The sequence below is a fragment of the Squalius cephalus genome, assembly GCF_949319135.1.
Source record: "Squalius cephalus genome assembly, chromosome: 12".
NCBI lineage: Eukaryota > Metazoa > Chordata > Actinopteri > Cypriniformes > Leuciscidae > Squalius > Squalius cephalus.
The window spans coordinates 31,061,513-31,349,870 of record NC_137133.1 but is presented as its reverse complement, the minus strand read 5'-3'; the positions used below and the strand labels follow the sequence as shown (position 1 = coordinate 31,349,870).

The 288,358-nt window shown below is 37.7% G+C and overlaps 7 protein-coding genes and 1 long non-coding RNA gene across 13 annotated transcripts in view; 5 read left to right on the top strand and 3 right to left on the bottom strand.

Moving 5' to 3' along the window:
* The first annotated feature begins 75,616 nt into the window (after window positions 1–75,616).
* Window positions 75,617–83,815, top strand: nus1 (NUS1 dehydrodolichyl diphosphate synthase subunit). The gene is made up of 5 exons (XM_079888669.1): window positions 75,617–76,143; window positions 78,360–78,491; window positions 79,823–79,975; window positions 81,357–81,456; window positions 83,215–83,815. The coding sequence occupies exons 1-5, from the start codon at window positions 75,795–75,797 to the stop codon at window positions 83,303–83,305; spliced, it is 825 nt and encodes a 274-aa protein (XP_079744795.1). The 5' UTR covers window positions 75,617–75,794; the 3' UTR covers window positions 83,306–83,815.
* Window positions 83,816–90,304: 6,489 nt separating this feature from the next.
* slc35f1 (solute carrier family 35 member F1) lies at window positions 90,305–182,602 on the top strand. The gene is made up of 8 exons (XM_079888527.1): window positions 90,305–90,699; window positions 128,295–128,470; window positions 144,943–145,070; window positions 155,105–155,264; window positions 156,097–156,253; window positions 164,404–164,456; window positions 170,961–171,115; window positions 181,414–182,602. The coding sequence occupies exons 1-8, from the start codon at window positions 90,590–90,592 to the stop codon at window positions 181,636–181,638; spliced, it is 1,164 nt and encodes a 387-aa protein (XP_079744653.1). The 5' UTR covers window positions 90,305–90,589; the 3' UTR covers window positions 181,639–182,602.
* A 1,087-nt stretch (window positions 182,603–183,689) lies between these two features.
* Window positions 183,690–194,792, top strand: LOC307167909 (uncharacterized protein). The gene is made up of 8 exons (XM_079887225.1): window positions 183,690–184,033; window positions 184,895–185,180; window positions 185,262–185,384; window positions 186,864–187,121; window positions 188,378–188,469; window positions 189,123–189,304; window positions 191,200–191,369; window positions 194,278–194,792. The coding sequence occupies exons 1-8, from the start codon at window positions 183,764–183,766 to the stop codon at window positions 194,430–194,432; spliced, it is 1,536 nt and encodes a 511-aa protein (XP_079743351.1). The 5' UTR covers window positions 183,690–183,763; the 3' UTR covers window positions 194,433–194,792.
* A 971-nt stretch (window positions 194,793–195,763) lies between these two features.
* cep85l (centrosomal protein 85L) lies at window positions 195,764–266,653 on the bottom strand. 2 transcript variants are annotated; one of them, XM_079887223.1, is made up of 13 exons: window positions 266,576–266,653; window positions 257,168–257,326; window positions 231,825–232,534; window positions 209,697–209,782; window positions 207,477–207,594; window positions 207,193–207,390; window positions 204,743–204,895; window positions 202,626–202,780; window positions 202,203–202,320; window positions 201,151–201,201; window positions 200,852–200,959; window positions 198,624–198,792; window positions 195,764–197,628 (listed from the first exon to the last, which is right to left on the bottom strand). In XM_079887223.1, the coding sequence occupies exons 1-13, from the start codon at window positions 266,589–266,591 to the stop codon at window positions 197,465–197,467; spliced, it is 2,205 nt and encodes a 734-aa protein (XP_079743349.1). In that variant the 5' UTR covers window positions 266,592–266,653; the 3' UTR covers window positions 195,764–197,464. The 2 variants fall into 2 exon arrangements, with proteins under 2 accessions (XP_079743349.1, XP_079743348.1); XM_079887222.1 differs by lacking the exon at window positions 266,576–266,653 and adding an exon at window positions 261,013–261,371.
* Window positions 227,950–230,763, top strand: pln1 (phospholamban 1). 2 transcript variants are annotated; one of them, XR_013822876.1, is made up of 2 exons: window positions 227,950–228,495; window positions 229,553–230,763. XR_013822876.1 is itself a non-coding variant. In XM_079887228.1 (2 exons), exons 1-2 carry the CDS (start codon window positions 228,073–228,075, stop codon window positions 229,569–229,571), a joined length of 174 nt encoding a protein of 57 aa, XP_079743354.1. In that variant the 5' UTR covers window positions 227,950–228,072; the 3' UTR covers window positions 229,572–230,763. The 2 variants fall into 2 exon arrangements, 1 of the variants encoding a protein (XP_079743354.1); XM_079887228.1 differs by having other exon boundaries at window positions 227,950–228,227.
* Window positions 266,654–270,572: 3,919 nt separating the features above from the next.
* mcm9 (minichromosome maintenance 9 homologous recombination repair factor) lies at window positions 270,573–285,291 on the bottom strand. Its single transcript, XM_079889046.1, has 13 exons — window positions 285,117–285,291; window positions 283,760–284,098; window positions 278,843–279,159; window positions 278,333–278,414; window positions 277,751–277,951; window positions 276,578–276,703; window positions 276,318–276,437; window positions 275,159–275,333; window positions 274,817–275,019; window positions 273,601–273,804; window positions 273,398–273,480; window positions 273,142–273,287; window positions 270,573–272,040 (listed from the first exon to the last, which is right to left on the bottom strand). The coding sequence occupies exons 2-13, from the start codon at window positions 284,070–284,072 to the stop codon at window positions 270,708–270,710; spliced, it is 3,303 nt and encodes a 1,100-aa protein (XP_079745172.1). The 5' UTR covers window positions 284,073–284,098; window positions 285,117–285,291; the 3' UTR covers window positions 270,573–270,707.
* Window positions 278,837–282,693, top strand: LOC307168803. The gene is made up of 3 exons (XR_013822987.1): window positions 278,837–278,912; window positions 279,574–279,675; window positions 282,179–282,693. It is a non-coding gene; the product is annotated as an uncharacterized lncRNA (long non-coding RNA).
* A 635-nt stretch (window positions 285,292–285,926) lies between the features above and the next one.
* Window positions 285,927–288,358, bottom strand: part of fam184ab (family with sequence similarity 184 member Ab) — a 117,849-nt gene continuing 115,417 nt past the window's right edge. For 3 of the 4 annotated variants that reach the window (XM_079887775.1, XM_079887774.1, XM_079887776.1), the window contains one exon: window positions 285,927–286,578. In XM_079887775.1, coding sequence (XP_079743901.1) covers window positions 286,570–286,578 — 9 coding nt within the window. In that variant the 3' untranslated portion in view covers window positions 285,927–286,569. The remainder of the gene's footprint in view (window positions 286,579–288,358) is intronic. The other variant, XM_079887773.1, reaches the window with a different exon arrangement.

Sequence of the window (288,358 nt, the reverse complement as noted above, 5' to 3'; positions counted from 1 at the left end):
TACCTGGATGGAAATACAATCAAGTCAATACATGGCATATTCTAAAAGCTCCTCAATTTTCATCAACTTTCTTCTCATCACTGCAGCTTTTAAAAACATTAGATGACGCGACATGTCCCCAGCAGCTGCACACCTCATGACACCTAACAGACTAATATCAGTTTCGCCTCCCAAATCTGTCTGTGTGCGAGTTTGCTGGAAACCAGCTACGAATACTACCAGGTAGGTTGGCCTCTTATCTTAGACTGCAGGCAGAACAATATCCACAAAGTCACTTTTCAACAGCTAACAAGAAGAAGAAAAAAAAAAAAAAAACTTAAACATCTCTTTTGTGGTATGGCACGGCAGGGGAGGGGAGGGGAGGGGAGGGGAGAGGGGAGAGGGGGGAAACTGTCATCGCCAGTGGCCCATGCATATCGACTGTCACAAAAAAAGCAGTGATAAAACGTGAGGAAATGCCAGATTTTTTTTATAGCTGCAAAGTTAAAGTTTAAACTTTATTTTTGTCCTTTCATAAGCAATTGCGCTACATATATTAGCCTACAGTAATCGTAATTTTATTTAAAACATATTAATGTACGTACATGTATAATTATAATGTAATTATAAAATATATAGTTGTTTATATACACACTAAAGCATATATTTGAAAAAATAAAAATGTTACGTAGCCTACTTAGCATAGATCTACGTGCCCCTTGAACCCCAATAATAAAGATGGAGAGTGACCTAGTAATTTGCAGTGGGAGCAGTACGCAGGGCTCTGTGGAGGCAGAGGACTTCTCTCCTCCTGAATCCCCAGGGCTAAATGGAGACATATTAGATGGCTGTGCAGGTCCTCTGCCCTATCTATTTGAACCATTAGCCCCTGCCGTGACTGTGGAGGAAAACATGGACGAACCGGAGGCCGCGCGGATGGGAGAAGTGTCAGAATGGTAGTTAGCTAACTAATCAGAGAAGACCAAAAACTCTTCTGCAGGCACAAGTCCGACATTCATAATGTATAATTTTGCAACAGGTGTACTTGTGGTCACTGTACCAGGCTGTCTCCAAGAGAAAACTTGTGCTGTAGAGAGGTGGCACAGGTGAACGCAGCTTGACACTCATTCACTGTATTGCAATTCAGTATCTAATCAATCAAAATTTATGCTGTTTAAGCGCCGTCCACACACAGAATAGAATAAGCTTATTTTAAGCCGATACATCAACATCTCTCATCATTGGTGTAATGGAGACATGCTTTGTGTGCCACATGGAATAAAGACGCCAGTACCATCTATTCTTTTTATCTTTATTTGTTGTCTCTGGAACAATACTTGGTACCAGGAGTGGGGACCGAAAAGCCAAATTATGCCATTAAACCACCGGGATCGTTGAAGTTGTGTGGAAATGTTGATGCACATTGGAGGACTTTCAAACAGCAGTTTGAGTTGTATGTTGTTGCTATTGGACAAAAAGCGGCTGTGGATGAAAGAAAAATCGCCCTGTTACTTACCATTGCTGGAGCTGACGCCGTGGAGGTCTACAACAACCTTTAATTTTGATGAAGAGGCAGACAAGAAGAAACTGGATAAGGTACTGGAAAAATTTTATGCTCATTGTTTGTCAAGGAAGAACGAGACATATGAACGATATGTATTCAGAACACGTGTACAGCATGAAGGAGAAGCTTTTGATTACTTTCTGACTGATCTCAAGATAAAGGCAAAGACTTGTAACTTTAATGAATTGAGAGATTCAATGATTCGTGATCAGCTTGTTTTTGGTATCTATGAGAAGAAACTGAGAGAAAGATTGTTACGAGAATCAGAACTCACCTTGGATTATGCTGTCAAATTGTGCCAATCCAGTGAAGTAGCGAGACAGCAAGTGAAGCAGTTTGATGGGACTAATATAGCCGCTATGTCATTTCAGAGTGTAGAAGTTGATGCCATTTCATTCAGAGACAAGAGAAGAGGTAACACACAAGGTTTCAGAGACAATGATACAAGAGGTTTCAGAGATAATGACAATGAAACATTCTCATGCAAGCGCTGTGGGACCAAACATAAGTTCAGACAGTGCCCAGCTTTCGGAAAAAGATGTTCTAAGTGTAATGGCCCCAACCACTTTGCAAAAATGTGTTTTTCAAAAGACATGAAGAGGGAAAATAAAGTGCATTTAGTGGAGGAGGCAGATGACAGTGATTTGAGCGACTCATTTTATGTGAACATGGTTTCTGAAGAGAAAGTAAATCCGGATGCTGAAACGTGTGTATCAAGTGATGATTCAGTCAAGTCTTCGATGTGGATTGTTCCTCTTGTGGCTAATGGGACCGTAGGTACCCTTTAAATTAGATACGGGTGCAAAAGTTCATTTAATTAACATCAGAGATGTGAAAGCACTGAAAGAAAAACCTCTAATTAAAAAACGTACAATTCCCCTCAAAGCCTATAATGGACAACCAATTGAAACGTGAGGAATATGCAGACTAAACATACAAGTAAAAGGAAAGATGAAGAGTTTGATGTTTGTTGTAGTTCCCAATGGTCATGAATCTCTTTTAGGAGATAAAGCGTGTGAAGACCTTCATATAGTTAAAAGAGTGTATCAAGTCAATAAGGAAACCGTAGTCTTACAGCCTGTCTGTGACAATATAACTGACATTGTCAAACAATTTCCAGATGTTTTTGAAGGTCAAGGCACACTGCCATTTACGTATAAAATGCAACTGAAAGATGATGCTTCTCCAGTCATACATGCTCCTCGGCGGGTCCCTGCACCTCTGCGTGAGGCCTTGAAAAAGGAATTGGATCGCATGACCCAATCAGGAGTAATACAACGGATTGAACAACCTACAGACTGGGTAAATTCTATAACTTGTGTGAAGAAGCCTAATGGTGACTTAAGAGTGTGCTTAGATCCTAAAGACCTAAATGATAGCATCAAACGAGAACATTACCAGATACCCACCCGTGAAGAGATCATTAGTGACATGTCAGGAGCTAAGTTTTTTAGCAAATTAGATGCATCTCAAGGATTCTGGCAGATCCGATTGGATTCTGAGAGTAGCCAGTATTGTACATTTAATACTCCCTTTGGGCGATATTGTTTTCTTCGACTTCCTTTTGGAATCAAATCAGCTCCTGAGATTTTTCATCGAGCCATGGAAACCCTTATTGAAGGTCTAGAGGGTGTTCGAGTATATATTGATGATATTGTGGTGTGGGGGTCCACCATTCAACAACATAATCAGCGATTAGTAAAAGTGATGGAAAGAGTTTGAGCACATGATTTAAAGCTCAATAAGAAAAAGTGTCAATTTGGAGTCACAGAGATCGCGTTCTTAGGGGACAAGTTGTCTGCAAAAGGTGTGGAGCCACATCCAGCAAAAGTGCAAGCCCTCCTTGATATGCCTCCACCTACAGATAAGAAGGGAATTCTGCGTGCTTTGGGAATGGTGAACTTCCTGGGAAAATTTCTGCCAAATTTGTCAGCTAAAACTACCCATATGAGAAAGTTGTTACAAAATGATCAGGAGTTTGTCTGGACTTCAGTACATGATCAAGAATGGAAGCAGTTAAAGGAGACTCTTACTACTGAACCTGTCCTTGTTTTTTTTTATCACACACGACCAACTAAGATCTCTACAGACGCCTCTCAGGATGGTTTGGGGGCGGTGCTTCTTCAGGCCTTTGAGGATGGAGACCTGTGGCCTATGCTTCTCGATCTATGACAGAGGCTGAAAGACGATATTCACAAATAGAGAAGGAGACTTTGGGTTTAGTATTTGGCTGTGAAAAATTTCATGGATATGTCTATGGATTACCTACTTTTACAGTAGAGACAGATCATAAACCATTAATCTCCATCATTCAAAAGAACTTAAATGATATGTCACCTCGAATTCAACGCATGATGATGAAATTACAGCGATATGATCTGAATCTAGTCTATACACCCGGAAAGTATATCATTGTGGCTGATGCACTGTCTCAAGCACCAGTAGCTTCGGAGATCAGCAAAATGGATGAAGTTGAGAGACATGTGAGTATGGTGTATTCAGCGTTACCAGTTTCAGATGAGATGTTAAAGCTGATCGCAGAGGAAACTGCAAAGGACGCTGAATTGCAGAGGGTTATTGCACACCTTCAACATGGATGGATCAAAGGCAAGTGTCCACAGTACTTTCCTTTAAGGGCAGAACTGAGTGTGGTTGAGGGCATGCTGTTGAGAATTAACAGAATTGTCATTCCAGTATCAATGCGCCACGACATGCTTCGTAGAATTCATGAGGGACATCTTGGTATCGAAAAATGCAAGAGAAGAGCTAGACAAGCTGTTTTCTGGCCTGGAATTAATGTGCACATTGAGAAATACATCAATCAGTGTGACGTCTGTCTAAGTCATCATTATAAACTGGCAAAAGAACCTATGATGATAGCTGCTCATCCTACTGAACCATGGCAAAAAGTAGGAACTGATCTTTTCCAGTTGAATGGTAAGGATTATCTGGTGGTTATCGATTATTATTCCAATTATCCTGAAGTTGAACAGCTCCATCATACAACATCGAATGACCTGATTCAACGCATGAAAAGCATCTTTGCAAGGCATGGAATTCCTCATATTGTGCAAAGTGACAATGGTCCTCAGTACACTAGTTGTGAATTCAAACTGTTTGCGGAACAGTATGGTTTTAAACATACTACTTCAAGCCCACTTTATCCAAAAGCAAATGGTAAAGCAGAAAAAGGGGTACAAATTGTAAAAAGACTTATGAAAAAAGCCGTAGCAAGCAGGTCTGATATAAATCTGTCTCTTCTGAGTTACCGTTCTTCTCCACTCAGTTGTGGATTATCTCCTGGTGAGTTATTGATGAACCGAAAACTGCGTGATACACTGCCAAAAGTATCCCTGAAAACAGAAAGCAACAGTCTATCATTGAAAGAGATGCAACATCTTAAAGAGAAGCAGAAAGAATACTATGACAAGGGAGCTCGACATCTGAAACCTCTTTTTGAACGAGATACAATTAGAATTGCGGAGCCTACTGGATGGAAAAAGAAAGCTACAGTCCTAAAAGAGGTAAACCCAATTTCTGGTTCAAGCAGAAGATGGACAGACATTGCGGAGAAATCGACAGAGCTTGCTTAAGACTGCAGAGAAATGTCCTCTTGTTGATGAGACAACCCTGTCTGCAGAACTGCAGTCTGGTGAAATGCCCCCTGTTGATCTGCAATGTCATGAAATGCTATCTCCAGGTATGTTTAATTCTGCAGAACATATTCCTGAACTCGAATTATCTGTACCAAAGACTGACATGCCTCTCTTGCGGAAAACTAATCGAGTTCGAAAAGCTCCTGTTCGAATGGACTTGTGAAAAAAAAAAAAAAAAAAAAAAAGGAAATTAACTGGTTGTTGACATTTTTTACAGTTGGACTGATGTGAATTATTAGTAATTGTGAATCTAATGTGTTAAAAAATGTGTTAAGATTGTGTAAAAAAAAAAAAAGAAAAAAGAAAAAAAAGGAAGAGATGTAATGAGTATCTATTGTGATGAGTACTGATTTAAGCCTGCAGGTGGCAGTAATGTGGTGTATAAGATGAAGTGCATTCCCTAGAGCAGGGTTCACCAATCTCGGTCCTGGAGGGCCGCTGTCCTGCAGAGTTTAGCTCCAACCAGCTCCAACACACCTGTTTGAAAGTTTCTAGTATGCCTAATGAGACCTTGATTAGCTGGTTCAGGTGTGTTTAATTGGGGTTGGAGCTAAACTCTGCAGGACAGCGGCCCTCCAGGACCGAGATTGGTGAACCCTGCCCTAGAGGAAGGGGTTGTAATGGAGACATGCTTTGTGTGCCACATGGAATAAAGACGCCAGTACCATCTATTCTTTTTATCTTTATTTGTTGTCTCTGGAACAATACAATTGGGGTGGGGGAACGGATTTCGACAGCTGAACTATTTGCCGTCTGATTCGGTTCCCCCTATGTTTCTTACACAATGAGGTTCTAATATTTATCACATTGCAGCTGATTGCTAGACCCAATAGCCTGGTGGTCTAGCCTGGGAAAACCCAGACTACTTCCGGCGAATTTCAATTCTCTCTTCAGGATAGTCTGGAGAAGAGCCAGTGTTGCCAGATTGCAAATGTCCAAGTATCGTACCAAAAGCTCAAAATTATCGGATTTGGAAGAAAATTATTGTACACGAGTCAACGACATGAAAATGACATCCCAACCTGCACAAAGTCATTTCTGGGAGTCAAGAAATCTCCGACGGGGGGGGGGGGGGGGGGGGGGGGGGGGGGGGGGTTGTTCGGTTCTGATTCGGGAGTATAGATAAAAGCCCGCCTGCACTTACAGTTGATTGGTTGGGTCCTTACATGCGCTTCATGAGGCACACTAGCACACACACGCAAGGTCTCTCACTCCCTCTCTCTACACGTTCTTCCCCCGGTTGGAATCCACTGCTAGATCAATAAGAAGTCCTATTACAACGATCATCATTTGAAGTGTCACACAGTTCTGAAATTATCGTACATTATAGGATTTTTTCCATTATTGATCGTACATCGTACAGAAGTCGAAATTATCGTACAAATACGATAATTATCGTACATCTGGCAAGTGTTTCTCACAGGTTCGCGTTTAAAGTCTGTATAGAGAGAATGGTGTCGTCTTAGCGGCCCCTAATTTATTAACAAATGATTGTTGCAACGGAAGCGAATCAATCAAAACCAACTTTAGCTGGAATTTAACTTTATTAAAGAACCGCTATAAAGCCCAAACAATCTGTTACCTTAAATTATATGTTTATCTCTGTGAAGCTGCTTTGAAACAATCTACATTGTTAAAAGCGCTATATAAATGAAAATGACTTGACTTTGTAGAATAGCAATAACATTATGGTAAGGTAAATGAACTCTAACCTTGATGTATGAGCTTGTCATGCTTTATTTTCATTCAGAATACCACATGAAAATTTTCTCTTTTTGCCACACTAGATACTTTTTTTTTTTTTTTTTTTTTCTTACGAGGAGTTTCCATGGGTGTCTGAATTGTGCTGGAGGCTAGTCGCTTCTTTCCATTTGAAAACGCTACCGATTGCCACTGCTTACTAATAATGGCTGCTGTGCTGTACGGATGTAAGCCCAAGTAGACGAGAACGCACATGACGTCACATTTTGTGGATTTTCGCGCCGATTCGGGCCCGACTCCTCCACACCCAATTGAGCCTACAGGCTGATAGAGGCAACCGTGGTGGACAATAAAGGTGTCATTCTTTTTAATACATCAAGGTTGGCTCATACAAGTACAAATGAAAACTCTATCTTAAAGATTTTTTTAAGTAAAAACCTACACATAGCCCCTTTAAGATACAATTAATACAAAATGAAATTCACTTAAAAGAAAGGCTTTCTACAGAAACAAACTTAATAAAGTGGTCAAAATCATGTTTGCCCACTCCATTTGTCTCCCGATATTCGGGATCATCTTATCTTATTCATGCTTTTCACTTTTCATATAATCAACATGACATTTTAAAACAATATTATTTTATTTAAACATGAATATGAAACTAAATTGTTTTTTAATGACTGGGCTACAACACATAGGCCTATTAGCCTACAGTAGGTTACAGAGAAATTTAATGTCGGAGCGTTGCCATGTGGGGGGAGAGATATGATTTTCGATCAATCATCGAATATTATTTTGCTTGATATGCCAATTCTTAATATTTTTTTTTTAAATACCTGTTTTAGATCTCTGTGAAATTTTTCGTGGCCCTTAATGTCGCAATTTCGGTTTCGTTTCGCATATAGCCTACAGCCCTTATAATCATAGATGACGCCATGGGTTTTTATTTAAAAGAAAGAGTTATAGCCTATGTTTGTATGTAGGCCTATATATATATATATATATATATATATATATATATATATATATATATATATATATATATATATATATATATTCAATAGGGTGACCACCATCAAACAAACCAAATGTGGGATGATTATAAGTTTGTGTGGGACAATGTGGGACATTTTACCAACACTAAAACATAAACCACCCCTGTGTTTCTGCACCCTTAAGACTGATTATCTTTAAAGATTATCTTTTTTTTTCTTATAAAAATAAACTTTTTTAAATAAACTTTTCTAACTTAATAAAAACATTTGAATTCTGCTTTTCAGCTGATAAAAATTCTTTGTTCTTTAGTCCCTTCCAGAAAACACCATTACCCTACATCACAATGTAACATAACATGTCTTTATTTGACATGTCATTTAAATTCAACATCACTGAGCCCAAAGGCAGCGGGCATCATGCAGATAACCATTTTATAAACAGTTCTGACCAAGTCCAATTAAAATCCAACAAAATAAACAATGAACAATAAAATATGAAACAACATGAAATTAGATCATTGACAGTCTTATATATTAAGAATATATTAAACCAAAAACTTTCATATTTTTAGAAAGGATGTGAATTAAAACAACCACAGCAGGCAAAAAGTTGAAAAATTCTGTTAAATTATATAGTTTAATTTAATTAATTATTAATTATTTAGTTATTTAACAATTAAGTTTATTTTAATTGACCGAATTGACCTTTCGCCTGCCCCTCCCCCAAAACGGCCATTGTCCAATCACACATCATAGCAACCGTTACTATGTGAGCAGGTCCGACAAGCATTGACTCCAAGCAAGATGGTGAAGCGGTGCGCCCACGTTGTTTGTAAATCGGACACTAGAGATTGTCTGGAGGAGTTGTGTTCTTTCCATTCCCAAAGCCGAAAACACAACGTGAACGGTGCCTACAATGGATAAGACAGTGTGGACGGCCCCACTCCCAGTTAAATGTGTCGAACATTACGAAGCATAAATACGTCTGCTGGCTGTGGTATCGATGGCTACTTAAAGTTTTTTGTTTTTTGTTTTTTTTGTTTTCTGATCTGAAAAACTATCCTATCTGTAACTCAAAAAACATAATATTGTCTGAACCGCGAGTTTTATGATCCGTTGCCCCACTAATAAATATTATGGTCTGAACCGCGATTTTTGTGACCCGTTAACTTACCCCCCTAATAAATATTATGGTTTAGTGCATTATGAAAGACAATCAATGAAAGTTATTTAGATGCAAATTAAGGCTATGTCTGGTTAAACAGTTATTGTGTGATTTTCGTTTATTGTGCTTTGTCAACTTGAAGCATGAATTTGAGAAAGAAAATCATTTTTGGAAGAAAATGCACCACATACTTTAGCTAAAAGATTGTAAAAGCTTTCAGTTCACCCTGCCTGATTGTAGTTGAAAAGTCAAATTAAGCTTGATTAATGATATACTGTGACTGATAAAATAAACTACAGCATCGAGAATATAACGTTAACTCATGTGTTTTGCAGCGGTAACGTTAGTCATAGTGTTATGCGAAAAAACACACATAAGAAATTATTGCTGACAGCACTTTTATTTTCAGAGACAGTTTTTTCTTTCACACAAAAACACAACAGTGAGTGTCTTTCAATGCTTTTTAAACACTTGTTTCCTTGTTCTTTGTCATATCACAAATGATGTGTATGAACACCGGTAAGCATTAGCCTCGAGTCGATAGAGACGTAGATAGTTGTCGTGTCTCCTTCATTGCGTATTTTTATATTATAATATATCCCTCCACTGCATACTGTAACCCCTTTTGCCTCGATCTGGAGGATATCGCGGAAGTATTGCTCCAAAAAAGGTCACTGACACGCACGAGTATACCTCTTCCCGTCATTTCAATCTGTCGCGCTGGTCGTGTTTGACCATTTGTTTGTCGGACGTAGCAACAGTAACTAAGGGGGGCGGGGCTCGGCGAAAGGCTAATAGCGTACCGCACGATATACGTCACCTTTTCTCATTAATATTCATTAAGCTAGCGACGGTTGCTAGGGGGGTCAAACTCGCGCGTGTCACTCATGCTAGACGCATGTAAACAGTTTACGGACGAGATGTCTACTGAGCTAAACCTGCTAACTCTGTCCGAGAATGATGTCCCCGGTGCCAAATTCACTGGTATAGAAGTAGAAGAACATACAAATATTCAATTGAAGAGATGGCTTGAGTGTAGAGGGCTGAAAAAGACGGGAAAAAGAGCCGACCTGATCCAGAGGTAGATTGTTATCGACAGAATTTCTCCCCCAAAAAACATCGCCTTACGCCACTGACAGTGACATTTTGCAGTTTCAACAAGCTATCTTTTACCACCCTATGTCCTGTCTGTCATATATACTATGTCCTCTGGTTGTCTTACGTCTGACAGTTGTTGGGGGTAATTTATATTATTATTATTAATGTATTTATTTTTTGTTTAGCGATCGCTATGCTACTTGGTCACAACCAACAACACTTAATTTTTAATTAATATCAAATCTAAATTCTCTCAATTATTTTACCCTCCCCCCTAAGGCTGTTTCCTTACTACAGAAAAAGTAAATCTGTCAGATCTAGGGCCTACCTGTAGCATGACCAGGCTTGCTAGAAAAAGGCAGAGGCTGAACATGTCTTACATATTTAAATAAGAGTATTTTAAGAAAGTAGGCCTACATATGACTTTTATGATAAATACATGTCATTCAAGGCAGTAGTAGCACCTACAAGTAACTATATATATATATATATATATATATATATATATATATATATATATATTAGGGGTGTAACGGTACGTGTATTCGTACCGAACCGTTTCGGTACAGGGCTTTCGGTTCGGTGCACGTGTGTACCGAATGACTGAATGCAATATTTTGTGTGCGGAACATAGGTACATTTTCGTGTTTCCACACGAACATATTAAGTGGCGGAAGTCTCCGCGTTCAGCGCAAATCCCGCCCTGCAGCTGATTCTAATGTTTTTTCCTATTAGACATTCTCTGGTTTTACCCGTGTTTTACCCGTCGTCACTGTAACAATGAAATAGACTGCAGGGCGAAAAAAAGCTTTTCCGCTTCGTGTGCGCCGCCGCACTCTCCGTTCCGTGGCGTGCGCGCGCGTGTGTGTGTGTGTGTGTCGACCAGGTGTCGACGACCCGCTGCGCTCTCTGCTCAATGTTCGAGTCCGTGTTTGCGATGCGCGTTCTGCTCTGTCGTTAACGGCCCAAACACTCCAATCATGTACCGATCACGCACTGGAAAAGCAAAGTCCGCTCAAATAAGGTGAAATTTCTCAGTAGTAACTTAGATTTCTGTTTGCTGAGCTGGTATAGTTATGCTGGCAACAATGGTAAAATGACCTGCTCTGATCACATGCTCTGGTAATAATAGCTTTGTACTATAGCTTTGGACTATATTTTATTTTGATAATTATTAAAAAAGTGGAAAAAAAATCGTAAATTGATTGTTGATTGATTATTGAAAAATAATAATACATTAATATATTTGTTTAATATTATTTTAATATAGGGCTATTTTCTGTTCCTGCACTGTAATCATAGTTATTTATTTATATTTTTCATTATATTTTATTATGTGATATTGGTTTGAGACTGAGAGTATTTTATTTAGTGGAGAACTTTGCAGCAGTATTTTATTTCTTATTCTTTTTTTATTTTATATCTATTTTATTATATTTTATTAAAAAGTGTTTAAAAAAGTGTAAACAACTTGTTAAAAAAAGTTTATAGTAATAAACAACCTGCAGTTTAATGTTTGCATTTCTTTCCCTTACTGTACCGAAAATAAACCGAACCGTGACTTTAAAACCGAGGTACGTACCGAACCGTGATTTTTGTGTACCGTTACACCCCTAATACATACATATATATATACATACATACATACATATATATATATATATAGAGAGAGAGAGAGAGAGAGAGAGAGAGAGAGAGAGAGAGAGAGAGAGAGTTATTCATTCATTCAAAATAATGTCTAGGGCGTAGACCCATCGTTCACATTTATCCCTCTAGGTTTTTGGCTTCGGGAAACGAATAAAGAATACATCCTTCATATGTGGACGGTCATAGTGTCTGGAGTCGTTTCTGCAAGTTCCATAGCAGCAGTGTTTACTCGGCATGTTCTTATTTGAGGGATAACCGGCAGAAAACAAGCAATACTAGCATGAATCATAAGCGAGCGCGCTTCTATGTTGACCCCCTTCCGGTTTACGTTGCTGACGTCACGCGGCCTTGCGGTCTAAAAATAGCACTCGTGCGGCACGCTATTATCCATTTGTTTTCTGACAGGAAACATATGGAACGAATCACCAGTCCACATTTTGATTGACAGCTGTCACAACCATCTAGTGACCGTGTTTACTCCTTTCTTTTCAACCATTGGAAAGGATTTAAAAAAAGGCTGTTGTGTTTGTACTTCTGACTAAGCGTTGTTAAATAGCCTATAGGTGAAAGAGGGGCGGTCGGTCGGGTTATGGCAAACAAGAATATTTTAAGCATAGCCTGACTAAAACACGTATTTGCGTATAATAGTAATTTAGACACAAATATTGCACATATTTTCCATCCGCTACCCACCCGCAAGGAGTTCACTATCCGCCCGCATCCCCACCCGTGAATTTTAGGAATGTCATAATTGTAACGAATGAGACCAAATCAGACACCATTGTTGGTACATGTACCATAATTACTTTTAAACTTCTCTGGGATCGGCGTCCCATCCCCCAAACAGGCAAAGAAGATCTCAGTTACCCTGGCAACGATCAGATAAGGAGTTTTATGACTTTTAGCAATGTGGACAGAGCCTCTGCTGCAATTCTAGAGCAAACTCTTAAAAGTAGCCTATTATTGTAACGTTGCAGTGGGAGTTTACCTGAGTTTCCAGCATGTTGTGTGATGCTTTCTCCGGTGTGTTGTGTCTCAGTCTGAAGGTACACACAGTGCTCGCTCATAAATTCGAGCACGCGCAAGAGCACGCGCTTGTAAACTTATTGGTTGCAATCTGAAACATCACCGCTAGAGGTCGCTAAAAACTACATACAGCACCTTTAATTTAGTCCTAATTTGTAAGTCGCTTGGACAAAAGCGTCTGCTAAATGACGAAATGTAAATGTCTTCTTTCGACCTTGATGTGTGAGGTGTCCCTGCTAGCTTAGTCTATAGACTATAGACTTTGGGCCTTGGGCCTTGAAACAAAGGGATAGTGATTTGAACATGAGTAACAAGAGTCAAAGCTCCTCGAGGCTTTGAATCAAAGGAGTCAATTGCATCACAAATGATTCTTTGTTTTGAAGCGCCCTCGCTGGTGACCCCTGCTGGTCAGAACAGTGTAAGTGTAGAGAAAACTCAATGAAAAACTTTTCACAAACCAATCGCAACAATGCACAAACTATTTAATACCTTTTAATATGAGGTGTCTTTCAAGGCACAATAACTTAGTAAACTGTAGGGCTCGTTTTATGAAAGCTTGGTCAATCAGACCAATAAGAGACTATTAAATTCGCCTCTTTCTTTTATCAAATGTGTCATTAAATGTGTACGAATCTATAAAAGTGATACAAGATCACATAGAAATCAAATACACACTGGTTCACAAACTATTTAAATTTAGAATAATCTCGAAACAGCTATGACGCGCACCGAAGCCCGTTTACTGAAATCCTGTGACTTTAGCAGTTTGATACATGATCAGAATCACTGATTTGAGACAAATGATTCACACTGGTTTCAGAGCTTCACGAAGCATGTCTCATAGGCGGTTTAAACTACTCAGTCCTCTCTCTTTCTCTCTCTCTCGCTCTCTCTCTCGACCCCTTCCTATTAGTTCTCTTACGAGAGTTTCTCTCGTACTTGCGTAATATCTTACGCTAGGGGAAAACGTCTCGGTTACGTATGTAACCCTCGGGGGTACGGAGGGGAACGGAGACGTTATGTCGGATGACGACGAATGGGGTTTCGCTTAGAAAGCCTATCATCTTCGAGTATATAAAACGAGCCAATGGCAAAGAAATGCCATGGGTCTGCGGAATTTGCATAGCGTAACTCCGCCCCACCCTGTGAGTATATAAGGAAGTACGCTGCAACATGCAGATATGTCTTCGCTGAGGAGCCGAGACTGAACTCAGGTGTTCCAGCGGTACAGCGGAAGTGACAGGGAGACGTAACGTCTCCGTTCCCTACTCAGGGAACGAGGGTTACATACGTAACCGAGACGTTCCCTTTCGTTGTCACTCCGAGTTACGTCGGATGACGACGAATGGGGTTCCCAGTGTAATCACGCCACCTCTCGACTGTCTTCCAGTGCCCTGCGTAAGTCTGAGCTCCCTGTCGTGAGACTGGCACGGACGAAGGAGTCCTACTTAACACAGGAATACCAAGGTACACTGGGAAGCATATCTCAGTGGAAACATGCAATCATGCCCAACCCGAAGGGGGGGGACTTGGAATACACATATGACCCCGAAGGCTGCATACGGAGTAACACTGGGGTGTCCAGCCGCAGGTGGAATATTTCAACCCCAGGGGTGGCAAGGTGGCTTGCCAAGGGAAATATATATGCTCAAAGAGGCTTACAGTGGAAATACACATGTGGGGGTCGCCCGGAGGGGAACCATGCACATGGAGGCACCTAGCCAAGCGCGAAAGCTGCCGGTGGCATAACTCTGGCGTTGACGTCGTCAGTGCTGGAGGAGACTCAGGGCTTATTAGGCTCATCTGAGGAAATATCGCACCTATCCCGTCCGTGGAGAGGAATGGCGAGCAAGCGAAGACACCTGAGCAGAATCTAGTACCGGCTAGTTGAAGCGAGTACATGAGAAGAAACTGGCTCTACTCTGAGATTGTAGAACCTCGCAAAAGTGTTAGGTGTCGCCCAGCCTGCAGCTCTGCAGATGTCTGTTAGCGAGGCGCCATGCGCTAGAGCCCAAGAGGATGCCACTCTCCGAGTGGAGTGGGCCGTCACACCAAGGGGGCACGGTCGACCTTGCTGCTGGTAAGCCAAAGCAATGGCGTCCACTATCCAGTGAGACAACCTTTGCTTGGAGAGAGCCTTTCCCTTCAGCTTCCCACCATAACAGACAAAGAGCTGGTCTGAGGTCCTGAAACACTGCATTCTGTCTACGTAAGCACGAAGGGCGCGTACTGGACAGAGCAGTGCCAAGGCTGGGTCTGCCTCCTCCAAGGGCAGCGCTTGCAGGTTCACCACCTGATCTCGAAAGGGTGTGGTGGGAACCTTGGGCACATATCCAGGCCAGGGTCTCAGGATCACGTGAGAGTTAGCCGGTCCGAATTCCAGGCACGCTTCGTCAACCGAAAATGCCTGCAGGTCCCCTACCCTCTTGATGGAGGCCAATGCAACCAGGAGCGCTGTCTTCATTGACAGGAACTTAAGCTCCACTGATTGCAGAGGCTCAAAGGGAGCACTCTGCAGGGCAGTTAAAACCACTGAGAGGTCCCAAGAGGGTACGAGGGGAGGACGAGGAGGATTCAATCTCCTGGCTCCCCTCAGGAACCTGACGATCAGGTCGTGCTTTCCTAAGGACTTACCATCAACTGCGTCATGATGTGCGGCAATGGCGGCAACATACACTTTCAGGGTGGAGGGAGACAGCCTTCGCTCCAACCCTTCTTGCAGGAAGGAAAGCACGACACTGATGGGGCATTTCGTGGGTTCAAGATTTTTAGAAGAACACCAGTTGACGAAGAGGTTCCACTTCAACGCATAGGCATGTCTCGTGGACGATGCTCTAGCGGAAGTGATGGTAGCCACCACCGCAGGTGGTAGGGTACTCAAACCTACCTCATAAGGTGCCCCGTCCCTGAGAAAGCAGGTCCTACCTCAGGGGAATAGGCCAGGGAGGTGCTGTCGTGAGGAGTACTAGTTCTGGGAACCAGGTGCGGTTGTGCCAATACGGGGCAACCAAAATTACCTGCTCCTCGTCCTCCCTGATCTTGCGCAAGGTCTGCGCAAGGCGGCTCACTGGGGGAAACGCATACTTGCAGAGAACCCGCGGCCAGCTGTGCGCCAGTGCATCCGTGCCGAGCGTGCCCTCGGTCAGGGAATAAAACAGGTCGCAGTGGGATGAGTCGTGGGAGGCAAACAGATCTACCTGTGCGTCCCCGAACTGATCCCAAATCAGCTGGACCTTCTGGGGATGCAGGTCCAGGATAGGTTGTAACCCACCGGATTTCTTTGGTACAATGAAGTAAGGGCTGTAGAAGCCGGACCTCATTTCGGCTGGAGGGACAGTCTCGATCGCACCCTTCGCCAGTAGGGTGGCGACCTCCGCTCTCATGACAGGGGCATTGCCACCGACCATTGTGAAGCGGACTCCCCTGAAGCGGGGAGGAGACTGCGCGAACTGAATCGCGTAGCCGAGCCTGATGGTCCTCGCGACCCAGCGGGACAGACCGGGAAGCTCTAACCAGGCTCCCAGAAACTGAACCAGTGGGGTCATACGGACCACAGACGTACCGTCGGTGGTGCAGCGAGGCGGAATGACCGGCCCAGGCGTGGGTGGCATAGCGGCCCTGTGCGGGGGCACGGTCATTACCCGCGTCCTGCCAGAGGAGGCCAGGGTAGGACCAGCGTCCCACGGGGGCGTGCTCTGGCAGGGGTCTGGCGACAGAGGGGGATGAGAGTGGCGGGGCCCGTGAGCGGCGCACACTGTCATCCGAGAACTCTGTGTGCTCAGAGATGGGAGAGCGAGTTCTTTCTTTAACCATTTTAGGGTGCTGCCCGTCGTGGGACGAGCAGCGGGAATGGGACAACCAAGGATTCTCGGGGGAAGGAGCGGCCCTGCAACCTTCTCCTGAAAAGAACTCAAAACCATCTCTGAGCAGCCCGTCTCAGGAGCGCCACTTGGCCTGGCGTTTAGCAGGGCGCGGGGCGGGAGAAGGCTGTGGCGCCTTCCTCCACGACGCGGGCCGGAGGCAGATGACTGCTGAGGCCGGTCGGGAGGGGCGGGAGCCGCAGGAGGGCGCCCTCGGCGGCGAGCGGGCTGAGGCACCTGTGCCGACGACTGCGCTGCCGAAGCAGCGGGCCGCCGGGGCAGGACATGTTTTAGAGCTTCAGTCTGCTTATGGGCAGTCGAGAACTGCTGGGCAAAGTCCTCGACTGCGCCGCCGAAGAGGCCAGCCTGGGATATGGGGGTTAGAGTGCGGATCGGGCCGAATTTTTCTGTCCGAGCCCTAGGGGTGTGCCATATCATACCGTCCACGATAATACCGGTATAAATTTTTACATGATAAAAAAGTGTCATATCGCGATATCACTGACGTATGGCGCATTACGTTCCTTAGCACGCACAATAACAACACCTGTCTGAGCGCGAGAGCAGCAAGTCAGCCTCCAATGACGATTTAGTACCTAAAAAGGAGCTACTTCAATAGTATTTTAATCATTCCCGCAGGTCTACCACTTATAATGCGGGAAATTCCCCCGCAAATATTGATTTTACCAACCGCGTGAGTTTTCAGCGGTGCCGCGTCTTCTCTCTCTCTCGCTTTCAAAATGGGTTGCACAAGTCAAGCGTCGATACCACACTCTTGTGTTTAGCAGTCAGGACATGACGGAATTGTCTTTTGTCACTTGCATCGTAACTAAAGTTATCATTTTCACTTCTTTTTAAGTCTTATCAGTTTAAACATTTGCGATTTTAAACTATTCAGTACTCTCGCGCGCTCTCTGAGAGATGTTTACTCTGCGTGCATACAGTAAAGCCGCCTCACAAACAGCTCGCGAGTAACAAAAGTTCTATTTCGCGGATTATATTGCTTTAACGGGGGAAAAAACACGCAAAATTGTGTAAAAATTCCGGTCATGGTTAGTATATTCGTAAACAGTCGGTTATGTCTGAAATAACCATAAAACGTGCGTGACAGTGTGACAGACAGTATAACAGTAATGGATCCGGGCACTAGCTCTAAAAGTGACAGCAGCCATATGTGTCTGTCATTAATGTTGTCGTCAAAACAACAAAAGATAGCTTTCATTGTAAGGAATCAGAATTAATAGCCTTTAATTTAATTTAGTCAGGACTAGTGTTATTTTACATTTGATTACCTTATTCAGTTTCTGTAGTATTTCTGAATAGTGTTAGACCTACCCAAAAACGTTTCTCTTTATTTGTATCTTTATTATTTTGTATATATGTTTTGCTACTTTTTTACAATTGTAAAAACACAATGAGTGAGCAAACATTTAGGTGAGATAAATGTAATAAAAAAAATTGTCTACATTTTTTTTTATATCGTCATAAATATCATTATCGCAGATATTCTTGAAATATCGTGATATAATTTTGAGGCTATATCGCCCACCCCTACCGAGCCCGGCCCGCGTCCGACAGAGCAGTAACCGAACCCGACCCGAGCCCGACAGGCATAAAGATATTTATGTCCGAGCCTGACCCGAGACCGACAGTTAAAATCCCATTTTTTTCTCATACTAATGACACATGTACGTTTGTTTGTGTGGAAAGCCCGCTTTTATTAAGCAACTGTAGGAAGGAAATGTCAACAGGATGAGTGCATCAGCGCGCACGGAGAAACAAGCGCACTTAAACGGGGGGTACAATGGTGTTTCATGTATTCAGAGTTGTTTACAGTGTTAAAGAGATGGATTCTCATGCTAAACATGGGCAAAGTTTTAAAAAAATATTTTGGACGAATAACGGAGAATTTCTATGCTGAAAATCTTACTTCCGGGTTGGTACAAGTTTCGGCTGGTTTTTTTTAGATCGTGGATCTAATGACGTAGATAAGAGTGGAACTCCTTATATGAGCGTTTCTCTCGGAAAAGCTCGCCCGCGAGCACGTCGACTAGAGGAGAGCGAGACCGCGCACATCAACGCGCTTCAACAGGAAATCATCGGCAGCGCTGCATAGGATTTGTTCAAGAATGTCTCCAAAAAAGTGTGTATTTGGATGTGAGGGAAAGCTTACCGTGTTCAGTTTTCCAAAGAACCCAGTGTTACAGGAACAGTGGATGCAGTTTGTTTTTCCGGGGCAGCAACGGAGTGTAGGAAGTGCGGTTGTGTGTTCTGGTCGTTTCAGTGACGAATGTTTTATTAACAAGGCTCAGGTCGACGCTGGATTTGCAAATCGTTTGCTATTAAAACGTGGAGCGGTCCCAGTGATAAAAGACCCCATTCATGTAAGTACAACTGGATCAGATTTCTGTCTTTTGCTGGAAATCAAGAACTACCGCTTGACTCTATAGCTCCGCCTCCAGGACCTCGGCTTTTCCCGGAGAGAATCGGAAAGCTGTATTTTTCTTTTCTAAATATAATAAAACTAAACACTTTTTTGAGATATTAAGGATGCACTACTACTCTATAGGTACTCAAGATTAACATGAGATTAGGTGAAACTGTGCATGTTATGTACCCTTTAACATAGGCGCGCATGCACGTGTTTGGTTGTCACGGCTATATAAACAAATTTGAAATTTGCGCACACAGGAAGACAGATGTTATGGTAAAATTTTACATGCATTTTAATCACAAAAACGAACGTTTCCATCAAGTGAAAGCATCAGGCACATTGGCTAACGTTACCTACATAATAAGCTGTTTTAAATTTAAAATGTTCAATGCCTTATCGCGCTGATGTGACCGAGCCCGGTTAAGCCACAGGTGTCGTTCCTGGACCACACATGTGGACATCACCTGACCCAGCGAGCGTGCAGATAAGCAGGGAATGTGCACTTGCTGGAACTCGATGTCACACCAACACTTGGAGAGAGGCTCGTCTTGAAGAGAATGAGAGATGAACTCAGAATTGGCTGTGGAGTGAAGAATCAACTAGGCTCCGAAGCGAAAACATATCTGCATGTTGCAGCGGTACTTCCTTATATACTCCCAGGGTGGGGCGGAGTTACACTATGCAAATTCCGCAGACCCATGGCATTTCTTTGCCATTGGCTCGTTTTATATACTCGAAGATGATAGGCTTTCTAAGCGAAACCCCATTCGTCGTCATCCGACGTAACTCGGAGTGACAACGAAAGGGAACCTCTTTTCCTCGAGATACTGAAGCCAAAAAATTATCCTTAAAGTGTAAGTTGCAGGTTAAATTTTTCACGAAGATAATGCAATGTGTTTATTAAACAAAGATAAGAACCGCCCACCATTGTTTTTTATACCAAAATGCTGATATAATATGAAAAGTTGGCACTTTTAACAGTGGTTTTAACCGCTCCCGCTCCCTTCCACTAGATGGGGCGTGACGTCATAAGAGGAACTCACTAGTAGAGTTACCGTACGCTTGCAGCTATATTCGCCTTACATAACTTCAGAAAAGTTGGTTGTATGTTTTATTTGATAAAAAAATTATGGATAAAATAACTCAATTGTAAACATACTCGTGTTTGCTGACTTCAAGGGGACCATGATCCTGCCTGAAATGAGAATAAGCTATTCGCAAAACAAACGGGTTTCAGGCACCGGGTTCAGGCATGTCTTATGTAGCGACAATGGCATCTGCTTTTCAAATTAAGGAATCATGTGACGCCAAAACACATCGTCTTTGTCCTTACGGGTTAATAATTACCCCACAAGGACCAATTTGCCAGCGTCAATTTGGCTGGGTTTCCCCCAACCTCACAGCAGGAGACATCCCAGAACACACACACACACACCGAGAGACCAACTTGTGTGTGTAACGCAGGATAAGCAATATTTATTTTAAATATATGTACAATTCCATTATGCATGTGTGTTATAATAGAGGGGTGGTTTGCTAGAGTATAGGTTTGAATCCTAAATGTTCATTGAAGGGAATTCCTCAGTCGTGTCTTGTTGTAACCCTGCCTCAGACCATAAAACTTTACGACCCAGGAAAACAGACATTCCAGCGAGTCACGTCCCAAACGCACCACACACACACACAGATTTCCCATTGACTTACCCACATAGGACATTACCAAAATGGTGATATATTTCTGAGGTGCCTTTTGTTATGACCATGTCATATTGGGGTGTCTACGATTTTGTCATGTGGTAATCAAAACTTTACATGTGTATAATTCTGCATATCTCCTGTAACTTTGCATTTCTACAACCTTCATGTGATGTGTCTGATGTCTATGGAATTCTCTCAATATAACAGAGCCAAATTCCAATAGCAGAATGCAGTAATATACATTGTTTACACATTTCATATTTCTGGAACTAAAAGGCTTAAGTCAATCGTCACTGTAACTCGAGCCAGGAGATCGTTCCAAACGAACAAAGGATCTTCTCGCTAGAAAAAATCTCGACAGCTGATTCGTCCTCCACGAAGAAGGGGGCGGTACCTGGGACACTGATAAAAGTCCAAACCTTCAGTTTCCTCTCTCTCTCCTCTCATCGATCGCTCTGACCTCCTCCTCTTCTCCACGCGCAGCGCTCCTCCTCCCAACGGAACCCGCTGGACAGGCCTTGCCTTGGCCTCTGGGACACATGGCCCGCGTCATGTAAAAGCCTGCCGTCGCTGCAACAAAGACTTTAAACCTCTCCCATCCCGGGAGATGAATCTTATTTTCCGGTAACGTAAATTCAAGTGAGCCTTTACATCGTCTTGCGAAACGACCCAGAAGACGAAGCCAGACGCAAACCAGCTGGACACGCGCGCCCCTTTTAAAGCATCGCACTGAAAGAGTACAACAGCTCGCAAGTATCTCTCAAATTTAAACGCTGATTTCCTGGTGTCTATCTCTTAGGTCTGTGAATTAAGTTACCCTTTTTTTTTTGTTTCTTTTTTTTTTCTTCTATTTCTTTTTTCTTTCATTTCATTTCATTCTGATCACTTATGTTATTGTTTGGTTATGTTTGTTTGTTTATGGTTGCATTTTTACATACGTTTATATTCGTAGCTCATATAATCTCTAGTTTTGCATTTATTAACATTCATAAATACTTTTCACTGTCTCTGTGTTTGAAAACCCACCTTATAAGTCAATGAAACTTAAAAGATCCAATTATAAGCTACAAAGCTCGATATATAGACTACTTGAGTAGTTTTAATTAATAAACTCAGAAAGTTTGATGTCCGTGGCCAGAACATAAAACTTTCTTGGAGTTTGTGAATACCCCTTCTTAACTGTAATGATCTTATTCATTCACGGGACGAATTAAATGTTGGTCAGACCAGTTACAGAACAAGGTAATCTCGATAATTGATAAAATAAATGTACATGCGACTTATGAATTATGACCATGAGTCATAAATATTAATATTCCCAAAATTCCCCATATTCTTGAGCTAATTCACATTTACCCAGAGTCGTATTCGCTACACAGATCAGCCGGTCGCAGGTCGAGCTGTTCCACTAAACTCCAAAACGCGTTCACCTCACGGCAGCACATACTCTCCACTGCTGATTCAATTGGCTGGCATAGCCCACACAAACACAGTGATGGGGACATCGATCTCTCTTTTTCTTTTCTGACAATAAACATCGCTAATTAAATCGTGAGAAATTGATAACGCGGATTGAGGAAGGGTATTAGCTGCTACATGATGTTTGAGGCGTCGATGAGACTAGAGATTGATGCCTGTGCAGTGTGTGCATCTCTAACGTTACAGCTCTGATTTGGACTGACTTACTGTAAGTAAATAATGTATTCAGTTCAGTCGTTGTCCCTCCTTGCTATTCTACATGACGGCAATATTTTGAAAAGACTTGCTTGTTCCCTTATATTATCCGGGTTAAGTTTGCACCAGGCTTGACTAGCTCTAACGTAGCTAACGTTACTTACCAGGACTGGCCAACCCTCTACTAATTCTCCTCACACCAAGCATTAATAACTCTTTGAGTGCCATGGCTCCCCTCTCTCACGCCTGACCGGTTAAAAATTGTAGGGCTGTGGTCCATAAAGAATTTGATGGTTTCACACATCCTCAGTCGTTCTCCAAATAGCCATAATACAGTAAGAATCTAGCAGAGTATGGGTTGCGAGTTCCTCTTGTGACGTCATCACCCAGTAACTGAAAAAACACACTACCTTTGAAGAAACCCCAATAAATGTTATTTTAACGCATTTTAAGACAGAAATAATTAAATATATACATATAGAGCACTTTAATTTACACATTAATTGGCTGTGGTGGTTAACCTTCAACTTACACTTTAATTTTGCAATAATGTAAAACGCATTGCAGCAGCATGCAGACATGGGCGAGACAGCTCGCGCGCCCATTGGCTGCTCTGTGGCAACTGCACCAGCCTATCGAGAGAGGCCCCTCATGACGTCAGAACCAATGAGGGCGCTTCACGCCCAATACGTCATGTCCCGCCAAAAGAGGGTGGGGCTCGGCTATAAATATAGCCTCGAGGGGCTGGTTTGACCAGTTTTTCATCTCTTCAGTGAAGCTCACGCATCGCTGGATCCTGAGAGGAAGCCGCGCCGTCTGGAATAAGCACTCAGCGGGATTAGCGCCACATCTGAAGCTGCTGGACGACAACTCGCCGCCTTCAGTCGCCGTTCCTGCTCACGCTTTCCGGCGTATATATCCTTTACTGCTGTGTGTGTTCGACACAGCGACACACATTTCTCTAAAAGAGCACGAGCGTCTTTTTCAAGATGCCTCGTTCATCCTGTGGCTCATGCCGAGCCCCACTCAGCGACGGCAAAGAGTATAGAAGCCCAAGAGGCGAAACTCTGTTGTGTTATGGGTAACAGTCTGTAGATGGCGCTGCGGAGGCGCGTCCGCCATTATGGACTGAAAGCTGCTGAAATCGTTAGCGCCAGTCAATGGCAAAATCCATTTTAGTAGGTGTTTATAGTTCATGTGTGAACTTGCTAGATTGCATCTCTTTTTTGTACCTTTCCGCCTGTAATAGGACATTCATAGATAGTTTTTTTTCTTGCCATTGAAACGTTCACTGTGTGCACTTTCACTGAAGATGTTGAAAAAACAAGTTGTTAATATTTTTGTGATATTCTATGTGAAAGAAAAGTCTTTAGAAATGTTCATTTATAATGTTATTTATTTATTTATTTTTCCAAATCATATATATGGTGATGTTCACTAATTTCAAAATCAACATTTGAATAAATATCTTATTACTGTGTGTCTGCCTATATATTATTTCATGAATTTCTGTTATTCATATAACAAGGAAAATGCATAATAGAACATAAATATTGATAGATTAAAGGTTTGCAGTAATTGTATCTTTGCAAACCATAAGTGGTAGGCTAATGAAGCCGATTCGGTGGGGGACATACCCTTACTAAAAAGTACTATAGGAATCTTATAGTATTTTGGGACAAAATATTATAGTAATCTTATAGGAATTCTATTAGTAATTTGGGACATACTACAGAAGTACGATAAGACTATTAGGCTATATTTATACTATAGCAGCTTAAAAATATTATAGCGGTATTACAGAACATCACAGAAGTATGTTATGTTCTGTAATACCTCTATAATATCCTAGAGCCGCTATAGTATTTCTACAGTAGTCTTATAGTACTTCTATAGAAATATTTTGTCCCAAAATACTATTTTCCTAAGGGTAATTAGGCCATGCATAACCAACACATAGACGTATATTTTCTGTCATTTAACGTCATTTAACGTCGGTCATCCTCATTAATGTATTTTAAATTGTTTTCATATTTAGATATGACAGCCAGAAAAAATTAAGTTATGTTAAGTTTCTGTTATGTTAAGTTTTTCAGTGCCATTGACTCCCATTATTTTTCGCCGTTTTCCTTCAGGTTTCAGTCCATAATGGCGGCCGCGCCGTCACGTCATGGGGGCAACTGTTGCTATGGAGCGTTCTATTGAGTTTCGCCTCTTGGGCTTCTATACTCTTTGGCGACGGGGACCACCATGTCATCTGTGTTTCCTGCCTGGGTGAGGATCATTTTCCAGAACTGCAACCTACCTGGAGTCTCCAGAAGAGCAAGGTGTCAGGGGCTCAGAGACTTGGGTTAGGTAAAGAATCCTAAAAAATGACCCCCTCTTAATAAGAATCACAAGCTGAAATGTTGTGAAATACATGAAGACTGTTTTTTTATAGGCTTTATAGACAGACAGATTGAGAGTGACTCTTGAAGGACCAGCACCATAGCCTCTTCTACCACTATTTGAAGAATTCATCTTCTAGAATACGTTTTAATAAGTTTTGGGAGTTTATTTTTAGTCCATCGCCTACCCTGAAGTCCGTTTTGCAGAGATGGACTAAAAATGAACTCCCAAAACTTATTAAAACGTATTCTAGAAGATGAATTCTTCAAATAGTGGTAGAAGAGGCTATGGTGCTGGTCCTTCAAGAGTCACTCTCAATCTGTCTGTCTATAAAGCCTATAAAAAAAAGTCTTCATGTATTTCACAACATTTCAGCTTGTGATTCTTATTAAGAGGGGGTCATTTTTTAGGATTCTTTACCTAACCCAAGTCTCTGAGCCCCTGACACCTTGCTCTTCTGGAGACTCCAGGTAGGTTGCAGTTCTGGAAAATGGTGGTGCTGAAGACTAAAGGGTTCCTGATGGTTTCACACTTAATTCTTCACCATAATTCTTCATTATTTTGCAGTTAATATGTGTCTTTTCTTCTCTACCTGTTTTTGTCTGACCCTGCTGACCCAATGAGCATTTCACTGTCCAATGGTCATGCCTTAACTGCAATCTTTAGTATTACATTAGTATTGTATCCTTCTCATGGGCATTTAATAATTTTTGACTTTTCAGTCTTTGTTTAATCTCTTTTTTGGCTTATTTTATCTGTAATAGAAAACTTGCCTAATAATTCTGCACACCTGAAAATGAGACATTTTTAATTTCCAGCCTTCATGAACAATTATATGTCACTTATAAATGATTAAATACAAAATTAATAGTAGTTATTAAGATTAATATGGTTTGGAATTGGCAAAATGTTCCTGGAAATAAAATATGATCAAAAAAAATCAACGTGCCTAATAATTCTGCACGCACTGTATGAGGAAGCTGTATGTGCGGAGGACGACAGTTGCTCTCTCCTAGCGTCGGGCAGTGAGGACTGGTCGAGCTCTGCGTACCTCGCACTGTCTTCTCACCGGCCCCCTGGGAAAAGAGCCAGCATTGAAGCGGAGCTTATGCGTCTGCTCGAGCAGGCCGTCGAGAGCCTCGGCCTTGAGTGGTCGGCGCCCCAGCAGCCTGCACACAACCGCCTGGAGGGCTGTTTTCTGCAAAGGGACCGTACTTCACAGCCTTCAAGACCAGCGCCCTTTCTTCCTGAGCTTCACGAAGAGGTCGCTAAATCTTGGAGCGCTCCCTTTTCAGCCAGAGTGCGTGCTCCCGTGTCTGCAGCATTCTCCGTAGTCGACGGTGCAAAAGACAAAGGGTACCACTCTCTCCCCCCCGTCGAGGAAGCGTTAGCCGCCCATCTTTGCCCGCCCTCCGCTGGACGGCGCGCTAAGACGGCGCTGCCATCTAAAGCCTGCCGCACTACGTCAGCTTTGCACGGTCGCACTTACACCGCCGCCGGGCAGGCTGTCTCAGCGCTTCATTCTATGGCCATATTACAGATCTTCCAGGCCAACCTTCTCCGCAAAATAGACGAGGAAGGACCAGAAGCTGTGAGCCTGCCGGATTTGAGGAGTGCGACGGATCTCGCCCTTCGCGCCACTAAATCCGCTGCACAGGCCATAGGGCGGAACATGGCCTCTATTACCGTGGCTGAGAGGCATCTGTGGCTAACGCTCTCGGAGATGTCGGAGCGCTCTGCGTTTCTCGACGCCCCCGTTTCCTCCGCTGGCCTCTTCGGATCATCTGTCAGGGATTTCGCAGACAGATTTGCGGAGGTTCAGAAGACATTGCAGGCCATGAAACATTTCCTGCCCAAGCGCTCAAGCTCCGCAGCAGGTCGCTCTAAACAGCCGTCTGCTCGCAGCTCCCAGCCGCAACCCTCAGCTGCCGCCGCTCCACAGCGCCGTCAGGCCCGGGATCAGAGACCGCGCTCTCGCTCCGCCGGCTGCCGCCCCCCGCTGTGCGGGCCCCGGCCGAAGATTAAGGTAAAGCCTGTGGTCTCTAAGACTTCCTAGCCAGCTTAAGGAAGCGACGGTGTTCAAGTCCCGCTGCGGCCGGACTTCCACCGAAAATTTCCGCTCGTTCAGTTCCAGTAATTGCGACTGTTCCAGTGTATTTTGCAGTAAACAAGTCGGCAGCACAGCCCGCTTGCCTGCACACAAACGCCGTTTTTACGGCGGCCCAGATAAATCCTATAAAGAGTGTATTTTCTGGTATTCCGGCCACGGCCGAAGGTGTTATGAGTGTAGTAAAAATGCCCACTGCCCAGTGCCCATTCCTACACACAAACACGGCCCGCCACACACAAATAAAATCGACTCATGTCGATTGTGCACCAAATGTAGTGATTGTGCCCACGTCCCAGTGCCCGCAAACACTACACACTACATGTCTCACGGTTTCTGTAAAAACGAAACCAACGCACATACAGTCTGCACAAACAGACGGTGTTCTCAGCGTTTTGCATGGGCCCGATGTCCCGCGCCCTCATTCGCTCACAGACATAATAAACCCTACGGGGTTCGCCCGGCTCGCTCTCTCTCAGCACACCGCTGTAGGAGAACTGAGCGCGGGCAGGCTGCCCGCTGTGATCAGCGCGCCCCCAGTCTCACACGCTGCAAGCGCGGCGCTCATGTTACAGCACACCGGTGCTCTCCGCCCGCCACTAGGCCGCGACCGGAGCCCAGATATCATTCTACTCCTAGCCACTAGCGTGAAAGCGTGGGCAGAGCTTCCCAGGGTATCAGAGTGGGTGCTGAACATTATAGAAAGAGGCTATTCGCCCCAGTTCGGTCGATGCCCACAACACCAAGTGGCGCGAATCGAAACTACGGTGAAAGAGGAAGTAGCACACCTACTTCGAGCCGAAATAGCGAAGTTACTGAGCAAAGGGGCTATAGAACCCTTATCACAGGCTCAGAGCGAAGGGGGCATGTACAGCAGATATTTTCTGGTACCCAAAAAAGACGGGGGTCTCAGACCCATTCTAGATCTAAGACGGCTAAACAAAGCACTTCTGAAACGACGGTTCAGAATGCTCACGACCAGGACAATCCTCTCACAAATTTGCCGAGGGGAGTGGTTCATTTTGATAGATCTGAAAGACGCTTATTTTCAAATACAAATAGCGTCACGTCACAGGCGATTTTTGAGATTCGCCTTCGAGGGCCAGGCATATCAGTACACAGTCCTGCCGTTTGGCCTATCCCTGGCACCTCGTGCATTCACGATCTGCATGGATGCAGCGCTCGTACCCCTCAAACTCCGAGGCATACGAGTGCTGAATTATTTGGACGATAAGCTGGTTCTAGCTCGATCACAGTCAGAGCTCATAGAACACAGGACCATATTACTCGACCACCTCGAGAATTTGGGTCTCAAAGTCAATTGGGCGAAGAGTTCGCTGTCTCCCAGTCAGAAAATATCCTTTCTGGGTACAGAGCTGGACTCGCTGTCTATGACAGCACAACTGTCACCGCAGCGCAGGCTGAGTATTCAGCGCATGACAAACTTTTCACCACGGCACTTTAGTCCCGCTCAAAAAGTTTCAGAAAATGCTGGGTCTCATGGCTTCAGCATCTTCAGTGCTTCAGCTGGGTCTGCTTCGCATGCGCCCGCTGCAGTACTGGTTAAAACCGCGCATTCCGCGCAGAGCGTGGACATCCGGTCTCTTGCGCCTCAAGGTCGATCAGAAATGCATCGCAGCTCTGAAACCTTGGACAGTGACCGATTGGTACCGGTCAGGTGTAAGCCTGGGGACTTCCTTGAGTGTGAAGGTGGTGTCTACGGACGCCTCAACCTCGGGATGGGCAGCGCTGCTAGAAGGCAGACCGTTCTTCGGCCTGTGGTCAGAACGGGAGAAGCTTCTACACATAAACTGCCTGGAAATGATGGCATTCGACAACGCGCTGAGGCGCTTTTGTCCCTATATAAAAGGACACCACGTCCTGGTCCGTTTGGACAACATGTCAGTGGTGGCTTATATAAATCACCAAGGAGGTATCAGATCCAGAACCCTTCACAGGCTGACGGAACGCCTCCTGGTCTGGGCTCAGCACAATCTGCGCTCGCTCAGAGCACACCTGAATGTGGGACCAGACAGACTGTCCAGGAACAATCTTCCGGCAGGAGAATGGTCTTTACACCCGCAGACAGTCAAACTGCTGTGGAGGACATTTGGCAGAGCGAAAATAGACCTATTTGCGTCTCAAGAGAACGCTCACTGTCAGGAATTTTTCTCCAAGAGCAGGGATGCGCTGGCCCGCGTCTGGCCCCGCTGCCCGCTCTATGCGTTTCCCCCTGTCACGCTTCTGCCCCAGGTGTTAGAGCGAATCAGGGAAAGCGGATGCTCGGTGCTACTCGTCGCCCCATTATGGACGAACCAAGCCTGGTTTCCAGTCCTGATGCAGCTGACGAGTACCGCCCCGTGGCCGATACCGGTGAGGAGGGATCTCCTCTCGCAGCCGAACGGCTCGATCTGGCATCCTTGCCCGGAGCTTTGGTCCCTACACGTGTGGGCCATCAACGGGTACCTGTTAACCTCCCAGCGGGAGTGTTAAACATGATCACGCAGGCTAGAGCTCCATCTACGAGACGGCTCTATTCCTCAAAATGGTCTGTGTTCACTTGCTGGTGTACAGCACGTGGCACTTCACCCTCACACTGTGGGGTGTCGGAGGTTCTTTCCTTTTTACAAGAGCTTCTGGATAAGGGCAGAGCCCCATCCACGCTCAAAGTTTATGTGGCGGCCATAGCAGCGTTCTCTGAACCAGCGCTTGGCCAGTCATTAGGAAGGAACGATCTGGTCATTCGCTTCCTTAGAGGAGCTAAGAGGCTGAATCCTCCCAGACCTCCCTCGGTTCCCGTTTGGGACCTTTCCACGGTTCTGGATGCCATGAAAGGTGCCTCATTCGAGCCAATACAATCAATAGACCTAAAACACTTGTCTCTCAAAACAGTGTTTCTTCTGGCTCTCGCTTCAGTGAAGCGCATAGGGGACTTGCAAGTGCTCTCAGTGAGCGCGACGTGTATGGAGTTTGGACCTAATGACTCGAGAGTCATACTCAAACCAAAGCACGGATGTTCCTAAATCCCTCAATACACTGTTTAGGGCACAGGTGATCTCCCTGTCGGCCCTGCCGGTGTCCGAAGAGGAAGGGGACGCAGGCTTCCTTTGCCCGGTCAGGGCGTTAAGAGCCTATGTGTCTCGCTCATCCGTTTTCAGACAGACAGAGCAGCTCTTTGTTTTGTTCAGCTGACGTTCTAAGGGACTAGCCGCGTCAAAACAGAGTTTATCCAGATGGATAGTTGATGCTATAGCGCTAGCTTATACATCTAAGGGCCTCCAATGCCCGTTAGGTGTCAAAGCGCACTCCACGAGAGGCATGGCCTCGTCGTGGGCTTGGTCTAGTGGGATTGCCTTGCAAGATATCTGTATGGCGGCAGGCTGGGCCTCCCCGTCTACATTTTTAAGGTTTTATAACCTCGAGGTTCCCGCTTTACAAGCTAAGTTGCTCTCGGTCTAAATTTTCAGTATGGCCTGCCCGATGCTATCGGCCTAGGATGCTGAAACTACTAGAGCGTCGATCACTGATCGTCTGTATACTTCTGTGGGCAGTGCGTAAGTCCCCCATATTTATCAGTCCAGGCCGAGTTCGCCCTGGCTGTGTGGAACACTTGATATAATCTGCTCTTATTAGAGCTCTATATTACAGGAATGATGCTATTCTAGCCCCTCTTCCCGGATTCTCTGTGAGTCCAGTGTGATTAGGCACTGTATGAGCCCAGGGCACCTGCCCTTGGGACTTTAGTGTTGTATCTCAAGCACACACGGCGTTTTACACTGTGTTCCCCTAGCGTAAGATATTACGCAAGTACGAGAGAAACTCTCGTAAGAGAACGTACTCGGTTACTAACGTAACCTCGGTTCTCTCTAGAGAGGGAACGAGTACTTGCGTATCTTGCCGTGCATGCATCACGCTCCGGTTCGCTTCGGCGATGAAAAACTGGTCAAACCAGCCCCTCGAGGCTATATTTATAGCCGAGCCCCACCCTCTTTTGGCGGGACATGACGTATTGGGCGCGAAGCGCCCTCATTGATTCTGACGTCATGAGGGGCCTCTCTCGATAGGCTGGTGCAGTTGCCGCAGAGCAGCCAATGGGCGCGCGAGCTGTCTCGCCCATGTCTGCATGCTGCTGCAATGCGTTTTACATTATTGCAAAATTAAGGATAATTTTTTGGCTTCAGTATCTCGAGGAAAAGAGGTTTTCCCCTAGCGTAAGATATTACGCAAGTACTCGTTCCCTCTCTAGAGAGAACCGAGGTTACGTTAGTAATCGAGTACGTTTCACTTTTTAGTTGAAACCCAGGCTGATATGAGCCAAACCCTCAGCTTAACATTCACCCACCAGTGTCCTGAGAGCTTCTGCAGCCGCAGAGGAAAAGGTTTAATTCAGACAAACCTTGAAACGGCACATGAAGTGATCTCAAGCGAATGGTCAGAAACATCCCTGCCTTTACACCAGAGCTTGCAGGAGACCACAACGTCCCTTCCAATCTATGAAACATTGATTTTAACCTGCAGTCTTCGACCGGTGTGACACACCAAGACAGACTCCATCTGCTCTGGATCACATCCAGCCCAAAGTGGCACCGCGTTCTAGCTTTGGCTGTGGCACTACCAGCAGCTGGAACAAGCCATCATAACAGGATTCTCAGACTTAAGAGTCTGAATGCAGGCGGCACTGCCCAGACACCAAACAGACCTAAAAGTGCCTGTGCTACTACCACAGACTCTGAACGAGCTTCCCTTGAAACTTGCAATGAACCTGTGACAGAGGAAGACACCAGCTCCAAGAAAATTTTCCTCCAAAACCAGTTAGTCACCATTTCTGGCCGCTCCACGCAATGCCCACTCAACGATGCGTGACCTGACGCAGAAGGCCTTTAACACACAAGGACTCCTCAGAAAGGCTTCCTAAACCCCATTGACTCTGAACTGCAAAGATCAGATGGCACACAGCACGACCATAATGCAAGCCGGTGCTACAAAGTTCATAGTCAGCATAGAACATAACTTTGAAGTAGATGAAAATGTGTGCTCAAAAATAAGCAGGAAGCTGCATTAGTAAAATTAGAATTTTACTGATTTAAAGAAATCTTGAATGCATGTGTAAGCCTCACGTGCCAACAGACTATGCACTGCTTTTTAGAATATACAGACATTTGCCAACTGCTGGTTGAAATTGGCACTGGTGCATATTTGTTTCCATGACAATGACTTGTCACATGACATACTAACTTTAAATAGGGCATGCGTCACCCTAATGCCAGATAGTAAGCAAACCACCTGAGCTGCGTAAACTAACAAGACCTAGCGGCCCTTCGTTTAAACTACTGTTATCCTAAAAGTGCGCATTTGATCATTCCAATCCAAATAGGACACAACATGCGATACGCATTTTGATCACTGGTTACTGGCTAGTTTAAATACAGATAAAACGATAGCTGGAATTGACATCTCTACTAAAAGTGAAAAAGTCTTAGATTTTTAACTAGTATTGGTAATTTCAGCATTAAAGCGTAAGTCTGTTTGACAAAGGAAGCTCAACTCAGCGGCATGCTGTACCGGTATTTAATATTCTGCTTGATTGGAGAAATCCAAAGTGCAGCATTGTTTAATCTGTTTCTGCTGAAGAAATCTCAGTACAGTGTTATATACACATAGACTTGGGTGATGCCCCCCTTTCTACAATGTAAAGGCCTTACAAATTATTGTTAGATTGATGTAATTCATCTAAATTTTGGCTGCATCTACAAGCAGAGCTACCTAGTGATCAAAATTGTTTTACTCGCTGAAAAGTCAATATTTATGCATGAGATGGACGTAACCTTGTATGCTTAGACGAGCTTCGACTTACAGCAAAACTATTTCCTTACCTTTTAAACAATAAGCTGTTTAAAGTAAAGAAAAGAGTTACCTGAGTAAAATTGGCAAATGCCAAACCACATTTGCATTTTACTGAAGAATGTAACATCAAGTTTTTGGAAGACTCAAAGTATAGGCACCACATTTTAACTCGTTTAAACACGTATAACTCATTTAAAATGTGCAGACATTCTTCATAGACTGTTGAATTGCTCTGACATGCACTGGTTCCCATGACGACTTGTCACAGGAAGTGCAAACTTGTGACGTCATATTGTAAACAAACCAGCCTAGATAGCTAAGCTAACCCAGGGGCGGTTCTAGAGGCGGGGCCACAGGGGCCCTGGCCCCTGCTGAAATCTGATTGGCCCCTGATTGGCCCCCGTTCCTAGGGGTGGGGGAAAAATCGATTCTTAGATGCATCGCGATGCGGACGTGGACGATGATTCTGAATCGATTCACAAATGTCAAAAATCAATTTTCAAAAAAAAAAAAAAAACTTTTTTTTTTTCCTAATAACGTAATATTGATGGAACGCAAAAGGCGGAACTCTAAGCGGACGTGCAGTGCGCGTGCAGTCTGTGGCGCGCACATAACAGAGTCGCGTACATAACAGACGCATGATGGCTGAGCGCCAAATCCGAACGGCACCCTCTTCATTAAAAGCTAACGTATGGAAAATTGGCAATTTCATTGTTACCTATTTAGTATTTTTTGTATGAGAGCTGATATTTTGTATCAATATGCTGTAAACCGATCTGTTATACGTACGTTATACTGCCCTGCAATATGTGCAATGCCAGTCACAAAAAGTTCAATTTTGACTGTGCTCTCTGCAGACGTTCATTCACTTTTTTTGTATTAAGCTGTTTTTGATTGTGGTATACAGCAAACATTTCAAGTCATAACTCTTTATTATTTAGTTGTGATTAAGAGCGGCTTTGTATGTTACTAATTATTCAGAATATGCATAAGTCCACAAGCATTATATGATAGCTGCTGGTACATAATTCTATATTTTTGAACGAAAACTGTTTGTGAATTTGTTACAGCAAAATGTTGTTGTTTTTTTGTCTGAAGGATTATATTGCTCATTGGAAATAACTGGAGGATGTTGGTTAGAAGTCTATTATTAAATGCTAGAGATTCGGAATATGCTGAAGTTTGTATTAATTTACTTCAATATGCTGCTAGTACAGGCACACATTTATTTTCCTGTTGGTTCTTTGCAATGTTGGGACAAATGCTGGCAAATGTAACCTTACAGCTGACTTGCAAATCACTTCCATTTCTTTTATTAATAAAAAAATAATATAGGAAGTATTGGAAGTTCGTTATGGGTCATCATAAATACTTTGCTTTAAAAGTACCAAGTAGTAAAAAAAATAAAAATAAATTGTTAATAATCGATAATCCTTACCCTCTGAATCGTAATCGAATCGAATCATGAGGTGCCTAGAGATTCCCACCCATCAATCGTCGACGAGAAGAGCAACCGGAGAATTCTTCACAACGATCACAGATGCAATTCCACCCCCAAACAATTAACAATAATTTACTGTTTATAAGCGACGACTTGATTATGAAACTTAAAAGTTGGAATTCAGAAAGAAGTGCATTGTGTCCTTTATGCACAGTATAAATAAATGAAAAAAATCATTAAGAACTTTACTGGCTCATAATTTTTTATTAGAGCGTTTGAAAAAGTAATGACTGCCGAAATGTATTTGCACCGTACTGAATAAATTATTTTGTGTGCTTGAATGTACCCTGTATTTGGCCCCTGATTGTAACATGTGGCCCCTTAATGGCCCCTGTTACAGAAAAATCCTAGAACCGCCACTGAGCTAACCTAACCTAGCATCCATTCAGTTTAGGCTAAGCAAAATAATAACTTCTATAGTTAGCGGTTAGCATCATTTACTTGAAGCCTTTAACTACAGCTTGTGCTGTGCACAGTGCAAAGTGATCTAAAATACTTTTCTTTTAACCCCAGTTAGGGTTCTGATTTTTCACTTTCTCTTTCCTTATTTTCAATTCCTTTTTCCTACTATCCTTCACTTCGTCAATGTGAACCACCAGTTAAGTCCATAGAAATAATTTAGCCATAAGAACCAACTTAATTGATTTATTTCCTCTCGGCTTATGCCCTTTCCAGAAAATATTCTCGGAACCACACAAGTCTTAGCCTCCTAACATCCACAGCTAAGATAAGGATACAAGACACACTTGACAAGCTAGCTACACATGAAACTCCTAGCTTTATGCTACAAACCTAGCTAACCTATCAAACCTTAGCTCTGAACTCTTTAGGGTCATGAATTAGTCTCTCACCACTAGTATGCCAAAAATGTCGCAGATCCTCTGCTTAACCTGACCATAACCAGACAGGAGACCGAAAGGACTGACAAGCCATCACGAGGAACACTGTTCCACCCATGACTGCAGACATCCTATGGCACCAGAGCCAAACGTAACTGCACCATGAGAGAAGAGGACCAACGACCCATGACCCAAGCCAGAGTTACAGCCACACCGAGCTGAGCAAGATTATCATCTCCTTACCCCACCTTATGGGTATGAAACAGAAGATGTCAAACATGACAATCTGGGACTCAGGTCAGGAAGCAGGCAGACTGGCTTAACCAACCGTCTGCTAGCTGTCTCACGTCACCAAGGTCAGATAAATCCCATCACACAGAGCCTCTTTCACCTAGATATCATCATATAGAGAGACTGTGTCTGTTCCCCGAATTAGGACATATAAAAAACTCCTAAACCCATTGAAGGGTAAAAATTTTATTGATGTTCAACAAATAAAAAACAGATATAATACGGATGAACAAATGATAAAGCTCGGATTGCTGAATATTCCATCCCTTACTTTAAAAGCATTTATTGTTAATGATATGATTACAGACTAAAACCTAGATGTGCTGTGTTTGACAGAAACCTGGCTAAAACCAGACAATTATATTACTTTAAATGAGTCCACCCCACAAGATTGCTGTTATAAACATGAACCTTGTCTGAAAGGCAAAGGGGGAGGTGTTGCTGTAATGTATCGTAACATCTTTAAATATAATTCTTTTGAAGTGTTGTTGCTAAATGTAACACTAGTGTAAATGATAAATCACGTTTAACATTTGTGCTGGCTACTGTATACAGGCCACCAGGGAACCATATAGACTTTATCAAAGAATTTGCTGATTTTCTATCAGAGTTGGTACTGGCTGCAGATAAAGTCCTAATTGTTGGTGATTTTAATATACATGTGGATAACAAAAAAAGATGCATTAGGATTGGCATTTAAAGACATTCTGAACTCAATTGGAGTTAGACAACATGTGTCAGGACCAACTCATTCTCGTAATCATACTCTAGATCTAATATTATCACATGGAAAAAAATGTTGATGCCTTTGAAATTATGCAGCAGAGCGATGACATCTCAGATCATTATCTAGTCTCATGTAAATTACATTTAGCCAAGGCTGCAAAGCTGACTCTGTGTTACAAATATGTTAGACCCATCACTTCTGCCACGAAAGACTGCTTTATCAATAATCTTCCTGATCAGTTTCATCACCTCAGCATCACGGATAGCTTAGAAGAACTAGATATTGCGACAAACTCTTAACTCTCTATTTTCCAGCACTTTAGACACAGTTGCTCCTTTGCACTTAAAGAAGGTTAAAGAAAATAGTCCAACGCCGTGGTACAACGAGCACACTCAGGCCCTTAAGAAAGCAGCCAGAAAAATGAAAAAAAAAATAAAAAAAATAATAGAAATATATCTATTATCTACAGAAATCTCTACTTTTAAACAGAACTATTCAAAACAAAATAAAACTATGCAATCCGTGTGTAATGTGCATTTATCTCCGGCGCGTTCACTACTGCGAAGATCGCGAGAGAGAGAGAGAGAGAGAGAGAGAGAGAGAGAGAGAGAGAGAGAGAGAGAGAGAGAGAGAGAGAGAGAGAATTTTATTTATTTTGAGGAATTATAGCCTAATGAACAAACAAATATCTGTTAAGAGCGCCCTCATGTTAGATTGCGTAGAATGTTCACCAAATTCTGACAGAAATATGTTCTAATCTTGGAATAAAGTAGGAACACGCGCGCGCGATTTTAGTTTGTCCACAAGAGATATCATGGCTTTTGAGCGAGCGAAGCATAATAATTTCTCAATAATTGGATGTACAAATGAACACCGAAGGGTCAATACAGAGCTGGGCTTGCTGAACGTCTGAAACTAAAGTCTGGATCAGTACCAACTCTCTTTGTCTCAGCTACACACCTCGGACAAGTAACGTTAAGTCAACTAATGATATATAAGTGTGTTGCTTTATTGTTTATGGTTACCTAGCTTGTTACACGTAGAATGTGGCTGTAACATTAGCTATGCAGTTAACGTTACTTGCACTAATGTAAAGGTAGACAGCATCAAGTATGTGTGTGAATACACCTATTTTTTACAGTCTATGGAATACACACACTGTAACGCGAGTGTTGTACAGTTCTTTGTTATTTGGATATCCGTTTTCCTGTTGGTTATATGGCGCGCGCGATATCCGCATTTCAAAATCACAGAGCTAGCAAAATGGATTGATGGCTCGCAATATCACAATATATATCGTTGGGAAAAAAATATCGCAATGCAATTTTTTTCCAATACCGTGCAGCCCTACTTCAATCCTTCAGACTTCTCGTGACTGAGAGGTTAACAACTAACTTCTGACCTCCTGCCACCAGCTCTAGGTCGGCCTGAAAACCTCTCTATGCTACATAGAGCCCTAACAACACCCGGCAACCACAAGCAAACACCTGCCCCAAAACTGATGGAACGACCACCGCTCCAGGAAACATGCAACCAGAGGCCACTATGGCCTTCCAGCCTTATATGACAGAGGTGTGTCTGATCTTTCTGCACTTTCAACGTCGTGCGTGGTTGTTCTTGAGGGACAACAACGATCGAAAGGGGGGAATCTGTAACGACTGATACCAAATCAGACACAATTATTTGGTATATGTACCATAAAAATCTTCAAACTTCTCTCTGGGATCTGTGGTCCCATCCCCCCAAACAGGGCAAGAAGGTCTTCTCGTTACCATGGCCACGATCAGATAAGTTAGTTTTATGACCCGTAGCAATGTGAATAGGGTCCTGCTACAAAACCTACAGATATTAGAACAGACTCTCCTGCATTCATTTATCGATGAACTGATTCATATGAAATTAACATGCATTCCAGAACATCTTGTGAATTAATTACTGTCTTGTGTTGTGTCTTTTAATACTATTATCTGTTAATACTATTTTGATACTGTTACGTTCCTTTTTTGTTGTTTAGATAGGGGTAAGGGAATATAACATTTAAATAAAGATGTGCGTATAACTTATGAAGGACCAGGCAATAAAAGGAAAAAGATCGACTCAAAAAAACTCCGCTCAAAAGTATTTATTTTACAGAACCCAAAAAGTGAACGAAATGAAGAGAAAATAATATTTACAATATTTACAAACAATGAGAAAAAAACGACAATTAACAATACTAAACAAAAACAAACAAAAAGGTGGGAAGGCGAGCTCGAGAGATGCCAAATGAAATAAATAAATAAAACAGAACAAGCTACCTAGAAGATCAATGCAACTAAACTAACTACCAAACGAAAAATGTAGAAAAGAAAAATCTTCGGCGTCAAGACGCCCTAACAAAGCTACACTGTCTACCATATAACAAAACTTACAGGGTGTGGCACTCTCCTAAAACTAGTGTGTCTAATACAATTCAAACTTGTCCTACGTGGTGCGCAATGTATGTCGCGCCTCTTACTAACCTGCTCCCTCCTTCCCAGCCTCACATGCAACGTGATGACTGAACAAGGATGAACAGTAAAACAAAAACACTTCACAACCACTATGACAATTTGATTAATGCAAAACGATAAACACACAGAAAACAACAGCGAGCCAAACAAATGCAAAATCAAAGTGAGCCAAAAAGCTGGGGACGTGGAAGAGATACGGGTATTTGAAGAAGGTGGAAGAATGTGATTGGATGGGTGAACCGAGACGTCATCATCCTGCAGGAAAACTGACAGGCTGTAGATTGATCCAATAGTATCTGAAACACACACACACCCACACACACCACCGCAACAACAACAACAACAACAACAAACTACCCACATATCCCTATTTCAACACTCTTGATACGTACATGTACGTAACACTTCCCCCCTTAAAGATTTAAACTTAAATCATAAACATAATACATTAATTTGTGGACCCTAAAATTTAATATATAAATATATATATTATACTCTAGACAATGCGTCAGCAACGACATTTTCAGAACCCTTCTTATGCTTTATGCTGATGTTATAATTCTGCATAAATAATGACCAACGCATCAGTCGTTGGTTATGATTATACATTCTTGACAAAAACACCAATGGGTTATGGTCAGTATATACAATCACAGGTAAAGCAGATGAACCGACGTAAACTTCAAAAAACTGTAGCGCTAAAAGAAGTCCAAGGGCTTCCTTCTCTATGGTGGAGTAATTGATCTGATGTTTGTTAAATTTTCGCGAAAAATAACAAATTGGATGGTCTAGACCAATGTCATCCTCCTGAAGAAGTACGGCGCCAGTACCTAACGCACTCGCGTCCACTTCTAACTTAAACGGACGGGAGAAATTCGGAGCGGCTAGAACAGGTGCACTACTTAACAGGGTCTTTATGCTATTAAAAGCATGTTGGCATGATTCAGACCATACGAACTCAGTTGTAGGACTTAACAGACTGGTAAGGGAATGTACAACAGTTGAGAAATTTCGGCAAAAATTCCTATAATACCCAGCCATGCCTAGGAAACGGCGTAATTCTCGTCGTGTGGTGGGCGCAGGAAAATCAACAATAGCGGAAACTTTTGCACCAACTGGCCGAACTTGACCTTGGCCGACTACCTTACCCAGGTATGTAATTGTGGCTTTCCCAAACTCACATTTTGCCAGATTAATAGTTAAGGATGCACTTGCTAAGTGTTTGAATACCGTTCTCAGGAGGGACAAATGCTCATGCCAGTCAGAGGAATATATCACCAGGTCATCAAGGTAAGCATTACAATTTGGTACTCCTGATAATACAATATTGACCAGTCGCTGAAATGTTGCCGGAGCGTTTCGCAATCCGAACGTCATTACCTTATATTGTAGAAAATTATCAGGAGTTACGAAAGCGGATATTTCTGCAGCGCGTGGTGTAAGAGGGACCTGCCAGTAACCTTTAAGTAGATCTAGTTTGGTTACGAATTTTGCGGAACCCAAGTTGTCTATGCAGTCCTCCATTCTAGGTAGAGGATAACTGTCTGGAACAGTAACAGAGTTTACTTTTCTGTAGTCTGTACAGAATCAAAATGTACCATCTGGTTTTGAGACAAGAAGACACGGGGAACTCCATGGGCTGAAACTGGGTTCAGCTAGATCGTTTTTTAGTAAGTACTCAACTTCTGTTTTCATCACTGATCTTTTCGTACTATTTACTCGATAAGCATGTTGTTTGATTGGGAAATCACATGTGATCTGAATGTCATGTTGTAACACAGTCGTTTGAGATGGAATATCACCAAACAGCATAGGAAAATCATGAATTACCTTTATAACATCCTGCCTCTGGGCTTTGGATAAATCAGATAGAAACGATGGCAATGACTGTAGTATTTCAGAATTAGACAATCTGGCACACCCCTGAGCGTTACGAAGGGAAACGCCATCGTCAACAAGCAACTCACCAGCAGATGGCGATATCACCTCGCAATCCTCGGCAGTGGGTGCTGAAACAACCGCAACAGACGTAGCAACAGAGCCAGAATTCGGAATATCCATTTCCTCCGCAGTTCTTTCAGGTGATTTTCTGGAACAATACAACTTTAACATGTTTACATGACATGTCCGAAATTTCCGTTTACGATCCGGAGTATGCACGACATAATCTGTCTCACTCAACTTTTTAGATACAACGTATGGACCAACAAATCGAGCGGACAGAGCAGAACCAGGAATTGGCAAAAGTACCAATACTTCATCTCCAGGCTTAATCTCACGAGCAACAGACTTTATGTCGAAATGTTTTTTCATGCTTTTCTGAGCTACAGCCAAAGACTCTTTTGCAAACGTACAGCAGTGTTTCCCCTATAAATTTTTCCAGCAGCGGTGCTGTTACGTGCCGGAGGTTACCAAGCCGCTCGCGGGGGGTCCGGGGGTGCATGCCCAAGAATTTTTTTTTTTTAATTACCCCTTAAACCACGATTTCTGGCCAGTTTTGTGGATAGAAATGGACATTTTGAGACATACAAATTTGACATACCATCAACAGAAGGCATGATTATTGCAGCACGTACCTTGAACTGGTCACAAACAGGATTAGGACAGGATTATTGTTATTTGTTTTTCTTTTGTGTTAATTTTCAGCTGTAAGGTAGAAATTGATAGTGGAAAAATGTTCTTTTTTCTGTAACACACTTTAGCACTTAGATACATCATCATGTAACCAGTACTTTAATTTATTTTATCCTGTAGACATTTTGAACATTAAAATCCAAATTAAACTTTTCATTAGTTTAAAAGATGACTAGCTTGCATAGCCTATTTTACTTCACTAACCTCCAGTGATTAATCGCAATTGATCGCATTTCCCCCAAACTTGTAATCATCCATATTTAAATGTAGAATCACTAATTAAATAAAAACAACACACAAAAAAGGGGGGAAAAAGAAAAATGTCCACACAAATTGGACAGAAAATAGCCCTATATTAAAATATAAAACATCAATATATTATTCTTCATTCAGTTCTATGCAACTTTAACAGATTTATTTGTTGACTAGTTATCAAAATAAAGTAGTCATACAAAGCTATTATTACCAGAGCATGTGATCAGAGCAGGTCATTACCATTGTTGCCCAGCATGGCTATACCAGCTCAGTAAACAGAAGTCTACTACTGAGAAATTTCACGTTATTTGAGCGGACTTTGCTTTTCCAGTGCGTGATCGGTAGCCTACATGATCGGAGCGTTTGGGCCGTTAAGGAGCAGAACGCGCAGCGCAAACACAGAGCGGAACATTGAGCAGAGAGCGCAGTACGCGGACACACGCACGGAACGGAGAGCGCGGCGCAAACATGGAGCGGAAAAGACCCGCACGTTAAGTTACTAAACAAGCTGCGCGAGAATGAAACCTGATCGCCGAACACGGAGGGGCGGGACGGCATATTTTCCATAGACAGTAAAAAAAAATGGACACAGCGACCCCATTGACTTCAACGGAGAAAAGTTCGTACCGCATTCTCCTTTCCTCAAGTGCTTGCTCGCTCTCTCCCGTGGCGTCTGTCATTGCTATGCAACCATGAAGAGAGGCGCGCCTGAGAAAACGAGCGCGCCGCGTCGCTTCTATATGAGCGCGCTTGCCGCGCGCCCACATTTGAAATATTTGCATGTGAACGTGAATGTGAAGTGAACGGCCCCTTATGGCAACGTGACATTAGCCTAATCAAAAATATTTCCATTTGCTCTTTCCTCCTTTGTCAACAAGTGGATTCAGAGCCATAACATTAACAGCGCCGCCGGTCGCCATGTTTCAGTGTTTTTAGGTGTGTAGTGAATGTCGTGATATTACTGATCATGTTAAGATTTTGCAGCGGCGCTGAAAATCCAGCGGCAGCGCTGCGCCGCTGCTTAGTACATTGTAGGGGAAACACTGTACAGGCATTATGTAAGCGCTCCCTGAATCGGCTAACATAATCCAGTATATTTTCCTTAGGTTCGGCATCCTCACGCAACATTCCCTCTTTTAAAATCTTAAGTGGACCACGCACGGTGTGTCCGAACACCAGATCTGCAGGACTAAAACAAAGTGACTCTTGAACCGTTTCACGAACACCGAATAAGACTAAGGGGACTCCTTCATCCCACTCTTTACCGGAGCTTAAACAATATTTGCGCAGCATTGATTTTAACGTTTGGTGGAAACGTTCAAGTACCCCTTGGCTTTCTGGATGATACGGACTAGAAACTCTGTGTGATATTTCCAAGGTTTTTAACACCTGCCTGAACAATTTGGAAAGGAAATTCGTTCCTTGGTCCGTCTGTACAATTTTTGGCAGTCCAAATGTGGAGAAAAATTTGATAAGTGCCTTTACAATTGTAGCAGAAGTAATTTTTCTCAATGGAATTGCTTCTGGATATCGTGTTGCAGAGCACATAATTGTTAGTAAAAACTGATTTCCAGATTTGGTCTTTGGTAAAGGGCCGACACAATCTAAAATGACATGCTCGAAAGGCTCTCCAATTACAGGAATCGGAATCAGTGGAGCAGGCGGGATCTTTTGATTTGGCTTTCCCATTACCTGACACACATGACAGGTATTACAATACTGACAGACATCTTTCTTCAAACCAGGCCAAAAGAAATGCTTTAATATACGATTGTATGTTTTCGTAATTCCTAGATGACCTGATAGCAGATGATCATGAGCCAAACTTAAGACTTGCTGTCTGTAAGCAGTGGGTAACACAATTTGACAGGTAACCTCCCACTCATTATCCATACCAGCGACAGGTCTCCACTTACGTAACAGTAATTCATTGTCTATCACATACTCAGCTTTTCTGTCTTTTACAGTTTTTGGATGCTCAGCAGCAGAGAAAAACTTAGTCAAAGAAGGATCATCTCGCTGTGATGCTACCATCCGTTCACGTGTGATAGGTACAGTCAACACTTCTAAATCAGTCACAACTTCAACCATTTGATCAGGTTTCACAACATTAGAACACTGCAACTCGGACGAAGAGCTCTCTTCAGCAAAGAGTGGCAACATGAATGAATCATTCAACGTAATGTCGTTCCCTACTCTTCTCTTTTGCGCGCGCGTCACAACATTTGCGGGAAACACATCCGGAAATTTATCAGCAATATCATTAGCGTTAACAAAACAATCCGGTTTGTCAACCACTTCTACAACGGGTGTCACTTTTCCTCCCGCCAAATCATTGCCAAGAATAAACGTAACCCCCTTCACAGGAAGGGAGGAACGTACCGCAACCTTAACAAATCCTGAAATCAACTCACATTGTAAATGAACGCGGTGTAGCGGCACCTTTAGAATGTCCATTCCAATACCTTGAATTAGTACACTTGAACCACAAGATGTCCGTTCTGACAATGGAAGAACCTCAGACACAATAAATGACTGAATTGCCCCAGTGTCTCGTAAAATCTGGATCTCTTTTTGTTCCTCAGGTCTGCCATCTATTGACAGTAAACCTTTCATCACAAATGGTTTAAATCTCTCATCAAACTCATCCGTTTTCTGCACACTATCAGAGCGTACGGGCACTGTTCTCACAAAACCAACTGGTTTTGATGGTCCAGGTTGTTGTTTTCGTTTTAAAGTTAAACAGTCGGCAATTACATGTCCTGTTTTATGACAATAAAAACATTCTCTTGTTTCTTTGGACTGTGGTGTGTTAACCTTAACACGGGAACTCAAATTTTGTGGCGCAGGCAAAGACAGCGTTTTGTCGAATCGAGTCGAAAATACACTCTTGTGGGTTAATACAAATTCATCGGCCAAAACCGCAGCTTGAGACAAATCCGTAACCTTTTGTTCGTTTAAATAAGTGACCACACGTTCAGGTAAGCAATTCTTGAACTCCTCCAAAAGCATCAAATCCCTTAAAGAATTAAAATCCTTCGCTTTACTCGCAATCAACCACTTATCGAAAAGCATTCCTTTTTCACGGCCAAATTCTACGAACGTTTGCTGTGCAGTTTTTTTCTGGTTTCGAAACCGCTGTCGGTATGCTTCGGGCACCAGCTCATAAGCGCGGAGAATAGCGTTCTTCACCGTCTCATATTGCAAGCTATCCTCTACCGGCAGTGCTGAAATAACCGCCTGAGCTTTTCCGACCAACCTACATTGTAATAAAAGAGACCATACCTCTTTCGGCCATTTAAGTGCGGATGCTAGACGTTCAAACGCTGAAAAATAGGTATCCACCTCGGTTTCTCTGAAGTGAGGCACTAAAGCTATGTGCTTACCAACATCAAAGGCAGTTGAAACATCACTTGCAACATGTGAGGTAACGACAGGACTAGACACAACCGAGCCAGAGACAACATCCCTTGACTCCAACTCAAGTTGTCTCAATTTTACCTGTTTTTCAGCCTCAATCTCTAAACTGCGGATCTTGAGACGCATCTCCATATCGGCCTTACGTGTCTCTGCCCGCTCCTGCGCTTCCATCTGCATACGGGCGAGTCGGACCTTAAGCCGCACATCGCCACTAGAACCTCTGGAAGGCGGAGAAAATGGATAAAAGGGCGGCAAGGCAGCCTTGGTCTCGGCCTCAACCTCCACCTCGGAAGCCTCGCTCAGCGCCTTCTCCGACGTAACAGGGCTTTTAGGAAACGTCTCCACTGCAGACCGGCCGGCCTCCTCACCATCCGCATCTGTCAACACAAGCACATGAAGTTCAACCAGCCTTTGATGAATAACAGCTTTAATTGTTTTCTTTAGTGCTTGTCTCACCACAGCGATCCCATAGTGGTCAGCAATTTTTAACAAATCATCCTTTCTGCACTTGTCAAATGTGTCCAAAGTTGGTTTACCAATAAATGACTGTAAATCAAATGTACTCATGATTTCTACACTAACGCCACTGTCACTATCACCGTTGGTAATGTACACAAGCGTTTCCTTTTTGTTACCGAAAAATCCAGCATAAAGATATACACACACAATAAATATAAATAACCGGGAAGAATCCAATTGTTTATCCGGACGAGCCCCCATATGTTACGTTCCTTTTTTGTTGTTTAGATAGGGGTAAGGGAATATAACATTTAAATAAAGATGTGCGTATAACTTATGAAGGACCAGGCAATAAAAGGAAAAAGATCGACTCAAAAAAACTCCGCTCAAAAGTATTTATTTTACAGAACCCAAAAAGTGAACGAAATGAAGAGAAAATAATATTTACAATATTTACAAACAATGAGAAAAAAACGACAATTAACAATACTAAACAAAAACAAACAAAAAGGTGGGAAGGCGAGCTCGAGAGATGCCAAATGAAATAAATAAATAAAACAGAACAAGCTACCTAGAAGATCAATGCAACTAAACTAACTACCAAACGAAAAATGTAGAAAAGAAAAATCTTCGGCGTCAAGACGCCCTAACAAAGCTACACTGTCTACCATATAACAAAACTTACAGGGTGTGGCACTCTCCTAAAACTAGTGTGTCTAATACAATTCAAACTTGTCCTACGTGGTGCGCAATGTATGTCGCGTGACTTACTAACCTGCTCCCTCCTTCCCAGCCTCACATGCAACGTGATGACTGAACAAGGATGAACAGTAAAACAAAAACACTTCACAACCACTATGACAATTTGATTAATGCAAAACGATAAACACACAGAAAACAACAGCGAGCCAAACAAATGCAAAATCAAAGTGAGCCAAAAAGCTGGGGACGTGGAAGAGATACGGGTATTTGAAGAAGGTGGAAGAATGTGATTGGATGGGTGAACCGAGACGTCATCATCCTGCAGGAAAACTGACAGGCTGTAGATTGATCCAATAGTATCTGAAACACACACACACCCACCCACACACACCACCGCAACAACAACAACAACAACAACAAACTACCCACATATCCCTATTTCAACACTCTTGATACGTACATGTACGTAACAGATACTATATATCTTATTATAGAAACCACAGTCAACGTAACCCCACGCATACCATGTTTGGTCTCTATAAATTGGTACTTTGAAGATCAAAATGATTTTGTACATGATATGCCGATAGTTGTGCAACATATTAGTATTACAAGAATCTTTCTTAGTTTCATCTTCAGAAACCAATCCAGCGTGCCACTGACTCATAAATCTTTCCCACAGAGGAAACTCCCGACAGAAATTCCACCCTTCTAATTGGTTGTGCCAGCCCTGCAAGGTGTTACCTTTACCAGGCTTTAAAAGGCCTCTTTGCTAACCCTTCCACTCTCTTAGCTTCTTCGGTGCTGGCCTCACTGTTACACCTCTTGTTGATAGGAGTAACACCCCCCCATGCACCCATGCAAGACTCACTCCCAAGACTTACCTGTTCTACTTACCTGCGATACTCATCTTCAGTCTGTGTTCCGATTTACCATCTGCCATCACCGTTGACCTTCTTCATCGTCTATTCTCCAGTCTTTTCTAATTCCATCTGCAAAAGACATTCTGTTATTTCTCCAGCTAAGTTCTTCATTCAATTCCACATTGCCAATATCAACTCAATTATACATCTGATGGTTCCTTGCTTCTGTTCCTAATAAACTACTGTTTATTCTACTCACCTGTCCGACTCATCTCTAAACCTGACAGCTATATAAATTAAGCTGATTTGACTAACAAGAACATTACAATTAACACAAATTTGAAAATCTCACTACAAATAATCCAGAATTCAAGACAAAAGATAATAATCATACTCTGCCTGTTACCTTTCCACACGCCTGAAACTGATTTGAGTCTCCTCACCATCGCCATCAAGCTGTTTGCTAGAAACCATGTATGTCGTAACATCTGCTCTAAGCTGAAGCGTTCAGTTGGATCCCGGACTAGACACTGTCTAATCAGACTCTTGGTGACTGTACAGATTTTAATAAGGAGAGAGCTGGTTAGTCATGACCATATGACCTGGCATTTTTGAAAACAGCGATGCTCTCGCTGTATGTTGAGCTATATTAGGGCTGAACGATATATCGTTATCGTATCTATATCGAGATATGAACTTTCAAGATATTACTATCGAAAAAAGCAACGATATAGACGATATAGATTTTCCCTCTCCGCGCTCGCCCTGCATACAACTCTGGCAGTCACAACAAACATCAGTTTTACGAGTGCGCTTGAATGCACCGCTAAAGCCAGCGCGCGCACACTACCAGGGACGTGGGAACTATATTGTGAGAGGGGGGGCGGCGTTTCCATGGTGACGCGTCATTGCTTGTCACGTGACACACCGCAGCAGCAACAGCGCTGAATGAATGATGATCTTCCTTTATGTCATTTTTCCTTTTTTATTCAGAATATTCACAAATGTGTTAGCTATGGCATGAAATATCTGATATTCCGATTGTCAAATACATGCAAGTGGAAGTATATTGTTGTTTAAACACCTTTATAACGATCGCGTTAGTTGAGCTGTATGCGCGATGGCGGGCGCCGCCGTGTTAGTTTGTGCCGCAGACGTCAGAGAATCGGATCTGTTGGATTTACAACCTCTATGTTTACAACACGTGAATTCATCCACTTCTCCCGAAATACTTAAAAGTAAGTGGCTGGTGAGCTGGGAATAGAATAGAGTAAACATTGAAGTTACTTACACAATGTGTATCTGATATGAATAAAACGTGTCGAATTATAATGGAAAGGATTATTATTACCTCTTCCATAGACATCATCGTGTATTTTACAAACTCTAAATGTATTGTTTTTTTAGTACTTACGTAGTCATATCGTATTGTATCGATATCGAGATATCTGGCATGAAAATCGAGATATGAAATTTTGTCCATATCGTTCAGCCCTAAGCTATATATGAAAATTCTGACACACTTCAACCTTTAAAGGAACCGTATTTAAGAAATGTATTTCAATTAATCATAAAATGGCCCTGATATGTCACTAGACATTAAGAAATCATGTTCATTTCAAATACTTATATCACTGACAACAGTAGTCCGGCCAGGATATTGTCATTATAAAAGTGAAGTTGCAGCCCTCAACTGATGTTGATGTTGTCATGTTGTGTTTTGGTCTGATGCGCCGCCCTCAATCTACCAATCACAAAGTCAGTAGTGTTTCGGCCAGCTCCGGGTTGCCAGCTCTGCTCTAGTTACCACAACTGCAGCTACAAACGTGTCGGATAAAAAATGTCTAACGTTACGAAACCTAAAAGACCTCGTTATGAATCCGAAATATGTTGTGAAAGTCCGAAATAAATCAAGGATTTGTATAAGAGATGCCTTTGAAAGATGGAGATGGCTGAAAACGGAGAAGAATTTGAAGACAGATGCCAACGTTGCTAATTTTCTCCTGGACATGTAAGATTCATCTATGTTTGGCTAACTTGTATATAATGTAAATGGACATTTCAAATATTCATGACAGTCGAACTAAGTTATGCATGTTCGTGCAAAGTAACGTTACGTTAGCGCATATGGAGGAGGTGTGTCATCGAATTGAAAAGGTAAGGAATTGTTTGGGAAATAAAAACGGTGAGTCATCATTGCTACTATTAGCAATGCATTATCAGAGCCCGTTTCTCTGTCATTATGCTGAGACGCTGAACTTACTGTGTAGGATTCGTCACTTGCCATTTTACATCATAAACACCGATCGCTTATAAACACACTGTAGCAGCCTACGTTCCTGCTGGATCCTGCATCATAACTGGCAACCTCGAGTCAGGGGGGGAGGTGGAGGGGATACACCACTCTACAGTAATTTGAAAGTGATTGCAGTACCAGTTTTGGCCACAATCTTACATACGGTTCCTTTAACTTTCTGTACAAATCGTTTGCTTTATGTGTGTGTTTATCAATGTTATCAATATTCACTCACCACTGGTTAATTTGGGGTTTAGAAATGAAACTTTGGCTTCTGTGATTTCCTTTACATCAACAAAAGGAACACGTTCGTTTGACAACTCGTACAGCAACACTCCAAGAGACCAGACATTTGCTGGGACGGCGTGGAATCGAGGTTCTGTAAAGACTTCAGGTGGGGTGTATTCCATAACTCCTGTAAGAAAGACATTTGCACATTGTTGAGCTTTTTTTTTAAAGCATCATTAAATAATTAGTAAGGCACTACCTTCAGGTTTACACACTCCCAAAATGCTCACCCCTGTATGTGGCGCTCTCGTAGCCTTCACTACTAAATAGCTGACCGCAGTCCAAATCTATCAGCTTGAGATCTAGCGTGTTCTTATTAATCAGGATATTCTTCGGATGAATGTCATTATGGAAAACACCACGACTGATGCAGTGTTGCACTGCCTGCACAGCCTGTCTCATGACGACCCATGAGAAAGTGTCATTCCAAGGTCGACGAGTCATTGTGTCATGCAAGGTCTCGCAGGGCTCCGGATACTCCATAACCAGAGTGAATTCTCTAGGATGTTCAAACCACTCGCACAGTTGTAAGACGAAGGGGCTTATGGGTTCTCGCTTCATCAGCAGCAGCAGCGCCACTTCTGTAACGAGAGGTTCGGGATTCCCAGGCTAGAGAGAAGCAGCAGACAGAAGGTTAGCTGGGTAAAAAGCTGAAGAAAACATCATTTTGAAATGTACTATTCTTTGATCTTTTTAGATGCGTTCAAAGGAGCCTTTTCAGCTCAAAGTTATTTGGTGCCTCTAGGCTTATCACATTTATAACTAATGCCTCCTACAGGTGTATTAACTACAGTAATCTGCACTTAAACAACTCGATACACATTCAGGTTTTGGCCAACTTACAATATTAAGATAACGATTGTTGTCAGTCTTGCTTATCCACTTGATGGCAACCTGCACAAAAAAAAAACAGTTTCAATAACAGTAACAGTATTCAAGCACCTGGCCTTGTACTAAGTATTAAAGGGTAAGTTCGGTATTTTACACTTAAAGCCCTGTTTACAGATCGTTTCTGATGAAATAGAATGGTTAAGATTAAAATTTGGACACATGCTGCTGTCCCGAGAATTTTAGGTTTATTTCGCTTTCCCCAAAACCTCTAGAATGGGTGTATAGGTGCACTCGAACAATCCTTCATAAAACGCATTAAACTTTCGTTTATAAAGACGTGAAACTCACCGAGTGGTCAGGGGTGTTCACTGATGTGCTCACACAAAAATCGCTGCAAAAGATGCTTTCCAACAGGTGTTTTACCATTCGTTTTAAAACTGTGGATCTATTTTTCCAAACGTCTCACACCCGTAGATTCTTCCGTTGAGAGCTTGAATAATAGACACTCCAGTCCAGTTGGTGACGATAATGCACCTTTGCCAATTGCAAGCAAACCGCTGGCATTTCATTGAATACACAGAATAAGCAGAAGAAGAAATGGCAGAGTAATACCGTACCTCACACAGCTCTTTCAATACAAGTCAATGGAGTTGGACAAAAACTACGATAAAACCTGTTGGAAAGCATCTTTTGCAGCGATTTTTGTGTGATCATATCAGTGAACACCCCTGACCACTCGGTGAGTTTCACATCTTTGTAAACGAAAGTTTAATGCGTTTTAGGAAGGATTGTCCCAGTGCACCTATACACCCATTCTAGAGGTTTTGGGGAAAGCGAAAGAAACCTAAAATTCTCGGGACAGCAGCATGTGTCCAAAATTGTATCTTAACCGTTCTATTTCATCAGAAACGATCTGTAAACAGGGCTTTAAGTGTAAAATACCGAACTTGTCCTTTAAACCATCTGTATTTTTTTTTTTTTTTTAATTGTTTTAAATTTGTTTTGATGCATGCAAGAGCAAAATGTTTGTACATTTGTTTACCTTTTTGCCATCAAATTTGCGTAATCCCAGGAACACGCTGCCAAATCCTCCGGATCCAATTATCTTTTCCACGTCATATAGAGACTCAAAGGACTCTGAAAAACAAACAGAAAAATATGAGACAATTATTAGCTTGCTAGATCCATTGTTTTATTTACAAAATATCAGTGCTGGTTGAGCAACAGTAAATGTGATCGGATAAGTTAAAAACTTGACTCAGTTATGCATGAAATAGCAAAATCTCTATCTGTAGACTTTACACTGCCCAGCCTTATTTCAGTCTCACCTGTTGAGCTCTTGTTCACTGGAGAAGCCTCCACGGCACCCTGAGCAGTTCGGCCAGTTGATGTCTCTGTTGGCTCGACAGGAACTTGACCCAGCGGCGGAGGAAACAGAAAATCTGCAAGGCTGTCGGACCCGAACAAACCCTGTTGGTATAGGCTCGCCGATCCATCGGCACTCAACTTCCCCTCGTCACTGCACGAGCCTCGGCTGCACAGACTCGACGACTCTCTAGATCTCCTCTCGACATGAGCCTCAGAGAGGGAACAAGCTGAGGATGACGTGATGCCCGGAGAAGAATCTGTGGAAACAATTCTCCAAGATCTGAAGCTGTCTGAGGATGGAACATTTCAAAACGATACGTACGCAATAATTAATGCGATATGGCTCAGCTTGTCAGTTAACTACGGCTCTGTGTAGTAAATGCCGCTAAATCTGAAAACAGGTGATGGCGATATACTATTAATTAAGGAACTGGCTTTACTGACGAGATGCGCCTAACAATGTCATGTGATATATCGCCCAGCCCTACTTTTTAGACAATTATTAAATGAGACAATTATTAGCTTGCTAGAACCACTGTTGTATTTAAAAAATATCAGTGCTGGTCGAGCAACAGTAAATGTGATCGCACATTAGGGGTGGGCGATATAGCCTCAAAATGATATCACAATATTTCAAGAATATTTGCGATAATGATATTTATGACGATATAGACTTTTTTTTGTTGTTGTTGTTGTTGAAAATTTTCTTATTATGTTTATCTCACCTAAATGTTTGCTCACTTATTGCGTTTTTACAATGTGGTAATTTTGTTGTTAAGAGTTTACACAACACAAGGAAGCTTGATTTCAATCGTTGAATTAAATGTTAAATGTGTGTAGGTCTAACACCAGTATTCAGAAATACTACAGAAACAGAATAAAGCAATCAAATGTAAAATAACACAGTCTTTTAGTTCTGATTCCTGACTAAATTAAATACATATGCTAATAATTCTCATTCATTACAATTAAAGTTAGCAATTAGCAATTAAATTGCTTTTGTTGTTTTGACGACAACATTAATGACAGACACATAGCCTATGGCTGCTGTCACTTTTACATCTAGTGCACTGATCCATGCTGTTTTCATTATACTGTCTGTCACACTGTCACATGCGTTTTATACATAACCGACTGTGTTTACGGTTATGTAAACACATAACGGTAACCCCCCGGTAAGCGTTCGTAATCTTGCACGTAGAGAGCTAAGATACATCGTAATTGGGAAACTCAGCCCAGGACGATCCTGGCTCTGTGTCTGGGTCAGGTCTGGCAGCGGCAGAGGTGGACAGTAGCAAAGTACATTTATTTGAGTACTGTAACTGTACTTAACTAAGCCATTACTTCTTTATTACGTAAAAGCTTATTCTGACCTCTGTGAGAGTGTTTAGATGAAGTGGACGGACGTCCATCATCTCGGTTCTGCTTCGCCCCCGTCCTGTTGGCCAGATCTGTGGACACAGAAACAGAAAACACAGAAGACAGATGTTAAATATCCAGGGCTGCGTTTCCCAAAAGCATCGTAAGCCTAAGTTGATCGTAAAAACGATCGTACGACTGATCTTAATATTACGGTCTGTTTCCCAAAAGCATCGTAGCTAAAGTAGCACTTGAAAATCTTCGTAGATCTACGAGTGCTCTGGAGTAATCGTACATCCCCAAGTGCATCGTAAGAAGACAGATTTATGAGGACACCTGCAGGACAACCGGCAGATTACACCTTTAGCTTTATTCAAATGCAATGTGATTATAATATAAGGTTTTGATTGCACTTTATTGTACACTTTATTACTCTTTTTTGTTGTTGGTTAAATTAATGTATAAATTAAATAATTAAAAAGGTCATAAAAAAAAAAAATTTGAAATAATTTAATTTAATAATTTTAATCAAAATTAAATGAATGAACAAAAAATAAATAAAACAAATCCTTTAAATCTGTTAAAAATTACATCTTTTTTTTAAAGGTTTTTTTTTTTTCAGCCATTTTGTCTGTGCCTCCACCTGTAGGTGCTTTATATAGACTTGTCTTGATTGCTAATCCACAACAGATGACAATTATTAGGTTAAACGTTCAGAATACGATTCCATATAAGGTTATGTTTCAGAACTTCACGAATGGACTGCGACTCTTAAGTAGCACGTAGAGCGCGTTCTCGCACGTTCATGTTAAGTTCATTTTTGGGAAACGCTTGTGGAATTGCTGCGAGCGTTCGTAATCTTGCACGTAGAAAGCGCTCTTAAGAGCTAAGATACATCGTTATCGGGAAACCCGGCCCTGGGCTGCGTTTCCCAAAAGCATCGTAAGCCTAAGTAGATCGTAAAAACGATCGTACAACTGATCTTAATATTACAGTCTGTTTCCCAAAAACATCGTAACTTAAGTAGCACTTGAAAATCATCATAGATCTACGAGTGCTCTGGAGTAATCGTAAATCCCTAAGTGCGTTGTAAGAGAGTTATGAGGTCACCTGCAGGACAACCCACAGATTACACCTTTAACTTTATTCAAATACAGTGTGATTCTAATATAAGGTTTTGATTTTACTTTATTGTACATTTTATTACTTTATTATTATTATTTTTGGGTAAATTAATGTATAAATAAAATAATTAAAAAGGTCAGAAAACAAAACAAAAAAATAGAAATAATTTTAATCAAAATTAAATGAATGAACAAAAAATAAATAAAAGAAATCCTTTAAATCTGTTAAAAATTACATATTTGTTTCGCTCTATCTCCTCTAAAAGGAAATTAATTTCATCTTTTTGAAAGGTATCTTTTCTTGTTTTGTTTTTTTGTTCAGCCATTTTGTCTGTGCCTCCGCCTGTAGGAAGGTGCTTTATAGACTTGTCTTGATTGCTAATCCACAACAGATGACAATTATTAGGTTAAACGTTCAGAATACGATTCCATATAAGGTTATATTTCAGCACTTCACAAATGGACAGCGACTCTTAAGTAGCACGTAGAACGCATTCTCTCACGTTCATGTTAAGTGCATTTTTGGGAAACGCACGTGGAATTGCGGTGAGCATTCGTAATCTTGCACGTAGAAAGCGCTCTTAAGAGCTAAGATACATCGTTATCGGGAAACTCAGCCCAGGACGATCCTGGCTCTCTGTCTGGGTCGGGTCTGGCAGCGGCAGAGGTGGACAGTAGCAAAGTACATTTATTTGAGTACTGTACTTAAGTACACTTTTTGAGTATCTGTACTTTACTTGAGCATTATTTTTTCTGGAATCATTGAACACAAATTTGAAAATCTCACTACAAATAATCCAGAATTTAAGACAAAAGATAATAATCATACTCTGCCTGTTACCTTTCCTCAAGTCTGATATAAGTCTCTCGATCATCGAACATATGTTGTTTATTTCAAACCATGGATGTTGTGACACCAGGTCTAAGCTGAGGCGTTTAGTTGGATCCCGGACTAGACACCGTCTAATCAGATTCTTGCAGTCTGTACACATTTTAATAAGGAGAGAGCTGGTTAGTCATGACCATATGACCTGGCATTTTTGATGCTCTCGCTGTACGTTGAGCTATGAAAATTCTGACACACAACAACCTTTAACTTTCTGTACAAATCGTTTGCTTTATGTGTGTGTTTATCAATGTTATCAATATTCACTCACCATTGGTTAATTCGGGGTTCTGAAATGAAACTTTGGCTTGTATGATTTCCTTTACATCAACAAAAGGAACACGTTCGTTTGACAACTCGTACAGCAACACTCCAAGAGACCAGACATTTGCTGGGACGGCGTGGAATCGAGGTTCTGTAAAGACTTCAGGTGGGGTGTATCCCATAACTCCTGTAAGAAAGACATTTGCATATTGTTGAGCTTTTTTTTTTAAAGCATCATCAAATAATTGGTAAGTCACTACCTTCAGGTTTCCACACTCCCAAATGCTCACCCCTGTATATGTTGCTCTCGTAGCCTTCACTACTAAATAGCTGACCGCAGCCAAAATCTATCAGCTTGAGATCTAGCGTGTTCTTATTAATCAGGATATTCTTCGGATGAATGTCATTATGGAAAACACCACGACTGATGCAGTGTTGCACTGCCCGCACAGCCTGTCTCATGACGACCCATGAGAAAGTGTCATTCCAAGGTCGACGAGTCATTGTGTCATGCAAGGTCTCGCAGGGCTCCGGATACTCCATAACCAGAGTGAATTCTCTAGGATGTTCAAACCACTCGCACAGTTGTATGGCGAAGGGGCTTATGGGTTCTCGCTTCATCAGCAGCAGCAGCGCCACTTCTGTAACGAGAGGTTCGGGATTCCCAGGCTAGAGAGAAGAAGCAGACAGAATGTTAGCTGGGTAAAAATCTGAAGAAAACATCATTTTGAAATGTACTATTCTTTGATCTTTTTAGATGCGTTCAAACGAGCCTTTTCAGCTCAAAGTTATTTGGTGCCTCTAGGCTTATCACATTTATAACTAATGCTTCCTACGGGTTCACCTTCCTACGGAACTACAGTGAACTACAGTAATCTGCACTTAAACAACTCGATACACATTCAGGTTTTGGCCAACTTACAATATTAAGATAACGATTGTTGTAAATCTTGCGTATCTGCTTGATGGCAACCTGCACAAAAAAAAAAAAAAATAGTTTCAATAACAGTATTCAAGCACCTGGCCTTGTACTAAGTATTAAACCATCTGTAAATTGTTTTAAATGTGTTTTGATGCATGAAAGATCAAAATGTTTGTACAATTCAGTAAGATTTACCTTTTTGCCATCAAATTTGCGTGTTCCCAGGAACACGCTGCCAAATCCTCCGGATCCAATTAGCTTTTCCACATTATAGAGAGACTTAAAGGACTCTTAAAAAAACAAAAAGAAAAATATGAGACAATTATTAGCTTGCTAGATCCATTGTTTTATTTACAAATATCAGTGCTGGTTGAGCAACAGTAAACCGGATATGTTAAAAACGTGACTCAGTTATGCATGAAATAGCAAAATCTCTGTCTGTAGACTTTACACTGCCCAGCCTTATTTCAGTCTCACCTGTTGAGCTCTTGTTCACTGGAGAAGCCTCCACGGCACCCTGAGCAGTTCGGCCAGTAGATGTCTCTGTTGGCTCGACAGGACCTTGACCCAGCAGAAGAGGAAACAGAAACCGTTCGAGGCTGTCGGACCTGGACCAACCCTGTTGGTATAGGCTCTCCGATCCATCGGCACTCAACTTCCCCTCGTCGCTGTACGAGCCTCGGCTGCACAGACTCGACAACTCTCTAGATCTCCTCTCGACATGAGCATCAGAGAGGGAGCAAGCTGAGGATGACGTGATGCCCGGAGAAGAATCTGTGGAAACAATTATCCAGCTTTACTGACAAGATGCGCCTAACAATGTCATGTGATATATCGCCCAGCCCTACTTTTTAGACAATTATTAAATGAGACAATTATTAGCTTGCTAGATCCACTGTTGTATTTAAAAAATATCAGTGCTGGTCGAGCAACAGTAAATGTGATCGCACATTAGGGGTGGGCGATATAGCCTCAAAATTATATCACGATATTTCAAGAATATTTGCGATAATGATATTTCTGACGATATAGACTTTTTTTTGCTGTTGTTGTTGAAAATTTTCTTATTATGTTTATCTCACCTAAATGTTTGCTCACTCATTGCGTTTTTACAATGTGGTAATTTTGTTGTTAAGAGTTTACACAACACAAGGAAGCTTGATTTCAATCTTTGAATTAAATGTTAAATGTGTGTAGGACTAACACCAGTATTCAGAAATACTACAGAAACAGAATAAAGAAATCAAATGTAAAATAACACAGTCTTTTAGTTCTGATTCCTGACTAAATTAATTACATAGGCTAATAATTCTCAAACATTACAATTAAAGCTATCTTTGTTATCTTTGTTAAAGCTATGTTGTTACTCGCGAGCTGTACTCTATGTATGCACGCAGTGCAACTATTTCTCAGAGAGCGTGCGAGTAACGTTAGCCTACTGGATAGTTTAAAATCGCTTGAATGTTTAAACTGATAAGACTTAAGAAGACGTGAAAATCTGACTGTTTTATGTTAAATTCAGTGTCTTCACGGTTACTTTTCCTGTGTAGCCTACATGCATCTTTCTCTACCATGAACGAGATTATAATGTTATTCCCCGATGTGGATATACAGATCCAATGTTAAATTTTTGAGGTTGACCTATATTTCTCTTGGTTGTTTAGTTGCCTTAACTTTATATTGCAGCAATGTGCTGCATGCAGGCTATTAGGGTTTCCCTCAATACTTCAGGATTCCCCTGCTGGACATTTAAAACGCTTAACGTAGCTTAATGGACTAATTACAGTGATTTGATATATATATATGGCGTAAATAAATATATATATATTAGCGTCTGTGAAAAATGTCGTTGATGCAAATAATGACGAAAATTATTCGTCAACGAAATTAACACTGTAATATAATGCAGTGGAGGAGATAGCCTTTTTTTTTACTGTTTTTTTTTTTTTGAGTATGTGTCACCCACGTTCCAATGTGTGTTCGCTCACATGAGCGAGAAGCGCTCTTCATTCGTCTCATTCCTCAATAGAATAGTACAAATAATCAGCTTCATTGCACATAATTTACTTTTGTTTGTTATTTTTGGTATTAAATTTGTTTTGTGTTTTTTTTGTGTGTGTGTTTTTTTAATCGCACTGCTCCCCGGGGAATAGGCTTGTCGCCCACCGACGTCTAGGCCTACAATATGAAATACAGGTTATATTGTTATCGTCTCTATTTTTAACTTGTTATTCTATTTTTCTGGCCTTATAAAATGTTCTATTCTGTTTACCATAGTTGTAGTATTTCATCCTTACTGTTAATTGACATTAACCCCACTTACAGCAATTGAAAAAAAATGCAGCAATTGCTGCTGTTTTGCACAATATCCCTTTGCGCCACCTGGCGGTCATTTCACGAATGACTTTGAAATGCGGCTGGTTTATTTTGCCGCGGCGGTAATAGGCATTCTGGTTGGTTACCATCTGTATTAGACCCATCTCTGACGTCAAATTAAGCAATGATATAATTACATAACGTACATTTTACAATTAAAATCTTAATAGTGTAACAGAGTCTCTGTTGGAGGAGCAGCACAATAAAGAGTGTGCAGATATTAAGCAGACATTCAGTCGTCTATAAGTAACATTGCACCTACATGTCGACTAACTCACATTACAGTATTAGTAGAGTATTAGTAGACTGGTAGGTTTCGAATAAGTTGTCTGTTGCTAGATCCATCGTTTTATTTAAAAAATGTCAGCGCTGGTCGAGAAAATATTATAATGGGGGAAATCATTTTAATATTCTGTAAAAACAAGTCTTATTTTGAGTGGAAAACAAGATAACACTGTTTAAAATGATGGAGAAATAATGATTTACCATTATTTGACTTGATGCCGGAGTGATCTGGAGCAGGTGGTGATGATGGTTCAGGAACAGGATCTGCTGGAGGAGTAAAAGGCTCCACAACATTCACAGCACTACTGAAAGAGCAGCTGAAAACAGCCTTCCAGAGCTTACGGAAACGACCAGGTTTCTTCATACGTCCTGGATCTTTTTCTGAAATGAAGAAAAAACAAATGAAAACAACTACAGATGGTACTCAACCGGAATAATACTTTTACCGCCACCATTCCCACGGTGGTAAATTGCGGGTGTGTATTTGCAGCCTCTTACCGCTAAGAGGCGCTACAATCACAGACTTTGCAAAGTGTCAGTTTATTCTCTCGATTGCGTAATCTGCCGCCGCGCCGCGGCTCATTGAGAGCGATTGAAAGCTGGTAGCAAATCAATTCAAATGAAACATTGAACGAATTCATAATCACAATACTGAAATTAAACTGAATAAATTGAATAATGAAAAAAATATTCAACATAAAACATTGCAATAGAAAAATATTAGGCCATTTCAATGAGGCTTTGTAAGAGCATAAGACATGCGTTTAACAGTATTCAGACGATAGCTCTGTGGTCAACGCATCAACATGAGCTTCTCATCGCTTCAAGCGATTTGAGATCGAATCTCAGTGTAGCCAACAGTGTTTATGTTTTTCCGTTCTTGATGCTTAAATATGTATCTGTTTATTAAAGTCAAGCATCTCGTTTAATTATCAATTGTACATTACAACATAAATTTGCTACATTCCGGTTGAGCCGCTGCAAAGACGACACATCTGATGAAGGAAGACTGTCAGCCGATCGCACCAGAAAATGAAGATGATGAAGCTCGTCTTTAATCTGCTAAATTATTTTTTGTGAATCATTCACGTAATTGGGATGACTGACAGTGATACCCAGCCAAAGCAACGGAAGATATTTTTCAAAACAGATCGAACAAATCGGAAAAATACTTTCAATACAGTATTGCTTTCAATTAAAAACAAACAATGAAAATGTAAAAGAAAAAGAAAATTAATTAAGTTTGAAAACCCATCGCACATTTCAGGGTATAAATACAGTGTCGGGACAGTTATTCATTTAAAACAGGGTTGCATCGATAGAGTTTATTCCCTTTGCGATGAAAAGTAAGAAACACAGAATCTTATTCTTGCAACATTTTAAATTTCTATTGTCAAAGAAATTGCAGCTAAGTTTAAAAATTAAAACGGTACAAAACGAAAATAGTTCAAAGCAACATAAATTAATAACAGGCGTTTTTCTTTGCCTCTCTCTCGCGCTGGATCTTTTTTTAGTAAGTTTCTTTTGTCTCCCTCACTGCGCGCGCTCGAAATTAAACATTTCAGGGTAAAAACACACCATACAGCTGATAATACTGTATATGTCGCTGCGTGTCATCCACACAAATCACGAAAGAAAAAACTGTAACAAATAGCCTTTGTTGCTTCAAAGATAGGTACAGCATGCCTTGCTGAATTCACCTTACAATAAAACGAGGCTGATCGCGAATTAAAGAGCTCTGTATCTGCTAAATTGAAATTGTGTGTGGAAAACCTTTAAATACAACCAATAAAACTACAATATTTATAATTTAATAAGACTAGTGCAAAAAATGCCCGTGCAAAATCAGTTTTTGTGTGTGTTTTTAGTAATTGTTGGTTTGGTGTGATTGAATGCTCATTGTTACAATTACACAGCAAAAGTTCAGTGACATTTTTATTTGTGCATGGTAGAAAGCACAACGTGAACTCTGAGAAAACGCTATGCTTGAGGAAACAGTTTGTGAATAGGCAACTATAATGATGCCCGTGAAAGAGACTGTGAACGCATTGAATAGGATATGTTTAGTTGGTGAATAGCATAGGCTACTATTAAGCAGTAGCGATAACGTTTAGCGCACCAGAATTAAATATAATATTCAGAAGTAAACAGCATAGCTGACTTACAGATTCAGTTTACATCCACAAATGAATAAGCGCCTCAATTCAGGGAGCAGTGCAAAGTGCCCGTGCAAAATCAGTTTTTGTGAGCTGATCGCCGTCAAAAAAGTTCAGGAGATATTTCTTGCGATGGCAATATGATCAAAAATAACTTTATATTGATTCAATGGATTAATTGCATTTTGAAAAAAAAAGTCATGAATTTATTGCATTTTTGGGAAAAAATAATCCGTTTTTATAATAAATCTTTGAAAATCAAAATCTGGATTTGAATTTTTTATGTTATTATAACCTAAAGATGCTATGTGAAAGTTTGAAACAGAAAATAGTGGTTTTCACACATTTAGTGGTTATCTCACATTCGAGAGATATGCGAATAACACACAGACAGACAGACGGACATAGATGGATTTATCACGTTCTGGAACCAAACTATAATATTCAGAAGTAAACAGTGTAGCTGACTGAAGCCGGCCGCACACCGGACGCGCAGCTCAGCGCCGCGCCGCGCCACGTCTAGGACAACTGCCACCTGAAAATCCGTTAGCATCAGCAATTTTCTGATTTCTGTAAATAAATATAAAACTAAATGTATATTGCAGCACGGGGTTAAGTCCGTATATACATTAACTACGATTTGAGACACATAAATATAAATTTAATATAAAACTATGTAAATGGCGCTGTGTGGCGCGGCAGGGTTTTGAACACGGTCCTGACGCCGGTTTCACACTGCATGCATTAGCAGAGCGTAAGCAGCGCAGGAGCAGTGCATATGGTGAGCAGGAGCAGGACACGAGCGTTTTGCTTTCACACTGGCAGCGTTTGTCACGCGCGGCTGAACCGCAGCGTGTGTATAGACAGAGTACTCTATAATCAGGGTAAGTTGGCATTGCTTTATTTCGTTTACAAATACATTTAAGAGAAAAGACTTGTCAAGAAGCTTATTTTATTACTCATTTCATTTATATAACTTTTGATTCGTCTTTGTTTTTATTGTTCGGGCAACAAGTTTGTTTTTGGACATTTGTTTTCTTTTTAAATTGCTGTTGGTCATTTGAGTGACTGTTTAAAACACAATAGATATCATCAATGCGCTTTTGGGGTAAAACTGCGGTGAATTTTGGCCTTGATCAATGCGTGTCACTTTAATTCAGCGTAAGCGGCGCGTTAAAAATAGACTGGGCGCCGAAACTATCGCCGCACTGCTGTTCCTGCTCTGCTCCTGCTACGCGCTGCCGCGCCGCTTCTGCGTGCGGTGTGAATGCACTCATTGATTAACATGGACGCCGAAAAAAATACGCGCTGCTCACGCGCCGCTGACGCTTGCGGTGTGAAACCGGCGTGAGCCGTTGCTGGGCGCCGCGGACAGACGCCGCCGGTGTGTGTACTCTCATAGAGAATAATGTGTTCGAATTTAAAAGACGTGGCGCTGCGCGGCGCTGAGCTGCGCGTCCGGTGTGCGGCCGGCTTAAGTGTTTATGTCAGAATGTTTATTTTTAAACCACAACCTTCTTGGGGCTTCTTTGACCGATACAACCCTCTAATGTCAGAATGTTTATTTTTAAACCACAACCTTATAAAAATGATATATTTAACGATATCTTTAGCATTTCTCATCCAAACAACGTCAAACTTGGCACTGCACTTACTCGTGACCGTAGCGAGACACCTGTCAAGTTTGAAATCCATCGGACTAACGGTTCGAGAGATATGTGGTTAACAGACACACAGACAGACAGACACACAGACAGACAGACGTTCCTGTAATTTATAGAGAGACTAGTGCAAAAAATGCCCGTGCAAAATCAGTTTTTGTGTGTGTTTTTAGTAATTGTTGGTTTGGTGTGTTTGAGTGCTCATTGTTACAATTACACAGCAAAAGTTCAGTGACATTTTTTTTTTGTGCATGGTAGAAAGCACACAGTGAACTCTGAGAAAACGCTGCGCTTGAGTAAACAGTTTGTGTATAGGCCACTACAAATGATGCCCGTGAAAGAGACTGTAAACGCATTGAATAGGATATGTTTAGTTGGTGAATAGCATAGGCTACTATTACACAGTAGCGATAACGTTAAGCGCACCAGAATGAAATATAATATTCAGAAGTAAACAGCATAGCTGACTTACAGATTCAGTTAACATCCACAAATGAATAAGCGTGTCGATTCAGGGAGCAGTGCAAAATGCCCGTGCAAAATCAGTTTTTGTGTGTGTTTTTAGTAATTGTTGGTTTCTTGGTAAAGAAAACACATTTTTACTCAAATTAATCAAAATGGATTTATCACGTTTTGGATCCAAACTATAATATTCAGAAGTAAACAGTGTAGCTGACAGATTGTCAGAATGTTTATTTTTAAACCACAACCTTCTTGGGGCTTCTTTGACCGATACAACTCTCTAGTGTCAGAATGTTTATTTTTAAACCACAACCTTATAAAAATGATATATTTAACGATATCTTTATCATTTCTCATCCAAACAACGTCAAACTTGGCACTGCACTTACTCGTGACCGTAGCGAGACACCTGTCAAGTTTGAAATCAACAAATGATGCCCGTGAAAGAGACTGTGAACGCATTGAATAGGATATGTTTAGTTGGTGAATAGCATAGGCTACTATTACACAGTAGCAATAACATTAAGCGCACCAGAATGAAATATAATATTCAGAAACAGCATAGCTGACATATAGATTCAGTTAACATCCAACATCCACAAATGAATAAGCGTGTTGATTCAGGGAGCAGTGCAAAGTGCCCGTGCAAAATCAGTTTTTGTGTGTGTTTTTAGTAATTGTTGGTTTCTTGGTAAAGAAAACACATTTTTACTCCAATTAATCAAAATGGATTTATCACGTTTTGGAACCAAACTATAATATTCAGAAGTAAACAGTGTAGCTGACAGATTGTCAGAATGTTTATTTTTAAACCACAACCTTCTTGGGGCTTCTTTGACCGATACAACTCTCTAATGTCAGAATGTTTATTTTTAAACCACAACCTTATAAAAATGATATATTTAACGATATCTTTAGCATTTCTCATCCAAACAACGTCAAACTTGGCACTGCACTTACTCGTGACCGTAGCGAGACACCTGTCAAGTTTGAAATCCATCGGACTAACGGTTCGAGAGATATGTGGTTAACAGACACACAGACAGACAGACAGACACACACACACACACACACACAGACAGACAGACGTTTCTGTAATTTATAGAGAGATATAGGGCCTACATATGAACTTTTGGAGATTTTGAGATTTATCCTTAAAAGAATTTTGCCTTTGCCTGCTCATCAGGCTGGCTATCCGACACTCCATATGAAAGACGGAACATTAACACCTATTCGGGTTGGTCCTGCACCCCCACGATAAAGCAACTATGCCTTCTCCAAACCCCCCACAGGATATGAGTTTGAGACTGACTTAAAACAAAGAGTTTCCAAGCTAAAATAACTTGATAGGCTACTCTGTAGTTTTTCGGTCATACAGATAAGAGTAGAGTAGCCTACATCGTTCAAAATTGTAAACTTTTATTCACATTAGGCTAACGACAAAAGTTTGTCTGTTGTCTCTGTCTCCGGGAACTGCGCGTCACATGACTTTACTCGTTACGAAATGCCCAAACTTTTCAATGTGTGTTCGCTAACACGAGCGAGAAGAGCTCTTCATTTGTCTTATTCCTCAATAGAATAGTACAAATAATCAGCTTCATTGCACATAATTTACTTTTGTTTGTTATTTTTGGTATTAAATTTGTTTTTGTGTTTTTTTTGTGTGTGTGTTTTTTTTAATCACACTGCTCCCCGGGGAATAGGCTTGTCGCCCACCGACGTCTAGGCCTATAATATGAAATACAGGTTATATTGTTATCGTCTCTATTTTTAACTTGTTATTCTATTTTTCTGGCCTTATAAAATGTTCTATTCTGTTTACCATAGTTGTAGTATTTCATCCTTACTGTTAATTGACATTAACCCCACTTACGGCAATTGAAAAAAATGCAGCAATTGCTGCTGTTTTGCACAATATCCCTTTGCGCCACCTGGCGGTCATTTCACGAATGACTTTGAAATGCGACTGGTTTATTTTTGGCTAGTGTTACATGTGTTAACACTTTGGCTAGTGTTACATGTATTCATGTAACACTAGCTCTTATTCATGCAAATGCTTTTAAACCATTCATGCGCGACAAGACAAAAAAGAGCTCGCTGCCTGTGAATGTCGTGACTGTGACACAGAAAAACTTGCGATGATATCGTGCGTGCGCACAAGACAGCCCAGAATAGAGTTATCTTTCGCGCTTGAACCAACAATAACACACACAATTATGCAAAATGTCTTTTTGTTGAGTATTTTCATAACATAAGAGCAGTCTTATGATGAACGTGAAGAGTTGTGACTCATGAGAGAGTTGACGCGTCTCTGTCAACAGCTGCTGGTCTTAAAGGGACAGTACACAGTAGCCACTAATTATCTCTGTCCTTAAAGTTAATCAAAGAACAAAGGGAATGCAGCGCAGACTGTTTGATAAATTTCGATAATAATTCAATTTCTGTACATGGCCTAGCTTTTAGACAGAAAGGGCACAGATAAAAAAATAGATATAAAATGTTTTTATATGGGTTTATGTGAGGATTGTTAACCTGTTTGATCAAGACATGCGACTGTTCTGACTTGTCCAATTTTCAGCATCAATTTTTCATCTTGCATCAAAATCCTGTCTATTCATTGTATGCATTTGAAATATAGAGTTGGGTTCTGTTTTAATTGTACCCAATTGTACCTAAAATAAAAAGAGTTTAATATACAGGTTTGTAGCTCTTAAAGCTGTAGTCTACGATGTTGAAAATCGGTCGAGAAAGCCTGAGATGGTTGGGAAGTTTTAAAAAACTCATCCCGCCCCTCCACACACACCCCCCTCCCCTCTGTGCTACCTGATCCTTCCCACAAGCTGTGATCACCGGTAGTAAACATCAGCGCATCTTGTTCAAATTCCGATCGGCTCGAACAGAAACCCGCTAGGCCTACTGAAATATATTCAAGCACTTCAAGAAATATAATTACTTTGACCCATGATAGGCGATGCTAAACGGCTAACATTCCAATGCCGACCGGCAGCATAAGCATGTTGTCAGACTGTTAAAAAACTATTTATGTAACACCTCACGCCATAAAAGTATAAATAAATGCTTACCTGCTCAACAAAAAGTCAGCCGTGTCAGCGTCGTTTTTTTCGGTTTGTTTTTTCTCCATTGCTGAGCTGATGCTACTTTGCTAGCTACCATTGACTGTCAGCTGCTTGCAAGCGAAATTTCATGTCGCAGGAGGGGGGCGGGGTGCGGTGCGGTGGGGTGGAGACGCGAGCGTCAAGTGGAGCGGGGGATTGGATGAGAGCAGTTGACCAATGTAAGCTGTCCGGCCGGACAGCTTACATTGGTCAACTTCTCTGCAGCTGTACACCCAATAGAGTGAATGGATTTTTTTCATTCTTTTTTCTCTTCATATTGTTAGGATTGTACTGTAGAACCATAACCAGCATCTAAACGAGGTTATTAATAATGCACAATCTTTGAAATCGTAGACCATAGCTTTAATTTATTTTTTATTAATTAAACACTTGAAAACTTATGTTAACTTTTCTTTTCTTTTTCTTTTTTTAATAAATATAGGATTAGTATTAAATATTCATTGAGTCGAATCGAAATCTAATTTAGAATCGAAATCGAAAAATAGAATCAAGAATCGAAATCGAATCGAATTGTAACATCTGAATCGATACCCAGCCCTACATTTTACAATTAAAATCTTAATAGTGTAACAGAGTCTCTGCTTAATATCTGCATACTCTTTATTGTGCTGCTCCTCCAACAGACATTCAGTCGTCTATAAGTAACATTGCACCTACATGTCGACTAACTCTCATTACAGAATTAGTAGAGTATAAGTAGACTGGTAGGGTTAGAATAAGTTGACATGTAGTTGAAAAGTTACTTATTGTCAGTAGAGTGTCCGTTGCTAGATCCATCGTTTTATTTAAAAAATGTCAGCGCTGGTCGAGAAAATATTATAATGGGGGAAATAATTTTAATATTCTGTAAAAACAAGCCTTATTTTGAGTGTAAATCAAAATAATACTGTTTAAAATGATGGAGAAATAATGATTTACCATTATTTGGCTTGACGCCGGAGTGATCTGGAGCAGGTGGTGATGATGGTTCAGGAACAGGATCTGCTGGAGGAATAAAAGGCTCCACAACATTCACAGCACTACTGGAAGAGAACTTCGCAGCCACCCAGGTCTTGAGAGAAAAACCAGGTTTCTTCATACGTCCTGGATCTTTTTCTGAAATGAAGAAAAAACAAATGAAAACAACTACAGATGGTACTCAACCAGAATAATACTTTTACCGCCGCCGTTCCCGCAGTGGTAAATTGCGGGTGTGTATTTGCAGCCTCTTACCGCTAAGAGGCGCTACAATCACAGACTTTGCAAAGTGTCAGTTTATTCTCTCGATTGCGTAATCTGCCGCCGCGCCGCGGCTCATTGAGAGCGATTGAAAGCTGGTAGCAAATCAATTCAAATGAAACATTGAACGAATTCATAATCACAATACTGAAATTAAACTGAATAAATTGAATAATGAAAAAAATATTCAACATAAAACATTGCAATAGAAAAATATTAGGCCACATCAATGAGGCTTTGTAAGAGCATAAGACATGCGTTTAACAGTATTCAGACGATAGCTCTGTGGTCAACGCATCAACATGAGCTTCTCATCGCTTCAAGCGATTTGAGATCGAATCTCAGTGTAGCCAACAGTGTTTGTTTTTCCGTTCTTGATGCTTAAATATGTATCTGTTTATTAAAGTCAAGCATCTCGTTTAATTATCAATTGTACATTACAACATAAATTTGCTACATTCCAGTTGAGCCGCTGCAAAGACGACACATCTGATGAAGGAAGACTGTCAGCCGATCGCACCAGAAAATGAAGATGATGAAGCTCGTCTTTAATCTGCTAAATTATTTTTTTGTGAATCATTCACGAAATTGAGATGACTGACAGTGATACCCGGCCAAAGCAACGGAAGACATTTTTCAAAACAGATCGAACAAATCGGAAAAATACTTTCAATACCGTATTGCTTTCAATTAAAAACATAAACAATGAAAATGTAAAAGAAAAAGAAAATTAATTAAGTTTGAAAACCCATCGCACATTTCAAGGTATAAATACAGTGTCGGGACACTTATTCATTTAAAACAGGGTTGCATCGATAGAGTTTATTCCCTTTGCGATGCAAAGTAAGAAACACAGAATCTTATTCTTGCAACATTTAAAATTTCTATTGTCAAAGAAATTGCAGCTAAGTTTAAAAATTAAAACGGTACAAAACGAAAATAGTTCAAAGCAACATAAATTAATAACAGGCGTTTTTCTTTGCCTCTCTCTCGCGCTGGATCTTTTTTTAGTAAGTTTCTTTTGTCTCCCTCACTGCGCGCGCTCGAAATTAAACATTTCAGGGTAAAAACACACCATACAGCTGATAATACTGTATATGTCGCTGCGTGTCATCCACACAAATCACGAAAGAAAAAACTGTAACAAATAGCCTTTGTTGCTTCAAAGATAGGTACAGCATGCCTTGCTGAATTCACCTTACAATAAAGCGAGGTTGATCGCGAATTAAAGAGCTCTGTATCTGCTAAATTGAAATTGTGCAAGAAATATCATCGCAAGAAATATCTCCTGAACTTTCTTGACGGCGATCAGCTCACAAAAACTGATTTTGCATGGGCACTTTGCACTGCTCCCTGAATTGAGGCGCTTATTCATTTTCAAAGATTTATTAGTATAAAAACTGATTCTTTTTTCCCAAAAATGCAATAAATTCATGACTTTTTTTTTCAAAATGCAATTATGAAAAATGCATTTAATTCATTAAAGGAGCTGTATGTAAGAAATGTATTTCAATTAATCATAAAATGGCCCTGATATGTCACTAGACATTAAGAAATCATGTTCATTTCAAATACTTATATCACTGACAACAGTAGTACGGCCAGGATATTGTCATTTAAAAAGTGAAGTTGCAGCCCTCAACTGATGTTGATGTTGTCATGTTGTGTTTTGGCCTGTAATCCCACCCTCCACCTATCTACCAATCACGAAGTCAGTAGTGTTTCGGCATCTGGGTTGCCAGCTCTGCTCTGGTTACCACAGCTGCAGCTCCTTGTAGCAGCCTATGTTCCTGCCGGATCCTGCAGCATATCTGGCAACCTCGAGTCAGGGGGGAGGGGGCGGGGATACAGTGATTGCAGTACCAGTTTTGGCCACAATCTTACATACAGCTCCTTTAATTCGAGGCGCTTATTCATTTGTGGATGTAAACTGAATCTATAAGTCAGCCATGCTGTTTACTTCTGAATATTATATTTCATTCTGGTGCGCTTAGCGCTATCGCTACTGTGTAATAGTAGCCTATGCTATTCACCAACTAAACATATCCTATTCAATGCGTTCACAGTCTCTTTCACGGGCATCATTATAGTTGCCTATTCACAAACTATTTGCTCAAGCGTAGCGTTTTCTCGGAGTTCACTGTGTGCTTTCTACCATGCACAAATAAAAATGTCACTGAACTTTTGCTGTGTAATTGTAACAATGAGCACTCAAACACACCAAACCAACAATTACTAAAAACACACACAAAAACTGTTTTTGCACGGGCATTTTTTGCACTAGTTCATACTAAATGCCAAAAAACTTTAAATAGGTCACTATTTGAGGGAACAGCTCGAAACTATTGTGAACGTTATTGAGAGCAGTTATTCAATCTCACATTCAATCCCACTACAGGAACTGTGTTCTAGAAATAAATTTCATATTGATTTGAGGGTGGGTAGGTAGGAAGGTATAGATTCAGAGGCATAAGCTACTGTAAGTATTCCAAACAACAATAATAAAACAATGCATTGACATTTACTTTTTACTTTTGATACTTAAGTACTTTTAAAAACAAGTATTTCTGTACTTTTACTTAAGTAAAATCAGTCTTTTCAACTTTTACTTGTAACTGAGTAATATTTGACCAGTAGTATTCTGTAACTTACTTTCACTCAAGTAAGGAAATTGTGTAACTTACTTTGTCCTGATCACGGTCATCAGAACCGGGTCTACAAACCTCCTGACCAGCCGTCTGAGAAAAAGAAGCTCTCCTGGATCTGGAGTGATCTTAGGATGGAATATTTTGCATATCACATACACATAGTTAGTAATATTTTAATAAAAATAGTCAATAATCAATGTCTGTGGTCAATTACAAATTTTTAGACAATTATTAAATGAGACAATTATTAGCTTGCTAGATCCATTGTTTTATTTAAAAAATATCAGTGCTGGTCGAGCAACAGTAAATGTGATCGGATAAGTTAAAAACTTGACTCAGTTATGCATGAAATAGCAAAATCTCTATCTGTAGACTTTTCACTGCCCAGCCTTATTTCAGTCTCACCTGTTGAGCTCTTGTTCACTGGAGAAGCCTCCACGGCACCCTGAGCAGTTCGGCCAGTTGATGTCTCTGTTGGCTCGACAGGAACTTGACCCGGCAGCGGAGGACACAGAAACCGTTCGTGGCTGTCGGACCTGAACAAACCCTGTTGGCCTGAGGATGGAACAGTTCATACATCAAAAACTGTTCTTGTTTTATTTATTTATTTTTTAATATTAATTATCAATGTTAGCGGTCACATCACATTGTTACTTTGTTTCACTTTATTTTGGTCCCTTTAAGACGTTCTAAGTAACATTCCACCAACAGGTCTACTAACTCTCATTAAAGTATTAGTAGAGTATTAGTAGACTGGTAGGTTTAGAATAAGTTGTCTGTTGCTAGATCCATTGTTTTATTTAAAAAATGTCAGCGCTGGTCAAGAATATAAAATAATGGGGGAAATTATTTTAATATTCTGTAAAAACAAGTCTTATTTTGAGTGGAAAACAAGATAATACTGTTTAAAATGATGGAGAAATAATGATTTACCATTATTTGGCTTGACGCCGGAGTGATCTGGAGCAGGTGGTGATGATGGTTCAGGAACAGGATCTGCTGGAGGAATAAAAGGCTCCACAACATTCACAGCACTACTGGAAGAGAACTTCGCAGCCACCCAGGTCTTGAGAGAAAAACCAGGTTTCTTCATACGTCCTGGATCTTTTTCTGAAATGAAGAAAAAACAAATGAAAACAACTACAGATGGTACTCAACCAGAATAATACTTTTACCGCCGCCGTTCCCGCAGTGGTAAATTGCGGGTGTGTATTTGCAGCCTCTTACCGCTAAGAGGCGCTACAATCACAGACTTTGCAAAGTGTCAGTTTATTCTCTCGATTGCGTAATCTGCCGCCGCGCCGCGGCTCATTGAGAGCGATTGAAAGCTGGTAGCAAATCAATTCAAATGAAACATTGAACGAATTCATAATCACAATACTGAAATTAAACTGAATAAATTGAATAATGCATTGCAATAGAAAAATATTAGGCCACATCAATTTGTAAGAGCAACACAACAGGCTTTGTAAGAGCATAAGACATGCGTTTACAGTATTCAGACGATAGCTCTGTGGTCAACGCATCATCATGAGCTTCTCATCGCTTCAAGCGATTTGAGATCGAATCTCAGTGTAGCCGACAGTGTTTATGTTTTTCCGTTCTTGATGCTTAAATATGTATCTGTTTATTAAAGTCAAGCATCTCGTTTAATTATCAATTGTACATTACAACATAAATTTGCTACATTCCGGTTGAGCCGCTGCAAAAACGACACATCTGATGAAGGAAGACTGTCAGCCGATCGCACCAGAAAATGAAGATGATGAAGCTCGTCTTTAATCTGCAAAAAATTTTTTTTGTGAATCATTCACGTAATTGGGATGACTGACAGTGATACCCAGCCAAAGCAACGGAAGACATTTTTCAAAGCAGATCAAACAAATCGGAAAAATACTTTCAATACAGTATTGCTTTCAATTAAAAACATAATGAAAATGTAAAAGAAAAAGAAAATTAATTAAGTTTGAAAACCCATCGCACATTTCAAGATATAAATAAAGTGTCGGGACAGTTTATTCATTTAAAACAGGGTTGCATCGATAGAGTTTATTCCCTTTGCGATGCAAAGTAAGAAACACAGAATCTTATTCTTGCAACATTTTAAATTTCTATTGTCAAAGAAATTGCAGCGAAGTTTAAAAATTAAAACGGTACAAAACGAAAATAGTTCAAAGCAACATAAATTAATAACAGGCGTTTTTCTTTGCCTCTCTCTCGCGCTGGATCTTTTTTTAGTAAGTTTCTTTTGTCTCCCTCACTGCGCGCGCTCGAAATTAAACATTTCAGGGTAAAAACACACCATACAGCTGATAATACTGTATATGTCGCTGCGTGTCATCCACACAAATCACGAAAGAAAAAACTGTAACAAATAGCCTTTGTTGCTTCAAAGATAGGTACAGCATGCCTTGCTGAATTCACCTTACAATAAAGCGAGGTTGATCGCGAATTAAAGAGCTCTGTATCTGCTAAATTGAAATTGTGTGTGGAAAACCTTTAAATACAACCAATAAAACTACAATATTTATAATTTAATAAGATATAGGGCCTACATATGGACTTTTGGAGATTTTGAGATTTATCCTTAAAAGAATTTTGCCTTTGCCTGCTCATCAGGCTGGCTATCCGACACTCTCCATATGAAAGACGGAACATTAACACCTATTCGGGTTGGTCCTGCACCCCCACGATAAAGCAACTATGCCTTCTCCAAACCCCCCACAGGATATGAGTTTGAGACTGACTTAAAACAGAGTTTGCAAGCTAAAATAACTTGATAGGCTACTCTGTAGTTTTTCGGTCATACAGATAAGAGTAGAGTAGCCTACTTTGTTCAAAATCGTAAACTTTTATTCACATTAGGCTAACGACAAAAGTTTGTCTGTTGTCTCTGTCTCCGGGAACTGCGCGTCACATGACTTTACTCGTTACGAAATGCCCAAACGTTCCAATGTGTGTTCGCTCACACGAGCGAGAAGCGCTCTTCATTCGTCTCATTCCTCAATAGAATAGTACAAATAATCAGCTTCATTGTACATAATTTACTTTTGTTTGTTATTTTTGGTATTAAATTTGTTTTTGTGTTTTTTTTTTGTGTGTGTGTTTTTTTTAATCACACTGCTCCCCGGGGAATAGGCTTGTCGCCCACCGACGTCTAGGCCTACAATATGAAATACAGGTTATGTTTTTATCGTCTCTATTTTTAACTTGTTATTCTATTTTTCTGGCCTTATAAAATGTTCTATTCTGTAACATTGCACCTATCACATGTCGACTAACTCTCATTAGAGTATTAGTAGAGTATTAGTAGACTGGTAGGGTTAGAATTGTAAAGTTGACATGTAACGTTAGAAAAGTTACTTATTGCCAGTAGAGTGTCTGTTGGTGGAGCATCACAATAAAGAGTTTGCAGATATTAAGGAGAGAGTCTTCTTATACTATAATGAGAGTTAGTCGACATGTAGTTGCAAAGTTACTTATATAGTCGACAGAATGTTCAAAAGGGACCATCAAAATAAAGTGTTACCGTTACTTTAGTTGGTTTAGTTGACAAATCAGCCATTGAAAATGGAAATAGAAACTAAGCCATTACTTCTCTTTATTAAAAGCCTATTCTGACCTCTGCGAGAGTGTTTAGATGAAGTGGACGGACGTCCATCATCTGGGTTCTGCTTAGCCCTCCTTCCGTGAGCCTGAACTGTGGACACAGAAACAGAAAACTCAGAAGACAGAGATGCTAAATATCCAGGACGATCCTGGCTCTGTGTCTGGGTCGGGTCTGGCAGCGGCAGAGTTGGACAGTAACAGTTAACAAAGTACATTTATTTGAGTAACTTACTGTACTTAAATACACTTACACCAACAGAGTATCTGTACTTTACTGAAAAATTAAAGCACTCACTTCCTCTTTCACCCATCATGTGGCTGTGAGCCATGATCGGCAGCAACCTCCTCCAAACTGCAATAAAATCAGTACAAAATACAACACAATACAATACAATACAATATAAATCTCCTCAAAAATACTCCCCTGAAAAAAATATCAAACAAACTCTTTCTAAAATAAGAAAAGAACGATCAAATAAAAGTATTCTCAGAAATTATATGACGCCTCGTCTCTCAATTAACAGATAGCGGTCGATCGTGGATTAGATGCATACAGATTGTAGAATTCATAACACAAGTCGCTATAGCAACTAAAATTCGAATCACAGCATGCAGGCCGTCGCTAACGTCACAGAATCTAAGATTTTAAAACACTATGCACGTAACAGACAGCGATCGGTTCGAGTGTAAATAGATATGCAGTCAGAATTCATAACCTTCATAGCAACTAAAATTCGAATCACACATGCACGCGCACATCGACTCTGATTTATTAAATAATTACAAACTTAATGTCGGCGTTTTCTTTAATATGATATTCATTCTTTCAGACCAGTTTTCTTATTAAAACCCGTGGAAATGTGCGCAAAAAGGCTCAAGGGAGAATAAATCGGACATCATATAAATTAATTAAATTGGCCCTTTACCGCATATATAACCATCAAGGCCAATCAGCTTTCAGTATTACTAATGCGTCATCCAACCGGTTAGTAGTAGTGGTGAAGAAATCCAAATTATTGTTGAATTCTCTATTAAAATTGTTCAATTGCTACCCAGTTTACTATAAACGTGCTAAATTTGCTCTGCAAGTGAACGTCGTCTTGTGGTGCCATCTTATTTTTTTTATATAATATTCATTATCAATGTCAGTGGTCTGGTCACATCAAATTGTTACTTTGGTTTCACTTTATTTTGGTCTCTTTAAAAAATATTATATTTGTTTATTTTTCTGATTCATCGCATTACAATAAAATCAACTGTATTTAGATGGGAAAATATGATTCTCGTCTGTTTCATTTCATTAGCCTCCAGATTTGCTTGAAAAAAACAACCATTAAAGCTATTTTTGTGACAGTAACGCCATATAATATATAATATTATAATATTGAAAGTATTGATTTTAGAAATATATCTTATTACGTATACACAACATATTGTGCTTTTTTATATTCACAAATCTAATGACTAAGCAATCTTAAATCCTATTAAAATAATAGGATTTACACATATTCATTCCATTTGCTAGTCCAGCAACCAATCGCATTGCATCTCGCGTAAGGCTAAATCAGTGTTGATCTGAAACCAGCCGTTAAGAGTTATTTTCTTTCCTTAACACTTGCCAGGCTAACGTCATAACTGATCCCAGACCAGTGGTTAGAATGACGTCAGTCGTCCAATCAGAGAGCTCCATGTCACACAGCAGCAGGTTCAGAGTTGAAAGGTTGGCAGGAAGAAGAAATGGCAGCCGGCGCGCTGCGGTGTTGGCAGTGACCAAAATGGCAAATTTCTCGATAGACCATCGCTCACACGTACCCATTTTACTTTAATATGAGGAGTATATTTTAAAATCTGATAGATTTTCAACTAGGAACGCGTTTAAAGACGCATGGCTTTACTATATGAGATGGTGTGGCGGTTTTTGCACGCGCTGCTCTATATTCAGCGCGCGCTGCTAGCCTGGTTCCGAGTCCACATCTGGAGATGGAAACGGGCTGTAGTGGGGTTATTACTGCCCCTTGCCCTCGGCTTTCATAATCAGAGAAAGGCTGGAGCAATTGGCAAACGGTCTAGCCGCCGGGTTCGCTGGGGAGCCGAAGGCAGGACGTTAGAAAAGCTGCCCATTCACGTGGGGTTATTGATCACTGAGGAGGAGATCCACTATACTGACATTGCCAATCTAGTGGTCTGGTGCATGGCAGTGGGCATCTCATATGTCAGTGTGTATGATAATCAAGGTAAGACTCATCGAGGTTTGCATTGAATAAAGGGAAGTGAATTGCTGTCACATGCATCCAGTCACCTGCTGTTTCTTCAACACTCATGATGATGACTTGAGCAAAGACTTCAATTGACATATTAGACATATAATTGACGTATTAGTGATGAACTTTGTGTTCAGATATTATTGCATTAATGCAAAAGTTTCACTTTTTATGCCTTATGTTGAAGTCAAATAGTATGCTTATTGTTGAATGGTTTCGTTTTTATGACATGCTTAAACTAAAAATTAGACTTTATAATACCATTATTTGCGTTAATAAGTTTCTTTGAATCCTTTTAGGAGGTTTTGAATTAATGCATATTACTCAACTTTTATTCTCATCTTTACAAAGTTTCAATGTGTCTGGTCTATTTCAAAACATTCTCTTTCAGCTCAGTATTTCTCAATGAAGCTAGGGGAGTATGTGATATGATTTATTTCTTATGACCTGAGACATATATTTTATGACTGATAAAAGTGTGGCAAGGGTGAACCGAGATCTGAATCACATTGTTAATAATGCATCCATCCATCCATCCATCCATCCATCTTCTACCGCTTATCCGGGACCGGGTCGCGGGGGCAGCAGTCTAAGCAGGGATGCCCAGTCTTCCCTCTCCCTAGACACTTCCTCCAGCTCTTCCGGGGGGACACCGAGGCGTTCCCAGGCCAGCCGGGAGACATAGTCTCTCCAGCGTGTCCTAGGTCTTCCCCGGAGTCTCCTCCTGGTGGGACATGCCCGGAACACCTTCCCGGGAAGGCGTCCAGGAGGCATCCGGAAAAGATGCCCGAGTCACCTCAACTGACCCCTCTCGATGTGGAGGAGCAGCGGCTCTACTCTGAGCTCCTCCCGAGTGACCGAGCTTCTCACCCTATCTCTAAGGGATCGCCCAGCCACCCTACGGAGAAAGCTCATTTCGGCCGCTTGTATCCGGGATCTTGTCCTTTCGGTCATGACCCACAGCTCATGACCATAGGTGAGAGTAGGAGCGTAGATTGACCGGTAAATCGAGAGCTTCGCCTTGCGGCTCAGCTCCTCCTTCACCACAACAGACCGGTACAGGGACCGCATTACTGCAGAAGCTGCACCGATCCGCCTGTCAATCTCCCGTTCCATCCTTCCCTCACTCGTGAACAAGACCCCAAGATACTTGAACTCCTCCACTTGAGGCAGGAGCTCTCCACCAACCTGAAGCGGGCAAACCACCCTTTTCCGACTGAGGCCAACACGACAACATCATCCGCAAAGGGCAGAGATGAAATCGTGTGGTCCCCAAACCTGACACCCTCCGGCCCCTGGCTGCGCCTAGAAATTCTGTCCATAAAAATTATGAACAGAACCGGCGACAAAGGGCAGCCCTGCCGGAGTCCAACATGCACCGGGAACAAGTCTGACTTACTGCCGGCAATGCGAACCAAGCTCCTGCTCCGGTCGTACAGGGACCGGATAGCCCTTAGCAAAGGGCCCCGAACCCCATACTCCCAGAGCACCCTCCACAAGATGCCGCGAGGGACACAGTCGAATGCCTTCTCCAAATCCACAAAGCACATGTGGATTGGTTGGGCAAACTCCCATGAACCCTCCAGCACCCTGTAGAGGGTATAGAGCTGGTCCAGTGTTCCACGACCGGGACGATGTTAATAATGATTCTCAATTTAAAGGTCATAATTACCTTCTTGTTAATTTATGCCACCGTGGACCAAGAAACCAAATAGTCAGTGTTTCTCAACTAGTTTTGTTTCAAGATCTTTTCTCCCCCTTTTAAAATGTGAAAATCCTATTAATTTTGCTTTATTGATTTGAATGTTCTTTAATGTTTTCTTTAATTTCAGTTTATTTAGCTTGGATTATTCTCTGTCAGAACATACATGCGTCCCACCAGTTGAAAGCCACTGATCTAAACTCCATTGTCAGTAGTGATTCATTTAAAAGACCAGCTAAATTAATTCACTCATGTAATGTTCCTCAATTGTCGAGTCTAAATTCGTCTTCTGAAAGTGTGATGTTGCTGACAATATATTTAGTGTGACTCCAGCATCTGTTATATCAGTGACTTCACAGCATGTTTTTTTATAGTTGTTTCTAACTCTCATGGATGAAGAACATGGAGAGTTTCTCTCTGAAACTGTATTGTTTATGGGACTGGGATATCTTTAGGTCACCATCTCTTTGTCACCCTTGTTTCATAGGTGTCTTCAAGAGGAATAACTCCAGACTCATGGAGGAGATCCTGAAAAAGCAGCAGGAGCTTTTGGGAATGGACAGCTCCAAGTACTCAGTGGAGTTTTTGAAGAACGGTACAGATAAACAAGAGCATCAAGGTGAGGTTCAAAATCTGAGAAAATTACTGTTGCTTTTTTTTTGAGACACCCACTGTGGGTGGACGCCAGTACAAACCGGTTGGATCAGAAGATTTCGTCTAGGGTGACTGCCGGTTTTGTTCCTTTATGTTCCTCTGTGACATCATGTGAATCATAATGATTAGTTGTGTTATCTGTATTCATGCCTTGGGTTAGGAAACACAGCAGGTTAATTCACCACAGGCTTTGTGGAAAAATGCAGACACTTTTATGCAGTTTTTATCCGGAAAGATTTATTGTTGCCAAACTCTGTAGGTCAGGAAATTTGTTTTACTTTTCCCAAATGTGCCTTAAGCAAGTCATCTTTTGAAGACTATGGAACCTAATCCAAAGCGAGACGGGGATACATGGGAAAACCCACTTTGCTTATTGTTTCACACCTAGGCAGTATATTTTTTGTAGAGCTCAACTATAAGGACTTTTTTTCTGCAGATCCAGTAGGACTAGTAGTTCAGATTTTGCCTTGTTTGTTTATACCGTTCAAAAGTTTGGGTCAGTACGATTTAGTAAATTGTATTTTTAGGAAGAAATTAATACTACTAATTCAGCTAGGATGTATTAAATTGATCAAACCTGACCAAATTATTACAGCTACCTTATTTTGTAAAAAAAAAAAAAAGCACTTTATATTCATCAAAAAATCCTGAATATTTAGCAGCACAACTGTGTTAAGCATTGATAATATTAATAAATGTTTATTGAGTACCAAATCAGCATATTAGATTCAGCTTTGCCATCACAGAAAAAAATATATTCTAAAATATAATACTTTTATTTCACAGTATTACTGTTTTTACGGTATTTTTGATCAAATAAATAAATGCAGCCTTGTTGAGCCTGAAGAGACTTCTTTCAAAAACATAAAAAATCTTACTGACCCCAAACTTTTAAATTATATTGTATTTTATATTCTTTCTATTTATTTAACTTTTAGCTTTTCTTTGAACCTCTGTCATCTGCATGATCACCAAGGCTTTATGTACATGTACTAAATACTGCTCTGACTCTAGTTCAAAATCTGTGACTGGTCATTTTATCCCTCACTTTTTCCACCTTCAACGACATATTAAAATATCGTTGTAACTTTGTATGGGTTTGTTCGCAAGATGTGAAATAATTGCTGTTTTTAGCTCAGTCTCATCACACGTCTGTCTTTAACAGGTAGACTGTGACTTTAAGTAATCTTCTCAGTTTCCAAATGAAATAATGACCATGCATCACCTGGGTCCTTTTAAATGTTTTGTCCACACTTTACTTAATAAACAAATTTTTTTTCTGTCTGTCTTTTATAGTTTTATCTTGTCAGTCAGTGGTAAAGGTCTTATCTCCAGACGATGGTCGGCTCAGTATCGTCCAGGCAGCCCAGCAGCTCTGTAGGGCCGTCGAGCAGAAGGAAAGGACATCCAAAGACATTGATGTCAATGTGCTGGACTCATTACTCAGAGGTGAGTAGCAAACTAGCAGTTAAATATAAGCATTTAGTCCTGTAATTTTATTCCAGTCAAAAATTGGCCGATAACTGTTGCCAATTGTTTTCCTTTAAGTAAATTTATTTGTTGTTTATCTGCTCTGTTACAGGCCAAGCTGGCCTTAACAAAAAATAATAATCTGTAGCCATTGCATTTTATCATGATCCAAACAAAGATGCTGATCACGTGCTGATCGCGTGAGGGAAGTGCGTGTACTTCTCTTTGCGCAGCTCAAACAGACAGTCTTTTAAGGACACAAAGCCTTATCTCGCTTTTGATTTTTGTTTGTTTGACAGCAATGGCACAAAATGCGACATTACAGACCTTTTGTGTTATTGTGAGAAGTTGAAATATATTTTCAGGCAGCCGCAGTCTACTTAATGAATGGGAAACTCTGAAATCTAGTTGTGGTGGTCAATTTTGATATTGTGGTGGGCTGCCACAAATAAATCAGTGTATGGGAAACACTGAATATATATCTGGAACATGATAATGTCAGATTCACAATGAAACTCAGGCAATCAGATTACTCTTAATTGTAACGTAGAAACATGCATATTCTGTAAAGCTGCTTTGAAACGATATGTATTGTGAAAAGCACTATACAAATAAATATGAATTGAATGATTGCAAATATTTACATCACATATCACTGCTCTGTTATTGCAACTCGCTGCACTCATCATTAGGGTTGAGAATATTTAGGCACCTCACGATCCAATCCAATTCTGGAAGTCACGATCGGGTTTCAAAACAGCTCTTGATCTACAGTTTTTCTTGTAAATTATTTAGTTTACTGACTTTAAATAAAAATTTTACAAATAAGTTTAAGATTCAATTACTCATGTCATAGGTAGCTACGTTTTAAGATAATTACAAATTAAATCCAAACAATTGTACGTTAAGAATATTCATATAGTTTCAAAACATACAAGCAAATACTAAATACTATAGAGGAACAATGAAACATATTATCAGCAATAAACAGAGTGCCTTCAATAGCTGAACATTTTCCAGTCGAGAGCAATGAGTGATTTTTCTAATAGGCTGCATTCATGCTGATGTACAGCTCTATTTTGACACATCAGATCTTTGTCTAATTCCTTAAGACATAACTGTGTTTACAGTAATTTTGCATCATAAAAGCATTTTGACATGCTTGTGCATTTGACCGGTTACGCGGGGTCGCATGCAGCACAGCCACTTTTCATGAGCAGAACCTTTTGTCTGCTGTTTCTATGGTCTCCAAGATCATCTCAGTTACCAAAAGAGCCTGTATTGTTCTCGGTATTCATCTTCAGGCTCACCCTCAAAGAGCTGTTTTTCGTCCCACTGATGCATGTTTTTTCCCATGCAGAGTCGGAAAACATACCTGACCCAGACCTGGTGCTGAAGTTTGGCCCTGTGGAAAGCACTCTTGGTTTTCTTCCCTGGCACATCAGACTAACAGAGATTATGTGAGTATGCTTATGTATCGATGTATTTGAGCAAGCACAGACTGTGCAGAGTAGACTTTAAAATCTCGAATTTAAAATTGAATTTAAACCTAGAAATAAACAGTCAATTTAGGATTTTGAAAAACGTACAACAAAGAAATATTAAATATTTTTGTGAGAGGGATATTGTGGGATCAGTAGCTTGGACATAGTTCACATGTTCTGCATGAGTGCGTATGGTGGCATTTTGCCTGGAGAGTTCACTTAAATCCTTTTTAGAGTTTATTAGCACAGATTAACAGCTAAACCTGTCTACACTGGCACACTTATCTCTGGAAGCTTTCCAAGTGTGTGTGATGACGTGTACAGCTCTGTGAGATCACTACACACATAGACTTGCACTGCATTGCATCATTAGCACTGTCACTGTACTTTCCCCTGTATCTGACATGCTTCATCTTAAACTAGTTTAAACAGCAGTTTTTGTCTAATTAATATGCATGGAGTTTTTGCCACATCAGATTGTCAATGTAGACTGCGCTTTAACGAATGTTTGCATTTTTTGATTTGTGAGTTAATTTCGGAAAATGTAATTAAGTGTTCCATTTAATTTCAGTAGGTCTGTGTACTCGTTTGTTTTTATTAAATTATAATGCATTATTGCATGTATTATGTCAATGTTAAATTATATATACATTATTTTATATTAAAAAAGATACTTACGGAAAAAGTCTGAATCAAGCTAACGAAAATAATGGTGAATTTGCATTGTTCAAGACTGTTATTTTTTTGTTTCACTAGAGGGCAGTGTTTCACTGTGCTGTGTTTTTTTTTTTTTTTTTTTTACTGCATTATTAGCAAACTTGATCATCTGTTTAGTTTCCCTTCCGTGTGTCATGACTGATTCAGTCTTGGACGGTGTTTGTTTGGTGCCTGATAACACATCTGTAGACTGTTAATCTGTCAGCTGTTGCACAAAAAAAAATTTGTTTTTGATTTTATCAAAAGTTTAATTGATTACACGAAATTGATTCACAATTATGCATCTACATTTCAGGTTTATAATTAGCTAGATTTTGATTATCAGCTCAGTTACCCCGAGGAAACGGATATAGTCCAACCACGTCTGATCATGTTCATTCCACTAAAATTAAATGTGTACATTTGGAAATAACTGAAATTGTGTAATTTACTTACACTACCGTAGAAAGGTTTGGGTTTTAAATGTTTTGTATAACAAGTATAGAAATGTACGTTATAAAATTGTTTTACTTTTTTTTTTTTTCTTTTTTTTTTCATATAAATGCTGTTTGATGTTTTCAACATTGATCATAATAATAAATGTTTAAGCTGCAAATCAGCATATAAGAATAATTTCTGAAGGATCATGTGACACTGAAGACATAGGAGTAATGATACTGAAAATTCAGCTTTGATATCACAGGAACAAAATACATTTTAAAATATATTAAAATAGAAAACATATTTTACTATTTACTATAATTACTATTTTATTGTATTTTTGATCAAATAAATTCGTCCTTGATGAGAATTCTTTCAAAAACATAAAAAAACAACAACAAAAAAACGCACAGAACCCAAACTTATGAATGAGTTGAGTACATAAGATTCATATATAAATATATTTTTCCCAAACACAAAAAATTAAACCTTTTTCTATTGAAATCAAAATTTGATTTGGGGCCATTTATTTATTTTAGTGGTGTGTTGCTGAAGGGTTTATTTCTCTCTCCATTTTTCTCTCCTCTCCACCTGTAGCTCAATGCCGTCCCACATAGACGCCTCTTACGACGACCTACTCGGTGCTCTGCAGTGCTATGCGGTGTGTGAGCAGCGGCTGGGCAAGTGAGGAACAGAACTGGGTCCGCAGAGAAGGAACTGGACGAGCGAGACGGGATGGAGGGGGTCCATCCCTCTCTTCATGTTTACAGTAGAAGTACTGGAGCCTCAGCGCCAGCAACACGCTACTGCTGCTCTTCTCCGTCTGGATCATCTCTGCTCCTCTCCGCCAAGCCCTGCTGGGCGTCTCTCTGTGTGTGTGTGTGTGTGTGTGTGTGTGTGTGTTTGTGGATGTGTGAGTCTCCATGAGTAACTTCGCGCAGAAACGTTCCTTGGCCGTATCTCTGGACACAGTCGAATGATGACAGTCTGCGCCAGTGCACTGAACTCTACAGAAGTCGCATACAGTCATCCGTCTTTCATTGCGTGACTTTTGAGCCCTTGGAGAGGGAAGCAGAATAACGTACTCTTGGTGAACTATACGATTAAATGCACTTCTAGTTGCACAGCTGCTTTCAGACAGTGAAAACGTGCGAGGGTTTTCTATTCGACGAATCTTCTGCATGCTTAATCTGTCATATCGCAACTCCATGAAGGCTTTCCAAGTGCGCCGTAAAGGGTTGTGTGTTTGTAATTGTGTTGTTTGAATGTGCGCGAGCATGCCACAAATGACACTAATTAGCATCAAACCCCGAAGTTTGTAATTTCAAGTGCGTAAATTGATTGCTCTTCATTGTCAACCCCTGAAAGCTCTCGTTGTTTGTGATGGCTTGTGGCGCTAATTGTTTTTATTTGATTTTACTTTCTAATCAGTAAATATTGTTTCATTCAAAATTCTGTTGTTTTCTCAGACAAGATCTCTGTGGATCAGAAATGTTTCATGTTAATATTTTGTGAGATCCGTGATTTTTTTTTTTTTTTTTTTTTTTTTTTCATAAAATGCCACAGACTTTTCATCATGCAAGGCCCCTATGAAGAAGTCTTAAATGTGTAATTCACAGGTTGCCATTGGAAGGGTTTGTTTGCTAGTGTCCAGCGTGAATGTACAATAAACGTTACTGATATCCTTTAACCGTAGTTGTACTGAGAGTGGCATTGATTCTTCTGCAGTGGAGTCGACGTGAAAAGGAATGATTTTCTGTTGCGGTTTCCTGCTTCTGACTGGTGTGCGTATCTTTCTCTTAACTTGAATTTCATCTGACAGTTCTTCATCTGGCTGGCACTTTTATCCACAGTGACTTGCATTCAGGCTATATATTTTATCACTATGCTCCCTGGGAATTGAGCTCATGACATTGGCATTTCGAGCCACATGCTCTACCAGTCACAGGAACTCTAGTGCTGTCTTGGCTACTCTATAGTAATTCAGCTTTTTGTTCATATTGTTCACATACAATCCTGTTCAAATGTTTGGGGTCGATAAATACAGTAAAAACAGTGATATTGCTAATAATGTTACAATTTAAAATAACTATTTTCTGGTTTAATGTTTTAAAATGTAATTTATTCCTTTGATGGAAAAGCTGAATTTTCAGCATCATTACTCCAGTCTTCAGTGTCACATGATCCTTCAGAAATCGTTTGCTGCTCAAGAAACATTTCTTATCAATGATACATGCATATACATGATACACTATTTTTTGAGAAAAGAACAGCATTTATTTCAAGTGGAAATCTTAAACGCCTCCATGTCCAAAAATGCAGCTTCTGAAGTAGTTCACACTTAAGTCTGTGAGGACAGGAGGTGTTATGAACATCTGGGCCACTGATTACATCCCGAGACTTATTCATGGCTTCTGTCAGGTGTCATTTACTCCTTTTTTTTTGAGGTAAAAGACTGTGAAAATGGTTATTTTGAGAAGGAAAATGCCGGGACTGCTCTTCATTTTATGGTTCAATATCTATTATTCGAATCTACAGCCAACTACAGAGTTCTGCTTTTTATGTTCCCATGTTCTCATAGAAGTTTCATTATGGATTGTTGCTGGGATTGAAAATAACTCGTTGCATTTTTAAAAGCATGTTCGCCTCAGGAGGACGGAATAACGCTGTAGATTAACATAAACTTGGCTTCGAGGCTTTAGATTTTCAATGCAGTTTGAAATTCAGTCTACATGTCCCTCATCATCTTTAATGTATTACAAGCTTTTCCATATTTATTTATTGCTATTTTTCATATCACTTAGATTTCTTTTCATATTTTTTTTATATGTGGATTCACAACCAGTCAGTGTGTGTGGTTCACAAACAGCAGTTAGCAAGATGGGTTTATTACCTCAAGCCTCGTTGAATCTGGTTTTGTCTTTTGTGTCTCTAAATCTGTCATTTTAATAATTTCATGTGAGTGGCTGAATGTGAAAAATACATTGTACCAGCTTTTAACTAATGATAGCTGCACTGAGGGAATCTTCTGAGAATATGTGAAGATGTTTGGGAGTATCTGAAGAACAAATTGGCGTGACCTACCTGCGAATGTTGGGAACAAAAGAGTGTAGCTGGTATACAAGTCATTCTGATGGTTGTTTTGAATAAATTTGAGGTGTGGCATGGAATTATGCATTGTCTAATTAATAAATTCATATTACACCTTTGTTTTAAATGATAATGGAAACTGAGTAGACAAGATGTTCACTGTTTTGCTTGCAGATGTCATAAATTTGAAGCCCAGCGAGATGTTTGTGTGATGAAATGCACTGTTTCTTTTGTTGTTGTTGTTGTTTTATCAAATATGTAATCAAATATGTATCAATTTATTTTATGATATATGTAAATCTGAAATTTTAAATGTTATACAATTTGTTTCCTTGGAAATGTATTGTATGTAGAGTTTGTATAAAATTATAAGTTTTATATAGTCATATATTTTGTTTCTGCTTGAAAAATAATTTTAATGATCAGTATCATATTTTGACCTTTTGATATTATGATGAACGATGGATGGATAGTGCTGAAAGGATAGACAGATAGTAAGTGCTGAAATAGATAGATAGATAGATAGATAGATAGATAGATAGTGCTGAAAAGGATGATAGATAGATAGATGTTTTTACAGATATATATTAACTCAAACGCATTTATACCTTGCAAATAGCATTTGTATGAAACAAATAAAGCAATTACATGTGTTTTGAAGTATACCTACCCATTTAACGTCTACTCCAGTCCTAGGAGGACTTTAGTCTTTACGACGCTGCGGGAGGAAAAGGCCAGAAAATTAATTAAACGCTTAATTGGTATATAATAAATTAATATTATTTATATTTATATCGCTTGCTCAGATATAACAAAAACGTATTAACTAAAAAGTAGCTTTATATATTGCAAATAACATCAGCATAAAACATATAAAGCGATTTAAAAAGTAAAAAACAATGTAGTTAACCTACCACAGTCTACTCTTGTGGGCTTTCATCTTCATGATGCCTCTGACGGTCAGTCACAGAGCCGTTGTATGAGGAGGTGTGTGGTTGTTTTTTTGCGGTCAGTACTGTATTTAGATTTACACTTGGCTAATTTTTCCAGAATGCATTTAAAATATACAGTAACATGCTGTAAACAGCTTATACAGTAAGAAAATGTTAAGAGTAATAATGATGTGAAAAATGACAAAATCTACAGTAACATACTATATTCCGATTCTACAGTAGGCAATTGTTGAGAATACAGTAATATTATTGTGAAAACAACAGAAATCATTTACAGTGAGATAGATAGATAGATAGATAGATAGATAGATAGATAGATAGTGCTGAAAAGGATGGATGATAGATAGAAGTAATAAATAAATGTAAGTACATTTACAACATGAAAATATAAATACTGCAATAAGTAAATGTTATTCAGTGTAAAAAAGAAAATACGGTAATAAATAAATGTAAGCATATGTATTAATTGTAAGAATAAAATACTGAATAATAAATACATAGGCTACATGTAATGAATGATAGATTAGTTTAAACAACGACTCTACAGTGTCTAATGAAATGTAAACCATTTGAGGGCTTCATTGAGGAATACAGTATCCATGGATCTTAAGTCTTGTATCCTTGTGGTCCCATGGTCCCACTTTACTGAAATTGAAGGAGAAGAAAAACTAAACAAAGCAAATCAACATACACTGACCATACAAGCCTTTAATTGATGGATTATGATATTTTCTGTGTCTATCAGAATGACCTTCATGGTGTGTTATATGGAGCTTTTTGTTAAAAATCCTTTGTTGTTTGTATTGTACGTGTTTCCAATAAAGCAAAAGCCCGCGTGGACCTTCAGTCAGTCAGAGAAACTCATCGACCGAGCTCTTTGGTGTTCCTCCCCCCGTGGCTAACAACAGAAATATTGCAGCAGCACGCAACACCTTGAATAGAAACAAATCGATTGATCACCGGAGCACATTGAACTGAAGTGCTTAGAAAGAATAATTTAGACCTGTCTACAAAAATAACGTCTTGTAGTGGATTAGCCAAAGTCTAAATTATCATTAGGTTGTTTTAGGGAACACACAACAGTCAGGATGCATTAGTGGACTCATAAATCCACTCAAGGACCTGCTTTATGAGCTCTGCTGTTCCCTCGTTTTTATTGATTTGAATTTGTGCCTATTTATAGCACAGACATTGTCAGGTCGTTGTCTTGTTATAGGGTGTTTGTCTTCTGCTGCTCGACAAAGCAGTCATGTTCCAGACCAGTCATGGGCCCTCAGCAAAAGGTAAAGGTAAAAAGGTTATATATCAGGATCCTGGAGGCTGCATGAAACTTTAAATAGATTTGGAACCCAGTCTTTCAGTCAAGAAATTGATTTTAAGATATTGGCTGTGTTTGGAACAGCATACTAACATACTACTATTTCTGCAGTATACGTGCAGCACACTGCACACATTTCTGTTTGCATTAACAACTTTTAGACGTATGTAGTATGCACTCAAGCTGACATTTCATTTCCATTGTGATGATGAATGAACCAAAAACATTTACGGCTGGGATTTTAAACATCATAATTTTTAAAGTCATGACATCTTCTCTCTCTCACACACACACACACAAAAAATTCCATTAAAAATGCAAAATAAGTATTTTCTTATGCCTAAAATGATAACAGGATGTCACTCCAAAGCAACCCAAGAGGTCATGTGACAAAATAGCATGCTTAAAATGTTTATCTAAATAAACACTGCAGTATATACTTAAAAAAAAAAAGAGTTGGCACTTCCAAGATAGACATGAAGGTGTCCTATATTGTTGACATATGACTTCATCAAGCTTCAAGTGTCCCGTTATCATCTTGAAAATAAAATAATGGTATATTTTTTATTTCAATTGTCAAAATGAAAATGGAAGGTCAATTTGTGCACATTGCATTGTGGTCTACGAACGATCGATCGCCCAGTAATGATTGCACCTGTTGTTAGTATTAGTCTCTCAGTGAACTCTCTCTGTGGTTCAGGCACACAGAATATACTCTTCGGTTTCTCACACAAGCATAGACCTTTTTCTCGACAGCGCCATCTTTGATTTTTAATGGGAATGAAAGCGAGGCTGTGAGGGACAGACATGCATCTCTTGGGCTGTACTGTTATTTAATGTGTTATTGGATTGTTCTGCTCATGAAACACTGGAAAAATATCTTTCCAAGAAATTTCAGTTGACAAAAAACTTTTGATGTGGAAAATTGTAAGTAATCTAGGAGCTTTATACAGCTTTTTACAGCGGATGCCATTGGAAACACGGCAAGTCTATCCCTCACAGCCTCACTTTCATACCTGTCATGGTCTTTTATGAGAGTGAATCCTGTCCAGCGTGCTGGCCACTGGTTTCCATGACAACGGAGGGGTGATGGGTGGTCAAAGCCTGTATGAAAACAGTACTTTCTCAACCTAAACCGGCTGATATTGAACAGAGTAGGCTAATCTATCATTAGTGGATGTTGATTTAGCAAATAAAGACAGAGCTTCAAAACAGAGCTCCAGTTCTATAACCATTAAACACAAAGATGTGTTGCAAGTAAAGGCAATCCATGTATTGATTTTGAACAAAAGCATCCATAACTGTTGGCGTTTTGGCAACACTAACAAGCCTCTCAGCTTAGATGTGTATCCCCCTCAGGACTGGCTAACTGACCGCGAGCTTCTGTTTTGACATGTTGGTGAACAGGGAATTAACTTTCAGTGTTTCCTCATGGCAAGATTACATTCTCTGAAGAGAGAGCTACAGAATTCATTTAGTTGCCTTTTCCCCTTTGTTCCTTTACTTTATAGGTTTTTTTTTTTAAGAATCAATAACAGTGGATACTTAATCATTTCTTTCCCTATATCTAAAGAAAATACAGAAATAAATGAGAAAAAAATGTTTCAATTGAATTTTAAAATGTAGTTTAAAATGACAAATATTACAAATATTAAAAGTACCTTTAATCTCTCTCTCTCTTTCTCTCTCTCTCTCTCTTTCTCTCTCTCTCTCTCTCTCTCTCTCTCTCTCTCTCTCTCTCTCTCACACACACACACACACACACACACACACACACACACAAACTCATGTTATGTTTTCGTGTTTTATGGGGACTTTCCATAGACATAATGATTTTTATACTGTACAAACTGTATATTCTATCCCCTTACACTAACCCTATAAACCTACCCATCACAAAAAACATTCTGCATTTTAACATTTTCAAAAAAACATCACTATATAATTTATAAGCAGTTTTCCAGACCAAATAAATATCCCCACAAGGACAAGGATTTCGGATATTGCTATGTGGGGACATTTTGTCCCCATAATATAATGTAGGGTTTACCTGGACACACACAGTGCAAACCTTATAAAACATTTTGAATAGTCATCTTGAATTACATTGATTAAATCTACTTGTTATATTTATTTATTACAGCATTTATTAAATCTGCTTATATTTATTTATTTTATTAATGATTTATTAATCATTAAATGATGATAGTCATAAAAAAATAAAAAATAAAAAAAATCATTCCCATTGGTTGAAGCGTTCCGCTGGAAGCAGCGGCCTCTAGCGGCCAAACTGTCTATTTCACTCAAAAACGCACCGCCTCCCAATGATCACGGCAGTCCTGCTCTGGCGTTCAGAAGATGCGCACCGAACCACCGGGAAACATCTGCTCAGAAATCAAACAGAGAAACAGGTGCTTCATCTTGCATGAATCTGTAACATCCAGCGACCTATAGGAGCCTCCAGCATCCCTCCTCCTCCTCCACTTACTGGAGATACATACACCTGTTTATTCTCACCTGCAATATGGAGAGCTGGAGCTGGTCGGAATAACCAGAGCCTCAGGAATGATCACTGTTTACTGATTGAGCGCTTTAGTTTTCAGCTTTAGAGATGATGCCCGAGCACCAGAACCATGTTGTCACCACTATCGAGACCATTCCATCAGAGACCGTCACCGCATCACCATCGGTGTTTCAGAGGATGAAGAAAGTGTTGGACAGGTAAGAGAAACTGGATATATTGGATCAGGATATGTTTTGGCTTGCCCTTACATGCCATCAGAAATCAATTGAACTTTGCCATGCTAAGCACATTTATTGAGATGTTTATTTTGCATTGGCACCTGGTTTGCTAATCCATGTTAACATCAGAGTATACTAAACCCATCTGTTATTGGCCACAACATTAGAGTTTATAATAGAGCATCCATATGTAATATTGTTTGTGATAGCTGATCAAAATAATAAACCTGTTTTATATCTTTATTTTAGTCTGTCATCATATAGATTGATGAAGCAAGTCCTGTTTTTACGTTCATGAGCAGGGCAGTTTTCTTTTGTCATGATCTTTACTGTTCAGTTGGACAGTGATTTATGAAATATTCATGTTCTAATGGCAAATACTGTAATTGCTTATTGATTCCTACAAAATGTATTTCCAAAGCTGTTCCTCTGTCTGCATGTTTGCAGTGAGCAGTACAGATTGTCTTTTTTGTAAAAGTCAGGATTCACTTCATCACGGTGACGGAAAGGTCTCGAGGAGAAATGCACACTTTGCCTCTTTTGTCTTGTGATGTGTGCGTCCATCAATCACAAGTGCTCGCAGACACCAGAGGAATTCTCTCTACAACGCTTGCTCAATTGTGGCCACAGAAAACCTGTTGTGTAATTAAACAGAACAAAAGAACAATTTGGCCAAATAAAACTGATCTGAGCAACTATCTATCTTGAAATCTAAAATCGAATCTTGATCCAGTTCTGATGTTGCCAAATTCAGGTTTAGTTTAGGTGGGAGCCAATGTCAGAAATGAACATTCCTCTTCCAATTGATTACTTTTTATAGTGTTTTATTATTTTCCATCAAAACCCATCATGCTAGCACAAAATTTGCATTTAAGACTGTGTGAATATGAATATTTATTACAGACCACTATGGTGTTTGCAGTCTCACTGAATCCAATTCTTATTGATTCCAATCATCAATAATTGATCCAGTCTGATTGATCCAATCATAGATTCGTTTGCCTATTTAAATCCAAATAGTGACTTTATATATATATATAGTCACTATTTGGATTTAAATAGGCAAATGCTTACGAATCTATGATTGGCTCATTATTGCTGTGATTATTGTGTTTCTAGCATGTTATGTTTGGCAACAGTTCTTCTAACCCTAATTGAGGGTCTTTGGGATGTTTTTCAGTAGACTTTATAGAGTGCTAGACTCTTACATTGTCAATACAAGATCTTGACCAAAAATATATGCACCTCTTGATGGAGATAAATGATGTGATGTTATTTCCATCAAGAGGTGCATACATTTTCAATGAATTTAAGGTCTGGACTCAGAGGTGCCAATTCATGTGTGAAAATGATTTTTCATGCTCCCTCCCAACCATTCTTTCACAATTTGAGCCTGATGAATCTTGACACTGTCATACTGGAATATGAGCATAATGTGGGTTGTTTAAGAAATGAAAAGCTACACATATAACATTACAAGAAACATAATAATCACAGCAATAATGATCCAATCATAGACTTTTTTTATTTGCCTATTTAAGTCCAAACAGTGACGATATGTATGTACATTTCCCATTTCCATACAACTTTTGGTGGCATTTCTGCCTCAAGCCCTGGTTAATTTCCGATCGTAATTTGGACGTTCCACTTTCAAATGTGTCAGAGTGTTCCTCTGACTTGTTCGAGTTGTTGTGTTTGGTAATTTGCGTGTCTGTGTGTGTGAGGGTATCCGGACGGGAGGGTTCATTGGCTCCAGTTGTGTGTGTGGTTATGCAGAGAGGATGACAGCTGGTAGTCCTAGGTCAGATGAGTCAGGCGGCCCACTCTTTCTCTCTCTTTGCCATCTGCTGGTCCTTTTTATCCCCACCACTTGCCTTTATTTCCCAGAACAATATCCCAGGAGGTGGAATCTGTGCAGGGGCAGATCAGGTTGCACACTGGGTGCTTCTGTGCCCATTGTGAACCTGCCAAAAGTAGAATCTGCTCTTAGGGTGAAAGTGAGGCTGTTCTGACTGAGGAATATTTTAACCAGTAGGATGCATCATTCCACTGTATAGAAATGAACATATTTAGTGCCACATCACTACTGTTAATGCTCATACCCCTAAACGTATGCACTAAAATGTACTGTGAAACTTATCCGATACTATTTGTGATACAGATTAGAGTGTTGCTTCAAGTAAAATGGCTTATTTAGATAGATAAGAGTTATTTTGATCAAATCACACTTTATGTTCACTATCTATCTATCTATCTATCTATCTATCTATCTATCTATCTATCTATCTATCTATCTATCTATCTATCTATCTATCTATCTATATATCTATATGTCTGTCAGTATAGATATAGACCATTATATAGAGGCTAAGAGGTGCCAGTATGAAACCACATAGCACTCCGAACACCCTAGCAACCACCTAGCAACGCCTTATTAACCACCTCGAACACGTTAGCAACAACCTAGCAATGCCCTATTAACCAGCAGTGCGATATGAAGCTTAATTGGCCCATTAATGGAGGAAAGATTCAGATTGCATTAATAATCGTCAAGGTTGTTTTACCCTGGTTGATTGTCTTCCATTTAGATTCAATAACCACATAAAGGAACAGTTCACTCAAAAATGTGAATCCTTTATGCTTTTTGGAGGTCTAGAGCGCCTGTTGCATGGTGAGAGCAGCATAATGTTTCTTACATTTATAATTCCATGGCAAAAAATAACACCCTTTATTTTGTGTGAACTTGTATCAAGGGTAAAACCTGCCATGTTACTGCTTTTCACAGTCTGCAACGGGGCTGCAGAAACAATGTGACATAATAAGATATAAAATATGCAACGTCTATTAATTCCCCATGGCATGTTAGGAGCAGCATTAAAAAGGAGTTTGTCCTCCATTATCTTCGGTAGAGCTGTTTTCCTGTCCTCACCTTAAAATGTGTGTGCGTAATGTTCAGCTGAAAAACAGATCCTTTGTTTCAGTGATTAATATTGTGCCAGTCCACAGTGATCTCAATCAAAAATTGATTTTTTTGTGTGTGTGTGTGGGGGGGGGGGGGGATCAGTTATTTTCTCTGACACATGGACAGTGAGGACAGCTAAGCTAAATCTAATTACATTTAGTCTGTAGAAAAACCCATTTGGTTCACATGGAAAGCAAGTAAGATTTGCTTAAGATATCTTTCTTGCATTACAGCTAATAATGTTTGCAAATGGATGGACGTTGTTTAAGGGGGGAATTGATAATGTTTTACAATGGATTATATTTCTCTGAAATTGATCTACCCAGCAGTCCCAGCGAGTTCTGTGACATCTGGAGGGGTTGGGCATCTTGGTAAAATGTTAAGTCGAATGCAGCAGCCGTGCTACATTTTTAACTTCAGTAATACTAAAATAATAGCTTGTATTAATTTGTTTTCAGTGTTAATTTTCCCATAATTTACTCTCCCCTCAAACCATCCTAGGTGTATATGACTTTCGTATTTCAGCCAAAAAACAGTGAAAGGGTGACCTCTAACCCAACGAATGACGTAGATCCTCCGACATTTTTGTTTAAAAATTCTTGTTTTAGGGTGTGTTCATACTTGCCATGTTTGGTTCGATTAAAACGAACCCTGGTGCGATTGCTCTGTTAGTGCGATTCATTAGAATAAGGGTGAATGCTCCCAGTCGAACACTTGTGCGCACCAAACAAGCTGACCAAGACCGCTGAAAAAAACGAACTCTGGTGCGGTTCGATGAAATATGAATGCAACACGGGCCAAATACATGTAAACAAACCAAAAACGAGACAAGTCAAGACTTTTGAAAATCGTGTACTAGTGTGTGCTCAGCATTAGTTCTCCTGAAACGAAGATCACACACACAGCAATGCTTTCTGCTAGTCTACAGCGTCCACATGGTAGGTTACTTGAAAAATAAATAATCAGAATCCTTGGTGCAAAATGTTTTTTTGAATTAAACAGCCTCTTTGAACCCCACAGATTCTGCTAGTCATACTAGTTTTTCACGTTGTCAGAGTTGTTAAGACGCAACGTAATCCTCGAAGAAAGTGTCTCCTTTTCTTAGCAACCGGGGAGATAATACATGGAATGTGCATGGCTCATTGAGGAGGGGGTGGGATGATGTTATTGTTCTGGTGCAGCCAAGCTATTCACATGGCTTCGTGGACTTCCTGGGTATAACAGCGCAACTTTGTTCCCATTTCCTGTGGCACCATTACTGCTCGCCGAACAGCTGAAATCATGAGAAATGTTAAATGAAATGTGCCATTAATCCCTCCGAGGCGAAGATTTAGATGCTGAATCCTTTTGAATCCAAGTTTTCAATTTGGATCTTCATAAGAAATGATTCTAAATTACAATTTAGAATAAATTAATCAGATAAGATCAAATCAGATAAGCTCCAAAATTGAATCACAAACAAGACGTTCTATTTGCGAGCTTTGGAACACAACAATTTCTTATATAGAACTATCGAAATGTTGCTTAAGGCTTAGAACTCACTGATCCAGTATTTCTCAGACGTGAAGTACCCTCTCAGAATAACAGAGGAGCAGATCTGATGATTTCTGCTCCCAGAATGGCTATTCCGGGGCCTTGTGGCACGATGTAATTGGCTGTTTAATCATGTGGTGGTAATCAGGTCAGAGGAACTCACATGGCTTGACTTGGCAGGAGCTGTTAAAATTGAGTTAACATTCAGTCTTCGTTCCGAAATTCTCCTGATAATGAGCCTCATAGTTTTGTACGCAGCTTAATGCCCGTTTATTGCTTTGTGGAACAGTTATGAGCAATTTAATCCAGGCATCTTAATCGGCTTTATTTTGGCTTAGCTGGACCCTCTTTCTACTCTTTCCTCCATGCACTTTAATGTCTTTATTTCACTTTTTGGCAAGGAGGATGAAGTGCTGCATTAAAATGTATTTAGTATGATTCTGTACTGATAATAATTATGTTTTCATATGTGATCATTTACTCACTCTCATTTCTGTCAGGACCACTATCGTCAAATACGATTGACAATTAGCATACAGTTAGGATTGGCGGTATGGTTCTGTTCTGGGCAAGAACTCCCTGCGCATCCATGCAGAGCTAAGAGCAGGGAGAGCAGCAATAACCCCCCTTTGGGTTAACAGAACGGAACCAACATGAATGTATTGCAGATATCATTAATTCAAGATTTTAAAGTACAACATAATTCGAGAATTGATTCTGATTCAAGGGGAATCAGAATGCCATACTGACTGACGAGAGGAGGAGCTGGGGATGGAGGAGGGTAATTCGCTCCTGAGAAACGCAATAGCTGCTGATAATACTGAAGGAGCTTATACATGTATACAGTGATAGGCGTCGTATTCCTATAGGTAGACGTGGATCAGCTGAGAGTCAGCTGACGCAAGCTTGACTAACCTGACCTGCCAGAACTGACGCTACGCTTAATGTTGTGCAAATCTTTATTATTTTCCTTCTCGAACACAAATGGAGAAATTTTGAATGATTTAGTTATTCTTTTCTATGCTATTATAATGAGGATTGAGGATGTTGAAGCTACAAAAAGGACACAAAAGCACTATAGAATCATAAAAGTATGTGCTGTATTTGTGAATTTGTGAAGATTTGTGAAGCCAAATGTTAGGTTTGTGTGAACATATCTAATATTTTGTATGGATATTTCACAGCATAAATCAAAATGTACAGTGAACACCAATGCATGATCTACAGTACATCACTATTCACTGTTTTTAATATATTGTAATACAATTAGAGTTTTTGATATATTTAAACATTTTAATATGTTATTTTATTTGTGTTATGGCGAAGTATTTTGAAAGCTGAATTAATCCAGTCTTCAGAGTGTATATATAAACATTACCATTAAAAAACTTGGGGTCTGTAAAATTAAATAATATTTTTAAAAATCTAATAAAGAAATGTGCAAAAAAGTAAACGTTTCTTAAAATGTTTATTTAAAATGTTTCAATGTCTTTAATTACATTCCCTTAACAGAATAGATACCGAAGAGGGGGGTTACAGTAATTTTGTCAAGTAATACATGTTCCTGGATCATTATTTTGTTGACCCTGAAACAACATTCCTGTCTGAAAATGTGGTCCTAACCATATCCCTATCCCTTAAACCTAACCCTATCCATAACTTTTCTCTAAAATCAGAGGGAAATGACAGCTGAATAAAACTGATGTAGAAGCACCTAAACCTGGTTGTAAGCCTAAACTTGACAACTGTAAAAACTGTAAACTTGCCCCTCAAATCTGATTGGTTGATTAGAATGTTGTTCCAGGATCAACAAAGATGTTGATCAAGGAACATGTTTTACCTGGTGAAATCAAGTTCACCAGAACAGCATAGATATTTATGGGTTTGTGAGTGGTCTAAGAATAAAGAAATATCACACATCAGCTCAGGAGAGTGGAAAATGTCTGAAAATTTTGCCATTTCCAAACTCAGCAGTTGGTTTCTCCAATAAATCTTTTGGAGCGCTGAAGTTATGTGTGAGTGTGTGTCAGTGATGAGTGTTAGATGCTTTGCCCAGACATGTGGATCATTCTTGGATCTATTCTGATTGTGCATAGAGGTGACGGGGAAGCTGGCTTTTGACAATATATGGCCAAATTGAAGATAACAGAAAAAAAAATTATTTTCCCTCAATTAATTGCCCCTCACAGCATTGCAGCAAAGTCAAATATCATCATTCACTTGACGTCTGATTCCCTCCAGTGAAACATGATTAATCGAGGTGAATTCAGGAGTGACGCCCTGTGTGTCAGTCTGCCGGTGAATGAAGGACGGCCAGGATTCAATTTGTCTCCGCATGGGCCACTGGAAAGCAGGTGCTTTGATAGGGAGGATAGATAATCTTAGTGTGCTTCATCTTGAAAATTCCACTCATATTCCTCAGCTCAAAAACAATGGCACCCTCAGGCCTCAAAGGGGATATGTACACTTTTCATAGAACCTGAGTTTATAATATTTCTTGCTCCTATAATCAAATATTTCCATTTTTCAGACTGTTTTTGCCACTGTACACTATAGTGTAAAAGTTTAGGGCCAGTCATTTTTTTTATAAATAAATGAATACTTTTATTTAATGATGCACGATATACCGGCCACCATATCGGTATCGGCCAATATATGTTCATTTTTAAATGTTATCGTTATCAGACTGATAAGATAATTTGGCCGATATCCTAAAGCCAATAAATAATGGATTATTTCCTTCAGCTGAGACACTTCAGATGCACACTGTTCGCCATGATGGTTTTGGATTGCTTGAAATATGATTGAAATCACTTCAAAAAGGAAAATATGGTTAAGTGCAGTGCAAGTCTATCATATAAGCTACATGAAATTATAATGAGAACATTATAATTGTGTGCTTGGATTATAGCTTTTAATTGTGAGACTTTTGTTTTTTTAATCAGGCTCTTAAAAATTCGATAAAAATTTGGATTTGGATTTAGATTTATCGGCCAATATATCGGTTATCGGCTTTCAAATACAAAGAATTATCGTTTATCGGTATCAGAAAAAAAATTCATATCGATATATCCCTACTTTTATTCACCAAGGATGCATTAAAATGATCAGTAGTGACTGAATTATAACATTACACAAATTTCTATTTCAAATAAATGTTGTTCTATTGAACTTTCTATGCATGAATGATTTCTGAAAAATGATGCATCATGTTTTCCACAAAAATATAAAGCAGCACAACTGTTTTCAACGTTGATAATGATAAAATGTTTCTTGAGCATCAAATCCGCATATTAGAAATGAGACTTAAAATTCAGCTTTGCATCACAGGAATACATTTTCATAATATATTCTTGTTGAATTTTTGATCAAATAAATGCAGCCTTGAACATAAGAGACTTCTTTCAAAAACAATAAAAAAACAAACAAATCTAACCCAACCCAATTTTTTAAATGGTATTGTACCTTTAATAGTTCTATGTTATGGCCTTTGTTGTGAGTGACAGACCTCTTTGCCAGTTAAATTAATGAAGCTCTTTTAGTTCTCTGTGGCAGATCTACAAAAAAGGAGGGAAAAATGTGATTTTTTCACATGGATTTTTTCATAAGGGGTCAGTGACAGAGCTGCCGCATCTGTACGCATCTTGTCAGTTTTAAAAGCTGGTCATAATCTACACTGACAGCCACTTTTCATCACCGTGACTCGAGTGGTACAAAAAGCTTGAATGTTTGTCATGCAACACTTCCTTCTACTAGAAACCACTTGAACTGTCCTGTCTGGTGACTTGAGTTATTTCAGTGCACTGGAGCTGCAGTTTTATGGTGGAGTCTGATACTTAGAGGGAAAATTCATGGTAAAATTGTGCATCTAAAATTTTACTTTGAAAAAGATCAAGGGATATTTGATTCCTCATTATATGTCCGCTTTAATGCAAATAAAACTTCAGTGTACTATAGCTTAAAGTTCACACTGAAATTAACATTATTATATAATTTAAATAATAAACAATCATTTACTCACTCTGGTGTTGTTGTAAGGCTTTATGGACCACAAAAGAAGAACTTTCTTTTCATGTTGCATACACTGTCGCATAGCTGTGCACAGGTCAGGATTTTCATTAAATAATACATCAAATTTCATATTGTGCACCCACAGAACACTTAGAATAGATGGCATGTGTGTCACGATTTGGTCTCGTCTTAGTCACGTTTCATGTCTTTTATCATGTTTTAATGTCTGTCGTGATCCCCTGTTCAAAGTCATGTGATCCTGCCATGTGTTCCCTTGTCTGATGTGTTATGTTGTCATTGGTTCATTGTTTCATTGTTCACAGGTGTCCCTTGTCAGGTCATTAGTCTTGTGTATTTAAGCCCTCATGTTTGCCATGTGTTTTGTAAAGTATTGTTTCCTGTGACCACTGTTGTTGTCCATGTCCATGTCCATGTCCATGTCCATGTCCATGTCCATGTCCATGTCCATGTCCATGTCCATGTCCATGTCCATGTCCATGTCATGTTTAATCTTGTTTTGTTTAAATAAATACTGCCCTTGGGTTCTCTACTACTTACCCCCAGTGGATCCGTTACAATGTGTCACGTGGGATCTTACTGTGATGCTTCCGCTCCTTTTTTAAAAAGCTATTCATGATCGTGAGCGGTAATTTTTTAAAATTAAAAAAATCTTCTTTTGTGGTCCATAAAATTAAGAAGGGCATACAGAGTTAGACCAACACCAGGGTGACTAAATGATGACTTAATTTTCATTTTAGGTTGAACTATTCCCTTTATCTTTCAGAACTGACGACTCCCCAAGACCACTTATTGAAATGACATTAGCACATAATTGCCCACATGTCAGTGATAACTGTCTGGTCTGATTTTTGCAGTTTGTGTAGCACATTTTTAGCACAGATTGTTTTGTGAACCTGTCACAATGTACAACAGGTTTCGCTAAGAGGTGGGAAAAGAGTTTTTGCATAGACCTCTTAATGGTACATACACCTGTTATGGTTTTTGGAACAACAAAATTGCACATTATAACCTGACTTAAGTGGAAAAATTAAGGTGTGCCTATTATATATTTTTAAATTTACTGTTCGAGTATGAGTGCCTTGATTATAGCCTTGAGTTTTCTTCTGGGAAGGTACATGTCGCAATATTCCTCATTTAAATAATGAGGCACGCACAAAACCAGTGAGGCCTGGTTGAGTTGCATTAGTAGTGTGTTGAAACTCGCAGTTATGGTAAGCGGCATGACATTTCCGAAACACACTCGAAGTAATGACCAATCACAACACACTGGTCCAACCGATCAATCAGAGCACATTGCACTCTGTGTCCAGAAAATGTTTTTTATTTGTATTTATTTTTATCATAAAGTAGTTATATGGTAATTTCAAGATTGAATAGCAGAGCCTCAGAAACTACACCTCTTAAAGATTAAAGAGGGAAGGAAAGACTCAGTGATTTATCATGTCTTAGGGGTTAATGAAAGGGCTGGACCATCCCTGTTTGTCTTGACACAAGGATTTCATGTTCATTTCCTGCTGCTTAAATGGAACGCAGTCTCCATTTCCTGTCCCCTAGTGTCCAATAAACAGACATTATGACTAAGACATTTCAGTGCCATTAGTCAATATCCGCCACGGATAAAATCTAAGTGTCAGATGGCACACTGTCAATGCAATAAGGCATCTGTAAAATCAAATTCTGAGTGGTTTACTGATACTCGAATGTGTTAATGCCCAGCTATGAGGATGTTTCTTCAACTACAGGTACTTTTAAGTCCCAGGGTTGATATTTATTTTAGATTATTATTATTTTTTTACACTTGTTCCAGACACAGACTTTCAATCTTAATATATGAAAATAAATCATATACAACATTTTGTAATTTAAATGTTTTTTTTTTATAAATACAAATTGTGATAAACTAAACTAAATTTAAATATCTATTTTTATGATTTGTTTATTGTGTGGGAATGATTTATATACATTTTTTGTTATCACTTGTGAACTGAATATATTGTGCGTCATTTCCAATCAGACAGTAATGTTGTCATATTATGCTTTAAATTATCACTTTAAAAAGTATTAAACTATGATTAAATTGTGTGTTTCAGCATACATATACAGTAATGCTAGCTATGAGCAAGGCAAAATTGTTGGCCATTTTATTAAAAACATTATTTAAAATATAATTTCCACCACAATATGAACATGATTTGTATATGATACATTTGAGATATGGTGGAAATTATGTATGTATGTCCACAGTTACACATTGTAAGTGGACAAATGACAAAAATCTGAGCTTTTTTAATGTATGAGAAGATTTCCTTTCTAAAAGGCCAAAAGTGGCCAAAGTTGAAGAAACACCCATGCACATACTGATATTGGATGAGAATAAAGATTTTTATGCCAGAAACATTTGAGCATTTCCGTCAGCTTTAAAAACACCCCGTCAAGTCCAGTCTGCCAGGAAATTCTGAGATCAGAGTCAAAGGTCATTACAGAGAGGATGTGTCGCTGAAGATGGCAGGAGTCCAATTTTCCGGCCCTGTTCGCCCATTTAGCGGTGTCTTCATGACTGCCAAGGAGTGATGTAAGGCGAGGAGCATCCGCACATAATCAAGGCATTGATCGCACTGGGGCTGTTTGAACATTTTCTCCACACCTCCAGTGGTCGTGCAGACTAGACGATCACACTGGAAGAACAGAAAATGCTTTTCCGCTCCATCTTTTCAATGTCAAGTTGAAGCCAGTGGAGTGTTATTCTGACAAATGACTGTATTTTTGAATAAAATCCTTAGGTCTATTTAATGTCCTTGATATTTTAAAATATACTATATGCAGCGCTGTATATAATAAAGCATTAAGTGCTAAAAGCTGACGTATTTTTTATTTTAAGACTATTGCATGCTAGTGTATTAATCTTACGATTTATACATGATATATGCATATTGTGCATAGAATGTAAATTTTCTGTATGCATGTGTCGGATGGCAAATCGTGCAGTATAACCAAGAACACTGCACATAATAATATATCCCACAATGCAATGTGCTTAAACTCCCATTCCCAGTGCAACAAATGAACCAGAAAATGAAAACGCCAACAGCTTTATTTTGACTCATTTGACTGCCAAAAAAAAAAAAAAAGAAGAAATTTTAAATTGATTTAATAATACTCTTTATTTGGGAAGTAATTTGGCATGTTGTCAATACATAGCGTAATATTATATATTATTTCATATATTTAAATTGTATTATAAATAGGTAACACTACAATAAGGTCTCATTTGTTAACATTAGTTGTGTTAACTAACATGAACTAACAATGAGCAATAAATTTTTTACGGTATTTATTAATGTTAGTTAATAAAAATAAAGTTGTACATTTTTTGTTCATGTTAGTTCACTGTGCAATTACAATACAACTTTTGATTTTCACAATGTATTAGTGAATGTTAACTACAGTAATTAACCTTATTGTAAAGTGTTACCTATAAGTAATATGTTTAAAATATATTTAAAACTGTTATTTAATATATTTGTTATTAATATTTTTTTTATTTAATATATTTGAAATCTATTTTAAAAATCTATTTATATAATAGTGTATATCAAACATCAATCATTTTCTGACTGTTAATTGCTACTGTCATGTCGCCTTTTGCTTGTCAAATTGCTTGTTACTGGAAACCAGTACCTGTGTTAGTCTCAACAAGTGGCTTGTTTCTAGGGTTAACTAGATCTCACATGCTTACATCACTTATATCATGTCATGCACTGAAAGACCTGAGGAGCTTTTCTATGCATACTGCTCTTTGTCATTTTTTGATTCTGTATCATCCCTGAGAGTTTTCCCAAGATGCACTTAGCATGCGCAGACACCTTTTAGCATGCACGGTGTGCGCTCCAGACTCTGCTAGTCGCGTCCCAGCAGAGCAGCAAAGCTAAGCTAAGCAGAGCAGGGCCGTGAACGTGGCTTCACTGATGAACGGGGATTTCTGGGCAGAAGCAGGGGGTCGGATCATTGACTTGTGGGAACTCATTAGCCCACCTGGCAAACCTTAAACTACATTATTATTCTTCTGTGGTTTTCTCCTTAGCCCTGATTCCTCTGATGGAATGGGTTCATATACTCCCATCACTGGTTAATGTGGTTTAGGCTTGACTAACTGGGTCAGGCTTCAGGAGCCACAGCTAAAGACCTTCATCTGCTCTCAGGAGTAAATGTGAAACAGTCCCTGAAGGCACAGATTAAGAGAATAAGACTGAAAACTAGAAAGCTGGGGAAAAGAGAAGAAAAGGGCTGAAGAGAAAGTAAGAAAAAGTGATGTTCGAATTGTGCTTCAGCTGTGTACCAATCTGTCTTCAAATTTGGCTGATTATACTATAAGTAAGGTTTGTTATGACAAATTGCTTGCATTTGTTCGGTTAAAAGTGTCTTTTAAATTATTAACTATATATATTACTATTTATTGGGATTTGACTGGCTCAGAACGAGGTGAACAGGCTATAAAATGATTGGTTAATATTTTTTCTTGCCCATGCATCCTTGATTATGTGAGCTGAAAGTTAGAGTTGTGGAAAATATATTTAAATGAAATATTATGACTGTATTATAGAATAATGCGCATCATTATTTTTCATGAATAAGGTTAGAGACCAGAGACATTTATCAAGAAATGTAATGTGGCCCAAATTTTGTTTAAGCTGAAATATAACTTTTTCAATGTTAAAATACTTTACCTCCAGCTGAATAGAGTAAGAACTTTCAACTAATAAATATGATACTTCCCTAATTGATTAATCACAGTACATTAAAACAATTGTTTTGTATTACAAGTTTTCTGAAATGTTATATTTTAATGTTAAGTTTTCAAATACAGCACTATTTAATTAAATATGCACTAATTTGCATACATTTCCAGAACAGAAATCTGAACATTGGATAAAGCTTGTTTCATTTTCTTGACATATGACAGTTCAAGGTTTTTACAGAGGGGATTTTTTTGGGATATCTCCATAAATCAGAAATGATTATCAACAGCCAGACAACTTCACCATGTTTTTAGGAATAAAATGTTATACAAATGTTATAAAATGATTTATCATATTTTCATAATAAATGTTTGAATATTCATTGTCAAAACCTTCAGAATAAAACTGTTAAGTAGAGATTTGTTGCTCAGTGCATGAGAAAATAACTCATTTTGAGGAAACAGCCATTAAAAATATGTAATGTGTTTGAAATATGCAAATGCAAATAGATAAAGTGTAATATAATAAACACTTAAAAGTGTATTTTGGATGTTTTCTACTAGTCTGAAAGAAGACATGTTATGGAAGCAAAATACTGTAAACATTTGTTTTGTCTGTAGTGTCTGGCATTAATATGTTGAGGCGACTATAACTATAAGCCATTCTTTGGTTGATTTGCATAAACATTGGCTCAGTTCATTGAATTTGGGCTGATTAATTTGATTAATAGTGGGAAACCTGTTTGAAAACAGTAATTCTTTTTGCAGTTCCATTTGGCAATGCTAAAAAGCGCAGAAATTCACACTTGACCTTTAAAGAACGAAATTGTTAAATGAAGCGGCTTTCGCCCCTCACCCTCTCAGGCTTGTTCAGTAAGGGCTTGTTCCGTTTAGACATGCTGCGCACATGGTTCATGAATAGACGTGTTTGTGAGGAAGCGATCCTGTGAAATATCAGCCCTCTCCTTGTGGGGTCATGAATGTGGGAACAAAGAGAGATTCTGTGTATGTGAGGAAGAGGATGTCATCGCACATAAGACCCATCAGTTATGCATATTTTTAGGCCGGAGAACATTCAGGGATCCCAAACTCACGCTATTGGTAGAAACAGCCTATGAATGGCTTATAACTGACTTTGCATATTAAGATGGGATAGGAAAAATGTATGCATTATACCTTTAAAAATTGAGGTTATTGATGCAGTTCTGCGTATATGTATACAGTATATTAATTGCTATTATCTTAAAAACATTCATTTCATCAACATATAAATTGTGATGTAGTTTGGAGATTATAAAATGCCATCATCAAATACGTCATGATTTGCATAAATCAAAGCAGTGTATATTTCAGCAATATAAATGCAGTTTTCCTGACGTGCCGTTGTGGAATTGTGTGTGTTGTAGCCGCTGAAGGAAATGCTTGTGTTTGGATTAAATATGCAACTGTTGTAGCAGGTAGAGAGATGAAGGTCTCTGCCAGCATAGACGCCTTTTCACATCTGACAGCTCAGTGCCAGATATGGAATGATGGGATATTGAAGGACTGCAGGGTTTGTTTAGGCTCAAAGCCGGTGTGTTTGGCCTGACAACTGTGTGTTTATCATGCATGGAGTCACTGATCATGGATGCATCCTTTGCCTTGGATTGTAACTTCCTGTTTGATGAAAGTGTTGTTGCTTGTAGGAAATGTTGGCAGATTTCTTCGCTGGAAGACTGATGAAATGGTTGTCTTTTTTTCCCTACCTCATAAATTTGCTGCCTTCTTAGGGGGATGATTGATATATGTGTTAACTCGCTGGTTTTCAAAGGTTCTGCTAACTTAGATTAAGTAAAAAAATGTTTTTAGCTTGTACACATCCTATCAGGAGTTTTTATTAGAGACATTTTCTTGGTTGCAAATTCAGTTATTTTGACAAAATGCCAAGGGCTGTGCACTTCTCAGCATGCGTTCCCTCCTTTCTGCTTCATCTTCAATAGTACTCCCGCCAGAGCGGAGAACTGCTGGTCGATTCTCCGGCCGTGGCTCCCGCTGGCTGATGCCCCTTTGGAGATGGTAAAGTGGCTGCACTCCAAAGCCTGCTACAGAGATGAATGATTATCCCTGGGCTGCTGGATGACCTGCGGCCGTATAATTCCCATCTGAGTTGACGCAACTCCAGCTTCACCGCCCCCTCTCTGGCTTTTTCATTTGTTGGTGTTTTTGATAAATAATGCAACCTCACCTATCAGCATCAGTAGTCTGCAAGGCTTTCTTTGGAGAATTGAGCTGCAAGGCCAGTTAAATAGGGTGGCTGTCCTTTGGCCTGCTTGATTATACTGGGTGTTCAATAGAGATAAAGTTTTTTAATGTTAAAAATCTTCTTCTATCCCAGTTTACCAGATGACTAGTGCTGGTAGTGGCACAAAAATTACAGAAACCTATTGTAAAGCTACTGTAGTTTTCGACTGAACTACTTTTATATGTAATTTTTTTAATCATTGCTTTTTTAAATTAATTGTTCTCTGTAAGTGATCAGCTAACTTAACTTAAAAAAGTGAGGAAACCTGTTGCCTTAAAATTAAGTAAATAAACTTCATGCGCAATTGAAAAAATTACGTTATGTGGAATTGTCAAGTTCACGTAACTTATTTTTTTTATAATTAGGTTACTAGGTTATTTACTTAATTTTAAGACAATGGGTTTCCTCACTTTTTTAAGTTAAGTCAACTGATCACTTGTGTTTGATTGAATGGTTCATTTATTCATTCATTCATTCAAAAGTTTGGGGTCATTTCAGCTAGGCTACATTTATTCAATCAAAAATACAGCAAAAACTGTAATAGTGTGAAATATCATATATATACATATATATATATATATATATATATATATATATATATATATATATATATATATATATATATATAATGAGTTACAACATGTTTATGTGTGTACACACACACACACACACACACACACACACACACACACACACTGTAACGGTCACCAGCTGGAGTGCCCATGAGAGCCACCAGAAGGCACTCCACACCAGACTTTCATGTTCACTCACAGACTACATCTCCCATTATTCTCTGCCTGGACTCATCAGCACTCATTATCACATTCACCTGTAACTCATTATCTTGTTTAGTTCACCCCATATAGCCTGGTTCACCCCATCACTCACTGCGAAGTTTTTGTATGTTGTTGCACTGCATTTCCGAGCGTTTTCCCTGGTTTCATGTCTCTTGGTTTTTGGATTTCTTGCCTGTTCCGTGGATTACTCTTTTGCCTCTGACCCCTGCCTGTTTTGTTTGTTTATTTCTTTGTTTGGACGGCCTACCTGTGTTTTGACCTATTGCTTGTATATTGGATTACGTGTCTGGATTGGGCCTTTATTAAAGCTGCGTTTGGATTTAACTTTCATGTCTCGGAGCAGTTCGTGACACACACACACACACACACACACACACACACACACACACACACACACACACACACACACACACACACACACACACACACACACACACACACACACACACACACACACACACACACACACACACACACACATATATTAATCTTGACATAGATTGGACATTAAGACATAAACTGTAATGATGTGAGCTTTATAACAATTATTTACATTTATCTCTTTGCTACACATTTAAAAATGAATGACATGCAGGTTTGCAACAACATGAGTGAATAATGATAGACTATTCATTTGTGAGTGAACTGTTTTATGTGTGCACAGTCATGAGCATGTATTATGTGTGGGCGTGTGTCCACATGGACTAATTGGTGTGCGTGTGTGCATTGAGACTGCAAAGCGTTGCGGCAGACTGGATGTGTAAGGAGTGTGTGGATCTCCTTATCTCATGACCCTCTCTGAGGCTGTTTCACAGAACCACTGAAGCAGGAAATGTGCTGTAACAGAGGACAGTGATTGCAGCTTGTATCCAGTCAGCAAGGATTGTACCTGAATGCAACTTTCTGAAGGCATATATCATTTCAGTGTAAGTCGAGTTTGAGCCTAGAAAACAGTACAATCAGGCCACCCTTCTCTTAGATGAGAACTATACGGTTGATTTGAATAATTCATGAGAGCGGTATGCCTGAGTAACTCCTTATTACCTTGTAAGAGCAGGTAAATTATTCAGAGAATGAACATCTTGGATTATATTTCACAAAAAGATGAAATAAGGTTTGCGATTTAGTGTCTTGTGAAATAGATTTGAGGTTAGGATGTATCCATCGTGCTCATCGATATTCTTGTCAGCTAGGAGCAGCTTCTTTCTCTATGACAATAAGAAATGAAGCCGCAGAAATTCTGGAGCATCACTTTTGTTCATTCGCGTACAGAGATTCTCAATCTTTCTTTTCAGAAGGGTTGTCTTATCATAATTACTCGTCTTTTAGAGAGGGTTGGAGAGGATGCACCCTACAGAACGATTGAATTGTATTGAATTCTTGGTCACACTTTATACTAGGGTACAATTCTCACTAAAAATGAACTATTAACTATGACTTTTGCCTTAATAATCTCCTAATTACTGCTTAATAGTTTGTAAATTGTTTAGTTTAGGTATTGGGTCTGATTAAGAGATGTAGAATATGGTCATGCAGAATAAGGCATTAATATGTGCTTTATAAGTAAACAGCCAATATCCTAGTAATATGCATGTTAATAAGCAACTAGTTAATAGTGAGAATTGGACTCTAAACTAAATTGTTACTGAATTCTTTAGTGCCTGACGGTTTTGATCTCAATTGTACCTTTGTGACAGCCGATTCGACCCAATTAAGTAATCAAGAAAAGTGTAATTGTATCATTTTGAATCTACTTGTGTCATACATTTTTTGCACCACTGTTTTCATTGCTGGACCAAGGCCAATGAGATTTATGCAGTGCTCTTCTTGATTTGGATGTGTAGCCTACATTTGATCATTTCTTTTAAATGGAATGTTTATTGGTTTTTAACAGAAAATAACATACAAATGAACACATATCTACATTATATAAAACAAATAAGCAAACAGTTATTTCATTATATTGTAATTAAAGGGATAGTTCACCCAAAAATGAAAATTCGGTCATTATTACTCACCCTCAAGTTGTTCCAAACCAGTATGACTTTCTTTATTTCTATCTAAAGAAGATACTTTAAAGAATGTCTAAAAACCTAACAGTTGACTATGACCAATGACTTCCATAGTATTTTTTTTTTTTAATACATACTATGGAAGTCAATGGGGCTCAGCAACTGTTTGGTTTCAGACATTCTTCAAAATATTTTCTTTTGTGTTTGTTCAGCAGAAGAAGGAAAGTCATACAGGTTTGGAACAACTTGAGGGTGAGTAAATGATGACAGAATTTTCATTTTTGGGTGAACTATCCCATTAATAATCACGGTTACATTATTAAAAGAAAAAAATGTGCAGCTCTATTTGGCTGATTTTTGCAGTACTCCTCTTGATTTGGATGTGTAGCCTACATTTGATCATTTCTTTTAAATGGAATGTTTATTGGTTTTTAACAGAAAATAACATACAAATGAACACATATCTACATTATATAAAACAAATAAGCAAACAGTTATTTCATTATATTGTAATTAAAGGGATAGTTCACCCAAAAATGAAAATTCGGTCATTATTACTCACCCTCAAGTTGTTCCAAACCTCTATTTGGCTGATTTTGATAGAACTGTGCATTTAGTCAGTCACTGATTTGTCTTGGATGTTTCTCATTAACCTTTCCATCAAGCCTTATGTGTTTTTAGGGGCATTTATCATTAAGTTTTATTTGTATGATGTTCATTAGTAGTACAGACCTCTACTTCACATGGAGAACCCCGCTGGTGTTTCTGCATTCGCTTTGAAAGAATGATGTCACTCACTAATGAACATCTATTTGATTAGTAAATTATAGTGTCTGTTGCAGATAGTGAATGTATAATTAATTAGGTCATGATGATGCTAATCTTTAAGGTAATTGCTGGGATTTCCATGCTAATTTAGGTAGTAATCATATTCAAACCTAATCAGTATGAACAGATTGAAGAAATGATTCACATAAAAATGAACAATCTGTCATTATTTACTGACGCTTATGTGATTCCAAACTCGTATGATTGGAAAAACATTTCACCTTAAAAATGAAAAATGTCATTATTTACTCACGCTCATGTAATTCCAAACCCATATGGTTTGGTTTCTTTATTGGAAAAGTTTTGAAGAATGTACTTTTGTCACTTTTCACTATCCTGTCTCAAAATCATGAGCACTATGAAAGTTACTTCAAGAGTTTTGTTCCAGTAATGCATAAACTAAAAGTTGATGAAAGTGTCAGCTAATTTACAAGTTTGAATTTGATGAATCTGCATAATGCAACTGCTAAACAATTCCTAGTTGTACAATGTCACTTGTATTCATCAGTATGTCATGTGATGGTACCAATTAAGTAGTCGTGCTGCTTGCTAAAGGTTTCTGATTGACAACGAAGCTGTGATCACTAGTAATTTTTTGTGCCATTTGACAGGCATCTCTGCGGGACGTACGTTAATGGTTGAATAAAAGTTTTATGTGCTTGTCTGCTGTCTTCTGCTCTTGGTCATGACACCTCATCTTGGTTCGCAGCCAAGTATTGCTGTCTTTTAGACCTCTAATTAAGTTTGATGAAGCACTGCGGCATCCCATTATACTTCAAGTCTCATGCTTTAACCATCTTTTTCCCATCAGGCTGATGTGAAGCTCATTATGATTTAACTTTTGTTTTAAGAGTGCCTGCCAATGTCCGTCTTCTTTGAAACAGTGACTGCATTCCAATTTGCAAACTAGGCTATCTGTATGTTATAGTATGCAAGATAAGGATCATTATGTCTCAAATCATAGTAAGTTAAAAATAGTATGTCAAAACTGACAAGGAATACTAATTGCACTGAATTTTCGAAGCATGCATTTATGCATTATGTTTAGGGTAACTTTTACATTTATTCATTTAGCAGATGCTTTTGTCCAAAGCACCTTACAATTAAAGAGGCAATACACGAGAAGTGCTAGTAATACAAAGTTTCAGGCATCATTTAGGATAATACAAGCTAGAGTAGGGAGGGATTAAAGGAGAACTCCGGTCAATTTTAACATTGAGCTAATTTTTTTGTAAATTTGGAGTGCTGTCAGTACAGAGAAAAACGACAAAAATCGGTGTTGCCTACACCGTGTTATCCTCTGTTTAAAATTTGCACCCTGTTGACTTCAATGGGGCAAGTTTTAAACCTGCTTTTAGCCTCTTAACATCCTTGATGTGTTATTACAAGTGCCCAGCCATGTTGAGTGATTCCTACTGCGACTACTGTGGACTTCGACCGAAAACAGGATGTAAATACAGGTATGTGCGCTGGCTGAATTAACATCCCTTTTATTCATATTTTTCACGTCTACTGCAGTCAGATTCACCCGTGTTCACTCTGAAGGAATCACTCACAATGGCTGGGCACTTGTAATGACACATCAAGGATGTTAAGAGGCTAAAAGCAGGTTTAAAACTTGCCCCATTTAAGTCAATAGGGTGCAAATTTTAAAAAGAGGATAACACGGTGTAGGCAACACCGATTTTTGTCGTTGTTCTCTGTACTGACAGCACTCCAAATTTACAAAAAAATGAGCTCAATGTTAAAATTGACCGGAGTTCTCCTTTAATAAATAGTGAGAGACAAAGAAATACTGAAGTTAATTCACCCAAAAATGAAAATTCTGTCATCATTTACTCACCCTCATGTCGTTCATCTTCGAAGCACAAATGAAGATATTTGAATGAAATCTGAGAGATTTCTGTCCCTCCATTGACAGCTACGCATCCACCACCACTTTGACATTTCAAAAAGTTCAAAAAGAGATCGTAAAACTAATCCATATGAATTGAGCGGTTTGGTCCAAATTTTATGAAGAGACTCGATCGCTTTATATGGTGAACATATTTAATTAGGCTTTTATTCACATATAAACATTCATTCGCGCACACATCAGATCTGGTAAACTGAAGCCTAAGCATGATTGCTTGACGTTGGAGAACAAGTGAGGTTCATTCTCATGTTACGCAGCATGAGATTCTGCAAGAAGAAATAAGGTTTGATCTTGTGCGTTAAGTACGGTTCAGCTTTATGTTCGCTGATCACTGTTTAAATGAGACTAAAAACCTAAATTCAATCAAGCCTCTTTAGACAATTTGGATTAAACCGCTCAATTCATATAGCCTAGAAATCTAGACGCACCCTAGCGGCAGCAAAATGTATTTTGCAGCCAGGGTAGTCTAGCAACTCTCCGTTGACTTTCGAGCTGGAAAAACCTAAATTAGGTCAGGCCAATCACGTCGTGTATAGTCTAGGCGGGGCGGGCTTAACATAATGACGGCAGAGTTGTGACGGTTCCCTGCTACTTGAAAACAAAGAATGGCGGCTGCTGCTGGAGAACAGTCTTTCGAATCTGCTTTGGCCGCGACTCTGGAGGACTTGGAGTTAAGTTTTTCTTTGAGAAAAGAGCAAAGAACGGCACTTAAGTCATTCTTAAAAAAGGAAGATCTGTTCGTAGTTTTGCCGGCCAGATTCAAAAGTTGAATCTATCAACTAACGTTAGCTCCGCTGTTGGGAAAACGCTCTGGTTGGTTGAAGCGTTGTCCTATTGCGTGCAGAGGGAATTTGAAAGACAGCCATTTATCCCGCCCCTCGGATTGAGTCGTGTCTATGGTGAGTTGCCAGACCTAACATCTTGATGTAGGTCTGGCTTGCCAGGCTACAATTCATATGGATTAGTTTTACAATCTCTTTATAAACTTTTTGAAGTGAGAAAAAGTGGTAGTTTTATGGACTATCAATGGAGGGACAGAAATCTCTCAGATTTAATTTAAAATATCTTCACTTTTGTTTTGAAGATGAATGAAAGTCTCACGGGTTTGGAAAGACATGAGGGTGAGTGATTGATGAAAATGTTTAGATTTTTGGGTGAACTAACCTTTTAACTGCAGATGGAAGAGATGTGTTTTCAGCTGCTACTTGAAATTTGTCAGGGGTTCGGCTGTCCAAATAGGATTGGGAATATCAGTCCACCAGCAAGAAACAGTGAACAAAAATGTTCTTGACAATGATTTTGTGCGTCTCTGTGATGTTACCATGAGGCGCTGATCAGTTACCGGCTGCAGGTTCCTGGAGCGCATGTAAACTCTTAAGAGAGACAGGAGGTAAGAAGGGGGCAGAGCTTGTGGCCGTCCTGTAGGCAAGCCCCAATGTCTTGAACTTGATGTGAGCTGCAACCGGAAGCCAGCGCAAGGAGATAAACTGTGTGACATGGGCTCTTTTAGGTTCGTTGAAGACCAGCCTAGCCACTGCGTTCTGAGTCAATTGAAGAGGTTTGATTGCACATGTTGGGCATTGCATTAGTCCAGACAAGGACCTGGACGAGAAGTTGCTCAGTAATTCTTTCTGATGCTCTACAGTGCAAACCTGCATGATTGGTGGTCTTTGAAGGTCAGCTGGTCATCAAGAATTACCCCAAGATTCCTGGCCGAACTCGATGGGATTGTTGTTGCTGAACTAGTGCTGTGAAATTGTGCTTTACTGACGAAGTGACTGGAAAGACAAGAAGCTCTGCCTTTGCTGAGTTGCAGGTGATGTTCTTTCATCCATGCCAAGATGTCCGCCAGGCAGTCTGTGATTCATGCAGGTGCCGTGGGGTCGTATCGTTGAAGTGGAAAGTAGAGTTGTGTGTCATCAGCATAGCAATAGTAGGATAAACCATGTACCTGTATAATGGGTCCCAGTCATGTAGTGTATATGGAGAAGAGGAGGGGCCCAAGAATATTACCTATAACCCATAGCGCTATGGAAGATGGTTAAGACTTTCTTTTGTCTTTCATTCACTTCTCACTTATAACTATTTACAATTTTTAACTGTATGGAATAGTAAATCAGTTCACCAATTAACAGGTTTTCGGCAACCAAATTGGCAACCAGTGACTGATTTAAAACATGAGTACTAAACTCAACTTCTTAATTGTATGCAAAATGATTGGCACTTTTGCTCTAGAAGAACTACAAAATGGTATAGCTTGTATATTTCAAGAAACATATTCGAAAGCATCCGCTCAGCTTGAGTTATGACCCTGTGAGTGTGAATGGAGACAATGGTTATTTGTGTGCTGCAGTATATGAAGGATGATTTATTTCGTGACTACAGCTTTGTACTGAGTGAAGTGACCATTGAGTTGTTTTCTGGCAGCATGGTTGGATCTTACAATGGCTCTCTGCTACCCAGTATGCCAACTGAACACAGGCCATGTTGTTTTCTGCTTTCCGAAATGTGGGGAGTGTGATTTTGGGAGGGAATAGTCAGGTTTCTTTGCCGGAAGTGACATATGCCCTATTGTGCAGTGTTTTAAGTCAGTACGAGGTGAAAATTGACCTATTTTTGTGGTATTGGATAATGCTATTTGGTCATTGTTTTAGCTACCTCTAATTCATTCTGGCTCCTTTCTGGTATGTGATGCCCACTTGTGCCATTCTGTTCAGTATCCAATAGATAAAAGTAAGTCCTGTCTTACGTAAAATAAGTCAAATTACAGAAACATGAGTCGCAAAGGTCAGTACTGTATGATTTGAGTATTTTAAAGGGTTAATCTCTTGAGTCTGTTAAACCTATTGGTTGTATTCCAGTATAATCTCAGTGTGAGGTGCTTATTAAAATGCATATTAAAGACTTCAAAAGGACGTTTTTGCATTTATGTTAATTTTTTTGTCACTGAAGTTTTCTGAATATTTTCGGTTTCACCCAGGTAGTCTTATCTGAACCTTAACCAACTGAAATATTTATAACAGTGTTATTTCTTTTCTGTATGATTGGTATCTCACAATAAAGAGCCTCTTGACCTTCTCATGTCCTTGAAAGATATTACTGTACCTGATTTAGAAAAGACAGCATCAGCACAAAAGTCAATCTATCTCATTAAGTTTGTTTACTTGTAATCAACTTTCTAGATGCAGGGCATTCAATTGGAAAAATGTAGGATTAATCCGCCAGGAATCGACTGGATCATGAAAAGTAGATATTACTTCCCAGAACATAGAGGAATGAAAAGTTCAAGTTTGATTTCATGTTGAAATTTTCCATACTCTGATATATTCGATTTGCAACAATACATTTTTGACCCTGGAAACAAAAAAAAAGCATGTAAAGTCAAGGCAGCCATCTGTTAGTGCATTTGGCTCTGGACCTTTAACCTGCAACAAGGTGCGTTTTTGCATTTGCATCTAATTTGAATACCTAACTGTATCATGAGGTGGTAATACAGAGTTTAACAGGTTAATTCACACAAAAATAAAGCCAAATCTGTATAGGTCCAAAACTGTTTAAAAGTTTTTTTTACTTTATTTCTCAGTAACACTGACATTGCTTTTCCATACAATGGGAGTTCAGTCACCAACATAATTTGTCCATCGTCACCATATCTATCAAAAAGGGAAAAAAATAGCACAAAATGAAAGGACCACAAATGTTGTCCGTATAAATCTTTTACCCTCTGCTTCAGCTCGAGAGCAAATCAAATTCACTGCCCATAATGCTGGTATTTTCAGTGAAAATGTACAATAATATCTGGCTTGTTGTTATATAAAGCTATGAAGACTTGTAATATAGTTCATGACTGGACTACAACTTTTTATAACATGTTGGCAGTAAGCCTCTGTTCAATAAAATATTGAGTTTATCAATAAAAATATTCACAATAAACACATTTTTCTCCAATTTTAATTGGTGATATTGTGGAACTTTTTAGCGTAGAATCTGTAATGTTGTGGAATCACAGGTGTACATACACTACCGTTCAAAAGTGAAATTGATCAAAAGTTATTGAAAAAGACTTTTAATGTTACAAAAGTAAATAAATTGGTTTTTTTTTAACTTTCTTACTAAATACATGTTTCATTATGTGACAGGAATAAATACCATTTTAAATATATTCAAATTGAAAATAGTTATTTTAAATTGTAACAATATTTTACAATGTTACTGTTTCTATTGTATTTTTGATCAAATAAATGCAGCCTTGGTGAGCATAAGAGACTTCTTTCAAAAGGATTTAAAAATCTTTCCGAACCCCAACCTTTTGAACGGTAGTGCACATCAGCTCATCAACTACACAACATGGCTCATTCATTCAGATTTCAGTGATTTTTTCCGAGTCTGAATGATCCGTTTCAAAGAGAATCAGATCATTATAATCTGTTCTGCAGCTGTGTGTGGCAGAATGTTCTGTTGAGAACAACTGATTTGATGTTCCAGGTTGAGAGAGTGTCTCATCCCAGATTTTTCAATGTGGTAATCAAAGTTGTGGTCGCTTTACCTCATGGTGACTAAACCCTTGAGTAAAACCCCTCTGTGAGACCAATCCCAAACCCCAAGCACAGCGAGAGTACTAGATGAAAGAACTTCCCTTCCTTTGAGAAAGAATTCACTTTTGTGCTCTCCCTAATCCCTCTGCGAATTAGTTAAATGAAGCATGGGCTCTCTGATACATATAGCAAAGTGGGGCCAGCCAGGGTTACGGAGACCCCACAGGGAGTCTGTTCTTGAAGGGGTGAAAAATAACATGTGAAACTCTCAAGAAATTGTGTGTAGGGCTGATTTCTAGAAGCAGAACTCGGCCATTAGATCCTTAATTGCATCTGTTGTAGGTTACACTTACACTATAGGTCTAGCATCTACTAGGACGGGGAACCAATACAGAGCAGGAAAAAATGGCATTTACGATGTGGTTTGTAGTTTGTGCTTATCTAAAGCCGGGGGTACACTTATCGACTCTAATGCTGGTTATGAATGTAATTTGATACTTACAACTGATCATGCCCACGCAGAGACAGTTGCGTTCAGTCGGTGTTCACAGTCGGTGTTTAAAATCTGCAGACAGTGTGTGTCTGGAAGTGTGTTCAGTTCAGTCTAGAATGTTTCAGCTAGTCGTTAAGTGTGTCCCCGGCTTAAAGGTGTGTTGCTCTAGACAATGAGTATTCAAAATGACTTTTTGCAAAATTGCATAAAAAAGGCATAAAATAAATAAAAATAATCTTACTTACCCAGACTTTTGAATGGTGTTTCAAAAATAATGCCTGATTTGTAAATTCTTTAATTCTTTATTTGATGTAATACTTTGTTTGTATAAATATAATACTACCATTCAAAAGTTTGGGGTAAGTTTTTTTTTTTATGATAGAAATTAATACTTATATTCTGCAAGAATACATTATATTGATCAAAAGTGACAGTAAAGACTTTTACAAAAACATTCTATTTTTCCAAAAAATCCTGAAAAGCATCACAGTTTCCACAAACATGTGAAGCAGCACAACTGTTTTTTTTTCCAAGATTGATAATAAGATAATAATATTTTTTTTCTTGAGCATCAAATCAGCATATTAGAATGTTTTGTCAAGAAGTAATGATGCTGCAATTCAGCTTTGAACCACAGAAATAAATTGATAAAATTTAATATACAGTATTTTAAAATATATTAAATTAGAAAACAGTTATTTAAAATTGTAATAATCTTTTACAATATTACTATTTTTACTGTTTATTTATTTATTATGAAGAAAACTGTATTTATAATATTGGCCATATTTAATCATGTCCTCTGACCCATTTCTCAGAATTTAAATTTGATTACTTGTTCAGCATATCACGTATTTAATTTGATTAAAATCTTTAATGTATTTAATTTTAATCAATTGACATCCTCAATGAAAAAAAAAAAAAAACTGTCAGTGCAAATCTATAGAACAGAATCCACAGAGAGATCACCTGTCAGCAAGCTTCTTCCTACTGTAGATATAAATGCACTATAATATAGCCTACCCAAATGTATGCCAGCTCAGTTTTGTTTCTATCAGGGCAACATTTATCTGTGCAAACGCGAATAGAGTGATCTCTTTCCTATGGGACATGACCTAGTTCTCATTAAACTATTGTTTATTTAACACCATTAGATCTCTCTTCTCTATTGTGTGTGGCTTCAGTCGAGCACCTGCGAGAAGTATGACAGGACTTTAACAGAATTTTGATGATTCTCTGTCACATGTGTCAAACTCCGCACCTGGAGCGCCAGCTCCAAAACATCTGGCTAGAAGTGTCTAGGGCTGTGTCCGAAATCGGCCCCTATACCTTTAAATAAGGCACTATTTGAGGGGACAGCTATTTGTAGTTGTGTCCGAAACCATAGTGGACGTTATCGAGTGCACACATTCAATCCCTCAATGCACCGCGATAGTGAGGTTTATGCATAGTTTCCGGGTTCCAAGCAGGCCCCTGCCCTATGTAGTTGTGGTTTGGTAAGTTATATAACTTGATGTTCATTAAAATTTCATTAAAACAAATGTCACGTTGGCTGTACAGCAGTCAGCTGGTGCTCGAACCTTTCTGATCAAGTACCATGTCAATGTACCAATTATTTGTACCATGATCAAATAAGGAGCATCACCTTGAAGTCAACAGTGTTCGCAAGTCATTTCTCTTCTGTAATCGGATGTATTTCTGCATTAAATAGGATGATATGCAAAAATATGCAGGGTGGGATATGATGTTATACATCAGGAGTTCTTTGGTTTGTGAAAAGTGACAGGTGGTTGCACAGGAAGTGTCATTTTGTTGCAATGCCAATTTAAAAACGTGTCGTATTTAAAATAGAAAGCAGATTTACTTGGACAGTTGGAAATAAAACCATAAAAACATGACATTGAAAACAAAAAGTGATTTAAATATATTTAAAATGTAGAAATATTTAAAACACTTTTATAGTTTTTAAAAATCTAAAATTCTATTTTTTTATTTCATCATGTAGCAACTTCAGGCACTCCATGTACTGTACCACTGCATATTTTTATTTAAGAGCCACTGCAATAGAGAATATATGATAAAAAATAGCAGGGGTCTTATTTCAAGAGGCGAGCTGATGCCTTAAGTTGAATGGGAATGAAATGAGCTCTTGATGTATATTTACCCCTTGAGGAGAGTCTGTATAGGTCATCCCACTGATCTGTATTGATCTGGACTGGAGTAATTTGGGAGAAAATGATGTTTGATAGGGCTTTCAGAGTTAGTGTGGAGTGTAGACCTGATGAGGAGATGCTTGAAGATGCAAGTGAGAAAAAGAAAATCAGTCTTTAACAATTCTTTCTTTTCTACCAGAGCTCAGTGTAGCTCCGTGAATAAGGTGTGTAGCGTTTTACTTCACTCTTTCAAAGGGTCTGTCAGAAAAGATTACCAGATAAGACTCCACTTTTGTCGGATTGACTTTGAAGCTTTTTTTCCCCTCTGTTGTTTCGGTGGAGTTTGCTGATGAGTCTTTGTTGTAAAATGAAGTCTATTGATCTGACAAAGACATCCGTTTGAGTTAACCATCATTTGATCCCAGACATTTGAAAATTAGAGCTTAGAAAGAGGTTGAAGTGGGTCTGAAGAATTAGTTTGGTCATGCATGTAAATCCAGCAATATATAAAACTTGTGCTGATTTGCCTAATTATTTTTGTTTATTAAAATTCTATAATAATTCTGTAATTTAATTAGTTACATTGACTAAAATAAGTCTGTGACATACAAATTAATTAAAAATAATGTGTATAATTGCTACATTATTTTTCTTGAAAAATTGTCATTTTGTCAGTTAAATTTAGTCAGTAATTGAATATGACATGAAAGATATGCTACATTTAATGACAGGAAAAAGTGTACAAATGAATACTAGAAAATAGGTAACATTTACACAGATTTTAAAAAGTAAATTTCACATATGGAATTAAGTTAAGGAAAATTAACAAAGAAAATTTGTGCTATAATACAAACTTGGCCAATTAAAGTTTGTTGAGTAATTTCTACTTAGTTTAAGTTACAATACTCTGTTTTAACATTTTACTCAAACAATATAGCTCTGAATTAGGCCATGGTTTTTAAGCATATGCTTTACATCTAAGTAAAAAAATACAGTATATATTGTGTACACAACATATCAACATAATAGAAGTAATGTGGTACTCACCCGAACACAGTGATCTAAACACTTTGTACACTAACAGTAACGTTCGTCAGATGTCACAAAACAGCAAGATACTAAACCTTACAACAAAAGCAATGATAAAACCGTGTAAATACAGCTGGAAAACAGTGAAAAAATGCAACCTTATTAATTATTCATGCCCCAGTGCATGATGGGAACACTAGTATCAGAGAGTTGAGTAGGTTTTACTTAATTTTATTGCGTTGATATTTACGCTTTTATTTCTGTATAAGCTTATATTAGTGGAGCGGCTAAGTGCTTATGTTTGGCAGAATCGTTCAGTTTATTATACAAGCGTGAAAATTGGCATGAGCAGTCTCCATGGGTCACTTGACAAGAAAATTGTCCGAGCCACTTGAAATTTCAAGATGGCGGCAATTTTTCAAGATGGCCGACACCTTAGTGGAGCAGTTAAGTGATATAGTGGTTTATTTGGTGATACAAGCATGAAAATTGGCATGAGCAGTCTCTGTGGGTCACTTGACAATAAGCGACCTACAGCTACTTGAAATTTCAAGATGGCGGCCATTTTTCAAGATGGCCACCACCTTAGTGGAGCAATGATTTTTCCATATTTTTGAGCGCCTGTGAATTCAGGGTAATTGGGAGGATTGTAGCACTCAAGTCTGTTATAAAAAATAAAATAAAAAGATGACAAAGGTGTGTGAGGAGGAGTAAACAACTTCAGATCAAAAATACAAGATAGTCTGAGGCTGGTAAGAGAGGAATTTATCAAAAGGCTTCTGACACCTGTTTCCATGCAGGCTTATTAATCTTTGGAACAAATTGGGATGTGAAGAAATGGATCATCCTGCATTCTTGGGTCCTCAGTTGCTGAGAAAAAGGAAATAAAATTAGATTTTCATCTGAAATATGACTAGAATTTATTTTAGAGCCATGCATGATCATCACTAATATTTTTAACCATCTGAAAATTCAGAGGATAATCGGAGGATACAGAATTTCAAATGAAGACATGAGATCTATTTAAAGGTTCAGCTACCATCACGCATAAAAACGATTCTGTGGTGAAGTAAATACTACAGCAAAAACAAATGTAATTTCTACTTGAATAAGTTAGTTCAGGCAAGAATAAAAAAAAAAAACAAAGTTAAATTCTATATTAGTACTCAATATAGTGGAGCGGCTAAGTGATATAATCGTTCAGTTTATGATACATAAACTTATGAGGTTTGACTGACAGTTTGAGGATCCAATGGAGTTACAGCATTTAGTCTGAAGATCTTTTTAATACTTTTCTTTGGTTAAATATATGCTAAACTCACAGACAGACGTAAAGGGTGACCAATAGTAATGATTTATGGAAAAAACATTATGGAGATACAAGGTTTCTGCCAAATATTTTAAATTTTGTTCACTTAGAAAGTTATTGTCTTGCATAGTTTTAGCATTGAGTGAAATAATAATAATAATAATAATAATAATAATAATAATGATAATAATAATTTAAATAATTAAATCCGGCTCTGGTGTAAGAGATTGAAATCTCACATAACTTAAGTCATTTTAATCAAACAGGACAACAACAACAACAACAACAAAAAATACATAAATAAAATAAAAAACTAGTCTAAATGACAGAATGAGATTTTCAGTGGATGATAACCTACATTTCCTTTCTCTCTTACACAAACACTTCAGAAGACAATAGAATTATATTAGAAAATTCTATTATATTGTAGTAATATTAGTAAGTAATGTTTAATAATACAATTATTAAATACAATACACTTTTAGGATACATTAATGCTGTTTTTTTCCCCCCCTTTAATTGTTTTAGAACATGACAGACTGAGGTCAGAGGCTATATGCTTATAATAAAATATAAATTATTTATATACACTACTGTTCAAACGTTTAGGGCCAGTATGATTTAAAAAAAAATGCTACTTTTATTCAAGTTGCATTAAATTAATCACACATTTATGATATTATAAAAGTTTTCTTTTTCAAATGATGTTCTTTTGAATTTTCTATTCATTAAAGAATGCTGAAAATAATGTATCACGGTTTCTACAACAATATTAAGCAGCACAACTGTTTTTAACACTGAAGACTATTTAAAGACTTCAACCCCGAATGAGTTTATTTCATGACATTTCTGTTGAACGGAAAACGTCCCTGAAAACTACAGGGCACACATTTGTCACACTTTGTCTCAAACGACGTGTTTTTTAGCCCAGGAGTGCAACAAAACAAGACACTTTTGTAACAGAAGCCAGGGCCCATTGTGTCCTAACATCTTTTTTTCTGTTTGCATTAGTAGATAAATAGTATACTTGTTGTTTTTCTCCCCTGTTTGTCCTCATCACTTCTCTGTCCTTGAGAAGAACAGTAACAAGAGTTCAACAAATACAGCATGAATTCTTTCATTGGTTTAGTGAACGCTATGAGTCTACAAACACAAAAGCTGCTTCGTAGTCTGAACATATCGGCTTCCTTGAGGACTGGAGTGACCAATCATTACATTTCAAACATCATCCATCATTCTGAGCATTTATTGTACGGACGCTTTGCAGCAGACAGCCTGGTTGCATTTATATGTTTTGAAGGCAAAGCAGGTACATGTGAAGGACAGTAAAGCATATATGAGCTTAATATCATTTTCTTTTTGTCCTTGTCATGTGTTCTTGTCCATAATGAAAGAGAGCTCCTAACAGGAGCTATAAAGCAAATTCTATTCAACTCTCGGCCAGGTAATTTGTCTTGGGGCAATGTTACATAGACCAAAAAGAGAGAGAAAAAAACGACATATTTCATCTTAAATACAATGGCCTTAGAGAAAAGCGAATTGGTTTCTATCTAAATGCAAATTTGTACTTCTGTGGAACTGTTGGGTAAAGTGAGCTCATGCATGTGGGTTTTGGACCTTTCTGAGACACACGCAAGGACACAATCATGTATGACATTTCAATTTTTAATCCAATGAATGACTGACAGGTAAATTCTTAAAAAGTTTCACACGGCAGAGATTTTAAATGATTCGTGCTGCATGCAACACTTTGAATACCACTATTTTTTTGTATAAGGCTTCTTTAATATAAGCATGAAGTAATTTGATCATTTTATTTTTTGGTAACCGTTCTGCATTTGCATTTTCAGCTCACTTATCGGTTCTTGGCTTGTTGTGAGTAGGACATAACTGAAAGAGACTATTTGTGGTTTTATTTTCTTGTATTTTATTATTTTGTCTTATTTTGATCTTATTTCTTATTTTATTTAAATCATTTTATTCTATTATTTTATTTCATATTATTTTAACAGATTTTTATTTATTATTTATTACTTTATTTTATTTTATTAGTATTTTTTTTTAATATATATTTTTTACATTTTTACATTTAAAAAAAAAAAAACATTTTTTTTTCTTTCATTTTTAATTTTTTTTTTTCAATCAGTATGACATTTTTTGAAGAAAAAAATGGTCACACTTGATTGATCATTGCTGTTATTTCCGAGTGCTATTACATGGAGCTCAAAGCTTTTGCCTGCAGACTGATGTTCCTGGCAAAAGCCTGTAGTCTTTGAGAAAATTAGAAAATGGCCACGAAAGCCCTGGGGATAGAGATGTGAGATGTTTGATATCTGCTCCATCATTTAATACTGTTATCATGAAATTGGCCATTGCTCAATTATTGCCAGAGCCTGTGAAGTGCAAAAGAGCTAATCGGACATTCATTAGTCTCATTCTCATAAACGAAATCACAATTATGTATTCTTTCCATTTCACGACTAAGACGTGGTAACAAACATTGCTAGTAGACGCTATTTAGAGGAACTTCAGCTGTCAGTTCCCCTAAAACAAATGTGTGATTCTGTGATCTGTCTTCACATTTGCTGAAGACAGCGACTTCAATAAGCTATGTGAGGTTATTGCATTATTAAAAGACTTTAAAGTTTCTCATCCATCTCATTTGAGCTCTCTCCGTTCCAGTGAAATCACAAGATAAATGCAACCAAATAGGCCATGATTACTGAAATACATCTACTGACAAACAGATGGCATTTTAATTTGTTTATTTAATAACAAATGATCAGTTAAGCAAGATGTGAACTTGTGACCTCTCACACTTAAAGCAGAAATATTCCTCTGAGCTCCATCAGCTCATGCTCAGATTAAAGGCTGAGCCTCCCTAAGACTGAAATCCTAGAATCGCCTGTGGTAACAAATGTACTTGGGTTAACCTCAAGTATTTTACACTTTTCTTTCACCGATTGTTGTTCACTTGAATGTGAGAATTTCACCTGTTCATGGTCTTTGTCTTGGTGTAATTATTCTGCTATAGTTGAATATTCTTCCTTGTTAAACAGAGTTGTTGTTTTTGTCTTTGTGGCAACCACAAATGTAGTACTTTCGTGAGCATCCATCTGAAATAAAATGACAAATAGGAAACTCTACGGTCTCATGCACTTCACAGATACTCATACTGAAAGCCACGAGAGTGCAAATCCTCATCAAATTTACCGTTTTGAAAGGGTTTTAGGCTGCAGCTAATTGTGTAACAAATAAGCTTTTGTCTTGTAATGAGGACAGCTTTTTAATGTGACTGCGGAAATAACAACAACAATGAAGTTTTCAGTAACCTTTTCAAAGTCTCAAAGCTGTTTTATTGTCGTTAATTGCAGTGTTTGGCTCTGAAATTCTACCTTGAATAGATAAGCACATCTAATTTAGCTCTACCATCGTTTTTTACACCGCTACTGAATCTACTGGACCACAGCACGGGAAATTATATTTTACCTGAGTAAATGGGCTTGCAGTCTGAGTTAAATGGGATTAAAATGAAGAATACTGTGTATCGTAAATAATAATACAATATAGAATGGCATTCGGTTTTAACTTTGCTGGATGCACACAAAAACAAACTCAGCACAAACAGTGCAGTCTGACTCACGAACGAATGACTCTTATGATTTGATTCTTTTAAATATATCCTTTATATATATATATTTATATTTTTCATATATATATATATGTGTATATATGGATGTTAGTTACCAGTTCGAGTCAATTCAGTGAGTTGATTCAGTTTTAATCGTTCACTGAATCCATTAGAGCTGTTACTGAATCAACATCTGTCTCACTGATCGAACAGCAAGTCTGTGCTTTCAATAATGTCCAACTCCAATTAATTGTTTTGTGTACTTAATGTTTGTGAACCTCAAATCAGTGTCATTACTGTCTGATTGTTCGAAAGACAATACATTATATATGTATTACATATACAATACAATATATACATTACAATACATTACATATATATATATATATGTGTGTGTGTGGGGGTGTGTGTATATATACACACAGAAATATATATATATATATATATACAGAGATTTACATGTGTGTGTGTGTATATATATATATATATATATATATATATATATATATATATATATATGTATATGTATGTATGTATGTATACAGACAGACATTTTTGATTTCTTTAATTATGCCGACTTTTATTTTCAAGTAGCCTCTAATCCACTTTTCGATTACCTAACAAAGAGCAACATTTATTTTATTATCTCTGTTGTACGACTAAGAGGATTTTTCTGAAAGGAAGGACAAAAACATTATGTTTTTTTCCTGCCCTATTTTCTTTTCTGCCTTGTCGTTAACAGTGTACCAATGCATCATGGTTTTTTTGATAATGCTCCGTCTCTTTCATCTTCCAGCATGTTTGTCTCTGGAACTAACCTGTATGCGTGCTTCATTTGTTACTCGTGTGGGTGCATGAGCACTGGCTCATTTAGTATGCACTGTGTTCACTGGGGAGCTGGATGGGGTTTTTGAAGTGAGGGCAAGTCCCCTACATTTAAGGCCAGTTGATTGACAGTTCATTCCCTCACCGGGATCCACACGCCTGCATTTCCTGCGTTCTCTTCAGGGCTCTGATCCCACCAATTGGACTGTCACACACTGAGGCACACAAGCACACACACATACTGCACTAACAATTAAACATGCCCTGTTGCACCGGCAGCTCTGAGGTGGATTTTACTGATCTGTTCACTACCACCACCTGTAACTAACCATCTGACACCACCCAGAAAATGCCAAATCTGATAAACTGTGTTGATGAATTACAGGAAGGTGGTTTGTTTATCACCAGGACAGCTGGTGTGATTTTATCATCACGTAAATCTGACGAGAAGGATGCGGCAGACAGCTTGCTCGATGGGAGGTCACCAGTTTTGGGAAAGTTATTTTAATTTTGATTTGAACTTGCAAAGCTAAAAGCTAAATAATTTAAACAAGTACAGCTGAGCTGTCCTTTTGGAAAAAACAATCATCTACAACATTACAAGCTATTGTACCAACAAAACGTAGCTAATTACAATAAAGTTATTTAGAGTGACAATATATATGTTAATACATATTCATACATTTTTACAAAATAAAAGTTTTTTTTATTTTTTTTTATGTAGTACTGTGCTGAATAGGACAGATGTTTACATGTAGTCCAAAAGAAAAAATACCCTGTTCTTTACATTGGTCTTTTGATTTGTAATAGTAGATGCCTTGCATTTTGTAAAAAATATTAACATTTTGCAGATTCTGCATGGGACATGTAAACTTTTGTGCATTGCACTCTCAAAAAAGATGGTTCTTTAAAGGTTCTTTACACGTAACAGTTCAAATTTAGAACCGTAACGTTAGAGTTCAGGGTTTTTTATTCCCGCCTTTTTGTTTTTCAAATCTGTAACTGTCAAAGCCTCCTCATTACTGATTTCCTGGAGCTCAGCTATCCCAGCAAAACATTTGGATGTTTAATGACCGTTGAAAAGACGTCTCTCCGGCACGTCCCGTCATGGTTGAAAAATTGTTCCAAAATGAAAGTTGACGTTATATGTTCTAATTTTTTTTTACCGATTTATGCCGTCCTACCGCGTCTATTTTGGCCAGGGACACGACGTTGTCGTCGGACCAATGATTGGTGGGATACAACTACAGTTAGCCTACTACACAACATACTCTCAACAGGTAAATGATTTTTTTCTTAAAATGTCTATAAATCATAACTTTCATTGTAAAAAAATTAACAATCATTTCCTAACAATCATGTCTTTTTCTTTTTTAGTATAACAGAACATGTAAGTGTGAGCAGCTCTGTTCAGTTAAGGATACTCATCTTCTCTTCTCCACAAAGTAAGTAACAGATATATAAAATGTATGATATTTGTAAATGATGACTTTATGCCTAAACATACCTAGTCACAAAAAATATTAAAGCTATCCCATGACTTTATCACTTTTTCCTTTAAGCTAATTTTGGCCTTCATGAACATATTTGTTTTTACATAATCAAATGGAAGAGACACAATGCAACTCTAAACTCAATTGTGTATTTCAGATGCTGTCACGTATCATAACCTCATCGTCTGCAGAGAGAAACTGCCTCTCCGAATACACACATAATGAAGGATGTGAAGGGATTGTGAAGATATTTCACTGGAACTTGGTCTTCATTACATCTATATCATGTTCAGTTGTCAATTGTTATTTATTAATGTATTCAGCTAACAACTGTTGTTAGAACACTGTCATTTTTGCTACAATCTTCCATGTCAATAAAAAAATAAAAATACCTAATTGACACAACATGCTGTTTTAAAAAAAAAAAGTAAAACCCAAGTAGAGGCAACAAGATATGAGACCAGGCATAGAGGACTAAAAAAACTATATTCATAAATAATTTATACAAATTATATTAATAATAGTAATATTAATAATATGAAGATACTATATACTAATATTAATGAAAATAAATATTGTTGAAAAGGTTATTTATAACACCATTAAGGTCCTATATAGCACTTTCAAAGCATGGTTCTTTATGGATCCTTATAAAAAGGGTTCTGCTATTGTTACAAGCCAAAGAACCCTAATTTGGTACTGTTCAGAACCATTTTTCTTAAGAGTGTGTGTTTGTGTGTGTGGGTGGGAAGACTTAATTGAACAGAACATTTTAATAATTTAGTCAGTGTCGGCTGAAAAGATTAAGTTTAGAGAGTTAATGTTTCATAAGGATTACATAATCAGAGAATATTTGTTGGGGAATTGATTAGTTGTCTCGCCCTCGAACCAGATAACACCATCAGAGAAGAGAAGAGATGCCTCTGCAATAGGGAGCGGCAGTACATACTTACTGTACAGTTTCTCTGGATCTGTGTAATATGGGACTGACTCCTGGGTTTCCGTTCACAGGGAACTTCTCCTCACACTGGCCCTCGGCCAGGTCTTATCGCTGCTCATCTGTGGGATTGGCCTGACCAGCAAATACCTGGCGGATGATTACCACGCCAACACCCCTGTGTTTCAGAGCTTTCTCAACTACATCCTGCTGTTCCTGGTCTACACTACCACGCTTGCAGTCAGGCAAGGTAAGGGGCGGCTCCTCTCTGGTTTCTGTGCAGTTTAATAAAAATACTGTCAAATGGAAACATAATGTGAGGTTATCAGTAAGACAAGGCAATGATAACACCATGGGAACATACATTTTTTATTAAAGACTGTCAGAAAAAAGGTTATTTTAAGTTTTTTTCATTCAATTTCTCTCTGACATCTGGGACTCTGGCAGAAACTTTCAAAGCTACTTGCCTGTTTCTATACAAAAATCGGTCAGTCAGGCTGTTTTTTTTTTTAAAGGAAAAAGGTCCTGCGTTTAATTCTAATACTAAAGTTATATTTTTATATTATTTATTTTATGTTTTATAATATTTCTCTTTCTAAATAATAAGTTATTTAAAATAATATAATGATTTTGAATATGTGAAATGAAAAGATTAATTCATTATATTCTACTTTTGTAAAAATTTTCCCTGAAGTAAACATAGAATGTCAGCTTGTATTTATTTGTAAATAAATTGTAAATAAAATTATTTACATATTGTTTGTAAAATGTCAAATTTGTATAAACTGAACTAAGTAAGGTGCTGTTTACACGATGGCGTTTCCAACAAAAAAATAGAATTTTTTTCATCCGTTTTTGACATTCATTAAAGGGATAGTTCACTTTGAAATTAAATTTTGGTATGTTTTAGCTTACCTCAAGTGTCTTACCTCAAGTGTCTTTTTTTCCGCAGTAGTTTCAATTTTGATATTTTTAGGTCAAACCGTTCTTGTCTGTCAGTCATTTAATGCAGGTCTGTGGTCACTGTCTCAAAGAGCATGCACAGAGTCTAAATTAAAACAATACCCCATCGTCCAAATGAAACAATTCCCCATCGTAAGTACACATTGATGGCCTAAGACACGAAACGTGCGGTTTGTGTGAGAACGAACAGTATTTATATCGTTTTTACCTCTTATACACAGCCACGTCCAAGTGATCTGAGGGCGCGCGTGCATCCTGGTGTGTGACGTGTACGCAGACTGGTGCATAGATATATACACTAGATGTCGCCTTAAAGACATTCGTTCCAATGAACTGCCATAGACAAGGCGACATCTAGTGTATATATCTATGCACCAGTCTGCGTACACATCACACACCAGGATGCGCGCCTGAAATTCTGAAATTCGCAAACTTTTGAAAACGGGTTTCAAAGTGCGAGGGCCCTATTTTAACGATCTAATCACGAGTTCACACTTACAAATAAGTCGGATAGAATAAATGGTATGCATATTTGGCGTGTTGTCTGAGGAGAGGGCTCTAGGCTTGAATGAAGCATCATATAGCGAATCCGCCATGGTGCAAGTGCAACTGGCTTCGAAAGTGCAAACGGATCTGCTAAAGGTTAAAGCGCGCAAGCAGACCATCTACGGGGCAAGCTGGATTCCACCATATCTTTATGTACACAATATTAATCTTTTACATTCTAATCTTTTTATTTGTAATATTTGGCATGTTTGTGTGCTGCTGCTGCACTACCTGCACTACCTGTGTGTGTAATAACCAGAGTGTACGCGCGTTGTGCCTATAGGCGCACATTACTAACGCACTCTTTAAATAGCAAAAAAATACTGCGCCATTGACTTTAGACCAGGTTTCAGTTGGTCAATGGCGCAGTCTATTTCAGTTGCCTCAAAATACAACGCGCCAACAATGCGCCTGAACACACCTCGTTTTCAGGCCAGCACGCCCATGGGTGCACAAATAGGCGCAAATGCATTTGCTATTTATACAATGTCTTAATGCAGATGTGGTAATTATATGTTTCACATTTCTAAACATTTAATGGATAGAAATGTCTAGACAGCAAGTCAGGTTAAAGGTGTCAAGCTCAAGTTTTATTCCTTAATTGATTTCATGTTCAGCCTCTCGTCCACACAGAAAGCTTTGACACACTGTTTTCTGGCATACTTTCAGCAGGCCAAGAATAGATATGGAAAAGAGTCGTGTTCTGAGCTGAGAAATATGCCAACTCACAGTCTATTTATAATATATCACATGTCTTTCATCTTTTTTTACAGAAATGGGGTTGTTTTAATAAGCTCCTTTTCAGACCAATAATGGATAAATCATGTTTTTGAAGACTAAACAGGAACGTTAATGATTTTTTGACAACTCTTGGAATCACCATGAGCTTTCATAATTTTATACCATAATTAATAATAAATATTATTACAGAACTGTTTTTAAACCTACTGAACTGTATATTTGTCTATTGGAATATAATATTTCAATGAAAGTGTAAGATTTTATGTCCATTTAACTGGTAATTAATCATGTCATAAGTGGTATGTACTGTCAATGATCAATATTGCAATATAAACTTCAGGATGATTGTCCAAAGACTTTAGATATACAAAGACGTTGCTCTCATTTTACTATAAATGGGAGAAAGTGCAACCTGCAATATGGCAGAATAAGTAATGCCTTCTAAAAAAGACAGCCAATTGGTAATTGGTAAAGTTATTGCCTCACTACAGCCACTTGTTGGCAGATTTGGACTGAAGTAGTTTCATAGATGGCTGCTGAGTGAAATGACTTGCCTGAAAGGGACTTTGGATATCAGACTTTTACTAATTAAAAAGTAAGTAAACAACTCAGCCACTTAGATATCACCACTTTGTCACGTCAAAATCAAACTTGAAATGGCCTGAAAACATGATGACTGGGGGTTTATTTTAATGAGTAATCAGCTTGGGGAAATTAAAGGTACATCTTCGTGTCTGTGACAGACTGTGTTTACCAAGAATGATTGATGATATGAAAATAAGTTGACTATTAAAAAGAACAGCTGAACATCAATACACAAATAAAATATATTGTTTAAATTGTTACTGCCTTTAGTTATTGTTTTGGAATAAATGTAAAAATGCTTAAAACACTAACTTGATGATTTATACTTGGTTTTAATAAATAGTCAAGTCAAGTCACCTTTATTTATATAGCGCTTTTTACAATACAGATTGTTTCAATAATGCAACAAAGTTTGTTTCTAGAAGAAAGTAGCATCATAGTCCAAGTTCAGTGATGGTTAATTTTTGATGTAAAAAAGTAAATTTAAATAAATTTTTAGTTCATTTATTTATATATATATATAAATTTCTCCGCTCTGGAGAAAACTAGGGTCAGTCGGGGCCAGTTCTCCTCTGGCCAACGAACGAACGTGTATGATTATGATTCAGGCAGCATAATAGGTCGGAGATCAGATTGGATTGAAACAGTCAGAATATTAGAACGAAAAATAGAATAAAAAATAGAATTATACAGTTTTTTCTTTTTTTCAAGTAAAGTAATGTTTATTTAATCAGAAAAATGTGACAATGTGGCTATAACTGGGACATGAATTTACATTTGATTTGTTAATTTCAGAACACCACTGACATAGGCCTACAACACCAAAGTTTTGATGGAAGGTGAAGATAGACTGTTATTTTTATATATAATAAAAATTATTTCTGAAGAAAATGTGATATTTGGTAACAGATAGTATACACTGTTTGATACATAGTGAAAGATAACTTTTGGGGTTTATTGGATGACTTTTCACTACCTTTAGTAGTCATTCAGTCAAGTTTTAGACTTTTTTTTGTAACTCTTTCCCCCCCATAATGCATCATTTTAATTGACAAGCCTAGCGGAACTTTAATTTGAAGCATGCTAACATTGCACACAAAGACTGCGTACAAACTCATTATTTCAAACACGCTTCTCTGGTCGAGCCGTCGGGTTGACACGTCAAAACTGCCCCTGCCAAATTGGCCCACTCTCTTTGTTCTACTCCAGTGACCAAGGAGTTGTGTCTGCAGCCTCGGTAAACATGGCCACACGCTTCAGAAAGTGGGCTGGGAATGTGTGCTTTCAGAATAATGAGAGTTCAACACGAGCAGGTGCCTGTCAGCCGCCCTGTGTCCATGAGCTCCGGCCAAACAATGACGCTCATCTTGTACAGTCCGACAACGTAGAAGCTGTCATCTTACAACAGCCTTGGTAAAAATGAAACTTGCTTTTCTCATTTCCTTCCTGACGGTCATCTCTTCTCACCTCTTCTGTGTACCTTGTAGCTGTCGTGACCCTCGTGCTCCGTATCAAATTGGATTTAAGCCATGAAACTACAGAAGTGAAGAAGGGCTATGGAGGGATATCAGTCTTCGCTCTCTCTCTTTCCAATCACACCAACTACATCACTTTTTACCGGTGCATGCAGGCATAATCTGGTTTCCTGTACTGGGCTAATGCGGCCAGGCAGATATTAATTACTTACAGAAAAGGCTTGCAGAAATGTTTGAAGAGACAGCGTTTTGCTCTGCCGTGCATTAAGCCTGATTCATATGGCAATTCCAGAACATTGCGCTCTGCTGGTGATCAGAGGCAATATTAAATACACCTTCAACATTTAATACATTTAGAAAGCTTTCAGTTGCTGAGGAACCTTTGAAAATGGAACAACTCTATAATTTTTGATCCCAGTGGGAATGTCTTTTGTATTTGAAAAGAATCGTGTTATTCTGATGCCTCTGTTTGTTTCAGATATAGTTTTCTGAGGTGTTCAGACACCAATTTCGTTGTATAAATGGCCTTTTGATACTGTATCAAGTAAGCTGCATTAGTATCAAGTTCGCTGATATTGAAAGATAAAATTGAAAGAATAGCGTTTCAAAGCATGAGAGAAGCGTTGTGTATCAGAATAGCCCATTTACTCGGTGTGAGGATGCAAACCGAGTCAGAATAGCTCTTGTTCCAGTTCCAGTAGGACCGTGTCTGCCCAGCATATGGCTTTCTCTCTCCCATTGTTTCAGGAATAGAAAACAAATGCAATTGCACGCCAGAATTCTTCTTACCAATCTGTCGTAGCTGTGCCATGGCTGCCAAGTGGACGCTGGCAAAGAGAAACGAGTGCGTGGCAATAACGGTTATAATCACAAAAAGAAGCTGAAAACAGTTTGATGCGAGGGAAGTGGTAGGAAAATAGAGGAAATTGTGTGTGAAAACTGCACTTGTTTTTTAGCTGCTTTGTCTCAGGTTTAGTGCTCAACCCATTTTGGTGATAAAATGCAGGATTGACTGAGGGGCATTTGATTATTTATATATATTTTCTGTACAATTGTTATTATAAATATGTTGTGTATATTTTTATTTACATTTATTTGGCTATATACACAACAGAAACATAACCATTTGCACTGCACATACAGTCACATTGTACATTGTAGTCAGAATGCATAACTCTGCAAAATTATTTACATTCACCCAGTCTACAACACGAAGATATTTCTATCATTGTCTGTACAAATGTACATAGTTATGTTGTATATATGTTGTGGATAAATAAACAAATAACAATTTTCTTGTTTAGTTACTGTACATTTTATTCATTTGATTAATCAGATATATCCATTACATAAATATAAAAATGTTCAATGCACAGTCACATCGTACTTGGCAGTCAGAATGCATAACTGAATATGCCGTTGCATGCACAGAAAATTATTTACAGTCTCTAAAACATGAGTCTGTAGTTAACTAAACTAGTTAATACAGTGTATATATACTATTATTTCAGCTCAGGTTTTTACAAGAGCATTGTTTATATATGTTGTATTTTGAGAGTGATTCTGCGGCGCTGTGTTTTTTTCAGTTGAGATGCTTTGGTTGCTATATATCCGCTGAAGTGTCACTAGTATCTGATTTCAGAGATAGTTTGTTTCTGAATATAAAAATGTTGATACAGTGATGTTGTTGTGTTTGTTATTGTCATCTGTTGCCATTGTACAAGCAGGATGTGGCGGTTGGTCGGTGTGTTAATTGTCCCGCCCCTCCTCCACTGTGATTGGATGGCTGAAAGTGACAGTGATGACTGCGTTTAACCAAAATTGAGCATTTTTCAGCTCTTGCCATCCAGAAAAAAACAGCAGGTTTCAGTATGGATAGACGCTCAGCGCCGTGTCACGCTCCTGGCGTTTTTAAATAAGCTGCGCTCCCATTGAAAACAAATTTTTAAGAATATGCTGACGTTAGGAAAAAAACATGCTTCGGTGGACACATGGCCTAAGACCACCAGTCTCTGGCATTTAGAACAGAGTCTACTGCAGGTGTAGAGTGTCATTTACTCTGAGCCTTTTGGCCTTGAGCTGTAAAGAGCCACACCCCCTCACATTCATCACTGCCATAATCTGACATTAGAGGCTTGTACAACTTGTACAGCAATTGTAACTCTCCCCAAGAGCTTCATTCAATAAGCTAATTAATCATTTTGATGCGATTCCCCTGGTATTGATTTTACGCTGCTGCGATTTGTTTTTACTCTGGCATCTACACACGTCTAGAGATGTGGCATCAGGAACCGTCTGAATCGCTGATATTAGGGCGCAATTATTTTTTAGATGTTTCAAAGCTTGATTTCCTGGTGGATTGCAACAGCAAAATCAATCAATTTTATCTTTTCACTGCTTGTCTCGGAGAAACATCCATTTAAAAAAATAACTTCAGGGTTTATAAGCATTTTGCATCCCAACATGAATCATGTTTTGCCAGTTATGATACTCGATGGAATGAATGGTAATGATTTTTTGGAGTGAGTTCACATTATTCAAACTGTTGGGGATTTGCTCTGTGATGACTTTTTGTTTTCATGTTTCCTGGTATAACTTATGTAGGGCCCTATGAAATCCATCTTATTTTCCCCCAAATTCTGTTAATTTTTTTCACAAATCATTTTTTTCTGTTATAAATTTGGTGGATACCGTTTTTTCCCCCCGTTGTCTGGATTTATTATATGGGTGGTTGATTATGATTTCACTTTTCTAACTTTAGTTAGTCTGTAATGTTGCGGTTTGAGCATAAATAACATCTGCAAAGTTACAACGCTCAAAGTTCAAAGCAAAGGGAGATATTTTATTTGAAATAAATTGCTTTTTAAGGACTACAACAAATGGCTGGTAGGGACTACATGACATTCCTCTGGGGTTAGTGACATCACCAACCCTAAAATTTAGATAAACCCTGCACCCAGGATCATGATTTATCGATTATCAAGACAGAATATGCTAATCAATGACTAGAAGATAACTACACATAAGCTACATAAATTCATCAACTAACCATTCAGAAATGTTGTCTACATGTCACTTCTTCTCGAGCCTCTCTCATCTTTGTCTGACTCCGGTTTGAACATAAAAAGCTAAAAGTTTTTGGAATTTTCAGTGTATGTCTTTGTGAGGTAAAATGACACAAGCTCTTGAAGCTCCGCCCCCTGTGCCGGGAGCAGCAGCTCATTTGCATTTAAAGGGACAGACACAAAAACGGTGCGTTTTTGCTCACCCTCAAAAAGTGACAATTTTAACATGCTATATAAAAATATTTGTGGGGTATTTTGAGCTAAAACTTCACATACACACTCTGGGGACATCAGAGACTTATTTTACATCTTCTGAAAAGGGCATTATACCACTCCTTTAAAATAGTTTTTTTATTTTTTATTTAACAATTTATGAAAAGCTTAACAAAATAACATTTTTAGGGTCCTAACTGTTTTATTTTTCCCCAAATTCTCTTTCAGAGACACACATAAAATGCAGCCTCATTTAAATAGCAGTCTTTTTATGCTTTAATATTCACAGGAACTAGTCCATATCATGATTTGATTAAATGTATAGCCTTTTGATTAATTCATCTAAATTTTGTCAAACTCTGTGACATTCCACATTATAGTGAAAATTCATTTTTAATAACTGGATTTATGCACTACTTACACTGCCTTTAGATGCATTTCAATAGCATAAAATACCTTGCTGAAACTATAGGTTATACAAGTGAAATGCATATCATTGTAGGAGGAGAGGTGGCCTCCACTTTGTGTTTCCAGTCAGTTTGTAGCATATCCATCACACCGTCTTCATTATCTCCTGCAAAATCGAGTGCTAGGATTGCTGGGTAATGTGTGTGGTCAGTGCTTTCTCCTTTACATCGTTGATTACCCCAGAAAGCTTCTTTATTGTTTTTTTAGAGGCCAGCTGTATCCACTCCTTCTCACTGACACAGATTAGAAGTGTTGAGCTGGCAGGAGTGAGGGAAGAGATTTATTGTTTGCATTGCTACGACTCCTTGACTCTATTCTGTTCCCCCCATGGACAGATAATCAATAAACCGTGTCCACACGATGATGGGGCGTGCATGCATCCTCCTCGCCAGTGTTGAGTGTGAATAAGCCCTTCACGACCACACACGCATACAATGTAGCCTTTTGGAGGTTGTGTTGAAGTGATTCTACAATGGCAAAGACACTTAGCTCAGTTTGGTGCTGTTAATACCAAGGTCATTGTTTTTAATTCCCAGCAAACATCACACATATAAAATATACCTTGAAAGCAATGTAAGTCTAAAACATGAAGTTGTTTGTTGAAAAATCGTTTAATGTTTAAATTAATAAATGTTCATGCATCTGGTTAAATTTGGTCTGTTTGACACGTTTGGGTGCAAGTGTCTAAATGTAAATATGCAGATGAAGACTATGCACGGCTGACCTTATGTAGCCCCGCCCCTTTTCAGCGCTGCGCTCGTTGTCTTTTGTCTTCCGGTATGTATTTTCACAGCCATCTTATATATTTATGGATGAACGGCTCATTTTAAAATCTTCCCGGTCGACTGACATTTGTTAAGACATCTGCTTTAAACATTACAATCCTCATGATAACTTTCGTTAACTTTACTTTAAGTAAATCCACTTCAAAAGCTAATTACTCCTGGACAGCAATGCCATAGAAATATACAGAGCGACCGCAAAAACGGAAGTTCAAAGACTATGGGCCCTATCTTGCACCCAGCGCAATTGACTTTGTACACCGACGCATGTATCATTCCTATTTTGCACCCGCGCACAGCGGACTTTTCCCTCCACAGACGCAGCAGGTTTCATTTTTGCAAATCATAGCCTACATTATTCCGATAGATAGATAAAGATAGATAAACAGTTTATTATAAAAGCATATATCTAGCTTACACATTTACCCAAATTATCATACACCTGTTTAACCGAAGTTAATTTGGGTGTGTTTCTCCATCCTCAACGTCCCTGACGAGAACGTCGGTCTCCTCGGCTGTGAACTGCTCCTGGCGCGCGCCTGGCAAATCCGCCGTTAGGAATAGGACTCCGCTATAGAACAAGCGCGCCTGCTCTTAAAGGGAATGTGAGATGACGCTCTGATTGGTTTATTTCACGTTACGCCCAAACCAAACCTATGAATAATGAAGCTACTTCAGACCAACCCATTTTAGATTTGCGCCTGGCGCAAGAGTCATTTATCCCGCCGGTATAATAGCAACAGCGCCCAAGACCCGCCCACAAAGTTACTTGCGTTTTGCGCTTGATACTTGCGTTTCAGATCGTTAAAATAGGGCCCTTTGTTTCTCTGGCGCATAAGGTCTATACAAATTGTCTGTGCACCACGGATGATGACCTACTTTCTACATTTGCCAAAATGTGCAGTATACAGCAAGCATGTACATACTGTAGCCTACCTCACAATGAATCGTGAGCATCCATTTACAATGTGATGGATAAATGGAAGCAATTTTAAAGAGCTAACATGTACTGCACATTATGTACATTACACTGCCAACATTTTTTTACAAATAGAATGTAAAACAGTATACAGTAGCCTATGCTGAACTGTTGTCAAAAAACCTCATTACTTTTTATAATTCAGCAAGTGATATCCAGTTTTATCTGAAAAAATGGTTAGTTTGTCAATGTTCTTGTTCTTTATTTATTTATATAGCACAATTTAATACAACAGGTGTTGCCCAAAATGCTTCACAATTTGCTATCTAAAACAATAAGACAAACATGAAAAAATAACATTTTAAGTTCTATGTAAAAATCAAGGTTAAGGAGGATCTTAAGGTCACCATGAAATCAAAATGGACAATTCTTGTTTTTGTTTTTTTAATGGAATATTGATGTATTTATTATAAATTATTTATGCATGCACATTTTTTTTTATTCATGTGCCCTCATAATAATCAAAGATTGCAGCAATAGCAAACCACAACGATCCATTGATTCAATCAATTACCGATGGACAAAATCAAGTCCCGTCTTACATTTTCTCTTGTTCGAGAGGCCGTTTCACTCAGATAAATATCACAATAGGGAAGAAAAGCATTGCAACTTCTGTTTCATTCCAACTTAAAATTCTGCCATCATTTGCTCACCTTTGTGTCAGTCATGTGCAAGTTTTTCTTATGCTGAACACACAAGGGAATTATTGAACAACATACTGTTTTGAAAAGTAGTTTATATATTATTTGTGCATATAAGTTGTGCAGAATGTTAATTCATTTCATCCTTTCTTTGAAGTCAGTCTACAATATCTGATGTACAGCTGCAAACAGGACATTTGCACTTTTGCAGTTATTAGTATTTTGTTTGTAATGGGAGAACAGATAATGATTCTCTGGAAGGGTCCTTTAGTCTCAGGAGTGATCATATTAGTTCTATAAGGCTTTTAGTAATTGCCAAAGTAAATGTAGCTGCTCAGAGGATTTCTGCATTATTTATTAATTTAACGGCTGCTTTTATCATAAGTGCTTCATGTTCTCCTGAGTATAGCTGTTTTGTCTTGCCTACTGTATTGCATGTAGATGCTTTTCTTTGAGGTTTACACTGCATCATAGGATCACCACTGATTTACACCAAGTTCACACCAAGAATAATACCCATAAAGTAAACTATAACAATAAATATATTAGTGTCCACATCAACGCACAATAGCATTCTGTTTATTCTAGGCACGTGCTGCAGGTTTGTCGTCCGCTACTTTAAATGCTTGAGCTCTTAAAGCAGGATAGATTCTGACAGGTTGTCAATGTTTTTATCATTCATCAGCTGAAAAATAAAACGTTCTGGAAGTGATTCCAACGATATAGTTACTCTATGACACATTGTTATAGTTGTGGTGTAGACTCTGCTATTCTTTTATAATTAGAATGATTTTTAATATATATATATATATATATATATATATATATATATCTGTCTTGTTGCCTTCTCACTTTCCATATTACTTTCTGATCTGTCCCTATATGCTCTTACAAATAAAGGTTCCAAAAGGTTTTTTTTTTTTTTTTTTTTTTGCAGTGAAGCCAGAGAAGAACAATTTGGGTTCCTTTTAGAACCTCTCAGTGAACAGTTCTTAAAAGAACCATTTTTTCTTTGTGTGAAGAACATTTTAATAATCTCCAATGGAATTATGTAAAAGGTTCTTAATGGAATGAATGATGGCAGTAAATAACCTTTATTTTTAAGAGTGTATATCAGAGAAGTATTGTGGTCTTCTCAAAAGGCCAATGTACCATTTCTGAGTTTGGGTTATTTAGTGCAATCTAAATTCATGTGATTTGATTAATGTGTGCGTATCAACACCATTTACCACCTTACACTATCAACAAGCAACCAATATTTTAACCAATTTTTTGTGTGTTTATATTGTTCTTCACATCAGTGTCTCCTTAAGTTTCCTCTTAATGTCTCCTTAAACATTTTGTTCATTGCATAAATAATAACTAAAATAGTACAGTACGAAGCAAATTGTGTATGTTTTATTGCACACTACTTGCTTCTTTGGACCATTAGTCACACACACACACACACACACACACACACACACACACACACGCACACACGCACGCATGCACACACCACGTTTACTTGGGGACATTGCATAGATTTCTGTTGTTTTTAGAAGCAAATTGTGTGTTTTATTGCACACTACTTGCTTCTTTGGACCATTAGTCACACACACACACACACACACACACACACACACACACACACACACACACACACACACACACACACACACACACACACACACACCACGTTTACTTGGGGACATTGCATACATTTCTATTGTTTTTAACCCACTTACAAAATTAAAAAGTACTTTAACTATTTGAATATATTTTAAAATGTAGTTGATTCCTGTGATATCAAAGCTGAATTTTCACTCTCATTACTCTCAGAAACCATTCTAATATGCTGATTTGCTGCTCAAGAAATATTTCTTATTATTAGTATCAGTTAAAAACAGTTGTGCTGCTTAATATATTTGTGGAAACCATGATATCTTTTTATATACTAGTAGGATTGCCTGATGAATAGAACTGTTAGGGTTAGTCGAAAAGTGTTCTGTATTTAAAAAATAAATAAATAAATAAACATGGTATTTTGATCATTTAATTTTCACGTCTTTTTCTACAAATCTGAGACCTACCACAAGCCATTTGCAAATTTGAGGACATATGGGCCTTGCACTGCCAGTGTGAGGATGAGTGGTCTGTCGAGAGATCCATCTTTAGAAGCTCTGGTAACACAGTGGGATTTGTCAGTGCTTTCTGAGAACAGGATTATTATATGGTGTCTCAGAATGACCTGTCTTTAAGAGTAATTTTCTCTTCCTTGTTTGACCAGCACGCTCTCCCCAGTCAGTCCCTTTAACAAGCTCTACGATGACATCTCTATCACACTGCTGCCTGTGGTCACCCTGTTAAAGTCAATATAATGGCACACCATTAACATTCTCACGAAAGGGAGGTGGGAATAGATAATATGATTTAAAAGAAAAACGATGGAGGCCTCACAGAAAACAGTTGAGTTTCATATACCCTTATAAAGCTGAGAGGGACAGAGTGTTCGCTCAAATTACTACATTTTTAATGTCGTTCCAAACCTGTATGAGTTTTTTTCCCCTGTAGAACACAAAAGGAGACGCTTAGTATAGTGTTCAATGAGGACAAGCACAAATGAGATCTATGTCAGAGGGCATGAGTTTAATTTGATAGTAACTTAAATTTAGATCTGCAGTCGGTTGCACAACATTAAGAAAATCCTTTAGAATTATAACTAAGGGTTTTCTTATATTGTTTTATAGTCTTATTTTGTTTATATATCATGATAAAAAATTTTTTTTAAGTAAGATTGCATTATGTACTTGTGTAACTAAATAGAAATATGATCTGATATACTAAATAATGCACATATTTTATTAAAATAATGAAATTGTATCTGCCACAATGTGTGTGTATATCCACTCTCTCTTCTGACGGAGAGATTTTAGATCTTATCGGCTGCTTCTATCATGTTTCCAGTACTTGTATGCTCTGTTGTTGTTTTTAGATAAAGCGGATTTAAAGAGATAGTTCACCCTAAAAGGAAAATAAAGTCTCACCCTGGGGTTGTTCTAATGCCATATGCCCTTCTCACGTGTTCTGGGGGTTTAATGAAAATCCTGACCTTGGCCATCGGTCCTTGCACGGCTACAAGAGTAACATTATTATTATTATATTATCAAAAAAGTGACACGTAATACAATCCATGTACCATGAATATGTAATTTGTGTTCATTGTAACAAGAAGTTATCGCATGATGCTTTTTCTAGGCGAAACGGAGTGAAATGCGATGCTCACACAAACTCGCACGTCGCATAGCCATGCACACACCAATGGCCAAGATAAGGATTTAATACATTAAATTGCATATCTAATACTCCCAGAACACTTGGAATATACGACACGTGTTGCATGGGATCATTCTGTGATACTTTTGCATCTTTTTAAAAAAGCTTGATGTTGGTCGCTATTCACTGCCATTATATGGACGAGCGCGAGCGGGACATATTTTTCGAATCCTCCTTTTGTGGTGCATACAGCATTAGAACAACACCAGGCTGAGTAAATGATGACTTAATTTAGGTAAAATGTCCCTTTAAAGTACTTTTCTCTGGACCATTAACTCTAACCCCAGTAAAAGGCATCTGCAAATGTAATTATAATCTCCATTTAATGTAATCTATAGTAAAATGTTTTATTACCTTTGGGGAGACAGGCCTTCTCCTTGTTTGATTGTCATTGATGTTGAATGTATCTGCCCTTGCCTGTAACATCTCATTTCACACTTTCTTATGAGAATATTTTTCCGTCTTTTATTATTTGAAACCATTTAACAGTCACGCTTAAAGTCTTAATTGCCAGTTGTTAATTCCATTAACGCTGTTTTTTAGAAACTGAATAGGAAAGAATGAATACATATCGACATCCGGTATTGAAACATACAGTATAATGAAAATACAGTGCATTATAATGCATTAAGATCTCAGGAAATGTCACCTAATAGATTGAAAAAATACTTAACTCAGAACTTTATTTATTTACTGATTGATTGATTGTTATTATTAATAATTGTGTGTAAATCAGAGTATAAATACAGAATTATTTCAGGTCACCTTGCATGTGCAGCTTGTTTGAGATCTACTTAGACTTCGGTTATCAATAATATTCATCACATATTTAGCTGTGATGTTCCAAAGCCCTGAATTTGTTTCTAAAAGTAGTTAATGTATGATTTTGTGGTTTATCCAGGATTCGTTAATGCTTAATACAATCCATTCCTCCCTTTAATTGCACAATATTTCAAGTGTGTCTGTCACACAATCTCAATGGAAAATGTATTTATCCCCATGCTTAAATTGTTCAATTCTTCAACCGCTTCTCCATTTTTGTCTTAACATACAGTACTTTTAGTTTTATAGTCACAGAATACAGTTGCAAGCGAACACGTGACATACGCTCTGCTTTATATTCCTGCTGGTCAACGAGCAGCTTTTTCAGAAATCTTTCTTTCTTGGTCTGCTGATTTTATCTTGACTTTACCAGTTGCTCTTAACTTTCATTTTCTAACATTTCAGATTGTGGAAGCTGCAAGAACTGCAAGTCTTTGTGTTCGATTAGATTAGAGCTATTATCCTTATTTTCGGAGGTTTTGTCTGCTGGGGCCATCCTGAGAGCTTTGAAATGTTGAAAAGGCCTAATGAGTCAATTAAATGTTAAGGTTTTGCAATAAAGCACTATTGGTTTCAAAGGAAGTGCTCAAACTTTGGAAAAAAAATTGGAACAGAAATAGATTTCCCCTCCAAACTAGTAGTCAGGCTGTCCATTAAAAGTTTCTGGAATATGCAGAGAAGTTTGTTCCCTGCAGAAACTGTTCATTTATCAGTAATTTGTCAGAAATAGTCTGTCCATTTAGAAACGACCAAGATGGACAGTTCAGTAAAGTGTCGTGACTGATGCCTGCAAGAGAAAGTGTATGATCACCTTTCCACTCTACTTCAGCTGAAATAATAAGCATAATGGGGAAACTGAGTTAGAATGTCTGCAAAGACTTTTGTTCCTATAGTAAGTTCTCCTCATCTTGCTTTATTACCTGCAGTGCTTCTGCTGTTATGATTCTATAGAAAACTCATATTTATTTCAAGAGCAGCTTTGCTGTGTCAAGAGATTGCTGCAGTATTTTAACAAAACCTTTGTGCAGAAAGAAAACTGGTTGTTGTATTTTATTTCTTCAGGGTCGGATCTGCAGGATCCCTTTGCGCCTAATGAAAAATCTGTAGACCTGTTTTTGATTAATCTGTAGTTTCTTGAAAATTGACAAATTATATTTATTTTGACCTTTCTTTACTAATCTTGTTTTGGCTTATTTTTTGTACCATGTCATATGTCATATTTCTTGTGGAAAGTGTTTTATTATGATGCATTTTAAAATGAAATACATTTTACATTTTAAACAAACGTGAGTAAACCCTACGGTTCAAAGGTTTAGGATCTTTCTTTTCCTTTCTTTTTGAAAGAAGTCTCTTAAACTTAGCAAAGCTACATTTATTTGATCAAAAATACAATAAAATTATGAAATGTTATAAACATTTTAAATAAATGTTTTGTATTTAAATATATTTTAAAATAGAATTTATTCCTGTGATGGCAAAGCTGATTCTTCAGTGTCACATGATCCTTCAGAAATCATTCTAATATGCTGATTTGCTGCTCAAGAAAAACTTGTTGAAAACAGTTGTGCTGCTTAATATTTTTGAGGAAACTTTTCCTTGAGGATTATTTGATAAATATTAAGGTCCAAAGGACATAATCTGTTTGATGGAACATTATAAATGTCTTTACTGTCACTTTAATCAATTTAATATAATGTATTCCTTGCTGAATAAAAGTATTCATTTCACAAAAAACAAAAACAAACAAAAAAACAGTAGTTTTGTATATACAAATTATTGGTTTATTCTTTTTTGGGGTCATTTTTGATTTATTATATGGTACGATCTACTCCATGCAACCTAATCCATGTATCCCTAATCTATCCTTAAAATCTGAGGTCAATGATTTAAAGGAATGATATTCCAGGACCATCAGCAAAAGACGGTTTATCCAGGATTATGTTCTGCTCATTGTTCTGTTCATATTAATATCAGCCTTCAGCCTGCTTGACTTCAAACCAATCAACAAATTTACCGTTTTTCCAAAGAGTTTGTACGTATAAGTTCATATTGATTGTGTATAATGACTTATACCACAGCAGACTGTCTATAAGTGAATTCACTGTGTACCTTCATGTTTACCCACAGGAGAGGAGAATCTACTGGCAATACTGAAAAGAAGATGGTGGAAGTACATGATTCTGGGATTGATTGATATAGAAGCCAATTACCTGGTCATTAAAGCCTACCAGTACACCACACTGACCAGCGTTCAGGTAGGTTACACCCCAGCAAATGTTTATGAGTGTGTGTTTGTGCATTGTGAGGGAAAGAAAAGAAAGATTGTGAAATCTAAGAAGCGAAAATGCAGTGGCTTGAAGCCTTTGTTATGTATGTCCGATTGGCAGTTAAAGCTCGACTGTTTGCCTCACGTTGCTTGTCATTTAATCTTCATTAAGGCGCTGTTAGTGCTGAAAGAGCCTTATTCACGTCACTGCTAATGGTGTTTGATTAGTGGCCAGAGGAGGTCTCAATGATTATTAGAGATTCCTACAGAGAAAAGGATCGATTTTTTTCACTTCTCACTCTTCTATTACCATCACCAACAGTCATTACAAGAGCCCTTGTGGATGCTAAGACTGACATCAACTATTTGTTAGAGAATGTGCTGGCATCCAGGCATATATTAGCCTAGTCTGCTCTACCATTAGACATTCAATGGGACATTCAGACAGGCTTTTATCAGGTGTGAAGGTGTAGCTGAGAGGATCAGCTCAATCAGGATCAGATCAATAAGGATTTTATAATGTGCACAAAAGAGTACACATCTTAAAACAATAGTGTGTTGTTGTTATTGATTTCTTTGTGATAAGATCCCACAGCATTATGATAGCATGTGACTACAGGTGAATACAGATGCTGTTCGATATTTATATGCCCCAAAACACAAACAACCACCACAGAGGCATCACTCGCATCACAAAATTTTGCTGGTATTGATTGCAACTTTTTAAAAAATGTACAGCCTCTAATTGCAGTATCTTTGGTCATTTTTATGCTTATTGCTTGAAAAAGGAGTTGTGGCAGAAATCACACATTTAAGTGGCTAAATTTGGTAACCAGTCCTACTCGACCCACTTTAAGTGGGTTTCGAACTGGTGTCTCTGGCGTGAGAGGCAGGCAAGCTAACAAGGACGCTAGAGACCACAGCCTCTAGCGCACCTCTTGAGGCAAGGGGAATGAGGTTTACACGCACAGCTCTTACTGGCCTACGTCCATTACACTCACCCCCCTAAACCTCACTCCCATCTGGGTCACGGCACCAAATGTATCGGTTCTACTCGACCCGCTCCGAGCGGGATTCACACCAGGGTTTCCGCTTTCGTCAGTCGCTAGTGCGCCTCTTGAGGCAAAGGGAGAGAGGTTTACATGCACAGCTCTTACTGGCCTACATAAAACAAAAATAATTATAATGCAAATCTCAAAGCTTCTCTATACAAGGCTCGAAATTGCGACCATTTTGGTCGCATATGCTCCTGAAATTTAATCTGTGCGACCTAAAAATATATTTGGGAGCATTTGTGCGAGTGCAAATAATGGTTGTGGTGCGACCTGTTTTCATTTCTCTAAAAAACGTTTGCAAATTACTTCACAGTGTGTACCTTATGTGCGCTGATACGCGATGGCCGGACCGTCATTCTATCCAACGTTATATAACCAATCCCGGGGTTTTTCCTGAATTGATTTTGTTTGGCGGCCGCCAAAGCCTTATTTGATCGGTGCGTGAGTGACTGCTGCGCTTGACGAGAGAAAGCCCCGGCCGCGCGCGCGCACTCTCGCGTCTTCAAACAACACGAGCGCTGTCTTGCTCTCTCTCCCTCGCGCATATTAACCAAAATCATTTGACACGATAGAAAAAGGGCGGAAGACCAAAGTTTCACGTGGAGCATTCGGAGATTTTTTTTTCTCCTAAATTACCGTGGAGTGTGAATTGTGCTAAAAAATAAACTACCGGGATAATCACACAACGCTTGCCGTAGACTACACGTCCACTAATGACACGTCCGATTCGCGAACTAATGACTCATTTGAACCGATTCACTTTAATGAATGGTTAAAACAACTGATCTGTCCAACACACTCACGAGACGTCTGAATCGGTGTATAACAAATCGGTAACACTTTACAATAATGTTCCACTTATTAAATTCTAGTTAACACAGTTAACATGTACTATTAATAAACTGGACTTTGTTAATTTTGTTAATGTTAATTTCAACATTTGGGCTACTAATAGCCTACATTATTGAATTTTTTTTAATTATTTGTTAACATAGTTAATGCACTGTGAAGTAACATTAATGAACAATGAACAGCTGTATTTTTATTAACTAAGATTAACAAAGATTAATACAGCATATTAATAGCAATAGAGTGCCAAGTGCCAAGCAAAAAAATGCAGGGACAGGTGTGTGGCAAACAAATCAGGTTCATCAGGTTCGATTATTAAGGCTTTTAATCGGCAGGATACGTCAAATATAACCATACTGTCTATGAATATAACACCGCATACACCATCGCCAAAGAAGAGCTTGCCTTCACTAAATTTATGTCAAATGACAAATCATGTGCCAATATCATCGGGGTGAGATGATATAGAGCCAGAAGACCAAATTTCAAATCTTGGCCACAGGATGAAATAAAATCTGTTAATATATAATTTGTAGTTGTGGTGCTCCTTAATTTTTGGTGGGTGCTCCTAAATTTTTGCTGGTGCTCCTAACTTTTTGAAGTTTTTTCCGAGCCCTGCTATACAATGAAACTGCATGATCACTGGCTGTCAAGTTTAGTTGCTGCTTAGATTTGTTTATTAAACACAGTAACACTATATATTAGCTCAGTATGAATCTAATCCATTTGCAGGCAACTTTACTTCTAGATGAACATGTTTTGCACATATATAATGAACTACTAAGTTGTTTGGGTCATGTCATATCTAGTCTTGGGCACCAGTCAGGACTACATCAAAATAATAGGTGTATGACGTCCCTGCAAACATGCACTTATTGGTTTTCAAGAGTCCAATTTTTTAAACGCGCCCACTGCGGCCAATCAGCAGGTACCGCCAGTTCAGCACTTCTCAAGTGCCTGCGCAGCACAACCTGTGCTGCTGACTTTAAAGCGTTATCTGTCTCTGTGTTCTCTGCCCAGCACAAAAGAGAATTAGAAGTTCAGTTCATTCTGTTCAGAGCCACTGGAGACTCCAGCGTCTCTGATCAGACAGTGGAGCCAGACGCAGATGCTGCTGGTCAGTCGAACGCTGAAACCCCGAAGCACGCCACCAGAGTTCTTAATTATTTACTGCATTGGTTTGCAACCAACTTTAGTGTAAATACTGTAGATGGGCGATGCTTTGTTGTAAAAAAAACGATGTTAGATGAGCAAGCTTGAATTGCAACAGGAAATGTAGGAAAATGTCTCATTACAGAATTTAATAACTGTTGGTTTAAAACTGTTAGGGAATATGATTAAATGTGTTATTTTTTTAATCATAATCACACCACATTAATGTTAAATTGACATGGTAAAAGTAATATATTTTTTATGATAATTTAAAATAATATCAATTAATTTGAGTGTTTAAGTGAACTTGTGAGCTATATTGTATTTTATAATGTCATTACATTACAATGTCATTACAACTAAAATAGTTGGTAAACTTGAGTGCAAGGTCTCCTCGATTCAAGTTGTTTTTCTTTTATTTAATAAACCAAAAACAGGCTGCATATCATTGGATGGAAATAGCAACATTTGTTTGGAACGGAGTCAGATTTATAACAGGAACCGCACTGATGACAAACAGCAAGACACTGAAAAACTTCAGATTCCTGCATTGACACTCATTATAACACACTCCAGTGAACTGAAACCTCCTGCTTGAAATTTCCTCTGTTAGATGCATTTATTAAATAAACAGATTATTTTATCTAAAGCGACTTACCAGCGAGGAACACTACAACATTAGTGATTTCATCAGGGGACAGGTGACATTAGGTGCACAAAAAGTTTCAAAGTTTGCCAGAAAAGTACAAGCTATAATGTTGAGATTGCGTTATAAAAATGTACCATAGTACCCTCCAAAATACCATTGGCATTTGTGCTATTTAAGCTTAAATATTATTTCACAAATATGTTTCATATCATGTTTTTGTGTTGTTTATAATATGTTCTTTTCCAATTTTATTAAAGTGATGTGTATATATATATATATATATATATATATATATATTCCAGCCTATATATATATAAGGCTGGAATTGTCAGGTTCTGTAAGAGAGAGAGAGGACCCATACGCAGAACGAACGTGAAGGGAAGTTTTATTAACACTGTAGACAGGGCACAACAAGGAGAGTGAGGTGTGAAATAGTTCAAACAGTAGGGCAAGGCAGATGACACGACGACAGGCAGGAAGAATGATCACAGAAACCAAAACTGGGGTGACGAAGAGCTTGAAGACTGCAGAAGAAGAGGCCAGCACCAGGTGGGATGATGGTGTGGAAAACAAACAGGAACACAAGGATCCAGAGGCTTGATGATCTCTTCGATGTGGAAGGTGGTACAGTCTAGCTGTCAGACAGTGGGGTTCAATGGTCAGTAAATCTCAGGATGCAAGGCCGGGCAGGGACACACACAAGACTCACAATGAACAAGAAAAGACAAGATAAACAGACAAGGCACAAGAGTATAATTAAATAGGCAAATAAGGAATTAAAACTAAAACAGAACAAAGACTAGAAGAAAAAGAAAAGAGCTAGGACTAAAACAAAGTGAACTTGCAATCAAAAAATAAATAAAACAAAATAACTAACTTATAGGGAACTAGAAACTGGAGAAGATAACCTAGAGAAGAAATAAAACTAAAAGAGAGAAAAACAAAGCAAAGCCTAACTAGAACAAAACATGAAGGAAAAAGCAAAAGGATACACAACTGCTAGAAACGATCAAATACTCAACTAGACCAGGAACTATGTTTAACCATACAAAAGGCAGGCAAACAAGACTACACCACAAAGCACACAAAACGAACCAGCAAAGACATGAGGGAAAAAGGCACAATATAAAGGGACCAGAGCACACGAGGAACAGGTGAGCACAATTATTGAAACGAGGGCAAGATGTGGACTAAACAAGGGGGCGTGGTAACAGGAAACAAGGAGGCAGGACAAGAGGAGCACATGGCAAACACAAACAAAGACAGAGCCATGTGCTCAGACACAAGACAAACAAGGAAACATTAAACAGTGACAAAACAGACAAGACTGTCAGAGCAGGACCCTTACAGTACCCCTCCCCCAATGGACGCCTCCTGGCGTCCAAACTAGCCAATGGAGTCGAAGGAGGTACTATCTGGAAGGGTGGGTGGAATGGAGACCTGGAAGCCCCATACTGGCCAGGAAACACAGAGGGTGGAACTGGGTGGGTGGGAATAGGACCGGGTAAAAAGTTCAAGGTTGACCAGGGAGGCACTGGCTTAGGGAAACTGAGATGACCATGAAAAACAGAGGGTGGGATAAGAGGGGTGGGGACACGGTTAGTGGGGCCTCTAAAAACAGGCACCCTCTCTACTGGTGAGGACTTCTTACTGAACTTGGTGTCGGGGGCAGACTTGGACTTGGGAATAAACTCAGGGACAGTCTCTGTGGGCATGGCATGACTGTCAAATGACTCCAAGGTGGCCTCCATAGCCTTAATGGGCAGGTTAGAGTACTCAGGGAAGGCCTCTGTGGCCAGAACAGGAACAATCTCTGGAAAAACACAATCAAAAACAGGAACAGTCTCTGAGAGCACGACATGACTGACAGGATCAACTTCTGTTGGCATGACCTGACTGGTTAGCAGCTCAGATAGGGCCTCCGTGGCCATAGCAGGCAGATTAGAATGCTCTGGGCAGGCCTCTGTAGGCTCTGAGGAGACATGACTGACAAGACAGGCTCCTGTGGGCCTAACACAGCTGAGTAGAACCTCAGGGGTGGCCTCTGTGGCCAAAACAGGCAAAACAGGATGCTCTGGAATGGTCCCCGTGGCCAACACAGGAACAGGCTCGGGGGACATGACATGACTAGTATGATTGCCCTCCTCAGATGTGACAGGACTAACAGGTGGTTCTGGTAAAGTTACACTGACAGTCTCTGATTCCTTCACTAGGCCAAAGACTACTGGTGAAGTAGGCAGCTTTGGGTGTGGTTCCACCAGACTATGTGCTTCTGGGACCACTGGATATGGGACCATTGGAGTCGGATCCTCCAGGACCACTGGATTTGTGACCTCCTGACTCTGGTCCTCCAAGACCATATAACTTAGGGCCTCTTGATTCAAGTCCCCCTGGAGCACTGGACTCGGGGCCTCCTGACTCGGGTCCTCTTGGATCACTAGACTCGGGGCCTCCTGACTTGGACCCTCTTGGATGACTGGACTTGGGGTCTCCTGACTCGGGACCTCCCGGACCAATGGGCTTAGGACCTTCTTACTACAAGGAGTGTAAAACGGCACAATATGGGCCCTCCTAGGCTTCTGCTTTCGGGGGCACGACAATGCACGATCGACCGATTCTAAGGTGAATGCAGTAAACTTGACTGCCCTTGGGGTGACTGCTGCTATCCTGTCGGGCTCTGGAAGGACTGGAGCGGGCTCGGGCTCTGGCAGGACTGGAGCGGGCTCGGGCTCTGGAAGGACTGGAGCGGGCTCGGGCTCTGGAAGGACTGGAGCGGGCTCGGGCTCTGGAAGGACTGGAGCGGGCTCGGGCTCTGGAAGGACTGGAGCGGGCTCGGGCTCTGGAAGGACTGGAGCGACTGCCTCAAACTTAACCACCTCTGAAGTAACTGCAGCTGTCTTGTCTGATTTAGGGGTGACTGCAGCAGTCTGGGCTGCCCTCCTCCTTCTCAATCGTCGCTTGAGCGTGGGAGTCAGTGTAGAATCCTGAGCTTTACTTAAGGTAAGAGGGGTGTGATGGTCCCTGAAGACAGATTCTGGAGGTGTTGTCGTCTTCCCCTCTTTGCGAAAACACAGGTATCTGGAGAAGCCCCAGAAATCCAAACTCCTCAGCAGCTCCATCTCCCACTGAGGTAGTGGGTCATCCAGACAGAGGTTAAATACATCCTTAAGGGCTGCGTCATTATAATCAAGGCCCCTGGCCATTGTCCAGAAAAATTGGGCAAAGGACTGAACATCCCTTCCCTCCTGGCGAAGTGATCCCAGCCCACGCTGGAGAGCCTTTCTCTCCCGGGCAGTAGTAGGAGGAACTATCTTGAAACTCATTCCGCTGGGTCCTGTGTGGCTGGTTCGTTATGTCAGGTTCTGTAAGAGAGAGAGAGGACCCATACGCAGAACGAACGTGAAGGGAAGTTTTATTAACACTGTAGACAGGGCACAACAAGGAGAGTGAGGTGTGAAATAGTTCAAACAGTAGGGCAAGGCAGATGACACGACGACAGGCAGGAAGAATGATCACAGAAACCAAAACTGGGGTGACGAAGAGCTTGAAGACTGCAGAAGAAGAGGCCAGCACCAGGTGGGATGATGGTGTGGAAAACAAACAGGAACACAAGGATCCAGAGGCTTGATGATCTCTTCGATGTGGAAGGTGGTACAGTCTAGCTGTCAGACAGTGGGGTTCAATGGTCAGTAAATCTCAGGATGCAAGGCCGGGCAGGGACACACACAAGACTCACAATGAACAAGAAAAGACAAGATAAACAGACAAGGCACAAGAGTATAATTAAATAGGCAAATAAGGAATTAAAACTAAAACAGAACAAAGACTAGAAGAAAAAGAAAAGAGCTAGGACTAAAACAAAGTGAACTTGCAATCAAAAAATAAATAAAACAAAATAACTAACTTATAGGGAACTAGAAACTGGAGAAGATAACCTAGAGAAGAAATAAAACTAAAAGAGAGAAAAACAAAGCAAAGCCTAACTAGAACAAAACATGAAGGAAAAAGCAAAAGGATACACAACTGCTAGAAACGATCAAATACTCAACTAGACCAGGAACTATGTTTAACCATACAAAAGGCAGGCAAACAAGACTACACCACAAAGCACACAAAACGAACCAGCAAAGACATGAGGGAAAAAGGCACAATATAAAGGGACCAGAGCACACGAGGAACAGGTGAGCACAATTATTGAAACGAGGGCAAGATGTGGACTAAACAAGGGGGCGTGGTAACAGGAAACAAGGAGGCAGGACAAGAGGAGCACATGGCAAACACAAACAAAGACAGAGCCATGTGCTCAGACACAAGACAAACAAGGAAACATTAAACAGTGACAAAACAGACAAGACTGTCAGAGCAGGACCCTTACAGGAATATACTACATGACTTTTGTTCAGATTTTTGCCAAGACAGCATCCAAGTGTGCTTGGCTCGTTTTTTCTTTTGTGCTTCAAGAAACAGTTACTTTGTTTTTGCTTCACCAACAACAGTGTTTTTAAACACAATACCTAGTTGCTGAATGATTCCGTGTTGGAATGATTCAATTTGAGTTAATGATTCAGTTCCTTTTTGAATCAGCGTTTTTGTACTAATGATTTAATGAACGATTCAATGACTCACTCATTAGGTCACTTGTCGCCAACTACTGTGGCGTATTGATGTAACAGTCTTTTCCATCTATCTAATAAAACTGGAAACTTGGTACAATAAAAAAGAGGGATTAAAATGGCTGGTGTGATTTTAATTTATATAATAATTTAATATAGTTTACAGTATTAACAATGATTAGTAGTAATCAAGGTTTTGCTGTTGTCAAAGTAAAGTCAATATGCAAGTATAACAGAACAACAGAAAATTAGATTAAATGTCAATTTCATAGGGTAAATCATATACACACGCAGCCCACCTTTCTCAGTTGTTAAACCTTACATTGTGTACAGGATGAGTCAAATGAAGTCACAAACAGAGACATAGTAAGTGACTGATGAACAAGCCAGAGGCTTGTGCAGAGCTAATGCATTTTCAGCTCTAAATTGGAAAAAACATTTTCACATTTTCAACATTTTCTAGCGTGATAGCTTGTTTGATGAGGTCAGTCGGGTTGCTGCTCATGCCACACTGGAGTTCATCACGCTATGCTCTTCTCTGTGTGAGGAGATGCTTCCCGCCTCCCAAACTTTTGCATGCTGTTTCCCCCTGTGGATCACAACGAGTGTATTTTAACATTTTTATATAGACCGTAATGAGGTTACACAACGGCTCATCAATATTAATATGCAGTCATGCCGAACCATACGATGGAGCCGCTCTTTAAAACATTTGCCTATTAAGAGTAGATGATTGCTTGTTATAGATGGTCATGGTGTTGGCTGAGGTCCAGAATGCAAATGTCCTTACTAATTCTGCTTATATATTCTCTTCTCCTTCTCCTGTTCTCCCGTTCGTGTTATTGGCTGGGCCAAAAAAAAAAAAAAAAAAAAAAGAGTTTTAACGCATGTCTCTGATCTTAGTGCATAAATAGAGGCGTTGTATGAATTTCAAGGCCTCATTATATCTCTTGTGTGTCCTTCAGTCATTGAGAACTCATGAAAAATGTATTTGCACTAAACTTTTTAATACCTTACTAGAGGAATATTATCAGATTGGAGCTGAAAATTGGACTGTCTATCAATCGTTCTATCAATCGTTTTATCAGATTGCCCACACTTCCATAGGAAGCTGGATTGGAATGAAAGGAAGTGTTCTTAAATACTGTATAATGAACAATTAAAAAAAATTGATTAAATAAATAAGTCTTTGTTAAACCAAACTTTACTTTTCTAGTCGAAATTACGGTAACACTTTAGTTTAGGGTCCAGTTCTCACTATTAACTAGTTGCTTATTAACATGCATATTACTTGGATATTGGCTGTTTATTAATACTTATAAAGCACATATTAATGCCTTATTCTGAATAACCATATTCTGTATCCCTTAATCAGACCCAATACCTAAACTAAACAACTACCTTACTAACTATTAATAAGCAGTAATTAGGAGTTTATTGATGCAAAAGTCGTAGTTAATAGTTAGTTAATAGTGAGAATTGTACCTTAATCTAAAGTGTGACTGTTTATTTACATTTATATGAAGTTTCAATTATATTACATTACATTTTTGTTCTGCATCCCGTATGTTTTCTCAATTCAAATCCAGGAATTGACTCAGAATTTAAAAGGCATTTGTAAGCTTTTTTAACATTTTGCATGAACATGTTTCCCTTTGAGGTTTATGTTTTAGATTTTTATTGAATTCTTCAATTTGTTCCCCAGCTGCTGGACTGCTTCGTGATCCCCGTGGTGTTGCTGCTGTCGTGGTTCTTCCTGTTAGTCAGGTATAAAGCACTGCACTTTGTGGGTGTGGGCGTGTGTCTCCTGGGCATGGGCTGCATGGTGGGCGCAGACGTCCTGGTAGGCCGACAACAAGGCCTCGGTAAGTCCTCATCCCTACACCAGTTTCAAGGCACACCCTGAATATTAACCCACACAATAACCCTCTCTCCTTTCCCCTGGGTGGTGTTTTGTTTCTCGAGCAGCCACAGTCCAGACGTTACATCAGTGTAAAGCACTGCCCAATCCTCTCGAGAACCCAGGATCATGCAGATTGATTCAGTTTAAGAGTCAGTTATTAAATATGAATGAACAGTAGGGGCTTGTCCGTATACACACACAGCTTTCCCCAAGGAGCGGTCTAATGAAAAACATACTAATTTGCAGCAATTATGCTGTTGTTAGAGTTGTCTGAGAATAATTTACCCACCACTGAGTAAGTGTTTACATTTATGCATTTGGCGGATTGCTTTTATCCAAAGCGACTTGCAGTGAATTCAAGGTATACATTTTATAGGTGTGTGTGTTCCCTTAGAAATTTAACCCTTGTCTTTTGCATTGCTTTACCTGTTGAGCTACAGATTATTATTATTATTATTATTATTTTCATTGTCATTGTTTTTTTGAGCCTAAAATGTACTTTTCAGCAAAGAAAAAAGATAAACAATTTATGATTATAAATATTATTTTACTTATATTTATTTATTTATTAATATATCATTCCTATTATTAAAATAATGTTTTATTATTTATTTTACAGGAAAATTAGTATTTGAGCACCTTGACTATGGATCTATGATTTTCTAAGAAAAAAAAAAAGTTTCAGAATGAACAAATATTTGCATGCAGCATGTTTAGTTAGGGTTTTAGCATATATAACCAGTAAGTGCATGGATTGTATTATCTAATATTTGACTCGTGTCTGTTTCATACAGGGGACCATAAACTCTTAGGGGATCTATTGGTTCTTGCTGGGGCGACGCTCTATGGCATCTCCAATGTTTGTGAGGAGTTCATTGTGAAGAACCTGAGCCGGGTCGAATTCCTGGGAATGATGGGTCTCTTTGGCTCCTTCTTCAGTGGTATCCAACTGTGAGTCTCTTACTCTTAACAGTCTATGGGCCCTATTTTAACGATCTAAGCGCATGGTCTAAAGCGCACGGTGCAAGTGCACTTAGGGCGTGTCCGAATTCACTTTTGCTAGTTTAACGACGGGGAAAATGGTCGGCGCCCCAGGCGCATGGTCTAAAAGGGTTGTCCCTATTCTCATAATGAGTAATGAGTAGCTTTTATCGTCATCTAATACTCACGTCATCGTCTAATACTCGCACCATCAAAATTTTGATTTAATAATACTAGTAATTTAATAACACTGTTAAATATAGTCTTTAGCAAATCTCAAAATGAACATCCATTTTTAATACTGTACATTCTAAAGGTTTAATGCTTAACTCTTTCCCCCCCAGTGTTTTTGAAAAAGTTGCCAGCCAGTGGCACCATTTTTGTTCATTTTTAGAAAAATGTCATGGCCCCCAGAATATTTTGTTGTATGAATATCTGAACATGCAATATATCAAAAGAAAGAAAAGACCCTCTGCTTTTAAACAAAAAACTGTTTTATTCTAGCTTAATGCATTATTATTTTATCAACACTTGAATGTAGGTATGTTTCATAAAAAAAGCAATATTTTGAGCAAAAAGCTGAGAAAATTGTATTTTTGTCAAAGACTTATTCTGGATCGGATTCAGAACTATGATCAAAACATAGGAGTAGATCAAGCCCATCAACACTCAGAAAGTTTCACAGTCGTTTCCTCTTCATGGGTTCAACATTTCATTCAGTAACGTAGGGCAGTTTTGATTTATATGCTGTTTAATGTTGATGATCGCGTTATTTTATATGGATCTGTGTACATATGCTATTGCTTGTTTCTACTTCTTCTTCACATGTCTTTTGATCTACTCTTATAGAAGATGTGTCATAGTGCACACACCGTATAACAGTGAAAACATGGAAAGCTGGAAAAGTCTGGCGGGGTTTGATTTTTGTGGGGTGGTGTAACAGAGACAGGGGTGCCACAAAGAGGCCCCAACAGCAGCAGCACCACTGCTCTGAATGTACCGGCAGATGGAGGCGAAAAAATGAAGTGACGTGATGATGAGGTCAAAAGTTCAGTGTTTAATCCAATAGGTGCAACTGGTATTTACAGTGAAAATCCAAAGAAGAAAAAAAAACTAATCAAACAGAGCAATAACTCCCAAACACTCACTCTACGAGCTTTTTAACCACACTGAGGCGCCTTCTTAAAAAGGCTAAGCCCCTCCTACTTGGACCAAACCATTTGGTAATTAAAGATAATAAAAGACATTTAAAGAAGACAAATCAAAATAGATTTAACAGTAACAAAGAGATAAACAGTTTGAATAATATAAAAATATATAAACATTTAAAACAAAACAATTCAATTAATTATTAATGTTGAACAACATTTATCAAAGAATCAAACAGAACTCCAATCTCCCCCTCACACATGACAACAATTAACTGTGCCTATTGGCGGGAAAGAGACATTCAAAATGGTGGCAGTTCCTGTGACCGGGTTTCGTCTGTTTGGTAAAGTAAAATGTTCCTATACGTAAGTATGACAATTTATTATTATGTAAGAGGTTAATTGAAATCAATAAACATATAACATGGTTACCGGTCTTGTTTGAGTTCTTTACAATATATAAATCAACAACGAGAAATTAATAACTCAGTAAATGAAAAAAGGGCATGGTGAAGACAGGTACAACACGAAACAATACACAATCAGTGACACACATATATCTGCGTTAACTGGTGTAAAACTATGCGCAAAACAGATGTGTTAAGATGTTAGTGTGAAAGTATCTGTATGTATGCATTTTCTCAGTTCAGTGTCATACTAAGAGTCTTTTCCAAAATAAGAGTCTCTAGTCACAGATCCTCACTGTGACAGGTGGTATAATACCCCTTTTTACAAGATGTAAAATGAGTCTCTGATGTCCCCAGAGTGTGTATGTGAAGTTTTAGATCAAAATACCCCACAGATCATTTTTTATAGCATGTTAAAATTGTCCCTTTTTGAGGGTGGGCAAAAACGCATAGTTTTGTGTGTGTCTCTTTAAATGCAAATGAGCTGCTGCTCCTGGCACAGAGGGCGGAGCTTCAAGAGCTTGTGTGTGTTAGCAGGCAGCTTGCAGACACGCACTAAAATGTCAGAAACTGTACTGCCTTTTATGTTCAAACCAAAGTCGGACAATAATGGAGAAACTTAAGAGGAAGTGACAACATGTAGAAGGCAACAGGACGTTTCTGAATGGTTAGTTGATGAATTTATGTAGCTGATGTGGAGTTAACTATCTCCAAGTCATTGATTAGCATATTCTTTCATGATAATCTATAAATGACTTGTGTGGGAACTGTTGTAATATGTCTACAGTGACATGCTATTGCATTTGTGTTACGTACTGTACTGCAATAAATGTGAAAAGACGACAGCTTGAGCAGACTCACAAATGTGCTCTATACTACAACAACTCTTCCTCTTCTCAACACTGCTTGCATGTTCCTGGGGGAGGGGTTTATGTAAATTTTAGGGTTTGTGATGTCACTAACCCGGGAGGAAGCTTGTGTAGTCCCTACCAGCCGTTTGTTGTAGTCCTTAAAAAGCTATTTCTGTAAAAGAAAATATCTCCCTTTTCTTTGAACTTTGAGTGTTGTAACTTCGCAGATGTTGTTTATTCTCAAACAGCAACATTACACACTAACTAAAGTTAGAAAAGTGAAATCATAATCAACCACCCCTTTAATTTTATTTAACTTTTTATTTCTCATTTATTTAGAAAAAGTGTAGAATTTTAATGTCTGCTATTTAACAATTATTGAAAATAATTATAGTTCAACAGTTCCTAGAATAGTATAGACACAAAATAGCTGCCAAAACCCAAAGAGCGCTGGGCCGTTAGGTCTGGATGCGCCGCCATCTTTAATAGCTAAAGAGCTATTTTCCCACGTGTTGCTTTTTTCGATGTATTGATTGGTGTAATTTTCTGTACAGCATCATGGCTAATGTAGTTTTTCACTAGGAATTCTGTTAAATACAATTATTTTAAAAATAAGCTGAAATAATGCGAATCAACAGAATTTAACAGTCAAATACCATGGATTAACAACCTCGTAGCTCACAGTAGGTCTGTTGCTAAAGGTTTAAAAGTTATCGTTCAAAATCAATTTCCCTATGGAGAAAATTAATAGAGTTTTTACATCCGGAACCCGACTGTAGGCTTATTGGCATCAACCAGATTATCTCTGCATATTATACTGTCAGTGGAATAAAAGCATTTTGGGCCCATATGGGTGTAGTTTTACCAAGACATTTAGATATTTACCAAGGCTAACCAGCCCCCCCCCATTGGTTTCTCCAGCCTATGATGTAAACTAAAGGCTATAGTCCATCATAATTGTGCCATTGAATAAGACCCTTTACTCCAAGTTCCTGCAGGTAACCTTCACATGGTTTTAACAGAAATGTAATGATTTTTCTAGTAATTGCGAGTTACCTGCTAACCCACAATCACTCGCTGTCAGCCGCAGATCCTCCTCACAGTTTGACGTTTACACAGCCTGCATGTCTAACTATCATTTCCACCAAAGCTGTTTGGATCTCCGACACCACATTTCCCAGCTACTTCCAAGCACGAGTCAGCTGGAAGGTTTTCGTCTCCATTCTTTTTTTATCCATCTGCAAACGAGGCACATTTGGACCGCCTGCGTCCCCCAGCAAGCGTACGGCAGCTCCAGCTGGAGTCGAATTTACCAGCTCCTCTCTCTCATCTAACACCTTTATTCCCCCGGTGTCGAAGCTTCAGTGTGCTTTAACATCTATATTTGCTGCGTATTTACATAAACGCCAACGACACAGTTTATCCATGCCAGCTGGGTGTAATTATGCTGAAAGGCATTCATATCTGACAGCAGGCTGGAATTGTGGACGAAGTCCTGCTTCCACTTAGTCTCACTGCTTTATAAAGGGCTCTGGAGGAAGCAGCGTGACAAGCCCACTGGATCTAGAATATTCTCTTTCATTCTGTGGCTGCATCAGATAGTTTCATCTGCAGGGTTCAAGATGCACCTCTAGACGCTTTCGGCCGATGAGACTGTATCCTTGGCAACAGATCATCAGACCAGTCCTGTGACGGTATCACACGGGGCCAGAGGATTGTTTCCCGCTCGGCTTTAACTGTGTGTGGGGGTGGGGTGGGGTGGGGGGTGGGATGACCTCCCTTACGAAAAAGAAGTTTATTCAAGTGTTCTATTAGTATACTTCTTTTAAACTAAAAATAAGAAAGTATACTTTCAGTCTACATTTTATATACTTCTCAAAAATATACTTTATGTACTTCTCAGAAATATACTTAAAATTACACTTAAGTGTACTTGACTTGTGTACTTGATACTGAGAGAAAAGTGTATTTGGCCTGTACTTGAACTCAATATTTTGATCGAGATATACTTAAAAGTATAATTAAGTATTCAAAGTATACTTGGCTTGTAGTTGTGTTTACTCTTTTGATCGAGTAGCCTATTAAATATACTTTTTTTTACATAGTTTTCATATACAGGCTTATGAAACTTACATTGTTTGAAAATATTGATTAGAAGATTGATATAAAACAGATATGTTTCCAATTCTGCGTATCTGAATTCCTGTGTAGGCTAGTCCACTGGTAGTGTATAGGAATTTACTCTAAGTCTACTTTTCCCACCATTGACTGAATTTACCAGCTATTCATGTTTTCACTGTTATACGGTAGGGGGCGCTATGACACATCTTCTAGTACAGAATCTCCGGATCAAAACAGGAGAAGAAGCTGAAACAAGTGATAGGCCCTGTCCCAAATGGCACACTTCATATACACTTTCGGTCTTGTGGACTTACAATGGCTGCCGCGTGCGCGTGCCAGTTAAGTCCGCGAGACCGTAGGGTGTACCATTTGTCATTTTAGGCCTAAGAAGGGTGCTCGCGAGCGCCCCCTTTGCGGTCGATATGCACCCTCGATGCACACTTTTTCCGAGCCCGCACTGATGCGGACTCCGCAGCAGACTTCTTCCCGACAGTCAAAGCGGCATTACGTCACGAAAGTGCGGACTCGTAGGAAGACCACGAGTGCTTAGTGTTCCATTTGAGACAGGGCCATAGAAGATTGCTCACTCCAATGTAAAATAACGTGATCATCAAACATTAAACAGCATGTAAATCAAAACTGCTTAATATTACCAAATGAAATGTAGCGTAACCCATGAAGAGAAATGACTGTGAAGCTTTGCCTTTCTTTATGAAACTTACCGACATTCAAGTGTTGATAAAAAAGGATGTATGAAGCTAAAAAAATGTTTTTAAAATTAAAGTACAGTTAAAGGTATTTTTCAAGAATAAAAAATAATATCTACATTTGAACATAGTATGCTAGTATACTGCAAGTGCAAAAATAATTTATAAATAGTAAACTATGAGTATAATGTTATGTTCACTTAAAGAAAACTTACAAGTATTGTATAAGTAACTTGCAGTATAAACTACTAAACTAGTAGTTTACTGAGAGTGCACTTCAGTGTGTACTTTCATAAACTAAAAAATGTACTACTTGTATTAAAATAGTAAACTACTAGTATAAGTGCATTTGTAGTACAGATGCATTACAAATGTGAAACCTAGTTGTGTACTTAAAGTTTACTATACTCTTACACTTATAGTACACTTAAAGTATACTTTTATATACTAAAAGTGGGCCAATTTAGTCCCAAGCAGTATTGAAATAATACACTTACAAGTTTACTACAAGTACACATTGATATTAGTATACTTACTACATAAAGTATGCTTAACCCTTGTGCATCAATTTAAAAAAGTTACTCATAGGTCCAAAGAGGACAAAAATGTCCATGTCAAAAAACGGTCATAAAAAGTTGAAGCTTGGGAGCACAGACTTAACTTTGGTATCATTTTAAAGAATACCCTTGGCAGATTATTGCTGAAGTTAAATTTTTTTTATAAGTAAATCCAAAAAAAAGTTATATAGGTTTAAGTTTATGAAAATTATTTATGAATATTATTTTATATAAAATATATATTTTATGAAACAAGTTGAACTCTAAAACGGCTAGAAAATCAAAGCCATAAATCTAAATAAGTTGTGTTCCAAATTTGAGGTTGATATCTCAAAAAATGAGCTTTCAGTAAGATTTTGTTTGGGCGCAGTACCAGACTTTCCCCATTGGATCCCAGCAAAACTCCTCTGGTCACACAGTGATTGGCTTTGTTATTTGCAGTTGAGTTTTTCTCTATCAATACTACAAACACACACATGCACACAAACAATTTTTTTTTTATATAACACACATACCAACCACACTCTGACATCCATACCAACACACCCACACAATTATCATTGCATAATTTATCCAACTGGCTCTATAATAGCTCAAAATTCATGCAGTTAACAGAAACAAAAAAACAAAAACTTACTCATAGGTCCAAAAGGGACAAAAATGTCCAAGTCAAAAAACTCTCATAAAAATGTTATGCTTGGGAGCAAATACTTAAGTTTGGTCTCATTTTAAAGAAGACCCTTGGCAGATTGTTGTTGAAGTGAAAAAAGTGAAAAATGTGCAACCAAATTTTTTTTTATAGAAGTTTAAGTTTATGAAAAATATTTATGAACATTATAATCAATATTTTATATAAAATATATATAAGTATTTTGTGTAACTAGTGCAACATTTTTTTTTTTCAAATTAAATGGGGGTGAAATAGTAAAATTACAATAAAAATAGACACCTGTGCCAAAACTAATGCAGTTAACATAAAAAAAATAAAAAAACTTACTCATAGGTCCAAAAGGGACAAAAATGTCCAAGTCAAAAAACTCTCATAAAAATGTTATGCTTGGGAGCAAATACTTAAGTTTGGTCTCATTTTAAAGAAGACCCTTGGCAGATTGTTGTTGAAGTGAAAAAATTGAAAAAAAGTGCAACCAAAAAAATGTTATAGAAGTTTAAGTTTATGAAAAATATTTATGAACATTATAATCAATATTTTATATAAAATATATATTTTATGAAACATTTGGAACTCTAAAACTGATATAAATTCAAAGCCATAAATCTAAACAGGTTGTGTTCCAAATTTGAGGATGATATCTCAAAAAATGAGCTTTCAGTAAGATTTTGTTTGGGCGCAGTACCAGACTTTCCCCATTGGATGCCAGCAAAACTCCACTGGTGAACACAGTGATTGGATTTTCGATTTGCAGTTGAGTTTTTCTCTCTCAAATATTACAAGCACACACATGCACACAAACACATTTTTTTTTTATAACACACATACCAACCACACTTAGACATCCATACCAACAAACCCACACAATTATCGTTGCATAATTTATCCAGTTGGCTCTATAATATGCCGAAGCAGAAAACAGGAATAAAGCGAGTATTTGCTTTATAGGCCTAACCTGAAAAAATGGCACCATCTGATAAAAAATGGTAAAAATGTCAATTTTGAAGCCTTGCCAACAGAATGAAAGCCTATTAAAAAGATTGCATCATTTTATAGTTAAACGGCACAGGGATTAAAAAATGCAGTTTTAATGGGTTTCAATGGGGACATTTTTGTCCTTAAGGTCCTGAGAGGAAGTATTTTGTGTAACTAGTGCAAAATAGATTTTTTAAAGAAAATTATGATGAAATAGTAAAATTCCAATAAAAATACACACCCGTGCCAAATTTTATGCAGTTAGCATTAACACAGGCAAAGTGATCAAAAAAACAAAACTGAAAAAGCCAAAAATGTCCTCAAGGATGCACAAGGGTTAATATACTTGAACATTACTTAAGTATACTTCATAAAATGAACTTGAAGTATACTTCTTTTTCATGAGGGCTGTCATTGTGAGTAAGTCGGAAAAGCTCAAACAGAACCAGGCGTGTGTCACTAGATTCCCTCGGACTGTTCCGGGGAGATTGACCGCTCTTTTCTCAGGCTGGGTGGATTTGTCACTCTGCCCGTTGTTGCTGAGTTCACCCACCTGCCAAAATGAAGCATGCTGTCGAGACTTCGGTGCTGTTTATCTTTTATTGATGGTTTCGTTTTTTTTCCCCTAGCTCGGCTGTGCTCACCTGTGGCTGATAGGAATTGTGCTGTGTTTCTGTTTTTCAGGGCCATTATGGAGCACAAGGAACTTCTGAAAGTGCAGTGGGACTGGCAGATCGGTAAGCCTCTGATTTTGACGGTTTTCACACTTGGTTTGATTGCTTGAGCCCAAACCTGAGTTGAATTCAATCACCTTCTCCCTGCACAGTCTCTACCACCCACTGACACTGAAAACTGTTTTACTGCCAAGTAATTTGTCAAATGAAATATCTAAAAATCTTTGAAACAAAATAATTTCACTAAATTAAAAATATTCAGAATTTTTGGTGGATTCCTCCTTCAAAAATCATTCTAATTTGATGATTTGCTGTTCAAGAAATTATTTATTTATTATTATTATTATCATAATTATTATCAATGTTAAAAACAGTTGTGCTGCTTAATATTTTTGTGGAATTTTTTTCAAGATCCTTTGATGAATAGAAAGTTTACAAGAACTGCATTTATAGAATTTTTTTGTAACAATTTAAATGTCTTTATTCTCTCTTCTTATCAATGTAATGCATACTTGCTTAATTGAATAATATTAATTTCTTACCGATCCCAAATTTTTGAGCGGTGGTAAATAAAAAAAAAAAATGCTTCAACAATTAAAAACCCCTTAAGAAGTCGTTTTTGCTAAGTGCCTTAGTAATAGACTAAGAAAAATGGAAATTAAAAATAAAAGCGCAATTTGGATATTTTAAGTTCTGTTAATTGAATTCATTAATGTAATGCAGTTAATTAGGAAAATGTAATAAATGAATGCAATTATTCATGCCTTCTGTTCTGACCTGTAAAACAATTTGTTTCCTACCATCAGAACAATTTAAGCTTTTTAATCGATTAAGTTGTGTGTTGTCTGACCATGTTTCTAACCTAAGAATTTAATTTACTTTCTCAACAAGTCAGCATTTTCAATTTATCTTGAGAATATTTTGTGACAGATATAACAAAATATGCATCATCAATAGCGCAATAGTGCATTTCCTGAAATTAGGCTGGATTGCTTTCATTGCAAGTATAAATCACAAAACTCTAATCACATAAACTCTTGTGTGCAACCAAGTTCAGAAAACGTCTTCCATGGCACTAAAGTCAAATGAACAGTGGTCTAGCCAGAGCGCCTCGGGGTTAAAACGTCCTCAGAAGCGACAGCAGACAGCTGTGAACGTACGGGGATGGTTAAATATTGCTGTGCACGTGCTGTTGAGCTCAGGGAGAGATGCTGAGAGGCAACATCACCAGCAGATGTGACTTTCCATTTGACTTCCTCATGAACGATAACAGGCATATTTAAACTGTTGACAAAAGACAATTAGCAAAATGAATTGCTCATGCAGTCTGTGACATCTCTACCCCGTCTATAAATACACACGCCTGCTCATGTCTTCATGAAAGCACAAACACAAATACATTTTTATTAAAGCAATACACCACTTGAGGAGGTGATTTTACTATGGTTAATATTAAATGCATCTGATTAGAAATAATTACAAATATCTTTTGGTTTGTAATCTCATTAGGTTAAGACTTGGCAAAACTACCGTCCTCGAATTCAGTGTATTTTCAGGAAGTCACTTAAGTTTAATCCAGATTGATGCTCCTGAAGTGTTGAGGGGCCGTGCCAAAGGCAGCATTTGGGTTGGATCCCAGGAGGGTGCTGGCTTGTCACAGGGACATTAGCAAGTCTCGAGTCGCTTGAGGGGCCACGTCATTAACTGCCAGGGCTGTTGCAAGTTACACACTTTATGCCAGAAGAAGGAATGACTCCCGCCAAAACCGCGATGCCCTTGATAAATAACGAGGGCATGTTGATCATAATGCATTAGTTATGTTGCCACTGTCCTTGAAAGACTGTGAGAAAATTCATATTAGTTTGTGGACCATTGCATATTATTAATATACGGTGACTTTTGTTATTGAAAGTATTTGGGTGCTTAAATATGTCTGAATGTTATTGAAACTGGTTTCCGCCATGGAATAACAAATGTAAATATAGCTGCAAGCAGCAATACGGGGCCAAGCCCTGCAAGGCAGAGCAAGCAACAGCCGCTGTAGCGCAATGCGGAGCCAGAAGAGCAAAACATCAGAAATTTAATGTACATCAAGCACAGTAAGCACATCAATTACAGCAGCACAGCTAGCATTTAAGCACCAACAGCAGTGCAGAGCCGGAAGGAATTTAAATTATTATTTTATACACAATTTCAAAGTCGCCCCACACTGGTCTCGAACCCACGACCACAATGGTTCGGGATTCATGACGCATGGTTGAACCACTTGCGCCACCCAGAGGACATGTTTTACAAAGCTGCAGAGGAGAGGCTTCAGTGTGTGAATGAGCACACAAAATCATGTTAACGAGATTAGCATGCTAAGCTAACTTAATGCTAATATAGCTTATGATGTGGTACATCCAATGCTGGCAAAATAGATATCCTCAGATTCGACATGACGCAAGGAATCGATAGACACCAATTTTATGATTTTGTGACAAACTGTTCACAAGTTACAGCCTCTGAACCAATTATGGGTTGACCTCATTAAGTTTGCGACATCATAACTTTTTTTTTCCAGTATAGCAAAAAAATCGGGGACAGTACTTTTATGCGGCTCAGTCCGAAGATCATTTGAGTACATGTTTGGACAAAATTAGACCAATTTTGAAGGAGGAGTAGCGAAAAAACTGTTTTACATTCACTCCAATATGGCGGCCAGTCACATTGTTGATAAATAACATATGAGATATCGTTGAAATCGGCATAAGCCAAGGAATATATTGACATAAAGAAATCAAATTTCAAGCAATGTTAGCAAAAGTTATTAGCGTTTTTTCAAAAAACAATGATATCTCTGGAACACTAGGTGGCGCTGTGATCAAATTTCTCAGGTACCTTCGGGCCATGCTAATGATGATCCATACCAAATTTGGTGAAGAAATTTCAAATAGTTTAAAAGATATTGCAAATTATGACATCATTCAAAATGGCGGACACGTGGTACATCCCATCATGGCAAAATCGATATCCACGGATTTGTCATGACCCAAGGAATCGATAGACACCAAGTTTATAATTTTCTGACAAACTGTTCATAAGTTATTGGCCAAAATATGCATTTTCCATATCTCATGACCCGTAGGTGGCGCTGTTCCCAACTTTGGCATGGAACCTCAGATCATGCTTCCGATGAAGTGTACCAATTTTCGTTTCGATTGATCAAAGTTTGGCCGAGCTATAGCTTCTGAACCAATTTTGGGTCGACCTCGTTAAGTTTGCGACATCATAACTTTTTTTTTTCCAATATAGCAAAAAAATCGGGGACAGTACTTTTATGCGGCTCAGTCCGAAGATCATTTGAGTACATGTTTGGACAAAATTAGACCAATTTTGAAGGAGGAGTAGCAAAAAAACTGCATACTGTACTTTTCAAAATGGCCACTACTGTAATGGGCGGAGTCTTGATGTAAGATATTGGTTCTGATCAGCATGATGAGATAAATCAGGTGTACTAAGTTTCATTTTTCTAGATCAAAGGGTTCAAAAGTTATAACCATTTCAATGTTGGATTTTTGAACTGCTGGTGGCGCTATAGAGTTGGTCCTAGAGACTCAAAAATTGCTACAATTACTTTTCATTACCATCACTACAAGTGTGCCAAATTTCATCATTTTCCTATGTATGGTTCATAGGGCTGCCATAGACTTCAAGAGGAGGAAGAAGAATAATAATAATAATAATAATAAGAAAACTAACAGATACAATAGGTGCCATAGCCCCTTCGGGGCTTGGCCCCTAATAATAAGAAAACTAACAGATACAATAGGTGCCATAGCCCCTTCGGGGCTTGGCCCCTAAAAAGGTAATTGCTGGTTTTTGTCTCACAATTCAGATTTTTTTTCTCGCAGTTACAAGGTACAGTATATACTTCACGGTTCTGAGAAAAAAATTCAGAATTGTGGGATAATGTTTTTTTTTTTTTTTTTTTTAAGTCTGAATTGTGAGAATTTTGCTCACATAATTTCATCACTTCCAATTGTGACATAAAAGTAGTCTTTTATATCCATTTTATATCTTACAATTTTTACCTTTATAAACTTGTGAGTAAAAAAAAATTGTAATATAAAGGCACAATTGCAATTTCATTTTTTTTATTCCGTGGCGGAAACAATTGTTTCCATAGAATGTCATTGCATTAGATTACAAAAATTCAAACAGTAGCTTTTATTTGAAAGAAAATTAGTTTACATAGTTTTTTAAAGCAAAAAACTTCACAAACAAGTTTTTTAATTATAAAACTGTGATTCCGCTTCAAAAAATTCAGAAAATATATTTTGTGGCATCATTAGTTAGATTTGTCAGATCCGCTCTGAAATGTTTCTAAAATGTTGTCATCACCTCCAACTAATTATAGTTTTTTTTTTTAACATTCAGGCTTACAGAGTAACATTAAATTCTTGCCTACAGATAGATTTGAACTTCCCCCTGAATAGCAGGTGACAACTTATAATTCTCTGATGTGCTACATCGCCAAACAGTGTTAGCAAGGCATCTGAATAAGTTATGAAGCCTTCTGCTCGGCTCCGAAGCCTCATAGCCTGAGAACAAACTGCGTGTGAATAGCAGTGAGCTCCGAAATATATAGTGTGATATAATCCTGACATTGATTTGTCCTTGCTGGGTATGAGCTGATTATTTGATTTTACCTCAAGGGTTTCAGAGTTGATCCTGTCATTTTACTTTTATAGCTGTAATGTCACTAACAACAACAAATAATTATATATGTATGTATATGTATGTATATATATATATATATATATATATATATATATATATATATATATATATATATATATATAAATCAGTTGTATCATGGTAGTACTATTACTTTAGAGTAGCAGGTAAATTACAGTATACTGTTTTATATTTATAATTTTGATGCATTCATTTTTTATTCATCTCTGGTTCTGTTTTCCAAACTGAGATAGGAAGAATCTGAAACCATAAAAATAAAAAATTGTGCACTTTACCTACAAAAGACTTGTTGGGATGCCAAACGGGAAGCAGATTTTGTTAGTATTGTCAGGTTTTTCATTTCAAAACAAATTATTATTATCCATCTCCATTTATGCTGGAATAAAAGTTGTGTCCTTTACAAATGTATTTAGAAATGAATGGCCTGAGAAAACACAAGTGAATAATTAAAAAAAAAAATTGTGCCATCCAATTCCATTATGATTGTGCGGGATGAATTATGACCAGAGTTTCACAGCTGCTGTCTCTCTGTCCTCTATGACATTAAAAGCTGATTGCTGGTAACAGAAGAATAGTGTGCTAAACTCCACACTGGCTTCATCTGTACCCTTATCACCTTTACAGCGTAATATGAAGCTGTAATATAATGTTGTACTGTAAAATAATAGAAGCTGTTTATATTTTCTATGAAGCCTATGCATATAATGCATTATTAACCACAGTTATTATTTGCTTTGTGTTATAATACATTATATTTTAAGAGCATTGCCATGTAAGCATTATAAATAAGAGATAATGTACTATAAACCAGATCAAGACCCAGATGCAATATAGATTACACGGCTACTTACCAAATTAAATAAGTGGATATGAAATATTGATTTAAGTTTTGTTATGTGAGAAAGAGACTTCAGAGTGATATGAAAGACATGAACTAGCCTTTTAAACAATTTAGCAGTCATTTAGTTGCAGAATTCTATAATTGACCAATCAGAATCAAGTATCCCAGAGAACTTTATCATAATGTATCATAATTACCATCATAATTATTTATGAAGTGATCTAACAGTTTATATTATATTATAGTATAGTATATTTTATATATATATATATATATATATATATATATATATATATATATATATATATATATATATATATGATGCTGGTGAATGTAGGCCTGGTATCTGCACTACTGCAAGCATAATTTCACTGGTCAATTAATCATGGGTGATTCCAAAATTATTATTTTACTAAAATTAGTTACAAAAAACGTGCCAAAAGCGTAAGTGCGGAAAAATGGAAGTCAGAGGAATACAGATCCTATTTATTTTGCGTTAGCATGAAATCGCAGCTTCACAGTACATGAATTACACTTACGAATAACAGTAAAATCCTGCAAATATTTTTTTCTTACACTTGAAAGGCGATTTACACCTTTACAAATCTTCTCTTAAAAATGTTATTTACGCTTGCAATCTTAAGTACACTTTCACAAATCTTACCCTGCGCATGCAATTCTTTATGGCATCATATTACCTTCATACATACAAATCTCTCCTTAATGACCATTGACTTAAAAAAAAAAAAGACAAACATTTTATTGTTCAGGTTTGTCCTCTGCCACTTTAATTGCTCTAACTCTTAAAGCAGGATGGATTCTGATTGGCTGTAAATGTAAATCAGATGGAAAAGGTCATTCTGAAAGTGATTACAACTATACTCTTCTTCTGTGCCGTTATCATTACAGTAGTGGTGTGGACTCTGCTATTCCTTTATATTTAGAATGATTTTTAGAACTGGTCTTAACTATTTATGTCCTCTCAGGGCTGCTGTACATTGGATTCAGCGCGTGCATGTTTGGGCTGTACAGCTTCATGCCTGTGGTCATCAGAAGAACCAGCGCCACAGCGGTGAACCTCTCTCTGCTCACAGCCGACCTGTACAGCCTCTTCTGCGGCCTGTTCCTGTTCCAATACAAGGTTACACTATGCTCTCTCTCTCTCTCTCTCTCTCTCTCTCTCTCTCTCTCTCTCTCTCTCTCTCTCTCTCTCTCTCTCTCTCTCTCTCTCTCTCTCTCTCTCTCTCTCTCACCTCCACCATTATACATGTCATTACTTGCCCTTGGCTCGCCCATTTTTTTTCTCATGGATGTTGAGCATAATTTCTCTGCTCTCCTTCTGCACATCATTTATTTCCCCCCCTGGATTCTACTTATAATATTAGTCGAGACTTCTTTCACCATTTAGTTTTGCATGACCGTTTTCCTGTGGCAGAATGAGCAAAGGCAGATATGTGTGTGTTGTCAGGTCTTAGATACGCAATTCGTTTAAAATAACGACATAAAATATTGAGTAAGAAATAAAAGTGTCTATAGTGCACTGCAGTGGAGACTTTGGTTGTGGCAATGCTTACTTGCTAGTATGCTGTTGGGTTCAGTATAGTTGCACTGCTTCATGCTTCAATAATGGACACTGTGAAAAGCTGCATTATATTGAGACAGATTCACAATAGATTCACAAAGATTGAGGACTTTTTCCTTTGCCTTTAGGGAAAGATCCAGACACAATGTGAGACTTCATCTCTAAACACCACCATTACTGCGAAAGCCATCAATGAACAAAGCCATTAGTCTTATTGTACAATGAGCATAGTGTTTTAAACTCCTTTTCCTTGTCTAGTAGTGATTACACTGTCTGGAGGACAAAAAGAGATTCTGCTTCTTTTGAATTGATTATTAGAGAGTATCACACTGATTAGTTTTAATTGTTACGGTGCTATTAAAGTGAAGGGTTTCAAAAGGGAGTCTTTGCAGCGATGCCGTAGTAGAAGAACCATTTTTTGCTTCCCCAAAGAACCTTTCAGTAAACCGTTCTTGTTTACATTTCTTCTTGGAACCATCAATGCAAATAAAGAACCTTTTTAAGAGAGAAGTGTGTGTGTGAAAGGGATGTTTTACTGGTGGATAATTTGCTGGTGGATTTTTTCTTTTCCAAGTTGAATGTATTAGGACCATGTTTCTGAGCTTCTGAATTCATGAAATACAATTAGAGTGATGGATATGAAACAAGCCTCCATCTCTGTGGCCAAAGGCAGAAAGCTCTGGGTTACTGCTTGTTGGGAATAGGTAGAAGTGGCTCAACGAAATTAGATTTGGTCTCAGTGACAACAAAAGCAGTGATCACATCTAAAGCATCTCTGGCTTTGTTTTTCGATGTCCTTGTGTGAAGAGGCTCAGCACAGCTGCCATCTCTGACGGAAATGATCATGGATTTCAGCTAATATTTGATAGACATGTTGTAATGCATTATTATATTACATTATAGAGTAAGTTTCTTTTGTTTTCAGCAGTTTACATATACTAGAAATTATGTATTTTTGAATTACATTATATAATATTATATTATATTGAGTAAGTTGCTCTTGTTTTGCTTATTTCAGCATTTTACATATACTAGATACAGGAAAATACAGTCAAAGAATGTTTTTATTTTTATTTTTTTTATTCTTCACATCTCATATTTCATCTTAATTGAAATTAAGAATATAACTTATTTGAAAACCGTACTATTAAGTAGTAGTTTTTTATAGTCTTAACTATATGATGCTCATGTCTGGTATGATATAAAAAGCATCAGTGTTCCAAAATGTTTCATATTGTTGTTCTCTCTGGTCATTGTGCTGTACACACATAACAAAAGGTTAGGGGTTACACCAGCGTGAGAGAAGCCGGCAGACAAGAAGAGCTTTCTAATAAATTCCTGTCCAGCCCTGAACTGAATGCCAGAGCCATTTGTAATATGGTCATATGTAGCCAGAGCTCTCTCGGATTCTCTGCACGCTGTTGTTATTGTCGGTCTGTAGTCTGCACCTGCAGTCTCATCTCAACCCTGTCCTTTATTTTTGTGTCTGGCTTTTTGCCTTCTGAAACCTGGATTCTGCTCACGAGGCAAACTCAAGGTCCTTGTGAGTGTTCTGCGGAGCCTAAAAGTCTGAGAAAACATATCATTCAATTAATAAGAAAAGACATAAAAGATATGAGAAATATTTCAGATTCTGTCGAACTGTGTCTGTGTCATTACTGATAAGCAAATTTATGGCATTCATGTGACTCCTATTTACAGACACAGTCATATGTTTTTGCTTCCACTAAAGCACAATATGTTCTTAAATCACTGTTATTATAGTTAACTAAAACTAAAACCATAAAAATAACATTTTTGTTACTTGAAATGAAATAAATGCTATATATTAAAAAAAAAATGAAAAATTTAATTTCAGCTAATCTAACTTTCATGTAGTTTAACTTGATGTACTAAAATAACTAAAATAAAAATAAAAACTGAAATAAAAATGAATAAAACTTTATATAACTGTATTTTTAGTATTTATTTAGTATACATTTTAGTCTAAATTATATATATATGAATAAAGAGAAAACATTTTAACCCAAAAAAAGGAAAAACTAGATTTTTTTTTACTAATGGTCTCAGATTTTTGGACCCCACTGTATATGAATCCATATCTGCAGCGGACAGATATTGGCGTGTGCCCACTCTTGGCTAAGACCATTTTGAACGTGCTTGCATGTTTTTCACAGTGATTTGCCGCTCGTCAGACAGAAGTAGATGAGAGTGTGTTTGAAATTTGAATTGAGCTGATTCCCACAATAGCCTTTGATGTTCCGTTCAGCCGGACCAAAAATGAGCCGTAAAGATTGAGTTCTTATCTCGACAGGTTGCTCAGTTTCCTGAAATCTGGGTTGCTGGTAGATGTGTGACAGAAGCATGTTCTCACTGCAATTAGGCTTTCATTTTCACTTTGTGGCTTGTTTGGTCCGTTCCATGAGGAAAAGTAGATCGTTTGATGGTTGGATGTATCTTCTTATTCGCAGCAGTTGAGTTGTTTGTCCAGATCAAATAGTAAATGAGAATTTTTACTGGAAGCATTTTGTGGTTACAGAACAAATCATTTGTCTCCAAAACGTAGGGAATACCTGAACCACACACAAACACGAAGATCATTTGTATATAGTAAAACAATGTACTGTACTTAATGCATACCACATTTAGCTTGATATCAATGTTGGTTCATTAGTATGTACAGTAATCCTACACTTAAAGGCCTTATGCCGATAATTAAGTCTAGTATCTAATCAAACTATTGATTTATTCAGAGATAGCTGGCTCCAGATGAAGGCTGTTAGCATTGATTTAAAAGTGTGGCTTGCATGGTGCTTTTACTGTAAGCTCTCTTTTGTCTGCTTTAATGGCTGTGCTATTTCTTTTTGCAACAACATGGAGAGCTGCATGGATCAGCCATTACCTGCAGCACTTCAAGGCTAACCGGGGATTTTAAATGCTCCTGTAAACATGCTTCCTTTATTGAGGACAGTTGTTAATAGCAGACTAGTTTTATTCTCTGAAATCAATGAATATGAAATTTGAATGTGGCCACAAAAGCTTGAATGCTAAACACAGTCTGTTTTTCTGGCTACTTTAGGTCGTTTTAGGCAATTCTAGCAGAATTAGTGGGTCAAGACGTCCTCTCCATTCAGCCTTGCTGTAACAGTTGTGTTCCTGTTTAGTCACATGTCTTTTGTTTTCCCGCCGCTTATCCGTTGCCATGTCTACCGTCATTAGTTCATCATCTTCACCTGTGTCTTGTCAATTACTTTCATCTGTGTCACCTGGTTTATGTTCATCAGTGTCTGTATTTAGTTCCCTCTGTTCAGTCAGTCTTTGTCCGTTCTTGTCAATGTAACCTCGTTACAAGTGTGTGAATCCTTTCTGTTTGTATCGCTTGAGTTATATTTATCTGTAAACACTTTGTATTGGAGCCTTCTGCCTTCCTCATCTTCTTCTGCCTGCACACACCCTGACACCTGCATGTAGTTGGTTTAGGCTGCACAGCTCACTTGATCAGCACAGCCTCAAGTTTGATTCCTATAGGTGAAAACCACTGATTTCAGATTTTCTGATATTTTTACATTTTCACATAATATGGAAGCTTGTTAAAAAAAAAAGGTAATTGTGACTTTTTATCTCACAATTCTGACTTTTTTTTCTTGCAATTGTGAGGTTTTTATCTTACAATTTCTGAGTTTAGATATAAAGTTAGAATTGGGAGATATAAACTGGGAGGAACTGGGAGGTCAATAACTAGAAATTATGAGAAATAAAGTCAGAATTGCAAGTCATAAACTCGGAATTATGAGAAATCAAATCAGAATTGCAGGTCAATAACTCGGAATTATGAGAAATAAAGTCAGAATTGTGAGTCGTCGTAATTATAAGAAATAAAGTCATAATTGCGAGTCATCAACTCAGATTATGATAAATAAAGTCAGAATTGTTATGAGAAAGTCAGAATTTCGAGTCATAAACTTGCAATTATGAGAAATAAAGTAATAATTGGGAGTAATAAACTGAATTATGCAAAATAAAGTCATACTTGCGAGATATAAACCTTTCACACGTTTAAAGTTTATATCTTGCAATTATTAATTCTTTCTCAGAATTGTGAGATATAAACTTGCAATTGTGAGTTATAAAGTCTGAATTATGATGAGGTAGAAACTCACAATTCTGAGAAAAATGTCATGATAAAAATTTGCAATTACTTTTTTTTGGTTGTTGTTATTCCATGGCGGGAACGAGCTTCCATAGAAACATTCAGAATGACAAAAGCAATTAAATATGCGGAAATTAATAGGGTGGCACATGGGGTGGGCTTGAAATTGGGGTTCCACTATATCAAGTTAGCACTTTTACAAATTAGCTATGCAGACGATTTATGATTTGTGTAAGAATAAAAAAAGACGTGTCTTTGCAAACCCTTCTTTAACACATGGCTGTTTGTCTCTGGGACAGTAAAATCTATCTTTGGTTCATAACTTTCATTTTGAAATATGACACTCAGAACACCTTGCATATTACAGTATGATTTATTGCGAGTGTGAGCATCTTTTTTTTTTTTTTTTTTACAGGTTGTAATTACATCACTGTACCCTTATTGAAAACTCTTTTCTCCTCTAACGCTTGGGAGAAAGGGGGCACCATGTGTCTGGCTTGAAATAGCAGGTGCTTTATCATAGTTATGCTGGCATGTAGCACCACTTGATATATTTAAATGAGCAACCTGACACACCGGCAATTCAAGCAGAATATATTCCTTTCCAGCAGATATTACTCTTGCTGGCTCTAATACCCTTCCAGTACTGGAAAATCACTCAGGCTGTGCTTGATCTTCCATACGTTTGCCAGAACCATCTGCCTAATTTCTATCCCGTGGTCTGCACTGAACTCTCAGGTGTGTTAACTTTTTAAAAATCCGCAAAATGAACAAGACTTTGCCATATTTATTCTGCTATTTTAACTTAGGAAAAGGTTGTTTGTTTTCACCTCAGTGTAAAAAAGTCTTTATTTCTTATATTTGTTACTCACAATGCGACTTTGTTTGTTACAATTGCAACATTATATATCACAATAATAATTATATTTCTCCTAATTTGACATCTCAATTGCAACATGAAATCACATGTCATTATTTTTTACAATTGCATTTTTATCACACTATTGCAACTTCCTTACTTGTAATTGGATATTTCCCACAAGACTTTACTTTTCACAATAACTTTATAGCTCACAATTATGATTTTATTTCTCACAATTTTGACGGTAAATCGCAAAATTGCAACATTATTCCACAATTATTATTTCTCCCAATTGCAAATTCATTACTCATAATTGTGATTACATTTCACTATTACAACTAATTCTTTTCTGTAATTCTTTGTAATTTGCCACAATTGTCACTTTATTTTTCACAATTTTGACGTTCTTTTCTTAATTTAAACATTCTCACATTTAGGTGGAAGCATGCTTTCATAGATAGCCCTTCACTCCAAACCTCTGAAAATAAAGGTTCTTTAGCAAAGAATTTTGTCCTTATCAAGAACCATTTTTGCTGTATTTAGTTCTTGAGTTGTTTATGATGTTTTAGAGTTCTTGAAGTTACATCACAGGTTATTCAGATCATCGTATTGGTTCTAGATACCATCTGAAGAAGGAAGTAGATATCTTCAGAGGCCAGAAGGGCTCTTCTGGTTCTTTTAAATACTGATACCTAAAAAGATTCTCCTATGTCATCAGTCTATCCTAAATCTTTAGTTTATTTATTTGACCTGTGTATAGACTTGATTTGATTAAAAGCACCTCTGGAGATGCACAAAAGCCAGTGTCACTTGCTTTTATTGATTCATTGGAAATATTTATTCTGCTGTGATGCTTGAGGGGGGAACGGCAGAAGAGGGCTGCAAACTGTGAGAAAGTGTCAAAGATTATTTAAAATTCTCTGTGGAGTTTCTCTAGACTTCAAATGCCTAATGTCTATCACTGCAGGGCTTTGGAGTATGAGTGCTAGCAAATATTTATGAGTGTGTGCATGCATGTACGTTTTCACACAAGTCGCATCAGCTCAGTCTGGCACACACATGGTCTCACGGTGGTCCTCTCTCTATTAGAGCTTTTAGATGGGATGTGATCAGCTAATAACACTAAAAAGCAATTGCATATAAGGCTCATTGAGTCACAGATATTTTGATGCTTTCATATTGAACAATGTTTTCGAATTGTTAATGGTCTGTGAGCTTCCAGCATGCATTGCAGCATTAAAAATCAGCATTAATTTATGCAAATACTGTTATAGATGCTTGCTGGCTTCCTTTATCCTGTTGTAGTTGCCAGTTATTTGTTGTCTTATGTTAAAAGCTCATCTTTTACATGATTGCCGTTATTGAGGTCTATGTGCGAGTCTATAAAACGAATGGACATTACAATCGTTGCTTCACATCTCGCAAAGATACTGAGTTCACAGCATATTGTATTAAGAGACACTGTAAGTGTAAGGTGAGGTGATGATACATGAAAATTTTATGTGAGTGTGACTATTCAAGTCTTCATTTTTGGCTGAACAAGAAAAGCTCTTGAGCAATTGCAATTGTAAAGCATCGGATTTCATGGTATTTATTTATTTATACTTTTTTCCACAGTGAAAAGACTTTGTACTCACTGCTGAATCCTGCTCTTATGTGCCAGAGCTGTAAATGGACGCACTTTGTCAATCACAGGCGTGACATTGTTCATACAGTAGCACAGCTCTACAGTTGTGATTCTCATCCACACCTCAGACCCTATGGATGAAAAACTATTGATGTGATTTGGAGATTGAGTGACGGCAAATAGAGTGAAGCGTTGGCATTTCAGTTTTCCAAGTCGTGATTGTTGTTGCTATTTTCAAAGCGCTGACAAGGGTTTTGAGTCCCTGCTCGACCATAACGCAGAGCAAAATATAATCATTAATGCAGTGTTCAAAAATGGCTCTTATTGTCAATGGTGTGATTTTATTTTACATTCCATTCCAGGGTATAATTTAGTAGACACCTTTGGAAATACCATAGCTGATAAAGTTATTTTAAGGTTTGCTCTTTAAAAAAAAAAAAGTCTCAGCAGTCTGGAAGCTTTCTAAGATAAAAAAAGAAAAGAAAAAATAAGAGGCAAGATTCAGATTTTAAGATTTGGCTCCCTTTCATGAGTGTTAATTTCCATCTTCCATTAAAACCTGCTATGTAATTTGTCTTCATGCTGAAGACTTTAAGTTTAAGTATAAGTCCATTAATATGGTTCCAAATGGGCAATGCCATTTCAATGCTACTTTTAGTTCCCCAAAGAACCTTTCAGTCAACAGTTCTTTTGTTTGACTGAAACCTTTTCCCCCTTAATAGTGTGAAGAACATTCTTAAAATGTGAAGAACCCTTTCCACTATAAAGAACATTTTGTGGAATAAAAAGTTTCCATTGATGTTGAAGGTTCTTCATGGAACCATTGATAACAATAAAGTAATTGAAAACAATAAAGTGTAGGCATTCCTATGACATTAAATCACATGTAATGCATGTATCACAACATGGATTTTGAACCATGATTCATTTATTAATGCCATCCTATCTGTAATTTCAATCACAGACTTCTTGCCTTGAACAGTAGACTGACACTGAGAGAGAATTCTCCCTCTCTAATACAACTGCTGCTTATTCATTAGTTTATTCTCAGTGGAATCTCTCCTATTGGGCCTCCATGTCTGATTCCCTCATGTTTATTAAAGAAATAAGACCCTAATATAGACTTGTAGTCAAGACCGCCTAAACCGAGACCAAGACACTACCAAGACCAGAGGGTATCGAGACCAAGACAAGACCAAGACCAAGACCAAGACCAAGACACTACCAAGACCAGAGGGTATCGAGACCAAGACAAGACCAAGACCAAGACCAAGACCAAGACACTACCAAGACCAGAGGGTATCGAGACCAAGACAAGACCAAGACCAAGACCAAGACCAAGACACTACCAAGACCAGAGGGTATCGAGACCAAGACAAGACCAAGACCAAGACAGACCAAGTCAAGACCGGAGGAAAAAAAAAAACAGACTAGTGTTGAAGCTAAGCAATAACTATGAATTCAAGAACAGCAGCATACTAGGGTTTAGCTGCAGTTTACATTCAATACATATTAGACGGTATTACTTCAACTACACAGGCAGAACTATACAGAGACAGACCATGTCATGTGTGTGACTGTGAGCTCACTGTAAATGTTTTTGCAGACTGGGTGAGATCAACTGTGTAGCAATTGCATGACGGCTGTTACTGCACTATTAGAGGATTGAGACTCCCTTAACTTTTGTGTACTGTTGAGGACTGACATGACTGGTACTGACTGGTTCATCTGACAAAACATCAAACACCTCCAACAACTGTCTAAAGAATGAGAAATATGTAACCAATTTAAATTATACTTAATGTGTAGATGAAATTGTAACATCAAATTAAAGAAACACAATTATAAACTTGGATTAGGCCTAATGTTTAGTCAACACAACGGAGATATGCAGATGATATTTAAAAGACCATTTATTTAGTCTAACACCACCATCTTAAATACAATACTGTGATCAAACAACACACACACACACACACACACACACACACACACACACACACACACACACACACACACACACACACACACACACATCTCTGCCGATTTCGGAGTCTCCAAATGAATCCATTCTGCAACTTTTAAATACATAATAAAATGTTTAAAAACGAAATTATAGGTTTAAGTGCAGGATCCGAAAGTTGGTCGTTTTGTCGCTATGGTTACACACACACACACACACACACACACACGTTGGCGGTGCGCTCAAAGTCATCTGTCAGTTGTGCAGTTACCCAAAATCTCCTGAATGAAGTTAAAACCCATCATGTCACTGATATGTGTTTTTTAAATCAAGTGATCAAAGTGCTCGTTGCCGCTGCGATCAGTGGCGCGGATAAAGTGTTTTCTCGTTTGGCTCGCGCACACGCCGCACTGTCTTCACTCGGACGCGCGCTTCAATCCGTTCCGTTGCGGATAACAATGTTGCATTATCGAACGTTGTGTCGTCGTGGATATTTTAGTATTGTATTGCTAAATCCCCCAAACACTATGTCGGTCTGAGACAGCGAGACCTAGACAAGACCGAGAGGTCCGAGACCAAGACAAGACCAAGACCAAAGACCGTCAAGGCCGTGACAAGACCGAGACCACGTAAAAGTGGTCTCGAGACCGGTCTCGAGACATACATCACTACCCTAATGTGACCTTTTTTAAAACTTTGTCTGCAATGGCTGCTGTCATTAGACTGTGGCATCAAGGGATAGTTCACATGTCACTGTCATTATTTACTGTATGTTGTTATTTTGTTGGGGAAACACAAAAGGTGCATTTTGGAAGACTTTTTCATACAGACTCTCTCTCTCTCTCACTCTCTCTTTAAACCCTCACTGCTTTCAAGTTTCATATAACATATTTGGATTGTATGATTTATTATTAATAAATTATGATTTGAAGTTATGTTTGAAGTTTGAAGTTAAGTTGAATTATGATTTAGCTTGAAGTCATTGTTCTATTATGATTCTATTTAGAATTAATATCGTGATGTACAGTTTTAAATCAGTGTTCTTTTAAGAAGTAGTAGATTATGATTCAAAGTTTTAAATCAGTGTTCTAGTTCGACTTAAATCATGATTTACAGTTTTGAGTCAGTGTACTATTTACAAGTAGTAAATGATGATTCAAAGTTTTAAATCAGTGTTCGATTTAGAATGATCATGATGTAGACTTCTCAAGTCACTCGATATATGAAGCTGATTATATTGTTTGCCTGTCTACAGTTTTCCGGGCTTTACCTGCTGTCCTTCTTCATCATCGTCCTGGGACTGGTCTTATACTTCTCCTCCTCCACGTACGTGGCACAGGATCCTCGCGTTTATAAACAGTTCCGCAACACGGGAAACGCCATCACAGACACGCCCACTGTGGGGTCGCTGGAGCCTTCAGTGACCTATACGAGCCTGGGTCAGGAAATAGAGGAGGAGCCTCGTATACGAGTAGCCTGAAGGGGGCGTGGTCTCTCAAAACCAATCATACACGGCCCGGCCCAGCAGTCTGTAGAAAAGTGAAGGGTAACGATCACTGATTGATGTAATCAACCACGTAGCAAATGAGTACACTGTGATCACGAACTGTTAATAGGTAGCAGTGACTTCTGTACATCTGAGTTATCAGATCCATCATGTATAGAGATGATTTCACCTCATTGCCTCTTTCCCCCGCGGCAAATTAAGTGTTTAGAAGGATTCGTGCTGACTTTGTCCAAATGCTCACTTGTGAATGTTTTACTTTCTTATACAAGCACAAAGGGTTCATTGTATCTGAAAGTTTGACAAGGTTCGTCTCACTACAATTTCATGAATTTTTTATGTTTTAGAAGATCTATCTGACGACGTCTCTGGAAAACTGCATTCTGAGTTTTAAAATGCTGATTTGAGCCAGTGCCTTGCCATGTGATATTATTGTGGATTCCATTTAGCCAATGAGAAATCATGACTTCTAAAAACAGTGTCATCAGTATTGGACATCATGTCATGATTGCATATTGTATTATCTGCTCAAAATTATAAATATTTCCATCTACAAAAAGGGTTTAAAAAAAAGAGTGATTTTCCACCCTTCTTTAAATGTTATACCATTTTCATTTTTTATATTTGTCATCATATTGTTTATTTTGTTTTAATTCTGCCAAGAAAGGGTACATGCATTTGTATTAAATATTAAAGTCTGTGTAATAGCAATTGATTGTAAACTTGTAAACTATTTTACTGCACTTGACTTTGTTTTATAAGCAGTTCAGTCTTTAATTATCATCTTATTTGGATAAAATCCAATACAAATACATGTGTAAAGTTATTCTGAACTGATATCTACATTTTGTTTTGTTTAAAAAAAAAAATTGTCATTTAAATATTGGAAATTCTTAATGTGTTTGACTTGCTTAAAATAAAGTATATTTGTCTTAAAGTCAAAAAACGTGAATGTGCCATGACTGGGAAAATGATCATAACATCATACTCATACACATCATAATTAAACTTTTACTTAAAAGGGATAGTTCACCCAAAAATTTACATTTTGTCATTTACTCACCCTCAAGTTGTTCCAAACCTGTATGAGTTTCTTTCTCCTGTTGAACACAAAAGAAGATATTTTAAAGATGTTTGTCACCAGAAATGTGATGGTAGCTATTGACTTCCATAGTATATATATTTTTTTCTACTATGGAAGTCAATGGCTACCGTCAACTGGTTGATTAGCAACATTATTTAAAATATCTTATTTTATGTTCAACAGAAGCAAGAAATGTATACATGTTTGGAGCAACTTGAGGGTGAGTAAATGATAACAAAATGTTTATTTTTGGGTGAACTACCCCTTAATGCATCTCAGATGACATAATGGTACAAGCTACAATATCTCCTTTAATTAAATATTTGTGAAGACCCTGAATATGTGATGAAATATTAACCAATTGAATAATTCTGTTTACAAAAGACAAACTCTTAATGAAACTGGGTTGCACTATTTTTAGTCAGTCCCCATTTATAATGTGCAATACTGATTAAAAACGTTTTGGGCCATTTATTTATTTGATTAACTCTCAGCTCACCAACCAAATAAAAGATACTAAATATAGTACAAAGCTAAGCATAAAAAGCATAAATAATTCCTACAACAGGAAATATAGACAGACAAGAATAGCCTACTTTATTGACCCCATGGGGAACCGTCTTATGTGCAGGACAACAGCCACATCAGAACTATAAAATTCACCTCTAACACAGAAAAAACAATTACAAGACAGACCGTAGAATAAATTAGCATTACAAAAACACCGCAAATAAGAAACGCGTTTTTTGTCATTGCTGTTGGGAAATTAAGCGTTTATCTTGTGAATATTTATTACGTAACGTTTCAAGGCTGCCTACCCGATTGGCTTGGCGAATGAAAACGCTTGCTGTGTGAATGTTAATTAGATTAAGCAGGAATGTTGGCGTGACCTCATTAATATTCATGAACGACCTCTTCGAAATTCACCACCACCCCATGACCTCTCTCAGGTGGTTTCTTCCTAACCTTTAACACCTGAGAGGTGTCTGCAGGCGGGGCGGTGACACCGGCACAGGTATGGCAGACCTTAGCACGACCTGGGAGTGTGAGTTGCTGGAGCAATTCTCCTGTCTGACTGCCGCCACAGAGGACGAGCTCCATCTGAATGCCTCAGATATTACCCCGGAAAGCAGCGACAACACAACGGGCTTATTGCATTTAAGTGATGAAGTTCTCCTGGTTATATTGAGGAACTTGGACCCAGTGTCGCTGCTGAGGCTCGGCAGCACGTGCAGTTTATTGCTCAGAGTTTGTTCGTGCAACTCTCTGTGGACCACACACTTCCAGGTATGGAAATTGATTTTTTGATAGATTTATCTCAGTAAGTCGATTTTCTTTGAAATGAATAAATTCACTCTTTATGCATGGTACATACCAGTAGGTGGCGAATAGTCATTGTGTTTATAAGTGATAATTTAATCATGCATCCAACAGTCAACAGTTTGAATATTTTAAAGAAATAGTACCCATACTCAGAATTTGTCCTCTGCATTTAACCCATCCACACATTAGGAGCAGTGAGTAGTGAACACACACACACACACACACACACACACACACACACACACACACTGCAAGCCGTGGACATGCACACCCGAAGCAGTAGGTAGCAATTCACTGCGGGGCCCGGAGGAGCGATTGGGGATTAGTTACAGTGACCTTTGCGTTACAAGTCCGATTCTCTAACCATTAGGCCACAAACTTTGTGGTCTTCTTTGGTTTGATTTGAATGTTTTTTTTCACCTTACAAAATGGGTCTAAAGTTAAACTATATAGATGCCTTTTAAATGGTAATCATTGTATCCAGTGCATCTTGTATTTCTAATCATTTTATTCAAACAATTTTATAACGTTTTGTAGTGTACAACAACATTACTCCAATTTTCATTACTTCATGAAGTCTGTTTGCAAAGATGTCACCAATTTTGACCGAACACTAAAATCCACATTAGGCTTAATAGCAATACAACATATACTATTACATATGAGAACATATTATTATCTAAAATAAAAAATCTGTTTGATTCCCATTACATTAATAATGTCGTTTTTGGGGGTTTTCTTGTTTTTGTATGTTGATCCGCAGGCTTCGTAAGTGAATGCAGCAGGCACTCGTGTGCTAATCCTCTCCAAAATGTTTCTCCACAGGATTCGTTTGGGGTCAGTCTGTCATATACCCACGCCAGGTGTCCCGTAACGGCCAAAACCGCCTTCCGCTTGGTTTTTATGTGGCGATCCCTCTTCAGAAACATCCACTGTAACCGTGCGTTTCAGGAGAAGCTCTTCGTGGAGATCCCGCTCGCGCCACACAAGTACTGGGTCCAGTGGCTCGTGCTGGAGGAAATCGTCCCGTTGCCCTCAGTGAGGCTTCCCTGCAGTGATGTGGAGAAACTGTGGGGCATCACCACAGATTTGTTCCAGGACAAACTCCAAGGTGGTCATATTCTCTGCTGTCACCTGAGGTTTCCATGCTTAATTCAAGCTTAACATGCTGAATTATTTTTCTCTTTACCAGAGAAAACTGAAGATTGTGACACCCTCAAATTTGAATGGAGGGAGCTGTATCATCTTGCATTGAAGCATCATGGTAGTGTCTCACTGGTCTTCCAGCATGTTCTCAGCCAACACCAAAACAAGGGTGAGATATTTGCATCCCATTTAATGAAACATGAAAACAACATTTTTATGTAACCAGTTGTAAAAGTAGCAGTTTAGACCAATATCCTTGTCTAGGTTTTTTTTTTTTAAACTGGTGTCTGGGGCCGCCAGGAGTGCTAAGGTGCCAGTGCAAATGTTCAGAGAAAGTGTAAAAAAAAAGAAATCTATAAAAATAAATACAATTAAACAGACACATCTGATACAAGTGAATAAATAAATAGATATCAGTATAGTAATGAGTAGGAAAAAATGAAATGTTGTAATTTAATAGAAACTAAATATTTTCCAAATAATATTTTGATTTGGTTAATGTCTTAATAGTTTTTCAAAGTATGAATCGTCTTTATACAATAAACTACAGTAGTCAATATTTGAAGTGGATCAAAGTTATACATGAATTTTGAACAATACCTGTTCTTGTCTTAGGACAACTTTGTCAAATGTTGACTACTGTATAGATGCCTTTTAAATGGTAATCGTTTTACTCAGTGCATGCGTCTTGTATTTATGAAATATAATCATTTTATCTAAGGTATGTTTGATCACTTTTATATATTTATCTTCTATTTTAATCTAGTTTCTCAAAATAAATTATTGAATCAGTGTGAACTAGTTTGTTGATATGGCCTGTCAAATAAACTGATTCAATGAAATGAATTTAAAGATTTAAATCAAAGATGCTCCCTTTTAGGGATGTAAAAACCTGTCTACTTGCATGGTCTTCAGGACACTTAATGGCCAAATAAAAAGTGCAATAACCAACGTTGCGTAAATTGGCATTAATATTGCTGAAGAAATATAGTATAATATGCAATATATGGCCTTATATGAATGCTCTGAGTGCTGGAGTGGATCCATTCAACTATAATTTCTGCAGTGCATTTAGCAAATTGATGGTTGGCTCATGATGGCACCTATACTGTATTGATGTCTTGCCCAAAAGAACATGAGGGTGTCTGGGTACTGTCGTTGACCTTTTATGTCTTTGCTATATATGTTTCTTCTCTCCTACTAAAAGTAATGGGATTTCTGAAGAAAGATGAAGTAATCTAATTTTTTTGCACTGGTGGATCACTTCAAACTGCTGTGATGGACCCTTGATCAGAGAGTTGGAGTGTGACACTGAGTGATGTTCCTGGTGAAGGACTGTGACTCATAGTTCACCCTCACCTGCTATTTCCTGTATCTTTTAATACACTAGTATCTGAAAGGCCAATGTTCTATAGCTGTTAGCTTTGAACAGGATGTGGTGCATCCTGGTCCGTGTCGATCTAAAGGTCTTTCAGAACTTCCACCAGTAGGTTTGGAGGTCCTTCTGTAAGGTTTCAGAAAGGTGTAATTGTGCAGACTTTATAATAATATATAGATATGCATTCATAAGTAGTGTTTCTGCTACTTAACTAGCTTTTTAATTGGCACTATTGTTGTCATTGACGCCCATATCTTGTACTGGTTTTAGAGCATGCAGAGCTGGAGTCCATGTACCATCAATACGTCCAGTGTAGGTTCCAGTGGCTCTTCACATACTGGTTGTTTCGTCAGCCGACTCCGTACAACAAGCAGCTGCGCTCCATTTTCCTGCAGTGGAAGAAGCACAGCAAGAGAAAGGTGGCCACCTGGGGTGAAACACTGTGTGACGTGAGGTACCTGGCCTCCCTGCACCCCATCACCAAAGACTACTGGAGAGGCCGATTGGCCCGGGGAAATGAGAGCCTGGGTGAGTTACTTGGTTAATTAAAAATAAATAAATAAATAATATACATATACCTTTTTTTACATAGCATGTATTTTGTGTATTTCATTTGTTCTTGTGTATAGATTTATTTAATAACATGTATTTATTGTAGCTTTTGTATTCATACAGTGCATTTTAAATTTTATTGTTTTTGTTTATAATTTAATAGCATGTTTATTATAATTTGTATATAGATTTATTTAACAACGCATGTTAACTTTATTTCCATCTAGTGCTGTTTAAAGATTTAATAGCTTGTATTTGTTTATAGACTTATTTATTAGCATGTATTACTATTAATAGCTTCATTTAATAGAATGCATTTAATTGATTATTTTTTTTTCAATGAAATGTATGTACTATTTTTAGATCAATGTTTTTTTAATTTAATATTTTGTATTTTAAGGGGATTTTATGATGGCAAATTATATTTATGCAGTAGTTATAATCCATTGATTCACTTTCCAACTTAAACTATCATAAATGTTGAATGCTTTTGAGCACAAACTTAAGTTTGGTCTCTTTTAAAAGACGCATGGCAGATTATTACTGAAGTGAGAAGTTTTAAAAAAGTCAACTTAAACTTGCAATTCTATTAAAAAAAAAAAGTATGAAAAGTGCACAAAAATATTACATTTTTAGATGAAATATATATTTTCCAGAACCTGTTTTACTCTAAAACCGTGATAGTCAAAGTCATAAATCTAAACAAGTTTTCAAATTTGAGCTTTCAGTAAGATTTTATTTGGGCGCAGTACCGAACGCTTCCATAAGATTAAATTCTTTCAATGCTGTCATTTTTGACCATGGAGCACAGGTGTGGGTTTTTTTGTTGTTTTTTTGTTTTTTTTCAGGGACCATTTACCATAGCGAGTTTTCTAAAAAAAAAAAAACGTAATTTTTTTTTTCGGTCAAAAATGCCTGAAAAACACCAGAGGGTTAAATAAATGAACCTGTCAGCCGGTCATTTGTAAAATTGTTTTCCTACCTTAGTAATGGCTTATATTGGTCAACCTCTGCTGGAGAATTGGCTAGATCTTTAAACCTTGAGGAGTCAAGCGACCTGCTGTATTTGCTCATGTTTTCTGTTCTCTGTCGGTCTCATGTGGCGCTCTCTCTTGAGGAACTATGCCTGTACCAGTCCTTTGGCAGGAAAACAGTCTGTAGATCAAATGTTACTGCTCCAGTCTCTTCGCGTATCATCTCATGTTCTGACTGTACTTGTTTCTTTCCATCAGGGATTCAGACTGTTGGAAACTACTTCTCCATGTGTAAGTCTCTCATGGCCTGGATCTTGAGCCGCGACTGGGGCCGACTGAAGCGAAGAAAGGTACATCTATAGAATACATGCAGGAGGCTGAACAATATATATAATTTTTTTTTTTTTTTACATGAAGTCCTCTCTCCCTGGTGTGCATTGTGAGGTTTGAATAAATTTAACAAGCTGTCTTTCCAGGGACTAACTTTTCTTCACACATGATTGTCCCTGTTCTATTCCAACTGATATCTCTCTTCCCCATCTTAAAAATGGCAAATAAGTTCCTCAGAGGACGTGATCTTAGATATTCCAGCAGTGCTCATCCTCTGCATTTCATTAGCCAACGAGAATGATTTCACAGGTCACGGCGTGAGCAGACGCTCTTATCTAATGGCTGCCTAAATTGATTATAGACGTATCGGTGCATGTCTCAGTCAATTACATTGCATGTCTGAGCATACAAATTCTTACAGTATTATACACTGGTTTATAACACGTGACCATTCAAGGACACGGAAAGGATCAGATAGACATTAAATTTGAATTTTATTTTTACCAGTAGAGGTTAACTGCGCATTATCACTGTACATGCAAAATCTCTATTCAAGTCTTATTTTAATTTATTCAGTTTATTTATTTTTTTGTTGTACTTGAATATGCAAATGTAGGCCTGTTCCCTTATGCATGCACAAGGTCATTTAGAATGTTGCACCTGTCATTGGCAGGTTTATGAAGACACCCTGGAGGGTGTATATCTTGTGCTGAGGCGGGACATGCAGGAGACGCTCATCGAGCACGAGCACTTCTGGCAGGTGGCCAAAGTCCAGATGACCCGTGTCTGTGCGCTGGAGGAGACGGCCGCAAATTATGTCAACTGGAAAATGATTGAGACACTCCCCTACTACAAGTCAGTCCTGCTCGAGTCTGCGCTCATGCCTGCGCACTCACCTTCTCTCTTGAGAATACAGAATTAGAATTGCAATGTTAATAGGAAAGGTTTTTTGCCTTGTACTGACAGCAGGGATTTCCTTGAATCCTATTCTATTTGTTTTGATGTTTAGATGAGAAAAAAAAAAATTAAATGAAAAAATAAAATAAGCTAACTTTTTTCAATCTATTTAATTTGTAAGTATAATAATAAAAAAATAAAAATATTTATACATAAAAATAAGCTAACATTTATTTTAGGTAAAGCAAACTTTCACTTAAACTTTGTATTTAGATTAAAAATAAGCTAAAAATAAACTTGATCTAAAATAACAAGCTAACGTAAGTTTCTTATTCAGTTAAAAATAATAATTTTATTATGAAATATAAATTATAAAACCTAAGTTTATTTAAAATTAAATAAGCTAACTTAATGACCAATTAGAGCCGAGAAGTGCTCAACTACAAAACTAGAACATTTTATTTGCACAACTCAAAATAGAATCTTTTTTTTTTTTTTTTTTTTTTTTTTTTTTTTTTTTGTTTAAGTTCAGCGTCATGGCATGAAAATATTTACACAACACTGTTTTCAACTTAAGACAGAAAATGTTTTATTAGTTTTGGCCGTTCATTTACACGACATCTGCGTTGGCCTGAAATTACAAACTTTTGAAAGCGGGTTTTAAAGTGCAAGTTTTTGAAAACCATACCATTTATAGTCTCTGTGTGAACTACAAAAATGTGAATTTGTTGAAACTGATGTCATGCGCATGTTTTACGTGGTCCGTCTATAGGCGCAGTGTTTCTTTACAAAGTGACATTTTTAGTTGCTTTTGCGGATCCATGTCAACAGGGATTGTTTTTACAGCATTGTCGTCTGTTAGCAAAACTTTTCATAAATGCAAAGGAAAATCATTTTTGTTCTTAGTACATCGGGGTTCCCATTGATCACTCTAGGCTGTGAAGTGTTGCTGTCGCTCAAATTGCTGTTTCCACTAAAAACTAGTGGTGAAAGCATTGAGCTTTACCAGTGGTTGGCTTTCAGACTGGGCTTTGAAGCTTAGCGAGTGCACTGGGAGGAGATGGCAGCTTCAAAAAAATACCCTGCAGTGACTTATGGGCAGTCAGTCGATGACATCTTTGAAGTGTATGGCGACTGATCTCAAAAAGCATGGACTGAACTCACAGCATTAGAGGTAACCAAGAGCAGTGTTGTGAAGAGTTAAGTGGGATCATGTTCCTTGAGGGCGATCGTCTTACGCAAGCAGATGTGAGTGGTAAAGTGCTCACTTGAAGAAAAGAGATGTCTGAATGTTATGGTGCTTTTTAGCCATGATACTGATGCTGGCTGATTAAATATTTTCATGCCTTTTTTTTTTTTTTTGTTTGAGTTTTGTGCAAATAAAATGTTCTAGTTTTGTAGTTGAGCACTTCTCGGCTCTCTAATCTCTCCATCTAATTGGTCATTAGCATTCAAAACATCAATGCTGGTTTTAAATGTAACTAATAATCCACATTTGAAGAAGTATATGTTTGAATTTATATGCAGCAAACTGAGTTTTCTTAAGCGTTTTTCATCCGGGGTGTTTTGTTTGAAGCTGAAACAGTCATTATACAGAAGGAAATCTCAAGAGACGGTGAAGATGAATGCCTTGTTGTTCAGAAGTGCTTGGAAAAATGACTTTCCCCGCAAAAGCTTTTACATTTGTTTTTGGTTTTTAATTCTCTTTGTGGCTTATTAATAAAGGTTGTCTTATTCCCCAAGCTAATGAAAAAACAAATAATTAGTCTTGTCTATTGCCTTGTGTAGTCGCTTTCGTAATGGGTTTCCAGCTCATGCGTGTAATATTTTTTTTTTTTTTTTTTTTTTTTAAGGCTGTATCTGGTGTCTGGTAATTCCGTGTACTTGGATCATGTGCAAGGTTTCTTGCGTAGAAAGGGGATAATCCGGGATTGGATTTACCTGGAGGAGAACGTCTGGGCTAGACAGTTGCTTCCTGAATCGCTCTACACGTTGCTGGAATTTGACACCAAGATATCTCAAGGTGGGTTCATCTGACCTAAAACGACCCTTTCCGTTTAAATCATTGGCTCTCACTCAGGGGCCGGGGGCCTCAAGATGACTTTATTTAAAACAAAGACCAATCAAGCATTAAAATAGGCTAAAACGGCTAAAAATCAAGATATATATAAATGTATAAATAATCAATCTCTCCATTATAAAAATAACCAAATAATCTTTCTAGTTATGCAAAACTCAAAATATTTTATCAGGTATAAATTTAGTGTGGTGGTGTTGGGGGGCCTTCAGATATTGTTGTAGAGATGACAATGGTGGTCTTGAAGTCTGAAAAGTTGAGCTCCACTGATCTAAATGACTACAGGGCGACCGGAGCTAGAGCTGCACGATTAATCTTTAAAAGATCGCCATCTTGATTCAAACACCCACACGATCTCATTCCTAAATGTCAACGTTTCTCCCATGTCTATTAAACCTTTGCCAAAATTACACCGGCAGCGCAAACTCATATTTGAATGTTCCGATGACCCAGAGAAAGCAGTTATGTACAGGTATGAAACTGTCTTTTCAACCACACAGCACTTCTGTGATCATTTGAATATTTTGTAACACTGAAATAACGATACTGAGAGAAGTTTATAGTTCGGATATAAACATCGTCTACGGAAGCGTTCAAAATGGAGTAAATCCCCTTTTTGAAAGTAACTTGGCGCGTCAAATATTGATTGTATCAATTACATCGTTACACCTGTAGGTGGCGACATGACTGTTAAATGTTTTTGCCATCGAATCATTCATTCTTTCAAAAACAATGATTCATCCAGCAATGAAGCAAGTGAAGTATTTGAGTCAGTGAATTGACATTTTGTCAGAACCTCTTGTAAATTACGTGTCATTTTATTTAGTTGTCTGTTCAGAAACGTGATCTGTTTGAAACGAAGTTGTGATTTTCAATTTATCCAGAATTGTGCTGCTCTGACTGAAGCCATCCATTCATAGTACAGGAACAGATTTATCCCCCGTTTTAAATGACTAAGCCTGGTCGATGCTTTTGCGTCTTCTGAGACCCTAGGTCTCATCTTTGCTGCCCTTAGTGTATTAATTTGCTCCTCGTCTCTACTTAACATTAGCTGATGCAGTCTTAACGCTGCTCGCCAAGTTGCTTCAGCAGATTTGAAGTGTGTTGGTGTTAATCCTCAGTCCTCTGTGAGCGGTCGAGACCACACAAAGTTCATGACATTTTCATTAGCAGGATCTTTCGTTTCAAAGCATCTTATAGGAATGTGTGTTGTGCAAGTGCCTGTTTAGTACTTCTCAAATAGAAGGAAAAGCTTCTCTGGATGATGATTAGCAAACATTGTAATCATGCAAGCCCTAAATGCAGTTATGAGGGGTGGATTAGCAGTGCTTAAAGTCACCATGAAATCAATTGGTTTTTTTTTGTTTTTTTGTTTTTTTCTGTAATGTGGCAGTATTTTTATTATTTTATTCATGTGCCCTTGTAATTTAATCAAAATAACTTGCATCGACTTCTGACGCATTTACTGGCAGTACGGGGCAACCTAGTCACTCGCATGACATCACAGCAATAGCAGACCACAGCAGTCCATTCAATTCCTGATAGACACAATCAAGTCACGCCCTACTTTTTCTTTTCTTTTTCGAGAAGCTGTTTCACTCCGATAGGGAAGAAAAGACTATCACAACTTCCATTTCATGCTGACTTTTACAATAAGGCAATACAACATAATGAAAGTAAAGTGAAACTACAAAACATTTAAATCAAATGGATTAAAAACAAATGAACATACTCTTGTTCATTATTGTATACACCACATTTGATTTGACAAGAACGCTACAATTGCAAACGTCACAAGTGCTCTTTGTTCATTCAGGAAGTGCTGGTTGGTGTTCTAGTGGAAGCATAGTAAGGCTTCAGCCTGCTTTAATTCCCCTCCTCCTGTCTGAGAGCGATCCATCAGTGGTGTGACGAAGGAATGCTGTGAAATTTGATTAGGATTTATGAGGGAGCCGTTCCATCCCTCCGTGACCCATCGGCGTGAGGAATGATGCTCCGTTTATTTGCAGGCTCAATCTCAAGGCAATTTGTCTTGTTTACCATCTTAAAATAGTTGATACATATTCGTCTTAGTCTATTCAAATCTATTGGACTAGAGATTTTTGCAGTCTGATCTTCAATGTGTGTGAGATGCATTAAGGTTTGTTTGTAGAGCTCTAGATAAGTGAATGTCTACAATGGCCAAGATTGATGCATATCGAACAGCCAATTTATTGAACACTACTATTAAATGAAAGGAAATGACTTGCACAATGTTAAATCGACTGAATTGTTAAAACAAACAACTTTGTCAATGGATAATGCTTAATAACATTGTTAGCACTAGTAATTTTCTCCATGTACATACTATGTACAGTACTTATTACCCAGTTATTGTAATTACTATAATAACTAGGTGCTAACCCTGAACCTACCCCTGAAACTTAACCATGTTACCCTTATATTACCCAGTACTTTAGGTACAGTAAGTGCACACACTGTAAAATAGTGTAACAAAGAAATAAATAACGGTAGCATTTTTAGTTCTGTTTCCCATGCACATACTATGTACTTATAGTAATTACAATAACTATGTAATAACCCTGTAGTTATTGTAACCCTTAACCCATGTAGTTAACTTATTACCCAGTACTTTCTAACAGGTCTACACATACTGTAAAATAAATGCAACCAAGTTTCTTTAAAAATATATACTGTATAATAATACAAATAAATCTTTTACCTAATTTAGTACTATTTGATGGTAAATGTACAAAAATAACTCTTCTGTGTACATGAGGCACCTTGCTGTCGTATCTGGATTGTCCACTAAAGTGTTTGGTTGATGATGGCCTTCATGTCTGTGTTTGAACAGAGAGTTTACACGGGGACTCTGCGGTGTCCCAGCTGAGTCGACTGATGTGGCTGTACCTGAACTCGGGTCAGGAGCTCTATCTGGAGGCGCTGAAGGGAATGGTGCTGCAGTGCGCTCGGCTCTGTCTCGATCATCTCGGCACGCTTCAAGCGTAGACCTGATACAGACCCAAACATTTTAACCTTTTTTTAACTGACTTTTTTTATAACATGGCTACTCTAAGAAGATTATATTTTTAATTTTTTTTTTTTTTTGTGAAGTTTAACTTCATGCTTTAGTGCACAAACCCATTCATTCTCAATTTATGTCTGAGTAAATGTAGTGCACATGCAGCGTTAGCTTTTTATTCGTGTATTGGTTTTAGCATTCCAAATGATCACTAGTCTCCTTTCGAGATGCTTTTTAATGTTACTATCATGTGAATTTTTACTTGTTAATCTTGTCATGATAGACTGCTGGTTAGTTTGCTGACCTTGACTCAAGGTTGCTGACTTATTAAAGCACCTTTACACCACACACTTCAAAGTCTGATTGTTTTTTTTTTCTTCCTTTTTGTTAAAAAAACCCCTCAAGTACAGTGCATATCGTTTTGAAAAATGTCTAGTTGCATAACAGCCTTATATCAAATTAAGTGAACTTCAGTGACTTTTTATACCTTACCGCTTTCTTTTTCATGAATTTACCTTAATCGAAAATGATCACTATGCCATAATTCCATGGTGCCCCCCCCCCCATTTTAGTGGCCAGTCACAGCACCTGAAATATACGCTTTCCTTTATAAATTTGTTTAAAAATGCACTTACTGTACTTTGGCTCTTTCAGTAGTTGAGGTGTCCACTTCCGTTTAATAAAATGTCGACGTCAGTGGTTCCCAGTCCTAAAACTAGCACTAGTTTTTAATACAATACAATTAGGTTGCTACAGTTGTTCAATAATAAATAACACAAAGTGAAAATAGTGGCATTTTGGGGTTACGGAAACAATAGTGACCATGTTGAAAACACAATACTAACATGAACTTACTAAAAAACACATGGATACTGATCCTGATGATTGGATTAAACATCCTACCTGCACGCAAATCCTTCCCAGCAAACACACGACATACCAGATACTTTTTTTATTTTTTATTAAAACATTAAATTTGGTAATTCACTTTTATTTCATGACTTACTGATTTAAAATGTTACTAAGATGTTGCATGCTTGTAATTGATAGCTAAGTGATATACAGCATGCGCCTCTGAGCACAGTGTAATGTCTGACAGGACAGGAAACTTTTCTAAGATGAGAGACTCACAGGTTCCGAAAATAACGTTAGAATGAGACTGGCATATAGCCTGACAGCATCTTATCTGAATCAGGACGACACACTTTAAACTGTCGGAAGAGTCGACAGCGTTCATGCCCATCTTTCAAACGTTTCTTTGACCGCATGATCCACATCTTCTCCGTAGACGTATTGTTAGCAAAAACAAACCAAAAAATGTAGAAAAATACTTTATTTAACATTTGTACAAATGAAAAGCATTTTACAAAATGGAAAAATAGTTAATACTTTTGAGGAAAAAAGTACATAAATAGACCTTTGGCTTTTGTAAAATCTAGCTGGAAAATGAAAAGCTTAAGATTTAAAAGACTGATGTGAAGTTCAAACATACTGTTGAGCCAACCAGTGGCTTTCAGTGCACAGCGAGTCGGTCATGTCAATCAATGCACATTGCTTTTATATTCTCATATATATATATACACACACAATTCAGCATGCTATCAGATATCACACTGTCCTGTAATGCACAATGAAGAGCACCACATACATTCTCCATCAGGTTATTAACATCTCTTTGCCTGAGAATAAATATGCATTGCTTGTGAATATGGCTTAGCTTTATGAAATAAAGTTCTCAGAGGAAACTCTGTCTCTGCCAGTTATGGAAAATACCCTTCGATTACTGTCGTTCAGCTGCATAGATTCTAAAAGGCACAGAACAATATTAAATATCTGCAGAAGTGTGTAATAAATGCTGGTTAATGTGAGGTTGCATAGCACAGTATACTTGTAATATTTAGCTAATCGATTCCTTTACATAAAAAAGAAAACTAATTCTAACGCTATGCACATGCACAAGATATTATGAGCACATTATGACAAAACCTCCATTTGAAATTCTAAACATGCTTAATATACGTTTAAATATGATGAGATTAGTCACAATACATGAGCAGTAAATTGACATTTGTACTGTAAATATTTCAAACATTCATCACCTCGATGCAAATACGTGTGCAGAGGTTGACATGACCGCATCTCTGGACTTTACATTATCAACTATAAAAACAAATTCAGCTTGGGGTCAAAATGAACTTACACTTAAAGAGTCAAATCTCTTCGGAAACGACAACGAATGAAAGAAAACTCGAAAAATACCTGAGTGAACAAGTTTTGCATTGATTTCATCCATATTCCTAATTGTAACAAAGACTATATGTATTATCTGGAGTCACAGGAAGTGTATAATCTGCAGAACATTCTGTTTCCTGTCTGACTTTGGAACTCAACATGTGCAACTTGTTCTGAACCGAACTGTGCCGCAGCGTTAAAAAAGCAGCTCATATTTTATGCTAATTAAAAAGTTAAATGGTGTCCTGAATAGATTAACCTGGATTCCTTTGCTGTCTTTTATTTTTAAACGAAACATTTACGCTAGCTTCGCAAATGTCCTTCAGATGAGATGCAGGATCCTTCAGTTCGGGGTGAGGATCGAGGATCCTGAATGTCGACCTGCGACCTGTAGCTGAAGGGGAGAGGATGGACCAGCTTCTTTGGGTAAAAATGACTGTGACTTCATGAAGTTTGGAGGTACAGAAACAGGAACACAAGGCACTTTAGGACACCACTTGCTCTACTTTCCCTCAAAGACGACTGACAGGACCAGCAAGGCCTCCAACAGTCTCAATAAATATATTAAAAACACACACATAACATTCATTCAAACTCCTTGAAGATTCAATGTCCACAAGAAAACCAAAAAAGTAACAAACGTCTTGTAAAGACATCCTTGTAAACTGGATTCACAGCTTGGTCCAACCTTTAGTAGTCAGAAAGACCTTGTTTGTTTCTATCAGGATGACTTTATTCTCCCTTTACAAGCACTGTGTCGAGATGGAAGCCTCTGGAGGGTCGGGTGTCATTGAGTCACACAGTTCTCACCCATGTCCTGTGCGTACCGGTCCGAGATGACCGTCCGCAGCTCGTCAATGTCTTTCCTCAGCTGGCACACCTCCACCAGCTTGACCCGCAAACCGTCCTCCATCAGCGGCTTCTCGCTCTCCTCCGCCGAGCAGCCCATAGCTGGGAAAAAAACAGTCGGGAATATTCATTCTGTTGGCTGTGGGTACTTTATGTGGTGCAACATTAGAAATGATACAACATCATTTGACTAACATATTTTCATAATTAAGAATAAATACACAATCTTTTTTTAAATCATCATGTTTCACATATTACAGAAACTAAATGAGTCAAATGAAACATTTCTCTTTCTTTTAATTTTCAGTTACTAGCTTAGCATAGCACTAAAACTTAATAAAAGTGCTTTTGACTAGCAAGAGCAAGATTTTGTGATAACTTAGAATTTTTTTTTTTTTTTTGGGAAGAAGTCTCATGCTCACCAATGCTGCATTTGATGAAAAATACAGTAAAAACTATCATATTAAATAGCAGATTTCTGTTTTAATGTATTTTCAAAAGTAATTTATTCCTGTGATGGCAAAGCTGAATTGTCAGCATCATTACTCCAGTCTTCAGTGTCACATGATCCTTCAGAAATCATTCTAATATGCTGATTTGCTGCTCAAGAAACATTTCTTATTATTTATGTTGAAAACACTTGTGCTGCTTCATATGTTTGCGGAAACCGTAATGCATTTTTTCAGGATTCTTTGATGAACAGAAAGAACATTTATTTGAAATACAAATTTTTTGTAACATATTTATATGTTTTTTATGTACTGTCCCTTCTGATCAAGTGCTGAATTAATTAAAGTATTCATTTCTTTAAAAAAACACCTAAATCACCTAAACCTTAAAAACACTAATAATTTAATAACACTCTTTAGTAAATCTTAAAATGATGCACTTTTAGCATTCAAAATGCTTGATTTGAGTGTTCTATTTTTAATTCTGAATATTGAATTTAAATAAGAAGAATGAATATGACATTAACATTTAAAATGCTAAAGGTGACTAGAGATGCACACAACTTTAATACCTTAATATCTAATTTAAAATCAAACAGATGTTAAAGCGTACTGTAAGAGTTTTATATGTTCTGAATAAGTATTTACATTTGATGCCGAGCAGCAGGGCCAAGTTGGGCTCTTTGCCTTGAGCTCTCTGTGTGAGGACACTGCACAGGCCCTTAAGATCCAGCAGACACAGGGACATCTCCTTCAACAGGGGCCCGGCCTCCTTCAGACACGGCCCGGGGGTCTCCTCGTCTGCCCGCCTTCCATTCTGTGGAGATAAAGACACAAAGGCTTTACACACTCCCTGTGTGAATCAGGACAGAGCCTTTAAAGGGACTTTCATTTTAAATTATGGAAGTACAACGAAGCCCTGGCTCGTCACATTCGCCACTGGGGCTTTGAGAGAATCGCTATTTTCACCTTCAAATGCTATTACGGACACAAAGAAGTGTTATTTCAGCATTTTACGCTCGTCCTCCGTAGTGTGGGAAGAACTTTCAGAGTTTTGGACAGTAAAGTTGATGACTAAGCTTAACAATTGTGTGAGTCCTGATACAGATTACCAGCGGAACACATTCTTATTTCTCAGAGCACAAGAACGAAATCACAAGCAACTGTTTGTGAAAACTAGCCAAATCGAACAGTGGGAGGTGGAATTTCTGGCATTTACACAGCGGGACAATAGCAAGAGTGGAGGAGAAATGATGCCATGACCTATTGGGGACGGTGGGATAAAATCTGCTCATCAGGAGGGAACTCGTCTAACCTGAAGAGAAACGTTCTGTGCATTGTTCAATAGGACCAGTGCTATTTTAGTACCATTGAGTTAACTGATTACAGTTTTTATTCATATTTTGAATTAGATTTTATGGTCATATTTTCAAGTTTCATTTTAATCTTAGTTAAAGGTTTAGTAATTTTAGTGGTTTTGTTATTTTACTTTTTCTTTTTTTAAATATGTCTATAGAGTTAATGAAAATGGGAAACTAATTGAAATGTTTTTTGTTTTTTTTTAAGTATAATTTTAGTTTTAGTTTCAGTTATAATAATAACCCTGATTAGGACTATTAGAGGACTTCATAGAGGATGCACTTTTACACACATGGATTTTCTGAAATAATAATAATCAGCTTTGCAAGTAATTTCACATAGCTAATATTGTTACTCGACGTTTAGTACATGTTTGCAACTAATTATAGTGTCAGTGTCAGAGCTTCTAGAATTTCCACAAAAAAATAAGAAGAAACTGCACAAAACAAAAGCTACATCTGAAATCACATACTGACTACTTACACTACAGTTCAATTATAAAGAAATATTTGTTTTTAATTTTTATTAATCAAGAATGCGTTAAATTGATCAAAAGTGACAGTAAAGACATTTATAATGTTCCAAATGATTTCTATTCAAATAAAAAAAATCTCTATTCATCAAAGAACCCTAAAAAAATGTTTCACAGTTTCCACAAATATTTAAGCAGCACAACAATTGTCACTATTGATAATATTAAGAAATGTTTCTTTAATATATTAAAATAAAATATATTAAAACAGAAAACGTCATGTTAAATTATAATAATATTTCACAATATTTTTGAGCAAATAAGTGCAGCCTGGGTGAGAATAATCTTACCGCCTGCACTTTTTAACAGTAGCATACCTGAATGATAGCAAAACACATCTGTTCATGCAGATTTGCTTTAATGCAAAATATAAATCTTCTCTAAAATGTAACAAATATAGTGTAAAGCTACTTTTACGTAACAGTTGCTTGGAAAGGACACACTTTTTGTTTAACTTTCCACGATCTGTGATTTAAAATGATAGGGAACTACATTGTGAGGGAACCAAATTACTGTCCACTGTGTAAGAATATATGCAGTCATCCTTTACATGGGATCTGTTATACTGGGTAATTTCTTGTGGGTCTAGCACAAGAAACCAAGTCAGAGAATCTATGCTAATAAACTGGTGTGTCCCTGTTGCAGCTCTGTACGATGTACGGTCTCTGTGCTCGGCTCCACTGTCGTCTCTGTGAAAGTCTGTGTGGATCACGCATGACTGCGGCTCGGTGAAACTTCCTGTTCTCCCTCACCTTGAGACGGCACAGTGAAAAATGACATCCTGAATTCTAATAGCGCGCTGAGGGCGAGTTGGGTTATTCATGACTCGACTGCCACGAAAAGCAGGACGGAGAATTTAATGACACAAAAATGAGCCTTCAATCAAGCTTCTAACTTCCGCCACAGGGCTCATCTGTATCGTTTAGGATGAAAAAGTCTTAGCAGCACTTTAGAGTCCCTTTGTGGGTGGTTTGGAGTGCCGTACCTGCTGAAGAGTTGTGGAGAGCGTTTCAAGTTCCTCCTCGCGTTCCAAGAGCTGTTTGCGGAGTTCCTGCGTGATCCCCCTCTCCCTCTGCAACTTCTTTTCCAGGGCCTGAAAGAGGACGAAAGACAGCGCTTATATGATGTGCATTCTAAACAAGCCTGCTTTGATTACACTATTCAACATAAGCATCAACATGCAAGACACCGTCCCATCATCCTTCCAAGAATAAGAGATAACAATGCAAACCAGGATTATTGTCATCAAGCTTCCAGAACAAAAGGTAGAAAATGACATCTTACCGACATCTCCAGAGTGAGCTTGTCAATTTGCTCCTTCTGATTGTTGATCAACTGAAACAAAAACCAAGAAATGGCAAATTACACAACTGTGAAATTTGTATAATTTGAATGCACAGAGAAGGAGAAATTATAAAAAAATATAATTTTTAATATTATCTCATAATTTGGCAGCAGGTATATTAGGCTGCTGTCACTTTAAGACCTGACGCACGGATCCATTATACTGTTACACATGACCAATGGCATTTTTACATTATTTTGTGCATATTTGACTGTTTAAGCGCAATAAATTTGCACGTTATGTGCGCACTTTGGGTGTGAGCACAAAATCTGCAGGAATGAGTAAAATTATGCGCAATACGCGCAATCCCACGCCTAAATTCAAGACAATATTCATCCGGAGCAAATGAAATGAGTGAGTAAGGGGAGGCATTGGTATTGTGCATCTATTCTGTGGGAAATGAGTATTGGAAGATTTTCAGATATTTCAGTATTGATATGTATCAAAAAAGCAATATTTTTGACAACACTACATTGCACTTATTTCCGATGCCTTTTTTAAGTCTACAATTGAAAAATGTATATATTATATATAAAATTTACCTGCCAAATTGGCTAGTAGGAGTGACTTTGTTACACACCACTGCTGAAATCCACCCGCATTTGGTGGGTTGGAGGGTGTTAACGTCAAGCCCTGGTTATTTCTTAGTATTGATAACTTGCAATAGGTAGCTTTGACTAGTATGTTTGAACGGTTGAATGTAATCTAGACAGCATTTTTGGGCATCATATGTGAGAATGCGCATATGATGCCAAGTGGTGTCAAGGTAGGCAGCTCACTAGGTTTTAAATAATAAGAGAACAGAAATGATTATATATATACACTGTCTCTTTATACCTACATGTTTTGTCTTTGGTGTAAAATTTCAATAAATCAGTGACTTATAGATTTATAGTATAATGTATTATAGAGAAATCTGGGCAAAAAAAAAAAAGGAATGATGGAAACTGTACTGGTAAGTGTCATTAGGTGCATCATGGGAAATCAGTACCAGGCTGTTCTGGCTCTGTTGTTCCAGTAGCCGAGTGTTTTCCTTCTCCAGCTGCTTCAGGTCCAGCATGGGCAGCCGTACTCCATCCTCTAAACACTTCTCCACCTTCTCTTGTAGGCTACAACAAGATGTTACAGTACTCTATCATTCAGTGAGTAAAACCAAATGCAAGGCAGAGAGAAATCTCGACAGCTCCTTCTTTTATATCAACGCTGCTGTGGCCTTTCCAAGTTGATGATTGGCCTGATTTCATCCCCATGTTTACATGTTTTAAAAAGAGTACACAGCGCTTTGATCTTCAGCTCACTTAACAAGGATTGAGCACTCTGTATATAAAAAGTGGCTTTCAGAAAGAAAGCAAATCAAAAGCAATGCTTCTGGCTGTGAGGTCGTCTCAATAGTGCGAGCGAGTAAGTGCAGTACCTTTGAACAGCAGCCACAAGCTCTTTCTCCCGCTTGGATTGGGTCTCGATGAGGGCGTCTTTCTCCGGCAGCAGGGCTCGGTTCTCCTCCAGGGTTTTCTCCAGATGGGCTACGGTGTCCTCCAACGCCTGCTTCTTCCCCTGCACTTCCTGCAACTGAGTAACGGACGGAGATGAATACAGTAATGCTACTGCACATCAATGCTTGAACACTCTACACACCTTTATTAACATTGTTTTGTAATGTTTATTCTGCACGTAGTTCGTGCAATTTTATTTTGGATGTAATCATTATTTTTGTCTTGCTTTCCAGTAAATATGTACCATCACTAAATCAAGGTAAATTTAATTGAGAACAAACATTTTGTAAGACACAAGTGCATTATTAGAATATTAGTCATTTAATATTTATTAATTATTTTATTTTGTTTATGCGTTTATTTTTCTTATCCAACTGACAAGAAGCTTTTCTTATTCTTTTTTTTTTAATTTTTTTTTTTTTATAAACCTTACAAATTTTGTGAGATTTATGCTTAAAACAAGACAAAACTATTTGTCAGTGGGGGAAAGAAACATAAAATAAAATAATAAATAAATGTTAGATTTGATTTTGTTCAACCATTTTTTGTCACTACATAATTCTCATACTTTCAATTGTGTTATTTCTTAGTTTTGATAACTTCACTCAGTTAAATCTAATATTGTCCAGAACTTTTTTAAATAATTCAAGAGTTTTGCTAAGAGTTTGTCTTATACAAATTAATCTTTTTTAATTCTGATATTTTTTACTAAAAGATCGAAGACTAATATATTGATTAGTAAAATGATTTTTGCAGTCAACTGTATTGCATTTAATCCAATATCACAGACAATGTCTGGCTCAAAGTGACAGATGCCTCAAACTTAAGCAAGTAAGAAAAATATGACTCCAAAAATGTGTTGGACTGGCAGATAATATTAATCCTCTTATGGTTGTGCATACTAGTAAACTGCACAAAATAATGATTTAATAAACCACAAGTAAGATTATTCCCAAACATAATGAAGAGTGCCTGCTGTCACATTAGCAGCTGTTTGCGCTGATCTATTAGCAGAACGCCGTGGGGACTGGCACTGGTACGTTGGTTTAGGAGACGTTAATTATGCCCTCATTAACTGAACCAAGAACACTTTTGATTTTTGAGGCATAAGTTTGTGGATAAGTTTGTGACCAACTTGGAAAAGGTGGCATCTGAGGTGTTGGAATCGTAATCAGAAAAAAAGAAGTAGTAGTAATTAAGGCTGTGTTAAAAATAATGATTTCTCAATTTGATTTGATTCTCATTTTGATGAACCGATATCGATTCTTAAATCCCAAGAATGGATCTTTTAGTCTGTTAATGAATGAACAAAACTGAACTGATGATCTATTCTGCTTTACTACTAGTAACAGCACAAAATAAACATGAATGAACATCAGAAGGTTTGTAATCACTCAATCAATGTTTCAGCTGCAGAAAGACATCAAAAGAACAACTTGAAAAACAAGGTCATCTAATGTTACATTTAACTCAGAAAAGCGATTCAATGTCCAAAAACTCATTAGTCAACTAGAAAAATTAACTCTAGAGAGGATCATTTTGATAAATATATGCACTATACTGCATATCTATTGTATTTTTGCTAACCTGGTCTTCAAAATGTAATGTATGTTTAAATAAATACAGGCACCATTTAAATATTTATATTAAGAAAGAACGAGTAGAAAAAGTTATTATAACATTATTATTATTATATAAACTTCCTTATGTGTAATTTAAAAGTTAGTAACCTGTACAAATCAGTTCATTTTAACCTTTAATATTATAGTAATGTACCAACTGGGGTTTCCTGTATAGTTTACAGCATTAGCTTAGATATTTTTTTTCCATGTACTGAACCCCAGTTAATCGATTTCAAATCAAATTGAATCGAAACTGGAATTGAATCAAATCGCAAGCTTGTGAATCGAAATCTAATCAAATGGTGAAACTTGTCTCAATACCCAGCGCTAGTGGTAATGATTTTGTAGAATGTAAAACACAATCACTAGTTTTTGCAGTTTAAGACTTTCCAATAAAGACGGAGAACGGCACGTACCTGCTGAGCCTGTGCCTGGACCTCGTCCAGCGAGGGCAGGTCTGCCAGGTACTTCTCCAGTGTCTCGATGCGCTGCTGCTTCTCTAGATTCTGCTCCTGTTCGCGCTGGCATTTCTTCTTCAGACTGCTGATGTAACGGTCACGTGTTTTCATCTGATCGGAAGCACAAAGCATCTTTGTTCAGCTTCATTAGGGCATGTGAAACAATGGGTCTTATTTAGTAAGCGTACGCGTACGCACTAATTTGAGCGTGAAATCTGTGTACGAACGTTTTCACAAACAAAGCATGATTCACCAATAACTTTCATACAAAAATGTATTGTAAATACACAAAAATGTAGGAACAACTGAAACCACACGTACGCAAAAAATCACATATTCTGAATGGCCGTCTGAAAATGACATTTTATCTAGAGATATTTCCTCTTACATTTATTTAATCAAAAACAGTGAAAAAGTAAGAAAAGCTGTGTTATTGTAACGGTCACCAGCTGGAGTGCCCTTGAGAACCACCAGAGGGCACTCCACACCCGACTATTGTCACTCTCTCACTAACTACATTTCCCATAACTCACTGCCCGGACTCATAGGTGATATTTAATCAAAAACAGTGAAAAAGTAAGAAAAGCTGTGTTATTGTAACGGTCACCAGCTGGAGTGCCCTTGAGAACCACCAGAGGGCACTCCACACCCGACTATTGTCACTCTCTCACTAACTACATTTCCCATAACTCACTGCCCGGACTCATAGGTGATATTTAATCAAAAACAGTGAAAAAGTAAGAAAAGCTGTGTTATTGTAACGGTCACCAGCTGGAGTGCCCTTGAGAACCACCAGAGGGCACTCCACACCCGACTATTGTCACTCTCTCACTAACTACATTTCCCATAACTCACTGCCCGGACTCATAGGGATGGCTGACGCGAAACAGTCGTTCCGAAGCTTTGCGAGATCCCGAAGCGCAGATGTTTCGAAACACTGATCCGAAGCGTGATTCAAAACACCCATGTCACGTGACTATGGCCAAACGAAGTGTTTCGAAGTGTTTCACTAAGTGTTTCATCAGGTGTGGTCCGGCGAATCAGCGTTTGATTGACAGGGTCGGGAACAGACCACACAATCGCACATCTGTATAAAAGTGAAATCAACGCATATTGACCTCGTGGGTTTTTGTGAGAGGAGTTTGATTTTGAGATAGCGGATTTTTGGTGATATAGTGACATAGTAGGCTAAGTCCTTCCACAGCAGAGAAATGAATATTTTTGAATACAAATCTCAAAAAAAGTGAGACGTTGTGGCTTGATTAACCAAAATAACATTATGCACAGTGAGGAGCCTATAGGTTACAAGCTTCACATATTAGAAAAATACAATAATAAAAAAAACATTTTTTTAATGGCTCGTCAAGGTCGTTTCAGATCAACACCTGCAAGTGACCACTAGGTGTCACCATTGAGACGGGTGTCGGATTGATTCGAAGCCTCGAAACAATATGGCCCATTTGGTTCAACTGTTTCATTCTTGGATTACTCTCTTGCCTCTGACCCCTGCCTGTCTTGTTTTGTTTTTGTTTGTTTGTTTGGACTGCCTACCTGTGTTTTGACCCACTGCCTGTTTATTGGATTACGTGTCTGGATTGCCTCTTAATAAAAGCTGCATTTGGATCTACCTTCTGTCACGAAACTGCTCCGAGACACGAAGGTAGATCCAAATGCAGCTTTTATTAAGAGGCAATCCAGACACGTAATCCAATAAACCGGCAGTGGGTCAAAACACAGGTAGGCAGTCCAAACAAACAAACAAAAACAAAACAAGACAGGCAGGGGTCAGAGGCAAGAGAGTAATCCAAGGAACAGGCAAGAAATCCGAAAACCAGGAAAAACGCTCAGAGTTGCAGTGTGACACTAAACAAAACTTTGAATGAATGAACAAGGAATAAATAGGCTGAAACTAACAAGGATGATGAGACACAGGTGAATGCAATTAGTGATGAGTCCGGGCAGTGAGTTATGGGAAATGTAGTTAGTGAGAGAGTGACAATAGTCGGGTGTGGAGTGCCCTCTGGTGGTTCTCAAGGGCACTCCAGCTGGTGACCGTTACAGTTATAACTTGAGCTGTGTGGTTCCTCTGCTTAAAGATGGAGATACGCATATGCACAGCTGGCTAATCACAGGGCTGTAATCTAGTTTTAAAAAGCTGTGTTTTATGCAAAAGACCAATCTTGGACAAGCAGTCACTCATTTAGAAAACAGAAAATTCATTAACATTAGAATAGATTTATGTGCGAATGCACGTGTCGTGTTGTGAATTAGACTGTGATTGTGAATTCTGATCGTACAAATACTAAGTAATACAAGCAATTATTAGTGAATGAGAACCAAAACTTTCAAACATTTTGGTACCACAGACCTTTAGGACCATTCACATGTCTTGAATTAGAAGTTCTAACCTTCTCCTCCAGTTTCTTGATGTCTTCGGTGTATTTCTGTGTATTTTGTTTGAGAAATTCGTTGAGGTGGATGACCTCCAGCTCTGCCGCAGCTAATTTACGCCCCAGCTCTCCGTTCTCACAGCACAGTGGGCTCAGTCGCTCGGGCAGCTGAGACTTTGGACTCTGGCCGGATACTGGACTGTCATATGGAGAATCCTAAAAAGGTGGAAAGAAGCACTTTTTTTTTTTACTGCCATTATAAAAGTATTTTCTCCTATTTAATTCATTTCAATGAGACATACCTTGGCCTTGAGCATATAGGAGTCATCATAGCGCCCCCTCTGGTTATGAAGGACTTGTTGCGCCCTTATCTCGTTTTCCCTGATCCTGGCATGAAGCTGAAGGATTTGCTGCTTTTGCCTAGAATTCGCAAATCAGTAAGACACTCAGTATTCACTTAGTTTACTTAGTTTCACAGTCTGTTGGACAGCTCTGCTTCAGAGCACTTTAAAAACAAGTACGCTGAAAAATTCCTTTTGAGAGCGAAGTACATGCTTGCTGGAGGCAGTCGCAGTGATGTGGGAGGCACAACTGCTTTGATAGGAAATGTTTTTACACTTGTAATGACACTTTAAAGTGTGCTTGTGCTTGGTTTGGACATTTTCTGCCTTTGAGCAAAATAAGAGAGTGTGTGGTTAAACATTCCTAAATCAAGTTCAGCATAGTAAAATACCAGCAAAATCAGTGAACTGATCGCAACATCATCATTTTTTTATCCATTAAAGGTGCTACAAGTCATTTTTTTGAAAAATGTCCTTTTAACATGATGGATATCAATGAATTCAGGGTTCTGAAATATGACAACTGTCTCTGTGATAAACCTAGATTATGTGGCCAAATTTTTCTATAATAAACACACACACATACACACACCAGATATTTTCAGCCACATTATATATATGCATATTTATTCTATAAATGTGATTTCTAAGAAAATTTCGGATTTCTATGAAAAAAGTAAAATATTTTACATACTAATAATATATGAATGTGACAGTATTACTTTAATTCTGAGATTAATTGTAAGTAATATGTAACTATATAATAACTGTAATGAAATAACTATGCACAGTGCAGTACAATGGCAACATAAAAATCGAATTATTTATATTTATTATTTATATCACACTCTATTTTTCTCACATAGTACTATAAATGGGTCTTCATATGTGAAAATGTGTTACTGTGTTTATATTTAACAATTTTTTTTTTTTTTTTTAACAAATCAGAAGATCATTTCTACCACTAAATACTTTTTCATGTTCACAAAGCACCGCGTTTCTTAAAAAAATCCTTCAGGTTTAACGCCATATTCAGCTCTTAAGCAGTTGTTGGTTAATCTTTTGTTCTACTTTGCTTTGATTGCTTTTGACATTGAGATATCCTGATGTTGTCTCTTTCCTGATTATTTCTATAGGGTGGGGTTTTGGAAAGAGAATGTGTGACTAATTCTGGCAGAAGTTCCAAAACATTGCTTACAGCTAGTTTAATAATGTAAACAAAATGGTAAATGCGCGATATATAAATGGACAGCAAAACTGGATTTAGAAGCCTGACAAAAAGGAGAGTGATGCCCAGCTAAAAGCGTGCTCGTTTCCTCATGTGTAATTGTTGGCAGGGATATGCGGTGTGTTTGTGTGTGAGCAGAAACAGCAGACTGAACAGTGGCCGTCTGCTCTGTGGCATGTGTGGCACTGCTCCGTCTGTCAGAGCTAACCTAAAAGCAAAGCAACACTATGGGTGACGGCATGATGCTATAATTACAACCGGCTCAAGGTCAAAGCAGTCACTACAGGGTCACAGTCCTGAGCACAGCTGACGTTGTGTTAAATTAATGAAATGCTATTAATGAAACATCTGCCCCTTCCCCAGAAACATGAGCTAATGACAAAGCTACAGACAAAAATGGATGAATCCATTACTCTGTTTACGTGGGAGGTCAGGAAAGGTCTTGTTTTGACAGCAGTTGCATGACATTTCTTGGCAAGGTTGAGTAATTTTTTAGTTGCATCAGACGGACATCTTTTGCCGTTGCATCATGTATCATTGTGTTTGCAGCATCTTGCACCATAATCATTGCGTTGCTTTATCGAAGCATAAGTGGATTATATTGACAAACAACCAGGAATAATTAGCTGATTTTTTAAATTCTTGAATCAAAGATCTGGCCCAATTTAAACCCTGGTTTCAATAATTTAATACTTTTTGTAATGTCTATTTGATACTTTTCTCATTTAACACAATAATTACAATAATGAAATTACCCCTTTTGGGGGTAATTTCTCAGGCAAATTTGATGTGTGATTAATTTGCCATTAATTAATCACCACATTGTGTAATGAATTATATTAAAAATGTTAATGGCTTGACAGCCCTAATAATATTATATACACGCCCTGATAAATAGTTTTTATTCTTTGTGTGACTTCATAAGCACTCAAAAAGTTTCTTTGTTTACTCACCGGTCAATCTCCAGTTCCCTCTGCCTCAGGAGTCCCTCCTTAATCTTTACCAGGGTATTGACAGGGAGAGAAGTTCCACTCAGCATCTGCACAAAACAATAATTATAGCATTAGAACTCCTCATTTTGTAAACACGCAGGGTCAGGCTAGCGTGTACTTATGGTAAGCACACAGTAATTAGCATACTCTGTCATCATAATCACCATCGGCAACAAACTGCCACCGAAGCCATGCAGCATTCCAGTGAAGAACTCCAGGGGGTTCGTAAAGGTCTCTTCTCGCCTGGAGGATGACAGCGAGTCTTTGCACTACTGAATCTAATTATGAATTTGGTTTTAACTTTACTTGGTTTTTCCAAGGAGGCGCATGACTCCCTGGAAGTATGTGATTTGAATGGCAAATAAATGTAATAAAATATATCTATTTATTTAGAATTTAGGCTATTTTAATTTGTTTATAATCAATTTATAATAATGTAATATATATAGTTAGGATAAATAATTATATAGATATTTATATAATATATAAATTATATTTACATAATATTGTTATATAATATGTTATGTTATATATATATATATATATATATATATATATATATATATATATATATATATATATATTATAATGATATAATTAAGGGGCTAACTTAACATAACAGTGTCCCCAAATAAAACAAGATCATCTCGGATTTGATCCAGGCCTGATTTCTAGAATTCCCTTGAAAGGTGATGAAAAACAACAGGCACACACCAAACATATACTTTCCCCATAGCCCTTAAGTCGGTATGTACACAATCTTCAGCAGTGCGTGTTTGAGTGAAGGGTGACAAGTCATAAAGCCGCTAAATGGGAGCACTGCAAATGGCTCCATGAGGAGCTGAAAGGACCCTGCTGAAGAGGTCACTGATAAGGTCACATCTCATGCTTTACTCCAAACATACAGCAGACTTAGAAGGATGACTCTATACTCCACACAGCTTGAGGGAAGTCTGTTGAGACTTATATTGAATATATGGGACATTGGGTTAATAATTATCAGACCCTTTATGTGAAACTGCTCAATTTCTAGAGCTTCCTAAATATTTCTAAAAACTATTTTAAAAATATTGGTAACACTTTACAATAAGGTCTCATTTGTTAGCATTAGTTAATGTATTAACTAACATTAACTAATAATGAGCAACTAATATTTGTTAAAATTAGTTGAACAAACAATGAACAGTTGTATTTTTATTATGTTGGTTCGCAGTGCATTAACTAAGGATTACAAATACAACTTTTGATTTTAATAATGTATTAGTAAATGATGAAATTATCATCAACTAAGATTTATGAATGCTGTAGAAGAATTGTTCATTCTTAGTCCATGTTAACTAAAGTACTTAAGTAATGTTAACAAATAAAACCTTATTATATAATTATAAAACATACCTAAAATATAAATAAAATAAATAATAATAAAATAATACAATATAAACAAATAAATACAAATAATAAAAATATTTTTATTTAATATTTAATTTTTATATATTTAGTATTTAAAATATTTATACAAATAAAAGATAATACATTAAAATAAAATATTTTTCTGAAAATATTTTAAATCGCTACTTTATTAATATACCATAAACATCTATATTCAGGATTAAATTAAATTAACAAATGTTTACAATTTTAGAAATATTTTCAAATGAATTCAATCATTTACAATGAATATTTTAAATTAAATGCATGGTGGGTTTCCTCTAAATACATGCAATATAGGTAAATTGGACAAAGTAAATTGGCCGTAGTGTGTGTGTGTGTGTGTGTGTGTGTGTGTGTGTGTGTGTGTGTGTGAGAGTGTGTCCTAGCACTGGGATTGCAGAGTTAGTACACTCTCAGTGCTGGGAAAGGCATCCGGCGTAAAACGTGCCAAATCATCTGTGCGGATTATTCCCCTGACAAAAAGGGAGCAAGCCGAAAGAAAGAGAGAGAGATTTGTTTTCATTTATTAAAGGGGTGGTTGATTATAATTTCACTTTTCTAACTTTAGTTAGTGTGTAATGTTGCTATTTGAGAATAAACAACATCTGCAAAGTTACAACGCTTAAAAGTTCAAAGAAAAGGGAGATATTTACAGAAATAGCTTTTTAAGGACTACAACAAACGGCTGGTAGGGACTACACGAGCTTCCTCCCAGGTTAGTGACATCACAGACCCTAAAATTTACATAAACCCCTCCCCCAGGAACATGCAAGCAGTGTTGAGAAGAGGAAGAGTTGTTGTAGTATAGAGCACATTTGTGAGTCTGCTAAAGCTGTCGTCTTTTCACATTTATTGCAATACAGTACGTAACACAAATGCAATAGCATATCACTCTGTAGACATTACAACAGTTCCCACACAAGTAATTTATAGATTATCATGAAAGAATATGCTAATCAATGACTTGGAGATAGTTAACTCCACATCAGCTACATAAATTCATCAACTAACCATTCAGAAACGTCCTGTTGCCTTCTACATGTTGTCACTTCCTCTTAAGTTTCTCCATTATTGTCCGACTTTGGTTTGAACATAAAAGGCAGTACAGTTTCTGACATTTTAGTGTGTGTCTGCAAGCTGCCTGCTAACACACACGAGCTCTTGAAGCTCCGCCCTCTGTGCCAGGAGCAGCAGCTCATTTGCATTTAAAGAGACACACACAAAACAATGCGTTTTTGCCCACCCTCAAAAAGGGACAATTTTAACATGCTATAAAAGGTTATCTGTGGGGTATTTTTATCTAAAACTTCACATACACACTCTGGGGACATCAGAGACTTATTTTACATCTTGTAAAAAGGGGCATTATACCACCCCTTTAAATACAATCATTAATAATTTAAAAACGATTCATTTATTTACTTCATTACATTACATCCTTACATACTATACAACTTTTCTGAATCTTTGTAATCGGAACAGCTGTTAAGAATCAAAATAACTCTTAGGCGTCCTGCACTTGTGCACTGGATGGGATATGGTACATTTTATCCATGAGACCAATGACCACCGTCCACTGGACTATATATTCAACTGATGTGGTTTGCACAGGAGCAACCGCGGACAACCAGCTATCAGATATATTAACCTTTTACATCAACTGTTTAAAATAGTCCATGTTGTTTCCCTGACCAAACTCTGCAGACTTGACCAGCTGCCAGGCTCACAAATGCCAACCCTATAAATGCGGCACATATCAGTGGCGCACTCGAGCCTGCAAACATGCCTTTATTTGCCTCTGGAGAGATTTTAGTCCCCGCAGCAAACCGAGTGGTGATAAGAAGTGGTGCCACTTTCGTTGCCAGGCCTCCCTCACCTCCTCACATAGCTGGGGATATTTTTAACAGTCAAACAAAACAAACTGGCTCAAATCTCCACAGTATGTGAGCATGGCGAGCTGCGCAGGAGGAGTCCATAACCAGTTGGGTGGTTGGCAGCAGCAACAACAAACAGGCTGGGAAGCAGATGACAGGGAATGGATAAGGGGAAGTTGAGTAGGCAGTTCCATCTATTCGCTCTTAAAAGATTAGTTCACCCAAAAATGTAAACAAGAATGACTTTTTGTCTCTTTCTACATGAAAAGGGTGCAAAAGCACCATAAAAGTATAGTAAAATAGTTTATACGACTTGTGCACCATGTTTATGTGAAAAACAATCAGAAATTTAAGTTGTTATTGACCGAAAATCCTTTGTTCCTTCATGAATTAATCATTTAGAGTAGTAGTTCTCAACCAGGGGGCCTCAGTAAGTCTTAAAATAATTTAAATTTGGTTATATTAACAATCTTAATTAAAAAAACAAAAATCTTTATTTTAATAAAAGACATTAAACGAATGATTCTTTCAAAAATTGGACAGTTACTTGTAATGTTCTTGAAAGGAGATCTAGGGTGAATTACATGATTTTCAGTCACTAAAGACTTTGATTTCAATATGTTTTTTATACATAATGACCATATAGTGCACAAGTTGTATAGACTATTTTTATGATGCTTCAGCATACTTTATTTAAGCTTGAAAAATATAAGTCCAGCACACTACTCAAGTTTGCATCATCACAAAAATATTTTAATGGTAAACCAACATTTCGGTCATTCGACCTTCCACAGGCTTTTGTTCTAGTTTATATTAATTTCATCACAACAAACCTATGATCGATTATGAGAACGAATATGAAAGCAAAACTGACCAGTCTAACGGGGCAATATTCTGATGGTTATAAGAACTCCTTAGACATTAATGATCTCATTATGTTTAATAGTATTAATTGGCTTCCTATGACAGGTGGAAGTAGCTCAACCATTGAACCGAAGGAAAGCCAGCAGTCCTGTGACGTCTCCAATCTCCATGCATCTGGCCACCCGGCTTTATGTTGAAGAGTGGAGAGCATGTAGGCCAGGCATAGCTGTCATTCCCCACCAGCTTGTCTCTCCAGGAGGTGTTGTTACCACATGCCAAAAGTACCATGCCATTCCTATCAAGACCAGGGGCCTGTACCATGAAGGTAGCTGAACAAACTCGGGGTTACAGGATAAGTTTTGAGTTGACAAAACCAAACCGATGCAATCAGGCTTTATTGGTACCATGATGCAGCTCATCAACTTTCTCTGTCAACTCAGGCTTTGATCCTCAAGCTATGATTACTCCACGTGCGCGTGCACATAAAAGAGTGACGTCGACACTGAACAACCAATCGCGGGTCGCGATTTTTCCGCGGATGAGCAAGAGATAATCATTCATAATTACGACGAATTTAAATATGTATTTCAAGCTCGAAACAATACGGTCTCTGCTGCCAAAGCAAGAGAAGACTGTTGGAGAAAGATTGCTGATTGTTAATGTGTAAGTTAAACAAATACGTTCTATATTTATGTAAAATTATGTATGTATGTGTAGCCTATACGTGTAATATAGCCTATAGCCTATTTTCATAATATATAAAAATGTGCATGTAGTCTACCGGTACTAAGAAAAATTAATATTCATTGATTTTTAGATGCAACCCCAACTCCAAATGTTCTTGGCAGCAGATAAAGACAAAATATAAAAAATATAATTCAAAGTGGTGAGTATTTACCACAACCTTTTATTATTTTTGTGAACATTTTATCACAAACACTTGCAGAAAACAGAAATAAAGAATTAAATTCAGAAAACCAGAATACACTGTGGCAGAGTAGTTGGCTCTGAGTAGGCAATAAGGGACGGACGATTATGGATGGGATTACAGGTGCTACAATCTGACCCTGGTGCTGGCTCCTCTAAGCAAGTAACACTGGGTACGTGTGCAATACATTACTACTTTTTGAAGTTTTAAATATGGCTGACTGTATGTTCTGCAGTAGAGGGAAATACAGTGTCCCTGTTGAAGCCAGCACACACACACACACACAGTCTCCCACACAGAGGTCAGTATGCAGCAGACAGAACACCAAACATAACCTGCTTTACAACAGTTATGCTTTACATTGGCCTATTTTTATTTATTAGGGTGGAGGAAATGAAGACACTCTGTCTGTGTGTTCTCAGACAGTTGCTGATGTGAATGCACTGGGCTTTTTATTATGGAAAACATTTGAATGTGTGGCATAAAGGGACTGGCCCTTACACATCTCTTTTATTGTAGGATTTTTCACAACCTGCCCCAGAAACTGAAGCCTCTACCTCAATGGGCTTCAGAAGAAATGTGTAAGGATTTAAAACCCTTGACATAAATTACAGTCAGTCCTGTGTTTGTAGGATGTCAAGGAACTTTTTGTGATTTTGATGAGCCTCCAGAAAACTTGTAATGATCATGTTTGTGGTGGAATTATGTTTCAGGTGGAAACAGACTCAGTCAGGGCCCTGTACAAAAGGAGACTCGAACTGCACACTAAAGGAGCTGACTGTGAGCTGAGGAGGCTCCAAACAAAATCAAACAGCTGGATAAAACTGATCTCAGTATGTATATATATATTAGTATAACTTATTTAACCAAGTAACACTTTAGTATGAATATTTATTAATGCAACTTTCTCTTGCTCTCTTTCTCCCTCCCATCCCACAAAACCAATAAAACTTTTATTAAGTGTAATATTGTATGGTGATTGCATCTACGTCTGCACCAGCTGGGTGGTCAAGTGTGATCGGGTCAGTGTCATCGGGGAGAAGCTGGTTTTGTGGTGTTTCTTGCTCCTTTCTACTGGTGGCTATATTGTGCAGAATGGCACATGCAGCCACTATCTGTGATGCCCGCTCTGGTGACTCTTAAGGGCCGAACACCATTGAAATGTGCCTTTAGGAGGCCAAAGGTCATCTCTATCTTCACTCTGGTTTTACTGAGGGCCACATTGAAGCGGTGCTGTGGCCCTGTCTGAGGGTCATGATAGGGGGTTATTGTGTAGGTTTTTCTAGCTCAGTTCAAATTAACAGTGTTTTGTACTGTACCAAATTTAACTTGCTTTCCTCAAAGTGCTGACACAACACAGACTCACGGAAAATTCGTGAGACAAGCACTGGAGCCAGGCCATTTGGCATCCAAACTTGTGATCATATGTTCATGACCACAAGTCATCTGCAGACGAAATGTTTAGTAAATCATTGTTATATCTGTTAATGTTACTATTAATTTAAAGATTCATCTCACAGAAAATAATCATCTCACATATTCACATCATCTCTCTGAACATTAAGACTGTGATAGGACTTCCTATTAACATAATCTGCCTCATGTTCCCCTAGAGCAGTGGAGATTGGAGCAATAGACTGCATACATGCAATGACATGGGAATCCTATCAAAAGATTAACAGAAGAAGAATAAAAAAATTTTTTCAAAATAATTCTTAACATGTATTATATTGTATACACTTGTGAAATTTGCTTAAAAAAAAAAGTGTTCATGTGATGTCACCCTATCAATAGATCTTACTGGCAATTTTATAAAAGCCCTCTTTTATGGACATGCATGTCAATAAATGTCCGGGGAGCACTATTAATGAAACTTTTCATGTACTCCTGCAGAGCGAGGACCACCTTACGAATGGTTTGACAAACCGTGTTTTCCCATAGCTTCTGTGCGTCACCCACCGTGCAAGAATGTACCACTTGCAAAAAAAAAAAAAAAAACCTAACGCAATATTTGCGGAACAGTAAGTGCATGAATTCGACGTGTTAAATTCTTTATGTGCGGCTCAAGAGGTTCTCAAAGATAAGACATTCCTTCCACGGAAAATCTGTATCTTTCATACAAGTAACTTTTAGGAAAGGCAAGGGGATTTTGTCTGGCTAAAAATTCTTTCTCTACGAAGTGCTCGTCAAACAATTTGCGCTGAGATGTCCACCGGATTTGGAAGAAAAGGTGAAGTCATTGCAACAGACACTTGGAATAAGTTACGTCACCTATATGTTTCTTTGCTCTCAGCTGATTGGTCAAACTTCAGTCTGAGATCTTGAATCCAGAACATAACCTGCCCCGGAGCAGGTTAGCCGTGCAGCGTAAGATACCATGGCAACGAACACAGATTAAAGCCGAGCTACTTTCATAGTACCTAAAACCCAGGGTTGGCGGAAACTAAGCTGAAACATAGCTGGCTAGCCACCTAATCCGGCTTCATGGTACAGGCCCCAGGACTTTAGATACTATATTGACCCTAGGCCAGTAAATCTGTCATAAATACAGACTGTTATAGGTCTGCACTGATTTATGGCATCAAAATCTGTCTCTGTTTTTATGATAAATGTTCCTTAAAAACATGCATCAGCCCAAAGAATGCCTGTCCTCTTGGCAAGTGGGCATCTAACGGGAATAAACGTCTGTGTTTACCCTAATTTTATGCCATTACATAAACTAAAAGCTTTATGAGTCAGGAGTTTGTTTAAGCTTGTTCCTCCACCTGCTCCTCAAAGTTCCTGACATCAGTGTTGTGTTTGTCTCTTTCCAGGACACAGCTGTTTAAACCGTCTGAGACAGGAACAGCTGCTTGAGGAAGGAACCTCATTCATTAAAGTAGATAGAGGCCAGAAAATGCTAAATGCTATATCTTTAATTAAACTCCCTTAGGTTCTTGTTCCCCTCGAGTCAGCATCTTTGAATTGGTTTTCATTTGACAATGGAGAAACCTCCTCTGCGTATTCTATTATTAACTACTAAACATTAACTCTATGAAAAAGATCCATATTAAACACCCCATAAAATCATTTGACCAGTGCAGATGAATTCTAATAGTATCGAATTCTAAATACAATTGTACACTATTTTGTGTAAAAAAAACAAACATATAAAATCATATTATTTATTATGAAAAACATATTATAAAAATAATATCAATCAAGCCATATAAAACATTATAAATGATGACTTAAGTAGGCACTAGATGGTAGCAAAGATAATTTGAATGTAAAAACAGGCAGAATTGAGCAATCAAATATCTAATATTGGCTGACATTGATACTGATAAATAAATAAATAATATTGGCTGATAACCAATACCAATATATTGTGTATCCAATAAATATAAAAATAAATTGAAATGTTTTTAAGTTAATTGTCAATGTTTAGGAGTAGCATAGCGATGAACTCAAAGCAAACAGACATGGACAAAAAGCTAGAAAAAAAAAAGATTTAATAAGGCCTTTAAAATTGAAATATTTAAAGCACTCTTTAAAAATTAAGCATAGCCTGGTAGGCATTAGAAAGAGCGATTCTTTCGCAGAGGACTGATACTCTTGGTGAACAGAATAAAAGTCAAATCCACTCTCTCAAACATACCAAAGGGCACAGGAAAGGTCTGATGGCTTTCGGCTACAGCACTTGAACAGTTTCACTCTGCCACAATGCACAGCTAATCTGGTGCCAATTCCCTGAACTCTATCACACCCTGCCACTGCGCTCTCTCGAAGGCCCTCCAGACAGCCGTCCATCAACCTCTTGGCAAGCTGGGGCAACACAGGGGAGACACGCTGGCTCCTTTCGAGGTGACTGTACTCAGAATTGGCCATTAAGAATTGGCCATGCAGTGGGGAGTTTAGTAGTGTGTTATTTGAGAATCACCTATCGGTGTTTAGCACATGTAGGTGATCTCTTGAAGTGTTTGCTTTAAGCTATTCTAGATCCAAAATACTTGTTGCATAAAAGCAAAGCACAAAGATAAAACTGAATATACTGTGTCCCAAAAAATTATTTAGACACTTAAGCGACATTTAAAAATGTCAAGTGATATTTTTTTCAAACAAGATTTTTCTTTAGGCGTTCAAAATTAAGACTTGAAAAGTATTTGGACACTTAGGCTAATATGTTTTATTTTATTTTATTTTTTTACCAAGAAAGGTCCCATTGAGATACAATATCTCTTCTACCATTGAGTACTGTTAAAATATTGTTCAAAATGAAAACAACAACAACAACAACAACTTTAACATCTGTGTGTGAACTTGAGGAGAAATGACTTCAAATCGCTGTTGCACCAGTTAATTAAAAGTATGTATAAAAGCTCTTGTTTACAGATGCCACTGGTATGTAATGCAATTGCAGTGACATTCAGACATTTTAAGTGTCACTTGAGTGTCCAAATACCTTTTGGGGTCACTGTATACACACACACACACATTGTTATAGCCCAAAGGCACCTCTGTGCGGTGTGGCCTGGTGACAGCTGTTGGATCCAGGGAGCGGGTGTGCTAAGCTGAACAATGAGTTGAGACATGGATGTATTGCACCTAACAAGCAAACTTTCCAGCACTGGCCAGAGGGCATGGCACAGGCGAATGGACAATGTGTATGCATGCGCATGGCAACCAGGCATTAACACGCCATAAACACTCTGCAAACGAGGTACGGAGAGCAAGGTCAGAGGACTGACCTCCATTTTAATGAGCTTGCCCATAAAGAACAGCATGTAGACCGAGCCAAACAGCACACTCGATGTCCTGTTGCATTGGGATTATGGTAGTGAGAACAACTTGTATGCTAACTAGTGCACATTCACAAAGAACTGAGATGCTTTAAAGGAGTTGTTGAGAGAAAAAAATCTGTGAAAAAGACAAGTACACGATAAAAAAAAACTTAAAATAGATCATTAGAGTATGTTTTACAAGAAAATACTTGCCTATAACTGTGAAATTCACTAACAATTTCTAAATTAAAATGTTTCTATACCAATTTGTGTAGTGTATGAATTTACATGCAATTGGTTTTTTTGATGAAGCTAGTTGTCCATGGGAGACTAAAGCCTGGTGAAAACACTTGTACATTATCATTTTTAAATAAAACAACCTTCAAACTAGTGCACATAGTGTGCATTTGTGCTTTTTAGACATTGACATTTTATGGTTTTGGTCAAGTGGTGTTCATCCAGACCTCGCCAAAAAAACTGTTTCGCATTGGCCGGAGACTACACTGAAATTGGATGCCATCGTAATTACTTTTCCATTCCTCATGTCCTCTTCAATCTCTTAAAGCTTCTCTTGTCTATAGCGAACAGAGCTCCTTATAAGGAAGAGAACTTTGGGATGTTTTCATCTCAAAATAGAACTCAAATAATGAAAAAAAAAATATGCAAGAAAGTTCCCAGTGCCCCCTGAGGATGCTCTTACACCATAGGTTGAAGATGTTTATAGTCTATTAGGATCTCGCAGACAATCTTCTCAATAAAACCGGTCATTTAGAGCACATGCTGTTCTGGCAGCAACATCAAGAGAATATCTGTATTAATCCAGCAACTGGAATCTCCGGTGAGACTGAGAGCTGCTGGATACGGTTACAGAGTAAATTCCACGAGGGCTGAACAGTTCAGAGTAGAGAACACATGCAAATGCAAGAAAAATTATATATTAGGCACAATTATGTGCAATTAAATGGCAGTTTATTTGCACACAACTGGGAAATTGTGTGCTGTGATCCTACTATGCACATGCAATAGAAGTAAGATATGTCGACACCTTAATCGAAGTGCACAATTTTTGTCATTTGATGATAAATGTAGGCACTGCCCATTATACACAGCTACCTGTGTTTGAGAGATTCACATGAGAAAAGCAATAAAAATTGTAATACTAAAAACATATTTGCAGGTCAAAGTTAAAGGGCTAGTTAAATTTGGACTAAACCGCTCGATTCATATGGATTAGTTTTACAATCTCTTTATGAACTTTTTGAAGCGTCAAAGTGATAGTTGCATAGCTGTCTGTGTAAGGACAAAAATCTCTGACTTCATTAAAATATCTTAATTTGTGTTTCGAAGATGAACAAAAGTCTTTAGGGTTTGGAAGGACATGAGGGAGAGTAAATGATGATCATTTTTGAGTGAACTAACCCTTAAACATTCTACATTATTTTGTCCATTCAAAGTTTTCCAAGTATAATTAATTAATTAAAATATATATCATTTATTTCAGACCTGGATGAATTTGCTTTACTTTAATTTTGCCTGCAATGTAAAATTTCACCCGGAAAAAATAAAATAAAATAATAGTACTCTAGTCTACTCTATCAACTAGTAAACACATAAATTCAATAAATTATTTATTTTATATACATTTGCTTTAAATAATATTGGCTGCAATGAAAAAACAAACAAAAAAACACCAGTAATAAATAAAATAATAAAATTGAATAAAAAATAAATAAAGATAATAATATTAATACTCTTTCATCTAGTAGTGACAGTGACTCTGCATCCAAATGCAGGACATATAAAAACTATCTATTACAACCTGATTTTGGTATGCTGTTTTTGTGAGGATAAAAGCTTGTAAAAAGCCCCCCCCCCAAAAAAAAATGTGAGAAAGAATGAGATAGCTCAGACCCCTCCTACGCATTTCTCAACTCTTTCCTCTCTCCTCCTATACTCCACCCCTTCACTTTTTCTGCCATAAACTTTCGAACTCCACATTGCTGCCACAGACCCTCCATTCCTCTAAAAGAAAACCAGAGCAACGGGATTGATCCCCAATACTGTTCATCTACCGATTTAGGTAGGTAACCTTTTCTTGTATACCTTGCATATCAGTTTAAGGATGGACCACAATAGTTATCTAACAGTCCACCATCAGTTTATCTAGATTTTGTCTTTGACTATTATCACATTTGGCTATTGTGTCTATCACTGTTTCACCAAATGCATCCAAGTTCTTTTACATTGCAGAAAAAAATAGAAACACATCTGATTTGTGTCAAGCGAATCCAAAACCAGCCTAAATTCACAGTGCTTTCTTAAGATTGATTTGTTGACAAGGTTATTTAAGTTTTTCAAATCCCCATAGATAGGTCTTTTTCGAGATTGAACAGCGACACGCATTTTCATAAGTAAGAATACAGAAAATATCCAAGGTATTATGATGAATAATCGGAGGGTTATTCATCAGTTTTATATTGTTACACAGCAGTGGCTGATGTTTCAGAATGCATCGAGTCAGAGATTAATCAGAGTTTTGATGTTTGGGTCTGTCCGCTGGTCTTTGTAAGTGCCGCTCTGTGCGCGCACGATAAACAGCGAGCCAGACACATTTTTCTCCGAACACAAATCGGGGAGACGTGAGTCGTGACCTAGACTGATTCTGACCTACACACAACACTCCAGATCTGCACTCCACAGGGAGATCTGACAACCCTTCATTTCAGCACAAATGAGCTCGCTGCATTCACGGCGGCCCTGCAGAGTAGGATAGGTTAAATGCATTCAGAAGCCTGTTAAAGCAGGAATCACACCACAGGTTGCACACATCCATCTGTGGCCTCTGCACAGGCCTGAGGCAAATACTGAAGCTTTATATACATCAATGTATTTGTAGCATCTGGTTTATTACACCACAAACACATTTTCACCTTGATGATTATATAATTATAAAAATAATAATAATAATAAAAAAAAACACCCTTTATTCTATCATTTAATTTAAATTATATGAAATATAAAATACATTTTAATATATCACCAAACATTATATAATTTTTTTGGTAACACTTCACAATAAGGTTTTATTTAATGCAAGTCAATGTATTAACTAATACTAACTAATAATGAACTGTACATTTTCTACAGTACAGTCATTTCAAATGTTGAAATTAACATTAACTAAGATCATAAAACGCTTTCGAAGTATTTTTCATCGTTAGTTCACGTTAACTAATGTAAACAAATGGAACCTTATTGTCAAGTGTTATATATTTTTTATATAATTTATTTTATAACTGTATAAAATGTATATGAAATGTACATATATATATGTATGTATGTATTATATGCCACAACAGATTCTTAATTGTATATAATTTATATTATATTATATATAAAACTGCTATCTTTTATAAATTACATAAAAATTATACATATATATATGTTTTTGTGATTAGCAATTTCTGGAAAGATGTTGTGACTCAAACATTTGTGCATTGAACGAATTTAAACAAGTCATCGCATTTGTTGCATCACAATATCATAACTGTATTGCGAATGAAATTGCAGCAAAAGTGAAAGAATCGGTGAGAGAATAAATCTGTGGTATCATTTGCTTTACTTTTGTCCAGTACTGCATTTATAAAAACACTAGTTTCAGATTTTTCTTTTTTTTTAATAAAATGTTTTGATTATTAATTATTTTTTAATTAAACTGTATAAAATTATATCAATACTGTATCAGAAAGATCTAAAGTTTTAAAGAAATATAGTGGCAAAAAAACAATGAAACATCAATATACAACTGTATAGGCACAACCCATAGTGAGCATGGCCAAAAATGTCTGTCCTAATGCCAGTTCAACAGGCACTGTCCTACCTGTTAAGAGTCATGCCCTCAGAGGCATCACCAAGCCACAAAAAAATCCCTCTGCATTGCTCTGCGATGCCATCATGGAAAGTTCAGCATTGAGGCCAACCGAGTGCACTCGCTTGGCCTTAAGTGGACTTATTTGTGCAGAGTAAAAAATATGCACATAAACATACTCAGGCTTGGGAAATCTCCGGGCCAGCTTTTCAGATGATTTCCTTTTTTGGTGCGATTCTATCTTATTTTTTGCTCCACTTGTTTTCTCTTTTTCACAACTTTCTTGGCAGTGTCTGTGCATTTTAATGCCAATGAGTTGGCGTTTTTTGCCAAAGGATGGCTTAAGAGAGTTGATACAAATCTGCTCTGAATAACCATATGAGGAAGGGTATCTTAAGCACATGACCTGCTCGATACCCTCCCAAGGAGATTGTTAATGATCTTATCATTCCCAGTGGTGATGGAGGACACGACTCCTGACTAGCTAAGTAGAGCGATGGAATGCTGGTGTCCTGTAGTGCTGACAAACATCTCTCGCAAGCCCGTCGTCACCAGCAGCATGTTTATCTCCTAGGTGTCACGTGTTGGGCGCCTGAATGAACTGCTCAGCTCCAGGCTTCACTGTCAGTCACTCGTCTACTTAACCTCTTTCCACAGTGACACTGGCCAGCTGGATGCAAAGAACACTATGAAAACAATCGGTGAGGAATAGGTTTCGTTGGTTAGGTGAAAATGAGATGAGACCCAACATACTTCTATCCCACAAAGCATTGTTTCATTTGCGTAAAGTAAAATACACAAACAAAACCCTCAAATTATCAACATTTCAAACTATTTTCCAACTAAGTAGGGTTGTGCAAGATGACATTTTAAATATTGTCTTTAAACTAGTCTTAAAGAAGCTCTGTATATAGGGTTCCTAAACTTTCTGACCAACAAATTGCCATAATTTATTATTTTTCCATACATTTTTCAGTCATTTATTAAAATGAAGGATTTTTTTTTTTTTTTTTAATCTAAATAACACTAAAAAGTTGCAAAGCAATTATTAGTCAAATACAGAGCCGGACAGTAACGGAGTACATTTACTTGAGTACAGTACTTAAGTACAGTTTTGAGGGATCTGTACTTTACTCGAGTATCATCTTTGGGGAGTACTCATGACTTTACTCAAGTACATTTGAGAGGCAAATATTGTACTCTTTACTCCACTACATTTCTATCCATAACCGTGAGTACCCGTTACTTCTTCTAAAAAAAAAAAGGAAAAAAGAAAAATCTCGGAAACCCTCAATTTGTTGTTTCCCTCTCAAACGTGATTGGATTGTGCAGGCGCCACTGATTGGGACAGCCTATCAGCAATCACCTTCATGGTCAGATTTAGATAAGAGACGAAACCATGGACGAAACAATGGATGAAGACGCAGCAGGTCCATCCCGGGAATGTGCCAACCCGTGGCCCCACCTCGCCAGACTATTTCAATTTTCTGAACAAGTTAATGATAGTTTTCGCTTCAAGTGTTTGCTGTGTTTACCAATGTAAGCACTGTGGCAGTAATGCAATATTTAGAAAATGTACTCTTGTACTCTTGATACTCAAGTACTTTTAAAAACAAGTACTTCAGTACTTCTACTTAAGTAGACATCTGACTGTAGTACTTTTACTTGTACTTGAGTAAAATTTAGCAAGGGGTATCTGTACTTTTACTCAAGTAATGAAGCTGTGTACTCTGTCCGCCTCTGGTCAAATAAATACTTTAGAACTGAGAACTTTTTTCCATGACCTTTTAGGATTTTATCAATTCTATTTATTTATTCCAATTTTAGAGATTCCCTTTATATTTCCAGGTACCGTTGGAAGTGTTTACTTAGGCCATTTTTGGCTTCACTAGATGCATTCCTTAGGGGACATTTACATGAGATGGATTCTTGTGTTAAAATACAAGTTTTAATTTGACTTTAAACTTAAATAAACTGCAATGCATGCTCATGGTGTGAGGTGTTCAGAACAGCACAAATGAACTAAACTAAACAGCTAAAGTACAGCAAAAAAGCATGCTAACTGAAGCAGCTGTTAAAGAAGAGAAGTACACTGTTTTCCTGACAGGAAGCCTCTGCTGAAGATTTCAAAACCATCTTAAACAACATAAATTGTGGAAATGGAGTTACATGTTGAACATGCACGCTAATACTCAAGGCCTGTTTCATATCTTTACAAGTTGTTGCAAAGGAACTGGTTTCTGTCAAGTAAGACTAGGCTGTTCGGTATGAAAACAAGCAAATTTTACACTTCCCAAAAACACTATCCTCCATATAACTGTTTCCCATTAGTCTAAAGTAGTCACAGCCTACATATCCAACAACAACAACAACAACAACAACAACAACATCCCAGGCCTTCATTACCCTCTTGGTGATAAGTTAGAGTCAGGCTCCTGAGGGATGATTTCAGTGGAATATTGTGACCACAAAGGGTAATTCCAATCCTAAGAATAACCTTATTGCAGCAGATAACGCAATGCAGCGGCCAATGAAAACACAGGCCACAGGTGCTTCCATGTCCATGATGTTACTCAGGATACGATGCTGCCGAATGCATCTGTAAGACAGAACTCCCTACAGATTCGAGAAAACAGGAATGAGCAGCAGTCTGAAAGAGAGAGATAAGCTTGTCCAAGACGAGAGCTCCGCTAATAGACAAAGATTTATAATCAAGGCCACTTTATCTTTCGCCGAAAACAGGGATTCATCTAATCTTTCCGGAGGCGAAGTGCTAAATCCTGATTTAGGCTGTTTTGTACACATGTAAAATAACCCATATAAGACATCTTTCTGAAGCCACCTCTTTTTATTCACTCAGAGCCAAGACGGTATAATGAAAAGAAATAAGCTCACTCCTACACAGTTATATAAAGACACACTATGTGCTGCTGAAGTCTCATCTTGGAAGTATTCAATTATAATAATAATAAAGTAAGTTAATGACATTGCACTTGATGTATAATAGAACAAGGCTTTGTACAAGTTCATCTTTTGGTGGAAATGCAAGAGTAAGACTGAAAAATCCACTCTGAATGAAGAATCTAGAGGAACCGAGACCCCTGTGGTTTTAATTTTAGAAACCTGTCAAGCATCTTGCTTTTAGGTGACGTATCTGAAAATGAAACTGTGCAAGGCATAGGAATGCTCTATTTGAGACTAAAAGCAATTTTATTTGACTTGCATCAGTTGCAAATTGATTGAACACTATGAAGAGACAGCGACCTTTCACCTTCCACTGACCTTTCAAAGCGTGGACGATGAGTACCGGACAATTCACATGATGTACATGCACATGATGTTTTTTCTTTTTTAATTAATTAAATTTATTCAAAAAAGGAAGCATTAAGTTGAAATCAAACACATCATAATAAAACGGTAAAGAAATGTATAATGTTGCAAAAATATTCTATTTCAAATAAACACTGTTCTTTTGAGCTTTCTACTTTCAATGTTGAACTTTCTATCAATCTTTTTAAAAAAAAGGTATGCCGGTCTCCACAAAAAACGTAAGCAGCACAAACTGTTTTCAATATTGATAATAATAAGAAATGTTTCTTGAGCAGCAAATCAGCATTATTAGAATGATTTCTGAAGGATCAAACTGAGAACTGGAATAAATTACATTTTAAAATATATTCAAATAGAAAAAAGCTATTTTAAATTATAATATTTTACAGTATTACTGTTTTTATTGTTTTATAATGCAGCCTTGGTGAGCCGAAAACATAAAATAAAAAAAAATTACCAACCTCAAACTTGTGAAAGGTAGAGTATATAATGAGTTTGTCTCACAACAATGCAACAAGAAATGCTTAAAAATAGTCAAACTTTATGAAGATATCTTGAATTTAATGCTTCATAATTTCTATTTTTCATTTTAGACATAGTACCTTAGTTCAATTAATTGAAAACATCCCAATACTTAAAATGTCATGAACCCATGATCATTGAGTTCTCTTTCTTTCTGCAATGTATTAAAGCAATCAACATTTTTCTGTTCCAAATTCCTGTTTAAATACTGTACATGTTTAACACGGTATAAACTTGACACATTCTTGCTACCATACTACATTGTAAAATCACGCTTCTGCAACATTTGTATCCGAACATCCGAATGCAAATCATGTGAAAGGACCTTTAAAGGGATAGTTCATCCAAAAAAGCAAACCCACCTTTCTGCAGAACACAAAAGAAGATATTTCGTAAATGTTTGGCTATACAATGGGGTCCAATGTTATTTGGACCCCAACATTCTTCAAAATATCCTCATCTCGTGTTCTGCAGAATCATACAGGTTTAGAGGGTGAGTAAATGATAGCAGAACTATCGCTTTAAGAACATATTACAGTCTCAAAGTCTTCTGAAACATCTATCAGACCTGCATGTCACGTGTGAATATTGCATGCACATTCACTCTTTCATCTGTCTGCTCCCTCCCCTCAGCCTTGTGTCCACTGGCTACCAGATCACCACAACCAGCGCTTCTCCTCCCCAGCTTGCGGTACTGCCGTTCTTCCTTCCTTTCCCCTCTCTCTGCACTAATCCATCCCACCCACCCCGCTTCGGCATGGACAAGGTGCAGCACATCACACGGGCGGCCATTCGCCGGGCGTCCACCATGGAGGTTCCCCAGCAGGCCAAGCAAAACATGCAGGAGCTCTTCGTCAACTTCTGCCTCATCCTCATCTGCCTGCTGCTCATCTACATCATTGTCTTGCTAATGTGAGCGGGAGTTTCCCCTGTAGCCAATGAGGGCGAAGGACTGTACATAGGGGGGCATATCGCGTTTAGGGGCGGAGGGTGTGGATGGGCAAAGCTATTTATTATTTTATAGCGGGTTTTGAGTAGTTGGGTTGTACATTGCATGATTGATGTCATTATAAATAGCAAATTCAGAGTGACACGAGAACGACAATACTGATAGTGGTTGACCAATATGACTTTTTCAGAGGATGTTGCTGCCTGACATCAATAACTAGAGAGTCAGCTGGTAAAATTCCAATATATTTGTGATAACATCTAACACAATTTAATTTAATTTAATTCCATTGTGGGCCAAAAGCTAAGGCAGCATCACATGTATCCTTTCTATTTTCATAATGCATTGTTTCATTGTGAAAAAACAACTCGTAACGTTTGGACGAAGCAAAATAAGACTAATATAAATATGAAGTATAACTGAACAATTTCATTTAATACCAAAAAATACCAATAAATAGTAACATTACCTTTCAAAAGTTTGGGGTCAGTATTTCTTTTTTTAATTAATAGTTTAATTCAGCAAGGAGGCATTAAATGTATAAAAAGTGACAGTAAAGATATTTATAATGTTACCAAAAAAAAAACAACAAATAAATGCTGTTCTTCTGAACTTTCTATTCATCATCAAAAAAGAAAAAAGAAAACCTTGAAATATAGGGTTAGAGGAAGCACAACTTTTTTCAACATCGATAATAATAAGAAATGTGTTTTGTGCAGCAAATCATTCTGTATTTTTGATCAAACAAATGCGAGCATAAGCAACTTCTTTCAAAAAATCATACAGACCCCAAACTTTTAGATGGTTAGTGTAAGTACAGTTTATATAACAGCACAATTCATTAGGTAGCATCCAACTGAAACAGGACTGGAGCTCCATGCTGGGGTGGATTGAGGAACTGACCAGTCTTCATTATGAACTTATGAAGCATGCAACTGTCTTTCCATATCTTTGTCACTATCCCATCAGTGCATGTCACCTGCGGGCCTGAGTGATGTCATCTGAGTCACGTCTTCCGTTACACACTATGCCAAACTGAAAAACACTTGCTCAATAAAAAAAAATTACATGATCACGTGTGTGCAATAAAACGTGTGCTGCTTCTGTTTTTGACTGATACTCCCACTGTACTAATTTTGTAAAGCAATCAAAATCAGTATTTTAATGATCACAAAGTCACAGAAAGTTTGTTTGAATAAGACCTAATACATAAGAGAACCAGTTATTGTCTGTTTCTATGACTGTGTCTTGTCAGCAAAGCTCATGTCAGTCTGTCAATCATGTTTAGCTCTTTCTACGGCATATGAGAGACCAGCGGCGCGATGTAACCTGCGTTCACTGGCAAACAAGAAGATCTTCCACCTGGGGCCAAATACGCTTGGGCTACACGGCACCACGGCTGAACCCGAACATCCCATCAATATGGATCTGACCAATAACCGAGGACTAAACCTGCTGCTCAACTTCCTGCTTATTGTAGTGGCTCTACTGCTCATGCTCATTCTGGTCAAGCTCATGTGACCCGAAAATGGCCCGAAACAAGAATAATCGGTATAAGAGACTCCCACTCACTCTACCTCCAAAACCATTTTAAAAACGCTGCAAATGATTTCAGACATTAGGCTGACTGTGCATGACTGATAGGCAGAGAATGTTTCTGATTGGCTAGGTTTCCAAAGTGGGCTGATCCCCTTGCTCTTTTTTGGCTTTAACACATTTTCAGGACACATATTTCAATCATTTGGATTTTTTTTTTTTGAGTCTGGGGTTAAATTTTTTTTGCTTACAACACCTTTAACCTACAATACACGCTTTGCAAGATGTATGCTTAATGGAGGGGTAGGCCTGCCCTACAGTAAATTGATCAAAAACGGTTTACCACTGCATCACTCTCCAGAATGTGGTCCAGAAAAAAGAAATCAAAATGGATCAAAAATACTCCATTTTAGTTCAAATATACTGAGGCTTTAAAACTGACAGGAAGTATGGGTGCATTGTTTCCAGTCTCACTGCGCCCTCTAGTGGTTGTTGCCTCTAACGGCTCACGAAAACAACAACATAACTAAGATTAAAAATGGGATTTACCTCAAAATGAGATTCTTTTTCTGTGAACAGCAGGTGTGGATTTAAGTACACGGCCAAATTAATTAAACTAAAAATATAGACAAGCTCTCAAATCAAATGACGCCATTGACACTATTCCTAAAAATACTACATGTGCATTTTTTTCCTGCTATCAAAGCTGTAGATACACACTCCTAATCAGATGTATTTCATAAATAGAAAGACATAGTCATGTTTTTTAATGAGAAAACACACTGTTTGCCTATTATATAATCAAAGTTGTAACCTTTTTACATTATTTATACAATCACTGTGTTCTCTGTGTGAAGAATATATTTATGAAGTAATGATATACATATTCATAATGCAAGTGTTTGAGAAATAAGACTGAATGGAAGTAAATGCTGCAAATAAAACCGTTCCACTGATAACAAATGTTTTTGGTTTCTCTTTAGGTTGAATAAAACATTTTGAGCCTCAAGCAGAGAAATTCAAAGACATCCAATTGGAACAAACACTGGGTCTTTACTACTAAAAATAGACGCCCGTGGCACAGGAGACCATAATCAACATGAAATCAAAAGTGACCTTATTTACTTTCTTAATGCACATTCCTGGTCATATTGTGTATGATTCAACAGTGCACATGATTTCAATCATAGACTTGTTCTGTTTCTGAAATGGCTTTCCTTTTCGGCTGACGCCAGGAATCCATCAAACTTTTCACCCCTCCACTCCAACTACTATCTATATTCTGATATGTAAGACACAGTTTTCAGAAAAATGCCAGATTTAAAAATTTCACTATGATTTTAAAGCATTATCTGAAAGATAATTTAAATTCAAGTGCAATACAAGTTAAACTACTGACAGCATCTGAGGTATGAATTACCACAATAATTCGAAATAATAATTTTGATTAATTGTAATGCATATATTTTTTATTTTTTGTAAATGTTTCTATCTATCTATCTATCTATCTAATTTTCCAAATTTACCTTTTTTTTTAATTGACAGTGTTAGAAGGGCAAGCAGAAATACTACTGGCCAAACTTTTTTTTCATTAAATTGGAAATTTTGCCTTGGCAACTAACTAAAATAAAATGTCTAAGTTTAAATTAAAAAAAAGGATTTTATTTTAAAATTTCAAAATCGAAATAAAAATAAATTAAAGCAAAATTTGAAATATTTAAAATCAAAATTATAATAGTATATAAATAATACTATATACAACACAATGCAATCTGGAACATCCCTTAAACATGTATTTAAAAAAGAAAGAATGTCTGCATATTTGTATGGCTTGTGCTGTAAACAGAAGGATAATTTACTCTACCACTGTCTCCAGCAGAGGGCGCTATTAACCATTTAACCAAGACATTTCTTCAATGGTATCATAAAAACAATTCAGCATCCGCTTTACTATAGACACAACTAGAGCACCCCGCATATATTTCTCAGATTCGTATTCCCTGTCAAAAACATTGCAAACTGACCTGTGGGAGTTCTGCTTCCTGCCGTAGCCGCTCTCGCTGCTGCTGTTCCTGTTGCCACGAGCCGCCACATCCCTCTGGTCCCGGCCGGTACTCCATCTGCTCACTCAGCCACATCTGCGTCCGCACGGCCGGCTGGATGGGCGACCCCCCCACGGCCTGGTGCCTGAGCGTGGGACCTCTCTGCCCGGGCCCGGCCAGGCCGATCGTGGGGGTCTTGCTCTCCGGTAAGGCACTGTAGGAGAGGTCTAACGTGCTGGGCTTGAGCGGAGACGAGCAAGACGAGTCTGTTTTACCTAGGGTGTTACTGCTGCCCAGGTCATACTTCGTAAAGTCAGAGTTGGTGGTAAGTTTGTGCAGGCTCTCGGAGAGGAAGCCGTCTGAATAAAGAGGGTCCTGTCGGTAGCCATAGAGCACACCTCGATCCAGGGATCCGTGAGGGTCCGTGCGGTACGACGGTCTCCCGGAAGGGCTGGTCTTTTCCTGGCCGGTGAGACGGGTGAGGGAGGACCAGCGGCGCACTGGTCGGGGGTCTTTCATGTCCAGGGGGCTGTCGAGGGGAGAGGGGAGCTGGCAGCTGCTCCAGGGGCTGGTGGGGGCAGAGGGAGCGCTGAGTTTGGAGCTGGACGGAGATGGCATGACGTGGGCCGTGGGGATGGGACCCTGCGAGCGCAGATGCTGGAAGGACAACGTGCCGCTGGAGCTGGAGTGGTCTGGAGACAGAGAGAAAGAGAGATTAAATGTAGACATTTTCAGGCTTATCTGTAGTGTTAATGTAGTGTCATGAGTGTCTGAGTGTCACTGCTATCAGTAGGATGACAGATAACTGGCTAGTTATGGATGAAAAAGAGTGACCCCTAAGTCATTAATTATGCTGACTTTATTTATCGACCCTTCCCACCTCCCTTGGTTACTGATGATCAAACAAGCTTTACAAAACATCCCATAAAAACTAACCACAGATTTCCACAAAAACTAACCACAGCTGAACAAGAAAAAAAATCTTGTTATAAATAAGTGTTAATTATGACTGGATATTATACTTATTTACTATATTTTAAAGAAAACAAACAAATAAACAATAGTGTTATTAATAAATATTAAAAATGATGGGATTTTATTCTTGTGTGGACTGGACTGATGATGAGAGTGAAAATAAAAATAAATCAGTGTTTAAAATGATTCAACATCATTCTTATGTGGAATTAAGAAATAAAAATAAAAAAGTGTTATAAATAAGTGTTAAAAAAGAGTGATATATTATTCTTTTGTGCACTGGACTGAATGGAATGACTGATATTGCAAAGCATTTTTATTTGCTATTGAAAACAATGTTAAATTAAGCAGTAACGTGAATAAAAACTGCAAATACTGTGAATCAGAGACAAATGTAGTCAAATGGAGAGACAAATACTTCTCACAGTCAACTGAAAAGTGATTAGAAGTGATCACATTAGGGGAAGTGAACTGTTTTTAACGTCCTTGCCCGAAAGGGATTACAGAGAAAAGTTTAGAGTGACACGCCTCTGATGATGACCTAATACTGACCCTGCCCAGAGTCCTCCAATATCCCATCATGCACTAGGGCTTTCCCCCGATCACATAGCCTCTCTTTCATCCTTTAAAAACAGACCACAAACACTGCAAGGCAACACGTCATGATAAACAGTGACTGAACTCATCTGACTGTGAGTCACTGGAGGAGAATAACACACACGCACACGCACGCACACACGCACACACACACACACACACACACACACACACACACACACACACACACACACACACACACACACACACACAGAAGAGCACCAAACTTTGAAAGTAATATATATTGTTGCTTAAGCAAATTACTAAAGTTAAATTTATAAGGGTTGCACAAATATGGTTGATGCAAATAGAAAATAATTACAATCATCATACATTATTTTATAAATCTTATTTTTTATTATTTTATAGGTCCAACAATAGTCGATGGAGGGATTTAACAGTTTGTATTAAATAAATAATGACATTTTTAAATATGTCATGGAATGTTGCAATAGATAAAAGTACATTAAAATGTAATAATAAATAAATTAGGTGTGAAATTTATATATTCGAAAAATATAAAATAGTAATGTGAAATACAAAATAAAATACCTTGAAGTAAAATGTAGTGGACAGACAACATAAAGGAAATCAATATATCATGAAACGTTGCATTTATTAAATGTATTACATTTTATAGTACTTTTATTTATTTATTGCAACATTCCATGAAGTATTTAATAATTTCAACATATATTTATTGAATTGAGTTAGTTTGTTAAATCCCTCAATAATAGTCAACATGACAGCATATAATATAAATCTACACTGGTTTTAAATAAAACATATAAGTAAATAAATATTCCTGATTTTAATAAAACCAGCTCATTTTAAGATGTTACAATGTTAGGTTACCTGACAAACTTTCTTTTTATTTCTTTTTTCTTTTTTCCAATGTAAATAAACCAGGCAATAATGAAGCAAACTACAACAGAAAATTACAAGAAATGTGAATGCTCACATTAGTCGAAACTGAAGTAAAAATACTTGCAAGATCTGGGAAAATTCTAATTCTTTTAATGAGAAATCGAAAACAAGCCACAGGCAAAACAAACCAATGGAGGTCTTGCTTTGACATGTTCATGAAGCCAAGGAGAGCATGTGAAGTGTGTGTACTGCAGTATGAGCAGTCATGGCCAGAGTGAAGTGCTCTGACAATCACAGTGAGATGAGCTGACAGGCTTTATCACCGTGTCATGAGGACATTCAGATGAAGAAGCTCAGCTGTCTGTGATCCTCTCATCACATCAGTGCTGTCATGTGTGACCTGACCACTGCCTCGGACACTTCACTTACACTTCCACATAAGCATTCAAGCTTCTTCAAAGCTTAGACGCTAATATTAAACAGGACGCGTCACATTGTCAATATTTATTTATTGAATTCTATATTAATGTGCTGTTGCTACATCGTTTGGCAATCGTAATCTGCCTACTACTGGGCTAAGAATATTTTATAGTGATTATTATTATCATTAATTATTAAAAATGTTGTTAATAATAATAATAATACATTTAATGTATAAAACAATAATAAAAATATTATTAGGATAGAAGTAATAATAATAAAATTAAATTATATACACTCACCTAAAGGATTATTAGGAACACCTGTTCAATTTCTTATTAATGCAATTATCTAATCAACCAATCACATGGCAGTTGCTTCAATGCATTTAGGGGTGTGGTCCTGGTCAAGACAATCTCCTGAACTCCAAACTGAATGTCAGAATGGGAAAGAAAGGTGATTTAAGCAATTTTGAGCGTGGCATGGTTGTTGGTGCCAGACGGGCCAGTCTAAATATTTCACAATCTGCTCAGTTACTGGGATTTTCACGCACAACCATTTCTAGGGTTTACAAAGAAGGGTGTGAAAAGGGAAAAACATCCAGTATGCGGCAGTCCTGTGGGCGAAAATGCCTTGTTGATGCTAGAGGTCAGAGGACAATGGGCCGACTGATTCAAGCTGATAGAAGAGCAACTTTGACTGAAATAACCACTCGTTACAACCGAGGTATGCAGCAAAGCATTTGTGAAGCCACAACACGCACAACCTTGAGGCGGATGGGCTACAACAGCAGAAGACCCCACTGGGTACCACTCATCTCCACTACAAATAGGAAAAAGAGGCTACAATTTGCACGAGCTCACCAAAATTGGACAGTTGAAGACTGGAAAAATGTTGCCTGGTCTGATGAGTCTCGATTTCTGTTGAGACATTCAGATGGTAGAGTCAGAATTTGGCATAAACAGAATGAGAACATGGATCCATCATGCCTTGTTACCACTGTGCAGGCTGGTGGTGGTGGTGTAATGGTGTGGGGGATGTTTTCTTGGCACACTTTAGGCCCCTTAGTGCCAATTGGGCATCGTTTAAATGCCACGGCCTACCTGAGCATTGTTTCTGACCATGTCCATCCCTTTATGACCACCATGTACCCATCCTCTGATGGCTACTTCCAGCAGGATAATGCACCATGTCACAAAGCTTGAATCATTTCAAATTGGTTTCTTGAACATGACAATGAGTTCACTGTACTAAAATGGCCCCCACAGTCACCAGATCTCAACCCAATAGAGCATCTTTGGGATGTGGTGGAACGGGAGCTTCGTGCCCTGGATGTGCATCCCACAAATCTCCATCAACTGCAAGATGCTATCCTATCAATATGGGCCAACATTTCTAAAGAATGCTTTCAGCACCTTGTTGAATCAATGCCACGTAGAATTAAGGCAGTTCTGAAGGCGAAAGGGGGTCAAACACAGTATTAGTATGGTGTTCCTAATAATCCTTTAGGTGAGTGTAAAATAATACAAATTATTATGACAACACTTTACTTAAAGCAATTATGTACAATCAATGCATTATAAAGGTATTCATAATGTATGTTATAATGCATTATATCTTTTCATAAATAATTGTAACCAAAGTTAAAATGATTGAGTCCTTGTTACATCTGAAATTGGTTCTTTATTATGTATTTTAATACAATATACTTTCTAAAGGTGTAACAATGAATATATAGGTCTAAGTATTATAACTGGTTACAATTATTCATGAGACCATACAATGCATTATAAGGTGCATTAAAAGGCCTAATTAATGCATCAAAAATACTTTTATAATGCATTATATATAAACATTATAAATCTAGGCTTTAAGAAAAGTGTTATCATAATAATTATTAAAATTAAAACATAAATCTTTATTAAACACTGGTGTATTTTCTCTTCTTTCTTTCTTTTTTTTTTAAATCACCTTGTCTGCTATTTAGCTTTTTTTCCCATTCACACACCAACTACTCACTTTCTGTGTTAGTTACGAAAGCCACTTGAAAAATTGACCTGTAAATCACGAAGTTGTGTTACAGACACCTGAATGGTTTTCATTGATCATATCAAAGAATACAGATATTAATATTACGTTATAATCAGGCTTCTTGACTAACCTCTTAGGCTAAAGTAAACTGGCGCTCAGCTCTCCAGAGGTCTGAATAATGCGGATCTTTGTTGGCAGAACTTGGCACGAGAGTGTCTGCCGACACAAGACCAGCTGGACACAGAGAAGAACTGAGACGGCACATTCCACGGAAGAGTCAGTGTAGTGTACACACAATACAGTACTGAATACTGCCAAACAGCACAAAAAAAAAAACAAAAAAAAAATTAATACAGGGAATTACCTTGTTTTCCAGATAACGGCGAGACTACTCTCACTTTTACTTCTGGTGCAACAACCGTGTTCACTACTATGCAAAGGGATCACTTGTGTTTCTGACAACCCGTTCACAAAATGCCACCTGAGATTGACGTTGAAACCAGGTTTAAATGGGGATTTTGAGGCTTTCTGAACTTGAGCATAATCTTGGTCCTTGTTTGGTCTTCAAATTGTCATTTTCAATGTTAAATGAAAAAGCGGAGACCATAAAAAAGTAGCCTACACTTTTATGGCTTAGTTTCATTACTTTTTCACCATCTCTTGGGAAAGGTCAAAGGAAATGAAAAGAAAAACAAGAAGTGAAAATACTCATGCAATGTATATTTACTCCAATATGAAACCATGACAAACTGCATGAGTACAGCAAAGAAATGTTTCTGGGGCCAGTTGCATAAAGTTTAACACAGCTGCTAAGTTAAGACTGTCTTATAAGAAGTCTGACCAACTAGCAAAAAAGTTAGAACTAATCAGTCTTACTTTTTGGATTCAAATTAGGCCAATCTAAATTTTTATGTAACTGATTTAATAAAGTTATGACCATTCTTAAAGAAAAAAAAAAAAGACTAACTTGTAGTACTACAGTAAGAAGTTTATCCTGGTTTAACATTAAATGCAAAGAAACAAATGCAGTTTCTTACATTGTCTGCTGATTTCTGAAGGAGCAAATGAGTTGGTATAAAATACGAAAGATTAATTGTTCATTTTTACGTCTTTAAGAGGTTTATGTGTAAAATACATAAAGCTCTTTAAAACGAAAGAGAACAACATAAACTCAACATAATGAAGTGTATTCTATGCCATACCATGACCATGATGACAATCACACTGAAAACTTGTGTTTTCGATATGACAAAAGAATTTTAGCATACAACATGTTCACTCTCTATCCTTATATAGTTAAATGGTCTCCAAACCCTCCTTGCATTTGGAGTGCCGTGCCATTCCAGAAAGGTTGGACTAAGCCGCCCAGAATAACCTCATCTGGTTCTACTTTACACTGGGGTGGAGGAGAGCGAGGCAGAGGAAACCAGGACTGCTGAAGCCTCGAGCTACGGGTGCTCCATTCCCAGAATTCCCAGCAGAGGGGGGACAACCCACTGACAAGCGTCGGCTATCTATCAGTGCAGAATAAATGTGACAACTAGGTTTGAGAACAGTCTATACAAACTGATTAGAATGGTACAGATCAGGGTCAGATTAAAAAGATTTCAATTCAGTTTGGTGTTGAAGCTCATTCAAATTGAATCATTTAGGTGGAGGTGAGGAAACATTTGACTGGTCAACGTCTCCCAGGGGTTGAATCGATGCGTTTAGATCGATGATCATACTCTTTGCACTTTCATGTGATTTGGGTTTCTTGGGTGTTTCTGTCAGATGCTCTGTGATAAATGCAGTGCCGTGTGTGTTTGTATCTGTAGGATTTTGAAATGTGGGTCACTGAAATCTACAAAGCTCTAGCTCCTACTGAGATCAAGCCATTTCTAAATCAAAAACTATTTTTTTCTTGCAATACCGCCTGCACTTCCTCCACGTTTTCTTACCTGACTGACAGTGTTTGACAGATTTCTTTCATACACTTTTGGATTGAGGAAAGGAAGAGGAAGAAAATGTGGCATGATGGATGGATAGATAGATAGATGAGAGTCAAAGATTCCAGACTTTGCAGTGTGAAATGCCAAAAACACAAACACAGCGTCGTAACACTCTTATATCACATCACCACAATAACTGTCAGAAAACATCAGCAATCTGTGTCCAAAGTGTCTTCAAGCTAAACCATCTTCCTGCGCCAGAGTAAGCAGAGGCGTTTTGTTATTGCAGCCGCCCTCTCAACCCCTTACAGCTGGTCACAGCTGGAACACGCGTTTATTTTTATTTAGCAATAAGAAAAAAATGCTGGCTAACAAGTGAATGTTCTCAGAATGGTTATGTAACAGCATAAAAGCAACTTTGAGTGGTAAAGCTAAAAAAAAAAAAAAGATGAAAACCAGCACAACAGATCAATGAGAATGAGATCAATGCATTTTTCACAGGATTCCTCTACTGAACATGTTATTCATATTCTCCACTGGAGAATATTGTGATGAAATTATAATTGTGGTCATCAATGAATCATTGTTTTGAAGCATTGTTTTTCAACACATCGGTTCTCGAATAATTAATTTGATTCTGGCTGCAACTTAATGACTCAATTATTCAGTTGCAGAGATTCACAGCTCACTGAAAAGGAAAAATATCAATAGCAGGTTAAATTCTGGTCTGTACATCACACAGTTCTATTTTATGACTTTAAAAGACTTGAAATTTACCGTGCATGAGTCATATGGACCATGTTTCATGATACAATAACAGTGCTGTTGCTCATTATGGTCATATATGCACAACATTAATGAGCAATTGTACACGGTTAAGGGTAAGCGAACATGTGAGTACTCCATATCTAGTGTATCACAACACACTCTGACGTCACTTGTCAAGCGCGTGCCTTCTGCTTGTGGACTTGATAATCTTAGCACATTAGCACATATTTAGCAACTGCTCTTAGGTTTCACTGCCACATCCATAACCATTAGCCTGGCGCCAAAAAGACGGTTGCTGGGGACCAACATGGAACTCATGGGCCATTCTCGTAAGGGCCTCGGGCCAAGACAGGTCTAATAAAAGATTAGGCTCATTAAAGAGTCAGAAGAACGTGATGGTTGCTTCTTGAAGTAGTGAGGCTGGTGATAGCAATATGAAGACAAAAAAGGCAAGTTTAAATCAGGCACAGTAAATATTACTTGTTCACAACATATAAGGGCACTGTATAAATCGTGACATCATCAATGTAGGTAAATTAGTCCATCACAATCACAGGTGATAGGCTCAAACACTTCACAGATTCCTATTAGATGGAACGACTGAATGATAGAATGATATAGATAGACAGACAGACAGATTTTGGGTCTCATGGTCCATATGACTCATGAAATATTGACTGACAGAAAGACAGACAGACAGACAGTTAGATATACAGACAGACAAAATTAAAAAAAGACAGAACAACTGATTTAAAGATAGACGGAGAGAATGAATGATGGAATGGCAAATAAAACGAATGGCAGTCAGAAAGAACAAACGATAGATAGATAGATAGATAGATAGAATGTCAGACAGACAGACAGACAGAGATAGATAGATAGATAGATAGATAGATAAGATAGATAGACAGATAGATAGATAGATAAGATAGATAGACAGATAGATAAGATAGATAGATAAATAGATAAGAAAGAATATAGATAGATAGATAGATAGATAGATAGATAAGAAAGATAAGATAGATAAATAGATAAGATAGATAGATAGATAGATAAGATAGGTAAAGTAGATAAGATAGATAGATAGTTAAGATAGATAGGATAGATAGATAAATAGATAAGAAAGATAATATAGATAGATAGATAAGAAAGATAAGATAGATAAATAGATAAGATAGATAGATAGATAGATAGATAAGATAGGTAAAGTAGATAAGATAGATAGATAGTTAAGATAGATAGGATAGATAGATAAATAGATAAGATAGATAGATAGATAGATAGATAGATAGATAGATAAGATAGGTAAAGTAGATAAGATAGATAGATAGTTAAGATAGATAGATATGATAGATAAGATAGATAGATAGATAGATAGATAGATAGATAGATAGATAGATAAGATAGATAGATAGATAGATAGATAAGATAGGTAAAGTAGATAAGATAGATAGATAGTTAAGATAGATAGATATGATAGATAAGATAGATAGATAGATAGATAGATAGATAGATAGATAGATAGATAGATAGATAGATAGATAGATAGATAGATAGATAGATAGATAGATAGATAGGACTAATGTCTGTGTTTGGAAACTCAGAGGAGACGTCCTTCCTCAGCCAAGGCTCTAGAAAACTCTTCCTGACGTGCCAGTTCTGTCAGCAGTCAGTATTTCCGTCTCGCTGTTGCATCACCAGCTGCTCAGAATTCCACAGTGACACAAGAGGAGTTGATGTAACGGCTCCGAGAGGAGGTCACGGCCAAGCCTCCAGAAACATGAGCGGCACACTGCAGCAATGGCGCTACGTGTCATATGAGCTTAACTGCTCTAGACAGCCAATTACTGATATAAACCCCTCCAATTCTGGAATCTGTATTCGATTTAAAGTGCTAGATCATCTAAATAGGAAAATTCTGTCATCATATACTCTCCCTCATGTTTATGTACGATTTTCTTTATTTCACGGAACACAAAAGGAGAAGCTTAGCAAAACATTCACATTGCAAACACATTCACTCTTCTTTCATACACTAAAAGTAAATGGAGACCAAAGGCTGTATACTAGCTTGATAACATTGCTGATGGTAACCAGACAGACAGATGGCAATGTGTAATCTCCTCCAGCCATTAGAATTAATGCAATACATAGTAAGGATGGTCACAATGAGTGTCAGCCGGGGTGGACCAGGAGTGCTAAGCTGAAAAAAACACAAGCCTCAGCAGAGTTTAATGAGGGCCGAGATGACGCGAAGTGTGTTTTCAAACTGGTGAGGCTAATTATCAGCTCGGGGAATAGAAATGCTGAACAAGGTGTCGTGTGCATGTATTTGTGCGTACTCGAGGGAACCTGGAGTGCTAACATGCGGCTTGATCTCGTTATGAAAAGAAATGCCGAATGTGCAAAGTCACAAACTACTGTAATACAGGGCTTGACAAATACTTTTTTCCCAAGGAGCACATGGGCTCCTGATTTGCAAAACTTTTGAACTTCAGTGGCGCAATGCAAATTTATCAAATAATTTGTTTTTCCTTAATAAATTGATGAGACATTTACAAGCAAAATTATTTAATTTATTTAAATACAAAAAGTACACAAGATTTATATATATATATATATATATATATATATATTTCAGCTTCAAACTTAGTTTATTTAATAATTATGGAATTATTTATATTTGAACATTGAATTAAATGCCAGATACAGTTTGTGTAAAAAAAACCTACAAAAATAGTAATAGTAGTAATATAACAATAGTAATAGTAATAAAAAAATATGTTCTGCAAAACACAGGACTTTTAATAATAAACAGGCCCGAAATGCACAGGGACTCTTATTTTGAAATGACTTTTCTACTTCTAGCTGCTCATTCAAACATATAAGGGAGATAAAAAAAAGCACTCTTATAACCATCTAAAACATATTACAATATAAACACCATAAAGCAAACATTGTCATAATTCATCAACAGTATTGTTGGTTACCAAACAGTTGATGGGCCCCATTGACTTCCATAGTATTTTTTCCCCCTGGTTTGGTTACCGATATTCTTCAAAATATCTTCTTTTGTGTTCAGCAGAAGAAAGAAATTCATACAGGTTTGGAACAATTTGAGGGTGAGGAAATGATGACAGCATGTTCATTTTTGGATGAACTATCGCTTTTAATTTAATAATCACATTAAACCATATCGCAATTCCTATTTTCAGTCCCCAAAATTAATGATAATTAAGTCTTTTGATATACCACTTAAGCTATTTAAGACTAACCTTAATATTATAATTTATAACCTTAAACTCAATAATAATATATTAGTAATATTAAGACTGGGCGTGGGGACCTACTTTTTATTCGCACACATTCTCCTAAATACCTTTTACAGCTTGCACACATCACTGTGGAGCCCTCTATAGTGCATCATACTTACTAACTTCAAGTATTACCAGTAGAGGTTGAAGGATCACATGTCTTAACATATATCATAAAACAACATGAATGACTACAGCTACTGTTCATCATACACGCTCTGTATTATCTCTGGTCCTCCATTTACATCCGATAAACCGATCAATCTCCTCCTCTCATCAATCGCATAAATTATGCAATCCTTTCCTGTGTGGTTTTTCACATCCTTCCATCAGCAGCTTGTTTTAAAGCAAAGGCAGCATTATGGCTGCATTCATATTGATCTATATCCATATCCAGTAGACACATGTCTAACGGGGCTGCCTCCTGCTCCTGTGTGATTAGTTTACCTCCTTCCTGTGAGATAAAGTATGTAATACAGTACTAGCACATGGCGGTTTCTCATTCATCATACATGTTCGTTCATTCCCTCTCTCCTTGCACAGCGTGTCCTGTTTCATTCACGAGTTTAAGGCCATGCGACTGGGACAGCCTTTTTTATACAGGGTGAAGAAAATGTCAGGACAAGACAGGCAATCAAAATAAGACAAGTATGTCTTTTCATTGTGCCACCTCAAGCTAAATTATTAATGAATATATTTAAATAAAAAATACATAAAAAAAAAAAAAAAAAAATAAAAAAAAAAAAAAAAAAATATATATATATATATATATATATATATATATATATATATATATATATATAATTTATTTATTGTTATTTTTATAGAAAAAATATAATAACTTACTTTTAAATTAATAAAAAGTCATAGTATATATATATTTTAAATAAATAATTATTAACATAATGTCTGGATATAAATATTCCAACAGCAGGATAACAGTGTTAAAAGTAAACCTTTATAGTTTAGTTAAACAATAGTAGCTTTTAAAAAGAAAACGATGATATTTCTATTTTCTACAAATACCCTTAAATCAATTCAACGGAACTACACACAAAATAAAATAAACAAAAAAATACTACACAAAATCACACTATAAGTGTTGACATTTAAGCTTATCCCCAACCGACAAACAACAAAACTTGAGATAAACTGATAAAAAGAGAAAATGTAAGGACCTTTCAGAATGTCAGGGCTTCAACGTACCGCTCAACACAAGCATCATGCGCCGCTTTGACCTTCACATGAAAAACGTTGCAAATCACGGAAGAGCGATCTTACAAGGATCGTAGGAACTAACAAAAGCAAATGTGAATTAATTTTCTCTGAATGTCAAGATAGGTCTTTGACGTTGGGTCGTGTACTTTTGTGCTGCAAATTGTCCGGGTTTCATTGGCTAGAGCTGAAATTAAAGAGAATTATCATACAGTTCTTTGTGACAGTTTTCACACAAACATCTCTCCAGACCTCATCCTCAAACGCACTGCAGCTGGTGCCTGATGACAGACGTCCCAGCCCTCAGGGGCCACAATAACAGAGACCTAATGCACATTTCACATTTACCACAAAAGGGCCATCATCACAGCCGTAATGGCTAACATGCGATTCCCAAACAGATGAAAGGAGGTCAATATAAAGGAAGTTCTATGTACAAGGTCCCTTTATGGCTCAGTTGTGCCAAAAAAACATATGGAACAGTTTGGGATAAAATGGTAAAATAGGATAAATAGAGAGAATAAACCAGTCTGGAGTTGAGATGAGAGAGGATTAGCCGGTGACCTCATTCATTACAAGAGAATCCGCTCTCCTTTTCTACATTTAAAGTCTTTCATGAATTAAATTTACAATTTTTACAGACTAACAAAGCTTAGAATTCTTACAGGTCTAAAACTGTTTAGACAGATATTTTACAAATATACACTTACAACATTCAACAGTTTGGGGTCAGTAAGATTTGTATTGTTTTAGGAAACTTTATTCACCAAGGGTGCAATAAATTGATCAAAAGTGACAATAAAGACTTTTGATATGTTACAAAAGATTTTAATTTCAAATAAATTCCATTCGTTGATGAATCATGAACAAATGTATCACAGCTTCCAAAACAAATATTAGCAGCACAACTGTTTTTAATATTGATAATAATAAGAAATATTTCTTGAGCCGCAAATCAGCATATTAGAATGATTTCTGAATGTCATCATGTGACAGAAGACTGGAGTAATGATGCTGAAAATTCAGCTTTGCCATCATAAGAATAAATTACATTTTAAAATAGAAAACAGTGATTTTAATACTGTAATAATATTACTGTTTATACTTTAAAAGCATTACGTAACATATTTTAGCAGAAACGTAACATATTTTGTCTAATTTCTAAGTGAAACTATGTTGACGACACAACCAACTGTCTACTCTATCTAGCACACTTGAGCTACAGCAACTACAAATGCTGAGTTTAGTAGTGTGAAATGTGATTACACAAAAAATCAGCAAAACACACATTACATAAAATAACTGAGACCTGATCTTTCCCTTTTCAACAAATTCCACTATGGAAAAGTCAAGAGAAGCTTCGTTCCGGATATGTGGAAACTGAAAGAGTCACTTAAGTCCAAATAGTTTCCTTCCTGTGGTGGAGCACCAGATAGAGTGAATTTAACATGAATCGTTCTGTATGTGGGGCCTTGAAAGTACAGGTGAAGCTGCATATGATAATGTGAATATGGGTGAAGTTAACCTGATAAAATGCACTGGTGATCATTCCATGATGGTGCATCAAGTCAAAAACTGTATGTTCTATAGTTATAAAACACTATATTCAATAAGAGGTGCTAACCTACTTTTGTCAGCATGGCTCTTAGTTCATAATTAGAGAAATTACTCGGTCTCAGCGGGGAGGTTTTGCACAGGACTACATCTTGCAGTGTTTGAAGGACTGAAAGCTCTTATCTTCCTCTAAGGCAAGAGGATTATCTCTTTTGCAAAGCATCACTGGATTTCATTCTATTTTCTATATGGGTGGTGATATGACTCATGTTTCAATGCGGCACAAGTGAACAAAAGTCCTGCTTTCACATCCATGATTATGTGCAAAACTACATATCCTGAAAATCAATTAGTCTGCGTGATGTCTGAACAATCAGTCAGCTTGTTAGTCATAATGAAGCCCAGTAAAAATTCGAATACATTTTTTACTTGACGTGTCTTTCCTAAAAACGCACAACACAAAGGCCCAGAACATTCACTTGCACAGACCAACAATTAAAAATATTTGAACTGACAGTAAATTTCTTAAAATATATTGCTGAGGAGGGTGAATTTGTTACCAAAGCACTACTTTGATTATGATGGTGTTGTAAAAGGGATGAATTTAGAGTTAAACTTCATCTAGTCAAACAATATTGATGGCAAAATACTGATTTAACCAGTAATAATGAAGAACAACAATAAAAACACATCACAGAGCTACTGGGAATCTGGCGATTAATTGTAGTCACCTATTATGGCAAAGTATTCATTGAGAATTGAGTTGAAGGGGTCATGAACTGCATTTTTTTAATAAAATTTCCTGAGGTGCACTTATAATGTTAGTCAGATTTTTACATAAAAACTTCAATGTAAACGCCCACTGCTGTGATTGGTTAACATATTTGCATATGAAAAAAGTATTACACGGGTAACTCTCTAAATCTTTTACTACGTTTTTACTATTACAGCTGTAGAGATGAACTAATCATGAAAAGTGTTGATTATAGCATTACATTTAGATCTACTCCCATTGCATTATGAAAGGTTGCAGCGATAAGCATTAGCCAATGACAAACATGACTGTTTAGCGCATGAATGCAGTGATCTTGTCATTGCAACTCGATTTCTGCACTCTCACATATGCTTTCATATTAACAGTGCGAACATGATGTAAATAAGAGATTCATTGTGCAGTGTAGACAGCCAGAAAAGTGAATGATGTGTCCATGTGAAATCGTCATGATCTTACATAGCTTCCTGTTTACCAGATAACTCAATAATGAACTGAAACCAATGGAACAGTCAATATTGGCTTATAACTATGGCAGAGAATGTAGGTCACCAACATGGGGAGCTTGGAGGCTTCAAAGCCGCATCATTTGTCTATTAACCTGTTAAGCCTCACCAGTGCGTCGGCGCACTGAAGCGTTTTTTTATATATATAGCTCAAAGTTACTATCAGATTTAATGTTATACTTCGACAAACTATACATCATTAAAAAGATATAAGACTCAAGTTTCAGTATTTGACCACTATTGTATTCTGAGAAACTTATAGCGACAGTTATTTCTTAATTTGTGTCAGGAGTTATGAAATGAAAAAATGAGTCGATACCTTTAATATGAATTATGCGCGTCAGCTGCTTTCATTCATAAAAAACTCCCGTGCTGTCTCATGACAGCGATACACAAAACAACGTCCCTCAGGGCTTTAGCTCAAAAATGTGCAGATTTGGAGAAATATTGATATATTCTCATAGATTCACATCATATTTCTATAGACAGGAATAATATTTATTGAATTTATACCCAAATGCGTCGATGTAATCATTATGAGCGCGTGCATACTCTGATACTGTGTTTTCAATCCATACCAACAGCCTGAGGGCGCTATATGCACAATAATTGTCCATATATGGAACATGAAGAAGAGCCATGATCATGTGACATTCCAGGACGTCACTGATACACACAAAGCTACAGAGTTCGCGCTGTAAAATGCAGATACAGATGTTTTGAAGATAATAAACATGATTGCAATGATATTTGAGTTACCTGTGTTTTTCAAGACATGCCAGGTATTTTCATAATAATAGATTATATTTATAATGTAATGCTAATCTATATAGACTATCATTGTGCAGAACAATATACAATAGTATATTTTCTGTCAGATTTTTTTATCTGAAGCCAAATTAGATCACAGAAGATTATTTAAAATACTCCACTTGCGTTATAAAAGTAAGTTTGGAGCACAAACATGGTTTTAATCTCATAAATGGTCGTGTATTGATGGTGTGCTAAGCTAACATGCTAGCTAGCCCTAGGTGCACCTGCAACCTAGAAGTTATACTTTTATGTTTTTTTGAATGCTTACTGAAAGTTTCTTTATTCAAGAATGTTCTTTATTCTTTATTTAAAATGTGAGGTGAACTTTGAGAAAAGAAATTAGGGATTGAAACCCTATGAATAGCTTGTGAATAGCCAGTCGTTAGTAACTATAATGCAGACAAAAGAAATGCATATTTCGAGCCATAACCAGGCTGGAGAGGAGTGAATGTGTGTAGGGGGAGACTGAGACTGAATGGGGCTCGTTTGCACCACAAAACAATAGAGACAATATACTGGATAGATGGTTAGAAGATGACAATAAACATCAGTAGCATGTTAGCGTCAAATCAAAATAAAGTCAACTGACATGGTCTTGAAAAACATTTAACTAAATACAGAGTTTTGGACTTATTATCTTCAGATTTTAAACATAAAATGTTTAGACATGTGGCTTTAGCTGTAGTGCATTTCTAGATTGCTCCAGTGCCAACTTCAATTTTATTTTCATGAGGATGTTTCATAAAAATTAATTTCTAATAACTTTACAAAACTTTGAAGCTATTTATAACAATTTTTGTCATTATGACAATAATTAATTCTACATTTACAATAAACTGCCAGGTGTCAGCTTTCAAATGAGACCATACTTGTGCTTTTAGTACAAAGGGTTCATGAACTGTATCTGTTTCAGTTTGGGTATGTCATTTCTGGGGATTTTTCAAAAGTGGGGTTGCAGCTTAACAGGTTAAACAACATTATCAGCAAGATTTGGTCTCAGACATACAAAAATCCTCATTGAATATCCCAAATCACTTAGAAATACAACTATTACGAGACTAAATAGATGTGAATGTCGTTGATGTAGCATTTTTGCTAACTCAACCTTTAGCCATTTTCCAGCACCATGTGATTCCTAATACAGTTTTTTTTGGCTTATAACAAAACTAGTCAAACTTATTTTCTGATGGAAATCCTTACTTTTCCTTGTCCTCTATAATACGATCAAGATATGCAGGATACTATACAGATCTATTTTCAACACAGAAAAAATGTGAGTTAGCCCGTCATGGTTGTGCGGTTATAACCCAGAGAGATTATTAATTAAAAAGGGCAGGGCAGAAGCTTCCAAGTGCGAGCGTGGCTGCACTCCAACTGTAATTAGACAGCCTCACACAGACATACTTCCATCCTTTCACGCTGCTCTCATCCATAAAAAAATAAGGCGTCTGATTAACTGTCCACATACTGCACAAACTGGTTCTTCAAGTTATGGAGTTGTGATAGAAAATCCTATTTGGGTGAGATTTAATCAACGCTCAGCTTGACCCTTAATTCAGAATTGATTAAGTTGGTGTTCACATGCACAGAAGATCCTTACACCTCTGCCAAAGGGTGAAACGGTGCGTTATTTCTGGACGACCCTGCACTAGCAGGCTTTTCAACACCATTGAGCTTTTAACACAACACAATATGTCCGATGAGTAAATGAACATGCCAGCTGTCTCAGACACCAGAGAACAAATACTGGAAATCAGGTAGCCCAATAGTTCAACAAAAGTTAAACAATCTGCAAGCTTTCTTAAAAAAAAATAAAAAAATAAAAAAGTGGTTGTTAGGCATTACTCCAGACATTGTACTTCTCAAAAAGACATTTCACATCATGGCCACATTACTAACTCGGGTAAGAGGATTATCTCTTTTGCAAAGCATCAGTGGATTTCATTCTATTTTCTATATTGGTGGTGATATGACTCATGTTTCAATGCGGCACAAGTAAACAAAAGTCCTGCTTTCACATCCATGATTAGGGATGTGCAAAACTACATATCCTGAAAATCAATTAGTCTGCATGATGTCTGAACAATTAGGCCTAGTCAGCTTGTTGGTCATAAGGAAGCCCTGTAAAAATTGTACAGACATTGTACTTCTTAAAAAGACATTTCACATCATGGCCACATTACTACCTCGGGTGAGTATTAATTATCAATAATAGTCATCAGTCATCAGTCAGTTTTTCCTTAAAGTGCCCCATTATACTATTTTAAAGGTTCCTAGTTTTGTTTTGGAGGTCTCCTACAACAGGTTTACATTCATCCAAGGTCAAAAAACACTTTAATTTTCTCATAATATACATTGCACATCAAATAATTTCTCAAAGAGTCTGAGACGATTTGTTTGAAGATTCGGTCTCTCTAAACCCCTTCTTTCTGAGAGCCTACTCTTCTCTGATTGGTCAGATGGCCCGGTCTGTTGTGATTGGTCAACCATTTACAGCGCATGTTGGAAATGAAATGTCCATTACCATATCTGTATTTCAGCTCCGGAGGCTTCCTAAAGCTCAGCGACTGTACACACAGCAAAGACAGTAACGAATAACGATTGCCTCGATTTTATATATGATTGAAATAATTAATTGTAAATTACAATTGTAAGTATACATCATAATAGCATAGTATACATCATAAGGACCAAACCTTATATTGTGTATTTAGAGGTCTGGCTATGTGAAGCCAAGTGTTATCCAGCATGAAACTTCCAAAAAACAAAACAAAACAAAAAACATCTTACCAGGACTACTCAAAGAAGTCCAAGCTATTCAAAGAATGGCTAGCCAAAGCTGAGAAGTACAATCCTTACAAAGCTTATATATTTAAAGAGGATGAGGGGTGAGGAGTAGCGAAAGGCTGTCTTTAGTAGCAGTATTTGGCTGGACTGTTACTGATATAAAAAGTAATTGGTTTTGGCTTTGGGAGGATGTGCTATTAGGCTAACTGCCATGAAGCAATGCACACCCAATGCATATCTGCAAGGCAAATTAACAAATTTGTCTTGCATGCATCAGCTGATATAAGCAATTAACAAATTTAATAAAGTCTACCATATACCTCATTAGATTGGAAATACCTCATACATTTGCAAACGCCCAAAAAATCTAGCAGTTACTTGAGCAAAGTGGTTTGATGTCATGTAAACTAAGAAGAGAATGTTAATTCAGTGTTGTGTCAAACTCATTCCTCATTCAGGGTCTAAGCCATCATTAGAGCGATGAGTTCGGAGCAGCTGGCATATAAAAATGATTCGGGGTGGGGCTATGGGGTATAAGGCGCAGAAGGCCATGAGCAAACAATACCCCCCTTAATCATCCTAACTGCATTACCCAACTCTCAGTCAAGCGCTAATCCCAACTGGCTAATCAGACAATGCCAGGAGCTAATCTAGCCCAAATCTAATAGAGAGTAACATTTTGACCTGGAATTCCCTTGGGACTAGGATGTTCAGAGAAGATCAGACAGATTTGAAGAGAGAGATTTGGTTAATACCACTGTATTGATCATATTTTTTTAAACAGAGTAGCAACTTAAAATGGCAAATGTAAGATCGTTTACCAGTTTTTGACACTGATAAAGATCATTAATTTGTCAAAAATGACCAACTGTCAACGTAAATACGATGTACAATCACATCTCCAACCAACCACAGACAAACTGAGATCCATGTGAAAACCGACAATAAAGTAACCATATTACTAGGGATGGTCCCAAAGCTGAATGCTTCACACTCCTTTGCAGGCTCCGCTTCACACACACATTTGATTTGGCACATGTTTTACGAAGGATGCCTTACCAATAATACTGAATAATAATAATATATATCTATTTTCCAAATTTATTTTACATAAAGATTGCTATAAAAAAGAATAAATCATTTTTATGAAACACATAATGCATCTTTGCTATGCTGAAACTATAAATGTAATAGAGCTACATCTAAAAACATGACGTTTATTGAGTTTTGACACGATTGTTCCCGGTGCCCACCACAGTATTTGCAATTTACAACGTGTTTTACAGCGTTGAGCAATGTAGCTAATCACAGACACATCCGTTGATTTCTTGAATCCATTGGCCAATCAGAAGTGTTTAAGTTAATCATAATCCAATCCGAGTTTTTGTCCAGTGCTGAACTCTGCATGCTAGCGAATCCTCATTATAACAAACAAAGTGTAGTAGACACGATGTAAATAAGAAGATTAAATAAGAGATTCAATGTGCAGTGTAGAAAACTTGATTATAATGGAAGTTTGTGAGATCGCGATGAACTGAGATGAGTGACATCTAACCTAACCTAACCTTAACCCTAACCTAACCCTAACCCTTTGCACATTTTTTAGGCTATATAATCTATTTAGAATTTGAATAAAAGTTTCGCTCTTCATGCTGCTGAGGACCAATGGCCACTTACACAGCAGCAAAGTGAGATAGATGGATAGATAGACAGACATTGTTAAAAACAATGCAAACTCACAGCGATCACAAATACACTGGAATGCATGTCACTTTGTTGAGATTGCTCCTTGTGTATTTCTGGATGCTTCAGTGGCATCCAAGGCATCCTTTCCAGCTAGTCTTAGGGCACCTCTGTGTTTATTCTTGGCTGATAAGTCATGCGATTCGGGTTTCCTTTCGACACAGCTGATCCTCACACAGAAAGATGACACCTACCATCCTAAACTACATTGCGTAAGTGCTCCATGGAAATGCATGTGCCAGGAGTGCCTGGCAAACATTCAAGGACAAATATGTTAAGGACCCAGGACAGAAGACTTTCATCCGATTACTGACAAATAATCATTACTCAGACAGATCGGAAGTATGGCAAGTGGAGCAATAAATGCGATTCTGGTCTAAATAAGTCCAGCTTGTCATTACCTTATCATTAATCCCATGCAAGAGTTGTTGAAACAAGAATGAAGCTTCCGATAGGAGCCATCAACCCCCCAGGAGTAATTATGAAGTTGCTGCCCATAATAAGGTATAATTAGTGACTCGGGTCATGAGGCGTCCTGGTTCAAGACAAAAGGAATTTCCTGTGCCTTGTTTTAGGTCATCCACCGGCAGCTCATTTGGAGAGAGGGAATTCTGATTCTCAAGGTGGATGAAAGTAGGTAAATTAATCTTCAAGAGGACACATCTCTGGCACGATTCTCAAGGTTAAACATGTGTCACAGGAAAGCCTGACACTATAGACTAGTGAAGATGTCTTACAAGGAAAACTTACTCTGTCATGAGACCTTCAGAGGGCCAAAGGGTAAGATCACAACTGATAACTGTTGAGCAACCTCAAGACTTAACAACTTCACTCAGACCGGTTACAATTATTTTATTAGATCTACAAAATTACTTTCGATATGTTTGTAGACAGATACACTAATCACTAACTTTCACCAATAATTTAAATGGTACCAATTTTTTTCAGCATTAAACAGGCCAATTCATAACCAAATTTCATTATGAATTGTATCTAATGCATTGAATCCATTAGTCTTATTAAGCGTGTTTAAGTTGGCTTGAGGCATGGTGACTATGCATCTGTCTCTATGCATCTGAGGTCACATGTGCTCAAAAGTGACTGAGTACAATATGACAGGATGTCCTAAATGCAGGACATGTCCCCAGGCTCACAGATATGCAGCACCGTAATGAGGCCGTCTGCTAATTATGAAATCCACATGAGGAGAGCAAACCCACACCATAAAAACACAGAAAAAGCACCTTTGACTAGCAATTAGCAATAGCATTAAAAAAAAAGAGAAACTAGATCAGTGATTCCCAATATATATATATATATACACACATACACTATGTATATACAGTATATAAATAAAACAAAATAACAGATTCTAAACCGATTTCTAAAGCTTCAGAAAAGATTAGGAAACACTGAAACACTTAAATCTTGAGACAGTAGCTATTAAATTACAGAGTGCTGCTATATGTCCATTACGGCTGAATTTTCCAGACTGTTTCAGTGTTTTATAGAGTGAAAATGTAATACGCCAATTGCACGTTGAAAACAAGATATAGTGGTTTTGGAGAGGCTTCCAGAATATTTTATCCCTTTTTCATGTAGATTACAGACAATCAGTCTGCATTAGAATTCTAAATGAAGGAAAGATTTGGGAGAGAGGGACTTCAGGCCAGCATAAAACCATCCTTGAGCACAGCACAACATGGCGAGATTTAAACAAAGTGAATCCCAAATCCATCCCAGCTTAATATTTAGGATGATTCCCCAAAAAATTAGTAAACACGTTGTTCTTTTTGTTTGAGCATCCTGACAAGACCAACACACCAACTTTGAGTCGACACCGTCAATGGCAGATGTTAGTGTTTAGAAAACCTATATGAGAACCATTATTTTTGCAATAGTATATCCATTCGTTAAATTATATCCATCTGCTTAATATAATTATAATTATTGAAAACATTAAAGTAGCCAAAGTATTAAAAAAAAAAACACGCCACAGAAACTTCAATATTGACAATGACAAGCATTAATATTCAGCTTTAACATTGAAGTTCTACATGGATTTAATCATCATGTCTAGCAGTGCAGGGGAGGCCATAGTTATTTTCTCTACCATGTGGTGATATCACGGCTCTCATCCTACACAGTGATTATTACAGATGTTTCCATGGCAGATCTGCCCTACTTCTGGAGCCAACTCATACTGGCTGCGTGCATCTAAATCGGCACCGAGACAAAGCCCTGAGATCATTCTTGACTGAAACAAGCGTGTTTGGACTCTTGCACCAGTACCACTTGGGGCATTTAAATTAAGTCACAAGTTTTCGCAAAAGCCAAAATTCACAACCCAACAGAACAGAACAGAATGTATGAACAGCCAGTGACTCTGTGCTTGACCTTGATTTGAGCCCTGAGCGGAGGGATTTTTAATGCACTAATGATAAAGAGATCAATTTAAGCAGGGAGTTGTGATCAATACGAGCATGGCCACGGTCAGCCTGACGGCAGGACGGCCCGTCTTTCTGGGGCACTGAGCCAGGCAACTGTCAGCTCCCTTTAGACAGCAGTGGGACAGGAAGTACCGTGAGATAATAACCAACACGGCCATTGCATGGAAATATAGGGCAGGATGGTACGTCTCCAGCTGGGAGCTCACACTGAAAAAGACATGATATACCATTGGATAAATACATCATAGCCCTAGGCATCAATTATGATGACAAATCAGGGCAGAATAAAACCCACAGATTTACATTGAGTGAGGGAGCACAAAATGTATCCAGCGATCACAAAATCATAGAGACTTGGGGGTGGGCTGCTCTGACCACCTAGCAACACCCTAGCAACCACCCAGAACACCCTAAAGGCCTATTCACACCAAGGACGAAAGGAATAAAGATATAGCCTAGTTCTAACAATTGTTCTCAATATTAGAGTTAACACTTCACACAACAGCTATAACGATATTGGCACAGAGAAACTACATCGTTGGAATCACTTTCAGAATGATTTTATCCAGCTGATGAACAATAAAATCATTGACAGCCAATCAGAATTCAGCCTAATGTAACGACCTTTTGCATTTAAAGTGACAGACAATCACGTGCTTTGCTTAGAATAAACAACGATATCGTTTGCTGCTGTGGATGCTAATATAGTTATCTTTATAGTTAGCAACCATATAGAACACCCTACAACTGCATCTGAACTTGTAAAAAACGTAGTGCTATTCTAGTATTATTTATATATCATTATTATTGTTTAATATATAACATTATCTATACATTGTGTGTTGTAATTGAACCCATCACCTTGGCACTGCTAGCATTATGCTCTACCAGATGAGACACAGGAACTCTACTGACATTGAGAGTCTGGATACGGACCACCAACATCTAGTAAATAATGCTCATTAGTGCCACTAAATTTAAGTGCCATTCAATTTGTATTTGTAAATGTATTGCATGGGTTTCTTTTAAACTTAATTGTAAAAAAACTGCCTTCCACTGAAATCCCCTGCATAATGCATGAAGAGTAAAGTGCTACTTTTTTTTGACTGAGCTGCCTTGTGGGTGATTATAGCTGCTAAGTTGTAGGTAGTTATTTACACTAAAATATGTATGACCATATCGGAAATCCCATGGAAGAAAAAAGACGAAGCGCATCTGCCGTAAGTCGTGACTGTTTTGACAATCACTATTGTAACTAAAACCTTTTCCCTACATTTACCAAATTAATAACCTGCAAATTTTATATTAGATGATAAAATTGTGGCTAAAATATTTCAATGCTTTACCTATACTAAGACTAGTATAACATTAAGAATAATTTCAACTGGAGAATAACAAGTGAGAAATCCAAGTCAACTTAATTTCTACTCACATTTCTCTTTGCAAAGATAAAATCACTAAATACATGCCAAAAAGGCCTCTTCATTTACTTGCACAAGCAGACATTACCATCCAAAAGTTTGCGATCAGTAAGATTTTAAAGAGATTAATATATTCAGCAAGGATGCATTCAATTAATCAAAAGTGACAGTAATAACTTTTACATTGCTATAAAACATTACTATTTTCAATTTTAAATAATTGCTGTTCTTTTAAACTTTATATTCATCAAAGAATGTTTAAATGTTTCAACAAATTAGCATATTGAAATGATTTCTGAAGGATCAAGACTGGATAAATGGCTGCTGAAAATTCAGCTTTGCCATTTTTATTTTAACATACATTTAAAAGAATAAACAAAAAACATGAGATATATATTTGACCAAACAAATTCAGCCTTGTTGAGCATAAGAGACTTCTTTCAAAAACATTTAAAAAATCTTAACGACTGACAGAGTATAATTGTTCTCACCTCTTTTTTTCTGCTTTTAAATTATTCCAATGCAGGCATCCTTAACAGGCACTAAACTCTTGGTCTAGATTCAAATTGTATGTTGTTGGCCATATAATTCCTATGTTGTCTAAAAAAAGTTTGGCTCAATGTGAAGGATCAGCTTGAGGCACCAATAAACATACATGTGATTTGGAGTGTTTGGATGCAAACAGTCATTTGGCAAAAGAGAAAACTCTACTATTTCACATTACTCATCATCTTATAATCTCTACCCGTAAGTCACTGCACACATTGGCCTACATACATTTAAGAGACATTGAAGCATGACCCATTTCTAGAGGCTTTTACAAAACGTTGCTCGCTCAGGATAACTTCTTAAAAATCAAAGTGGCAGACAAAAACCAGCCTTAGTTTGCCCTCACTTAAGCATTAAAATCTCTGTATTTGTTGGTCATGGCAAACCTGGAGCTGATGTTCAAAGATCCTAAGTTTCTGTCTGACTAAAGCGATGCATAAGGACATGGGTCATGATTTCGGGCTGATTTTGTAATGAGCTTGCTAGAAAAAGTCTGACTGCAAAAACAGCCGATCAATAATACGTTTCACACCTCACAAAACAGATTAAGGCTAGTCAACCAAGCCAGCCATGGTTAGTTCGAAAGTAAGCTGTGCCATATATATTTCGTACCTTCTACGCTGTCAGAACACGAGGTTCCAATGCCGGTATCGCCACTGTCCGAGGCAGCGCTGTGACGTCGCCCGCGGCTGCTAATGCCAGTGGCGGAAGAGGAAGCTTGCCATGCTGAGTCGCAGCCTGGGACCCATCCAGGAGAGGACGTGCTCGAACCTAGGAAACAAACACAACAGGGTTACCATGGAAGAGGAGGAGACAAACAGAGGGATGTCATGTCCAACAAACACATGATTTCAAACTGTTCCACCATTTAACTGTCTATTCACAATGAAAGACTTATAGTTAAGTCAAGTGAGCATTCAATAACGACAAGGAAGTGCAATTCTCAGATCGCCATTACAAACACCATTACTTCAGTGAAAATGAGCTAAATGTGATCATGGATAGGGTTAGGAGTAGGGCTGCACAATTTTGGAAAACACTGACATTGTTTATTTATTTATTTATTTATTTGTTGTTTATTTGAATAGGGACAGATACAAAATAAACATAGATTATTACATAAAGAACAATCTGATGCATGTATCACAGTGTTTATAGCCATGGCTAATTCGCAACACCTGTCCCTAGAAGAGCTTTTAACAGTCAAGATAATGAGTTTGCGATCTTTTGTTTTCCTGCGAGATATATATTGCGATATGAAAACAGTTTCACCATATGAATAGCTCTATTTGGAAAGAATGAATCATTCTAGAATGATTGGAGTGATTTTGTAGCCTGTAGGGGAGTGAATCTGCATAGAATAAACAAATTACATCATAAATACAATAGGGCAAAACATACAAATTAAGTGCTTTAGCCTATATTTTTAGCTAAGTCTAACAGTAGGTACAGAAATTGATTAATCAAATGCAAAATAACACTGCATAATCTTCACTGTATAAATTAAATATAGCCTAATTAATCTTTGTTAAAGCTACAAAAATTATTTTCTCTTTGTATTTTGTTCTTCAGCAGCGGGTATATTAGGCTGCTTTACCTTAAGAGCTAGGCTAATGCACAGATCCAATATAATGATACGCATCTGTTTTCTTTCTTCACGTAAGCCATAAACCACTGTGTTTACGAGGATACTTGCCGAGACGGGCAGTTTGACATAATTTTGGGTGTATGTGTCTGTTCAAGCAAAGAGAACGGAATTCGGTGTTCGCGTGCTGACTGTGACTGTGTGCGCACAGAAAACAGCGCAAGAGTTCCGAATTGGGTTCTCTTTCCTTAAAACATGCATCTACTTGCATTAAAATTATTTTAAATTGCTTGAAATGTTTAAACTGACCCTCCATCTTGACTCTATGATGGTTAAACTTTGCAGTTAATCCGAGAATCATGTGCGTTTCGTGTGCCTGGTCCGAACGGATCACATATCAACTATGATCCCTATACCTGACATCACACATCCTGCGTTTTTTGACTATCATAGATGTGCACATCACGAAATCAATGCTAAAACGATTCAATGTGCAGCCCTAGTTAGGAATAAAGAACCAGTGCTCATTTAGAATCAGTTCTATTTACTCAAAAATGTAGCAAAAAGAATCGCTAAGACACAGAACAGTTTTTTTGTCTTAAAATTATTAATTCTATTAGAAATATAGTTTTGTTAATTTGATATGTACACTATCACTCAAAAGTTTGGTGTCAGTAGCCTAAGTTTTCTTTTAATAAATTAATACTTTTATTCAGCAAGGACACATTAAATTGATCAAAAGTGACAGTAAATACAAATAAATGCTGTTTTTTTTTAACTTTCTACTCATTAAAGAATCCTGAATTTTTTTTTATAACAGTTACAACAAAAATATGAATCTGTTTTCTTACTAGCAAATCAGCATATTAGAATGATTTCTGAAGGATCATGTAACATTGAAGACTGGAGTAATGATGCTGGAGATTCAGCTTTGACATCACAGGAATAAATTACATTTTAAAATATATTCAAATAGAAAACAGTTCTTTTAAATTTTAATAATATTTCACAATATTAGAGTTTTACCACCTTTTTTTGCAAAATAAATGCAGCGATGGTGAGCATAAAATACTTCTAAAAATAAAATAAAAAACTTAAAATCTTACCGACCCCAAACTTTTGAACAGTTTTTATCTGGGCCAAAAGTACTAAACCACTAAAACAAGGTGAAGTTCAGTGAACCAAATGGTCAGTCTTGCGCTAGAGGACTTGTCCCCAATATCTGCTAGCCTAATCTATTCTGAAGTGTAGGCTAATCCGTTTAGACACCACCATTTAGGCTGTCCTCCGTAACGCCTGCCAGGAAAAAAAATGGAATATGAAATCTCTTTTGCCAACATCTCTGAACAAACATGCTGATTTGCTTCCAGAGAGAACAAAAATGACTGATTCATAGTACAAAGTTTGGATGAAATATTATTATGGAGTAGATTACTACATTATTAAAAACTAAAGAAAAAACACAACACCATCCTTTTCATTACAGGTAGGCCTACTATCAGCAAAATCAACAACTCCTGACACATGCAGTTTTATTGTGCCATACATCTTAGAAAAATCACAAACTTGGAGCAATTTTCCTGATATGGCAGCTAAGAAAGAAAAACAAAACATACTTCAGATGCTTTATGAATCTTAAACCTACAAGAGTTCAAGACCAACAGGAGGCCAAGACCCAGCTGAAATCACCAGAATCAAAAATAGGTCTCCATAATTCCTGGGTGGAAAAACCTCAAGTTCATACCGGTTCATATGAAAGTGATCCACATTAGCCATCTGACTGAGTATCAGATGAGTAAATATCCCGGGTAAACATAGGGCTTGTTGTTGACGGGGCACCAGCCGTTCTTCAAGACCACCAACAGTTATGCAACATGATATGAATTATTAAACATACTGGCAGAGAGACTAGTTAGAATTTGTTGCATCACTATTCAACATTTAGACAACTTTAAACACACAAAGTGTAAAAGCACAAACTACTAAATAGCCTAACACTGAATGTGTATTTTACTTTCACTACTGAGCAATTTGCATAAGACACATGAAAGCAATTTCAATATTTGTAGTAAAGTAAATGAATGCAATAATTTAAAACATTGAGAGTTTATAACAGTAAAAAATAAAAATCTGTTTTATTTACATCTAACATTAATAGGAGCTACAAGCATAAAACTATGTAAAATGTAATACTTTAGAATAACAACAAAATAAATGATTAGATAGTGTTTTATATAAATTATAAATTATTTTTATTTTAAGGAAAAACATGTCTTCACAACATTTCACTATTAACTAACTTTTAACTATGACTTTTGCCTCAGAACACTCCTAATTACTGCTTATTAGTAAGGTAGGCTAGTTGTTTAGTTTAGATATTGGGTAGGATTAAAGGGATGTAGAATACGGTCATGTAGAATAAGGCATTAATATGTGCTTTATAAGTACTAGCCTAATAAACAGCCAATATACTAGTAATATGCATGCTAACACACAACTAGTTAATAGTGAGAATTGGACCCTAAACTAAAGTGTTACCATATATATAGCCTAGCCTATATATACACACAAGCTAAAAAAAATAGGACCTATGTGTGCCACGGCACTGCATATATTAGAGACCCCTCTGTTAGGGAACCTTGTGAGTCCATATCTGTCCCTTGACCCAAACAAAGACCGCCTGAAGGTGACACGAGTGATGGTCAACATCACAACGCTCATAACGGAACATCACTAGCTAATACATCCCAGCCTGAGCGCGCGGAACAACAATACACGAGCCGTTACACGCGCCAGTCTGAAGATCAAACATGGCTGTTCTTATTAACATAATATCTGGCTTAGTGTCATTACACAAGCGGTAGGCTCTTACCTATCTTATAAGTGTCGAATCCGTCCTCAAAATCGTTTCTGGCCCACATTGCGTTCGGTTTCACACCGATAGATCCAACAACGAGCCGTGACAAAATGCGCGAGCCCACCAAGAACAGGAGGGAGGGAGGAGGTATTTAAGTGAAACCGCATTCCATAGTCCCGAAAGACTGGAAGAACCTGGCTACGTATATAATCTAAAATCAACGCGTTTATATGTCGCTACAATAGTTCTGAAAGGGTATGCGTATGTCGCAGATTTGAGCCGTAGTTCAGTCATAAACTGGCATTCTCTTTCTGACTCGCTGGCAGCTGCATCGCGAGGATGTGATCTCACTGGCTCAGCTCCTCCAGAGACCCGCGCGCGCACAAACGCAATCACAGTTCCAGCGACACTGGCTCCTCCCACCGCATACAGAGAAGTGAAGAAAGAGCCCGGGGCTAGTTGTCACACACAGGTCTTAACCCTTAAAATGAGCATGGATGTCTCTGAAGGAAGTCTGAAAATTAATTAATTGCTATTTTATCCACACGACACAACTCATAAAACATAAAAAAATGTATTTTTCTTTTATTTTACACTAAATGGCCATCCTGGGAAAAACAAACTGCAGTTGAAAATAAAAGCAATATTTTGAGATAAATAAAAGCAAAAGGAAACGCATTTGTGTCAAAGAAAATTATTTGTGGCATGTGCTTCTTAGAAGATTTTTTTAAAGCATTATTTCAAAACCATTTTTTTTATAAAAAAAAAAAAAAAAAAAAGAGTTACAACTTATTTGAAGGTGTCGGTGTTAATTATACATATGTACTGAGTAATAATAATTAACTAGGCTACATGCACTTACTATGAGTAAGGGTTAGGTTAGTTGCATAATTTATAGTTATTATGTAACATGTAACAAGGACACTGTAAAACAGAATTTTACCACAAGAAACTCTCTTTCTCCACAGGGAAATTAGTTACGTGTTTTAAAATGTTATATAATAACTAACTATATATATATATATATATATATATATATATATATATATATATATATATATATATATATATATAAAATAACTTTATTTATTTATTTGTTGCAGTTTCCTGAATTGTTTCAATTGTTTTAGGCCTACTGTTTAAATTTTACTTAAAATTTCACAAAAGGCTTTTAATGGCAGCTTTTTAAGACTTTAGGTATGTGTCTGTGGTAAACTGACTTAAAAAGAAATATAGTACCGGAGTAAACAGAGACAACAAGCCGCTCTCCAATGAATGGGGATGATATAAATGTAAGCATATACAATACTAATGTTATTTCAAAAGTATTTTTTCATAAATTAATACTCTTAATTAAAACAGATCTCTTAAGTATTAAGTATTTTTTTTATATAGTAAAGTGCTCTCTGTATACTGGTGTTTTGTTAGGCAGGTCTTGAGTGGATAAAATGAATTGTGGTTTAAATCAACAAATACACTCAGTCTAATTTTGATAGCACATTCTTTCACAGGAAAACACAGCAGGCCTATTTATATTTAAGGGTGTTTGAGGCTGTTTCCACTCCACACCTGTTTGACAGACTAGGGTAATTGTCCAAGCTGCCCAAATGGGGCATTCCTTTCTTAACATTCCTTTGTAGCCTTCATGTCTATTTGTCTCATTACACCGAGAACTTCAGTTTACAAGAGTCTCTTGCACAATATACAAATGTACAAAACATAAGGACTGATGATAATTTTTCACAACATCTGTGTTGCATAACACATGGCATAACATCTACAATTATCGGGACGATTACTGCGGAAACAACTGCAATATTTACGTCACAGTACCTCAACACCATAACATGCAATAACTATAATTTGAGAGAAAGTAAAAAAAAATTACACATAACATTTCTTCACAACATATCAAACTGCACACGACAGACTGGGAAGCCAGTCGTCTGCCTGATTGGGTCTCAGCAGATAGAAAACTTGAGGCGAGAAGAAACCAGACTGTATAATAACTGTATTATGCTGGTTCAATTGCCCATAATCTCACAATTAACATGCATTCAACTGCAATTACCCCATTCTGACAAGACTAACAATTCTAATAGGTTTCAAATACAACAAATTATAGCTTGACTGACCCGCCCTAAAAAAAAAAAAAAGTCAAAAATAATATTTCTTTTAGGTGCAAATCATTGTTTTATACGTTTTTATTATATCAATATAATGTATAATAAGCCTGTGATAATAGATAATATATAAAAGATAAACCGATAAAGCTCAAATGAATTTCAGAAAGCTTTGTCCAAACATACAAGCACAATGCGGTTGCATAATCTCCTGTTCTCAGGGTCTATTCATCAGATTTATTATGCAGTTCCATGTCGCTAATTTGACAAAGCAGTTCTGTCAGCACAGAAAAGAGCCGGACCTGACCTGCACTTCATATAAAATTGATGTAATGTTTCTCAAAGGAATAGTTCACCTCAAAAAGACAATGTATTTATTTATTTACCCACCCTCTCTTTATTTTGTGGAGGACAAAATTCTGAAGAATTGTGCCGGTTACTCCTTTCCATGCAATTACAATGAATGGGAACTGTAGCTTCTAAGAGTCTATAAATACAATAAAATAAATAAATAAATAAATTAACTTTGTGATTGAAAAAGTCAAATTCTGATAATCTTCCACTCTAGTTCAGAGAGTCATAACCAAATCAGTCTGATTCATGAACAAATCATTCAGACTAGCTTTGTGAACTGAATCAACCAATTCATTGAAAAGGGCCAACTCAACTCACTTTTTCGAAGCTTGAAAGCTTAAGGCCTTATTCATTGCATCTGTATGGAAAACAAAAAACAGTAGTATTCCTCCAAAGAAAGAAAGTTTAAAAAAAAAAGCCTCTGCTACATGTTGAGTCTTGCTAGACGGCCACCTGTGTGTATGGAAACGGTATTGAGGAAGTGAACAAAGACACCGAGCAGACATTCCTGCAGACTATACAGAGCCGTGGTACTGGATGACACTGAGGCCTGTCTCCAAAACAACTGAAGCTCTGAGCCACAGTTCTGGCCCACTCACTCCACACACACAGAGCAGCTACACTTCACAACACAAAGAGCGCTCACACTCCACTGAACAGCTGAGGTCTGTTATACTCCCAACATGCAGTGAACATATCTCTGCTAAGGCAAGCATCGCTTTACAATTGCTCATTAAACTTCAGCGCATGAATGAGAAGTGCAACTTACTGAGAAGAGATGTGCTATTATTTACCCAAGTGATCTAACTCATGATTTTTGCTTGCGGTGGATAGAAAAATGGGTTGGATTGGATCAAAGGCACGACCTGAGCATTCTAGAGACCAAATATCATCCGAGACTCTTTTTACTTTGGCCAGTAAGTAATCTGGCAACCACATAACAACACACTAACATACTCAAAACACCACACTTTAGCAACCACCTATCAACACCCTGACAACCACCTAGAAAAACCTAGAATTGTGGGATCATTGCAACCAGTGTAACCACACATAACACCTCAGCATCCGCATAGCAACGCAATGACAACGCCAAGAAAACACTTGCATTGTGAGCTCGTATAACATTGGCCATTACTCAAACACCTTAGAAGAACTTAGCAAACACATATCAATGGCCTATAGCATTAGAAAAATCAAGATCTTTACGTAACCAGAATGCAACCAGCCAGAACATCCTAGCAACCACATAGCAACACATCAACATACTCAGAAGCAGTGTTGTGGGCAATGCATTACAAGTAACACGAGTACTCAGATTACCTTTTTCAAGTAACTAGTAAAGTAATGCATCACTTTTAAATTTACAATAAAATATCTCAGTTACTTTTTCAAATAAGTAACGCAAGTTACTTTGTTTTGCCATTTATTGACAGACAGCTCTCCTGTCCCTCATGTTGAGAGAAATCATGAGTAAGTGCAGAGAAATCGTGAGTTGTGTGCGTTGTGTGAACATGATGCTTATTGTAGTTCTAGACTTTTATGGAAGGGCCCTTCGTGAAGGGGTCCATTTGTTCCCTTTAGTTTGGAACACCCCTACAAATGGAAGAAACCCCTTTCTGAAGAGCCATTCAAGGGTGCAAAAATGTCGTCTGAAATTTGCCCATAGTGTTGAACTTTCTTCACATGTCCTATTCTTCTGAGATCCAGAATGGCAGCACAGCTAAGAGGTTTTTTAGAGCTTCGCCCTCTACTGTACAGGTGTGAATTTGCATTTCTTTCAGTCTGAGGCTTATTAATTTCACTTTTGTGTGAAAGAGCCTTTACATTTACCAAAAAATTGAATTTTGTGTTTTTTGTTATTTATTTATCAAAAAACAAGCAAGCAAGGCCATCCCACATAAAAAGTAGCCTAATGCAAAAGTAATGTAACGGATTACTTTCCACAAAAAGTTACTTTCCACGTGATTAGTTACTTTATTAGGGAGTAAAACAATATTGTAATGCATTACAATACAACACATAGCAACACCTTAGCGATCACTCACAACAGTGACTTTTGCAAGGGAATGCACAATTAACATTTATTCAGAAATTGCCAAAAAAAAAATAAAAAAAAAATATATATATATTATTTTGTAGATAAGCGGTACATTTTAGAAGCATTTGTGGAAAATATACTGCATGTGAAACAAAACAATATTACAGAATCATTTGCCACCGATTAAAATCAACACTGGCACAGAGTGAGATAACATTTCTACTATATTTTCCATAAACACCAGCCTCATTTATCTAACCAGCGATCGTGTTTTTACAGAAAAAAGGTCTTTGACCCTCTTGGAGATGAATGAACCCTGTTGCTACCCGACCCAAACAACACATTTCCTCTCAGGGGACTGAGAGACCTGTACACCGTGCCACCAATGTTCACAACTTCACTCCTGTGTTTAGCCACCAGATCGGGGGCTGGTTTGGGAAAGAACCACCACATGAATAATTCCCTGAGGTTTGGAGCGTGTGGGACGTACAAACCAGGGCATCAAGAATCAGTATTTTTGTGAATTTTATCGAACTAGTGCAGACTGCACCCAACCCAACCCCCACTTCCTGTCTCGCTGCCAGGAAACCAGAGGCTGCATTATAACACAGTGGACCTGCACACGCATATACTATCCATTATAACATTACCAGCCTGCAGCCAAGCCAAAGTACTAGCCAATTTTTAATATAAAATATATTATACTTAAAATATATAAGCTTGACTTCCTGCTTAAAATACCTGGACGCTGTTAACAAAAGTCTTTGCTTCTTAAAAATACACAAATGAATCGCAAATGAATATAAAATAAGGATCAATCACATTCAGTATAACATGATTCTTGCATTCTCATTCTTATGACATGATCTTTATCTCCAAAAGCAAAGCATGAAAGGTCAACAGCATTCATTAATAAGAGTCTCAAAGCCCATTTTCAAATTTAAATCAGTTCAAGTGTCGACATAAATAGCAATGCCCCATATTACTCGGCCTGGAAAGGAGAAAATTACAAGCAGTTCCAATAAAAAGAAAAATATAGTTGTACAAATGCAAAACTTACAGTTGTTGGTCGACATGGGAAATGCACATTATGCAGAAGTAGCGGGAGGAAGTGGTGTTTGCTAAGCATACGTTACCTCGTGGAGAACCACAGCCAATGAGAACACGTGAAACATCACAGACTCTTTTGAATAGGTGTGACAAAAGGTCTTGCTTTCAAGTGTCACTAAAATTCACAGTTATTTGGATCTTGGGTTTTGATGCTTCCACACATGAATTGTGGTAAAACAAAAATAAAACATTGGCAAAAGAGTCTTTGTTGGATGCCCATTAGCTCCTGTTTGAACTGCAAAGGTCAGGACTTCTGACTTTGTAGCTTTCCAGAGCCACAGTAGTGGGACTCTTGTTAAACACATCACAGCAGGAGACGTCCGGTCTCAACAGTCATGCTAGACAGCATAGTCAAAGATCAATACCAGTCTAGGTCAGAGGGACCTTTATGAAGTGTTTGTGGAACAACAGCAGACTTCGATTTGCTTGAATCGCCACTCAGCTCTTGGCAACCAACAGCAGTTCATAGTGACTACATATGACAAGCTCGAAAAAGTTTTTATGGACTAATTTTATGAGCTTGAGAGTCCGTGGTCTTTGAAGGTTTGGGGGAAAATAACTGCATACAGGTTTGGAACAACATAACTAATAACAGAACTTTCATCTGTGAATATTTCCTTTAACGCTGTTGAGACACCCAGAAGGATGTTGCACATTTCACAAACTTTCTAACATGTGTGAGTCACTGTTTCTTGATCAGCAATTTTCTTTCCAGTAAACAGGCGATGGCTGACCGTACAGAGGATGTGTTGCCCAACTTTACACACATTTAATGTGCCACATGCATGCCTGTCACGTCAAAAGCATACTATTTATCAGAAAAATAGTGCAAACTAGCTTTTTCTAAAGCAGAATAGAGCTTGCTCTTTAACACATGCATAATCCTGCCATTCCCAGTAGTGATTGATGTTTTTTCCCCTGCAGCGTTCCAGGTGAAGAGCTGCACAAACAACATTCATATTACACCTCTGGGTTTATGCAATCTAGCTACACCCCAACTGTCAGAGCAACACGTTTAGTTCTGTCCCGTTCATGTGATCATGTATGCAACTGAAGTAGATCATAACACCTTGAGGCATAGGATTACCTGTCCCAAATAACTTGCAGCATAAATGACTTACCATAAAAGAAGAGTGTTCAGACCGGGCCTAAAAGTAAAATGCCGGGTCCTGCCAAACAAAACTCTCTGCAGACTGGAACAGAATCTGGTTTAAAGAAAGATGCTCAGATGTTCACTTAAGACACCAAACCCATTCAGACATGTGTTTTTGACATGAGCCAACACATCCAAGGCTTTCAAAACTGTCAAAATAACCTGACGGAAATTGAAAGCTTCAAGTCTTCTTACCTGAAGAGCAAAAGGCTTTTAGCTAATCTTTTCATTTACAATCTTAATTTTTTTGAAAATTTGTAAGGAGTAGCCTATGAAAACGAGTCCCACTCAGGGCGGTTAGGACCGGTAACATATATACACTGACAAAAACCTTTTAAAAAAACATAAAAAATGTGTAGGGACAATGTAAACTTGCATGTAACTATTTAAACTGTATATATCTGTCATTCTATCTATCTATTAAACAGGTCAGACTAAAATGACATATATTTTGCGCTAAAATGCATTAAAAAATGACAAAGTCCCAAAATGAAATCCTCTAAGACATTGTAAGATGCCAGAGGAATGATGTAATGGTGAGTTTGGGGGCTTTGGGTATCTGTGGTGGCACATTCAGAGACATTAAATCAATAATGCTTCATTATTGATAAGGCCAGTGATCCATCTGCAGGAAGTTTAGGATCCATTAACGTCTCATCTTACCTTCAGCCTCTCTGGACCGCAGCTCTGAAAGGAACACTGAAGCTGTACAGACCTTGACCCTCTCCAACAGAAGGTTAGACTTCACTAGTAACTCAGCCAGTCAATGGAAATGATCTCATAACTGGTTCAAAAAACAAAACAGAAGCTTATTAAGGTCACATATTAACAGATGCATCAATAAAAGCACATCATTGTTTATAAAGACAATGCTTAAAAAGAAGATTAATTTCCTGTTTTGTACAAAATGGCAAAAAACAAAAAGGGTGAACTTGATTTCTTGCTATTGAAGAGGTTTGAATGATAAACAAGCAAAATGTAATTGAGACCGGTCCATGATTTTGACCTTGGGAATGGCAGAGCCTGTATGATCCTATTATCACCTACTGCAGTACCTTCATCCCTAAACTCCCGATGGAATGCAATCCATCTCCATAACGATAGACAACATCTCCTCACCAAGGTGTCATTCACTGTTCCCAGGGGGTGAATTGTTCAAGCCTGAAAACATCTCTTACAGCGTCGGCTAAGCATCCAAGAATCTGTTTGGATGGTTACTTGACTTTACATGAGCTGAAAGACACCATTAGTCTGGCCGAGTGCAGCTATTGTTGAACAATAAATCACTGCACGTCAATTAAACATTCACTGTTGTTAACTGTAACCGGCCTGATTCTTGAATTGTTTTACAATACATTTAGAATTGGTTATTCACTTAAGGGGAATAAATTATTATTCTCGCTTTTCTGAAATAAAACATTTAGGCCTCCTTAGTCCACCCAGACCCAAACATGGATAATTCATAAACCATCATGATTATGATGTCAAAACCACCAAGAAGTTTACAACCTATTTAGTATTCAGCAGGAACAGTGGCAATGCACTCATAAAAGAGGAATGCTACAAAAGTGCATAATATAGCACTCTCAACAGTTCTGCTTATAAGTTGCAGATGTGAGATGTTTATCATTTTTTATTTAAAAGAGCAATGCTAAAAAGTTTGTAATGTTTGAATTAAGATGTTTATAAATAAACAGGCCTGGGGAAAAATAAACCTTTTAAAATACTAAAATGAAAATAAAATAAATAATAATAACAACTGAAATTAATTACATACATTATCCTATTCAAAATTTGGGCAAAAAAAAGAGGAAAAAGAAAATAGATATTGCTTATATTTTGATGATATTTATAAAAAGCTTTGAAAATATAAACAATAAATCTAAGTACATTTAAAGCTGCAGTCCGTAACTTTTTTGTGTGTTCAAAATGTATATAATGAGCAAGTACATCATGAATCCATTTTCCAAACCGTGTTTTTGTCTTATCCTGAATCACTACAGTACACTTATAATAAGTGTTTATATTCGGACTATTTTAGACTGGTATGAGTCGTACCACTGCGGAGTAGCCTAGAACCTGCTTGACTCGTCATATACCCCTTTTCCACCAAGGCAGTGCTGGTGCCGGTTCGGAGCCGGTGCCTACTTGCGAACCAGTTCTTTATGTTTCGACAGCCAAAGAACCGGTTCTCGGCCAGGAAAATTGGTTCCAAAGCGGCACCATCTCTTTGCTGGACTAGAACCATTCTTTTACCACGTCATCCTTACGTCGGGGGCTTGGTTATTGTCGAACTTCTTCTCGAACGTAACCTCCGTCTATAGTAATCCAGACGAGCAGCACAAATGTGTTCTAAACGTCTTCTTCTGACCCCAATATAGGATCGCAATGCCAGAAGAAACATTTGCAGAAAGACGATGTAGTCCGCCATTGTAACTGTTATGCTTGAAGTTGGCGCAAGCGTTTCTAGGAAAGCTAAGACGTAGCCTATGGCAACGTACACAGTGACGTAACGACGTTGTTCACTGGGCTCTCTAGTCAGTGGAAAAACAAACAGGTTCTGAGAAGGTTCGCAAGTTGAACCAACTTTGAACCAGCACCAGTTCCGAACCAGTTCTTTTTTGGTGGAAAAGGGGTAATAGACATAAACAGAGAGAAGTAGTTCCGGCAACAATGGTCTTCCGCAAGAAGCATTCAGTTTTTATTAACCGCTAGAGCACCAAAAGTTACGGACTGCAGCTTTAACTATATTAACTGCACGTAACTGTATAAACTGAATTTTTGAGAAAACAAAACCAGACAACACTTTTATTGATATTTACTGAAAAAAAAAAAAAAAAAGCATTTACATTTAAACACAAAAAAAAGTATATATGTATATATAAATGATATATACTTGTATTACACACAACAAACATCTCTTGCTGCATCAGTTCCAGTCAGCATCTAGATCTTCATCATCTATGACAGACGAGCTGAACAGTGAAAAACCTTTAAGGAGTCCTGCGGATCCTCCGGAGCTCAACTCAAAACATCTCCTCTTCTTTGAAGCATTCTCTCTGAATTCTTCCTGTCTGTCGGAGGGTTCTGTCCTCGTGTTGCCCGTCTGCAGTGCGCTGCTCTTCACATCTGTGGTTATAATTGTCCTGCTCTGTGTGCTTGTGATCTCCTGGTCTTTGAAAACTGTGCTTGTTGCCACTTTGTTTGTACTGCCATTTATGGCTTCTTGTGGCTCCGGTGGAGCTGGGATTGTTTCACCTCCAGTCTTTTCCTCAGCTAAGCCCGTAAAAGAGAATCTGGAAAGTTTGTCCAGAGTGGAGCTGGCCACCTTAGTCTTTGGGTGGTCTGTCTTTGGTAAGGATTGTGGGTGTTTATTAGTGTTACCATTATTCTCACCTGGAGAGAGGCTGTTCAGTCTCGGCAGCAGTTGTTGTTGATGTTCAGTGTCCTCAAACGTCCCTTTCTGAGCTGTGCTCTCATCATTCAAGACCTCTGAGGAAACGTCCTTGTTTTTATTGCGAGTTCCCAGTCGGAGCATGTTATTAGCTCTGCTGCCCTCTGCTGGAGGAAGTGAGCTCGACTGGTTCTCCCTCTCGGCCTGTTTATCTCTCATCTGAGGTGCGCTAGGTTTCGCCCCTTCTTGCACCGCCACTTTGGCACTTGTGTTAGAGTTTACAACCGACTGATCGGCATGACACATTCTCTCTCTCGGCTTGAATGTGAAGTTTGTGAGTCTCCTGCGTAAATCCTCTCCACTCTCGGGTCTGAAATCAGCCTCCTGATCTGTGTCAGGAAGACTGATGGCTGTGTTTTTCCTTTTTGAGGGTTTCTTCCCTGTCATGGGTGTACTGTGGGAGAACACATCATCATCAGTTCCTCCTAAAACTGTTTCTTCGTTCAGCAGGAGGGCCGCTTTCATCTCTTTCAGTCGTTTGCCTCTGAGCTTTTTGGAGCCCCTTTCCACAACAGCTTCAACCGTGGATTTATCCTCATCCTTCTCCCACGCAGAACCCTTGCAGCGGTTGGAACGGCTGTTGCTAGGCAACACTGCACGGCGTAGTGTGGTCGTAGTGTTCTGTGTGGAGGTGTGAATGATGGAGCCGGTACCAGTCGGGCTGGATAAGGAGTGGAACCAGTCCAGGTCAGCGTCTGAATTAGTGGTCACATCACGGTTACCGTGATTCTCAACAGCTGCACGCTCAGTGGTGAGGTCACTACGTGGTTCGGTACCTTTAGGGGAGTCCGGTCTTCTGCTCTGTAGCCTACAAGAACATAAAAGCCTTTATTGCTTTAATTTTGTCTGAGCTATGAATAAATAAATAAAAAAGAATTAATATTTTCTCATCTTATCATTTTAGTATAGAATGAGTAAAGCTTTTTGTTGTCAGGATGATAAAAAGATAAAAAGATCAAAATGATTGAGATGGCCAATCAAATCAAAGAAGGCGGGTCTTACTGTCACTGTCACAACGCAACGAGAGTTCGTGGAAAGATGCAATTAGATGTAAGTATCAGACAACTGTTTTACGATAGAAATGTTCAGTGACCGGCAGTAATAGCCTATCTAGTGATGCAAACTCATTTTTTTATTAAATTTCGCCATTTTGATTTGAAAATATGCCCCCACATACTAAATGAATTTGAGGCCTACTATTTAAACGTATAAATATAATTAAAGAAAATAATTCATGTAATATAATACATTTACCATTTAACTGATTCATAATACATTATAAAAAATAATGCTAATGAAATTAAATGAACTATTTATTAAATTATTTACTACATAAGTAATATATGTATTATTGACTATTTTGATAATCACATGAACATTTATGCAATGCTAATTTAAAATCACAATTTAATTTATTCATAATTGATAATTAAATTTCATCAATTTAATATTTGAAAAAAAAAAAAAAAAAAAAAAACATAACCAGTAATGAAATTAAACTTGCAATTAAATATTATTTTGAAGGAAGTCTCTTATGCTCACAAAGGCTGTGTTTATTTGATTAAAAACAGTAATATTGTTAAAATTAAAATGTACTGTTTTCTATTTGAATATAATTTCAAATGTAATTTATTCTTGAAGTTTCAGCAGCCTTTACTCCAGTCCCAAATGATCCTTCAGAAATCTTATTAATATTTTAATATTAAATATTTTTTTAGTTAATATTTTTGTGAAAACAATGATGCATTTTAGGATTCTTCGCTCAAAGTTCAAATTAACAGCATTTTTTGGTAACTGCAATTTTTTAAATCAAATTTAATACATCCTTGCTGAAAAAAAGCAAAGATTAATTTCTTAAAAAAAACAACAACTTTTGAATGGTAGTGTGTGTATGTATGATTCAGTTTACCTCGAGAGTCTTAGCAGTTCTTTATGTAAGATCTCAGTTAATCCCAGCCTCTCGAGCACAACCTCACACTGTGTTTTATACTGTTCACAGGGATTGTCAGGAAAAGATGTGTGTAGAGCATTCACATTTCCAAGTAGAGCGCCTCCCTGAGGTAAAGAAAAAAATGCTTATTCAAAAATGTAATATATTATTCTACTCAAAAATGTAATATAGCTTCAGGAATATAGAGTAGCATCAGCATTGCTAATAAAACTACCTGCATGGAGCACTCCATAACAGACACCACAACAACAGCGTCCTCTACTGTCACCGTCTCTCTGAACATCAGCCTGGCATGAGCTGATACACACAGAGACACAGTCAGATACGTTTTTGAATATGGCTTCTAGCAAATAACAACTTATTGTGGAAAAGCAGAGGGAAGAAGATCAGGTAATATGCTAGATGTTAGCATCTGACCTTCAGCTAGGCGGCTGAGACTCTCCAGCATGCGGATGGTTGTCCTCGCAGCATTTCGGCTGTCACTCTGTCTCTGAAGCTGATAGTAGCGGCTCAGGATGGCATTTGCTTCCTGTGTTATGCAAGGTTTAAGAGTCTTGATCAGGCAGAAATAGGCCCTCATCTTCTCCATACTCCATAAACATGAAGACTCACTTGGAGCTCCTATGGGGAAATCACGAAGGAAGAGAGTTGAGATAAAGAGAGAGATGTTAAGATGAATATTTTATAAATATGCAACAAATGGCAAGGCTTCACCATTAACTTCTACTCAGTATCAAAGAGATTCTAAGCCAAATGAGGGGTGATCCAGCCCTCGAGGGAACAGGCTTTCCTATCAAAGTGGCATCACTTGAGAAAATAACGAAGACCGAACAAGCAACAAATCCCACAAGAGAGGCACGAACCAGCAATCGGGCTGGATAGGGGTGTGTTTGATCCAATAACACTTTAGATGATGCCTTACAAACTGCATTTTCTTGTATGCCATGTAAACAAAACCATGTAAAATACCGAGTTAAAAATGTAAAAGGTACCAAGTTAAAAATGTGTTAAAAAAAAAAACCATTTTGTAAGAATGGTCTTGAAATGCGAAGGCATTTATATATAAAGACCCACTTTTACTGTGAAAAATTTTAATATTATAAATGTGTCAAATATTACATTTATAATTTGATTTATATTATTAATTAAATTAAATGTACTATTTAAAATCAAATCAAATCAAATGTATAATTTTATTCTTATATTATTGTTATACTATTGTATATTATTATTATTATTAAAAATAATCATATACTATATATATATAGTATATATAAATATAAGTTACCAATTTTTAAAATATTATTAATTTAAAAATATTATGTCAATCCAAATATATACTTAAGTCTAAAATAAATATACAAACCTGAATAAATAAAATATACATTTTGAATATATAGGTGTAAATCGGAATATTCAGTTATAGGTCTGAATATATATATGTACATCCTAATATGTAGTTGTAACTATATATTTGGATTTTTTAACTTTCTTTATATTCAGGATAAATAAATATATATTGAGATTTCATATAATAATTTCCAGTTTGTGCCTTCATATTATTATAACATAACATAACATTAATATTATACTAGTCTGATATTACAAAACAAAGCTCTTCTCTAGGACAAACCTTTGTTCTGTAGGATGAAGGAGGAGATTATTTTGTCCCATTCTGGATTTTTAGTGTCCAGCAGAACCAGCACAAGGTCAAAGCGGCTCAGGAGGGGGCTCGCGAGAGCCACGTTCACGGAAACCGACACATTAGGGTCATAATGCCCCTTTGGGTTAGTAGCTGCCAGGATGGTGGTCCTTGTGTCCAGTTTGCACACCATTCTACAAAACAGGAAAGTGGGAGATTTAATGTGATGCTCACAAGCTTTTGGATAATAAAAATGCAAGAAATGTATCTGTGAAAATTCGTATTCCCCTCTAGACTCATGCGTGTGACATAATTTCCTCCCCCAACACTCACCCAGCTTTAGCCACACTGATGGTTTGTTGCTCCATGGCCTCATGGATGCTGGTGCGGTCGTGCTCTTTGATGCTGTTGAACTCATCGATGCAGCACAGACCTCCATCAGAGAGAACGAGCGCTCCTGCCTCCAGGTGCCACTCTCCTGAGTCCTTGACAGCCGCCACCGTCAGACCTGACCAGCATTTCACAATCATGCAAACAATGACGCAACAGCTCTAATTGCTTACTGCACAATTGCCTAGTATTTTTCTAAATAAAAAAATACAGAGTATGTGTATACAGCAATGTAGCAAACTTTGTTGCAAACAAATGTGCTTCAATATTTAACTTCATAGGAGGTGGGTGAGAAAATTTACCCATCAGACACTGCAAACCACTTCAGTACTATATAAAGTTTGGCTCTGACATTTTTTGTTTTTTTTGTTTAATTCATCTCAGGAGTGTTACAAGTCAACTATGTAACAGTAACAGTAAAGAAACCAAATCATATTTATCTTTATATTAAACACCTATTTATCACTTATTTTATTATCACTTATCACAAATCTTAGGGGTTCTGACTATGAAGAATTAAACAATTCATATTATTTACATATTCTCTAAGTTTTTTAAAATGATTTTGAAAGAAGTCTAAGTTATTGAAAATGTATACTTTTTTAAATAAATTTTAAATAATTGTTTTCTTTCTAAATATAATTTAAAATATCAATGTTGAAAACAGTTGTTCTGCTTAATATTTTTGTGGAAATTTTTATAGGATTCTTTGATGAATAAAATGTGGAAATATACATATGTATATTATATAGAATATATATACATTTCTTCACTAAAGTATATTATTTTACATTTAAAACCACTAATCTGTGCATATCAAGATGTTGCAGGGAGAACTAATGAATTTTGTCAGGTGAAGTGAACTTCTGCTTCCCTTTCTCAGTGATTCTCCTGCACAATTTGAATATATATATATATAGATATAGAAATTGTGCATACTTTGCACAGTAGAAATACCACATGCTTCAAAAAATAATGAAGTACTTCAAAAAGCAAAGTATATATAAAATTATGCTATTAAAAACACCCCCCTAGTGTGATTGCTTATTCCAAATGTCACTGAGATAGATGGTAAAGTGAGGTTCAGAAGAACGTGTGGAACCTGCATTGGTAGATCCGATTCCTGCAGTGAGCACTGAGCGCGGTGTAATCTTAGCAGCGTACTTCAGAAACTGTGACTTCCCAGTGCCTGGATCGCCCACGAGCAACAGATGAGACTCTCCTACCCAGAGCGCATAGTTTGAGTCAGAGCTATTCAGATTTATTCACAAGAGTAATACACTTTTCAAGCACACCTCTCAACTTTTTTTCATGATAAGCCCAAATGTCAGACTGTCCATTATGTGGAGTGTGAACACATACCTCTCACCTTAGTTCCAGACGCATCTATTCTCTGTACCCCACCTGCCAAAACCATAGCAACAGCCAGCTTGACGACGTACATGCCGAACACCTGAGGGCATAGACTCATCAAGATCTCATTCCTGCCTTCAGAATGTCAAGAGAGAGAGAGAATGAGAAAGAGAGATTATGATTCATAAAACCACACTGAATCCCATGAGCTGTCCCACATTATGAGTGGTTGCTAGGGTTTTCTGGGAGGTTGCTATGGTGTTGAGCAGTTGCTTGGGTGTTGTTAGGGTGTCCTAAGTGTATGCTTAGGTTATTTGAGCAGTTTCTAATCCATTACCAGGTAGTTCCCAACTCCCCCTCCCAACCTTTTCTAACATACACCTCGTGAAAACCATACATCTGTATGGAAGCTTGTTTCCATCACAGAATAAAAAACATTTTTATCTCACAATTCAGACTTTTTTTTCCCTCAGAATTGTGAGTTTTAAAGTCAGAATTGTGAGATATAAACTCTCAATATTCATATCGAAGAATCCGAAGAAAAAGTTTTTTTTCCCTCAGAATAGACTTTATAAGACTTTATAACTCGCTTTCAATTGCGAGTTTATATCACAATTCTAGGAAAAGAAGTCAGAATTGCGAGATATAAACTCGCAAATTGTGAGAAAAAAGTCAGAATTGCGAGTTTATATCTCGCAATTATGAGCTAAAAAGTCGCAATTATCTTTTAAATCGTTTTATTCGATGGCGGAAACAAGCTTCCATACATTTGACTGTGTAGAAAAGTAATAAACCACTTTTCCTCAAAAAGCCACATGGTTTGAAGTATCATTCTTGTGCGCAGCAGCACAAAGTAAACCGTGTGAGTTACATGCCAACATTTAATACTTTCAGTCAGAGATTTGTTCAAATCCCTGATCCAATAACCCTATGAGCAATAGTAGCCTAATAGTGATGTTGTGCCTCAGCAAACACCACTGGAAACAGATTACAACACTGTTTCATGGTCCTCATCAATTCAACTTCCTCTACAAGGACTGTAATTGAGTTTGGATAGCAATAAGAAAGAGAGGACTCTTTTAAATGTCGAAGAGACATGGTATTGAAAATGCCGTACTGCTTATTTGTACTACTAGACTGAGTTTCCCAGATTCGATATTTAAAGAGACACCAACTGTGTACCGGCAATGGGGTCATGTTTGTGACTGTCCCAGAATTCTTCAAATTCCTTCTGAATGTCTTCCAGCACCAGTGCTGTGGTGGACTGCTCATTATTGACCTCGATATAGTTTGCTTTCAGCACAATCTCCACATCACAGCGGCAATCCTGAAACATCGGCTTCCAGCGCTGACACACAACCCCATACACTGTGATGTCATCGCCTGCGAGAAACACATGACAGCATCACAAGGGAAACAGACACATGATGTTGCCCTGAGGGATATTACTATTATTATATCAGTAGAAAAAAGTACAAAAAAACAGCAAGCAAACACAGTGTTTAAAAAATGAACAGCATGAACTGTCCAGTATAATATGATGTTAAAAAGGCATAATATATAAGTTGTATAGGAAAAATGCACATAACTGAAAACAACAGAAAGTTTCATTCTGAATTCATTCGTAAGAAAATCTAATAAAGCCAGTCGTGTACACTGCATTACCGGTGAGCAGGACTGAGCAAAAGTGTCATTGTTAAAGCCAGTAAATACATTAAATAAACTACAGACTGGACTCTATTTCCACCAATACTCTGCATTTACCTGATTTGCAGCTGTCCACAAGATCATCCTCCAGGATAATAAGCATGGATCGAGGGATACTGCCCACCGACAGTTTCTGTACCTGTTAGTGAAGGAGCGCTGGTAAGGAAATTTTCAGATTTTGAATATGTAGAAATAAACAAATAAACTTATTTTTTCTTAGATGGGTAAATGTGTTTACCTCACATCTACATGTATGCATATTTTATTTATAATTATTTCATTTTAATGACATTTTTTATTATTTTACTTATTCAAAATCCCTTGAGTTGCATATCAAGACACTTTTATTCTGTCATTTGGCTGCAAAAGACTTGGAATATAGTGTGCAAGTCGTATGGACTACTTTTACGATACCTAAAATGTCATTTTAGAACTTGGGTAATATACACAGTATAAAAAAAAAAAAGAGTGGTCAATAGATTTTTCATTTTTGTGTGAACTATTTCTTCAGCAGCAGGTTGCTCCGGGGTGACTGTCCCTGAATAAAGCACATCCCTGGTGCCTCACCTGCTCTTGGATTTTGATCTCCTGGTAGTCCTTGCAGGCGGCCGGAGGGGCGTCACTCCCTGACAGGCAGGTGAGTTTGAAAGAATTACATCCATCCTCATTGGGGCAGCTGGCTGGTGGAGTGAAGGTGTAAAACTGCTCAAAAGAAGCCTGCACGGAGAACACGTGCCTGCATTTATTGCACATGTAGTCTCTTTCATACTCCAGCACTTTGGTCACACTCGTGCGGATGACTGTGCCTGTGACGGACAGGAAGTGGCCCACATCTCTAGCTTTAGGAATGTGATCTCTGGTCAGCTCGGGACACATAGGTAAACCTGCAAATGTTTAGTAAATCAGTTATTAGGAGAGAAATATACATGTATATTCAGTTGGTGACAGTTTACATTATTGGGTGGACTATTTCTCTTGAAGGAATAAGCAAGCATTATATAAAGCACTAGGTGTCAGTGTTATTCCACGGCAGTCTTTTAGGGCTCCCGTTTCAGCAGTTATGGTCTCCAACTGCTAGATGGCACTGCATATTCATTAATGAAAAGTTCAAAAGCGGAGTTACAGTCTCTTGCACTTTCTTGCATGATAAATCAACTCGGAGCACATTCAATATTTGAATATGGCCTGGTCCAGCATGGTTGCATCATAGAAAAACATAAAAGAAAGAAGAATCAAATGTCAAAGTTGCTAAGGCAATAAACTTGCATTAATTTTTTCTTTCTCCCCTCTAACCACAGATACAGACTGTAGAAGCTGGAGAGAAAATGGGTTTGAGTAAAGTGTGTTTATTCGGATGAGTCATGTCTGCAGGGCTACAGATGAAGAGCGTGTAATTACAGGTGACGGCAATCATCTCCTACAGGACGTGAGAGAAAAGCACTTGGCTTCGCCACAATGCAATACAATCCATCCCACATACCTCAGGGATCAAACACAAACCTCCCATCTCTGCCTACACGTCATCTAAAACAATCTTCATACTCTTCCTGTGTATGTCATTCTGCAGATTACGGCTGGCAGAAATACTGAATATTCATGATATATTCGTGATCATGGTTTTGATTAAAATACGCACCTTTGTGAAAATGTAAATTATTTTAATGATTTTGACCATTAGATTTTCTAAAAAGACTGTCATTAGACATTTGCATGAATCAGTTCAAACTCCACAAACGTCAATGAATTGATTCAACGATTCACTCACATAATCACTAAAAAATGTTCAAAGGCTCCCACTTTTCATGTATTACAAATGTTCATAATATGTAGGTAAAATAATATTTAACTACATACATATACATATATATATATATAAAAGGAAATAATACTTCAGCAAGGATGAATCATTTTTTTTCTCAAAAGTGACAGTAAAACATCTATAATGTTACAAAAGAAATAACTAAACAAATAAAATTAATAGCTTTTGAACTTCCTTTTTAACAAGGAATTCTAAAAAATATATATCTTGGTTTTCACAAAAATATTTAGCAGCACAACTGTTTTCAACATTGATAATAATAAGAAATGTTTCTTGAGCAGCAAATCATCATATCAGAATGATTTCTGAAGGATCATGTGACACAGAAGACTGTGGTAATGATGCTAAAAAATTATCTTTGCCAACAAAGAAATAAATGATATTTTAAAATATATGCAAATAGAAAAAAAGGTATAATAAATATTTCACAATATTTACTAAATTTTTGACCAAATAAATGCAGCCTTTGGTGGGCATAAGAGACAACTTTCAAAAACATTTAAATATCTTACTAAAAATGTATAAATACTGTATATTGTCCAGCCTGACCTTCTTTATGATACAGGCACATCATCACATATCTTCAGGAAGAAAACAGACATGTCACCCCCCAGGACTGCAGAGACACCACCTGGATACACAATTTTTCTCTCTAATGACCTTCACCAAAGCATGAAAGCATTCAGACACATGACGTGGTTGTTCATCGTGATATGGCCAACGGTCTATGTGCTTTTTATGGCTGTGTGTCCTATTTTCAGACCCCCTTTCATATTCACAGCACGCTGGATCTATGAGTGGAGTCTGCACTCAGGCTATTTATAACACTCCCATTGTCCACAAAACAGGATAAAACATCCAGGGAACAGGAAAGGTCAGTCAGCTGATTATTGCTGACACACTCCCTACAGCAGTCTTCTTGACTGAATCCATCTTCAGATAACAAAATAAATGTTCTATAAATTTACAAAATATCTTCATGGAACATGATCTTTACTTATTATCCTAATGATTTTTGGCATAAAAGCAAAATCTATCATTTTGACCCATACAATGTATTGTTGGCTATTGCCTAAATATACCTGTGCAACTTGTGCCTGGTTTTGTGATCCAGGGTCACATATGACTTGCGTACCTCCATACTCAAAGCAATAATGAGATTCTTGCACAATTTTATAGTCCACCAAGCAGTGCTATTTTAGTATGAATTATATATATATTATATTATAGTATATTATTATATCCTATATTTTAATATTATTTATAGATTTTACTAATATTTTAAATTAGTGTTTCAATTTATATTTTCATGTTTTTTTTATGTGCTGTTATCAGTTTTTATATTTTTTTTATATTACTGTTTGTGTTTAGGTGTAATTTCTATTTCATTTAACCCCGGTTTCACAGACAAGGCTTAAACTTGTCCCAGACTAAAATGCATGTTTGAGCTGTTTTAACTGAAAGCAACTTCCACTTTCTTAAAATATGTTAGTGCCATTGTTTTGTCTCAAGATGCACGCCAGTAATTTTATTTTCTACGGCCTGTTTATAAAAGCTACTTAAATGTCATAATTAAACTAAGGTCTAATCCTGGCTTAATCTAAGCCCTGTTTGTGAAACCAGGCCATAAAGTTTTAATTTCCATTAAGTAATGTTAGTGTTTCAACTTCAGTTAGTTGCCAAGTCTTACATCTAATATATTTTATTTCAGCTTTATTTCAATGAACAAAATATTATTTAATAGTTTTACATTCAGTTAATAATAACTCTGCTGCCGATTATCAGTTAGATCACCAGCTGCACTGAAATGTTTCCCCAACAAGTCACACAATTTGAGGAATCATTGATGCCTACACCACATACCAAGCAAATACTTCCCGAACTATTCCTTTGAAGCCTCATTCAGCTGTTCTTTTCTCAGAAAGCCTGTGTCTGTCCAACCTCTCACATGACACATCCTCCCTGTCCTCAGATCCGGATCAATACCCTTCCTGCAGAGCCGCTGCTCATCTTGTTGTTACATCATGCAGTGTTTGCGCTCACACCTGACCACCTTCTAAAAGCTTCATCTGATCTCTCTCCAGCTCCTGCACACCGCGAGCCAACATAACGAGACTGTTGTCACAAAGAAGAATACATCAGCATATCGTGCAGGTTATATGACACTAGATCAGAGGAAGCGACCATGATAACAGATAACAGTTCACGGCAGGACAAATGAGCTGTCTGCCACGGTGTGCTGGGGTCTAATTGCCTGTAGTGGGAAACAGCCTCTGTGTTGAATTGACAAACTAATAGGCTGCAAGCATTCAAGAGCAAATGAAGCAGACAGTTGGAGGCACTCTGCGGCTTTATAGCAGCAGATCTACCAGTCACACAAAGAGAACAGTCAGCCATATACAAGCCACTTATGTTCACTGGGAGGTACATGTCATACTGGAAATAGAGGAACTGTTTACTGTTGTGCACAAACAGGCCTAATGGTTGCATTTGTTTGAGCTGTAACATTTATAGCATAGTCTATGGAGTATACAGCACATAGAGTACATTATTGTCAGGCCAAACACACTTTAGTACCTCCTAAGTGGATAGATAAGTTGGAAACACCTGAGAATTTCATTAATAAATCAATGCCAAACATTCATGCTTAACTGATCTCTCTTTCTCACTCTCTCCCTGAAATGAAATATAAAATATGAATTTAAAACATTTTTCATTTAATATTGTATAATCCTAAATATTAGCATGAATATATATCATTAATATTTATTGATATTATTATTATTATTAATAATAGTTGGTGTAAGGAAATAATTCTGTATAAATGTTATCATGTTTTGAGAATACTTAATGAAAAATATGGATCAAGCTTTACAGGTATGAGAGATTTAAAAAAAATCACTTAAATTCTATGTATTAATTATTACATAATAATATATAATATGTTTTATATATATATATATATATATATATATAAATAATATGCAGGTAAAACAAGATTAGTTAAGATTAGAAATAATACAAAGAAAAACATTATTTACTTAAATTCTAAATAACTAATGTTTTATAAATAACTAATAATTTAATTTAAAATATTTGAATATAATATACAACATTATGTATTAATTATCCCATTATTATAATGCTACATAAGGTATTATATATAAATGTAATAATGTTTTGAACATAATGAAAGATATTATTCAAGCTTTATTGTAAAGGTAAAATGAGAATAGTTAAGATTAGAAATCACTTTTCTTACAATTAAAACAAAAACATATATGAAAACATTCTTAAAATTGAATACAATTATTTGTTATAGTCAGTGTAAAGTGTTAATGATTATTGTCCTATTATTATTTATCCCTGTATTTATTGATTTGGATTTGTTTTGTACACATAATATTTTTTCTTATATATTTCCCTATAATAAAGGTGAATAAAGGTGGAATGTGCAATTTCTGCACCACTAGCTTTGCCAAACAAAAACATCGAAATAAAGCTATTTTCCCAAGAGTTTTCTAAAACACTCCTCAAAACTCGTGTAATTGGGTGTTGCGTCAGGCTGGTCAGGAATATACAGAGCAAATGTATAAAATCCTCGTTGTTGAGCCCTGATACAGGTCAGTCAGTGTAAAAGAGTGGATGTTCTCACACTTGCTTACCTGATATACGAACATGTAGATTGTGTTTGAGGTTGAAACTCCCCTGCGGTGAGGAAGAAGTCTGAGATATGGTCTGGGCCGCTCTGTGCAGGGCATTGTCAAATATAGGCAGGACCTGGCTGGGGAACGCATTGAAACACTCTCCAACCTCCATATTGTACTCGAATAAGGTCATAGCATTCACTACAACAGGATAGTGAGTATCTTCACTGGCCTCCTGGAAGATCTGTAGGACGTCATTCTTGTGGTGCTCCATCACGTAAGTCTCAAACACCAGTCCTATCAAGGACACCTGATCCGGACTGAGCATCATGAACCGGATCACTTAGACAAAGTATTCTGGAAGAGAGCAGCGGATGATGGGTCTGTCTGTATATAACTTAATACAGTTCATCTTTACAAACCCGTTCACACACTCGTGTATCATGGTAGCTGTCTGATACGTATACAAATTTATTTTAACAATTTAAGTGTTTGATTCACTGTTTTTAAACAGTTTTTGACAAATTAATGTGTAAAAGACCAAACCTTTCAAGTCATTTTTGATCACTTAAGACAATTACTTTTTTTTTTGGGGATTTCAGACACATTTGCTTAGGAATCACAAATCTGTAAACCAGTTTTACTGATTCACTGAAAAGAAAAAAGAAAAAGATTTTCAAGAAAATAACTAGAAAAAATTTTGTAAATTTTTTTAGAAATTTCTGACAAAAATTATCCTTAATATTATATAATTATCAATTGATCTGTAGTTTGTGTTAATGCAAATGTATGAATTAAATGTTGCACAATATTTTCCATATTAATTTACATTATATTTTATTACTTTTTTTACTACATATACATGTGACTATGTGTGTGAATATTATATATATATATATATATATATATATATATATATACACACACACACACACATTTTAAACGTTATAACAAATTCCATATAAAAAAATGTATTATTTCGTTTCTTTTTATTTCATGTTTAAAAAAAATGACAAATATGTATATATTTGAATATACATTCCTCTGTTGAGTACTATTTTCATAAAAATATAAAGGTTTCATGCAGTTTCTTAATTAATTTGAGGTCATAAAATTGCATTGATAAAAGTGTACAGTTGTATAAACAATTACATAAAAATGATGATTAAAAAGTTTTAGATGAAGGCCACGGCTGTCACTGCCTGACATGTAGTAACAGTTAACGTTATTAGTTCAGAATACCATGCATTTAACATTCAAACCATTTCCGTTGTCCTTATTGCTCTCTTGAGCAAACTTCTACAAACAATTGAAAACTACAAGAATAATAATAACTATTAATATTTAATTGCTTACAGTGCTATATTTGACATACCTGGGTGGACGAGCAGCAGTTATGTACATTAACAACATTCACACATGGGTGTTTCTTCCTGTCCGTGTTTTCAGATTTGGCGGTTTATTCTTCGTCTTTCTGGATTGTAGGGGAGCACGTGTAAACAAACTATGAATTTTAGCACAAGATAATTCATTCTAATTCCGTTATAATACTGTAAGTAATTTACCATTAATATGCTTTGGTTTTTTTTATGTCTATATTGGCGCTGATAAATTATATGGTATGTAATAAATAATAACCCCCCCGTTTTTGGACTTGGTATAAACCAGTAAACGGATGTCGATGACGTTTCGCATCGCCCTCTGACCGCCAGTATAAAAGTCCCTTTAGTTTTATGGAAATTACACTGATAATGGACTTTTAATCGATTTTTGTGTCTTTTATTTATTTAAATTATCTTAAGGGAAATGTATTAAATTATATTCTAAATAAATTTAGAAAGTTATACATAATGTACACTATTTAAATTAATTAAATGGAATAATATTACAAAATTAATAATTATGTATTTAAATTATTACCTACATTACATTTTAATGCAACAAACTCATTAAATAAAAAAAAAATCGTATTATGCTTGTAAATTACAAGAACATTTAATTTGATTGTAAATTAACAGCAAGGGAAAGTAGCACTTTTAGATTCTCTTATGTCCCATTCTGCAGGTCATGAACACTTTTTTATAATTAAAAATAAATTAAAGCTACACATAAACTTACCTCTCATCTCCGATTATTGATTCATCGTTGCAAGGGTAACTGTTCTTATATCAAGAAAAAGCCAAATGACAATAAAAGTGTTTATTGTTTCTTCTTTCAGGGCAATATGTGTTGATGTATATGAAAATACAGGCATTTTAAATCATATGTTCTTTGCTTTTGGTTCCTTGAATGGTAAAAGTTCACTCACATAACAGACACACTTTATTAAATGTCACAATAATTATTTATTCTTACGCATACACCAGTAATATAAATATAAAATATGCATTTATTTTAAAATTAGTGAGACATCATTATATCTGTGTTGAGACATCCATACAAACAGTTTAATCCTACCAAAATTGATAATGCAACTGTAACAAAGTCAGTACGGTGGCATTCTAAAATTAGATACAGAGGAGACAATACTGTTTTTTTTCTCTCTTTTAACAAATAGCAATTAGCAGCGTATGCACCACTCTATAGAAACTGCGGTAAATGAAATGTCAAACATACCTATCATCACTGTAAAAACAAGAAACCCATTCACAGTGGGGAGAAAAAAAGAACAAATGAAAGGATGTGTCGTTAAATAACGGATTACTTTTTTGTCTTTTTTGTTTGGTTTGGTCGACATGCTCTTTAATTGCAAAAGTCAGAAGGAGAAGTACTGAGCGAACCATTCTTGTCTCTGGGGGTCTGGAGAGGTTACGGGTGATTCTTCTCCTTCAGGAGGGCTGAGGACAAAAACAAACAGAGAGAGACAGAGATAGAGACAAAGAAACAGAAAGAAAGACAGTCAGAGACATGGAGAGAATCACAAAAGCACTGTAAACTGCAGTCTGAGTTTCAGTACCGATAGCATAGCAACCATTGGATTGTTGTGTGTTCGTGTGTTTTTAATGTACGTACGTGTGAGTGCGTGTGTATTTTGTTTTTTTATGACATCACAGGAACCGAGTGACATCGATAGGCCATTGCACTTGCAAAAAAAGTACTGGATTTATATGATGTATCATATAAATACCATGGTTATGAATATGGTAATCATTCATTAACAAATTACCATGGTATCACTACCGAAAAAAGAACATATATATATTATTTGTTAAAGAGATTATCCCGTCACAATTTTTTTATTATTATTCAGCAAGCATTAAATTGATCAAAAGTGACAGTAAAGACATTTATAATGCAACAAAATTTCTTTCAAATGCATTTTTTTTAATTCATGAAAGATTACTATAAAAGTTGTAATAAATATTAAGCAACACAATTGTTTTCAACATTGATAATAATAAGAAATGTTTCTTGAGCAGGAAATCAGCATATTAGAATGATTTGTGAAGGATCATGTGACACTGAAGACTGGAGTAATGATGCTGAAAATTCAGATTTGACATTACAGGAATAAATTATATTTTAATATATATTAAAATAGAAAACAGTTATTTTAAAATGTAAAAATATTTCACAATTATTGTATTTTTGATCCCCCAAAAAAATATTTTATATTATTTTTGGAGTAGATAAAAAGTTTATTAAACAAATTCTCTGCAAAATCTTCCCAGGAAGCTAAAAAAAAAATAAAAAAAAATCAATTTCTGTCAAGGTGAAGTCTGCTGTGTGCGTCACACTTCACCTTCCGGAACAGAACCCGCTTTCAATCCTGATTAATTCAGCCCTGCAGGTCAATGTTTAAGGAGGATTTTTTTTTTCTTTCTCGCTCACAACTCTGCTCTTTAAAAGTATAAACACACCTTTAGTCAGAAGAAAGAGTTCCTCTAAGCTGAAAGGGTTCTTTCTGTGTGCTTGAAATGCTGACTGACTGATGTCTGGGCTTCTAACACTGACTCAGAAAGTACTCGAGTTTCACGTTTGGAAGTCTGGAGATTCAGAGGTCCTGTTTACACCTGATATTAAGATGTGTTTTGGTCGATAGAATCACAAGTAGACAAGGGAGACGAATTCTAGCTCACATCAGGTATTTAAATTCATCTCTTTTGTCCACTTTCAACCACTTCTTTTTGATCTAATGGACAAAATAAGTTCAAGCAAAGAGAAGAAGGTAAGAGAAATGGTTGGAGCTCTTCAAATTGAACTGTCTATCTATCTATCTATCTATCTATCTATCTATCTATCTATCTATCTATCTATCTATCTATCTATCTATCTATCTATCTATCTATCCATTCATCCATCAATCCATACATGCATCAATCCATACATGCATCAATCCATCCATCCATCCATCCATCCATCCATCCATCCATCCATCCATCCATCCATCCATCCATCCATCCATCCATCCATCCATCCATCCATCCATCCAAACTTTTTTTTAATTGGAAATTGCAGTAACGTGGATTTCATTTAACTTTATTTGAACGTTTATTTGAAGGAGATTCAAATAAACGTTCAAATAAAGTTCAAATAAATCCCCGTTCAAATTAGAATTGTTATTTTGCATCCTGCAACTCAATAAAAATTCAGGAACTAAATTGTAAACAAAAAGAT

Coding starts and splice junctions, on each gene's coding strand:
- cep85l (XM_079887222.1), bottom strand. CDS start 261,061: ATGTGGGCCAGAAACGATTTTGAGGACGGATTCGACACTTATAAGATA. Junction 257,327..261,012: donor ATTCGACACTTATAAGATAG/GTAAGAGCCTAC, acceptor TTTGTTTCCTAG/GTTCGAGCACGTCCTCTCCT. Junction 202,781..204,742: donor TCCAGGCACAGGCTCAGCAG/GTACGTGCCGTT, acceptor TCCGTTACTCAG/TTGCAGGAAGTGCAGGGGAA.
- nus1 (XM_079888669.1), top strand. CDS start 75,795: ATGGCTTTACTATATGAGATGGTGTGGCGGTTTTTGCACGCGCTGCTC. Junction 76,144..78,359: donor CAGTGTGTATGATAATCAAG/GTAAGACTCATC, acceptor CTTGTTTCATAG/GTGTCTTCAAGAGGAATAAC. Junction 78,492..79,822: donor AGATAAACAAGAGCATCAAG/GTGAGGTTCAAA, acceptor TGTCTTTTATAG/TTTTATCTTGTCAGTCAGTG.
- pln1 (XM_079887228.1), top strand. CDS start 228,073: ATGGACAAGGTGCAGCACATCACACGGGCGGCCATTCGCCGGGCGTCC.
- LOC307167909 (XM_079887225.1), top strand. CDS start 183,764: ATGGCAGACCTTAGCACGACCTGGGAGTGTGAGTTGCTGGAGCAATTC. Junction 185,181..185,261: donor GTTCCAGGACAAACTCCAAG/GTGGTCATATTC, acceptor TCTCTTTACCAG/AGAAAACTGAAGATTGTGAC. Junction 189,305..191,199: donor GAGACACTCCCCTACTACAA/GTCAGTCCTGCT, acceptor TTTTTTTTTAAG/GCTGTATCTGGTGTCTGGTA.
- slc35f1 (XM_079888527.1), top strand. CDS start 90,590: ATGATGCCCGAGCACCAGAACCATGTTGTCACCACTATCGAGACCATT. Junction 164,457..170,960: donor GCAGTGGGACTGGCAGATCG/GTAAGCCTCTGA, acceptor ATGTCCTCTCAG/GGCTGCTGTACATTGGATTC. Junction 171,116..181,413: donor TGTTCCTGTTCCAATACAAG/GTTACACTATGC, acceptor GCCTGTCTACAG/TTTTCCGGGCTTTACCTGCT.
- mcm9 (XM_079889046.1), bottom strand. CDS start 284,072: ATGATGCTCAGTCCGGATCAGGTGTCCTTGATAGGACTGGTGTTTGAG. Junction 278,415..278,842: donor AGATCAAAATCCAAGAGCAG/GTGAGGCACCAG, acceptor CTTCACTAACAG/GTACAGAAACTGTCGGTGGG. Junction 272,041..273,141: donor GAACTGCTAAGACTCTCGAG/GTAAACTGAATC, acceptor ATGTTCTTGTAG/GCTACAGAGCAGAAGACCGG.